Below are 288,358 nucleotides of genomic sequence, written 5' to 3' on the forward strand. Positions count from 1 at the left end.
TGGGTGAAATAAATAGGTGCATGTAACTGGCAAAGGGAAATGTTTTTCGCCTTCTGGAAAGCATGGACTTTGGAATCAGGTAGACCTGGGTTGGAATCCGGCTTCACACCTTAGAAAGTGGTGCTGATATAGCAGTGATCACTGGGGAGTTGCCGACCCTCACTCAGCCTTAGTTTCCTCTTCTTAAAAAGAACAGTTATAAGCATTAACTAGCTGTATGTGTCTAGCACATAATAGGAGCACAAACCTTTTTTTTAATTGAAGTACAGTCAGTTGCAATGTGTCAGTATCTGGTGTGCAGCATAATGTCCCAGTCATGCATATGCATACACATATTCATTTTCATACTCTTTTTCATTAAAGGTTATTACAAGATAATGAATATAGTTTCCTGTGCTATACAGAAGAAATTAGTTTTTATCTATTTTTAAATGTAGTAGTTAATATTTGCAAATCTCAAACTCCCAAATTTATCCCTTCCCACCCCTCGTCCCCCAGTAATCATAAGATTGTCGTGATCTAGTAGTCTGTCGGGGTCTGTTTCATTGGTCATTCTTTCAGGGGACTTCTCTGGTTTTTTTAACTGGGAGTGGTTCCTCCGCTTCTTCGTTTTACTTGCATCTTTCTGGTTCTGTGGATTAAGCAGTATCAGCTATCTACTGTGGTCTCGGAGGGCTTTCGCTTTTAAGTGGAAGTGTTCCTGTGCAGACCGCACATTTAGTAATTTTGCTGTGAGTTCTGTTCTTAGTATGGATGGTTGCCCCATCTTTCTTCCTTGCGTGTTGGCTGTTGTCACTTTGATTGGGGGTGCGGTCAGTGTTGTGATCGTAGCCTGCCAGGGTTGTTGAGTAAGGTCTTCTTTTTGTCCTGTTGTTGTCACAGCCCTGACAGGGGCCAGTTCTGCTCCCCTTTGGTTGGACTAGAGGCTTCCGGACCCGTTTCTGAGCTGCGGGGATGTCAGCACGCTGCTCTGGTGCCCCCAGGTTCTGTACCTGCAGAGCCACCAGTACAGATCTGCTGCCGCCAGGCGCTGGGACCCGCAGTGGCAGCAGTGCCATCACACACCAGGATCCGTGCTGCACTCCTGGGTCAGTGCCTTCCCCAGCCCCCTGTTCCTATATGGTACCCAGGTCCGCTGCGCGCCAGAACTCTGCTCCTTGCTTGCTCATCCTGCAGGTGCGGGTCCAGAGACCCCACCTAGCAAATCCTTCCCCTCTGCCTGGGGCTGCAAACAAATCTCAGTCCTGCCTGTGAAGCTGTGGGGCCCCTGGGTATGGGGTTCGGGTTTCAACCCCACCTCTGCCTGGGAGCCATGCACCGGTACGTATGGTGGCTGTGACTGAGCCCCGCCTCTCTTCACTAGGACATGCCAGGACTGGTGCCATGGGCCTGCAGAGACAGTGGCTGCGGCCAAGCTGACTGTGCCTCTCCCCGCAGGGCGCACCAGCAGTGTGGCTTTTTTCATGGGGGACCCAGGCTGTTCTGTTCTGTATACACTCCGAGCCACAGCCCCCAGGCTGCCTCTGAGCAGTCGGCCCCCGCCCTCTCCCTGGTTCCAGCAGCCAGTCCCCCTTTCCCTGCGGGTATGCATCTAGGGCTGGGGATCTCAGGGACCCTTGGTGCCAGTTTCTCTCAATTCTTTGGGCCAAGTGGCTGCTCTTCACTCCTCTGAGCCTCGGAGGTTCCTCCTCCACCCCCACTGCCCTCTCCGCTGGAGACCCAGTGTCCCAGCTTCTCCTCCTCTGCTGCTCCCTCCCTGCGGGTCAGGTCCCACATTGATTTCCTTTTGCTTCCTTTTTTTTTCCCTCCTACCAGATTTTGTGAGGACTCTTCTTGTCTTTCGAAGTAAGAGATGCTCTGTTGAAGTTCAGCAGGTGTTCTGAGTGGGTGGGTGTGTAGTTGCGTCTCTTGGTGTCTTCATGGGAGAGGGTGAGGTAACAGCTTCCTGCTACTCTGCCGTCTTGGCGCCCCTCCCTCTTCAATACAATTTTTTTTTTTTTTTAAGGAAGAGCTACTTTTCAATAAATACAATTATTTGGGGAAGAAGTGTGAATAAAATATTTTCAAAGACTCATCACTAATTAGACATTACTTTTTATTAATCAAAAATCCATTTTGGAAGACTGAATCCTTTTTGTTCAATTCTGAATAATGAATAATTTAAACTACTCTGAATTAACTGAATAATAAAGTTATTCAGCTTCTGCTTAATTTTTAAAAATTAAAGTTATATTGAGTCGCTGGGTCACTCTCTGAAGCAAACCAAGACTGAGTGTTTAGTATTTTCTCAACTTTAGGAGATGAGTTTCTGATTTTTAGGACAATTTTGGCCAAAGATCAGATAAGTCACTTCTCTTTGCAGGTACCAAACTAGAAATGCTTTTAGCTCCAGGAGTCTTACATTAGTCAGAGGGTTATTCTATCTTATTAGGTCTCTTTTACTCTTTAGTCATGATAAAATTAAGTAATACATCAACAGCTTTGCCTTCTCGGCCTCCTGCTGGTACATACATTTCCTTAAAGAGCTTCACACGCATTTGTACTCGTGACATGCTCACTCCCCACACCAATCTTAAGAAAGATGGAGGGAAGAATTTGAGTGTTTTAAAGGTCAGAGGTAATAACCTGGTCGCTGCTTCGTCCCTGGCAAGGAAATTCTAGATTCATAATCTCCAGTATGGTAGCTACTGGTCACATGTGGCCATATAGATTAAAGTTAATTAAAATGAAATAAAATAAAGTTTAGTTTTCTCAGTCACACTAGCCACACTTCAAGTGTTCAACAGCCACATAGGTAGTGGTTACCACAATACACAATGCATGTACAGAGAGCTTCCCTCATCTCTGAAAGTTCTACCTGAAGCATCACTAAATAATTGACAGTAAAGGTATCCAGTGATATATATTTTTTCTCATTGACATATTAAGACACAGGCTTCCTCTTACTTTCTCTCATTCTTTAAGAGAAAGAATATGTAAAAAGACTTACAGCACAAAGTGTAAGACTGAAGATCACCTCGTGCCTTTACTCCCCACTCCTTGTTCGGACATAAATGACTTCATGGAATCGCTCCAACCTTGTGGTCTTACGTGGCCCCATGTTCTCTGTCTCATGGAGGAAGGAAGCATGGCCACCTGACAGCGAGCTCAGCCTGCTGAAGTGAGCTGTACTCAAGGGGTACCTGACACAGTCCACCTCGCGAGTATTTCTTAGTCAATTGAATACATAATAATTTGAACAGCTATTCAGAAGAGGGCAGGGTGCTTCTGTTTGGGATTTCTGGGATTTTGCTATTTCCCCTTTCTTACAACCCCACCCCCATCTTATTTAAGCTCCCTACCTTGTTATTTGTCAGTATTCACCGTAATGGTAGGATTGGTGGTGCCCCGTGGCAAGGAGAAGAGAGAATGAGCGTCTCACGAGGGCTGAGAAGCCTGTCTCTTCCTCCCTAGAAGATGGCTAATGAAGGCTGAGAAGCTGTCAGTCCTTCATGCCCCAAGTGAGGGCTGTTCCTTCATTACCATGCACCTCGGTTCTGTTCACTCTCCTCTCCAGCTCAGTCAGAAAATTCCCAGAATGGCCTGGAGCTGCATGTTCTTTTGCAGTGTACATGATTCTGGATGAAAATGTTCATTGTTAGCAAAAGGGTTAGGGGAAAAAAGTACTTTTTTAACTTTCCCTTTTCCCACTACCATGAATAAAATTCCTGAAAGGGTCATCTAAGAGCTTGTGGATATTTATAACGTTGAATTCTGTTCCACTGTAAACCTTCAAGGAGAACCACTCGTTAGAAAAATACGTAATAGCAGAGAAGCAGGCAGGTCAAAGGTGAAGCCACACAGAAGTAAAGGATGAAGAGGAACCAGCTGGATCCCAAAAGGGCATATACATGTGCACTGCAGACTCGGGAGTCTCGGCCACTCTGCCAACTTTCTCCTTTTCTTCAATCCAGTTATACTTTTACCATCTGCACTTGACCCTGTCAGTGTTCTTGCCCCAAAGACTGAAACCACCAACAACTTGAATCTGTTCGTACTACACTGTATGTGTTCCCAGCATCCAAAGTGATTTGAATGCATTTTCCCATAGAGACGTTCGTTGGTTCAATAAATTGAGGTTTTAGGAGATAATTAGCTGTAATGGGGAAAATTGGTTATTTGGGAGCAAGAATGGACACCCGGGCTCCCTTGGCAGACTTTCAGAAGTCTAGGCAAGAGACGACGAGGGCTTTGGTTAGGGAGGTAGGGGAGAGAATGGAAGAAAGTAGACGGATTGAGGGGAAGTCTTGGAGTAAAGCTGATAGGATTGAATTTGAAGTAGGGAGTGAGGGAGAGGAAAAAGAGAAAAGGTGACGGCCGATACATTCACTGAGATGGGAAATATTAGAAAAGACAGACAAGAGCCTTTTGGTTTGCAGAGGTGGGGCAGTGATGAAGAGGGCTGTATTTGATAATGTTAAGTATCATATCTCAGTGGAAATATTAAGTAGGTAGCTGAATATAGGACTCTGGACTTCAAGTTGGTGGTCTTTAGCACATGGAGACTACATAAAGCTGTGTAATCAGAAGGGATCACAGAGAAAGAGAATTAAAAAAAAATGAGGGCACCCGCCTTGTGACATTTACGTTGAAGGTCTATATAGCATTGTGTTATGGGGTTATATAGAATTTGCATCCTTCCCAGGATTACTTAATATGTGTAATAGAGAAAATGCATTTCAAATTCTAAGGAACAGAGATAAAACGTATTTCTAAGCACTAGAATTTTTCATGTGGGTAACAGCCAGCAGGACCACGGGTTTACATTAGGTAGAATCACTCTGATGCTTTGAAAGAATTTAATTCATATAAAAGAGAGCATGTCTTACCCATCAATAACTGTAGCGGGTTATCTTGATTACTTGGAACCTACAGACCAGGATTCTCTAAAATAAATCTCACTCGATTATTTCTACCCAGTTATTTCACTGGGTTTATGTCACTTTACGTAACTGCTGCCAACATGTCAGTTTTGATTTGATACAAAGTGTAAAAGTCTTTTCCTTGCTTTATGAGGAAAAAAAGAAAAGAAAAACTTATAAGATAAAGTGTGTTCTTATTTTTAGCAATCTAAAACATATGGCCATAAAAACATGTGGTTTGCCTGTAAAATTATAAGGGAGAATGAATGCTAAAGAATCGGTCACTGAGACAGTAACTAACATTTTACTAATTGAATCACTATTTAATTGTTAAACTATATTAAATATTTACATTTTTGGCAGTTTTGGAAGGCAGGCAAAAGGAAAGATTTAAAAAGTTACAGAACTATGTTTCATAAAAGGTGGTGTTGCCCCAGTGTCCAGCGGTTCTAACATTTCCAGAAAAGACTACCTACACAGAAGAGCAAAAACTCAAAACTCATTACATATATATCTTGCCACAAAAATTCTCCTATAATCTGCTTTGGTATCTGAGCTGTGTTGAAGTCAGTGATTTGTACATTCTGTGGCTTCAGTTATTTCTTTGTAAGTCGGCTCCCAGACTTCTGAGAACCGAATGTTGGCCAGGACTGGGTCAAGTTTTCCTACCTTTTTGAGTGAATTTGATTTCTGTGTACTTCTCAAAAATACAAGGCCAGTTTGGTCACAATTGGGCGTCAGAGTTGGATTTCAAAAGACTATCAGATAGTCTTTGGGATCCTTTATCACCAGGCCTCTCACACCACATTGCTCTGAATATTCCCTGGTCTGACCCAATCCCAGTCCCTCTCCGACCCTCACCCACCACTCCTCCTGGGCCCTCTGATTCTCCTATTCTTGATTATAAAACCCTATGCATGCAATCTCCTCCAAACTTCCTTTCTTCCTCTTGTTGTAACTGAAACCTGATGGGCCAGAACCAGTGAGTCTAATATCTGCCCTACATCCCACTCACCAGAAGGCTGTTTCTTAACTCATACGCCCAGGTATCTCTTGGCACCGTAAGGAATTATTTCACACCTAATTTTCTGTATGTCCTTCCCGACTTACACTCTTAGGGGATCTTGTAAATTTGGGTAGCGTATCAATTTAGCAGCATTCTACTTGCTATGATTTAGCCGTTCTAGTAGCACCTGGAAATGCAGATTCCTTTTAGAGTCTTCAGGAGGCTGGTTACAGTTTTATGAGAGTTGTTTCATTTTCCCATAGGACTTCATTTAGAAATACAGCAATTTTAGCTGATCTTTTAAATTAGTAGTCAGGATCTATTAGCTCAGGCTTAGTTGACTTCTTATACTGACTTATATTACGAGTGGAATAACTGATTGATTAATTCAATTATTTATGAACTTACAATTATATATACTAAGTCCACACACAAGCTCTGGGCACTAGGAAATGCCTTCAGGAGGAGATCTACACATATATACAAACAAGAACACAAGCTATTAATTATAAATGGCAATTAACACAAAACATTATTTAATTCTGTACGCACTCCCTAAGAAGAGTCCATTCTGCAATGCCCAGGGTGGGGGGGGGGGGTAGAATTTAAACGGGATCAAACTTGTTGAGAATGGATGCTTCTGGGAAAAAGGAAACAGAAAACTAGATGAGAGCAAAGGAAGTTTTACCAGCCCCTTCTGTTTATATGTACCAGTGACTGGTGCCCAAGTGGCCCCTGCATTATGGCAGATTGGGTGTATGAAAATGGGTTTATTTTTCAATTAAATAAAGGGAATAGTTTTAGTTTTGCCTGGCTTAAAAAAAGTGCTGGCAGTCCCAGCTATGAGTTTTCATATATCGTTTCTGCCCACTTACTGCGATGCTGGTGGTAATGCCTACAAGTAAGTGGCTTGTGGATTCAGAGCATACTGGCTTTCTGCTCCGTGTTAGCAGCCTTGGGAGACACAGTAGGGTTGCTTACTGGTCTGTAAACAGAAGCCTAGGGGCTAAGTGCTTTGATCCAACAACTCTCCTTTCATTCTTGGAGTTTCATCAATGTTTTCCAGGTTTTTACACATGGCTTTTTCTCCTTATTCAGGATTTATTAGGCAAATACTCTTTTTAAATTCAGTGAATGAATAATTCTTTTGTTTTCTATTGTTCTTGAAAATAGAGATAGCATTTCCTGATTCCATTCAATTTAACTGGTCAGAAAAAAAAAAGTTATAATTACGGGTACCTGACTCAGTGCCGAATAACACCAACCAGAGGGACATTGTTCTGGTTTTGATTTCAAAGCAATCACTGAGCAAGTCTCCTTTGAGTTGCACCATGAATCAGCATTTAGCAAAGCTGAGTTTAAACCTCTACCCCAGATTCTGAGTGACAGAGAACTTCTAAATAGGGCACTGTTTGTTCATAGTTTTAGGTATCTGTGATTTACTTGGCTGTGTTAGACAATAGGGGCTTTGGTTCAGTTATATTTTTAACATTCCTTAAAATAAATCAAAGAGTGTTCCCATTTTGGATGAGAATTAGCATGGTGGAGGAAATAAAGAATTTACAAGTGCCGAGTATCCAGGGATTATGTGCTGGGCTCTGGGCTGGGCTGCCTCGGTTAATACTTTCTTGGTTGCATGTAATAGAAACTGGCTCTGGCTAGCTTCAGGGAAAAAAGTAAGTGGTGTTGGCATATTGGAAGAATATTTGGGTAGCTCAGAATCCAAGACTCAGGAATGGCAGCGATCAGGCGACTTCTGACCTCAGAAGTAGAGTTCATGTCCGTCACCCGAGGGTAAGCAGTGGAAGTGTCTCAGCACATGACTCTTCACAGGGGGCCCAGTCGGCCTTCACCTGTGGATCCATCCATCAGTCAACGTCAGAGGGGCAGATGTTTTTTGTGGGCAGTTCTAGGGAAAGGGGGCTTACTGTGAACTGGTGGCCACATCAGCAGGGTCTTACCTTAATGGGGCAATTTACAAGTTTAATTTAATTTTCACAAAAAGCCTATAAAAATCACTATTTCCACCTCACAGACGAGAAAACAGACTCAAATTGGTTGGGCAACGTGTCCCGCAAGCTAGAATGAGGCAGGGCTAGATTCCAACTAGGCTTACAAGAGGGATTGAAGGTTCTTTCTTAAAAGATTCAAATAATGTGAAAAGACTACATGGGATAAAAGCTTCCAGATAATTTATTATGGAGAGAATATTAGTTATCTCCAGGGTACTAGAAAGAGTAAAGCTGCCCAGTGGAAGCTCTGGGCTGGAATCTCAGCTCCACCTGGTCATCACGGGCAGGTGAACATCTAATCGTCTCCACTAATGAACGTAGAGCCATCGTCTCCTTCACGGGGTTATTTTAACTTCACAGGGTTCTTGAGATACCATGTGACAATAATTGGCCCAAAGCAGATACTCAGTTTCTGGGGAGGAAAGAACTCTTCTAATGATGAACCTTCCAGCACGCCGCTAACAACGGAGTCGCAGTTTGATAGTGGCTCAGTCATTCAGAAAAAATCTAATTACCTCTTACCCTCAGTCTTTCAAACATGGGGCCTTGTTCACCGAAACATCAAGGTAGAAAACGCTAGACAAAAAGAGTTAAGGAAATCACACAATAAGGCCGGGAAAGTTTTAGATACAAAACATTTGACAACTTTGAGACTTTGGGCTCACATTTCAGGGAAAGTCTCTTACCTTTGGTCGGAGCACAATTCTTATTCATCTAATTCCCTTAGTGAATGCCACCTGAGACGGTCTATGTCCTTGTGATAACCAGGACAAAAGCAGCATACAGTTCTTAATGTAGAAATCTGTAACTCGAAACATCACTGAAGCAGATTATTAGTTAACTTTGGAAGGATTAATGTATCAAATAATCCTCTATGTCCGGATGATTAATCTCAGCTATCTTTAAGGACAGCTCTGTGCGGAAAAAGTATCGTAGCAATCCAAGAAATTTATTATTGTGCATGGTGGGTGTTCTGCAAATATTCACAGACTGATCAGTAACAATTTGTTACACATTACTTCAGACAATTATTCTATGTCAGTAGCAAAGTTGGAACTTCAAATGAAAGCAGAAGATATTCTGTGCTGGTAGGGGGTGAAAGAGAGGTTTAGACTATGACATTTCCCTTGATACCATCATTATGTCTGGATCTTAGTTCCAGTGACCTGGTATGTTTCATTTTCATCTACATAGTGTCAGAATTACTTGTAAAATAGCCTATTATTTAAAATTTGATGACAAAGAGTCGACTGATTTTAAATATGACCATAACATTATGTTGTTGTTCCTGAATTAAAAGCCCTTTCTCCCTTTATTTAAATTCGCAAGATAAATAAATCTAAGTAGTTATTATCATTTAAAGATTCTTGGTAAATATTGTAAGTATTTAGGGGGAGGTATATATTAAAAACATCATCTATGGCTACAGAAGTTTGAGTAAGAAAAAAATTTAAAGAATAATTTTTAAAAAGGGATTAAAGAATAATAACCAAATCACTTTTGAAGCTTTTTATTATGTGAGAAATCCCAGAAAAGTACAAAGCCCATGAAACTAGGAGCATTTCAGAAAACAAGACATTTGCATACATTTTTAATGACAGTATTTTAGTTTTGATCTTAAAAAAAAAACAAACTCATGATTTTACATTGAAGCATACTGCTTATGAATTGAGTACATTCTGAAATACTGGGGAAGGATTTCCCATCTCTCATATCTGAACCTGAATTCCTACAAACAGGTATATTACACTCTCTTTTTAGAGATTAAGTTCATGGTATGATTCATAAGAAAAATGATATTATTGATTCATAGTGACTTGAAGAACAGAAATAGGAAGTAAGCATATAACACACATCTATGCCTTTCAGTGATACATCAGATCAAAGTTGAATTAATTAAATAATCTTTAGTGTTTTTAATTATTATCAATGAAAATACATAGATCCCACTGCAGAAGAGAGGTCTCGTAGTATCAGAATGATTCGCTGTCATATCAGTGTTTTATATTTAAGTTACATAAATAGGTGATGTTGAAAACCATGCTGTTTCTACCCTCAAAATCAAATGAATGTATGATTACATTCTAGAATCTTATCAAGAGTCACTGTGAAACAATACGTAAAGATACTCACTACTTTTGCCAAATACAATGTAACAGGCCATCAGAGGCCGTAACGTGTACTTCTAACTTCTGGTAATGTGGCAATTTTCAGTGGTTTCAGGGTCCCGTCTTACTTTCTGTTGTTGCTATTACTACTAGTAATAAAATGATAGCAAAGGGAAAGGAGAAGGAGAAAAACAAAAGAAACTAAATTAAATCTCTTGTAGTTTTTCTAAATACTGTTTTGGTTTATCGTTCGAGTGGAAATCAATTTTCCAAGGTCTGGAAAGAAAACGAAAGCATCTTTACAATTCACAGCGTGTATTTCAGGGGTCTCGGGATTTACCGTTGCCAGCGCGGCTAGCTTGTCGTGCTCCCCTCACTCCAAGCCGGCTGGTTCCGTGGCTATCAGAGCACTTAACTGTTTCTGAGCACAGGAGAGGAACAGTTCCAAGCTGGACAGGCTTCTCTGGCGGATGACTTGATCAAGCTGTTGATTTTTTAAAGAGAGAGAGAAAGAGAAAAAGAATGTACTTATTTGAGGGATAAAAAAAAAAGATGTCACTGAAGCCCTCTAGAGAAACCTTTTCAGACGATGTTTTAATAAAGTCAAATAGGGCTTCAGACTCGGAGACAGTATCGTTATTATTTCTGACCTATTTTCTAAGATGAGTTGATAATCATTACAATTTTATCACTGATGTTGGTAGGTTCAGTGATTGGAGAAATACCATAAATTTAATTAGAGGGATTTTAGAAGATACAAAATAGTATAAAAATACCAGTTCTTAATGACTATACAGACCAAGCAACTACAAATATTATAAAAATACAAAAGATGCAAAAACCAAAAGAAGAAACAGCACAGAACAACAGCACCGTGTCACCATGGGTAAGATTTAATGAGGACGAAGGATACGTGAAGGTATAGACAATCTCCTGAAATTAGAGAACGTTTTGGGAAAGGTGTATTTTAAGAAATAGTTGATATTGTTGAATCTTGAATTTGACTTTGTCTTCCTGCTGAGTTAGATTTTTTAAAAAATTAGGATTGTTTTAATGTCTTGGTTTTTGATACTTCTGTGTAATTGACACAAGGTATTATAGCTAATGGCCTTATTAGACACACACTTCTCTCTTAGATGCCAAAGTATTTGAAATTCTTCTCTACTGGCTGTGCCGTTTTGGAATCCAAGGAGCAGTCCGCAACATTCTTGACGGGGAAAGCCAGCCTCAAGTCACCCTCTTCATCCACTCTTGTCTACTGCTCTCTACTTTTCTATTTATTTTGTTTTTATTTTTTTTATTGAATGAAAGTTTCCTTAAATTCTATAATGTTTTAAATTTTCAAAAGTTTCACACAGATAATTTCACATAATCTCATAATAACCTTTTTTTCCCCTAATACCCCTATATTGCCCCTTCCCCCTTCTCTTTCCCCATTGGTAACCACTAGTTTGTTCTCTAATCCATGCGTTTGCTTCTTTATTGTTTTATTCACTAGTTCGTTGTATTTTAGATTCCACATGTAAGTGATATGACACAATATTTGTCTTTCTCTGTCTGACTTATTTCATACTTGGCATAATGCCCTTCAAGTCCATCTGTGTTGCTGCAAATAGCAAAATCTTATCATTTTACGGCTAAGTAGTATTCCTGTGTGTGTGTGTGTGTATGTGTGTGTGTGTACACACACATACATCTTCTTTATCCATTCATCTGTTGATGGACACTTGGTTGCTTCCATATCTTGGCAATTGTAAATTTGATGCTGCATTGAACATTGGGGTGCATGTATCTTTTCAAATTAGTGTTTTTTGTTTCTTTCAGATTTACACCCAGGAGTGGAATTGCTGGGTAATATGGTAGTTCTACTTTTAGTTTTTTGAGAAAACTCCCATGCTGTTTTCCACAGTGGCTACACCAATTTACATTCCCACCAACAGTGTACAAGGGCTCCCTTTTCTCCACATTCTCACCAACATTTGTTATTTGTGTTCTTTTTGATGATGGCCATTCTGACCAGTGTGAGGTGATATCTCACTGTCGTTCTGATTTGCATTTCCCTGATGATGCTGAGCATCTTTCCATGTGCCTGTTGTCCATCTGCATTTCCTCTTTAGAAGAATGTCTATTCAGGTCTTCTGCTCATTTTTTAAATTGGGTTGTTTGTTAGAATTTACATATTTTAAATTGTGATAGATACTACCAATTTGCTTTCCAGACTGAGGGTTTGTAAGTCTCATTTATAGTGTATGAGAGGACCAGTTTTTCTTGTTGTCTTTTTTTTTTAAATAGTTACATAGTTTTCCATTCTATATTTATAATTGAATATGTACAATGGTTTCTTTATTATTTATTTGAAGATTAATCTATTGATAGACATGGACTGTTCCTAATTTTTGCTATTATAATCAATGCTGTCATGAACACTTATCCACATACTCCTCTGTATATGTAGGCTAGCACATCTTGTAGAAATTGCTTGAGCCAAAAAATGTCATCTGCAATGCTACTTCTCTTATAAATCAGGTTTCCACATATGCAGGATTCTGTCTTTGGATTCCGTATTCTGTTCCCATAGACAATTCACCTGTCCCTATGCAAATATAATGCTGTCTTAATTACAACTTTATGATAAAATTTAATGTATCATAAATTACCTGCCATATTACCAAAACCATACCATCAAATACTTCAGAATACAAATTAGCAAATACTTGTAATAAAACTGAATTTAAAATGGAAGCAATCAGACTAGAGTCCGATGCCCTTTTTTTCATACAGTGCAAAAACCAAGCAAAATTAAAAAGTATATTATTCTGAGTGACATCAATTGGCAATAAAATGTTTCTTTTTAAGGCAAGGAAATTATGCAGTCAAAACTGAGAATAGTTGTATTTGGAGAGTGGAGTCAGGATGAAACACGTACATTCATTTTGGAGGTGGCTTCATGCGTGTTTGTTTTACCATTACAGTTCATAACTTACGTACATATATTGTATATGTTAGTTTCAATAATTCAAAGTCTTTTGGAAGCTCCACCCCCAGAACAACCAGGGGTTCCACTAAAAACAAAATTGATTTAATATCTTAGAACTCACAGATGTTAGAGGAGAAACTTCTCCTTCTGAGGACATATAACCCAAACTCATAATTCAGAACTAGCATTCAACCTGCGACTTGCAAAGCAAGTCATCTGGATTTATGCATCAGAATGAATATTCTATTCTATAATTTTTAAAAAAGCAAGGATATGTACAAGGATAAAGACATTGAGAGATTTCTATTTAAAAAACATACCAAGCACTTCCCTTCTCTTGCTCGTGTTAAAAGTCACCCTGGAACTAGTGACCAGAAGATGGTGGACGTACTGGTTTGGGGTTTAGGGAGCTGCAAGGCTCATGTCACATCTTTCCCCGTGCCTCTCTCTGAACCGTCTGAAGGCAAGACTCCATTAAATAAGCAAGAGTTGAACACTTTAAGGAGCAACAAGGTGACTGATACTCAGTGAGGGAGAAGATAAACTGGGCCATCACAGATCTAAGCTTCCAGTCGGGCGGGTCCTTGCTGGGCAGGTATAGGAGGTCACACCTGTGAGGGGAACACTTGAGTCCTTTCTCTTATAGTTCAGAGAGAATTCCTCCCCCTGAAACAAGTACATCAAACTGATGTTCTTGGCGAATTCCTGAATTTCAACAGTTTCTGTTTTATTAGGCGTGACCTTATTATCCTTTATTGAGGCAAGAAAAATTTTGGCAAAATAGTTCTTTTTTGCCCCCTTGAAGAGTGGGGTTTAGTTCTGTGTTTGGGGCAGTCATCTCAAAGTGACTTCATGCTGACAATATTATGTCCAGAGTAGGGGTGGTGAACATTTTTGGACACGCTTCACAACAGTGTAGCTCAAACTGCTTTGTTTTACCTTCTATTTACTGTTGCTTCAGCTGCTTTTCAGCTCTTTGAGATACCTGAAAAAACCCTGGAAATTCTGAGGCTTCTGAAACACACTTTATCTTCTTCCTCACAGAGTATCAGTCACCTTGTTGCTCCTTAAAGTGTTGAACTCCTGCTTTTCCCCATCTTTGTCATCTCTGCAGCTGGCCAGCACACTGCTGAAAACCACTTGGAAGCATAAATGTTACCTGTTAGACGTTAATATTAAGCATAGGGGGTAAAAAGAACATGGGAATTTCCAATAATCCCCTGTATTAGGTTTACCTTTCCATTAGCGTTTCACGCCATAGCAACAGAAAAAGAAAAAGAAAACATCTCTAGACCTCAGCTTTAATTTCCTAGTCACCAAAATACAGTATGATGGATGGGGAACTTATACTGGTCTCAAAAGCAAAATTCAAATGCAGTTACAAAAAAAAATATGGCTTATTTTAATGGGACTGTTAAGAACACTATTTATATCCCAGAAAATCTGATACATTGTTTTTGAATATAAGTATATGTATATAAAATATATAATTATTTATCTATTAATTATATAATACATTTTAATTATATAATAAATAAATATATGTGTTAAGGATAAAATACACAGTACTAATTGTGGTTTCACTATCTACTGGGTTTTCACCAAAAAGATATACCAGAAGGTGTGAAAATGTTAAGTTTACCTTTATCAGTGTTACTTTTTCCAACCTGCCCTTCTGCATAGTTTAAAACTTATGCTTAAAAAGTGATATCCAGCAAATTCACTGATAAAAAACTACTTACAAACATATGTTGTAAGTTTAGTGATATGTGCGATGCGTTCTGTCTTCACATTCAGTAACAAGCTTTCATGGGCGCTGAAGAAAGGTCAAGGATGATGACCCAGAACTGTAATTTCTCAGGCAGATTTTCCAGTTAACATCATCACATTGGGTAAGAAGGACATGTTTACCTTCTAATAAGAAATAAAATTTCTCTTCAGTTTTTATTACAGTCATTTCCATGTTTGAGATTGAGCCAATCCATTAATTAACTGGTCAATCAGCTCATCAATAAAAAAAAGTTAAGACCGCCCATTATTTGTGCATTATTGCTCTGAGCCCCCAAAATTATGAAGTTTATAAATTTTTGGAAGGGACACACACACAATAATTAAAGAACCGTTAGGTGATGACATGTATCGTAAAGACAGTCCAGTGGAAGGTAAGAATGGGGGAGAGATCACTGTGGGGGGTGGTGGCAGAGAAACCTCCACAGCGGTTTCATAGGATTTGAAAAGGACTTGAACAGAGTATCAAAAGTGTTTTCTTAGAGGAACGAGATGTGGAAAGAAATTCTAGGAAAGCAGATTAGCAGGAACAAAGACGGACTGTTTAGAGACACGGAGAAAGGAGGCTTGAATTTAGTGGAGGAAGTCTGCTCAGGAGTAGTCACACATTCTTTCATTCACTCGTTGATTCAATATTTATTTAGCACCTACTACATGCCAGGCACTGTTTCAGTCGCTAGAGTAAAACAGTGGTGAGTAAGACAATTGTCTTCTCTTATATAACTTGTATTTCAGTTTGAGGAGAGAAATTAACATTCTTTAGGTGGAGATGGATCAGTGCTATAAAAAATAATGAAGTAGGGCAAAGGATTTAATAGAGACAGAGGGGAGACCTTTTGGGCGGGATGATTAGAAAAAAACACTTGGCAAAGGTACTAATTAAGAGACTTAAAAGAAGTGAGGGAGGAAAGGCACCATGCGAAAATGTCGGGAAATAAAGTTTCAAGGCAGATGAAACCACGAAAGAAAAGTCCAAAATGTGGGTTGTTATGAGAATTCAATGTGTCCTTGAACGAGGACGAGTAATAAATACAATTAAGATAGGAGCCAAAAGATCACAGAGGAGACTGGAAGGAGAGAGGATCAGGGAAGCAGACAGTGGCCAGAGCAGGCAGGACACGACAGGTCACGGGAAGGCAGAGTTCTGGGCAAGAATGTGAACATCCTCTGTCTTTGAAAGACATCACACTCGTTACTGGGGACGAGAGACTGTAGGAGGGGGCGAGAGTGGAAGAAGAAAACCCAGTTAGGAGGCTACTGGCCTGGGAAAAATATACAGTTACTCAGACTGTTGGCAGCAGACGCATAATAGCAGCTTATATTTGGAATATATTTTGAGATAGGACCAACTTGATGGATTAGATGTGTGGATGAAAAGAGAGAAAGGTGGTTCTTAGAATGATGGTGCCATGATGAACTGGAGGGAATTTGGGAAATACAGGATAAAAAAAGGTTTCTTTTATATAGAACTTCTCAAATGTCACTGTTGTAAACTCACGTTGGAAGAGACTCTGAGCCAACGTCAAGATGACAAAGATACAAAAATGTATGTTTACAATGATTCTGACTCTAAAAGATTCAATGTGATCAGGACAGTGATTTGAACTAACGCAGTGCCAGCTGCCTCAACACTGAACTTCTGAAGATGCAGGCCTGACCTCATGACCAAAACAGTTACAGGCCATCATGCAGGTCCCATGAAGACTCTCAGTTAAGAGTTCACATCTCCTTTCCTTTGAATACGTTTCAAGAATTGAATACGTTTCAATTTTAAAAAGTTTGACTATTTATATAGTTTAAAGAGTCACCATATAAAGCAGTTGTGTAATTTTCTCACAGGCATGAGATGAATTACAGACGCTCCATTAAAGCAAATGAAAAACAGCCACACAGAGTCTTAAACCCTAGTGGCCACAACTAAAGAGCTGTGATTTTCGCTGTTTTGTTTTTGTTTTAAGATGTCTTTGGGTAAGTACGTTCTCTGTTTTTGAGTCATCTAAAGTAAGTCCTCCATATTTGGGCCGTTGCGCCTTTTTATTCCAAACTGCCACAGAACCCACTGGCCAATGGGAGTACTCACTTCTGCGCTTCACCAAGTCACCTGGGCGGAATAAACCAGTATGTGTTCCAGACTTGAATGTGCAGGCACACCGCCCTGGAATGCGACCTTATTCGATCTTGTACGTTAAGCAACAGCAGTTGCCCAGAAAAGGATGCATGTGGTGCTGAGTGACTGTTTCACTCTTCCTTCCCTGATAGCAGCCACGAGACTTTCTCGTACAAGCTTCCAATGTGAAGTTTAATGAATTTGAAAAGAATTCTGATAATAACTGCTTTACTCCTAATTCAGACAATTTCCAAAACATTAAAAAAAAAAAGCCACAGATTAAGGGAAATTTTAGAACAAAAGTAGAGGTAATTAGAATTGCGTAGTATGGTCATAGTTGTGTGGAAGTCCTGTCTTAGGGCTCTGAGCCAGAAAGTTATATTCACCTATTAGTAAGTTCCATATCCTACTTTCAAGCATTCAAAGGAAAGAATTTACCTCAAATACAATATGGATAGATTCTGGCAAGACAGACTGACTGATGTTAATATGACATTCCATGTAAAGTTTTCACATTTGTTACATGCTCAATGTAACACACTCATGCACATTTGTTACATGCTCTCAAACCGTGAACAACTTTTTTCTACGTTATTTTTTTCAAGATCTTGGTTAGTACAAATACTGCAATCTGTAAGATGGCCTTTTGTAAACTAAATAAACATAAAGATCCCAAGCACATATTGTTAAGTAACAAGACTGTTCAAGTACAACAAACACCAACGCTTGTATTTTCATCAATTCAGCTTTTAAAGATTTTAGCAATTCTTCTCTACCAATCTAAAGAATGATATCTGCCAATTACTGTCTCCTCTGTGTGCTGACTTCCAGCAATTTAAATTTCACCTTATTTTAAAATAGGAGAAAGAACTATAAGACCTCGTGGGTTCTTGTCTTCCTGTGCTACCTTAAAACTCAAATGACTAATTTATTTTGCCTTTTATGTTTCAATCTACAAAAGCAGGCAAAGGACTGTCCCCACGCTTCTTCTTGAGCTCTCTGCACACATACATTGAAATTGATTGAAACTGATTTCCAGTGCAAAATGAATAATCCTGTAATGCTGGACCCAGTCTGATCTTATCTTGTTTTGAGAATAGTGTTACTGTTGCTACCTGCCCAGCACAGGTGAACCGCCTTATGTGTTGTATCAGTTACCTATCATTGTGTAACCAGTCATCCAAACCTACTGGTTTAAAACAAAAATCAACAAATATTTATCATCTCCCAGTTTTCGTGGGTCAGGAAAGCGCTGCTTAACTGAGTGCCTCACACTCACGGTCTCCACTGAGGGGCTGCAATCACGTTGCTGGCTGGGCTGTAGTCAACTCACAGCTCAGCTGGGGAATGATCTGCTCCCAAAAAGCTCACTCAGGGGCCGCTGACAGGTCTCAAGCATCGACTCCCGACAGAGCCCATGTGAGCCTCTCCCCAAGGCTGCCCGATAACACAACAGCTGACTTCTCCCAACACAGGAAACCCCAGAGAGCATGAGAGTGAGCGCGACAGCACCCAGGACAGAAGCCACGATCTCACTATGAGCCATCCTCACTCAGTCCAGCCCGGACTCAAGGGGAGGAATCATGTAGGTGCAGGGTATCACTGGACAGCATCTACTGTGTGTCATCTCATTTTTATTTTCTTGAAATTCTATGAATGAAGCCGCTGAGGCTTAGAGAGGTTATCTGCCCAACTGGCAGGGCCAGGATTCACGTCCAGGGGTTTATGACACCAAGGTATTTTGTAAACCACAACACTACAGTGCCTTCTCAGATAAGAACTTCAGTGAAGGCTGGGAGCCTTGGCATAATGTCTGTTTTGCTATAAATACGTAGAGGTTTCTTGCACTGCATATGCTAGTGCAGAAACCTTTCCAGATGCCAAAAGCCCTGTAGATACAGTCATTAAAACGTGTAGTTATCTTCTCTTCCTAAGCAGTAGGTTCACGAAGGTGTCTGTTATATTAACATACAAATGGTTCCCTGAAAATGCGACACGAGCAGTTAAAGAAAAGCCGGCATATTAAACACATCACATGTGCCTGAAAGAATCTGTAAACCTCAGTGGCTGTATATAAAACCAACAGGCTGCTTCTTTCTACGTCCATAAGGAAAGAAAGGGGGAGCGTTCATTAAAGCAGCGTGTGGGGCGGCCCTCACCCTGGGGTCCCTGTGAGGCTTGGACAGGACAGAAGAGGCTGAGGGCACAAGGGTGAGAGCTGCTCCACAGTTGGGATGCAAACCTCATTCCCATCAGAAAGGCCTCAGTACCCAAAACTGGACCAGTGGAACAAAGCGCCCTTTAATCAAATGGAAGGTAGTGAGAACAGACTTTTTTCCTCTCGTTTTAAATAAATAGGGCTGTTTTTCCTCATCATTCAGGATTTTACAGTGTGTACTTGATCACTGAAGCCTTGAAAAAAACATAATACCATCTGTCTGACACATTTTAAAACAGATTTATCCTACCGAGGGAACCAAGTGGGAAACACTTCGCCAGTCCTCTTAAAACCCCAGCTGGATTGAGAACGTAAACCCTAACCTTTCTCCTTGTGAACAAGTAAAGGAGGTTTGCTTTCAATTAAGAAAGCTAAATTTGGATATGGTTGCCTAAAAATGGCAAAAGCAGCTCCTCAAAGAGAAGATGCTGAAAAAAAACGATCCCTGGACACCTACCAAACAGAAGACAAGAGAAGTCGGGGATTACGGCAAAGCTTGAGAGTTCTTCCTCCAATGTCCACTCCTCTTCCTTCTCACCAATAACATTCCAGCTGAGTTCCAAGAACAATGTAAACATGCTCCAGGTATCGTTCCCAAGACCCCCTCCCTGCCAGGGGCAGCCACGGCGATGTGAGAGGCCGGCATCGGGGAGGATCTCCCAGAGAGCTCCTTAAAAGTGGGGCAGACACCTGTCCTGAGTTTTCCTCTCTTTCTGGTTCTTGCCTTTGTCCTTTCTCCTCCACCACAAATGTGTTTACTGGAGCTCCACCTGCCATTCTGTGGCCTTAATGATGTGGGCCAGAGCTAAAGGTAAAACAAGTACAAAGACAGAAGGATCCTGGAGGTTTATGACTTGGTTAACCTTCCTCAGCTTTCAGCGGCTTACTTTTGGACTTGGCAGACTCGGTATGCCACTGTTATTTCTATAAATCCCACTGATAAATGTACCGTCTTCACACTGTGTGTGTGTCTACTTCTATAACAGAACAAAAATTTACTTCTTAGAATATAAGCTTAAGAACCTAAGGATAAGCTCAAAATGTTGTGAACGAGGCTGAAATTTCCATCAAGGTGGAAATGTGAATGGAGGGGCTGAAAAGCAACTAACGGAATATAATCTCCTGCAATAACTTAAAAGTATATGAATGATAAAAAATAAAATAATCAAAATGACCAGGTGATGCCGACCACCTGAACATCTATGTATGCAAGCTACACTGGCAAGTGCCCCACTCTTTTTTTTTTTTTTTCTGTTCTCTGTTAAATAGAGTATTTCATTCACAAACTAGAGAGTGAAAAAAACAAAAACCTAAAGATGTTAAAAAATATATAAAGGGGATGAATTTGAAACTAGAGCAGTGAAATTTTGCCTAACCAATCAAGTTAACTGACAATGTTTGGAAAGAAACATGAAGTTCCTAATCAATTTAAAATTATGAATATTACAGATAAAATATGATAGCAGTTTTGGCCCTAGGAAATTCCAAGCAATTTTGCAGATTAACTTTGATAAGCAGACATCATGGCATGCAGATGTATTTGTATATATACATATGTTTATATTGACTTTCCATCAGTTTCACACTCGTTATTTGATGCTTATTTTCTATTCACCGTGGTTTTTAATAGTTTACATATTTTAAGTTGTCACAAACCACTTCTGAAACAAAAAGGTATTTAACACTTACTTGAAGACACAGTGAGTAGAACCAAAGACACTCTGACCTCAACCACGAGTTAGGGAAAGCCATCTCAACAACACAGTAACAGCATCAACAGCTAACACTGCAAGTGCTCTTTTTATACGTCAGGTAATGTTGTAAGCACTTTACACGTGCTAACTCATTTAATTGTCCTAACAATCCTACGTGAAGTGGGGACTATTTTTAATTTCCACTTTATAGACGAACAAAATGCGGCCCGGAGAAGTGAAAGTACCTGCCCAAGTGTACACATCAAATAAACAGCAAAGCTCGGTTTTAACCCAGGAAATCTGATTCAGAAACCCGCACTCCTAAATCATGTGCTCCTCTCACTAAGATGGAAAGCGTGCCTATGCCGTGCTGCGTGTCAGTTAGTGGGCTTTTCCATAAAATGGGACAATCCCATGATGCTAAACAAACAAAAGCAAGAAATACCAACACTTCTCCCTTTCTTTTAAAATCTGTAGGGAGTTTGCAAAGCAGTACTGGTGGCATTTTGGGCAGAAATCTCATAAATTGATGGTCCATAGCCAGAGACATCTGTGATGCTGGTATAAAATCTATTATAGGACTTCTGTTTCTCTTTCAATCATTCACTTTTCTTGTCAACTAAGTAACAGTGACTTTCTGGATTTGCTTTTTATATATCCAGAGTAAGCAAGTGGTTGTAAGCTAGTATTCCTACAGAAATAGCCATCTCAATTAACACAAATTCCCATTTAAAATTCTCATTTCTCACTGATATTTATATCAATATATACAGGTGAGAAAGGTTCATATGAAAATCTGAAAAATTAAACTGCTTTATGTAACCCATTTTTACCAAGCATCATTGCAAATGCACTGGAGCTGGGAAGTAAGATTAATGAAGGTGGGAGGAAAACTTTCTTAAAAAAAAGTTATCCGTAAGTGCGCACTGCAATTGAGATGCTCCTGAAACATATGTATATATAAAGTGATACAGTTTGAAGACATCTGCTCTTTCTCTGCTACAGTGTACTGTCTGAGGACCCATTTAATTGAAGCAATGCAGCCAATGCACTGAAACTTTTTCTTCTCGCGTTTTAATGTGAACAAATCCAGCCAATACATTGAAAGTCTTTTTTCTTCTTGTCTTAATGTAAGCAAATGACATTATGCAAAGGAATGGAAGGATCAGGTAATCTAAATGGTGTGTGGTAAATCAAATGCAGACTATTATCATATAGAAATTCCATGGGTCTGACCTATCCAGATGACTTACCACTTCATTTACTATATAGGTATCACTATGCTTGGATGAAAAATAATGACAGTTTTGCTGATGTATATCCAGATTTCTCTAAATAAAAGACAATATGGAGTTTAAAGTCTTCAGGAAATACCAAGATAGTGACATTGAATATAAACATATATATTAAAAATCTGTGAAATGTAAGTATGCCAAACTAAAACTCTAATCATATTCTCTGAACAGCTGGAGGTCCTACCTACTTTTCTATGAAAACAAACACATTAAGAGAAAACGAAAGACATCTCTCATGAACATAGATGAAAAAGTCCTTAACAAAATATTAGCAAATCAAGCCCCAAAAAGTATAAAAAGAATTATATATAATGATCAAGTGGGATTTATTCCAAGTATGCAAGTCTGGTTCAATATTTAAAAATGAATTATGTAATCATCACATTAACAAGTTAAATAAGAAAAAAAAGCACATGATTATATCATTAGATGCAGAAAATTATTTGATAAAATCCAACACCCACTTATGATAAAAACTCTCAGCAGACTAGGAAGGAGAATGTTCTCAGCTTAATAAAGACTATCTACAAAAAGCTTCAAACATGATACTTAAGATGATAAACTCAAACCTTTCCCACTAAGATCAGGTACAAAGCAAGGATGTCCCCTCTTAACCACTCCTTTCAACATCATACTAGAAGTCTGTGCTAATGCAATAAGACAAGAAAAGAACCACCAGAACAACTGGACATCCACAGGCCAAAAAAAAAAAAAAACATCTATAGACAGACTTTACTCCCTTCACAAAAATTAACTCAAAATGGATCACAGACCTTAAGGTATAATGCAAAACTATGAAACTCCTAGACAACAACATTGGAGAAAACCTAAAAGACCTTGGGTATGGTGATGACATTTTGAATACAGTACCAAAAATACAATCCGTGGAGTTACTGAAAAGCTGGAATCCATTAAAATTAACAATTTCTGTCCTGTGAAAAACAGTATCAAGAGAATGTGAATACATGTTTTATGTATTTGTCTAAACCCACAGAATGTACAACATAAAGAACAAATCCTAGTGTAAACTGTAAACTTTGGGTGATTATGGTATCTCAAAGTGTGTTCTCCAATTGTAACAAATGTACCAATCTGGTGGGGGATGTTGATAACAGGGAAGACTCTGTGGTGGGAGGGAGTACACGGTAAATCTCTGTACCTTCCTCTCAGTTTTGTTGTAAACCTACAACTACTCTAAAAAAATAAAGTCTTTTCTTTTAAACCTGTATAGAGGTCTCATTTTACATCTCTTCATTTATTCAAAGAAAATATTGAAGTATATTTTTAAATTTATGTTGAATATATGTAAAAGTACAGACTTTACCAAAAAAATTTTTCATCTTTTTGGTGATAGGAGAACTTTACATAAAAATGAATTAATTATCCAGCCTGGCCTATGTTGCTAGCTGAGAGAGAAACTGGAACAGGTGGGGATAATGTTTAGAGAGGAAGACCAGCATATTAATGCAGATCTTAGAGATCTCTGCAGAAGCAGTCTTTCTCAAATGCAGCATTAAAGCTGGAATCACCAAAAGTTCACTAGTTCATAGATTACTCCAGAAATTACCAATTGAGTCTTCATTTTTTAAGGAGTCTGTTAAGAAAAGACCTGTTTTGAGTCTTGCTCAGTTAAGGTCAGCAGGAGAAGAATGAGCTCTTTGGGGAGCGTCAGGAATAGTTTCCACATCTATCCTGTAGGGTACAGCTCAATTTGAATCAGGGACCATGTGGCACAACCATCAAAAGTGGAATGAAGTCCCAGAGAGCGAAGAAAGCTGGCATTTCCTTGTCTTGAGGGACTTCATCCCACTATCTGATGATCACTCCACAAGGTTCCCTGTATTGGAACTCTTGTTGAAACAAAAAGTTGTGCAAGTAGACTTTAGGACCTCAGCATCCCTTCTTCCATTTCATCAGGTTAACTCTGTATTTTCAAAGGAAGTCTCAAAAGTAGAATGGAAAGTAAGCACTAACAAATATGATCATTTACTCCAATTTTTACAGATGAGGAAATTAAAACATCAAAACGTTCTCTATCTGAGAACAGGCAGTAAAATCATATTTAAGACATGTTAAGTTCTTGGCTTCAGCAACTAAACTCCTACTGGCGTGCTGAATTAATGTGCAGAGCTTTATGACAGAAGAGGAAGATTTAATTAAAACAGTACTTGGGGGGGTTATCTTTCTAAATCAACTTTAGTAAATTGTGTAGGAGGAATGAATAATAGTGTGAAAGACTGTTCAGATCCTAAGATATCAGAAAGTACAGGAAAAATGAACAAAAACACTTGATTAGAAAATTACTACAAAATATCCATATGTGATAAAAACTACAAAGCACTTCTGTTGTCCAAACCAAATAGTGGAGCTGCTGGGAAAGCTAAGGAAACACCTTTCAAATAAAGTTTGAAAAAAAATCACGGCAAAACAGCATTTTAAAGTCTGGTTCTCATTACTTGGGTATTTAATTCAAAAAAGGTAAGGGGGAGGGGGAGTACGATAAATAAATATTAAGGATCATTTCAGTGGCTATATTTTCCATATTTCTGAGTTCTTACAAAGGGAGCCACATAACTTTTAATTATATACATCTCAAAATAATCTTTGATAATGCAAAAAAGGGAAAAATGTATCAGATAATCAAAATAGCAAAACGATAGTTATCAATGACAAGCATTTTAAGTGACTTACTGTGAAACTGACTTAATCATAAATTACTTGATTAATGGACAAAACCACAAAAATTAGTCTGGAAGAAAACATTTAAAACATAGTGTATATTTTTACAGAAAGAAATTTGATAGAAAATGAAATGAACAAATTTAATGTACAAATAAGGACTGTTGGTTTTGGAAACTTGCTCCTAATTAAATTAGGAGATTGCAGGTGCCTGATTCTGATGTGAATGAGCCAGGTGCAATTCCACAGTTCTCAAAATATGGAAAAGAGACCCAATGAAAATATTTTAAAATAGAATTTTGCTATAATGAAAAGCTCATTTAAAAAATATATAAATACTCTCTTCTTTAAAATCTGGAAATTTTCCATTGTTTGTCTGCTTACTTTAAACTTTCACATTCATCCAGTGTTCCCTACCATTTTTATCCCAGGAATATATCTTAGGTTTAAAACACAATACTATTGCCCTATTTTACTTCTCTGAAATATATACATTATTAAAAATAATTGCTATGGCCATAAATCCATTGATCTCTTTTAGAGATTAAATAATAATTTCTGAAGTCCCTTCAATGGGAGATTATCAGATATTACATTAATTAAGGACTGCTCACTTTTAAGTCCACATTTACTAGACGGGTAGCGTTTGATAGAGATACGCTTCCATGGAAATGACTTTTTCACATTCCTTTTGGGCCAACTTGTTAAACTTCACTTCCCAGCAGTCTTCCCTTTGCTCGCTTTGCTCCAGCCCGTCCTGCCTTCCTCACCCTTTCTCAGACACAACCAGGCACCCTTCTCCATCAGCCGCTGCATCTGGTGTTCTCTCCATCTGCAACATCCTTCCTCCAGATGGACGGGATCACTCTCCACATTCAAGGCTATTAAATGCCATCTTGCTTTGTTACTCACTCACTTTAAAATAGCATCCTGTTCTTTGTCTGCATCACTAACTTGACACCCTGATCCTTCCTCATGGCATTTATCACCCCTAAATATCATACATTTGTTTACTGTCACTTCCATGCCCAACTAAAATGTGAGCTTCCTAGAAACCCCTAGAAAACAGGAATTCTGGTGTATTTCCTTCTGTATCTCCAAGTCCTAAAGTAGTACCTGGTACATCATAGGGGCTGACTAAATGCTGAATTTATTGAATAAAGAACAAAAAGAGAAGAGATAATTATTAATTTATTTTAGCAACTGGACTTAGAAAAAAATACCATAATTCATTTTCAAAATGTTCAAGTGTCAAACAGTATTTTTGCCTTCAAAAAGATGTACAAATGATTTAAAATGATTAAAAGAAGCTGCAAATTATTTTATAAAATACTGAGTACAGTAGTGATGATATTCCTTAAATTTACATAATCTCTTAATAAAATACAGTATCACATGGAATTGAGGTTTGCATTCTAAATAATGGATAATTGATTACCTTTATTTGTATGCTACATTGATAGAATCAAGATGAATGGGGGGAATAAAAGAATTAGTAACAATAATCTATAAAATTATATACATTTTGGGATTTACAGCAAGACGATAAAATGAAGAAACTGTCAAGTTTAATTCCTATCCCTGAAAGTTGTTAATGGGAATCAATCATTTTCTAAACTTTGTGACATCTATTAATGCCATGAGTGTTCAACCTAGTTTCTTTATGCCAATTTTGTGTTTCTAAAAACGAGAAGAATTAATGACATATTGAGATCTCTCTGAAAAGACAATATTCTGGAATGCTCGATTAGACTAGATGGTATTCTTCTAAGTCCTAAAATAGCCTGGAATCTCCAGGAATGCTTCATTGGACCAAACGAAGATTCCTTTCAGTGGGCTCCAGATGCATTAGCTCTGCTTGCTTCAGCAAATTTTAATAACCAGTCCTCTGGTCGCTATTCTCTGTGCATGTCAAATAAAGTATCAGTTATATGTGTTTTTTAAAAATTACTATTTGAGTCCAGGCCACACTGTAGAGATATAAAATTATCTCTCAAAAAAAATTTTGCCCTTATCTTCAAATACTTCCTTACTCATCTCTGAGTGCAGAAGTGGCCCTGTATCAGGTACTCTGACTGCAAAACAAATTACCCCAAAACAGTGGTGTGAAACCACCATTTACACCATTATGCGTGTAAGTTCTGTGGGTTAGGAATCCGAATATGGTGCAGCTGGGGCAGCTTATCTTTGCTCGCTGAAGTCCGGGACCTCCGTTGGAAGACTTGAAGCCCAGGAGCTAGCATCCCCTGGGGACTCATTCATCCCCAGATCTGATGGAAGCTTTACTGCCTTTTATGATCCAGACTCGAAGTCACACAGTGTCACATCCATCACGTTCTATTTGCTGAGACGTTCACAAAGCTCAGCCCCGGGCTCAGGGGAGGAGGAAGAGGCTCTGCTTTCTGACGGGGAGGAACAAGGAAATGCTGGACTGGGAGGGCTGCTGCGGCCATCCTGGGAGAATGCAACCCACCACAGGTCCTAACTGGATACCACTTCTCAGCATTCTCAATTTCTGAGGGTGTTAATCCCATCTCCAGTTCAGACGACTGCTGGAATGTCAATAGTCTAGCTCTCTGAATTACGAGAGCTAGACTAGGTCCCTGAGTTATTGTCAGAAAGAATAACTTCAATTTTACGGGACTCAAAACGTTAAGAAAAAGCAAGATTTAGAAATAACAAATATGGAAGATCAGGCAAATAATGAGAGACAAATGATTTTCCCTATGAGTTCTACTTTCAACAAACCGCTTGCAACTGGACTTGCTTTTCTTCTTAAAAAGGTGGAACAACTTCCTTAGAGACACACCACACCACGTCTGCCTGAAAAATACGCCCTTGCCTACGCACGCATGTCTGTCCCCACCGTCTTGGAGCGCCATCCCCGGCAAGTGGGAAACGAGGAGGGACCCAGGTGCGTGCTCTCTGCTCGCCCGACTGGCTTCGCGTAAGTCCCATCCCACCCCTGCGGGCTCATGCTGCTCTGTGGGTGCCACCGTGTGAAAGTACCCCGAAGCCTCAGTGTTTCTTAAATCCTATTAAAGCCACAGGACAGACTTAGATGAATGAGTAGGAAACTGAGCTGAAGAACTCTCCCTGACCCTGCCACCACTGTCACTTTTGGCACCGACTTCACTGGTCAGCACTTCCCTCTAAGCACAGCAGGGCTCAAAGGGGAAACCAAGCTCTGGCCCCGTCCCGTCCGGTGCGCTCAAGTCAGACCCGCATGCTGTTCCAGCCGGAGCTCTGGGGGGGTTCTGAATATACTTTTAAAATTTAAAGAAAAAGGGCTGAAATAGTGGACATACAAAAAATAGTCACAAAACAACACAACAGTCTATTTAAACTGATTTTTCTCATTTTAAAACTAGGACAAAACCAATATATCATATATTTAAACAAAGGAGTATGGAGCAGGAAGCAACAGCTCTCCCAGCTCACCCCCCAGAGAAGACCACCGGTCACTTCTCGTCTTTTGTTTGTTTAAATATATTTTGCAATACCACACACACACAGAGGTATGCAGAAAAATGTATTTAAATTTACAGGATCATATGATTGAGGAGGTTTTGCAACCATATCAACAAATGTAGATCAGTATTCTTTTTAATATACACAGTAGTCCATTTAACATAATTCATTTAATCAGTCCTCTCTGGATGGACATTTTGAAAATATCAAAAAAAATGTCAAATTCTGTTGGGTGAGTATATGCCATGGGACATTTGACAAATTGAGCAATCTGAAATGGGATAATGATTGACTATTAAACTTTCTTTCATAGCTTAAAGGGCAATGGAAAGAGAAGAGGTTGTTTAGAGATGGACACAAATAAGATGGCACTCTCCTCCACAAAACAGAACAGCTAATCTGTGAAAATGCGTTGGCGGTAAGAGTCAGGGCTCGACTCTTGCTAATGAGGCCCCTGGGAAAATAGAAACACGCCCCCTGAGTTGACGTCACGCCTGCGCACCACGTCCTGGTCCTCAGCCCGAGCCCCCGGCGCTCCAGCCTGCCAGGGAAGCCTCGCACCAGATGCCAAGCCAAACATCTGGGAACAAGAGCTGTAATAACCCCCTGTTTGTGTTTGTTTGTTTAAGTAATTTAAAGACACATAACATGAAGTAAAACAAAGAAAACTTAGGAAGGCAGAATAACTCGAAGAAATAGGAAGCTTGGTACCTTTCAAAGCATTTTCCTGGATATCCATGCATTACTCAGAGCACATAATTAATTGTCGGTGTAGATCGGCATGGCCTTGGAAGCAGAGGAGGAGGAAGGGGAGACATGAATTCTATCTTAGGCATTAGTGAAAAATACAAAAATAAAATTACCTGAACGCATGGGGATAATAGCAGAACAAAGGTTCACTCAAATTCATCGTCCACATGTCGAGTGACGTTTGCATGACTGACTGACGGGCATTCTAGTGAAACCACAACAGACTGATTACTGTTGATGGTGGTGTCGTTTTGAATCATTAACTTTTTTCATATAGCTAAACCTGGCCTCATTCTCTATTTTAAGAAGAGGAAAATAATCATCTATCGCTGAAGGCTTTCATATTAAACATGGCAGAGCACATTACTGATGATGTAAAAAGCACTGTGACACGTTTAGCATGAAACACTTCAGTGTTAGAAGACTGTTCTCTAGAAATATCTAGAAAATGCTAGATTGTTCTCAGAGGCCTAAGGAGCCTGTGGACTTACAAGAAGGCCTGACATCTCCTCTCTCGGTTTTTACAATGTACGTTCCTATGGAAGGCGGTTTCCTTTGGGGAGCAGTAGTGACTGGAATGAGTGTGGAGTTGAGGGTGTCTGGGATGCTGGCAACTTTCTGCTTGACTGTAGGTGCTGGCTACACAGGTGTGCTTCCTCTGTGAAAACTCACTGAGTGGTATTCTTAGAATTTATGTTAAACTAAAAGGCTTTTATAAAGGGAAGCAGCTGAAGACACAGCTTCATATACTGTAGTTAATTTCTCTTAATATTTAAAAGATATTAATGGGTTATTACTGATAATCAGCCCAACCCAGTCCAAAAAGAGGGTTTTTACACTGATAAAACAACAGCTAGCTTTACATTTTTGTGAATCACTCTGTTTTGTATTCCTGTGTACAAATGTCTTAACAGTTCATTGAGAAGGTGATGCAGTCAAGGGTTAACGTATGTGCTTTCCTTACTTTCATGTGTATCAGTATAATTAGTACCAGGTCTGGAAGAAAACATGCCATTTCCTCTAAGTAACACCAATAAAGACCTACCGAGCACCTGTGCCACGTGTCCGGCTCTGACTTAAGGCGTTTGCATGCCTATTGCCATTTGATTTGTAAAGAACTAGGATCTTTCCTGCTGAGAAACACCATTCTAAGGAGGCACATTCCGAATATCAACACTACCAGCTGCTGCTTGCACAGAATTTTCCTTCCTTTATGGTTTGCGTGCTTGTTCACTTACTCGAGCACAGCTGAGGATCCGTGCCATGTCAGGCATGGTTCTGAACGATGTCGCAGTCTTAAGAATCTGTCCTGTTTCTCCAGTGCATCTCTCCGGGGGAATTATGGAGAGCGTACATCTGGGAAAAGCTCTGACAGCAATGTTTCGAATATCTTTTAACTGTATAGCATATCTGGACTTGACAAAGAAAAGCACAGAATGAGGGAGCTTTCTGTACTCCCCCATGCTTAACTCACCCCATCTCATCTCTGTCAGTGAGATTTAGCTCCCAACCAAGGACCATTCTGCGGCACCCATCCTCTTCAGTATCATACAATTTGTCATTTATTGATTCTCCCATTACTCTATGCATTAACCACCAGTCCAATTAATTCATAACTCTATGAATGGGGTCAATGCTTTTTATTCCAGGGGTTGGCAAACTTTTCTGTAAAGGTCCGGAGAGTAAATATTTTAGGCTTTCTGGGCCATGGCGTCTTGGTCGCAGTTACTCAGCTCTGCTCTAGAAGCACGCGAGCAGCCATAGATACTATGCAAATAAATGAGTGCAGCTGTGTTCCAACAAGACATTGTTAAAACTTAGGCAGCAAGCTGAATTTGGCCCATCAGTCATGGTTGGCAAGCCCCTGCTCTATCCTACACTATCTTTTATTATGCTGGACAGCTTGCTGGCCTCAGTAAATACCTCTCGCTGGACAGAGTCAACAGCGTTGGAAAAGGAAATGGAGGAAACCGGGGTGGGAAGTGGTATTAATTCTGAGTTCTCTAAGGGAACACATCCATCTCCCTTCTGCTTCTAACCTGGTTGCACCTCTTCCCCTCTTAAATCAGATTCTGAAGAATATTCCTTCTACTGATTTAAGGAATTTTCTTATATTAGTAAAAGGAAAAAAAATTCTGACAAGAGATTCAAACTGATGAGGGAGCATAAGCTAGGTGTTCGGTGTGGTATCTTGTCCCTTTGCAAGTAGAAAACAGACATTTGTAGATAAGGTAAGAAAATCCACTGGGAAAAAAGGCCCTATTCATAAAAGACTGCACCAGAGAAACCCAGATATGGGTGGTCCAACCAGGCCGAAGCGGCTGGCAGTGGGATTTAAAAGCAAGATTAACACAAGATGTTAAGTACCCAGATCCATCCAGTCACAAACACGTGTGCTTTTAATGACATTCAGAGCCGTTTCCATAAAATGAAAAGAGTTTTTCACTGAAAACACCATGAAAAATCTTAGACTACCCTTGAACTAAGAACCTTTTATTGTTTTCTCATGGCTGAAAGTCATTTCATCTGCCAGTGACAAGTAATGCTCATGGTTATGGTGGAGACAGAAGCCTGATAGCAGCAAACGAGGACAGCAAGGGACCAGAGTAACTTTTTTTTTTTCCTTTCAACATAAAATTGACATATGAGATGCAGACACAGTGCAGGGGGTCCCTGAATAACAAAGTGAACAAAATAAGACAGCTTTTTCTCAGACCCTTACTGAACAGAACACCTGCTCCAGGAAGAGGAATCACTCCAGGCTCAGTCCTTGCTATGACCTCCACTCTAATTTATTCAGCAAATACTTACTGAATGCCTACAAAATAGCTGGCACGGGGGTATGTATTGCAATGTTATGTGTGGGCTTTTTCTCTTCTTTTAAAGCACACCATTCTTCTTGGGGGGGAAAACAGACAGCATCATTTAAAACAGTAAATAATATCATTTCAGCTACTGATAAGTACTAGGGAATAAATAAGGTGCTGCTGGTAGAGCACTGCAGGTGTGGGGAGGAAAGCGCAGGGTGATGGTAGCTCAGATGGCTAAGGAATGGCCTGTCTGAAGAAGTAACAGTTAGGAAACCCTTGGAAGATTTCAAGCACAGTAATGTGATGATTAGATTTATACTTTGGGAAGACAGATCACGGGGTGCTGTGTGGGAAATACACTGTAGTGAGAGGGAGGCAAGTAGAAGCAAGTCGTCTTGGTAAAGATGATGGTGGCTTGGTCTTATAACGTGGTAGTGCAGATGGTGATACATTCAGAAGCTATTCTGAAGGCATATTGGACCTGCTGGAAGATGGTGTTAACTTGGACGAGAGAGGATGCAATGGAGAGATGGTGAAAAGCTGATGAATTCTGTATTATTTTGAATAATGACTTCTCTATATTTGTCAGGCTGGTTGGAAGACTGTAAATTGTAGAAAGATGACTTCTGGGATCCTGGTTTGACAGACTGTGCCATTTACTGAGATAAGAAAGACTTCTGAAGGAGAAAACCTGGCAAAGGGTGGGTGGTGGAAATCAAGAACTCTGCTTTAGACATATTAAGTCTTTCGCCCAGCCCATGTCCTAAAGTTGATTTTACAAAAGAGGCCGTCTGGCTGTTGTGCTCCTCTAGGGAAAAAGTAGTCATCTCACATTTCTTTGTGTTATCTTAAGGATTATGTACATAACAGAAGTTCAGTGAATACATGATAAGTGAATTTATGAAACAAGCTATTATCCAACTAGTTTTCAAAGTCTAATTATGTGAAAATGATTAGCAAGTTAGTTAAGGAGCATCAGAGGCTTTCATGGGAATCATTTATTTCCATCTCTTATCTAAAACCCAACTTCTCCTCCCTTCCAAATTTCCAGATTCAACCTTTGGTGGCTACAGTCCCTTTCGTCCCCTCTCTGCTGGTGTAACTCTACTCTTAGGGAAGAAGAGTGTGAGTGTGAGTACTGACGCATTGCTGAGTTTGCAAAACTATTACCAGCCTCAAAATAGACGAGTTCTCTGATCAAGACGTACAGATTTTACAACTGAGGGAAAACAATACTCGTTCACTAAACATCCGGACTAGCGGTAGCCTTGAAACCAGACAATACAATATGAGTATCTGCTTATAAGAAACAGAAATTCTGTAACTGGGTGTTTCAGAGCCTTCCTTTTTTTTTTTTTCCCCCTTTCTTGTCCCCATAATTATCAGTTCTGAAAAGTAATCCAAGTATTTTCATTTGGATGGTACCTAGCTAGTTATCTTTTTATACAGTATATAGCCTATAAATAGCTCTTTAAGTATCATGTATGCTTAATTATACAATGATTATCTATAAAGACTTATTTTTAAAGGGAATTTAATAAAATAAAATGGTATAAAAGAACATGTTAAACCACTCATGCCATCATCCAGAACGAACTCTATTAAACTGTGATATATGTTACACTTCTACCTACAGACTATCACTCTCTTGCTGCTTAAAGACAAGACATAGTCTCCTGTCTTGCAAGATGGCACATGCACCTCCACCACCCCCACCCACTAAGATTTGTACCTCTTGTCATCAAGACCTGGCCCCCAGAGCACTGTCATGGGTCTAGTTACATCATAATCCAGCCGGGGATGTGCTGTGCCTGTTAAGGAAAGAAAGGGACTGTATCTCAGAGGGAACTGTAGGATCTGGCCAACACATACCAGCAGGAGGCAGGAGAGTATGTACAAGGGAGTGCTAGATCAAAAAGAGACAGAATTTAAGTTTGGATAAGGGAGAGTTTATTGATATGGGAGCATTCTCTCACAGGATTTAATACTCTAGCAAGACTACTTAGCAAGAGATGATGCTAGGACATTGCTATGATGGCTCTTGGAAGCATACAGAAAGCAATGGTCCACCTAAAATGAAGTAGAAATGCCACCACCTACAGCAGACAGTAGAAATCCCATCACAGAAGCTGCTGGCATAGTAGTGATGGAATGAAAGAACTGAAGGACAATCACTAGAAATGAAATCAAATTAGCAATAAAAAACCTGCCTACAAATAAAAGTCCAGGACCGGACGGCTTCACCGGGGAATTCAACCAAACATACAAAGAAGAACTCACACCAGTCCTTCTCAAACGCTTCCAGAAGATTTAAAAAGAAGGAATACTCTAAAACTCATTCTATGAAGCCACCATCACCCTGATACAAAAAACAGACAAAGACACCACCAAAAAAGAGAATTACAGACCAATATCACTGATGAATATAGATACAAAAATCCTCACCAAAATACTAGCAAACAGAATCCAACAGCACATAAAAAAAATTATACATCATGACCAAGTGGGGTTCATCCCAGGGACACAAGGCTGGTTCAACATACACAAATCAATCAGTGTAATACATCACATCAACAAGAGAAAGGACAAAAGCCACATGATCATCTCAACAGATGCAGAAAAAAGCTTTTGATAAAATACAACACCCACTTATGATAAAAACTCTCACCAAAGTGGGTATAGAGGGAACATATCTCAACATAATAAAAGCTATATAAGACAAGCCTACAGCCAGCATAGTACTCAACGGTGAAAAACTCAAAAGCTTCCCACTAAAATCTGGGACAAGACAAGGCTGCCCACTGTCACCACTCCTATTCAACATAGTCTTGGAAGCCCAAGCCACAGCAATCAGGCAAGAGAGAGAAATAAAAGGGATCCAAATTGGAAAAGAAGAGGTAAAAGTGTCACTATATGCAGATGACATGATACTATATATAGAAAACCCTAAAAATAGTAGAAATAATTGAAGAATTCAGCAAGGTAGCAGGTTACAAGATTAATGTTCAAAAATCAGTTGCATTTCTTTACAGTAATGATTAATCAACAGAAAAAGAAAGTAAAGAAACAATCCCCTTTAAAACAGCACCCTAAGTATCTAACCAAGGAGGTGAAAGAATTATACACAAAAAACTATAAACCATTGATGAAGGAAATTAAAGAAGACTTTAAAAAATGGAAAGGTATCCCATGCTCCTGGAGTGGAAGAATCAATATTGTTAAAATGGTCACACTGCCCAAGGCAATCTACAGATTGAATGCAATCCCTATCAAATTACCCAGGACATATTTCACAGAACTAGAATAAGTCATCATAACATTTATATGGAACCACAAAAGACCTAGAATTGCCAAAGCGTTACTGAAGAGAAAGAAAGAGGCTGGAGGAATAACTCTCCCAGACTTCAGACAATACTACAGAGCTACAGTCATCAAGACAGCATGGTATTGATACAAAAACAGATATATAGACCAATGGAACAGAATAGAGAGCCCAGAAATGAACCCACAAACTTTTGGTCAACTCATCTTCGACAAAGGAGGCAAGAATATACAATGGAATAAAGACAGTCTCTTCAGCAAATGGTGTTGGGAAAACTGGACAGCAGCATGTAAAGCAGTGAAGCTAGAGCACTCCCTTACACCATACACAAAAGTAAACTCAAAATGGGTCAAAGACTTAAACATAAGACAAGATACAATAAACCTCCTAGAAGAAAATATAGGCAAAACATTATCTGACATACATCTCAAAAATGTTCTCCTAGGGCAGTCTACCCAAGCAATAGAAATAAAAGCAAGAATAAACAAATAGGACCTAATTAAACTTACAAGCTTCTGCACAGCAAAGGAAACCACAAGCAAAACAAAACGACAGCCTACGGAATGGGAGAAAATTTTTGCAAATGAAGTCGACAAAGGCTTGATCTCCAGAATATATAAGCAGCTCATACGACTTAATAAGAAAAAAACAGACAACCCAATCCAAAAATGTGCAGAAGACCTAAACAAGCAATTCTCCAAGGAAGACATACAAATGATCAATAAGTACATAAAAAATGCTCAATATCACTAATTATCAGAGAAATGCAAATCAAAACTACAATGAGGTATCACCTCACACCAATCAGAATGGCCATCATTCAAAAGTCCACAAATGACAAATGCTGGAGAGGCTGTGGAGAAAGGGGAACCCTCCTACACTGCTGGTGGGAATGCAGTTTGGTGCAGCCACTGTGGAAAACAGTAGGGAGATTTCCTCAAAAGACTAGGAATAGACTTACCGTATGACCCAGGAATCCCGCTCCTGGGCATATATCCAGAAGGGACCCTACTTCAAAATGACACCTGCACCCCAATGTTCATAGCAGCACTATTTACAATAGCCAAGACATGGAAACAGCCTAAATATCCATCAGCAGATGACTGGATAAAGAAGTGATGGTATATTTATACAATGGAATACTATTCAGCCATAAAAATGTGACAACATAATGCCATTTTCAGTGACATGGATGTCCCTGGAGAATGTCATTCTAAGTGAAGTAAGCCAGAAAGAGAAAGAAAAATACCGTATGAGATCACTCATTTGCTGAATCTTAAAAAAAAAACAAAACATAAATACAAAACAGAAACAGACTCATAGACATAGAATACAAACTTGTGGTTGCCAGGGGGATGGGGGTGTGAAGGGACAGACTGGGATTTCAAAATGTAGAATAGATAAACAAGATTGTACTGTGTAGCACAGGGAAATATATACAGGCTCTTGTGGTGGCTCACAGCGAAAGAGAATGTGACAATGAATGTATCTATGTTCATGTATAAATGAAAAATTGTGCTCTACACTGGAATTTGATGCAACATTGTAAAATGACTATAACTCAATTAAAAAAAAGTTTAAAAAAAGCAAATAAATAAAATTCTGATTTAAACAAGGAAAAAAAAAAAGAAAGAATTGAAGGACAGGTGAGAATCCACCTTGGAGATGATAGCCTATAATCCATTCTATAGGAAACAAAATACACCCTAAGTCAACAACCATTGTAAGGAGCTGTGTTCCCAAGAAATAGAATTCATAGGTCTAGGAACCGAGAGGTGGCAGTAAGAGTGGCCCTAATTATCATCATTCTTAATAACTGACTTGGAGGCTTTGTGCTTCCCGCTCCAGCAAACTCTGGGCTTTGGAGGTCCTGATTCCTGGAAGACTGCCATCCCACCATTAAACTTCAAGCTGTGACTGTCCCCTGGTCACTTCGGGCTCCTCACTCCAAGAACTGCAGGCAAGGCGAGAAGGCAAGGGTAGGGGGTCCTGGTCCACCAGAGGAGACGGGGCTGCTACACAACGGGGTAAGGCAGAGCTGGGTCTGACACCCACGTGGTCCAGCAGGGCAGCTCTTGGAACTGTCTTGCCTTGTTCTGACTGTAAACAGACACGCTCAGCGGCCACAGCCTGAGAAACGCATGGCAGCAGAGCCTTAGATGTCTTAGAAACGTGGATCTGGGCTATCACATCGTAAGCCCCTAGAACAGCAGGGCCAGCCAAGGGCAGGGGAATCTGGAACAAGGAGTGCAGGAGGGCGATGAGAATTACTTGCAGCCTTGAGACCAGGTAAAGCAGGAGGAGTAGCTCATCCCACTAACTTTCCTTTGTTAAGTTTCCCCACAAAAGAAAACCAGAAGAGCAAACAGAATCCTGGAGGAACTGTTAGAAGAACTTACAAAAAGGAAGTGGATCTGAGTAGTGGAAGGGATGGACTGTATGCAGCACACCACCCAGGGTCCACCTTCAGGGCTAATTTACTAATTCCCTTAGTTGCTGAGAGTCTTGACAGCTGGTGGCGCTCAGCTGAACCCCTCTCCGGGAACTGCTACTTCGGCCATGGTCACGCCCTCTCCCTGAGAGCGTCCCACATTCAGTGACTGATCCTTCCAGGGGTAAAAAGGCCCAGTTCCCTTGACTCAAAGTGACTGAACTCTAAAGGGCCAGCCCAGTGCCAGGGCGCTATGGGATTAGCTAAAGCCCTCATGCAGCCATATTGCAACTCCTCCCTTTGCCGAATTCTACTTCCTTCTCCCCACATAGGACTTGATCCTAAGGGAATTCTCTAATAAATTTCCTGCATACAAGTCTCCATCTCAGAGCTGCTTTTCGGAGGGTATCTGACTTACGACAAACCAGTAAGGCTGTGCCAGTATTACCCCATTGTTAGATTTGGAAATGGCACAGAGACATTACATCCTACAGCTGCAGGAGACCAGGAAGAACACCCTGGGCATCAGTAGGCACTTTTTTTTTTTTTGCCCCTAAAGATAAAGTCAAAAAGTGATGGGAGGGTAGAAAGACAACTGAAAAACATTCAAAACAATTTTGAAGAGTCCTTTGGAAAGAATATCTTTATGACTTGGCACACTTATTTTAGTAAACAGAAGAACGTCGTTGCGAAGATGCGTAGTGCTTTTGGAGGCAGTTGTTCTGATGGCCACAGCCAGGGAGAGGGTGCTACGGCGTGCCCCAGGGAGAGGCCAGGGGTGCTGCTCAACAGCCGAGGGCCGTGCACCCCCACCAACAATTACTACCAGGACCACAATGTCAACTGTGCCGATGCTGGAAAGCCCTGGTTAAGAGGTCACCAAGCATATTACAGTCATCATCTCACTTCATTCCTGGAATTAGGGGGTTATTAGCATCTCTCATTTCAGAGGGTGAAATTGAGGTCAGCGCAGAAAAGGGACTTTACAAAGGTCAAAAAGAAAGTTACCAGTAAACATGGGCCTAGCAGTTCATTCCATTTTACGCAATTTTTTTTTTTTTTTCTGGCCCAGATGGCTGTCCCTGTCTAACTGGAGAACACTGGGATTTTTACTCTCCATCTCTTCCCTACAAACCAAGCCTATTTATAAAGCTTGATCTGCAGGCTCAAGACTGTTATTCACTGATAAATTCAGACTCTTCACTATATTAAGAAGCTAAACCTTGAATCTGCATCAGAGAAGAAAAAAAGTTGCAAATGTATGCATTGTATATTTACATGACATTTATTCCCAAAGTTTAATTCTAATAAAGCAGTTCTTGATTGTACAGGACTACTGGCACATTTAATATATTTATATACAGCATTTTCTAAAAATCTTTTTGTCTTTTTCCCCTGAGAGACAGGCTCAGTAAATACTGTCACCATCAGTAATGCATAAATCTGCCCAGAGGGAGCGTGGAGTCTAGCCGTCGAGGGTACCAACGTTCCACCTTCTAGTGGTGTGACCTCAGACGAGATGCCTAACCTTTCTCAGAGCTCAAGTTTTCTTACCTGTAAAACAGTAACGGACTACAAGTCCTGTTACAAGGCGAAATACAGTGACTGATAAACCATGCACACTGAATAAATGGTAGCTGTATTGAATACCCACTGCTTTTTGGCTTTCGGCATCTGTTTCTCCTTTTTGACGGCTACCTGAATTTCATTTGGGTACTCACTCTTCCCCACTGCATACTGTCTGATGGACTGAGTTAGGAGCCCTGCCCTCCCCTAGCCAAAAGGCAGGCATGTAACCCAAACTAATCCAATCAGATGCTCCCTCCCTGGAGAAATTAAAAGACAGACTATGGTTAGTTTTGTTCACTCCTTGTAACAGTACTCTGCCCAGTTTGTTTGTTTTTTTTTTCATAGCGATACTATTGTTAATGCTGCTACCTCTGAACTTCCAAAGACGACTTGCTTCTTTTACCCATTTCCAAGTCCAACGTACAGCCTTCCAGCACTTCTGCAAGCCTTGGATATCCTTTTAACAAAATTCCTTACCTTAAAGTTAGCCTGATCCAGGTGTCTTGCTTGTAACCAGAGAACCCTACAGATACACAGGAGCTATAGCTCACACCAGCACCAAACACATAATCTAATTAATATTTGATTAAATCAAGTGCCAGTACGATTTAATGGCTTCTCTTTGCTTTCAGAAGTATATTTAATCATTGATTTGCATTTTGGTTTTTGCCCTAGTACATATCTGCACACAGTGAAATCTATATCGGAATTGAAGACTGTTTACCTAAATGAAAACTTCCCTGTGGCGCAGAGGTGCTGTTTAAGCAGTCATCTCTGTTTGCTCTCCGCTGGAGCGCTCTTGGTAGGACTTCAAGAAATACAAGGCAAATGAAAAGAAACTGCACGTCTGATTGATGTCTGATTGCCTGGGCCCACAATTCTATAGGCTCACCTGAGATCTTAAATAAGAATCTTTTCAGATACAGAGGCTTTCATTATTTTTGGCTTTCCTTCCGTGTCTTGGATGTGGCTGCTCTCTGGGCACAGCTGTGGGTCAGACTCTGTGTGGTAAGTCTGAATCTGCAAGTCCTGGCATCAGGGTTGCAGACAGGAGTGCAGCAGTGGTGTAACTGTATGTCTCTTAAACAAGGAAAGAAATGAATAATCACTTTGGGTTCTGCTTTACAGACGCTTTGATCCACTTCATTTTTCACTGGGGGAGGGGAGGGGAGACAGAATGGCAATTCTCTGAGTTACTTAGCGTTTGCTTCCCAGAATAACTTTTTCAGGGCCATGGAGTATTATGCCTCCGTCAGCTGGGTTGCAATACAAAGAAGCCGATAAGATGGCATTTCAGTGCAGGGTACAGAAATTTGTTCTTTCCCACAGCCTGGTATATAAAATTCAGTGCTCCATTCGTGCTCCCACATCCCAGATTAGATGATTCTAAAGGCATACAGTAACAGTTCTTTGAGCAGGGAAATTTGGAAAAACTAAACACATAATTAAGAAGGTCAAAGACTCTGAATCCTGCTGAATAATTATGCCAAACATCAGATTTTTTCTAAAAAGTATAAAGAGAAAAGAAGCCTGTTAGCAGATGCTGCAATGGGTAACGGTCCTTATTTTTAGTATCACTGAAGCGGCTTTTACCAGTTACAATGCCTATAGTTTAGGTTGTCCTATAGCATCGTTACCTTTCTGCCATTCTGTAGCAAGTTTCTAAAACATAAATGGCAACTGGGGAAGGATCTCTACAGATTAAGTTATGGCCACAAAGAAGACGTTCTTCTGTGGAACTTCACTTAAGTCTGTTACCTATATGTGAGTGAAAGATATGTGTAAGAACCTTTTAAGTGACATAGCATTTCACTGCATATAGTTTAATAATTGGTTCAAAATGTTCCTAGAAAAAAAAAATCTTATAGAAGGCATGGAAATATTTAATGATTATATAATTTATCCTTTTTCCTAGGAAATATTTTATCCCCTTGTGGTAAGGAAGCAATTGATTCAGGGTGGTCTTTTGATTATTCTTTCTTCCTAGCTGCATACCCTTCTTTTTCGATCCACTAGCTAGCAATCCTGCATTTCGTGAGAAGTGTAAGGACTCTGGCTGCAAGGGATTTCATCATATTATGGATTACCCTGTACTGAATACATAATAGAACTCATCAGTCAACGATCTTTTTAATTATTAAAGTGACATTTTCAACAACATTCCTTATAGTGATAACCTTATTCATAACAAGAGTTCAAGTGTCGTCAATTATTTCAGCAGGTACTTTTAAAACCACAATCTAATTTTGCAATCGATAGCCTGGTTCAAAATGTGCCATGAGGTTTACAGTATGCTAGTTTCAACCACGAAAGCAGAGTAAATGTTGGTCAGTGCGTGGCTGGGCCCATTAACTCTTCCACCCCCCTCCGCCTGCCCCGCCCCAGAAGAGCAAGGTATCGCAGGGGCTCCCACTGTCCCCAGATGAAACTCTACCAACGCTTTCTCCCCAGAGACAAACTGAATGCTAACTGCTTTTACTACGCTGCATGACTTTAAGCTTTTCTCCTTCTAAAGAAACGAATTTTTTTAGTTCAAACACAATTAGGCTATACTCACTTCCTTATATATTTTACTACTTTCGAGAATTTCATTTTTCCTTAGTTTAAATCAGGGATTATTATACTGTAGCTAAGAAAACAAGAGAAGATAGCATACTTTATTTTTTTTTTGTTAACAAAGAAATTTCACTTTCTTTTACCCTTAAAAAAATTCAGAGGGTTTATATATTTTTTAATATTTTTTATTGAGTTATAATCATTTTACAATGTTGTGTCAAATTCCAGTGTAGAGCACAATTTTTCAGTTATACATGAACATATATATATTCATTGTCACATTTTTTTCTTTGTGAGCTACAAGATCTTGTATATATTTCCCTGAAGATGGCATATTTTAAAAACTATGATTTCTTTGATACAAACTTGTGGTTGCCAAGGGGGACAGGGGTGGGAAGGGACAGACTGGGAGTTCGAAATTTGTAGATACTGACAGGCATATGTAGAACAGATATACAAGATTATACTGTGTAGCACAGGGAAATATATACAGGATCTTGTGGTAGCTCACAGCGGAAAAAAATGTGACAATGAATATATGTATGTTCATGTATAACTGAAAAATTGTGCTCTACACAGGAAATTGACACATTGTAAAATGACTATAACTCAATAAAAACTGTTTAAAAAATATGATTCCTTTGAAATAATGCTGGGTGCCAATGCTTTACACAGACTGGCCCTCTGCCATAATGCTGCTGACAAACTACATCCTGTTCAGGTAACTAATTCTTGTCTGAATATAGCATTTCTGTGCTGGAAACTTATTGGAAAGCCACAGGCAAAATTACTGAAACAGCTTATCTGTGATGGTATTTTAAGGTCTTTTAAAAAATGTGTAAAGCTCAAAGGAGTCTACCATTGACCCAGTGGACTACTGAATACTCTTACGTGGAGAGACCTGCATTTGATTCTGCCTCCATTTAAGAAAAATGGACAGAAGAATGCCACGTTCTTTCTGATAATTCATAGATGATGGCAAAGAAAATAATTTAAAAATTCTCCCCTAGAATATTTAGGGCAATTTATATATCTAAAGGTAGTTGAGTCAACACCAACTTCCCTCTGGGGCCTTCAGTCTGTACACTGTTCTCAGACAAGGAACACCCATTCCTGATTCCAGACTGTGTGTTCATACTGTTAATGTCACTTGTGACCTGATGCTTTTTTTCCTTCACTCTTTAACCTATTCCGATCCCCACCACTCTCATCAGTCTGAAGTGTATTCAGCTGTGTGGAACCGAAATCTGACCAACAGTGGCTTAAATAAGAGTTCATTATTTAATGCCATGGCCTCTGGGGGTGAGCCATGCAGCGCTGGCAAGCAGTCCAGGAACCAGCCTACTTTCCCACATGGGTATCTTCAGCACATCTTTTTTTTCCTTTTGTTATAAGGTGGCTGTTGCACCTTCAGGCATTAGCCTATGCTCCAGATGGGAAAGAGGGAGGGCAGACAAAACACACGTGCCAAAGGAGTCTGTCCCTCTCTACCAGGAAAACAGCAGCTTTCTTGGAAGCCTCACTCAACAGTCCCGCTTTGTCACTGCAGTGGCTAGAATCAGGTCACATGGTTGCTGACGGCCTGCAGGGGGGTTTGAGGGGCTGTGCGTTTGTAATAAGCTACTGAAGGGCTAACTTCAGTAACCCCGGGTTCTGTCACAGGCAGAAGGGAGGCTGTGTGTCATGGAGGCAGTTAGCACCGTTTGCCGCAGTGCTTCAACGCCGGAGGAAGAACCGTGGTCTCTACACAGTCTTTCCTGCTACGTTTCAATCTTTCTTGATGTTCCCTTTTCTGAATGCTCAGAGTAATGACAAGCGTTTGTAAATTTATAATTATGTATGACAACAATCATGTCCTCCCTCACGCAATGCACTAATTTTGAAATATGTATTTGGACTGATCATCCCATAAGTCCTTGAAAATGAGGTCAAATTTTATATTACTTCTGTATCACATAAATATGATATTTGACTTATTGATGAATTTAATCATGAATTTCATCTCAATTCTGTTTGCTGGAAAAGTAAATGACAGTCTATCATTGTCGCTTTAAAAGTTACTTCATTTGCAACAGCATGGATGGACTTAGAGGGTAATATGCTAGGTGAAATAAGTCAGACAGGGAAAGACAAATACTTATGATGTTACCTATATATGGAACCTAAAAAATACAACAAACTAATGAATATAAGAAAGAAGAAACAGACTCACAGACACAGAGAACAAACTAGTGATGACCACTGGGGAGAGGGAAGGGGGAGGGACAATATAGAAGTAGGGGATTAAGAGCTACAAACTACTATATCTAAAATAAACAAGCAACAAGGATATATTGTAAACACAGATACTATAGCCAACATTTTATAATAACTATAAATGGACTATAACCTTTAAAATTGTGAATCACTAAACTGTACACATGAAATTTACATAATATTATACATCAACTATGTCTCAACTTAAAAACTTATTTGACCCTTGACCACTCCGCAGGCAACCTCTCCATTCTCTGAAATGCTTTAAGTCTTACTGACGCTCTACTATTCCCTAAGTTTATGGCTCCCCCATCAACATTGTAACAGTAAAACAAAACACATGAGACAAACCCAATTCTGTTATATATCAAAGGTCTTAGGCAGTGAAGTAGTATTTTAAAATAACTTTGAGTCTAGTATTAAAATAACTTTGGTACAAATCAACCATGACAACTATTTTGCATATCTTTTCATCTTGATTTTTTCCTTTCAAACACATCTTCCAATCGGGAGAAATGGGAGAACAGAATACACAGTTATAAAATCTTCAAGAAGACAGTGAAACTTTATCAATAAGTGTATGAAAGTGCTCCTCTTGCACACTGTTTCTTTAACAAAATTTTTACCAGAGTCTTTTTCTAGACAAGAGTATGGAGAAAACCACTGGTCAAAACTAGAAACATGTTACCCCTAAGAAATGCTTATTAGTTTATCAATACATATTGGTATTTTCTGCTAGTGTTATGTATATTATGGAGTATGTACTTTTTTAAAAGTGAGACTAATGCAACTGAACAATGCTTCATTATATTTGAAAATCTTTGTTCAGTACATTGTGATACAGCACTTTGGCTCTCTCTGTGGTCTGTTTCAGCACTTGGTTTTAATGGCCGTCACAGCTGAAAAAGATCCCTCAGAATGGTATTAGGTCAAATCTGAAACTGTAGAGTTAACTGTAATTGTTAAATCAAGACACTCATTTTTTTTCAGTTTCATCCACAGGTTTAGTAAAATTTTGAAAACACTGAATTGGGTATCAGAGGACACTAAAAACCTGTGAAAAAGTTGTGTATTACTATTCTGTTTGGCATCTTCAGGAGGTAAGAGAAGAAACAGGAGGCTGGATCATATGGGATGCTGTAGGACACTGCAATGACTCTGCCTCTTACTGAGTGAGATGGAACTATTTCAAGAGTTTATGCAGAGAAGTGACGTAAGATGACTTACGTTTCAAAAAAGACTTCACTTACGGTGTTAATAGACTTTGGAATGAGAGATCGGAAGTGAAGCTACCAGCGAGGAGGCTCTGCAGGAGCCCAGGAGAAAGGTGCAAGCACCGTGGACAGCGGCGACAGCGATCAAGAATCTAGACGCAGTCTAGAGACAGACTTCCCTGTGCACTGGGTATAGCAGGGAGAAATAACTCCTCAAGTTTTAGCTTGGACATCACTGGGAGGGCGCCCTGATCCACCAGGATTTCATGAAGCCCCTGCTTCATGGGCTCCTACAGCGCCCTGTCCCACTTCTCTCACAGCACCATCACAGGAGTGGGAAGTTCCTGTTCTGTTCTGTTTGTTTTTTTTTCCCCACATCCTCACTAGACTGTAAACCCCGGAAGGGTAGGGATCATGTCTATCTTGTTTATGGTACAGACTTAAGATTCTCTTGGTATACAACTGTACAAAACCCTGCTTCTTATTTTTCAACACTGCTGTATCATCAACTCTATAGAATCATCCACAATCGCTTAAATTTTATTATGAGCCTTCAGCATATGGTGGTAGCTCTTGAATGATTGTATCACGGGCATCTAATATTTCTTTTCATAACCTGGCGCTTGGAAAAGGTTTACAAACCTGAAGTACATATGAGAATTGCTGTGACTGGTTTCATCTGAACGTGAGATTGGCCGGACCCTGGACCATGAGACACTAACAGGTTGAGTGTACAAATGAAGCAACTACAGCTTCAGAGATGGGGGCTGGGAACATCCCAGTGTTGACTGTTGATAATGCAGTTCAGATTTCGATAAACAATTCTATTCTGCCACTCTTTTGTGAAGTCTTTGCTTGGTGTGGTACAGGATATACATACTCTGAGATAAAGTTTTTGAAACAGAACTTTAAATATATTCAATATCTTGCAGTAGCTTATGGTGAAAAAGAATATGAAAATGAATATATGTATATTCATGTATGACTGAAAAACTGTGCTGTGCACCAGAAATTGACACAACATTGTAAACTGACTATAACTCAATAAAAAAAAAATAAATAAAAGCCCAAAGTAAGTGAGCTGCACGGGGTTTTCATGACTCAAAACTTGGTAATTTTACCTATTAATTAATTTAGCTCTGCACCACACCCTGTGTGCTTACTACGTATGGATCTAACAAAAAAAGGACAAATACTTTATCATAAAAATTATTTTTGGTAGGAACCTTGAAGCAAAAAAGATAAAGTACCTACAGCAAGCAGAACTCTCATGAGACACTGGGTGTAATATATTCCACGTAAAAATCTCTTTGCATTATCTTTAATGCTGTTTCTGTTTGGAAGGGAATTAAATGTACACTTAACTAATGGTATCTATCCTTTAAGAAGTTTCTAAAGGTGGTTTTACTTTGGTGAACCTACTACATTCAAGGACTGGTTTTCATTTGTTGAGGTACAAACCCTGGATTTGTCAAAATACTAAGCCTAGATCTTTTTCCTAAGAGAAGACTTGGAGTATCTTAAATTCACAGGGCTGACTATAAAAACTCTCCCATGTTGTAAAGAAATCACAATCAGAAGGCTGCCTAATGCACATGGAATCTGAGCAAAGGGAGTTAGATTATTGCTTCATTCATGAAGCAAAATTTTATTGAACATCTGCTAAGTTCCAGGCTTATTCTAGACACTGAGAACACAAAATAGACAAGGTCTTTTCTCAGAGCTTGCATTTTAGTAGAGGAGACAGACAATTAACACTTTTATTTTATATGTGTTACTTACTGACATATCCCTAGTATTTGGAGTACTGCCTGGCACACATTAATACTGGATAATATTTCTTGATTGAATGAATAATATAAACTATAACCACAGTTTCAGATAATGTGTGCTAAGAAGAAAACAAAACAGGGTAGTGAAATGATGAAGTAAGGTTAGTAGGAAAGAGGGTAGCTAACCTAGCCGGGGTGGCTTGGTAGACTAGAATATTATTTGGCAAATATTCCATTCTCTCTCCCCACCTCCATGGGAGAAGTAGATTTTTCCACTCCATCGATGTTGAATTTGAGCAACATGCTTGACCTCGTGGTGGGTGAAATGTACTTCACCACCTTTTGACTTTGGGCTTGGCCACATGACCTGCTTAGGCCAGCAAGAGGTCAGAGATATGACTAGATCAGTAACTTGCAGTCTTCATGTGTCTCGGGTCTCCCTCTTGCACTTCTACCACTGACATGAGAAGAACATGCCTTGGATGGCCCATCACAGACTCCTTCCGAGTTCTGGAAACTCTGTTCAAGCGGTCTGATTTCTTTCACTAAATTCAGGACTTTGACGGTCGAGTGGCTATGCTACTTTCATTAATCTCTTGACTACTGATGTGGAAATCTTATATATAAAACCTACTATATATAAAATAAGTAACAAGTTTATACTGTACAGCACAGGGAACTATACTCAATACCTTGTAGTAACCTACAATGAAAAAGAATGTGAAAAGGAATATACGCATGTATGACTGAGGCATTAGGCTGCACACTAGAAATTGACACCACACTGCAAACTGATTATGCTTCAATAAAAAAATGGAAAAAAAAGAATTACAAGCAAACAAGTTGCATTTTGTTGACGGAGGTGAAAGGAAGGGATTTCTATTAACTAACAAAGTACATAATAAAAAAAGGTAGATGTAAAACTTTTTTTTTTTTTTATTAACAGGGTTTTTAGTAATTTAACCACTAAGATCAACTAAGAACAGAATGAGAGCGTGTTTATTTAGTTTGGTGGCTAAGCTCCACCCAAGACAAGATATTTTCATTTTCAACACATGATACATAAGAAAAGGAAAATGTGAACCACAGGAATGGAATAAATATTGAGGACAAAAGCAAAGTGTTGAATATATCATAGTCACACCAAATCTTAAATGAATAAGCACTCTAAACTATAAAGGAAAATTTAAGCAACAAAGTTATTTCGTATGCCAAATGTCCCCACAGATGAATAAAAAGCAGACATTAAGATTCTTGTAAAATGGCAAAGAAACTATGATTAATATGTTCCTAGTACAAGGTAATAATCACATTCTACATGCAAAAAAGCAAAATATGAAAAAATACGGTGAAAAGAATAGTGGGATTATTTAATGAATCAATTCCAATGTACACTGAAGGCTGGATATAGAATTTATCCTAAAATATTGCACTTCAAGTCAAATGTTCATAAAGTCATCTACTTTGGGGAAAAAACATCTGGAAAAGCTGGAGATGGACTGGAGAGATCTAACTTTGCAACTTACTAGTATAATAATGTTCTGATTGGCAGCCAGGGTTTGAAGATAATCTTCTGTAACAACCCTAACGAAGTACAGAAGGGACAAGGACCAGTGAACACAGACACAACAAAATCTATATACTTATTACATAGGATAGAACTGAAGCCGCTCCTGGTTCAGGCTCGGAATGTGTGTGACTTAACTGGATAAAGAGTACTTTGCTGTCTAGTTTCTCAACATTTCCTTCAGCTGTATACTTAAGAGTTGAAAAAAAAAATTGCAGAGGCCACAGATGGCAGGTTTGACTGCATGGAAATGGGGAGGAAAGTAGACGAAACAGCCCCACTTGTCAGAGTGTGACGTCAATACGGAGAACAAAGGTGACACCAAGGACAGAGAAGCACCTGAAACTTCATCCACGTGAATTCAGTAGGGTGACTGGTCAGTCTGGCTCCCTTTCTTGTAGTAAACTTTGTGGCCATCATTCTATGAAAACAAGTAATACAACTACGGTATATAAAAGTGTGCCTAAGTTACTGCTGGACTCAAGGACAAGTTTAATCACAAAAACTTAAAACCTAAAAAAAGTCTATTTATACGTACCTTCTAAAATGATCTATTTTTAACATAAGTACATGGAAACAAAAATCTCATCTATCTAATAGACTGCACATCCTTCGAACAGTGTCACATAATTTAGACATAATGGCAGAAACCTCAGACTGAAAAAGAATGAAGTCGTGGTGGCCAAGTGACAGACCTGCTACAAGACATCCGATGCGCCCGGCAATTGCTAACGCCCTGTTTTTAATAAGAATGAAACCCACCTAGTCTGACTTCAAAGGATCAGTTTTAGAATTAGCCAAGAGACTAAAAAGCTGGAAAAATATTTCTGCTGTAACCATAGCAACTTGGAAAAAATTCCCAAAGTATGTAGTGGCCATTTGTAATGTTCTCTGGTTTTTGATACCCTTTCTATGTTTGATGAATTTCTAGCCTTATGAGGTATGACTCCTCTAGGCTAGAAAACCCAGAAAACTCAGTTATCTAGCCTGCTCTAATCCCAAGGCTCTGCTAATCAGAGTCGACTGTGAAAGGCTGATTCAGGAGTGAGCAATCAGAGGACGGAGACTCTGTGTAACACCCATCTTGCTCAAGGCTGAGCAGCATTCAGACGTTGGGCATTGCGATGACTGAACTAAATAAACAGTGGGTTCTCACAGGGCTTGCCTGGAATGTTGCAGCAAAGAGGGACTTACCTTTTCTGGTGTAGTTTTGGGTATTATTTCTGGAATTTTACCTTGACCCTGGTTCTCCAGCTCTCAGCAAGTTGGTCAACTACTAAGTTTCTTTTTAATAAACTTTCCTGCTGCTTAACTAGCCAGAGGCAGCTTCTTCTGCTTCAAAGCCATTTGAAAACCTTGGTTGCTTCTAAATGGCTGCTAAAAGGGGTTGAAGGCCATAAATCATCTGGAAAATCGGATCTATAAATGGTTATCTGACTCTGTAAGGGCTGATGGCTCTAAAAATCCATCTGATTTTCTGGGGGAAAAAAAGAGTAAAATCTGGCAACCTATGGCCCACGGTAGGAAAGTAACAAATTATTATCTACAGTCACTTAAAATAAAGTGACCAATGAAGGCAAGACTTTAGGAGACCCAGTGGCTTGTAACACTGAGCAACAGTATGAAGAGTATAAAGAATTCAAACACAAAATTAGTTGCTCCTAATTTCATGGCACAGCTTTAAAAAGATAACAAAATGCTCACAATCCTAACAATGCTCACAATTCTCAGTTCAAGGCAAGAATCACAGCCGTGAGCCACTCCCTAACACTGTTTCCCAGGAGGGAACAGCCAGCATGAGTGAAGAGCATCGTCTGTCCTCCACAGGCCGGGAGTGCTAATGGGCACCACTGCTCTCAGTGCAGACGATGGGACGTGGAGGTGGCAGCCCTCAGGTAGACGCACTTCAGTGTAAGGGGCTGGAGGAAGTGGTTACTGTGATTGCTAGACTTGTAATCACAATGTTCTGACCTGCAGTGACCACTGGCTTTGACTACTTGATTTATATGGACCGAATAGGCATCCAAAAAATTCCAACTTAATAAAATTATTAAGATATCCAGGTTTAGTGAACAGAGGTCTGACTTGAGCCCTGCAATAAATGTTTGTAATGTCTTTTCCAATTTCTAGTCCTAATTCGCAGACCCAGAGTTTTTTGAGTGAAGGAGAGAACGCAAGTCCTTGAAGACATATACTGCAAGGACATCATAGGTGGAAACTGTAAACTGTCAGCCTGGCCTTCCCCATAATGGTTCCTGCACTGGAGAAAGGGAAATACCAGGTTTTTGGGGAACTGTTGTCTGACAGTTCTGAACTAACACTGCATCTCAGGACCGAGAACACCATTGTGGACTAGCGGCAGAAAGGATGCTTGTGGGACTCGAATGATGAACGGACTTTCAATCTGCATCTGCCTCCTATCTAGCCAGCTGGGCCCTAAACATGCATAAAGTATACACTTGCAATTGAAGAAGGAGAAAAGATTACTAAAGGATTTATCAGACAATCATTTCAATGCAGCTTCTGCTGCAATGTGCAGTCTTTACCAGAACTCTTAGCATCACGCATATGACTATCCATGCCGTAAATGCTTGTCCCCCTCTGTCCCAGTAGACAGAGAACACCTATAATAGCTATTTTCATATGACAAGGAGAGCAGTAAACCATTTTATCTTGGGGCTATATAAATTATTTGGCTCTGAACCACAACATACTTATTTCATTAAGACCATGACTGTCTCACCATCACACAAGACACCTACATTGATGGACATATGTCTCTAGGACCTGGAGTAGCAACTTACTCAAGATTCTTTGTAAAAAAAAACAAGTTGATAAAACACATCTATGAGTCTAATGCGAGTGCAGCACGGTGGGAGATACATCACGTGACAATGTAAGAGCTGCCCGTGTTTCCTTTAGCACCTGGTGGGGAAGGAGCAGGAGCAGCGGGTCTCATTAGGCTGGCTCCTCTGTGTGACAGTTTTAGGCTTTCCTTCTGGAAGCTGAGCTTCAAAACCTGTTTCTCTCATCAGGATAACCTCTTAATAAGTAAACTTTCCTGCTTAACCAGTCATAGACAACTTCCGTTGCTTAAAATTTGGCAGTTTTACTCAGGCAGTTTAAACTTAGTTTAAAATTAGTCTAGTATTCAAATAGACCAACAACCTGTCAAATATTTATAGGATCTTAATGTTAAGTCAGTCTCAAATTCTCTGATACAAATTCTCTGATTCTCAATTCCAATGATAAAAATTGGTTCTTAGGTGGAAAAACCAAAGTGAATGTTGGAGCTTTATGTATAAAACTGAGGATTATTGAGTCTCATGCATGGAGTCTCTGACTCAATCAATGAGGAGGGAATGAGTGAAAAATTACTAGGAAAATAATACAGGATAGTAAATATCTTTAGAAAGAAAAAGAAGAAGAGATGCATATTGGTACATCAATCTCAGAGAAGAAGAAGAAGAGCTAGTAAAATTAGTGTCTTCACGATCTATTTAGTATTCCTGGTTAAAAAAAAAATAACAAAACTAGACAATTTAGTCAGACATGTGATTCAAACATAATCTAATGGATTTCATCCAAAAATAATGTGATGATAATAAGTGATATACCTTTTCCCTTTTTTCTAGACTGGAATTCACATATATTAAATAACTGGCCTCCCTTTACAAAGTGAGCACAAAGCTTCCAGAGCAAGACAGGAGCACAGAGAGGTCACGTCAGTGCATATGAATCAGCAAGGAACAGAATGTCAAGGAGGTTTTCTCTGTTTTCATATGAGAAGAAAAATACCGCATCTCTTAGAAAATGATTTTTTCATGCTGTTTCCAAGGCACTATTAGTTACAAACCAAATTGTTATTTTTGCTATTTTTTCAAAGGAAAGAATTGATGGCTGAGGAGATACATATGATGGAAAACACCTATACAATAAATCAAATAGATTAAAATCTGAGACTACCAAGTGTCTTTTGGTAAAATATCATCGCCTTTCTACTGGAAGTTGGAGATTTTGATAGTGGAAGAAAATAAGAAAATAGTCATTTTAGGAGAATTTAAAAAGCGGCACATGAAAAATAGCTCCTCTCTTAACTATTTATATATTTGAAAATAAGTCAAGGAATGGGAACTAATATATATTCATAAATACCCAGTATAGTTTGAAAATATTAACCTATTATGGGATAAACCCACAACCCTATAGGTATAATTTTTGCAGTCCTGTTGTTTTAAAGTACAAAGGAGGAAGTTAGTATATTTTTAAATGGTTTACAATAGCTATTGATACAAAGCCTGAATTGTTATTGTTCAGTCGTTGTACCTTTCTTATAAAGGACGATAATTTCTTCTGTCTCACGAGATAGAATGAAAAACTGAGAGCCACCAAAGAGAAGTGTCACACTGGAGGAGAAACCAGGTCTACACTGCTTAGCTCCAGGCTAAAACAGAATAAAATTAAGGTTTTGTTTTTTTTTTTTAAATAAAATATTCTCCAAGCCAATATTAACTTCAAAATTTAACAACGTCAGTAGTTTTCAAACAGAGTATGTTGGGAACATGACTCAGTTTTCTAAACTTGTTACATTAAAAAACTTGTTTATAATAATTACTTGTATACTTGAATATATTTGAAAGGACTGAAATAACTCTGACACGTTAGTTCTGCTTAGTTTTTTTAATTCCTAGAAGAAGTATAATTTTACCAGAGTTTGGCATTAGCCAAAACACGTCCCTAGAAATGCACATGAATTCCAAGGATGTACCTGTGAGGACTTTACAGGAACTAAAAAGAACAGGCGAAGGGTTTAGCTTTAAACACTGGTGTTAATGGGCTGGACTGGACAAAAGCCACAGACACTACTACGCAGACCAGAAGAGCCAGACTTGGTTTAAATAAAAAACAAAACTATTGTTCACTTGTTGTTGCTACACTTGTGGTGGCTTTAACTTCAGAGCCAAGTTGATGTTGCACATTTTATAGGAACCTTATTTAAGACTCTGCCAGTCTTATACCACTACCTATATAGGGTCATGGCAATCTGGAAAACTCCAGGCCTGTTTTTTATATAAATCAAAACCTTAAACCCACGCAGGAATGAAATGATACATAAAATATCTAAACCGATAGTCTTTGCTGCTTGCATACTCCAAAGTTCACAGTAGGTGAAAAACCTATTTAAAAATAATTCATAAATTGTATGTGACACATAATTCAAGCAACTTCCCAAGTGAGGTGTGTGTGTGTAAGTGTGTGCACAAATGCTATCTTTGACTTTCTACTCTTGTTCCTAATTTATCTGGATGAAGCTAATTTACTTAATTTATATACCTGCAAAATTTATCTAACTTGTCTAGATGGAGCCTATAAAAGTAGAAAGGTTTATTAAAAGCTTGTGAGTGGAGAAACTGACAATCCTAAATATACCATATGAAAAATAATGTGTAAAGTAAATTATACAACCACATTTTAAGAGTTACCGAGGAATTTCCCTATATGGTTTGCAGTCAGATAGAGCTAAGTTAAAATTGTGACTCTCTCTTTTGCTGATGTTGGGCAGTTATTGCAAATCACTGACTCAGTTTTCCTTGAGTGTAAAGTACAGATATTATTTTGGACTAGTTTTGAGGGTTCAGTGAAACAGTATAAGTAAAGCAGTCACCATGTGATCTTGGACAAACTTGGCACTCAGTAAGTAGTTGTTGTTTTGTATCTTTTTCTGATATAGAATATTTCACTTAGGTTCCACTTAAGTTGAAAGTCTCTAGCTATTTCTTTAGCATTTAGGCTATATTAAGATAATATTTGGGGGGTTTCAATGTATGCTGAATTTCAATGGTAACTTTTTCTATAGTTGAACAAACTTAGATCTTCTAAAGCCTTTTCTTAGTTTTTTTTTTTTATCTTCAACAGTTTACTCTGAAAACTTGGATTTCCATGAAGATATCAACATCTTTTCCAAGCATGGAACTCAAAACTGGACACTAAAGCATCACAAGAGAAAGAGAAAGTGGTAACACGCAGGTTCCCGTTTCTGTGATCAGCCCTTCTCTTTATCACTGAATATTTCACGCACTTCTAGGTCTCTTAGCTGTTGGTGTTAGGGTTCTTCACTGATTCCAACTCCTATGGTCTTTGACAATCATCTCCAGATACTGGCTTCACGCTACATAGTCAAAGAAACTGCTAGCGTACATGAAGTTGACAAGGCCAAGTGGCGTGATGTAGACGAAAGAACACAGGCTCAAGAAAAGGAAAACTCAAGTTTCAGTTATGCTGTTTATTAGATGTAACCTTGGAAAAGTCAACATGCCTATCATCTTTGACTTTCTGGTTTGTCAAATCAGAATAATAAGCATGTAGGTGATTGTAAGAGTCAAATAATATATGTAAAAATCTTTATATATTTTAGTTGCTAGACAAATAGATATCGGTATAAACTCTCTTGATTATCTCATTTATCCTTGTGCCCTGGGCACAGTGGTCAGACTATTAAAGATGCCTGACACTTCTCTATAGAATGGAAAAAACTTTTATACTGACACTTGTCAGTACCCAGCTTAGAATGGAACATGACGGGGCATCCACACAGGCACGCTGTACAGAGATATGGCTAGATCAGGATGCTGCAATTTGGAATACCACTTCATTATTCATTTCTTTCTAACTAGTTTAATAACAGCACGGTAAAGGCAACTGTGGCTGTTAATAAATAGTTCATGAATAAATGAAGGTCCATATATATCCATGTATGCTTTTTAACTCCTCAGGTTGGCTAAAGGGTAAGCCAACATCTAAAAAACCTCCATCTCCACTGCCCCCAATAATCTCAGCTCCACGAACCAAGACATTCAAGAACTGCAACCAAAAAGTGTATCAAAATATCTACAAATAGACTCTTTAATAAAATCTTTATAAATTAATTTGCTTCTTTTTATAGGAGACCAAGTCCTTTGGTGTCTCACAGATTACTGTCCATCCTCTTTTTTACTACATAGCCTTGTCCACATCTCAGTTTCCATCTGACTGAAATAAAAAGGCTCACTCTGGCCACCAGAGTCCTAACTGACTTTCTGGAATTCCACCGTCAATTATCACCAGCATAATGTTTCTGCTCGTTATTCAAGCACTGCCATATGTTACAGTGTCTACACTGCTTCAAGCCATTACTCTGACCTTACGTAATTAGTTAAGGGAATATGCTCTTGTACTTTCCTTCCGAAACAAGACTTAGCTGTTTAAAGACATGGCAGTCCTGGTCCTCCACAGCTGCCTTGAGCTGACCGGTACTGCACAGAGCTGTACAGCTGACACAACATAAACGTGGGGCTCTGTTAGCCTCTCTGTCTCGGCTTTTAACCTGGAACTTTTGTCTCTGACCCATTCGTGCACTTTGGTCCCTATTCTTTATTGGTGCATCTTGCCCACGGAAGCGGTTTGCCTAACAGCTGACCACTCAGATTCCAGAGCCAGACTGTCACTTTCTAACTTTGCAATTTGGTGCCTAATAATATTATTGTGAGTAATGAATACATACACATACGCACTTCAGTAATAATATGCTTAGACGAGTGCCAGAAACACAGTAACTGCTGTGTAAGTGTGAACTTCCACTGTCGTTGTCATCATCATTTCAATTCGGGGGCCTTTGATAGCTACCACTTCCTCTAGGTCTGATTTCTGCGTTTCCTCCTTGACTAGCTGCTCACCGTGTGCATTATGAGATATCTAGCTATTGAATAAAAACTTCCTTTGGTTTGGCCCATCTCAAGAAGCTGTATCTAACTGTAGGCCTTCTGTGATGTGCCCATCAGGTGCGTCAGCTCCTAACTGCCATGGCCTATGACTCCAAGTTGACACTGACTTTGTTGATCTGTCGTTGATTTGAATCAATTCTTACCACCATCTAAATTTTAAGAACTTTACTATAGTGCACTAATGGAGAAGTCATCTAAATATTTAAGAAAAAGCTAAAACTTTTCTATGAAGAATAAAGTTAACTGTCACTATAATGACTTCTTGAAGTGACTGGGTAATTATTTACATAAATATTATTTCACAAAGTTATTTCAAAAAAACAGAGATGAACAATTTTAGATACTAACTGACCCCAACTAAAGTATTTATACTTTTTGTACTTTGATTTAGAAATTTTGCTTTGCTTTAAACAAAAATGCTATTCCAAAGAACAGTTAACGAAGCATACATTAATTGCTGTACCAAACTAGTTCTTGAGTACATGCATAAATTTTCATTTTAATTTGATGTGAGAACAATTGTTTTATTCCCTGAAACAGGAACAATGGAACTTAATCTAAGCATTAAGCTATGTCTATAATATCTTCTCAATTACCCCACTGTTGAAATGGAAATGATCGACAGATCTGCCTACCAAAGTCCATGACTGTTCACGTATCAGTAAGTTCTTTCAAGGTTATTCTTTTGCAAGGGAATCCAGCAAAATAAGAAAGAGGATTGAAAGATTTTTAAAATATAAAGTAAAGAGTAGCAATAAATTTGATTTTTAAAGTATACTGTATAAAATAAGCTTTCAAAGAAGAGTATAAGATAGAAAAAATAGCAAGTTCCTGTTTAGACCCTAGCTATGTAAACTTTTAAATTCCTTTTGGCATCAGAAAATAAGGTACAACTGAAAGCCCGGATAACAACTGAGTGTGAGGGTATATTACTCATTTTAATATGCCTTCGTCAGATAAAGGCATTTTCTGAGACCCAAATCAAAAGTGACAAGGGCAGATGTTAAATTGCTACCGAACTGCTTCTTGCATAAGTAGCCAGATATAGCCTGCCCCAGGACCAGTGAAAGCAAGGCCAACTGATTAGTATGAGAATGGGGCAGGAGGCTGGGGAATGCCAGACAAGTGTCACTTCTCTACACTAATGTATAAATAGTGCACAAAATAGCTACTATGATGCAACTGATTTATACCAAGAATTAAAAACCCCTCGAGAGATTCGTCAGTTGTCAAGGAAAATGTTACTCATAGTCTTAATAGATTTGAGAACTCTAAGAGACATTAGAGCCCAGCTGGTCCAACATTGAAATTATTAAGGGGAGAAAAGTAAGGCACCACAAGATATTAAATAACTCGTCTTGAAATCATATTTAATTCAAGTAACTTTAAAACTGATCAGAAACTAAAGAGAGTTCATTTTAGTCAAATATTGCCTTTTATTAAATAATTTGAGATGCAAACACTCAAGAATAGTGTAGAAAAACTGGATTAAATGAGTCCTTTTATAATTAAGAAATTCTAACAATGCCTTGACCACAAAAACTTTGAAGTAAAGATAATTGCTCCTTACTCTTCTGGAAATATCTAAATTAAAAGGATCCTCTCAAGTGAAGATTATTTTCCTGGAGGTGATTTAGAAAACACAGGCCATAATTCTGGTTCTTAAGAGGAAAAAAAAATAATCCTTTATTACATTTGGATGAGAGTTTATTTTTTAGGAATCACTGCTGGGCTGTGAGCAGTTGCTGCTTGCTGAGTGTTATTCACACTTCCTCCCTCACAGCGAGCTCATGTGTAACAGTCTTAGCTTGTGGGATGGGCTGGAACACTTCATTCTAATCCAAGGGCCATAGGTCATTTTCAACCACAAATTCTTCCTCCCTAGGGAAGTGTCAAGGGATGTGGTCTTTCCCATCTCATTTTTCTACAGTTCCTTTAGTCTAAAATAAAGTTCATGTCACTAACGGCCAGATCTAAAAAATTATAATGCCTTATCTGGCAATTAATATCCAGAGAGAAATCTTTTTCAGAATAGCACCTTAGGAATTTCTATTTTCTAGTTACAATGAGGCATAATGAAAAAATATTTTAAAGGGCTGACAAGAAGACATTTTCTCACTGAGATTATTTTGATAGCCTAGAACAGGGGTTGACAAACATTCTTCTGTAAATGCCAGATGGTAAATAATTTAGGTCATGTGGGCCTCATGGTTTCTCTGAACTACTCAACTCTGCTGTTACAGCATGAAACCAGTCAAAGAGTAATACGGAAATGAATGGATGTGGCTATGTGTTTCAATAAAACTTTATTTACAAAAAAAGGTAGCAAGTTAAATTTGACACATGGGCTATAGTTTGCAACCCTTTAATCTAGAATTTGCAATGATTCGAAAGAGTTTGAAACCAAAAATTTAATTTTAATATACTATGGCTATCAAATGTAAATCATTATACCTGCAGATACCTAGCTGATTCTCAGACAAATTGAGCATATTTTAAAGTCTTTTTAGGTTTTTTCTGCTTACCTTTGCTTTTCTATTATACAAGTTATAGTGGTAATTTCTAAATTTATTAAAAAGCTGGACAATTTCTATCAACTAATCTGAAAATTTATGAGAACTAAGATTGCAATTTCAATTTCAATTTCAATTGAAATTTCACAGTAAATTTGTGAATTCAATGTAACAATTTTGTTTTCTGGGCTTAACAAGGTACATTTTACTGAAGATTTTTTAAAACTATCATTTAAAATACTTGTAAGAAAGTACTTTTATCACTGGAGCAGATATTAATTTGAAATATTTTTCTGGTTGATCATTTAAAGAGCTCTCCTTGTTTAGATATTTTTGATTACACACTAATTTTTGGTTATTATTATGACTTGGACTAACAGTACAATTACTGTGTATCCAATAGTAAATAATTTAATATGCCATTTTAGTTTAAATTATGATTCACATAATTAGTACATGGATAAGTAGCCCCTTTGTCCTGTCTAAGAAATTTAGACCAGATGAATACATTTATAAAGTTCAGTGGCATCACTATTGATCTGATACAAAAATGGTAAATGACATTTAAAAGTAAAATATTTTCTCAGAATGACTCTAATTTGAATCCTAGTATAATTCTAATTCTAATTCTGAGTATACTTGTAATATTCAAAAGTCTTGGATCACTGATTAAAACTTGTTGATTGATACCCAGAAAAGGCAAGCTTATCCTCTATGGTGATTTGTAATTCAAAGACATTTAATATTGTTGGTTAAATCATAAGCTACTTGAAAAGTTAAGCATTTCAGATTTTTAATTTGAGTGTTTCTGTCTTTTAAAAGTAGAAGACTGAAGGAAAAGATGTAGAGGAAAGGAGTCCTCATTTCACCCTTTTACTGAATTTGTAAAGGGTAAGATGATATCAAAGGAAAGGTTGTTTAGGACAAAAGGCATATAAAGACAGGAACTAACACAACATTAGACTTCTTCTTCCAAAGACTTTGGAAAACTTCAAGAGGGGACGGATTACTTCACAGACTGGAATGTAAGCCCAGTTGGAACCAAGGTCTATCGGGCTTTTGAGGTGTCTAATGTTGAAAATCTCAAGTTGACTCTCTAGTTAAAAAAAGCTGGAGAGGAGAAAGGAAAATTTTTGTTCTGGAAAAGTGTTCTTCCCTGATGCAAATAGAAACCCATCTTACAAAGGAAGAAGGAGAGATGAGTTGCCCTAATTTAGTCTTTTGGAAAGAGACAAAAAGATTATGAATTCTCTAAAAAACTTTTGTTTCATCTAAACATTCCTTTAGAAGCTATGAGATGCCTTTTTTTTTTTTTTGTATCTGAAAAGTTTCCAAGCCCAAAAATATTCATAAAAATTAACTTGAGACATTGAAACACACTTTTGGAAAGAAGAGCACAGTAATTTTTAGAAAGTTATATATTTAAAAAAACCCGTAATTAGTTGGTGCTTTCATTACAGATATTTTATCCACTTTCCTTTACTATAGTGTTTCTGTTTACAGAGATAGAAACATTCAAACATTAGAAGTATTCCACACTATGCGTTATTTAAAAAGTCCTAAATCCCTAAATGGAAGTAATACATTACTTCCTACTAATGTACCGATTAAATCATTTTCATCTTTTGTGAATCTAGCAGCAAGAGTGAAATAAACTATTAGAATCATGTTGTAAACATCAGAGGAAACAGAATGCCAAATGTTAATCCGAAAAGCACACTTTTCATTAGCAAAAACAATGCTACTAGGCATTTCCGTTTTTCTTTAATAACACAGTGAGAATGATCTTCATAACAGCATGTATTTACTGAATCCAGACTCCAGCTGTTCTATTTTGTTACATGTATTAACTCATAGCAGTTCTGTAAGGTAGGTATTAAACTGATTGTTCTTAACATCTAAAGGAACAAGCATGGAGGTGGAACTTAGGTGCAAACAGAATCTAATATTGTCATGATTTTGTTGTTGCCATTTAATGAACATTTCTACAGGAGACAACTGGTTTACCTAACACAAATGAATACAAATCCTTTAATATGATTTGCAAGAACAGAGACTAAATGGCAGAGTTCATTGTCAGTTCTCTTCAAGGGTTAATTTACCTCAAAAAGGGACCAGATAACTCCTATAAAAGCATTTCTTGCTCTCATATTAAACATTTCATATGGCAGCCACAAATTTCTTTTGAAGAAAAAGTAATATATGATTTTTAAGTTTTTTTCAAAGAAAAATATTCCATTGTGATCAAAGAAATATTAATCTAAAATAATCTTATGAATAGGTTTGCTATGTAATATAATTTCTTGTCTAAATGAAGTGCTCGAATAAGAATTGGCTATATATTACTGAGACAAGATGATTAAAAAAAGGAGACAGCCACAAGACTTCTTGAATTTTTTTCAAGTGTGTTCTCTATCACAATTTCTGTCTGCACGTGGAAAGCATCTGTAATTCCTTTGCTGCATGACTACTTCTGAACCAGGTTAATTAACACAAAACTCCTTGGGGAATACATATGGAAATCGGAATTTTCTGGGAATATACCACTTTCTGAAAAGTCAACTGACTATTTTTCGGCTCTGAATTTTCTCTTCAAAAGGTTAGGGACCTATTGGGAATTTGGGAGAAATTGCTTTTGGGAGTTCGCGATTTGCAGATATTGACTGGTATATATAAAGTAGATAAACAAGTTTATACTGCGTAGCACAGGGAACTATATTCAATATCTTGTAGTAGCTTACGGTAAAAAAGAGTATGAAAATTAATATATATATATTCATGTATGACAAGTAATGTGCTGTACACAGAAATTGACATAACATTGTAAACGGACTATATTTCAATAAAAAATAAAATAAACAAATAAATAAATAAAAAACGCTTTGAGATAACATGCACAGAGATTAAATCCCATATAAAATGCTTCTGTGAGTGATTAATTTATCTGCAAAGCCTACTTAGTGATTTTTCACTCTGCTGACAACTACCTGTGTTGAAACCTAATGGTAGCTGCTGAGGGGTGAGAATTTTCTTTGTATCCTGCCAAGCTTGACCTCAGAGCAAGAGTCTGGAGCTAAAATGTCAAGAGTTTTTACTACACTCCTAGCTTTCTACTTAACTGTAAAGTGCAGAATGATCTTTTATTTGCATTTTGACCACAATTAATTAAGTTTAGATGTTATGTATCAAATATCCTCATACGTACTATGTTTTATTTATATTTTTATTATGTTAGGTACCACGTGATAAACACCACAAAATCTATTTATATGTATATTATATATTTACACCTAATATTATATACTGTATAACATACAGTCCTTAAATATATTACTTTGTAATATAGAACATGTTATACTAAACATATAAACAAGATATAAAATATTTCATGTGAGAAAATTTACCATATAATTCATTATATAATAGACTGTAATGCAATATGCTTATTACAGAGATTACCATTAAACATCTCATCTTAGGTGTTTCTCATCTTGGTCACTACTTAAGAAGAATAAAGATCTGTTGAAAAGACTACAAATTAAGTTTGACCTATTATTTTCAGCCACTGCTCAGACTCACAATAAAACCATATTGTACTGAAATGTCATTTATTTTGTAAAGCTTCAACATGCATTCTGAATTTTGATAAGCATAATCTGAATCTTGTTTTTGAAATGGAACTATGGCAGAAGAGCCTTTATTTGGTAACTGGAATCAAGTCTATTAGAACCACCCTGCTGTTAACACAGTCAGAAGGCCAAAAGATTGCATAAAAATTTCAACAAGTATTGTAAGAAATAACAAACTTAGGGCAAAAACACTAAAAATATACAACTGTCTACTTTCTTCATAGGTGTAAAGTTACATTGGAAATGCTATAGGTCCTTTTTAGGAGTCTAGCAAGAAATCATTCAGGGTACTTTTTTTTGTTCACAGATGGAATTTATGTTTATAGACATAACTATTAGAATATATAACTATATCAGAAAAATAATCAGATAAAAATTACTAAACTAGATGACAAAGGACATTCTAGTATTTTAAAATTTCATGTCACAGGATGGAAGCGAATGTTCCAGTTGATGGAAGCACAAATTAAAACCCTCCAGGGGACACTTACCCTTTTCTGCTCCTTTACATACTCTATCAATTCATCTCTTGTTCTCTTCACTGCCTCTTCCACAGCCTTTTCACTACGCTTCTGCTCTTCTATTATTGCTGCCTTAACAGTTTCCTATTTGTGAGAGGATGAAAAGAGTCAGGGAGGTGTGCACTGTGACATTTTTGTGTCCATTTTATATAAACTAAAAACCCCCTTCAATGGGTGGAGCTCATTCTGCTCAAAGCACATCTTTAAACAGGAGTAAGAACTTACAAAAATTTTTTAGGTTCTGTTAGAGATTCCACAGAATTCACTTTTCTAAACTGAGTGAAAGGGAAAAGAAATGGAATAAGCCATTTATTGCAGGGAGCGCCTGACAGACTCCAGTGCCTTCCTTACCACCCTTTCATTTGATGTTTACATGATTGATTGCCTTCCTGTACTTTGCACTATCCACATAAGACTTCCAACTTGTGTTTATTCTTCCAAGAACACCCTAATGCTCTAGGCTGTTTTATTCACCTTTAATTTCCCATCATACAATAATCAAGTGTGGTCTGGGTGGCAAGATTTACAGCTAGTTTGGTCCTCCTGCCAGGTTAAGATGTTGAGAGCTGGACACCAGGAATGAGAGGTAAAAATTCCACCATGTGTGCTAATATCTGAAATGAGAAATTAGGGAGAAAAGCGGTACTCTCCATTTTACTGAAATAGCAATTGGGAATCCTAAGATAATTCAAAATTTCAGATAAAGAGAAAGCAGGCTAAAATTCTGAAAAAGAAAGGTAATGCTTCTCAAAAACCAGGAATAATTTTCTGCTAACATAGTGCCTTATGGATTGGATGAATGCTACAAACGCCTCTAACTTCCCTTTGTGTACATAGGTATCATCCTTTTTTTGGACACACAGTCATTTAGAAAATGACTTGAAATTCCTCAGGAAGATTTCCTTCATTTTGTTACTCATGAGGACTCTTCACTCTGTAGTGTATGTATGTTTTTGTTTAGAAAATGTAAAACAACATAAAGAATTTTCTACTATGAATATATTTACTGTAGAAATTGGTAAATACAGCAAAATATGAACACAGAACAAGACACACACCTTTCACAACTGAGTATAAAGAGGGTGGGGCTCACATTATACACACTGTTTTGTAACTCTCATTTCTCACTTAAACTATATTTGGAATATTTTAAAGCAGTTATATATTCTTTTATGATTTATATTCGATTACTAGGATTATAATAATTTATTTTATCAACCTTTATTCCTGGATATTTCGGTTGTTTTTAATAAAGCAGTGATGAGCAGCCATGTATGTATCTTTGTGGTGCACGTTAGATATTTACTTATTTTCAATTCAAGAGGTAGAATCATTCTGGCCGATGGACGTAATTTTTGAGCCTTCTTATAGCTTTTGACATTTTGCGTAATTTTTTCCCATAAGCAGCCCATGAGAATAGCTGTTTTCTTGCACCTTTGATTACGTTTAGCCTCATCATTTTTTAAAATCCTTGCTTATTTAAGGGAGAATATCTAACTTTATTTTGCATTTTAAAAGGTTATTAAATGACATATAGCATTTTTCATAGAAATATTAGCAATATATACATTAGCTCTTATCATTTACTTGATCATGCTCTCTTCCCACATTAACACTGGTATACTCATTTTTTAGATCCCTTCCCTAACATATAAAATTAAGTAAAAAATCTGAAAAGCCCTATAATGGTGACTTTGACAATTGCTATTATTTATTTTCAATCACTAAGAATATTAAGCTTTAGTTCTACTGATGAAATAATAGAATACAAACTTGTTTCCATGATTATCCAAAAAGATTAAAGTTGAAAAACTATAGTAACTTTTGAAAAAAATTAGGACAAGATTATTTAAAAACGCATCAGTTGAGACAAGATGGCAGATTGGCACGACTCACACCTCGCCCTCTCCCACACATCCACCAAGAATCACACCTACAGACCCACTGGATCGCACAGAACACATACTGCAATCTGGCAGAGTGTCTCTCACTTCGAAATACAGGCGGATTCTCACCAAATCTGATAAGCAACCAGTTTATATTGTATAGCACGGGGAATTATATTTAATATCTTGTCATAACTTACAGTGAAAAAAATGTGAAAATGAATATATCTATATTCATGTATGACTGAAGCACTGTGTGGTACACCAGAAATTGACACATCATTGTAAACTGACTATACTTCAATAAAAACATTTTTAAAAACTGGTACAATAAGAGCATCTACACTATTATAATCTTATTGGTTTCACATTAATTTGAAATTTGAAAACTTTCAGATTTTAGAAAGGCAAAAAATAATGCATGTATTACTAAGCCCCCTGAAGTAAAATATACTAACAATTCTGTAGTGAAGGGTACAAATAATTTACACTATGTGGGTAAATTAAAAGTATAAATAGCTTCACATCAGTTGAGGACAGGTTTTGTCAACAGCTGAGTTATAAAAATTCTTGGTTTTCAAGGGTTTTATAATTTTAAAACTACGGTAGACCTGGATTATTTGAATATAAAAGGTAAACCCATACCATATTAAGTATCAATCAGAATTTCTATCTAGTAAGGGTCATAGTAAATTTGACCAGATCTGTTTGGTTGAAGGCAAAAGCATCAATTTAAATAAAAGGGATACATCCAGAAAAAACATGTAGAATTAGCTAGTATGTTCTTCAGTTAACGTTTTGAGTGGGGGGAGGGGGCTGAGGCTTTAAATTGTCTGCTCTGTCCACATTTCTGAGGGTCCTCCTTTCCTAAATTTTGAGCTGACGAAGAATCATTTACAAAGGAAGTTTCCCTTGATTCTTTCCTCCCAAGTTGGGAGTTAGGTGACAGTCAAGGTTGTGAAATCCACCCTTAAATACTAGTTGTCAGTAAATAAATATCTTTGAATATGATGCAGCAGTAAAGTTTAAGCTTTGCATTTTCTTACCAGATCAAACTCTGAATTAGTAGGAAATGATTAATGATTTTTGTGTGCATATATTCAAGTGTCTGTGAGTATCTACCTGCACGTTTCACTGAATTCCATGAGTGAATTACACTGTCCCTATGAGTGATGAGAATTAGTCTAAAATAAAATATACCTCACAAGGAATGAAGATTTGCTGCCCATGAGTATATTCAAATAGGCAATTCTGGAAGAGTATTTTCCAGAATATTTTAGTAGTGGCCAAACCATTGGAACATGGTATATCCTCCAAGGCAAGTTTTCTCAGTCTTGGCACTGCTGACAATTCCTTGCTGGGGGTGGAGGTGGGAGTCCTGTCATAAGCAGCATACTTGGCATCTACTCACTAAATCGCCTCCAGGTGAGAAGCAATCTCTCAAATAAATAGCTGAGAGCAAAAAACATTTGCATATATGTCATAATTTGTTCAAATAAATGTTACACTTCTCATCATAAATATTTTATCTAAAAATAAAATATTTGCAAGAAATCATATCCAGATGATTATATAACTAGTTTTTAAGTGTGGAAGAAAAAGTTCTATATACTAATTTTTAAAAAAGGAATGACTGGAATCAGTTTCTACCCTGTTACAATGAAACAGGTCATGATAAATGTCATTTAGGGCCAAAAGCTTATATAATACTGTGTACAAGATTTGAAAATTTCTCCTCATTGCATATAAGTATAGTTATGCTTTAGTATCCATTAAATCCTCCACACACGTCAGTAAAAAACAGGATCATGAACTTGTAAATGGTCTCTGGTTTTTCTTTATCAGTGCACTTTAGTTAAAGATGATAAACACAGTTAAATTATTTACGGGAAACAAGCCTCAGCAATCAGCTCACTTCTGGTCTGTGGGCTGTAAACCACAGTACCAAAGATTTTCTAGGGCAACTGTGTGCTTTACTTAATTTTTGTTTTTATATATGATGTATGCATATTATCTAATTATGTATTATTTTAAAAGTTGCCCATGGTTGTGGAAATGCACCTTAGAAAATGAGTGTCAGAATCGTAAGTCAAGTCAAGCTGCTTTATGCAGTTCCTGTGTTAAAAATGGTGAGACCCCTGTTCTACACAAATTTATGAGCTCAGGCTACAGTTCCATCAGTGCTTTTCATACATGGATGCAAGTGCAAATGAACTTTCCGTATTTAAAAATCCATTTACTGTGCAACTGAGGAGCGTTCATCTAACTTTCAATTGGAAGTAATTAACCTGCACTGTAATGACATGCTAAATGGAAAATACTAATAGAAGAACCTAATTCTGTTTCTCAAGTGAATATGCACAGTTGAAATCATATGCTCATTGACTGATATCAATATGTGCCAGCATCTAACTGTGGGAAAGACATTCTTAAAGATGAAATGTGTAGAACCTCATTACATATTAACATTAATAAATGAGTCTTTGCAACCATTTTTGATAGGGTTACCTAAGTGAATCACAATGAAGCAAAATGTTATCCTCCCCAAAGAGGATTCCATTTGCTAGGAGATCTACACCATAAAAGTTATTACTGTATTTTGAATTTCATCAATTAAAAATTTTTGAAGATTTGCTTTTTCTCTTATTATGTAAGCACCTACAAAATATTCTCAATTAAGCCTCTTGATCTATAAATGCCTGAAATATTTACTTTCTGGCCTTTCATAGAAAAAGTCTGCCAATCCCTGACTTGGGTCATGATTCTGCAAAGCGGCAATCTGAGCTGGGCTCAGCTGGACAGTTCTTTTGGTCTTGGCTGGGCTGTCCCCTGTACCTGCCATCAACTGCTGGGTCTGATGTGGCCCCTCCTACCAGAACGGCCTACTACAGGAAAGCTTGCTTCCCCTATTTGTGATCTCCCAATCTCCAGCGGACCAGCTCAAGATTCTTCACATAACAGCCGGACAGAATTGCAAAATAAAGTGAACGCATGTACAGTCTCTTAAAACATGAGCTCAGGAATGATACAATGTGGTCACAGTATACTGGCCTGGGCAAATATGTACATTAATTCCAAAATTCTCATCTAATTGTTGAAAACAATTGTTGTGGGAAACATTCTTCCCAGTATGTTCAAAGATACCTCACATTCTATGGTGCTTATCTTCTTGGAGACGTATCTCCTGGACGCATCTCCAGTCTGGACTGGTTGCTCTCTAGGTCTGTTACACAGCTGTCTATGCTGGGATTTCCCCCAGTCACTTTTCCAGGGATTCACTACATCCCTCTTGAACTGTGCCTTCAGCTCTCCAGGAACTACTGGATTTTTCTTTCTTGGTTTATTCCTTCGTTTTGAGAGAGCACCTCCTCCAGAAGGTTCTTGAGAAAAGGCACAAGGGAAGTAAAAGTTTTGGCATCGCCTCTGTCTGAAAATGTTTTTATTCTACTCTCACACTTAACTTATAGATTGGCTAAGTGTGGATTTCTAGGTTGGAAATTTGTACAGTTTTAAAGGTTATTGAAAAGTCTGATCACATTCCGATTCTTATCATTTGTATAAATTTTCTCCGTCTGTGAGAACTTTTATGCATTTTCTTTACCCGTTTCTAAAACATTCATGACGGACTTAGGTATAGGCCTAACTAGAAACTCACATACTCTGGAAGATTTTTTTCTTCGACTACAACTACCACCACCACCACCACCACCACCCCTACTACTACTACTTCTACTACCGGTACCTGTACCACCACCACCACCTCCTCTACTGCTACTACTACTACTTCTACTTCTATTACTAGTTATACTATTACTACTACTACAACTACTACCACTACCTCTACCACCACTACTTCTACTACTAGTAGTTCTACTACTACTGCTTCTACTACTAATACTACCTCTACCACCACCATTACTACTACTTCTACTACTAGTAGTTATACTACTACCACCACCACTACTACTAGTTGTAGTTCTACTACTACTTCTACTCCTACTAGTTATACTACTACTTCTACTTCTACCACTACCTCTACCACCACCACTACTACTTTTACTACTACTAGCAGTTCTACTACTACTACTACTTCTACTACTACCACCACCACCTCCTCTACTGCTACTACTACTACTTCTACTTCTATTACTAGTTATACTATTACTACTACTACAACTACTACTACTACCACTACCTCTACCACCACTACTTCTACTACTAGTAGTTCTACTACTACTGCTTCTACTACTATACTACCTCTACCACCACCACCATTACTACTACTTCTACTATTACTAGTTATACTACCACCACTACCACTACTACTAGTTGTAGTTCTACTACTACTACTTCTACTAGCAGTTCTACTACTACTTCTACCACTACCTCTACCACCGCCACTACTTCTACTAGCAGTTCTACTACTACTACTTCTACTAGTAGTTCTACTACTACTGCTTCTACTTCTACTACCACTACCTCTACCACCACTACCACTACTACTACTGCTTCTACCACCACCACTACTACTACTACTTCCACTACTACTACTACTTCTACTACTACAGTATTATTTCCTGCATTCTATTTTCTGTTTTTTATTTCTCAAAATCCAATGATTTAGCTAATAAACCTCCTGAACTCACTGCCTAATTTTCTGGTCTTTTCATTCCTATTTGCCACTTCTTTGTATTTTTATAGGCTTTTCTCTGGAAGACTTCTGCCACTTTGTCTTCTGACTCCTGTTATTGCTGTTTTTAACTTTCTACTATATTTTTAATTTTTAATCTTTTTGTTTGACTTTTAAAAAACATCCTATTCCTGTTTCATAGATGCAACATCTTCTCTTACCTCTGAGGAAATTGATGACAGGGTTATTTTTTAACTTTTCATATCTCCATAGAATCTGTTTTTATTCCCTGCTTTTCATGAGAAGCTATCTGCTCAGACTTGACTATCTGCTCATGTTTAAAGACCAGAGCAGTAAAATTCTGAGTAACACCTCTGTGCCTGCAGTTGTGGTTTATGGACTATGACCTTAATAGCAGAGAAATTTGGCTGGGTTGTTTCTCTGGGGTAATTTCTGATACCAATATATTTAGGTTTTTTATCTTGGGCTGTCGAGATTCCTCAGAAAAGAATCTTCCAATTTCCTGTCTGGTTGCAAGCATTCTGAGAGCTGTGATGGGAAAAATGGCCCAGGTTCTTAATAAGCAGCATAAAACTTTTCACCTTGCGTCCTCTCAACCCCATTTCATTATAGAATCTATACCCTCAACTGTGCTTGGTGGTCCCTGGTCCAGAGAACCTCCATTTTCTTTGTTCCCAGAGAACTAACCCCAGTTTTCTGTCAGGACTGGCAGAGGATGAGTGAGGATCTAACTGTTTAGTAAACAGACTTTCAAACATTCTTCTATTTGAAGCTTCATCTTCATTTTCCTTCTAAAGAGACATCTTACTAGTTGTAACTAGTAAGCCTTTTAGAACTTCTACAGTGTACACTGGTCTTCTCAGTCATCTCCATTCCTAATTTAGGGTTCCATTTCAGAGTTTCTGTTTCAGTGGGGTTTTAGAAGGGAGAAGATTAAAATGCTCTTTTTAACTAGATACATGTTAGAAAAAAATACATTAAACATTTTATTTTGAAATAATTTTAGATTTACTTGAAAACTTGCAAAGGGTCCACATATGCCCATAATCCAGCTTCTAGTATTAACATCTTACATAATTATGGCACATTTATCAAGCTAAGAAACTAATATCATATAAAATATTAAATAGATCACAGATTTTATTTATATTTCATCAGTTTTTCCAATAATGCCATTCTTCTGTTTTGGATTAAACCAGGGTAAAATGTGACATTCAGATATCACAGGTCATTAGTCTCCTCCAATCTGTGATAGTTTCTCAGTCTTTCCTTATTATTACTTTGACACTGTTAAAGAGTACTTTTCAGGTATTTTGAAGAAATTTGGATTCATCTTATTTTCTTATGACTAGACTGGGGTTATCAATTTTGGGGAAGAATACCATACAGGTGAAGCATGCTTCTGTGTCATATCAGGGGGCACATGGCATTAAACATTATTTATCATTGGCAATATTTAACTTTGATCATTTGGTTAAACTGGTAACTAAAGTTAACCTTTTTTCCCTTTCTATAATCCATTAATTAGATATGAACAACTAAGTTGAGCCACTGAAGAGGAGGGAAATTGTACTCCATCTTCTGGAGGGGGGGAATATTTACATTTGTTTTTTAAGAGATAAGTGAGTATTTTTAAACTACAGATACAGTTTCTTCTACAGCTACAAAACTATTTAGCATTTCTAATTCTTCATGTGTCAGTTCTGTCTTTACAATTGATTTTTGTCTTTACAATTGATTGGTATTCATTATATTGCTGTATCATATTTAAAATTTGTATAGCATCTACATTAGATCAATTTATTCATTGCTTTGATAATGTTCATTATAACATCCCTCTTTCTTCATTAATCTTGTCAAAGACTTGTGACTTTTCTGTCTTAAGTGACAATTCAGTATTTTTAAGCTTTTCCATCTGTGTCATGAATTTCTGTTATCATCTTTTTTCTTTACTTCTATTTTCTTTGGATTATTCTATTCTTTCTTATCTATCTTCCTTAATAAACTGTTAGTCCATTATTTTCCAGCCTTTTCTATTTTCTAATTTAAGTATATGATGCTATGATTTTCCTCTGAAGTAATACTTTAGATGCTTCTCACAACTTTTTAAGTAAATGCCTACTTTAATAAGGACTGCATTATTTTTTCCTTTGTACTTAGCTTTTTAAATGTCACACACAGTGAAATGCACAAACATTAACCAGTGGGTTTTTACATGTGAATACACCCATTTACTCAATACCCAGATGAAGAAAAAGAACATTTACATGCTACAGAAAGTTCTCGCATGCTTCTCCCCATCATAGACAATCACTATTGTGATTTCTATCACCACAGATTATTTTTTCCTGTTCCTAAAGGTCATAAAATATGAATCATGTAGTATTTATATTTTTGTGACCAACTTTTGTTCAACATAATATTTTTGAGATTCATCCATACTCTGGAGTGCATCATTAGTCTTTTTTTTTTTTTTTTTTTTGGTGTAATGTTGAAAATAATATTCATCCATTTTACCAATAACAGATAATTTGGAAAGTTTCCATTTGGGATTATTATGAAGAAAGCAAGATCTATCAATCCTTTAAACATCTTTTAGTGGGATGAGCACTAATTTCTGTTGGGTGTATACATAATATGGAAATAGTGAGTATCAGGGTATATATGTGTTGAGCTACTTAGTAAAAACTGCCACACACTTCTAAAAAGTGAGTAGACAAATATACACCAGCAAGAATGTATGAGAGGTCCAGTTGGTCCACATCATTGTCAACAGTAGGTACTGTCAAGTCTCTTTAATCATATCCATACCCAGGGCAGGGGTATACTGGTAACTTACTGTGATTTTAATTCACATTTCCTGGATGAATAGTGATATTGAGCCCTTTTCCATGTGCTTACTGGAGCCTTTTACATGGTCTTTTGTAAACTGCCCTTATTCCTAGGTTGTGGCCTTTAGTCTAAGGAGGAAGGCCCTTCAGCTTTTCTCAGATGAAAGCCTTTGACTTATTAAAGCTCTTCTACCTTCACAGGACTTAAGTTCCTGAAAGAATCTGGTTGGCTTTTTAGCCTCTCAGCTCTTCTTTTTTGCTATTGGATTTTAAGAGTCTTGCTCTCTGCATATGCAATTGAGAATTTGGCCAGTGACTTGGGGGTAATCTGAAAACTGATTTTTGTTATTCTGAGAGTTTGTTCTGAAAATATGCCCCTTGGCAGGCCTGAACTTTGCCTTCTGCCTCATCAGCCCTGTAAGACATACGTTTTCTGCTCGAGCCCTAATTCTGCATGCTGCAAAAAAGAAAATGCTTTTAAAGTCTGAATGTAAAGTTCACCTTGAGTGTTTCCATTTTCTCAAGACTTGTAGCTCCTCCAAACCCATCTGCATTAGTTGCTCTACAATGACAAGGCCTTCAGTAAATTATTTTATATATTTTGTAGCACATTTATGGTTACTTTTGGTGTAAGGCTAGTCCTATATAAGCTATGTTGTAATGAGTACAGTAAGAGAGTCCATTCATTAAGCTTTACATTCTAATATTATCTATCTCACTTCTGTAAGTTATCTCTGGTTCTTTTAAACATTTATACTTTTTTTTTCATAGTCTTTTGTCTTATTCCTGACTCACAGAAGAGATGTACAAATTAAAGATTTTGTCCCTTTAAACCAGTTCTATAAAATATTATTTAGTCTTTAAATGCTATAGATTCCAATACATTTGTTACACATTCAACATTTTTTTTCTCCTGTCACATGATACTTCATTGTAGATGGGAATAAGGATACCACTGCACAAAGGATTCATTAAAAGTCTGCAGTACTGTTGGAAAACAGCTGATACCGAAACTTGTGACACAGATATCAGTGTATAATATATTGTCTCTCCTAAAAAGTCTACCTGTACTCATGCAGCCACTCATTACCTTACAACAAATCTTGTAATGTTCGAAAGTAAACACTTTTCTGAAGCTGAATTTAATTGTCCTTGTTTCTCCCAGATTACTTTCTAAGTATTTCACTGAATAACAATAATGGTAAGAATCGTCTAAGTTTGGCACCCAATGGACAATCTAATGAACACTTTTTACAAAGGGATCATGAAATGCCCAAAGCACTAATTTTGGTGATGCTGCTTTTGGTAATATGTTTCATATAAAACCAACCAAAACTTTTAAGAGAGCTGAATTGTGTTGCTGGAGATCAAGTCCGTTTAAAAAAAATTAATGTGTCTCCTTAAAACAGTGATGGCCCGGCATCACTTTAATAATCTCCTGTGGCTTGTTAAAGACTTGGTTTCTATTTTCAAAGTGCTTGTAATCTAGTGGAGAAGGTATTTTAATATAATACAGCTGGGCAGTGGTAGAATTATACTAAATGCCAATGAAGAAGAAAGAACACTAGACTTCATCTGAGAAGTAGAAAAATAAGTTTTCTGAATTTAAAAAAAAGCTAAATTATTAAGAAAGAGAGGGTTCTGAAAGTTAGGAAAACAGCAGCACTCTGGGCTGAAGGCACAGTAGGACTGGAGGCTCAACACCATAAATAGCGTGGTGCGTGCACGAGCAGTTTGGTACTAAAAGCACGAAATGTGAAGTAGAGTCGGAGAGGATGAGCCGGAGATGCAGAGACCAGGTCACTGAAAGATTTATATTTCATGCTCTGAAAGGTTTATGGGTCATACCAAGTAGCCTTAATATAACCCCAGAAGCTATGGGGAGGCACTGAAGAAGTTAAAGTGGGAGAATGACATTTATTCCAAATTGAAAGGAGACAAAACTGGAAGCGAAGACGTCTGTAAGAGGTCAACATAAGCAATGAGGACCCTAATTAAGTCAATGATAGCAGGTAGGAAGGAAGTACATATGCTTAAGGATTATTTAACAGGTAAAATGGGAAAGCTTTAATGATTAAAAAGTATGAAAACGGGGATGAAAGAGAACAAGTCTAGAAGGAATTCACCCTCTGGACTGGGTAACTTGGTAGATGGTTACATCACTGAATGAAATAGGGAATGTAATAGAAGGAAAAATCTTGACAGATGAGAAGGTAAGTTGATGTGGTGTTGTTCACTTGTCCCCAGATTAAATTAAAATTAAAAACAATTAAAATCTAAGATTTTACCCATACTTAACTAGGTTAGTACCAAAACTCTGGAAATAAAAAATGTTAAGACAAACTAATGAATCAAAACGAAGTACGTCAAGACAGAAAAATTACTTCAGCGCTGTAAAACTATCTGGCCTGCTAAGCTAAAATAGAAATGTTATTTCCTTTTTTAAAAGAAGAGTCAGGTGGCAATGCTAAATTTTTTAAAGAAAATTTAACCACTGATTGTAATGTCTGTGGCTTTGGGGGAAAACATAACCCCAAATTACAGCGGCTGTGGTTATAAACTGTTATGAGGCGCTTCCAACGTCAGACATAGCTTAAGTGTCTGTACGCACTGGAGTCTTTTTACAGGACTCTGCTAGGCCAGCAAAATTAATGATGCTCTTCTCTTTGCTCCCTCGGTGTCAGTAACAAATTTGCTTTCTTTAACAAAGATTTTTAAGGGACACAAAATTAATTTAATATGAAAATCAAATAAGCCAGAGTCATAAAGTTTCTCCTTAATAAATCAGAAAAAACAGTACAGGCCTAAAATCACCACTATGACTTGGTCTTAATTTACGCCCAAGGCCAAACAAAATCATCTCTCAAATGAGGCTGTAGAAATATGTGCCACAATCATTAGGCAGTGTTTTCCGTCAGTTTAATGTTTCTCACCTCAGTTAAAGTCAGTACGAATGCAGAGAAAAGCTAGAAGTCAACTGGGAGCAGAAGCTGACTTGTCCCTTGCATTTCTCAGGAGTAACTGTAGTTAAGTTTACACTGATTGTGCTTTCTTTGCCACAAGCTGTCCTCCCCTCATCTCTAGTGTGACTTAGTGATCACAGATGTTAAGTACTGCTAATTACAAGCCCTATTCTGAGAATTCTGTTAATTAAAGAAACATTTGAGTGCTGTGAAGTGATCTACATTTTAGAATTAATAAAACAGCTTCCAGGCTTTAGAAAGTCGGCCGTCCAGGCAGTGCTCGAGCAGTCTGTTCCCTGGACAGGAGGTCTTCAGGCTCCGTGGACGGACCCCAACCAGCTGCCAAGGAACTGGCGGACAGAATGAGTGTTGGGCCCTGAGACCAGACAGGAGCTGGCAGGACCCGCTGTCATGCTGGTGGCTCTGAGCATCCCAGAAAGACGAGGCGCTGGCCCCTCAGCCCTGGGTGATACAGGATTGCGATGCAGAAAGCATCAGTAACTTTAATTCCTTCCCAATTTCATCTGAAACGCAACAATCAGAAGTGTGAGGCCGTCTCCACTAGTACAAGCTAATCTGAAGTAGACATCGTTTTCTTCTAGTTAGAAAATGGCCACATTCCATAAAAGAAAGTCATGCAGAGTGTTGTCCAGAACAATTTTCTTTTTATTTATTCAGTTTTAAATATCATCTATATGCTTGTCAATCCCAAACTTTGGTCTCCAGCCCTGACAAGTCACCTGAACCCCAGAGCCATGTTTCTAACTGCCTACTCAACATTTCCTCTAGGGTTATGAATCGGCACCTCAAATTTAGTATGCACCAACTGGAATTTTTATCCCCATAAAACTTAATCCTTACTCACCATAGTAAATGAAGTCACCCTCTGAAGTCACTATCTATCCAATAATTTATTCTTATAGTCATTTGTTTTAGAAAGTCAGCTTTATGAAAATATTATTTGCATATAGTAACATTCATCGATGTAAAATACATCCTTTGATATATTCCGTCAAATGCAATTACCACCACAATTATGATTAAAACACTTCTATTACCTTCAAAAAGTGCCCCCATCTCCTCCCCGTCAACTGCTGATTTCTTTCCTCTCAAAGTAGCTTTGCCTTCTCCAGAATTTCACATACAGGCATACCTTGGGGGTATTGTGGCTTTGGTTCCAGACCACGGCATAAAGCAAATATTGCAATAAAGCGAGTCACAGACATTTTTTGGTTTCCCAAGGCACATAAAAGTTATGATTACACTATGCTATAATCTATTAAGCTGTCTAAAAATGTACATGCCTTAATTTAAAATACTTTACTGCTAAAAAATGTTAACCATTATCTGAGTTTTCAGAGAGCTGTAATCTTTCCACTGGTGGAGGCTCTGGCCTCAGTGTTGATGGCTGCTGACTGATGAGGGTGGTGGCTGCTGAAGGCTGGGGCGGCCGTGGCAATTTCTTAAAATAAGACAACGAAGTTTGCGGCACTGATTGACTCTTCTTTTCACCAACAATCTCTGGAGCACACAGTGCTGTTTGACAGTGTTCTACATGCAGCAGAACTTCTTTCAAAACTGGACTCAGTCCTCTCAAACCCTGCCACTGTTTTAGCCAGCTCAATTTCTGTGAATATTCTAACTCCTTTGTTGTCATTTCAACAATCTTCACAGTATCTTCACCAGGACTTGATTCCATCTCAAGAAACCACTTTCTTTGCTCATCCATGAGAAGAAAAGTCCCTACTCACCTAAGGTTTACCATAAGACTGCAGCAATAGAGTCACATCTTTAGGCTCCACTTCTAATTTTAGTTCTCTTGTTTTCCCCCACATCTGCAGTTACTTCCTCCACTAAAGTCTTGAACCTCTCAAAGTGATGCAGGCAGGAATCAGATTCTTCCAAATACCTATTAATGTTGATATTTTGACCTCTTTCCATGAATCTGGATGCTCTCAATACATCTAGAAAGGTGAATCCTTTCCAGAAGTTTTCCTATCAAATGTGTCCCTCTAGAAAACACTGTTACACAGACCAAATCCAAGATTATACACATTGTGATTTATTCTGTAACAAGCACACTCTTTCATGACAGTTAGTCTACCTACCTAACTTCTCACCTATTTATCTCTTATTTTTTTTTCCTGAAAACCCATATGGAGATTATATCAGGTAGAAAATTATTGACACTAAGATTTAGGATCATTTTCTCCAAGTGTGAGGAAGAAGAATCTCTTAAAGATGACAGATTAATACAATTTTGTGCTTCAGGATCAGTTCTTTTTTTCTTTTGAATATTATTAGCAAAAGCCTTCAGTAAAGGAATGAAGTAAGAACAAGCTTGACTAACCTTTACATACTGACGTGACCAGATGCCTTGACCATATTTTAGGCATATTAGGTCACAAGCAGGAAAGCTGGGGCATGTTGAAGGGAGGAGGAGACGGGCAGACTGTATTAGTGGTGAAAGACGTCAGGTCTGGTGGGCATGGACTTTTGGCTACGTTACGCTGACCAATCTGCGTGGAGTCAGATAAGGCTCTACCAGCAGTACTGATCCCAAAAGAATTTGGTATGTGAAAGGCACACTAAGTTCCAGCTCTCACGGATCCAAGAATGAGAACAAAACCTAAAAAAAGCTAGCTATGAGAAAGGGTTTTCAAGACTATGGCCACATACAGCAATTTCCTTTAGACACATTCAAGCAAGTCCGTAACTTAGCACTGCCTTTCCAAAGTTGAAGCCCGAGCCATGTGCGCTTTTCACCAAGAAATACTGCCATTAAAGTCTTAAACTAACAAGTAATTCAAAACACCATCTTTCCATTTCACTTTGTATCTCCTTCTCCTTAGTGTTATGATAAATAAGGGATTCCAAATTCTGCCTCATAATATGTTAACAATGGGGCTCCTAATACTGGTGTACATGTAATTAGCACCAAGACTCTTGCTTTAGAAAACTAAAGAAGCCGATCCAAATAAAAGAAAATAACCAAAATACTTTACAAGCATCAAAAATCTTATTAGATACTAAAAATAGTGTTTCATGATCTGGAAGAAGACAGACACGTTAGCCCAGCCACTCAAATTTGATTTGTCTTGAGGCTATTTCCTGATTCTGAGATTAAGCAGAAATAAACAAAATGACACATCTGAATGACATAAATAAATGAATAAATATTCTAGAAAAATAAAAAATAAAAGAGGTGTAACTCAGAATGTAATAGATGGGTTTTTAAAAGCAAATTAGAGAATTAGTGAATTAGAAGATACAATAGAAGAAATCATCCATATACATAACAAAGAAAAATAAATGGAAAATAAAGAAGTGATACTAAGACACTTAGAGAATACAGTGAAAATGTACAACATACACAAAATGTAAACTATATATAATATATATATATTTGTACACACATATATTACATTTTCACTGTACAGTAGGAAGAGAAATATTCACTCATGTACATGCAACCTTGTTTTTATAGCAAAGAGGGTGCACTTTGAAAATTTAATAGAGCAGTTTTTCAAAAAATTCTAGTGTTAGTTTTTGAAGAGCACACATACCTGTAATATATATGATGAGGGCTTATAAATTTTGAGAAATGGTCCCCTTTCGTTCTTTGCACTATTTATGATAGCAGATTAAAATCTTTGTCTATTAAGTCCAACATCATTGTAGTTTCTACTGACTATTTTTCCTGTTTATAAGCATGCCTTACTGTTTCTCTGCATATCTCATAATTGTGTGTTGTCGATAAAAACTAGACATCTGAAATAATGTAACACAGCAACTCCGGAAATTAGCTTTCCTTCATCCCCCAGGAATAACTGTTGCTGCTATTTGTTTCTTTAGGAACTTTCATTCTACAACTTTTCTGTACTAATTCTGCCAAGTCTATATTCTTTGTCGTATGTAGCCATTTAAGTCTCTGCTAGGTTAGCTCAGTGGTCAGCTTACGATTAGACAAATTAGTTATTTCTTAAGTAACTTGAACTCATAAGTTTTTCATTATTTGTCAACCTCTATCTGTTGGGGCACACCCTCAACACACAGTTTACAACTCTACCTCAGCCTCCACTTTCTGCTTGCATAGAATCAGTCAGCCAGTGGTAAGAGATTAGGACCTTCTTAGGTCTTTCCTGGGCACATATACCTTATGTATGTGTGTGACCTTCAAGTATTCCAAGAACATTTTTAAGAGAAAGAGCTTTTCAAAGTTATCTATGGCAACCACATTTCCCAGAATTCTCAATTTTAAGTTTTTTGGCTGGCCTCTTGTTTGCCCCAAGTGGTATTTTTGTCCCAGGCAGCTGAAAAGTTAAACAGTTGCCACTTATTGTTTCTGACAAACATTGTGGGTATAGAGCTTTTCCTGCTGAGCAAACACTGAGTCAGGTCGAACATCAACAAGCCTTGTGAATGCAAACTTTCTAGGGAACTGCCAGTCAGGCCAAACAGTAACAATTCTCTGGGGACAGTTTTTCTGGAGCTCTGAACCTGGTCTGCTCGTTCAGTGCCTTCTCCATTGCTGATGTTCACAGCTGCTGTGATTGTGATGCTGTACTAGTTTTTAAAGCTACCATGGAGTTGGGCAGTAGGGGATGGGAATTAGGCAAGATAAAACTCTACAAAGCTTGCTGTACTTATAGACAGAGATTTAACTATTTTTCTTGAATAAATACTTCTTGGGTTGTTGAAGCTACTGGTTAATTTCCAGAGTTCTAAAAAAAAAAAACTGATTTTGTCCATTTTTGCTAGTTTTCTCATTGCCTTTCTGGAGAAGCTAATTTGCAAAGGTCCTTAGTCTTGCCATTCCACAAGTTCTGCCTGGACCCTCCCTTTCAAAGAGTATCAATATTTGATACTTTATAATATATTAAATGTATAGACTTAATCTATCTGAAATTCATTTGGTATACAAAGTCCAGAAGGAAATGGGCAGCCAATAGCAATTACAATTGACCCCTGAATAACACAGGCATGGGTCTACTTAAACATTTTTTTTTCAATAAATACATACAGTACTACATGATCCACGGTTGGTTGAACTCGCAGATGCAGAACTGCCATATGGAGGGCCGACTTTAGGACTTGAGAGTTGGCAGATTTTGGAATTAACAGTGGGTCTGAGAATCAATCCCCCACAGATACTGAGGGATGACTGTATTTTTAATCTATTCTGGGTTAATCAGTAAGATACTTTTGAAAATCTAATAAAAGGTCTAGACTATCTCTGCAGAAAAATCTGCACATGTACACAAATTTTGCATAACTTCAGTAAATTCACAGACTGTCTAGGGCCCCCTTCCATTGAACTCAGATTAAAAACCCTGAAATGCTAAGGTAACTTATCCTATCTAATTTGTAACTTCATCTTTATAGATTAGTAAATTACAGGAAAATCTGTGCCTTTGTATTCTATCCTATTCCACTGGTCTGCGTGTCTGTCTATATCCATAACGGTGCCACACAGTTTTAGTTATACCAAGCATCTTTCTGCCTCAGGGCCTTTGCGCTTGCTATTTCTCATGCCTAAAGCACTCTTTCCCCAGCCACTCACAAAGTAAATGCCTCACTTCAAAGCAGGCCTCAGCTCAGATGCTACCTCCTTAGAGAGTCCTTACCTGACTGCCTGATTTATACATTGGTTCCCTCCCTCTCTAGCCTCTTACACAGCTTCATTTTCCTTTGTGACACTGATCACTACTTCACATTCTTATACCTTTAATAGCTCCCTGTCAGTTTTCTTCACAAGAAGGCAGGGAAAATTTTTTTTTTCACTACTGTACCCCCAGAAATAAGTATAATCCTGGGAATATAATGGGAAGTCCTTTCAATTATTAATGTAAAACACCAAAGACTAAGTTTGACCATGGCAATTTATTTGCTTATCCTGCTGGCTTAAATAAATAAAAGATATGAAAGATATATAAGCTTTATCTGGCTCCAAAGAAAAGTAATTTCTCAATTTTCTAGAATAGAACTAAGAAGTTTTAAGGGGCTGGTAGAATGACAGCTGTTTGATTTTAGGTTTTACTACAACCATGTAAGAATAAAAGCAGTGAGCTCTTTAAGGAGGACCTGGCATACATCTGATAGCACCAACTCACATTTGAAAATCTGAGCGTTACTTGGCAACACTGTTCTCTCTCCTACAGATCTTCTCTATTCAACTGTCAGCTACAAGGCAATTAAACACATACACACTTCTCTCTCTAGAAAAATATACAACCACTTTTAAAGAAAATAAACACAAAGTATTTATTCACAACAAGACTGGGTTATCGTCACAGTACTCCGAGCCAACAGACAACAAATATCAAAGTATATTATATACTATAGTATTTCGTGTGGACAAGAATGCTCCTGACAAACTGACAGAGAGGATGCTCTTTAAGATACATTTTTGTTGTTGTTGTTTGGGTGATGAGTATGTACTGATTTATTCCTGCCCTCTTTCCCAATTTCATGGTGACTAATAACCCACATCTGTGTTAGCTTAAAGGAATGGTCTGTGGTCACAAAAAAAGTTTTAAGTAAACTCTCCCAAATGACCTTACTGGCATGGAATTCCAACCAAATGAACTGAGAGACAATTAAACACACATACAATATATATATATATTTGTTGATACTAACGTAGGTTACAGAAAGAATTAGAAAGTAATCATTACTTTAATGGAAAAAAGCAAGGAAAAAAAATAAGATCTATTACCACACTACTGTTACACAGTTATCTTACCATAGATGTCATTACAGATCTGTATAATTTTTAAAATAAATGAGTTAACTGTGTGTTCTTGAGAATAAACTTAGGTGACATCTTTTAAAAGCATATAACATTGATCCTGGATATTAGAAAGACTCAGCATCCTAGGCTTCATTAAGATTAGCTAATGACTCATAAGTAAATCTTCTAGGTTGTTTGTTCTCAAAAGTTAGTCATTTCAGGTACATTTATAATGCACGGTTGAATGAACAATGGACATATATGTAATGTTTTGATCTGTAAAACAAAGATTTCCATAATTTTTTTTTTCTCTTTATACTTGTTGGAAGAAAGATTTACTTGATTTATTCAGATATCTCATTGTCTATATAAAGAAAAGACCAAACACAAGTAAAATAGAACCATGCAAATTCAATTATGGAAAATGAAATCAATGTAGTTTTTAATAGTTCAGGTAAGTAATCAAGTTATTTTGTAGACAGGCCACATGTGTTGATGCGTATGTATCTTACAAGACTAAGGGGTTATTTGTCAGGTTCTGTTACTGCTACCAACCACAGGTACATAAATATACAAATTAGACATAAATTAATCAATTAAACTGTTTTCCATACACATATATTTTTTTCTTTGATTGTATATGTATGTGTGTGTTTGTGAAAAAGAAAAAGCAAACATATTAAACAGGAGCCTTAATGCAGCTGCAAGGACTGAACATGAATTTGGATTCTGACTTCTTTGCAAATAGAGTAAAAAGGTAAAGTGATGGGTGTTAAAAAGTAAAAGCGCAGATAAATTGAAAATTATTCAGTTAAAATATTCAAATCAAAGGTAAGACAATTATGTCCAATAAGGTGATTTCAAGTAAAAGAAAATAGTAGCAGAAATACTTTATTTTGAGAATAAAAAAAAAATATTGACAAAGAGCGAATTTTACTAACCTGACTAATTTTTCTTTGCTCCTGTATAGCTTTTTGAATCTCCTGAGACACTTTCTCTTGATCCTTCGCGTGCTCAGTCTTCCATAACTCCCTTTCTTCAGCGTGAGCTTTTTCCAAATGTTTTCTTTCCTCTTCTATGGCTTTTAAAACTGCTTCCGTCATTGCTTCTTTCTCAAGCTTCAAAATAAATAATGACCAAAACAAAAATGTTTGAAAAAGTGACTACACAATATTCCTTAAATAAGACAGGCTTGAATTAACCTAAAAAACACAAAACTTTGATTCTATAGGTTCCTTTCTGATGTTGTAATTGCTGTAAAATAAAATCAACTATTTGTTTTTGTGCAAATAACCAACTTATTTCTGTGGCATTTCTAAACTTCAAAGAAACCAAGGCTTAGCTTTAAGTAGCGGTTTTCAAACTGTTTGGCCTTAGGATCTCTTTATATTCTTCAAAATTATAGATGCCTTGTAAGAGCTTTAGCTTACTTGGGTTACACATGTTAAGCTTTTACATACTAGAAATTCAAACCAAGAGAAAATAAGAATATTTACTCCTTAATTCATTTAGAGTTCATACCATTAAATGCACAGTATAGTAACACATACTGTATTTTACGAAAAATAATTATATTTTCCAAAATTAAAGAATGAGAAGAATGTAAATCTCCTTACTATGTGACTTAATACAAGAGCCTAGATTCTCAGACCTACCTTTTGTATTAAGTCTGTAATGATATTTTTTTGATCAAAGTATATTAAAAAAAACAAACCCGGTCTCACAAAGATATAGAGAGAAAAGCCAGCTGAGATCACTGTAGATATTCTTTTTGACTCCATACAAAAACTTAACAAGAGCTAGTTCTTAAAGGTAAGTTGCAATAAGGAAAATCAAACCATGCCAATGGATTTTTTTATACTGCCTTACATTATAATCCTCTCTTGCCCTTTGAATGAACCCTCTATCTAATTTTTAAAACATTTTTTTATATGGAAAACACTGATTCAGTGAGTTATGCAACTCCTCCAGATGTTGACACATTTCATTATATCATAACAAAAAAAGGTCACATTTGTAAATGGATTTCATACAACTCCGTCTGTTTCATGCGTATAACTATGCTTTAGTCATGGTTTGTAGTTTTCACACTGGAGGGAAAGAAGCCTTCCCTTGCAGACCGGTTACGCTTTCTTCTGTGGCTAAAGTCCTTTTGGAAAAGACTAGCCCTACCTGAAGAAGTCTTCTCAAACTTCACAGCGACCTAGGAATCCATGTTAGCGGTGAGGCGCTTCAACAAGTGTGTGCTGCTTGGTTGTTTTTACATTTTCCCTGCTCTTATCACCCTCAATCCTCCACTTTAGCTGAATGCAACAATAGCGTTAAGACTCTGTAGAGGCCCTCCAAATGCCTTGGCCGAAAGCAAGGCTGCTGATCCTTCTAAATCCCAGATTCACCTCTTTGGGAGGTATCTCATACATTTTCACCCTCTGAGATAGTCACGGGACGCCCAATGCACTTGGCTCCTGTCAATTTTGACTCCCAACTGATAAAAGGAGAGACATCCCAATATTGCAAAGGCCTAATTGCTTCCATTAAAAATAACCATGGCTCAGCAGAGCATCTTTTCACCGTACACCCTTGGGAGACGATGACCTTAAGCATCGCACCTTGCAACCTGGAGATTTTGTCTACTGGAAAAGACAGTTCTGAAAGAACTCTCTTCAGCCTCACTGGAGAGGCCCCTATCAGGTACTGATAACCAATCCTTGTGCTGCCAAACTCCAAGGAATAGACTCTTGGATTCATGTGACACACCTAAAGGAAGAACCAAGCCCTAACTGAACCTCCATATCACCTGGTGACATGAAAGTAAAGATTTCCCAGAAATAAAGCAATGACATTTGATGAGACAGCTTCCCCAAGAAACCTAGACCAGGCCTGTTGAAAGTGTGTCACCAAACCTTTGATGATGACATAACACTTCAGATGATCTCCAATCTTGATAACACATGAACTTTAGATAAAAAGTGCCTGGGAGGTCTCCTTCCTACCTTTCTTCATTACTTGAATGTCACTGCAATAGGTTTCCAGTCCACATTACACCCAGGAAGGGTCCTTCCTGTCACTGAGGGACAAAAAGTCCTAAAACTGGAAAACCTGACTCTTGATCAGCAGTGATTTCAGAGAAAGATCTTGATCAAAGCGGAAAATAAACAGAAACTTCAATTAAATAAGTAATTAATTAAAATTTAAATAGTGTCAGGAGACGCAGTTAGGGGGAACTACCATTCCCTGCGAAGACAGCAGAGGCCAATGGAAGAGGACAGATCCCTCTTATGTCCTGTTAGGACTCAGACTGAGAAAAGCCAGAGACTCCTTGTTTGCTGTAACAGCCCCAACTTCCTTTTCTCTCTGTGAAAGTGCTCTCCTTGCCACGTGGGAACTTGTATGCGGCTCACCATGGTTGCACACCCCAAAATGCAATTCTCTGCTGATCCTGAGTAAACCCACCTTTGCTGGACAACTATCAGATAGTATATTTATTTCAGGTCAACATATGTATTTATTAGTATATGTACATTTAAAATCTATGAATATACTACCCAGATGAACTATTTCAAAGTTGCTTTAAAAATCATAAATATATGTACATATACACACATACATACTCATTACTTGTATGGTACCTACCAAGTGGATATTAGTCTCTCTTTCTCTCTATATATATACATACATTCTTTTAAAAAATGATTAATAATCTAAACGTAAAGCATTTCAATATCATCATGATCTTGTGTAATGTAAATTTAACAAGAATATGAACAGTAGAAGAGGACAAAAAATTCTTTTTGATTTTTTTGGAATGAAACATTTTTAAAAGTAGACTGACTATACCATTAATAAACTCAGTTTGTTAGTTCTACTTATTTACAAAGAAACTGATTGTTATCAGGGGGTCTGTACCAGGCAAATAATTAGACATAAAAATGATAAAAAGCAATTTGTACATGAGACCAATAGCATTCAATTTAGGCTTTGAGGTGGGGGTAAACACAACAAAAACAGAACTAATAAAAACTACTGCAATTAAACTACAGGATAAACTTTTCAGATAGAAATACCTTTGCAGCAGATACTAATGCCTCTTTATTTCTTTGTCTTTCTTCCTCCAAACATTTTTCCAATATTTCCTATAAATGATAAGACATATTAAATGTATTATTTGACGTAACAAAACATTCTTTCCACACTCTGATCAAACTTAAACTATTACCTTCTGTTCTTGAGATTGCTGAATCAAAGCTTCCTTTATTTTTTCTTTTAAGAGTTCCTTCTCTGTATCAAGCATGTCAAGCAGCCGCTGATGCTACAAGGAAAGATAACTGGATCATGATTATGGCACTGAGATCAACACGTAGAACGGCTGGTGGAATTCATTTGAAGTCGTTAGTAGAGGAAACAATGGAAACTTTGCTAAAATGAAGGCTTAGGAGCCACGAAACACTGAATTCACCTTTCTTCCATCAGCAAAGACATATTTTCCTTTTGCCCCAAACTCAGTAAAGTACACGACATGAGATATAACTTCAAAACTATTCCAAATATGAAAGTGAATCAGAAAATAATGAAATAAAATATCTTTCCCATAATTAAATGGAAAAATGACTCACTGAAATGATTAATATTAGCTTGCAGCAAGAGAGCAATCAGATGATAACTGATGTTTGCTTGATGATCAATTATCCTAATAGATTATTTGTGCTTCTAGTAAAGTACCGTTATAGAAATTGAAAGAATATTGTTCTCATCCCAAGATTTTGCTGTAGGTTCAAAAAAGTGAATATGCAAACAATCAAAGGAATATTATGTGATAGCTGATATTAAAGAATACAGAGTTCTTGTATTTATTTTTATTCCAATGTGCTAATGAAAAAGCACACAGAACCATGAGCCAGTTATCATGGACTAGGCACTTAGAGTTTGAACAAAGTTTTCTTAAGAAAATGTGCTATGTGTAGACTCAATATCTTCAACAGATAAGCCAGATACTTTTTCTGAACAGTGTTCTTAGGGGAAACAAAACCAAAAGAGATATACATATATATTATGTAGATATACATTCCTACTCAGATTTCTCATTTTCTAAAGGCAAATAAGATATTTTCTCAGATTCAGACTGCATTTACATAGAAGCCTTCTTTAAATATGAACTTATTCTGATACCCAGTATTTAAAAACAGATCTATATCATTCAAGTTGTTCTGATTTAAAACTTTTTTAGGCAGGCAGTCTACATTGAGAGCAAGTGACCGAACAGTCAGAAAGTTGAGATAATCTATTTTTCCTATTTTTAATATTAATGTTACTTTTTATCATTCTTTTTCAAGAAAATAAGAAAAATTACAAGAAAGATATGGTTTTTCTTCAAAAAAACCTGAACTGTGATACAAATCATGACACAATTATGAGAAATTACTAGTACCATATGAGTTTGTGAAAAGCATTTGAGTAATAAATCAGTAGACTTAGCATATAATAAATAATAATAACTGAGCCTTTAATTGTGTATTTTATATAAGTCCAGATGCACACAGAATTTCATAAAATCAGAATCAATACTAGTCCTACTTATAAAACACACGATGAAATGTGTTTTACCAGGCAAATAATTAAACTTAAATATGATAAATAACAATCCTCATGAGACTGAAAATATTCAATCTAGACTTTGAGGTGGGGGAAATAGAACAAAAATAGAACAGATTAAAATTGTTGGAATTAAATGAGAGAACAAACTTTTCAGTCACCAATAATTTGAAAATTGTTATGTTTACTGTTATGTTAATAAGCCAGACTAACGGAAATTAGTAAGTATTAATTATCAGCAGGCCACGTTTCTCCAATGGTCCAAAAAGCATTTGTCAAAGAGGATACATTAGCTAAAATCACAGTACCATGTTTAGAAAATTCATTCCTAAATTTCACTTCTTAATTCTGACAGTACACTGCAACAGAAGACCATCTTTGAGCTGGAGCTAAAATAAATCCAAAATTATCATTTGGAAGGAGCATCCTACATAAGATACACCCTAAGTAAAATCACTGATCTACTTAAGAAAATACAAGATAACTGACTTTTCTTGTACTCATAGATAATAATTGTCTCTTGAGCACTTTTATTTAAAGTTTCAGATGCTGTTAAAAGTGCTTTACATGTAGTTATACCACACTAAATGCTCACAAACAAACTGATAAATCAGGCAATTTCTTCCTAATTTTCAGATGAGCGATCTGAGACCCAGGAAGGCTACGTAACTTGCCAGGTCTCGAATGAAGAACTTCAGCAAGAACTGTACCTGCACGCTCATTTCCAGCAGCAGTAATTACCTAACAGCTGAGAGCAGCCCCATTATTACCAAGTTATTACCTAGGAACTAAAAGTACATAATCCATGTAGGATGTCAGGTAAGACCTCACTTCCATTTGGCTTTAAAAGATTTTGACTAATCATTGCTTCTGATTTTGTTCTTTTCAGATTAATATTAAAATAAGATAATTTCCTGAATAAACATCGGTATTAGGAGAGATGATTCAGAAAGGTGCTGAATGGTGTGAGAAAAGTTTAAGTCTTCAACAGTTCATTTGTAAAGTGAATAATCCACAAGTTGTTAATCAAGAACTATACGAAGTTCAGTAAAATGTACTGTTTTTGTAAGACACATATGCTCACTATGAAAAATGTAAAGAAGTGAGAATCATCCAGAGTTCCATTATCTAAAGAAAATCACCGATAGCATTCAGGCAAACATCCTTTTGGACAGTTCTCTGTATACAAAGACATTTTACATAATATGTTTATAAAAACTGTTCTGTAAACTTTTGCACTCAAAAAAGGTACAGACTTATTTCTATGTCAATACAATTGTGCTGTATTTTGTTTCATTAAATTAAATTTACATTTTTATCACTGCCCTATCTACACACATTTATGTTGTTTGCAATATCTCATTTTTAAAACATCTTGGTTTTTATGCATGCGTCTTTGTGAACTTGTGAATCACAGACTTATGAAAAGCTCCTAGAAGTATTAGCGGGTTTAAGATTGAACATGTTTTATATTTTAATGCATATCTTCAAACTGTACTCCAGAAAGAAAATGTCAAATTACAAAAAAACAGTAGGACAAGTTGGTGAAGGAGACGACCTGAGAGAACAGAACCGTGGACCGCAAGGGCAGCTAATCAAGGATTCAGTCCTGCTACTGCACAGGGAACCCCTGCACAGGGACATTCTAGTGGGATCTTGTCCTATCTTCTAACTCACTCAGATTTATTTTTTTTTTAAGTAACAATGGCGTTTAAAAAAAAACATAATTGTTGGGAGGGTACAGCCCAGCGGTAGGGTGCGTGCTTAGCATGCACAAGGTCCTAGGTTCAATCCCCAGCACCTCCATTTAAAAAATAGTAATACATAAACCTAATTACCCCTGCCAAAAAAAATTTATGTTAAAAACTTTTTTAAAAGGGAAGAAAAACACACCATGTCAGTACTAATCATATTAACTTCAGACAGAGAAGAATTTTTTTTTCCAGAAATCAATGGAGTAAGTAAACAAACAAAAAGCTGGTTCCCTGAAAAGATTTCTATTATACATAAGCCTCTACCCAGGTTAACTAAGAAAAAGAGAGAAGACACAATTTACTGATCCTAGAAATGAAAGAGGGAATATCAATACAGATCCTAAAGATATGAAAAGAATAATACAGCATTACTAAGAGTAACTATATGTTCAAATTTTTAATTACCTAGTTGAAATGGATGAACTTTTTGAAAGGCAAAATCTGCCAAGACTCAAATAGACAATCTGAATAATCCTATATCTATTAAAGAAATAGAATTAATAATTAATAACCTTCCAAAATAGAAAGAAACAAGCCCTGACTGGTTCAACAGTGAATTCGAACAAACATTTGAGAAAGAAATTACACCAATTCTCTACAAATTCTTTCAGAAAATAGGAACAAGAAGAGAGAATACTTCCTAACTTACTCTATGAGGTCATCCTAATACCAAAACCAGACAAAGACATTAGAAGAAAACCATGAATTTATCATGAAAATACATGCAAAAATCCTCAACAAAATATTAACAAATTGAATCAAAAATGTATACAAAGAAATATACACCATGACCAAGTGGAATTTATCTCAGGTATATATAGCTGGTTCAACATTAAAATATCAATGCAATCAACCACATCAACAGATTAAAGAAGAAAAATTACATAATCATATCAATAGTTGCAGGGAAACTATTTGACAAAATTCAAAAGCCATTTATGATATTCTCTGCAACGAGGAAGAGAGAAAAACTTGTTCAACTTGAAAAAGAATAGCTACAAAAAATCTACAGCTAACAACAAACTCACAGTGAGAAACATGAAGTTTTCTGGCTAAGATCAGGAAAAAGGCAAGGAGGCGTCCTCTTATCAATGCTTTTCATCATTGTACTGAAAGTCCTAGCTAATGCAATAGGATGAAAAGGAAATAAAAAGGAAGACAAAATTGAGCTGTCTTTGTTCACAGATGACATAACCATTTTTGTAGAAAAAAGAGGAACTGACAAAAAATTCCTAGAACTAGCAATTATAACAAGGTTACAAGATACAAGATTAATATACAAAAGTCAATCCCTTTCTTATATAGTAGCAACTATGAAATTAAAATCACAATACAACTACACCCCAAAATGAAAACCTTACGCATAAATTTAACAAAATATGCACAAGATTTATATGAGAAAAACTACAAAACTCCGATGAAAGATATCAAACAATTGAATAAATGGAAATACATTCCAGGTTTTTGGATGGGAAGACTCAATGTTGTCAAGATGTCAGGTCTTCCCAACTTGATCTATAAACATAAGGCAATCTCAGTCAAAATCCCAGCAAAGTATTTTATGGATATTGACACTCATTCTAAAGGTTACATGGAAGGACAAAAAACCCAGAATAGCCAATATAATAGTGAAGTAAAACAAAGTTGGAAGACTGGCAGGCACTGTCTGACTTTAAGACTTACTATCAAGCTACAATAATCAAGAAAGCATGGTGTTGGTAATTAAAAATAGACAAAGAGGTCAAGGAAACATAAGAGAGTCCAGAAATAGATCTGGAAAAATACAGTTAACTGATCTTGACAAAGGGACAAAGGCAATACAATGTTACAAAGATAGTCTTTTCAAGAAATGTTAGAATGATTAGACATTCACATGCAAAAATACGAATCTAGACACAGAGCTTATCCCCTTCACAAAATTTAACTCAAAATAAATCAGAAACCTAAATGTAAAATGCAAAACTTATAAAACTCCTACAAGATGACACAGGAAGAAACCTAGATGGCTTTGGGTAATGACTTTTCGGACATAACACCACAAGCACAATACATGAAAGAAATAATGTGTAAGTTGGACTTTACTAAAATTGAAAACTTCAGTCTGAAAAACGCAATGTCTAGAAAATGAGAAGAGAAGCTACAGATTGGTAGAACATGTCTGAAAAGACATATTCCATAAAAGGTCGTTAATCAAAATATACAAAGATCTCTTAAAACTAAATAAGAAAATGAACAAGACAACTGAAAAATAGGCAAAACACCAAAACAGACAACTTGCCAAAGAAGATATACAGATGACAAATCAGCATATGAAAAGACGTTCAACATCATATGCCATCAGGAAATTACAAATTAAAACAAGGTATCAGTACACACTTATTAGAATGGTCAAAATCCAAAATACTGACACCACCAAATTCTGGTGAGGATGTGGAGGAACAGGGACTCTCAGTCACTGCCAGTGGGAATGCAAAATGGTATCGTCACTTCAGAAGACAGTTTGGCAGTTTTTCATAAAGCTAAATATACCCTTAGCATTTGATTCAGCAGTTTTGTTCCTTGGTATTTACCCAAATGTGTTGAAAACTTATGTTTACACAAAAATCTGCACACAGGTATTTACAGCAGCTTTATTCATAACTGCCAAAACTTGGAAACAAACAAGATGTCTTTCAGTATGTGAATGTATAAATAAACTGTGGTACATTCAGACAATAGAGTATTATTCAGTGCTAGAAGGAAATGCCTTTCAAGCCATGAAAAGACATGGAAGAAACTTAACTTCATGTAACTAATTGTAAGAAGTCAATCTGAAAAGGTTACATTCAGTATGATTGCAACTGTATGACATTCTGAAAAGGCAAAACTATGGAGACAAGAAAATATTAGTGGTTGCCAGGGGCTAGGATAGAAGGAGGGGTGAATAGGAGGAACACAGAATTTTTAAAACAATAAAACTATTCTAAATGATACTACAATGGTGGATACACGTCATGAGACACTTGTTTAAATCTACAGAATGTACAATACCAAGAGTAAATTTAATGTGAATTATAGACTTTTGATGATAATGATGTATTAATATGGTACCACTCTGGTGTGAGATGTTGATGGCAGAGAAGATTTTGTGTGTTGGCAGTGGCTACATAGGAACTCTCTGTACTTTCTGCCCAGTTTTACTATGAATCTAAAACTGCTCTAAATATGAAAGTCTATTTAAGAAAAAAAGATTGTCAGGTCAAATTAATAATAAAAATCCAGCCATATGCTGCTTATAAGAGATATACCTAAACCAAGGAAGACTGATAATTAATCAGTGGTAAAGAGCTTTAGGCGAATTCTAACTAAGATAAAACTTAGTCATATTAATAAAACTATTCAACAACAGACTTTAGGTAAAGGGCATTCCTAGAATAAAGACATCACTGCAAAATGATACCAGGAAGATATAAAATTTAAATTTGTATGCATATAATGACACAGCCTCCTAACATATAAAGCAAAAACTGACAGACCTGAAAAGAAAAACTGACAGTCTCATTATTAGACTAGGAGATTTTGACACATTTCTTTCAATAATCAGTAAATCAAGTAGCGGAAGATTGGTACAGTAACATAAAATTTAAACGTAACCAACAAGCTTGATTAGTGGTGATAAACATAACACTATACCAATAGTAGAGAACATACATTCTTCTCAAGCATACATGAAACATTTATGAAAATTTGCCAAATACATAATAATTAGGAATCAATAATTAAGAGAAATTTTTAAATATAATACTTCGGATTAAAAAAATTCTGAATATAATTTTACACTATATTAGACTGACTTACTTGTCGTAGTCAACTACAGGACTGAGCAACTACAGGACACACCTGCCACAGGCTGCGCTTTTCTCTTTTACAGAGAAAAAAGGCAGGTATGAAATGGTTTTAGCATAACACACGAGTAGGTACATCATTACAGAGGAATTCGCTGATGGAGTATTCATCCTAAACAGAATTCATTATCCTTTAAATAGTGAATTCTAATAACATTTTCCATATACAATTTTAACTGAATCTATATACAACTTCTTATGTTTCTTTCCCATAGATATACAGTTTCTTTATAGCAAATTTAATTAGTGCCTACTCTTTCTAATAGTGTTTTATGTAAATAAATATAATGACAGAAATCAGATTCCCAATTCCAGACTACGATCTTCTTTAGGGCACTGACTGCATCTGCTTTTGCAAATTGTGCAAGCAGGTGCAGAGAATGATACAGACAAAATAGGATGAATCTCGCGTATTTAGAGTATTGTTTTCATTAACTGCCTTAAGAGTGTGTATTAAAACACTCATTTTAATTACTTCCTCCTGCTGTTCCCCTTCCATCCCTCTTCTTTTCTTTTCAAAACCATCAATTTGTTCTTTTGTCATGCCTTGGCCTTCATAAAATCACAAAACAAATCTGTGTATTTAACATTATGGTTTTTAATCCCATCCCTTCCCCTAACTAAAAGAAACAAGTATTGTAAAATCAGCTTTAAAATAATACATGTCTTGGTGGACAGCACAATGTCCCAGTCATGCATATACATACATGTATTCATTTTCATATTTTTTCCAAGTTATTACAAGATATTGAACATAGTGCTCCTATTCATTTTTCAGTTGCCCTGCGATGAACATTTTTGTGCATCAGTATTTCTGCGTCTTTGGAGACTGTTCCTTAGCTTAGACAATCAGAAATAGAAGCCCTGGATCAAGGTGGGTATTCATGTGGAATCCCCCGAAGTCTGTCTCCTTTTACGCTCTAATCATGACCAGGGCTAAGGGTTATCAGTTACACAAACTTTCACCAATTTGACAGGGAGAATGTGGTATTGTGGTTTGCATTTCTTTGACTCCTGGTAAGATTAAACTGTCCTCCCTGTTAAAATGATGATGATGATGATGATGATGATGATAAGAATAATAATACATGTCTGTAAATTATTAAACAATTAACTTTTGTAACAGTCTTTCGTAAATTAACTTGCTAAGACACACATCTAAATAATCCAAACTTGGAAAGCTAGGAAAACAACCCCGGGTAAAACAGACCATCTAGGATGAAATTAATAAATATCAGAGAAGATAAAAAACATCCACTCAAAACTTCTACCTGATGTCTCTTAAAAATGCATATATACACTGATTACTACACAGGGACATGAGGGGCTTTTAGGGGGTGATAAAAAATGTTTTAATCTTGATTTAGGTGATAGTTGTGAAACTATATAGGTTTGTCAAAATTCAAAGAATGGTATATATGAAATGTACGGATCTTATTATATGTGAATTACACTCCAATAAACTAAGAATAAAATATACATATATTTTAAATTAATTTTTAACTCATATCATTTCTGTATAGTTAAAATACCCTTCCTCTCTCTTCTAGTCAAAAGCCAGTCTTTCAAGTCCCATGAAAATGTTACCTCTTTTGAATTCTTTCCTGAAAACTCAGAAAGAACTGCCTACCCTCTTATCTATAATCCCAGAGTATTTTGTTCCTATCACTAGTGTATGGTTTATTATACTTTATTGTGATTCAATTTATAGCTGTCCCCATAATAAGGCTATTCGTTTCTTGAACACAGAGAATGCTCTTATGTTTTTAAAAACCTTTCCAGTACAGTGCCTAATATACTGAACGCTTTCAATTTAAGTTTATAACACCATTTTAGATACTAGTATTCAAAAGAAGTTATCAAAATGACTGCCTAAAGATGACTTAAAGAAAAAAGAGCACTGGATTAATATCTCACTCTGATAACAAGAAGCAACTGTCTTCTCCTGTACTGTGATGGAAGCAAAAAAAGCGGTGGTCACCTAAAAATTGTACACAAATATTATTGGGAAACTAATTAAATAACTCTAAGTGCAACCTGACCAACGCTTTAACAAGGTTACAGTTTGAACCACACCAATCATCTGGTTTGCAAGATTTCCTGCTGGACATCAACACCAACCACTCGTTAGACCCAAAACCACCTTGGGAAATAGCTGTGGCTAAGATTTACACAGACCAGTAATGGACTAAATTACTGGTTCAGTTGAAAAACAGGTCAGAAGCATATATAACATGACAGAAATTGGAAAGTCAATAAAAAGAATTATATATCAGACTCCCAGCCCCACTCCTCAAAATTTAGCTGAAAGTTTTAAGACTCTGAAGTCGCTGGAAGACTTAAGAAAGGTCTGGCAATTTTCTTACGTGAACCTTGTAATTATCATGAAATGTAGATCTGGTGAATAACATCTTGGGAAAGATTATCACATTTTTAATATCTGTTAGATAGGAAATAAAGTAATTACATCAAACACCTTTGGCATATTTTCCTAAAAGATTACCCGTCCATCTAGAGAAAGAATGTAGAAACAGACAATGACTCTTTCTCCTCTGTATGCAAGAAAAACATATTTCCTAGATGAGAAGGGAAAAATTTTCTAAGCAGAACATTTTATTTCCTATAGTCATATAAAATACATATTTAAAATATAATATGCATTATTTCCCCCTCAAATAAACTATATACCTGTGAAGTATATGAGGACACACAGTAAACACTGAATGATCGTGAGTGAGTACATTATGTAATGAAAAATACAGTATTAAGTATTTATATCAATTAAAGACAGAATGCTTAAGAAAAAAAAATAACAGAATATTCAGAAGGGTTCAGCCCTGGTTCTGATCAGATTATCGGAGGGACTAATAGTTTCCAAATTATGTCCAACAGAGTACTAGACATCCCCATCCCCTCTTCAACTGGAGTCACTATGCCTTTATTGGTCTTACTTGTAAGAAAATGCTTCAATAGGAGTTTAATTTAAGAAAAGGTTTGATGGCTAAAACAAAATTGTTAAAGCAGATAGTGAAAACATATATTCACACTCTTGGTTTCAGCTTTGACATGCAAAGAGCTTGGAAATACACCCTGATTCTTAAAACAAGAAAAAGCTGAACAAAATAAAGATCAATGACATGCCTTAGCTCCATCAGAGAACTGTGACAGAGCAGATGGCCACCAGAAAATTTACAACTAGGCAAATCCAATGAGTCTCAGCCAAGATCTTCATGCTTGGAGCAGAAGCTGCTGCAGATATAAACTAGTAGGCACTTTAACAGTAAATGTGAGGAACAGCTAGAGGCTGAGGGCGAGCACTCTTGAGGGCTGATGGCTTAGGGGGTTCCATACACTCTCATGGGTTCTTCCCCCGAGAAATCCCATCAGGATCTCAGTATGAAGAGCCAAGAAATTTCCCCTCATAGTTCTGGCAAGGGGAGCAGACAAAGTAACCACTGTGAATTATGCCTAGAGCGTTCTCCATAACAAAGGTCTATTCTTCAGGTGAACAGACTTTATCAAAACCTTACAAAACATTCCACCTGGGCAAAATGCATTACCAAGACTCCAGCTCCCTCTAGCCCTCCATAAAGGAGGGGGTAAAAACCAACAAACACTCGTGAAGGTCACAAGTCCACTACAAGAGGCAGATTTAATCATAAGATCACAGAATAACTCCCCTCCCCAAAGCCTTCTGTCACCAAACCAGCAGGGTCCTAGGGTAGCAACAGAGCATGACAGCTGAAAGAGCGGTAAAAAGCAGACTCTTCTAAGGAGTAGCCCTTAGGGAAGCCAAAGACAAGGCGGGAGACGACAGCAAGAACCTCTCAGGAATCTGAGCCCTCTGGCAACTTGCAGCAACAGAAAACATTAAACGCAGCTGCTCGCACCTAGCTAAATTAACAAAGCCTTCCACTAAAAGTCTATTTCCCTCAATTTTGAAAAAACATGTTCATCTTTTTTTTTTTAAGTGAGGTATAATTGACATATAACATTATATTAGTTTCAGGTATACAAAGTAATGATCTGGTATTTGTATATGTTGAGAAGTGATCACTACAGTAAATCTAGTTAAGACTGGTCATCACACCCAGTTACAAAAGCATCTTTTAACAAAAAATTATAGGCATGCTAAAAGGCTGAAAATAAAAAGTGTGAAGGAACCAAAAAAAGCATCAGAACTAGTTTCGGATATGACAGAGATTTCTGACTATCAGATTGAAAATTTAAAATAAAAATGATTACTATGTTGAGGACTCTAATGGAAAAAGATAACATGCAAGAAAAGGTAGACAGTGTACAGATGAGAACGCTAAGATAGAAACAAAAGGAAATACTAGATGTTAAAACAGAAAGAGTGCCTTTGATGGGTTCATCAGTAGAGTTAACCCAACCAAGGAGAGAACCACAAGCACAAATCATGAGCAAAGGCCAATAAAAACTTCCTAGACTTAAGTGCAAAAAGGAGACAAGAAAAAGGAAAACAAAACAAAAACACAGTCAAGATCTATGAGATGATTTACAAAGGAATAACATACGTATAACTGGAATACCAAAAGAAGAAAAACAGAATTAAGCAGATGAAATATCTGAAATAATACTGGCTAAGAATTTTCTAAAATTAATAACAAACACCAAACAACAGACCCAGGAAGCACAGAGAACACTAAGCCAGAAAAATACCAAAAAAAAAAAAAAAAAAAACCAAACAAAAAAAACAAGCAAAAAAAAACCCCTCCAAATCTTCCACCTACTTGTATCATATTCAAACAGCAGAAAAACAAAGAAAAAAAGAAAATCTTAAAAGAAACCAGAAAAACATTTTATTTACAAGAGTAAAAGGCTAAGAATAACAGTAGACTTCTCTTCGGAAACCATGCAAGCTAAAAAAGACAGGAGTGAAATATTCAAAGAGTTAAAATAAAAAACCATGAAGAAGACAGAGCAGAGATTTGCCATACCACATATTAAGACACACCACAATGTAATAAAACATAGGAATAAAAATAGTATGGTAATTGTAGAAAAGCAAACAGATTAATGCAACAGAACAGAAAGCTCAGAGTCACGCCCATGTACACATGGGAACTTATATGAAAACGCAGCACCACAAAACAACGTATGAAGGGTAAGCTGTTCAGTGGTTCTCAAACTTTTGCACAAGGTATCGTAACCACCTGGAGGATTTGTTAAGCGAATGATCAGCCCGAGAGCATCCGATTCAGTCTCTGCAGTTGTGCTAGAGGACCTGCATTTCTAACCGTTCCCAGGGGACGCTGACACTGAAACTGCTAGTCCAAGAACTGTATTCTGAAATCCACAGCCTTAGCGTCTTCAGCTCGACTGAGCTGGAGAGAGCACGCTCTCAGGTATGGGAGCTGCGGACTGAGCAAGGACCAGCCAGAATGAAAGCAACAAAGAAGCCTTTCGTCACTTACTGCGCTCGCGGCTCAAACCCTCTGACTCCTCCCTGCTCCCCTGAACACTGAGTCAGAGTAAGGAAGAGTGCCTCCCTCCTCCGCCCAATAAGGAGGCCTTGGCAGAAGCGCCCGGGGAAGATTTCCATCCAGCGCTTCAGATGAAGAGACCTAGAAACAGAGGTACCCAAAGTAAGAGCCAACTGTGTGACGAGCACGGCCAGCCTGGGGTCTGAACACGTGAATGCTCTGGCTGTGTGCCACATCTAGAAACAGCAGGGGAGTTTTCCCCTGGGACACCTGTCAGGTGAAGTCTCTGTCGCTGCCTATGGTCAGGCCTGAAAAAAATCACACATAGGTTTTTTAACCAGGAGCCAGACTCTTCAAGTATATGCTGCTGGGAAAAGGGGCTCATTTTAGGGAGAAACATGAAGATGGATCCTGGATCTGCATCTAACATTATAAACCAAGTAAGGCCCTATAGGGATAAAAATAGCACAATGTGAAAAGTAAAACAAAGTTAATCAGAAAAACATGTACAAGTAAGCCTTTGGCTGTAAGGACAGTAAAGAAATGCTTAAAGAAATTTAGCACAAACCACAAGGCAAAAATGATTAATTGGATTACATAAAAAATTAGAGATTTTTTTTTAAGTAATGGACACTGAGAACAAAACTTATATTCCATTTACAGATGAAAGAAATTTGTGTTATCTAAAACCCTTCAGGGATCAGTATTTCAATTTACAAAGAACCCGTGCAAACTGACAAGAAAAACAGATCAACCTGAACTGGGGAAAAAAAAAGCGTAAATGAATAGGCAACTTATTGAAAAGTTAATCCCCAAAGTTAACAAACTTACGCTAAGAAATACAAGTTAAGAATGATGTGTCACTTGTGAAAAAAGTAAAAATTAGAAGCTGGATAATGCTAGGTCTTTGGGGGAAATAGGGATGTAGGAATGTGCATTGCTGGTAGGACTAAGTGGCCTTGTCATCACCATTTTGGAGAACAAATTGGCAGGAGTTAACGAAGTTAAGTACATGCATAGACTATCATACAGCAGTTACACTCTTGGATGGAGATGATGATAAACAATTGATACATGGATGAACAGACGTGGTTTTTTTTTTTTTTTTCCTTGCACTAAACTATAAGGGCACATAAAAGTTTCTGGGTTGGTGAAGAGTTAAGAGAAACCTAGATGTCGATCGTGGGTGGGTGGATAGAGAAAAATGGTGGATTCACACCATGGATTCTGTAATTCAAAAAAAAAAAAATGAATTCAATTTACACATAGTAACAGATGGATATCAAAACACTGGAATTGTTTGTACACACAGCAGCAGTTTTAGATTTTAAAAGCATTTAACGTTTAGTGGATTTCTCTTAGAAGAACAGTCAAAAGTAGGAAACAGAATGAGTTCCATACACAATGCCATCTTTGTAAAATAAAAATACATGCACACAAAATGATAACCCAGATTGCAAGAACATACTCAAATAAGGACATATACTAAAATGGTTCCCCAATGAGAGGGAAGACATTAGGAGTAGAGAAAAAGGACACAAATTTCGTATCTGTATGCACACATACACTTTCGCACATGCACACTCAGAAGGGCCTTGTAAAACACAGCAGGGTAATATGCCAAGAACTGAGGTAAGTATGATGAACTTTCCTCACCTGACGTTAAAAAAGATAAAGGTTACGACGACACTGATAAAGTGAAGAACAGTATTACTGACGGCTAGCCCAAGAGGGTGAACTGTGAATGGAAACAAAAACCGCATTTTGCAAAACACACTTGAGTCACAAAATAAACAAACTGTGCCAGGCCTAGCCACGGTGTGATAATAGACTATCTCAGCTCAAATCTCTTACCAACACTTCACTCAGACTCATATATTCCAAGACAGGACCACAGAAAAACTAATCGAACAGTAACTCTAGACAGATTCATGTATTCCAAAGGTCACAGGTAGTTACAGCAGTTGTTTTTTTATAAATTGTGGCAAATCTCTTGCAAGACCGTTCTGTGACTAACCCTATCCCCCCAATCCTACCATTATTCACCCCAACTGTCCCTTTCAGAGGAATTCACAGTCCCCCTGGTGTGCATTATCGCTTGCTGCAGCGAGCTTTAAACCATACAGGTGAGTTCCTGGCAGTGACTCATGGGCTTTGACAGGAGAGTACAGGGGGGTAAACAGAAGCTTCTCTGGAACAGCTGGAAGCTGCTGGCACTCTGGAACCTTCCATTTACTCCAGGTCCTGCTACTCTGAGAAGAGCTGACAGGATTACTGTAAATTCTTCTTGCAGCTCTGTTCTAGGCAGTCTACTGTACTTGTTCCATTCATTTTAATATAAAATGAAATATAAATATTTAATTAGTTAATACAGTAAAATGCGTAGAGCAGGCACATATTGTATAATGTGACTAATGTGACTGTACATGATTTTTTGGATGTGCTACTTTCGGTACATCTGATAATTTTATAATCTGAACCTCAGTTGTCACTTCACCTATTTACTTCCTTGTTTAACTGCCACTCATACTCATCAAAGTGTTACAAGCTTTAAAATAGGTAAGACATGATCATAGTTATCCATGAACAAATTTTTTGAGATACCCTAATGGGTCACCATTTCTTGAAACAGACCTTGAAAATAGTTCAATTGAGAATTTCAATGCAGGTTATATTTCCAAGCTTGATTCAGATGGACCTTTGTGGCCACTGAAACAACATTTTTTGAGTGCCCAGGTAATAAAACTATATTTCATCTAATCTCAAACTTTGATTCATGAGCTTTAATCATAAGGTACCAAAAATAATCATCAGCTTTCCAAACTGAATTATTAAATTGCTTATATGACAGAGAAGCGCCATGGAATATAAAGATTTTTCTCATCTTCGTTTTTCATCAAAATTATTATCTAAAACAGAACATACATTATTTTTTAAATCTCTGAGCAAAGACATTTAGTGGATTAGAAGATGGTTTTCAGGATAACTTTTCTACAATAACCAGTTATTTACTATTATTTCTGCTACCTACTTTCAATACTTTATTTTCTACAAGCTAATAAAAAGTATTTCACAAAAAAATTATTACTACCCAAAGAATTAATTTTATCCATAGTGGATATTTTAAAGAAAATACAGTCTTTCTGAAGGAAAATATCCAAGATATTAGTTTACAGAAATAAAAATTTTTAAAGTTGTCAATGCATAGAAATGGTTCTAAAAATTTTCACATTAAAGATTAAACAGCCTACCACTACATAAAATATTCTTTTATCATGTCCTTAAATTTAGAAAAAGATATTTATGTATCTAGAAAACTGAGGATGTCCTAAGTCAGCAAAGATAATGTCAACCTTACTCATAGCACTATCTGGATATCCATTCAGCAGACACAGTAAATACAAAATTAAATCCAATTTCTAGAATCACAAAATCTTTGGATCAGAAATGAACTTAAAGGCCACTTAATCTGACAGCTCATCCAATGCTGGGAACCCTGCACAAACTATCCATTAAATGACTGTCCACATTATGACAAGGTTACTCCAGAGAAAGGAAATGTGCTGCCTTAAGGGAACACTACTTACTCACGACCACTTTATACTAGGTTGAACCACATGAAAGAAGTCAGAACGGTCGACTGGAGCTGACTTCACATCAGTGCAACACGGTTACATGAACCCTAATACCACACTCTGTATTTTCACGTTGAGTTAAAGTATTTCCTTCTAGTTTCAACACATCGACCCTAGTCCATAATGATCCAAAATAAGTCTAATCTTTTTTCATATAACAACCTTCCAAACAGGCAACTTATTTCAGGTACCTTCAACTGTTTTTACTATGTATCTTTATGTCCCTTAAACCCTGTATCCACTGTCCGTTAAATATCTTCCAATTTGAATATAATCTTTTAAAAGTATGATATTCTGTATTAAAGGGAATTCTGTGATGTAAGTTTAAAAAGAGTGGGACATCCTTTTCCCATTTTTTTGAAAGTTAATTTCAATTACATCAGACTAAAATGACATTAGTTTTTAAACCTGCATTTAAAACTTAGTATTAAATAAAAGCCCTAAATGTTAAATGCATGTTGTATGGCTGAGTTTGGCTCCTCATCCTCTACTAATGCTGAAGTTATAAGTATAAAACACTGTTCCTTTTTTTTTTAATTGAAGTATAGTTGATTTTAAATGTTTCAGGTGCACAGCAAAGTGATTCAGTTATATATATACATATACATATATATATGTATATATATACACACGTACATACACACACACATATACACACACATAATATATTCTTTTTCAGATGCTTTTCCATTATAGCTTATTACAAGATAGCTCCTTGTGCTATATAGTAGGTCCTTGTTGTTTATTTATTTCACATATAGTAGTGTATATCTGTTAATCCCAAATTCTTAATGTATCCCTCCCCTCCCTTCCCCTTTGGTAACCATAAGTTTGTTCTCTATGTGTGTGAGTCAGTTTTTGTTTAATAAATAAGTTCCCTTGCATAATTTTTTTAGGTTCCACATATAACTGACATCATATGATAACAGTCTTTCTCTGTCTGACTTACTTCACTTAGTATGATAATCTCTAGGTCCATCCATGTTGCCGCAAGTGGCATTATTGTATTCGTTTATGGCTGAGTAATATTCCACACACACATATCATACCTCCTTTATCCATTTATCTGTCAATGGACATTTAGGTTGCTTCCATGTCTTGGCTATAAACAATATATACAGTATATAGTGCTGCTATGAACATAGGGGTGCATGTATCTATTCAACTTAGAATTTTCATCTTTTCTGGATATATGCCCAGGAGTGGGATGGTAAGTCTATTTTTAGTTTTTAAAGGAACTTCCATACTGTTCTTCTTAGTGGCTGCACCAATTTACGATTCCACCAACAGGGTAGGAGGGTTGCCTTTCTCCACACTCTCTCCAGCATTTATTATTTGTAGACTTTTTAAAGATGGCCATTCTGACCAGTGTGAGTTGATACCTCACTGTAGTTTTCATTTGCCTTTCTCTAATAATTAGTGATGTTGAGCACCTTTTCACGTGCTACTTTTAAGTTTAATTAGGTCCCTTTTGTTTATTTCTTTTTCCATCACTTTAGGAGATGGGGCCAAAAAAATATTGCTGCCATTTATGTCGAAGAGTGTTCTGCCTATGTTTTCCTCTAGGAGTTTTAGAGTATCTGGTCTTACATTTAGGTCTTTAATCCATTTTGAGTTTATTTTTGTACATGGTGTTAAGAATGTTCTAATTTCATTCTTTTACAGGTAGCTGTCCAGTTTTCCCCAGCACCACTTATTGAAGAGACTGTCTTTTCTTTGTTGTATGTTCTTGCTTCCTTTGTTGTAGACTAACTGGCCATAAATGCGTGGGCTTACTTCTGAGCTTTTTATCTTGTTTCATTGATCCATATGTCTATTGTTGTGCCAGTAGCATACTGTTTTGATTATGGTAACTTTGTAGTAAGGCCTGAAGTCAAGGAGTGGAATTCCCCCAGCTCTGTTCTTTCTCAAGATTGTTTCGCTATTTCAGGTCTTTTGTGTTTCCATACAAATTTAAAAATTTTCCATTCCAGTTCTGTGAAAAATGCCATCGGTAACTGATAGGGATTGCACTGAACCTGCAGACTTCCTTGGGTAGTATGGTCATTTTAACAGTATTGATTCTTTCAGTCCAAGAACATGGGATATCTTTCCATCTGTTTGTGCTGTCTTCAGTTTCCTTCATCAGCATCTTACAGTTTTTGGAGCATGGGTCTTTTGCCTCCTTAGGTAGGTTTATTCCAACACTATTCCTTTTGAATTTCAACTTTGGATATAGCCCCACGACGCCAACCTTTTAAAATACTTTAAATACAACTTCACATTATATACAAATGTGAAAAAGTGCTTTCAATATTTTTATTCAAATCATTGATAACAGTAAACAGAATAAGAAAGAAGACAGAACTCTGCAGCATTCCATGTCAGACCATTCCTTTAAGTGGGTATATGTTTACATATTTTGTGTGGCCATTTAGCCAATTATTTATCTAATGCCCTTGCCCTCGTACGTTTCATACTTTTGTTCACAGTGGTCTTGTGAGAGACTTCATTTATTAAAGTTGAGATCATCTGTCCTGCCCCATTTTCCCAACTAGCCAAGCAAATCTGCCCTCCAAAAGGATAAGTTTAGCCTGACAGTATGTTCTTAGGAAACCAGTCTTGGTTCCAGAAGTTACCGTTCTTTCACAATTCATTTTGGAATCATTCTAGGAAACATCATGACAATCACCAGCTTGTGAAATATTCTTTTTTGTGAAAGTTAAGAAAACTTCTGCATTTGTAGCCTAGGGTATTTAGCTCTTTTAAACTGCCTCAGAAGATCACAGGCAGTATTTCAGTGCTTTCGTTTGTAAGTTCCTTGATCACATTTCACCTGGACAGGCCATTATGCACACATTACCAGCAGGCTGGTGCACAGCAGTAACCTTTCCACTGCCGCAGGGCTTCTGTTCTCCTTTAACAATGTGCTCTGTCAAAGTGCTTTTTGTACTGAGGGAGAGCAGTGAAAGGAAAAAATACAACAGGAATTGGAGGAGGAAAAATTAAACAGGAATTAAGAAGTTCTAATTTCTCCTTATGGTCATTGCAAATTTCCCCCCAGGCGATGAGTTGGATTACTCTTTCCACGGCTTTCTTCTCAACGAGACACGACTTACAGGATTTTAAATGAGGATGGTGATCTGCCCGTTCTCTCAAAGAACACAGTCAGGGGAGAGAGGAAGCAAGCTTCTTACGTTCTGTGTAGTAGATTTCAATTTAAACCATCACTCCTCTGTTCACTCTTCAATTTACTATATGCGAAGAATAAAGAAAAGTGCAGTATGTGGGAAGAGAGAAAAACAATTTTATGGCTGGCCACAATCTGCCAACATATCACTATATACATTTGGGACAATAATTAGGAGGTAATAAGATGTGTTTTTCCTGGCAGATAAATGGTCTCAAGGCACACTTTTTATGAGAAAGAGACTCAAATGGTCCTGACGGTATGCTAAGAATATACCAGAATAATAACACCATAACTCTCACGAAAGCAATAAAATTAGTGTTGTTACTGTTTTATAACTATTATATATGAAATTAAGTAAAAAATAGTAATATCTGTCATTAATTGATCCTTGCAAAATTCGAAATTTGATTCCCACCTTTTATCCATAAAAACAGCAACATGAAAGAGTAATTAGCAAAAAATTGATGAATTAATATAACTAAATGACGTCTGAGTTTATAAGAAAACTAAACTATTTCGACGTCATTACAGTACTTTTGGTTATACACAGTAAAGGCGACAACCAGAATTCGTCAATACCTTCCTAAATAATCATATGATTTACAGTAAGCATTGGTCATGTCCTAAAATAATAAAGGCGACAACAGTGACAGATGCAAATGCAGACTTTCCAGCACATTCAGGGACTATATATAAATAGCTAAACAAAACTCCCACAGACAAATAGCACACAGTGTGTATAGAAAAGCATGACCAAGAACATAAGCTTCCTTAAAAAGTCATGGCAATGTCAAAGGGAGGCAAATAAATATGAAGTTACAAACTGCACTAGTCAGGATTCAGGATTTTAGGTAGTTGTGAACTAAACCTGTAATTTAACGAGATGGGAAAGTTGCAGTAGAGATGCTGAAGTGTGATCAAAGAGGCACCGTTTTTTGTTTTGTCTTGCTGTGCTTTTAAGTGCATGCAATGCAAAGAATGCAATATAAAATAAGGAATGCAATATTTGAAATCACAGATATGAGCCCTTCTGTTTGCCAGTTGTGTGATCTTGGGCAGAGTACTTATCCTCCCTAAGCGGTAGTTTTCTTGTCTATAACACGTAAGACATTGAGCCTATCTCAGAAGAGCATTGTGAGGATAGAGTGGCCTGGCTGTAAAGCAAGTAATATAAGTATGAACATTTATAGACAATAAATAATTGTTACTAAGTTTACATGGAGAACTTTAAAAATTCAAGTTTACTAAAGAATTTTTAACATATATTTTATATTATAATGAGAAAGAGTCTCATTTAATTCATTCTCTGTATTTCTGATTTAAATTATTTATTTAGATTTCATACCATTTAATTTTAATAAATGCCCTCTAGACATCTGACAAAGAGAAGCTTCATTATCATGTATTCTTTTTTTTGTAAATGATTAATTTAAAATACACTATACCTTGATTTCAGAATCCCAAAAATTATATTCAGTGGAACACCAGTATTCCATGGATATAAACAATGTTACAAAAAGTGTGATTGTGAATGATGCTGGGGAAATGATAAAGTTTCTTTGTAACAGAACTGAAAGCCTATACTATGTAAATGTGACTACTGAATATTTTTTATCCCTCTTTCTTCAGAACCCCATTCACACTAAATTATAAACTTACTTTTTACTTTTGCCAACATTATCTGTCATAGATGCACTTGTATATTTAATTAACTCCAACTGAGTTTTTATTAAATTCTTCTATTTCTGACATGTTTTGCTTTAAATTCGATCTAGAATCAAACCCAAATTTTGTGTGGTATCATGCTGACTCACTGATTACCACCGCTAAATCTCAGTGTTTTTATAAAGAAGTAAATAAAATAGCGCATGGTATGGAAGACACAGAGTAAATACTGATGGTACTATTTGTTGTCATTATTAAATAATTCCTGTTTTTTAATGCCTCTATCACTGATTAACTTACATAAATAAAAATGAACTTATAAAATGCCTTTTAATAAATTTTGTCCAAAATTCTACTTGGACAAAAGTAGACACTTTGCTGATTACTTTTCATGAGAGGATTGAAAAAGCAGTAGTCCCTTGTTCACATTTATCCCATGTCGTTTTGTTTTATGAGTCTCTTGTAAGTAGTAAATGAATGAATTTTACTTTCAAGTTCAATCTGATATGAAATTCTTATAATGTGAGGGAAAATAAGGTTATTTATATTTACTGCCAGTATAGTTTTACTTGTTGGCTGGACTGACGCTGTTCCTACACAAATGTAGACAGTGAGATCAGATGGTCCTTGGAAGACTCCCGCAGCATCCTGTGCTTCCTCCTTTCTTACCAGTTTCTCTTATTTTATTGTAATTGTCTGGTACTAGTTTGACTTTCCACACTAGGCTGTCAGCTGGGGGGAACATGGACCTTTTTGTTATATTTCGAGGACCTACTTCAAGGCTTGATATAAACCTGCAAAAGTGTTTACTGTTCTTACAGAATAGCTGACAAATGAAAAGTGAATAGAGGAAAGGATAAATAAGATAATGTATATGAAGCATTCTGACAAATACCTAGAACATGATTAGTCCTCAGTAGATACTATAATTATTTAATGACCTTGTTTTCATATTTGACTGTTGGATTCTGTTGAATTGCCTGTTATCTTCTGCACCTTTTTTTCAATCGGGATACAACTGAAACTGAAATGTAACATTAGTTTCAGGTGTACAATCTAATGACTCAGTTTTTGTGTATGTGTGTGTGTGCGCGCGCGAGCACACGTGTGTGTGTGTAGCTATAAGTCAAAAGACATATAAGATCTATACATTGAAAACTACAAGTCACTGATAAAGGAAATCTAAGAGGCCACAAATAAAGGCATATATCATTCTTCATCAATCAGAAGATTCAATAAACCAATAAATTCATTGATTCAAAACACATCAAGATTCTTTGTAGAAGTCGACAAGCTGATTCTAAGGTTTATACTAAAGAGGAGAGGAATTACAAGAGTCAAAAAAGGTATGAAAGAAAAAACTTGGAGAAATCACACTATCAAATTCAAGATTTACTATAAAGCTACAGTAGTCCAGACTATGCTGACACTGGCATACAGAGCAATAAAATAGAGGAGAGACTCCAAAACAGTACCCACACATACATGATCAATTGATTTTCAAAAAAAATTTCAAAGGCAATTCAATGGAGAAAAAGATTTTCATAAATGGTGCTGGAACAACTGGATACCTATATGCAAAAACAAAACAAAACCAAACTTTGATCTGTACCTCATGCCATACACAAAAACAACTCAAATGTAAAACCCAAAACTTCCAGGGGAAAATATCTTTTTGACCTGGGCTAACTAAGAAGTTCTCCTGTATGACACCAAGAGAAAGAAAACTGGTAAACTGAACTGCATCAATATTAAGAACTTCTGTTCTTCCAGAGACACCATTAAGAGACTATAAAGTCAAGCTACAGACTGGGAGAAAATATTTGCAAATGATGTATGTGCTAAAAGACTTGAATTTAAAATATCTTCAAAGCAAAACAAGAAAATTAAGAATAAAAAAATGAACAAATGAGGAAAAACTAGAACACTCATATGTTGCTGGTGGGCATACAAATGGTACAACCCCTTTGAAAAAGTTTGACAGCTGATATCAAGTAAAACATACACTTACCTAACATCTCAGATAAAAAGTTTTAAAATGAAAACTTACGTTTACTCCAAAATTGCATGTGAAAATTTTATAGCAGCTTTATTCATAACCACCACGAATTGAAAACAACCCAACTTTTCATCAACTGGTAAATGGATAAGCAAATTGTGGTCCATCCATATAATGGAATATTACTTAGTAATTGAAGGAACAAATTAATGGTAAAGGTACAACATGGATGCATCTGAAATGTATTATAATAAGTGAAAGAAATCAGACTCAAAAGCAACATACTATTTGGTTCCATTTATATGATATTATCGAAAAGGCAAAACTATAGGGACATAAAACAGATCAGTGGTTGCCAAATATCAGGAATGGGGAAGTAATACTGGCTACAAACAGCACAGAAAAATATTTTGGGGTGATGTAATTCTTCTATATTTTAATGGTGGTTCTTTATATGAGTGTTTGTCAAAACTCACAGGACTGTACTTTCAAATGGATGAATTTCATGGTATGCTAATTATAGCCTTTTTAAATGAAAAATAAAGGGGAAAAAAGCCAATAACCACCCACTTTAAATGTAAAGAATTATGTGAAACTAGATATTCTAAATTCCAGGCCCAACATCTAGAAGGCGATATAGGTTCCTACCGCCATGGTTCAAGGGATCGATCAAGACAGACAGCAAATGTTAGTGAATATGGGAAGAGGAACCAAGAAATACAGGTAACAGCATAGGACAAGACGCCAGCCACAGAGGCCACCAAAGCAAGATAACTAAATGGAGGAGAAGGCCAGTTTACACGTCTGTAATCACTCATATACATAACATTTACATAATTAGTATGTGCACAGCCATTGACTCAGGTGGACGTGTCTGAGTACTGAAGAGCACTGATAGGACACCTCTTGAGCATACTTGTGTCAGGGTCCTCAAAGCCCTCTTCTCTGCTAGGCCTCAGCCTTGGCCCCCATCCTGGCCAGGTCCGCTGAGCCCAGTACTGGCAAGAATCCTGCTAAGTCAGTTTAGCAAGACTCTCCCAACCCTTGATATCCAATCAGATTCTTCATTCCACACTCCTGATAACTGATCACTCTCCATATGTAATCAAGTTCCACACCCCCGTCCTTGATCTCCGAACCCCATGGCCTGTGCTCAACAAGAATTCTGCTGCATTAGTTTGGCAAGAATCCCCTCTCCCCTTGAAGTCTCAGGAGTAATTTTCCATCCACCAGTCCCCCTCACCTGCTTCCCTGGTGATAAATCCCCACTTGCTCTTGCTGTGTTCAGAGCTGAGCCCCTCCTGTTTCCTCTAGAGCAACAGTTTTGACACCTATTGCACAGTCTTGAACAAGGTCTCCCTTACCATTTTAACAAGTGTCAGAAAAATCTTTTTCCTTAAGATTATACATAAACACACACGTACTCATCTATAACCGCGATCACACACAAGAAGCTTCTGGGTAGTAAAAAAGCTGGTAAAAGAAAAGTAGTTCCCAAAATAGCTCCTACCACACATCCCCAGCTAGTGCAGCTGCAACAATTACAGTGACAACGGCACAGCCCTTCCCGCCAGAAACAGGGCTGGAAAGACAAAAGGCTAATAAGAAGTTTATTACAGGTAAAGACTAGTATCTTTTTTCCCTGTATGAGATTTTGGGGAGCCCCAAGCAGGGACGGGATGGGGAACGCTCCCAAGGGGCTGACTTCTCACCCAAATATAATATGAAGTCAGAAGGGCCATTCGGGCTTCAGAGCAAATTATCACACAAATGACTTTCCAATAAAAACAAAGTAAATCATTGATCAGTATTGAATATTCAGAAAGCACCCTGACAGTTATATTCAGATAGCTTTTGTATTGAATGTCAGGAATGAAAATAGACTTATATTTTACAAAATATGCCAAACTCTTCATAAAGTAATTTCAACACTTTTTTTCCACTTTAATCTTTTTCTGAATCATATTTCCCATACTGATCATAACCACTATATATTAAACATAGCTCTTAGCACAATTTTTTCAGATAAAGAGACAAACTTCAACTCAAAATAATTTTTCTATACTGGAAAAAAAACCTTAAATATTTTTTATGGTTTTCTTAATGTAATATATTCATTTCTAAAGATTATGTGCAAATCACAATATCACACACAATATCACACTCTGCATATCTTATGATTTCATGGATATATCCTCATTAACAATAAAATTTGTTTTAGAATATTCGTTTTTAAATCTACTCTACAAATAATTAACGTATTAAGCTCACTCCTAAACTGGATGTCAAGAGACGAGCCTTAAAGAAAATTGGGGAAAAATGATTAGACAAACATTAAAGTAGACTATTAAAAAAATGAGTATCTTGGCCCATAATATCACCAAAATGCTAGCTAGTGACTTGAAACTAGTGACTTGAAACCCCTGGGTTATCTCCATTTAATTGTTTTCCACACTAACTGATCAGTAAGAAAAATCACACTCCCCCGTCCACCAAAAAGACTGCATTTTCATTTCTAAAGCATCACTGTTTTAAATAAGGGCAGATGGTTTTCCCTTTGTTTCTAAGGGATTCACACATGGACTGTATCTCCCTAGTGTGTGATTTAACAAAATGCCACTTGCTTTATTTCTATCTTCTTACCCTTAGTTCTTTTCTCCACATATTTTTGTTTCTTCTTTCTATGTTTAAGGTGCCAAGACCACAGTACTTTTCTGCTCTGCCCAAGCAGAACAAGAGTGGGTGTCTTGTAACAACCTATCACTACCAATGTTCCCCTTAGTGAAAGCAGGGAACACTCTAAAACGTCCCCGTGATCTGGAGATGACACTCAGATAAAAAGCCAAGTAAGATCAAATCCCGGTGCCATACAGGAGAGAACCACGTGATACACAGGATGTGCAGGAGACCGGGCACACGCCACCCATCCCTTAATCTTAATTAAACCTGGATAGAATCTTCTTTCACTTTAAATGTTTCCTACTTCAAGGTAAATTTTTTAAAATTACACCAATTCTTTAAGTGTTGGGTACTTTTTTTTCCTTTTCAATTACATTTTGGATACCTGCATACATTAATATTTAAATCTTGCCCACTTTTCAACTAAAATGAACTCTCACCTTCCACCCTGCCCTGTACACAGACAAAACAAGGAGTTTTTACTTGGTTGGAGTCAAACTGTCTGACTTCTTGTCTATGCTTATTTATCACAATAAGATTTCTTAATTGTTTAAACTTTGCAATAGGTTTCTAGATGCATAGATGCATACACTTCTGTGATACAATTTGGGTTCTAAAAGAATATATCTAACAATATAAAAGTTTTTGAAAGATAATGAAGCCTTTTTTTTTTTTTTTGCTTCTCCATTCCTCTTCTTTTTTTTTTTTTTTAATTGAAGTACCGTCAGTTATTATATGTCAATTTCTGGTACACAGCCCAATGCCCCAGTCATGCATATACATATACATATATATATATATATATATATATATATATATATGTATTTGTTTTCATATTCTTATTTATTAAACGTTATTACAAGATACTGAACATAGTTCCCTGTGCTATACAGCAGAAACTTTCTTTTTTTCTTTGAAATGACTCTTGATGTAGTAAGGTAATGTTAGTTACTATCAACAAGTAATTCCAAAAATTTCAGTGACAACACAAGTTCTCTGTTTTCTTCATGGAAGCATTCCTGAATGATAGATGCCCTCCGGCTGGTAATTCAGTCTCCCCATACCTGTGTTGCTGTCAATGACAAAGATCTTAACTTTCCTCTTACAAGGAAAAGAAGAAAGAGGTGGCAGACAGAGCCCATCTGCTTCTTAACCATCTTGGCCAGGAAGTGACGCACACGACTTTTGCTCACAAATCACTGATGAAAACTAAGCTACTCGAACTTTGTTTACTGTCTAGGGAAATCATAATATAAAGTAAACTGGTGAATTAAAAAAATTACTTCATATCAACTGTTTCATTTGACAGATATTTCAAGGGACGATATAAGCAAAAATAGGCTTTTACAAACTGCAGCAACCCCATAAAAGCAAGGGAAAAGGCTCTCTGGGGGAGCAGCAGCTAGCCAGTGACAACTCTACTAAATTAAGGAAGAGGGAGAACAAATTTCAGTGGGTAGTTAGCTATAACTGCCATGCCTGCATAGGGTGCATAAAAAATAAATTCAAAAATAAATTACAAGCTTATCAAAGTAAAATTATAAAAGATCAAAAAGACAAACTACTGAAAACAGCCAAAGAGAAAAGATAGCTTATCCATAAAATATCAATAACTGAATGAACATTAAACATCTCATAAACAACAACGGAGATTTAAAGACAACGAAATGATACCTTCAAGAAAAACAACTGTTACAGAATTTTATATCGCACTGAAACGAAATTCACAAATTATGGTGTAACAAAAGTTATCAGAAAAAACAAATATTAAAAAGTTTATATTATATAATTAATAAAGACTATAGTATAAGAAATAAATCGAACACATGAGGAAGGAGAGAAGGCAAGAAGTGAAAGGAAACAAAAAAATTCATCAATATGTGAATACATCATAATAAGAAATATAAATAACAACAATAACATTTTGGGGAGCTTAAGAACAAACTAGAACTAAATACTAAACAATTGTGGCTACGTGGAGGTAAGAGCAAAAACATGGCACAGTCTGTGTAATGTTGGTCCTTTAGGGAAGGAGGAGGAAGGAAACCACCACCAAGTTGAATCTTAGCTTTATCTGTAACTCTCTCCCCACCCAACTAAAAAGATCTGAAGTAATGAAACTGGTGGGATTCAGAACACACTATCCCAAAATATGACACCTTGACATACTGAATATTTTAACCTAAAGGAGTCTGAGAAAAGGCAGGTGTGGGAAGGACTCTCTGACCTCTTCCTTCCTGCCTGAAGCAGATCCTAAGGCCCTCTTAGCAGAAGCGCCCTTTCCACACCCGAAGAAAGGAATGTCCTTATCCCTCTGAAGACAGAGCGATGCCAAGAGGCGTCCCAATAAACAGGTCTTTTTTTTTTAATGTTTTTTATTGATTTATAATCATTTTACAATGTTGTGTCAAATTCCAGTGTAGAGTACAATTTTTCAATTACACAGGAAAATACATATATTCAATGTCATATTTTTTTCTCTGTGAGCTACCATAAGATCTTGTGTATATTTCCCTGTGCTATACAGTATAATCTTGTTTATCTATTCTACATTTTGAAATCCCATCTATCCTTTCCCACCCTCTGCCCTCTTGGCAACCACAAGTTTGTATTCTGTCTATGAGTCTGTTTTCGTTTTGTATTTATGTTTTGTTTGTTTGTTTTTGTTTTTTTTAGATTCCACATATGAGCAATCTCATATGGTATTTTTCTTTCTCTTTCTGGCTTACTTCACTTAGAATGACATTCTCCAGGAGTATCCATGTTGCTGCAAATGGCGTTATGTTGTCGGTTTTTATGGCTGAATAGTATTCCATTGTATAAATATACCACCACTTCTTTATCCAGTGATCTGTTGATGGACATTTAGGCTTCTTCCATGTCTTGGCTATTGTAAACAGTGCTGCTATGAACACTGGGGTGCAGGTGTCTTTTGAAGTCTTCTGGATATATGCCCAGGAGCAGGATTCCTGGGTCATACAGTAAGTCTATTCCGAGTCTTTTGAGGAATCTCCCTACTGTTTCCCACAGTGGCTGCACCAAACTACACTCCCACCAGCAGTGTAGGAGGGTTCCCTTTTCTCCACAGCCTCTCCAGCATTTGTCATTTGTGGATTTTTGAATGATGGCCATTCTGATTGGTGTGAGGTGATACCTCATCGTAGTTTTGATTTGCATTTCTCTGATAATTAGTGATATTGAGCATTTTTTCATGTGCTTATTGATCATTCGTATGTCTTCCTTGGAGAATTGCTTGTTTAGGTCTTCTGCACATTTTTGGATTGGGTTGTTTGATTTTTTCTTATTAAATCATATGAACTGCTTATATATTCTGGAGATCAAGCCTTTGTCGACTTCATTTGCAAAAATTTTCTCCCATTTGGCAGGTTGTCGTTTTGTTTTACTTATGGTTTCCTTTGCTGTGCAGAAGCTTGTAAGTTTAATTAGGTCCCATTTGTTTATTCTTGCTTTTATTTCTATTGCTTGGGTAGACTGACCTAGGAGAACATTTTTGAGATGTATGTCAGATAATGTTTTGCCTATATTTTCTTCTAGGAGGTTTATTGTATCTTGTCTTATGTTTAAGTCTTTGACCCATTTTGAGTTTACTTTTGTGTATGGTGTAAGGGAGTGCTCTAGCTTCACTGCTTTACATGCTGCTGTCCAGTTTTCCCAACACCATTTGCTGAAGAGACTGTCTTTATTCCATTGTATATTCTTGCCTCCTTTGTCGAAGATGAGTTGACCAAAAGTTTGTGGGTTCATTTCTGGGCTCTCTATTCTGTTCCATTGGTTTATATGTCTGTTTTTGTACCAATACCATGCTGTCTTGATGACTGTAGCTCTATAGTATTGTCTGAAGTCTGGGAGACTCCAGCCTCTTTCTTTTTCTTCAGTAATGTTTTGGCAATTCTAGGTCTTTAATGGTTCCATATAAATGTTATGATGATTTGTTCTAGTTCTGTGAAATATGTCCTGGGTAATTTATAGAGATTGCATTAAATCTGTAGATTGCCTTGGGCAGTGTGACAATTTTAACAATACTGATTCTTTCAATCCAAGAGCATGGGATATCTTTCCACTTTTTAAAGTCTTCTTTAATTTCCTTCATCAGTGGTTTATAGTTTTCTGTGTATAATTCTTTCACCTCCTTGGTTAGATTTACTCCTAGGTATTTTACTACTTTGGGTGCTATTTTAAAGGGGATTGTTTCTTTCAAATAAACAGGTCTTGCTAAGCTCGCCCCAGTTTACTACCCTTAGCTTATACTCTTTTCCAATCACATTTCTCTCTGACTTTACTTCACCAATCTTGGTATAAAAACACTCAGATTTAACTATTTCTTTGGGTCTTTATTTCCCTATGAAAGCTCCCATGTCATGTCAAATTATATTAAATAGATCTGTATGGTTTTCTCTGGTTAGTCTGCTTTTTGTCAGTTCAATTTAAAGGCCCCAGCCAGAGAACCCAGGCTGGCAGCAGCAGAAACAATTTTTTCCTCCTCTACAAAATCATTTGTATTTCTATATACTAGCAACAGCCACTGGGTAATTAAAAATTTTTTTAAAAAACCATAAAAGTCAAACTAGCATTTAAAAATATGAAATATATTGGGATAAATTTGACAAAAAAAATAAATAAATAAAAGAAGTGTTAGACCTGAACAGTGAAAAAATTAAAACTTTGCTGAGGGACATTTTAAAAGACCCAAATAAGTGGAGCAATAAACCATGTTTTTAGGTAAGAAGACTCAAAATTACAAAGTGGTCAACTGCACTTAAATAGATTCAACACCATCCCAATCAACGTCTGCGACGTAATAAGACATATACATTACATTTCCATCCCAGGTTCCTAGCACAGAGCTTCTAACATCCTTGGAATTTCCAGAGTAACAGGAATGAAGAGTATCTTTTGTTATTCATAACAAGACCCTTTCAACCATACAGGAGTTTATGCTAATGTGGAGATTCTTGGTGGGTCCCCAGCAAGCTTCAGGATGGGGCTGACTGTCAGAGGAACCGACCATGTGACTATACAGTTGGAACATTCAGTCTCACCCTCTTCCCCAACCTCTAGGTAAGAGAGAGGTGCTGAGATAGAGCGAATCAATGATGGCCGATGATTTAATCAATCGTGCCCCTGTAATGGCGCCTCCATAAAAGCCCCGAAGTATAGGACTTGAAGAGCTTCCAGGTTAACACATCAAGGTGCTGGGAGGATGGCACACCCAGAGAGGGTATGGAAGCTCCACGGTACCCCTTCTCACCCTTCTCTTACCCTGTGCATCTCTTCCATTTGGCTGTTCCTGAGTTGCAAGCTTGATAATAAATTGGTAATAGTAAGTAGAGCATATTCCTGAGTTCTGTGAGTCATTCCAGCAAATTGTCAAACCCCAGGAGGGGTTTGTGGGAACTCTTGATGTATAGCCAGTTGGTCAGAAATACAGGAGGCCCAGAACTTGGGACTTACATTTGAAGCAGGGTAGTCTTGTGGAAGGACCCCTTACCTATGGGCTCTGCACTAACTTTGGGTAGTGTCAGAATTAAACTGACTTATAAGACATCCATTGTTGTCCACAGAAAACTAGAAAATTCCTTGGTGTTGAAACCCACACATTTGGTGTCAAGAACTTTGTGAGTAAACATAGTTCAAAACATCCTGGCATGCTCTGTTGTAGAAACTGACAGGCTGATTATAAAATTTATGTGAAAATGCAAATGACCTAGAATAATCAAAACACCTTTGAATATAACAACGATAGAGGAGGACTTACACTATCTGACTTCAAGATTTATTAAATATATGCTGTAAATAAACAGTATAGTACTGGAGTTGAGATAGACAGATAAATGGAACTGGTAGAGAGTCAAGTAGTAAACCCACACTTGTAAGATTGATTTTTGATGAAGGTATAAAGGAAATTCATGAGTGAAAGAATAGTCTTTTCAGCAATGAAGACTGTAATGCTAGGATATCCATATGCAAAAAAGGGAAAATTTTAATCCATATCTAGAACCCGATACAAAAATCAAATGAATAATTTGGATCATCTGTAAACCTGAAATTATGAACTAAAACTTTTAAAATTAAACACAAAAGGAAATCTTTTTTTCTTTGAGTTAGGCTAATACTTCTTAGATACAACACCAAAAGAATGCTCCATAGGAAAGAACTGATAAACTGGATTTCATATAATTTAAAACTTCTGCTCCCAGAAATACATTAGAAGAAAAGACATGCCATAGATCATGATAAAGTATCTGAACATCTCATATCTGAGGAAAGATTTATATTCAGAATATATAAAGAGCTCTTAAAACTCACTCATAAGATTCCTTAAAAAACTGGAAATAGACTTACCATATGATCCAGCAATCCCACTCCTGGATATATCCAGAGGAAATTCTCATTTGAAAAGATACATGCACCCCAATGTTCATAGCAGCACTATTTACAACAGCCAAGACATGGAAGCAAATTAAATGTCTATCGACACATGACTAGATAAAGAAGTTGTGGTATATATATACATACACACATACATACAATGGAATATTACTCAGCCAAAAAAAAGAATGAAAAATGCCATTTGCAGCAGCATGGATGGAACTAGAGATTATCATACTAAGTGAAGTAAGTCAAAGATATCACATGATATCACTTATATGTGGAATCTCAAAGAATGATACAAAGAAATTTATTTGCAAAACAGAAACAGACTCACAGACATAGAAAACAAATTCATGGTTACAAAAGGGTAAAGATGGGCAGGGAGGGATAAATAAAGAGCTTGGGATTAACACATACACACTGCTATATATAAAATAGATAAACAACAAGGTCCTACGGTTTAGCACAGGGAACTATATTCACTATCTTGTAATAACCTATAATGATAAGGAATATGAAAAAGAATATAATTTGTGTAACTGAGTCAGTATGCTGTACACCAGAAACGAACACAACATTGTAAATCAACTATACTTCAATAATAAAAAGAAAAAATCTCAGTCACAAGAAAGCAAACAGTAACAACAAATCTGGACAAATATCACTTCTCTAGTTAATGTCTTTTAATAGCACCCAATTTCCTGTCAAAATGGCAGGCAAGGTCCTTTATGATCCTTTCTTTGTCATAAAGCTATCTTTTTGGCAGTCTCAAACAGCCTCCCTCCCTGCCAAACACTGACACTCTCTCATCTAAAGGATTCTGAATATGCTCCTCCATATATCTCCCTCATGCTGACTTCTCAGTTCTGACCTCGCTTAAATCTATGAGCCCTGAGAGAACTCATCATCAGCCAATAAGTCTTCCCTCACCCACCACGAAGGAGCTATACGTTATATACTCCTTTAATGTATTCTCACATAACTTACCACACTATTTTGTAACTGTATCATCTGTCTCCCCTACGTACTAGAAGGACTGTGTTGCTCACTGTTACATCATATAATCCAGCTGAATGTCAGCCATAGAAAAGGCCCTCATTAAATAAGGAAGACAGAGGGAGGAACAAAAGGTGGACCCAGCATTTATGTATTGTAAGTGGCCGCAGGGTAAATGTTTAAAAATTTAAAGGTTGATGACTTTCTTTAGACACAAGACAAAGTATAAACTACAAAAGTAGTCCTTCTTCTATAGACTGGAAATTAAAAAACAATGATTTCTAGACCTGATTCTGAGAGTGGCCGGACAATTGATCTTGGCCAAAAATAACAAAGACAGTAATAATGTAGCCAATATCAACTAAACACCAGGATGTGCCAAGTTCTAGTCTAAGCACTATGCAAATCTCATGTCAAATAATAGCCATGACGAGCCTATCAAGTAGGAATTACTTGCGTATATGTTTTATAGATGAGAAAAATAAGGCCCAGAGAGGTGAAGGGACATCGCACACTAACATAGGTAAGTGACAAAGCCAGGGATGATTCAGGCAGTCTGACTCTGGAGCACACGCTTGTAACTTCTCTGCATTAGGGTTAACTTGCTTTCCCCTTTAATTTTTAATATGGAAAAAAAAAAAAAAAGAGAGAGAGAAAGAGAAAAAGAAACACACAGATCCACATTAAAAAAAAAGGCTAAACTAAATTATTCTTAAGAAACCATTCAGCTATAATTTTTGTTAAATTAAGTTTAGTTATTTCAAATGACATCTCAAGAAATACGATTTGAAAACCATGATACCATTTCTACACTTTACATGATTTTACCTAATATTTATATGCCCATATCCTGTTCAGTTTTTTAAATAGTATTTTATCACACTGGATGGCTTGTGATCCTCCAAATGTCCCGTTGTAGTCCTGAGAGATCTTTACCAAATACTTCCCAATTGATGAACATGGGATGTCTTTCCCTTTATTTAGGTTACTTTTAATTTCTTTCAGCAATGTTTTATACTTTTTGATACACAAGTCTTTCACCTCCTTGGTTAAATTTATTCCTAGGTATTTTATTTTTAAGTTGCTATTATAAATTGAATCACTTTCTTAATTTACTTTTTGATTGTTCATTGCAGGTGTAAAGAAACACACCTGATTTTTGTGTGTTAATCTTTTAACCTGCAACTTTGCTGAATTCATTTATTAGCTCTGATATTGGCTAGCTTTGACAAGGCATAGTAAGAAAACGTTCAGTACTGAATTCACAAGAAAAAGACAAATCACAAACACTGAATTGTAGATAACAGAAAAAGATTAGAAATCTGGGGACCTGCAGGGACAACCACCTTCCCAACTTCAACTTATAAAAGAAATAATCGAAAAGGTCTTTGAGCAACGAAGATCAACCAAATTGAGCCTTGTAGCAAGTGTTAAACCAAGTGCATGTTGCTCACACCCACTGTTGAAGATACAATATATTAAAGTGTCTGTAAGCAAAGAGCCAGTAAGGCTGTGACTGTCCTGTATATGCTTTCTTTTGGACCAAAAGGTTTGGAGAAAAGAGATCACTGAGACTTCTTCAGGCTTGATAAACGACATTATCTTTAATTAGAAAAAGACAGACAGACAGGAAAGCGTGAGAGTGAAAAGCATATAAACATGTGAAATCCAGAAGGTCTTGCAAATAACTGTGGGTTTGCATTTGATGAATGGAGCTGACTGTAACCAAGGAGATAAGCCAAAAGAATCATTACCCTGAACGCTGCCCATCTGCTGCCCTAAAATCACTCACCACTTCCAAATCATTATAAATAGGAAGCAGGTTGACAAACGGTATATCTCTAATACTCACATTAGGTACAGCCAACAAAGATACTGAAAAAAAAAAATTAAACCTACAAGATCATAAAGAACAGTGGACTAGAGACCCTGTCTCTAAACCCAGAAAACGGAATGACGGTAAATCAAAGAGCAGTCCTACCCCCAGAGCAGAGATTCTTATTGGATCTGTTCACTGAGATTTTAGAATTGCCACATACTCATGACAGCTGTCTGTCTGGCTCCCCATCTAAGCTTCGGAGAGTACGTACAGTACACACCTATCCTTCATCCCACCACGATACCCCACATATGCTGGGGTAAACGACAAGTACTTCCGTTTCTAGTTCTTTAGGTCAGAAGGGATATGCATCCGGACCTGGTCATGGAGAGACGGCAGCACATCATTCCCCACCCGTCAGCCAGAGACCCTTGACTTCTGAGCCTGAGGCCATAGCCAGATAGAACTACCCAATTTCCTCCCATAGGAACAGATAAGTAAATCTGCCTGAGAGATGGAGACTGGGAATATTTGGTGACCAAAAGAGCAGACTTAGTGTATTAGTGCTGTTTATCAAATATTTCCTGCCCTCTCCCTTCCAGGTTCCTAGAAGGACCTCACCACCTGGCCCCATTATGATTGAGTGGGGCGCTGTTGATATGAAAGTGTCACTTCCAGTCCAGGAGACTGAGCTGACTGGTAGGGAATCTGAGTGAGCTTGCTTGCACAGTACAAGATAACAGGAAGTGTTCCACACAGGAACTACACTCAGGCTAGTTTCTAGGATGAGGATAACATGAGACTGAACCCCAAACAACCCTCAATATATATGCAGAATTAGTGGGATATACATCTGTGCTGTCTGAAGCCAGAGGGTTTAGGGCATAACATGGCTTGTCCTGGCCAATACATGCCTCACACTGTTTCACAGCGTTACGACCTTAATTCTTCTCTGCGATTCTTCTATCCATTTACAAAGTCACATACTTCATACTACTGACGACCTGGTATTTCTCCACCCAAAGGAGTATAATTGTTACATCGAATTTATAAAATTCCCTATATATTTCCTCTTGTAAGCCATCTATTAAAAATATACTGAAAATAACAGAACTGACCCCAATCTTGGGGATGGAGTGGCGTGTTTATAAATCTCCGTTTCAATCCTAGACCTTATTTTTTCCCTATTAGTATATTTTCTTCCAGTGATAAAAAATACGTCCTTTATCTAGCTGATTTTATTTTTACCTACCAAGTTTTATGCTATTCAAAGGTGTTGCTGGGAACTTTCGGCACTAACTATTTATACTATGACACATACATATATATACTTTTCAACTGATTAATGTAAATCAGCTAATCATGTCTGCAATGCCTTCTAAAAACATTAAATCAAAAAACAGGGAAAAAAACACCAGAAAAAAAAATAAAATAGAAACCAATTCCTATAAGCAATGAAAGGTAACTCAGACATAAGAGCTTCAAGTTCAAATATTATTTATAAATCTTACATCACTAAAATCATTCAAAACCATTTCACACGCCATAGTACATTTATAATCATGTCTTCTGCTTCTGCTATTTGGTGAATAATATGATAAGCCAGAAATTAGCATAAGAATTATCATTAATTTGGGGGAGAGCCACGTATTTTAGGCCTTCAGTCCTATTTTTAGTCTATCGTAAAATTCCCAAATTTTAACACTGAGTTTACATAAGCATATTTTTTTCTCCAAAATACACCATGGAAAGTAAATGGCATGAAACTGAGCAAACAGTTACAGAGCCCTCAGGGGAAGAGAGTCAGAAGAAAAGTATAAATATACAATGGATGTGCGATTTTATTACCTGAGTATTTAACAGCTCCTCACACTTGTGTGCTTGTTTCTCAACTGCAGAAATGTACTGTTTTTCAATTGCTTCTACTTGTTGCTTAACTGAAGACTGCAGTAGTGCCTAAAAACAAGCAAAAAAGTCATTTGGATCACAGACAAAGCTTGGGAATCTACTGTTGGCATGAGAATTTTGTTGAAGGTTGTACATATCTGAAATATGATACCCTTCTGCATTACAAAATACACATTTGTGAATATTAAAGCACATTCATATATAACACAACTTAAAGCTTTCGGTTTTAGGTTTTCCTGTTGCCAAGATGACAGTTTTTTTGGCTCAGATGTTCCTTCCACACACCTTCTCCTAAAAAAGGCCAAGTCATAGAAGATGATAAAGAGGGTGAGCAGTTCTGTTAAATATAAATTCAGTTTAGTGAAGACCACACAGGATGAGGAGCATATGAAAGCTGCTGAAAAAAAAAAAGAAAGAAACCAGACATATTTCACTGGCTGACAAAACTCCACATCCTCTCGGCACACTGTAATATCCCATGGGCCAAGCATGATCTTCAAGACCACAAGTCAAGTAAAAGCAGATGGAAACTCTGAGCAATTTCTAACATAAAAGAACTGCCCCCCAGGAAGTTCACGCCCCTAACGTGAAAAGGTAGAAGTCCAAGTGTGGAAGTCAGAAGCTCAAGGCAGTATTCACGAAATGTAATAAAACTTGGGAGGCTAGACAAACTCCAGTGGGCAGGGTAAGTGCTGGAACCTCAGCCAGCTAAATATAAAGATGTTAACACTGTTTTAAGGGAAGCCAGATCAGCATTTGAAGACGTTCCACCCACTCACTTCCTTATTGGAGATGCTTGGAATACTATCATCTCTTCTCCTTTCCCTTTTTTTAAAGGCATTATATGTTATAGTTAACATATTTCTAATAGCATCTTACATGCTATTTATAAATCCCAAATCATTCTAAAATATGCACTTAACCATATACATGAGAACTCTTCAGCAAACATTCTATTTTGAAGGTCTATCTGGATAATAAACTACTCATAATCAAAATAGTAAGTTGAAACAGACACATGTCTTATAGAAAACAGACCTTTGGCACATTCACCAAGAAAAGAAAAATAAGCCAAATCTCTTAAATAATCTCTGTTTTGAAAATAGATTTACTTGGTTAGGAACAACATGCAGTAAAAGGCTAAATAAATATGCATGTGTTTTAAAAAAAAACTAAGGCCAAAGTATTTCTAACACTTCTGGGTAAGGCCCAAATCTTCAGATAATTAATTTTCTTTTGCAAATGGTGAAATGTCTGATGATGCTACGACTCCTGTAATTCAACGATCGTCACTTTGAAGCTGCAGAATTACTTGCAAATTAGTAAAGGAAAATAAAGCTCTGACTGAGGTTTAACTAAAACATAAAGAACTGCTAAACAGAACAGCTTTGGCCCTCCACTTATACATTATACATCCTCTAAAGACCCATAATGGTAACTTGTGAAAGACACTAAAATTTAACCTCTTGAATTGTGATTAGATAAAGCTCTAATTTACCTTTGACAAAATATAATACACTATTTGTCAGACTTCAGAAAACTTAAAGAATGCCAGAGCTACAGACAATTCTCTTGGGCAGATTCATGGCATCTTTTGTAGACAGAAAAGTGCCATTCTTTTTGGGGGACTTGGGTTATGGCAGAATTGTTTTGTTTAATGTTTTCACTTCCCTATTTGCCAAGATTCCAAATAATCTCAGTTTGAATACCCAATTGTGATTTTTTCATAAATTATATCCTTTGGAGGGACAAGTAAGTTAATGAAATAAAACAATATTTTCCCCCATAATTAAGAAACACAATTGAAAAGTGTTTTTTTTCCCCTCTAGTGATTGATTTGTATGATATATACTCATTTTCTTCTAAACGTCAAGGAGGCGAGCACATAGGATACTGAGTCATGTAAGGGCCAAAGCTGTGGTTATGAAAAATGGAGAAATGCTAAGCAAAGATAACCAGTTTTCAGTATAGTTCGAACCTCTCATCGTAGCCTTCTTTAGTTATTTATATGTACCCACCTACAAAAGGGACATGAAGGTAGGTAATGGAAACATTAAGATTAAAAAAAAAAGTCTGTCCTTAATGAATTCAGTCTATGTTGAAGAGAAACATTCTCTGATAATCACACAACATAGGTGTGCAAGGGATGTATCAGAGACAGAAAAGATGCCCGAAGCCTGCCTGGAAGGCTCATTCCTATTCACAGAGAGTGTTAAACAGATAAGAGCAGCTGGAGTTAAGAGCGGAGGTGAATAGCAAGGCAGGAAGGCAGAAAAGCAGGCAGGTGCAAGATATTAAAAGACCTTGTATGCCATAACAAGATTGTTTAAAAAACTGGGCTATAATATTCAACAGTGGAACTGTTCGTGCCACAGTCCAAACAAAGGAGGTAACTTCCAAAAAGTATCCCTAGAACTAGAATATTAATCATTATGAACATACTTAGAAATACACAGTGGTACTAGCTACATGCTTTCATGGCTTGTATCATTATATAACTGGATACTTATTTTCCTATGTAATGTACTATAGTAATTGCCTTTCAATTTCTTGTGTATTGAACATATAAAAATGAACACCTTTCCCTGCAATTTTTTTCCCTCTATAATTGTCCCTACAGATATCAGTGACACAAAGAAGCCTTCCTTTGGGCTTAAGAAACACTACAAAAAGACACATACAAGAATTATTTCTTTTATAAGCTATTTTTAACTATTCTCAGCACAAAGCATTAAGATTCTAACGGTATGCAGTGGCAGAAAAACAAAGATGTATATGAACATTCCACAGTGAAAAAAAATGCTACCAAAGGCAGGGAATGTTCTATTAATTTTCAGCACGTTTAGGTTTTAGCCTCAGTCCTATTAGAGATTTTCCACATCATCCCAGGGCATAACTCAACTGAGCTTGAAGAAAACTATTTACTAACACTTCTTCAGGAGTGATTTTAAAGGTATGAACAACATTGCAGATTTCTTCAGTACAAGAACGATGTCTTACTCATCTTTATATATCACACACAGCTTCTTACAGAGCTCCTTATATATGACAGACACATGCAATAGCTGTCTGGGGAGTGACGATCCTTGTATTAAGACTACTATTTTAAAAATTATAGTCTAAGTGGTACCAATATTCATTGGAAAGTTCACTAAGCTTCAAATCATACCTACCAACTTCAGTTGCCAAATTTGTTGCCAAGAACATGTAACCCCTACCGGAATTTCAAAATTTTAAGTTATTATTTTAGACTAGAAATGTTCATTCTTTCTACTCCACAAAGACAAATTTTGAGTAAATAAAATAAAGAGTATGTGAAGGACTGTAAACTCCTTGAAAAAAAGGTATATTATAAATTTTATAATGATTAGACAAATAGAAAATAAGGTATTAAGTCAAAAACCACCCAACTCCAACCAATACCCATGAAGAGTAGACGGATTATTTTCAATGGAATTGAATATATGCTGGAGTTGGAATGAGCAGAGAAGTGCAGCGAAAGGAGACGACTGCAAACCAAACTACAAGCCACTGTCCCACCAAATCCACAGGATTTTTTCTTCTTTGAAATAGCCCAGTCCTTACAGATCTGATTCCAGCCTCATCAAAGTAAATAACTTGTCCAGATTTGCAGGACACATGTGTCTACAGAAGCAGATGGTCTCTAAAACATTGGTATCATGTTGATATTTAGTATATAATTTTAAAAGAAGACTTCATAGCTAATTTTAGGCATTAGTAACTAAAATTATTTTAAAAGTCAATCCTCTAAGTCATACTTTACAAATGAAGGAAAGTATAAAACTATGGAGCAAGCTAGAGGCAAAACAAATAATAAACAGCCCCACTGAAAATTAAGCCCTAGGAGACGAGGAATCTTTGTCTAATTCACGGATGTAGCCACTGTACCTACAACAGTACCCGATACACAGAAGACATTTGATAAATATGTGTTAAATGAACCAAAGAAATGAATCATGATTTCAGCATGTCCAAGCCTTATTACTTGCCTAATCATAGAGAAATTATTAAAACATTAAGTTAATTATGTCTGTAATTATATTCTTAGTTTAGCTGTCTGACTGCAGTCATACAAATTAATTGTTGTAAAGGGTCATCTGAAATCAAGCACAATTTCAACTTTCTTGGAAAAACATCACGGTTTGCTTTTCAAAACTTTATTTCAGATCTTTTCCAATTTTTAACAAAAAAGAAAATGAGCAACACTAAAAGTTACTAGCAAAATAAGTAAGGTAGACTCTGAAGGGGTACTTTTATGTTTTATCTGGTATAAATCCTATTTTTGAACAAAATATTACTTCAAATTTGTAAGCCTCTTAAACTGTTGCTAGTATGTCTTATAATACACCCTGAAGTTTCCAATATATTATAAGCAAGTTTGTTGCTCAAAAGAAGAGCCTACTTAACCGAGAAACACTTGAGAAAATGATGAATCTCAGTCATTTTATTGCATCATTTGTGTATCTTTTTCCATAAGCTCTCCATACCTGCTTTACAGGTAAAGAAATAGACACGGAGGTTAAGAAATGTGCCCCAAATCCTCTGAAAAGACTAAGTGGAACAAAGAACTGAATTCAGATCCATCCACTTGGGTCCTGTTCGTCTTGGCTGTTCTAACCTGGTAAAGCAAATTTCACTTCATGAACTAGGCACTTATTCTACTTTTATAGCACTTTATTTATTCATTCTTCATCCGTTCAGCTACCGTTTATTGAACGCATACTATATTTCATACACTGTCCTAGGCGCTGGGGATGCAGACTGAACAAAACAGACATGAGCCTGACTCTCCTGGATTTACAGTATTGGCGGAGGATGAAAGCGGGAGAGCAAGACTGGAAGGAAGACAATAAGCAAACCATTTCTGACGGTGCTGCAAGCTGCAAAGAAAGTAAAAAGGGATAAAGAGGAAAAGAATAATAGAGGAGAAATTTTTCAGACAAGAAAATCAAAAGCTTTGTATTTTTTTTAGGATTATCTGATTTTTTTTTAAATCTGAACAGAAAATAAGTAAGTATTCAACTTTGCTAAAGAGAAGTGGTAAAAACTGAATGTTCTGTGTATGGAATCAGTAACTCAAGTTTTACTTTGGTAGTTGGTGACTCCTGCAATCAGTCTGGCAAATTAAACTAAACCAGTTATGCAGAAACAAGAATATAAAAAGCCTCTTTCAAACCCCAGTTTGATAAAACCAGTTCCATACCTAGCTCACTGGTAACATCCAGTTTCAGGTCTCCCTGTGCAACTAATACACATAGTCATTAACAGTGGCTTGGTGAGATGAAACTGGTTTCTCTTAGGATACAGTTCAACATAATAACCCAAATACAAAAAAAAAAGTTATTAAAGATTCACACAGATAAACAGACACACAAATAGAATTGAGAATTCTTTACAAATAGAATTGAGAAGTCACAAGTGAAAAAAAAAACAAACTCTCAGTCATATATACACATAAAGTCCGAGGGAAGAACTTTTCCATCAAAGGAAAAAGTGCAAAATCTTAGCATGGGAATAAGGCTGATGAGTTCTAGAAGGAGGAAAAAGAGGCCAGTGTAGATCATATGAACCAGAAAATTTCATCAGATGCTACAGCTGCACCAGGCTTCTTTTTTATCTTCAAATAGGTCAAACTTCTTGCCACAGGGCCTGAGGTCTTACTGAGCTCTATGCCTAAAAGGTGAATCAGAGATCACAAAAGCAGGGAGAGGACCAGAACCAGGTAGAAGCAGGGAAAGGCATTTTAATTTTATTCTAATTGTCATGAGAAACTCCTAAAGCTTCAAACAAGAAACTCTCTGTAATCTATTTTTAATACCTTCAAACAACATTGCAAAGTACCAAAAGCACTCAAATGCTATCAGAACTTTCTCCATCAATAGATAATTTGTGGGAATGAAAACGTGTAGCACTGATTTTTGCAGACTACCCACATACAAGTAAGTTAAACACTTACAATTAATGCACTGTGTATGGACATTTTTTTTTAATTCAGTAGAATTAAAAGTAGTGCAATTATCCTCCCTTGTAAGGAAGGAGTTAATCCTAATAAGAACTAGTTGAGTGTTTTTCATGGTCTCATTAGAAGAGAAACATTAGGCTGTCTCTGAAAATGGTACGCAGACATTTTAGAAAATTTTGTTGGAATACCAAAAGAACTCACGTGACTAAAATCTATCACAAAGAAATGACTTAAAAGCACAACGTACAGAGGACCAGAGAGGATAGTTCTCTAGAGGGAAACTTCTGTCTAAACTTAAGGCTTCCACTTACTCAAAACTGGATCCAAATTCAAGGTCAGGTTCAGGGTCTCCTGCTCCCCAGGCAGGCAGAAGTCAGGCAAATTCAGAACCTTTAAGTTCAACCCTTGGGGAGAATGAAGGTACATGTTTCTCAAGAGTAAACGCCAGACATCTGAGCAGAGATAGTGATGGATTTGGTCGTATTTCTTTTCAGAAAGCAGGACAAAAACTATTACCTAAAATTATGAGTAAATGGATTAGAAAACAAAAGATTTCTCCCTTCCTTTTCCTTAGCTTAAAAATAAGAGGTAGGTAGTATCAAGGTCATGGTGAGGCTGCCGAAAAAAAATGTACCTTGTTACAGATCTCAAGCATTTGGAATTGCAGTGATCGTAGGTTTTTCTACGCATTTGAATTACAGTGCACTGGTACTATACAATTCAAAAAGAAAAATGTTAAATTATGGGTGTAGATCTAAACATGGAAATTCAATACAGTCTAGCCATGCTATAAAGTGCTTTGGAAGCTCTGAAAGCCAAAGAAAATCTTCAGGACAGAGCGAATCATTCCTGTTGGCCTTGTTGTTAAGGGATTCTAGTAACATAAGAGTTGTTACCTCAAACACCACAAAAGTCTCCCAGTGAAAATTTCTTTTGTGCCATGGACAACACATTAAAATTAAGAAGTTTCTAAAATTAAGTACAGCAGAGAGACGCTGCATGCCTGCCTTCCAGATCCTTTAAACTTCTGAAAGGCTGCCATCTGGATATGCCTCTCCCTCAGATGCCACAATATTGTTCCTTGTGACTTGAATAAGAGCTACAGTTTCAGTTCAAAGAATAAAGAAGAAAGAAAGGAAGGAAGGAGTGAAAAGGGGAAAAAAAAAAATTCTAACTAAATCAATCTCCTCCAAATCTTTCGTAGGATTAAATGAAGCACATAGTTTTTAAACACGAAAGGTCTATGCATCTCATCTTCTGAAATATCACAAACCACAGAAAGAAAGAAACCCATCTAGGTGTCAGAAATAATTGGCTTAAATATACATGCATTTAAGTTTCAAGGTGGCAGCATAATTCGTGGAGAGTTCTGTGTCAAGCTCTGAATGACCCGGCTTTTATTTACAGCTTCTCTGCTTGAATGTGTTTGATCAAGGAGCTGTGTGTGTTTCTCCATGTCTCAGGTTCCTTATCTAAGAAGTGGGGAGAATAATAAGAGTTTATTCTCTGTCAGTAATAAAGGAATTCTGTGAAATTATGACCATTAACTTAATTCTGTATAATGATTAAATTTCAAAATAGAGTTGTTCTAATCATTTGCTGACTTTTGAGAACTAAATTCCTCATTTTCATGATAAATAAAATTCATGCCATGTGGATTTGAGTTAGGATTAATATTATTTTTTAAGTTACTAGATTTAAGGCCATTAAAATAAAGAATTTTCCTCCAAATTGAGAGAGAGCCATTCATCAAATACAGATCTCTAAGGTTAGAAAATAACTTTTACTCACATTGAAAAGCCATCAACATTGAGAGAGGTTAGAGGTTTCATTTAACTCAATTTTACTGGAAGACACAGTGACAAAGATTAAACTTTGCTTTATGTTCTCTTTTTGAACACAAAGAGAATACTGTGAACTTAGATGACAATTTAAAATACTTCAGCTGGCTTCTTTTCCAGTTAGAAGTTAACCATATATTACTACAGAGGTGATAATGTTCACAGAGACATGGAAATTATTTAGAATCCATTGGACTGGACACAAAACAATCAGAAGTGCCACCCCCAGCACTGGAGCAGGTGCCCGAGGTCCCGCCGCGCTGAGCTCTAGCTGGACTCTGCAGGGATAAGGAGAAGCCTCAGGGGAAGGGACAAAGTCATCAAAGTGGCTCAGAGGAACTGTTACTATACTAACAGGTATAGATATCTCACTGTATAAGACAACACAAAGCAGTGCTTGCTGGTACCCAAATTAGGTTGTCAGAAGGGTTTAATTACCAAAAAATTTGGCTACATGAATATCCTGCTAAAATACCAAAACAGGATGACCTTTGAACTTGGTACTTCTAACTATATGAACTAAATCAGACTGTATATGGATTATTCCTCAAACAGAATTCCTTTTTCACTGCTAGAAAACAATCTGACAATCAATGCACTGCAAATCAGAAGCATGGCAATTTTAAGCATAGTATCCCACCGCTGGAAACGAGAATGCCTGAGCAGTAGACAGAGACTGAGGCCCAGGCAATGGCAGCCAAATTTAATTTTTACTATGCACACTTCCGTATCTTTTGAATCTTATATTGCATGCATATCAAAAAATTAGGTATTTTGAAAATAATAGGGCAAATCATTCTATTCCCTAATAATTTATCCTTGGTATAAAATTTATATTCTCACATAGCTGATTAACTGGAACTTAACGGATATAATCAAAAGCAACCTTCTATTTTGATACTGGATCACACACTAATTAGAAATGTCGACGATAAATTAAAATGATATTCTCCCAAATGCCACTGGTTCTTACATCTCCTTTCTTTCCTCAGAGTCGGTTTTGTAATTCAGATTAAAGACGACAATTCCTCTTTTATAACCTTTCAAACAGCCAAGAAATTTAAAAAATTTAAAGTAGTTTCTTACATACATATCTTCATTTGGATTTAGAAAAGTAAATTAGTATAAAAATAACTTTTATCAGTTTATCATTTCTGCCTCTGAAATACAGTATACAGCTTTTCACTAACTGGACTATCGATGGCCAATAAAAAAATTGAATAAAAATAAATCTATAACACACACATCAGTTATTTTTTTCTAAAGTCTAACTACTATGTAACAGTTTTCAACACTACCTAAAATTGAGAATGCCTGAATCAGACAGACCTTGCTGATAATTTTAAGCATTAGAATAATGGAAGATTAAGAACCACATTAAGTGATAGATCACAATGACTAGAATAGTTACAGAAAGATATTCTTTACAGATATTACTATGTAATCACTCTCCCAGCATTATTACTGGATGTAGAAATCTGCTCAATAACCTTAGATCAAAGGAAGGTTTGAAAAAAACTTTCAACCCCATCAGAACAAAACAAGTCCAGCCTCATTCAGGTCAATGTGGAGAGAGAACATTACTATGGATGGAAGATACTTATGACAGAGGAGCCTGACTTTTTATGACAATAAGCAGAAATCTGTATCTGTCAACAGTGTCTGGGTGGGACAGGGCTGATGGTATTGATAAAAGTTTCAAGTCTGATCAACATTAGTCACAAATACTAACCTGACGTGACATAAAACAGAACTCATAGTATTTAAAGTGCATTTTGGAAGGTGAGCCAAAAACAACTAATGGGGAAAGGCAGGTCTTACATGTCTTAAGAAGCAACTAAATAAACCCCATTCATTTATTTCATTTTTAATCTTCGGAGGTATTTTTCAAGGTCTGCTCTGCAGCAAAAGTTTGAAATGTACATCCTCAACACGGAATAAAGTCTTCTCCTTCATTCCTCTGACTGTCAGGCTGATGATCCAGCCACAATAAAAAGGCAAGCCTTAAATCTATATTAGAATAAGTTTTCTTGCAAGGTTTCCAATGCCTTTTTGTTTTGGCCCAGCTGGAAAACCACAAGAATAGCCTTGCATGCAAAATTCTGGCTTAGCCCAGGAAATTTAGAGGCACTTAAGAACTATTCTCAACTACCAAACCTTTCTCAATCCTCTGCTGAGGTTAAGCTTGGTGGGAGGGATAAGCATGGACAAGCCAAGTTGTTAGTTTCAAGCCAATTGCTGGTATCTAGCAGGCTGTTAGTCCAAACGCTACTGGCAGCAGCAAACAGCTTTCTTTGTCCAGGAAAAATCTGATCATATGATAAAAGCTGGAATTTATGAGAATCCTCGTTCCATCAAATAACTAAAACTGTAACTTCATTTCATATCTTTGAGTTAACAAAATGGTGGAATTCAAAAAAACAGACATGTGACAGATCTCACGTATCTCCATCCTCTTTGCACAAAAAGTTAGCAATCTCTAATCAAGGGAAAAACATCAAAAGAAGAGAAAACAAAGTTGTTCCCCACTCCTTGGAGCAGAACTTTATACGATAAAAGCAATTCTACACCCTGGGAAAAATTGGTTTCCAAAATGTATTACGTTCTCCCTTATAAAACAGTACAAACAACTCAAGAGTTCGAATGAAACACTAGCAAGTGGACGCTTCTGAAAAAATGGAATACAGCAGGCATGTGACATTCCAAGCTGGCATTTGACATATGTTGCACTGCTAAAATTCAAAGCTGTCCTTACCAAAAGGGACTTAAGGCATACCTAACCTTCTTAGAAACACACAGTGGACCAAGTCTCTCTATAAAATCAAGGTTGGTCAATGTGGGAACTGAACAGATCAAGAATTTTAATCGGGATAATTTCAGAACTACTTAAGTTTATGTAGCAATTTTGCATTATTTTTCACGATGAGTAGCAGAAAATGTGTGTGCCTAAAAAGTTAAAACTCTAGTGTACCTGATTCAATTACTCTGCTACTTAAACATAAGAAAAAAGTAAATCAGAAAATTCTCTTTGTAAAATGTTCTAAGACTTTAGAAAAGATTCTGCCCATTCCTTGCTTTCCCTTTAAAACAGTCACGTATTTATAAACGCTGTTCATGTCGAGCATTCACTGGCTTTTGGCATCTGGGTTGGAATACACGGAATTTAAGATCACCAGTTCAGGCAGGCTTCAGAAACAAGGACTGTGAAAGCAAAGCAGGTGTATGTCTGTATGTCTAGTTTGGTGGAAATATCTTGAGACCTGTAGATACACATAAGTAAGAATGAGTTTTGGCCAAAAGGATGAACACAAAACATCAGGGTGAGAAAAGAAAGATCTAGAGTTTGAGAAGAGGACATGAAACTCTTCTGGTTTCAAGTTGAACGTGACGACCAGGAACTAATTTTCATGTCACAAAAAAAATTAATAAATAAAAGCAGAAAGTAGATCGGGCACCCATAGGAGGGCCAAGAAATATATAATACACATTAAACCATTATAGTTACAATTTATCTGGTGTTTGCATACAAATATCAAACCAAAATGCATTTTCTTCTTGCTTTTTTCAGGCTAATTTTCTAAGCTCCATTTTTGCTAATCTGTCAACGATGTCAAAGTCAATGTTTCAACACTTCTCCTATCTGCTGTGATTTGAAAAATGTCTAAATCCCTTAAGTTTAAACAACAAACAAAAACAACAGAATGTAATTTAATCTGAAAAATAAATAAGTTGAGCCATAACCAAGAAAATAACTTGTAACTTCAGGATGAAATAAAAAATTCTGTACACAAGAGTTTCAAAAAGGAAAAAGCTCTTTCTCTAACTGATCTATCTTAAAGCAAACACCACAATAACTAACTAACTAAATAACTAACTAACTAGCTAAATAAATAAACCAGTAAATCAATAAATCAATGGGGTGGGGAGTCTTTTGTCATGGTCTTGAAAAAGATTACGTATGCAGTAGCAAAACAAAAACATTAACCGTTATCTTAGTTGTGTCAAACTGGAAGTTTTCATGAACTGGACTCAAAGTAAGATAAAATAAAAACAACATGTTGAACTTAATTTCTTGAGTACTTTCCACTCAATGTTAGAGCATGTTAGAAAAAGTTCCAGCTTTGAACTTTAATACACTGAGTCAACTAGTACTTCCTCTGGAAAATTCTTCTAAAAAGCTATTTAGGATAAAAAGAAAATTCCTTTTAAGAATATGCCAACATCTAAAATGCTTATATATGGAATTCTAACTGGACAGATGTATACAGAGAGACTTCTGAAAAGAAAAACAAGAAGCAAACACTTCTGCGCAAGAAATGAAGACGGGGGATCCTTTCTCTTTAAAAGACAAGACAGCATATCCCCTAAGTTACAGAATTATATTTATTTTCACAAATGTGTCTGTATTTTTTCCATGTATGATATGCTTTGACAGTCCTCTCTATACCAGTCCCTACTACGCCAATACTCAACTATGAAACATTTTTTCTTACATTGATCACTTATCCCACATCAAGGAAAACAAGACATTAGTTTAAAAAAAAAATGTTAATTTAGGATAAATTCTAGTTTCTAAGTTATAGCTAACATTTTTTTCTCCTTTTGTAACTTTCAAAAAAGAGAAAGCAGTCCATCCTAGTCATTTAAATTCTGTTAGAGCATCTCTCATCTTTCTCATATGGAAAAATTTGCCAGTGATTTCAATGATAAACGTGTACACACACACAATCTTGATGGGTTCAATGTCAGATGATACAAATGGGGGGAAAATGGCAACAGACTGAAACAGATGAGTTTTTTGACAGGCAAGTATATATGAAGGGATAAGACAATGATTAACAACCCCCTTGGGGTAAAACAATGGCTTCTAGAACTTTAAAGAAAATACAGATACCTAGAACCCACCTACATAAACTGATTTAGGATTTCCAGAGAAGAAATCTGCCTTAACATATGAATTTTTTTAAAGTAACCACAAGTCATTTATTACATGTGCAAAAGATGCAAACTGAGGGATTAAGGTACCCTGATCACTGATAACTGTTCAGAGCGTCATAAACAAAAGAGCAGCGCACTGACACAACTACTCATTACCTTAAACAAGAAAGGACAGTAATCTGTGATAGAGGAAACGACAGCCATAAAGAACTGTGAAGTCTGTGAAGCCTGAGTCTACATCCTGGAGAACGACAATTTCAAGTCAAAAGCCCAATTACACAAGTAAAGGAAAATTCTTATGCTGCTTGCAGTAAACAATCTTAGATGTGGCGTGCTCCTATGGAAAGCCTTCCAAGATCTACATTTATGTTACTGTTGTTAATTATCAGGTTAAAAGATTTTTAAAATCATGACATAAAAGAAAAAAAATAAACAAAATCAAGTAAATATTATGGGAAGAGTTGGCATATGTAGCACAGAATTTCACATGTCCTTCTCATCAATCTGGAGCAAGCTATTTACTTTCTAAATGAACAAAAGAAAGCTGGCTTTTCAACAGAAGCCTAGGAATATGAAGGGCTGGACCACAATCTCTTTCTCTTAAGTAAATTTTTCTAAAAAGATTGAAACAATAATCCACATTGTATAATTTTGAGAAGTATGCTAATTAATAATCAGCCGTAAGATAATACGAGGCATTGAAATTGCCATGCTGGAAGTTAAGTGTAATAATGATAACTAAACAGCTAAAATTTATTTAACAGCATCACTGCTAGCTGTGCAATATTTGTTATCTCACTGGATCCTCACGATACTCCTATGAATAAGTTCTATGGTTCATTCCCTCATTTACTCACGAGGAAACTAAAGTTCATATATAAGAAACTGCCCTAGGTCACACCACTAGTAAGTATGAGAGCTGGGGCTTAGACCCAGCTCTGGCTGACTCTAAAATAATCAATCGGGTCTACTAATAAAAATATTTAGCAATTTCAAAGTAGAAATTTTTCAAGAGATGAAGCATTCCTTCAGGAATTAATAGAATAAAGACATATAAATTATCACCCATCATTATTCAAGGTAGAAAAAGGTAAGATTATTAGTATATAATACATACAAATAGTACAAAATAACTTCAGATTTTCAAGTTACTTAAATATGAGGTTGGGTTGCAAACTTTCTTTGCCCAGTTCCTGCAGTGGATGATCTGAAGTTGTATGAATAAAGAATTACTAAAAGAAATGAATTCCAATTTGATGAGATCAGCTACTCCCTTAAATACAGACTAATTCAATGTGAATCAGAATTTTCAATTATTTGTGAAGAGTTAAAATCATAACATAGATTATCTCTATCTCAGAAACTGTTGATCTCATCATTCAAGAACTTTAAAATGTGCTATTTCATTTGAACGATGTTAGGGATACAAGATATGCTAGCCAAAGTGTATCAGAACTTTATGAAGTTTTTTTTTCACTCTGATTACCAAAGTAAAGACTGGCACTTAGATTATTAAGGTTTAAATTAATATTTGAAGCCATGTTAATTTGCTGGGAAAAAACATATTCTAAAATTCATAATAAGTACAATTATCAGAATTTACCCATGTAAAAGAATAATCCCACATTTTAGAAAAGCATTATAAAAAGCAATCAGGAAAACAAAACAAATTAATCAGCAGAAATTCAAGGGTTGAGACACTCTTACAAGACAAGACGGAAACAAATCTTTAAGTCTTGTCAATACTTATGAGAATACACAGTACATAGTCAATACAATGAGAATAAAGAGTGTCATGACTCCTGGATATTCACTGATCCCCAGATATTCATTTTTTAAAGGAAGGACACGTGTAATGGAGTAACGCTATTTTAATATGGATTTTAAAAAAAGGTGAGAAAGTGATTCTGGAACAGTGATATTAGGGCTCAGAGAAACCCTTACCACAGAGAGATATCTTTTAAGTAGATATACCTATAGACATCTATAGAACACTCCACCTCAATCAAAATCACCAAAAAAAGTTCTCTGACTACAATGGAACTAAATTAGAAATTAATAACAGACAGAAATCTGGTAAATTCACATATATGCAGAAATTAACATACTTCTAAAGAACCAATAGGATACAGAAGAAATCACAATGAAGATTATAAAATACTTACATATGAATGAAAATAAAAACACACCATAAAACTTATGGGATGAAATAAGCTAGGATACAGAGGGAAACTGATTAAGTATAAATGCCTATATTAAAAAAGAAAAAAGATATAAAATCAATAACCTAATTATCTGTCTTAAAAAACCTAGAAAATTACAAATTAAGGCAAAAAGCAAACAAAAAGTCAGGCAAAATAATGGTAGAGTAAAAACTGATAAATTAGAGAATAGAAAAATGAGAGAAAATGAGCAAATGTTTCGATAGACTGACCAAATAAAAAAGGGAAGACTCAAAGTATAAAATCAAGAACGAAGGAGGAGAGAGCAGTTCCTACCTTCAAAAAGAAAAAGAATTAAAAGGAATACTATGAACAACTATATCCCCCAAAACTAGATCACTCAGATGAAAGAGGCAGATCCCTAGAAAGATGAAACTGCCAAAGTAAATCAGGAAAAAAATTAAAAATCTGGAGAATCAGTAAGAGGAGATTATATTAATTTAAAAAATTTTAAAAAACTCCTATAAAGACAAGTCCAGTACCACACAGTCTAGCTGTTTCTGAGTTACTTAGTGATTAGCGAACCATCGTCACAATGTTTAAAAACCTTAAAGATGTATTTTAAAGATATTAATGAAAACTAAGTTACTGTCTAAAACAAGAGAAGCAAAATAAGATAATTATCACATGAACTTCTTATGCATGAATTTAGAATGGAAAAAAATTGTTTCTTATTACCCAGTGGGCCATAAGTCATCAATATTTACATTATAAAGACATCTAACCTACCAAGAAAACATTGCCTATTTTTCTTATCTAAATTATTTTTTCCATATTACTATGAAGTTGATTCTCTGTATGTTTTTAGACACATTGGTAGTAAAATTTTATGTGATAAATAAAATGTCAGATGTATTCCTCCTCAGAGTACTGTAATACCTTTGTGCAAAATATGAAGTTCATCAGTAAATCTATATGGTAAGCTATATGCAAAGTATTTACACCAAAGTTCCCTACTCTAAGAAAATTTATATATTTTGGATACTAATATGATAAATTAAACATAACTTTGTAGAATACTTGATTTGATACATAATCCTTTTAAGCAAATCATAATACCTAATGCCTCAAACTTTTAAATCCTCTTTCTAAATGAGTGTCAAATGATGGTACTACACAAAGAAGAGGTGAAACCAAATTTCTTCAAATACAATTTGCAAAATACATTTGCAAATTTCTCATATACACTTTTAAGCTTATTAGTTACTAGTGTTGAAAGTAATATACAATAAGAATATTTTCAGCAAAAGAAATATGTGAAGCTAGAACCAAAGAAATATTTAAAATATCAAATACTGAGCTTTTTATAAAGACATACAATATAATAAGTACTTTCAAGACATATAATTTAGAATTCATAAATAAAAATAAGTAAAATATAAATCCATCTAAGTATATATTACTTAATACACCAAGAGAATTATGTAAACTCCACTATTTCAATTCCTCCCCCTTAGCTTTGGGGAAAGAAAGAAGATGGTTCAAGATAGATCCTATACTTTCCCCAACTCAATAACCATAAAGCTGGTTAATATTAGTAAAACTAAAAAGTCACAACATAAAAAAAAAAAAGGAGCCAATAATCACACCTGTAAAAACGAGACTTTTAAAAATTAATCTTCTCAATAACAGCACCAGTTTCTATGTTGGGCATGGTCACAAAAATGACCTTTCATGTCCCAAGACATATCTACTAGACTTTTTAATACTTTGGATTTTTTTTTAAGTGCTTTCCACATAAATTAATTCTGGATCTACCTCTTTTTCTACTCTTATCCAAATAACTTCTTGTTACAGGAAGCTTTTTAACATTAAATTATCAGCTAATTAAAATGATGGTAACTTCTATCATGTCTAGGGATGAAACTGAAGCAATAAAGAATTACTACATTCCACATGTGGTAGGAAAGACTTTTTTTAAACATTTACTGTAATAATTAACAATAAAAAAACCTTAAATGCCTACTTACATAGTATAGTTAAACTAATTATGGCGTGTGTGTATATCCACACCCACATGCTGTGAAATACCATAGAACAAAGACAAAAAAAGGATGTTTGTACATACTAACAGGAAAATATATATTGACAAGTAAATACAGCATGAAATCAAAGAATAGATTGCTAAGGATAACATTTTTCAAAAGCATATCAAAATTATATAGCATGATATGAATATACACACACACACACATACACAAAAATATGAAGGAAAATCTCCAGAAGGATGCACACCAAACTGTACACACTGTTACCTCTGAGCAGACCTGTGTGAATTACATTTCAACAAGAATGTATTCCTCAGTTACTTGGTGGAGAAAAATGATCTAACATGAAACTTAGGGGAAAAAATTTTGTCATTAACCTCTCAATTTTCCTTAAATGATTACTCTTATATTGGCACAGAATCAAAGAATAATTCTGGGTGTATCACTGATATTCACTGTAATTTCTGTTACTACTTAAATGTACCCAAACCTGTTTAATTTGTTTAAGAAAAAAAGATATGACAATATTTTGCTGATTTGTATCATGCCTTTTTCTATAAAAGGTGGAACCATAGTAAAAACAAAAATGCTAATCTAACAATTCATTATATAGTATTTTGTTTGCAGACTTTAACTGCCAATCTTGTGTTTTCAAATACTCTGTAAGTTCTCAAACTCAAAGCAACTTCAAACATTACCTTTGTAGTCCACAGAGTATCCTTTCAATGAACACCTACTGGTCAACCGAAAGGAAGTCTATACCTAAACAAGACTACACTATAATTCTGTAATTTGTGTATGTCTGCATATGTCCATGTGTGTAATCTTTTTTACTAAAGTTTGCCAAAGTGGAAAGAATAAAGAAAACAGCACCTCAAACCTGTACCTTATATTCATCCACAATGATGCTGAGGGCTTCATGACCAGCTTTCCTCATGTCTTCCAGTTCTTGTTTATGTTTTTCCTGAAAGAAAATAAGAAACTAAGCCATGATTTGTTCTTTTGTTTACAAAATAGTAAAACCATTGACTTTCACAGCCATGAGTGATTGAGGGGTTTGTGGCACACCAGTGCTATAGCTGAAAACAAAGAGAAAAGCTGTTTTTGAAAAAAAAAAGTTCTGTTTAAAAGCATTCTGGAGGTCTCTGGTGATGAGAAATCAAAGAGAAACAATAATTGTGAAAGGAAAACCATGTAGAGAGGGAAGGTAACATTAGGAAATGGTGTTTTCTGTTGGGGCATTTGGCAATTCTGGACGTGGATCTAGACACAGAAAGCCCTGTGTTACTTCAACAAGCTAGGGTCTCTCTCTTCTTTTTTCATTACTTCTCCAGTAATACACATATACCAATAGTTTAATACATAAAAAAGTTTGAGAACCGCTGAATTAAGGTGATCAATCCCCACTCTACCTTCCTAGGAAAGGAGAGTCTGAACTCTCCTTGGAGAATGTTCACATCCTACAGAGCTTTTCCAGTTTTTCAAGTACGGTGTTCAGCTTTCAATACAAAATTATCAGAGATGAGAAAAGATGAGATTAAAGAAATATAAAGCAGAAAAGACAAAAGAAATAGACCCACAGGTGATTCATGTATTACTTATTGAAGGGTTTAAAACATGTATGACTTATAAATTCAAGAAAATAGAGAAGAAATGGAAAAAGTCAATAGGATAGAGGTTTTCATCAGAGAGCTGGAATTCATAAAACAGGAAGTCTACAGCTGAGAAAAATGCACTATTAATAACTCAGTAGAGGAGGTAAACAGTAGGTGAAACAGCAGAAAGCAGGATAAGAGAACCAAAATGACTGGGAGGCGGGGAATAGACAGCAGCAAAAAGAGGAAAATGATGGAAAATACAAAAAAAAGAAAAAAAAACCTTTAAAAAGACATGGAATAGAGTAAAAAGATCAAAGACATGTAACAAAAGAGGATCCGAAGAAAGAAGGAAAAAAATGAAATGTAGTAAGATGATAACAAAGTTTTGAAGAAAATTAAAAACCACAAATTTCCAACATTGTACGTGAATTCAGGATATTACATAACCTAGAAATATTTCTAATAAACAACAATATATTACTAAATATTATATCAATAAAGATGAAATTTTATATGAAATGCAAATACTCCTAGGAAAACCAAACTTGAAAGATGAAATAATAAACCAGTGTTAAAAAAAAAAACCTGTATTAATTTAAAAAATTACAAACAATAAATCTTCTGACCAAGGACTGTGGGGCTGACCAAGCCCAGATGACTTAACAGGTAAATTTTAATAAATATTTAACAGAAATCTTACACAAAATCTTCCAGTGTACAGAAAAAGATAGAATACTTCACCACATAGACAGCATATCCTTTATACTAAAATCAGCAAAGATATTTAGGAAAAAAATAAAGTATGAACCAATCTCTTTTATGAAAATAGAAACTAAAATTCTAAACAAAATAATAGCAAATAGAATCTAGCAATACATAAATAAGATAATACATTTCAACCAAGTCAGATTTTTTTCAGGTTGGCGGAAGTGACATACACCATTTCAAGCATTAAACCTCCCACCTTCCATTTCTTCCCCTATTTGCTTGCTAGATATTAATGCCCAAGATGACAATTAAAGCCACGTGTTGCATACAGCACCACCACCCCTGTCAAGGACTGCAAATGACTGCACCACCACCTCAGTGGACTCTGAGAGAAAATTAACTATATTTAGGGCAAATGATAACACCAATAGTCCTGTCAACTTACTGCTACCACTCTCTCATGTGAACGTCTCTCATATCAGCTCCCATCATTTGTTATACTTTACTGATCCAACAGGTTCTATTTCATTATCAACATCTAATTCCTCTTTCTCTATGTCCCTTTGTGTATCTTATTGTAGCTAAATCAATTTCTCAAAATAACCTAAACATAAAGAACCGACAGGGGCATTTGTAATAAAGCCTGATTTTTGTTGATATGATTATCAATCTAGGGCTCATGGCAGCAATCTTTTTAAAAGTCATTTTCCCATTTCTGTGAGAGTTGTTTTAGTAAAAACTAGACGACATAGCAGCAAAATCCAACTACCCAGTTAAGCAAGCTCATCCATTTAGCATATTGTTACACGCATACATTTAAGACATTGTTATACTAAAAGCAAGCAAACAAAAGTAGGCACCACTACCAACTCATCATCATGGAACTGCCATTCAGGTCAGGTTACCTCACTAAGCGGATGTGATGATTTCATACAAGGCTCTAGGAGGGCAAAAGCATCCATTTAAATATTAACAAAGTTTTGTTTTTCTTACTTTTCAAGATAAAAAGTAAATAGAAACAGGTATTCTGGCATTTTCTTTTCACATCATAGAGCCACATCTTAGGCAGTTCTTGGGATTCATATACGCCTCCTAGGCATCAGTGATTTAATGACAAACTCATATAAAGTAGGCTACATGATCAAACTGCAGAAGTTAACAACATATATTAAACATTAAACTTCCTACAAACCCAGAAGTTAAAAAAAAAAGTGAGCTTTACTGAAAGCAGCATTTTTCAGACTTAACTTATTAAATATTAATTTACTTTTCTTTTTCTCTCTTGACAATATTACTAACTAATCTCCTCCAGTTTAGAATAGGAACTGAGAAAAAGTTTAAAAAGTTTTTTCGAGTTAGTCTAAAGCAAAGCAAATTAACCAAGATCCATTAAGTAAAACTGAGACCATATTCTACTTTCACCTCATTGATTACAAACTGAGGGTGAATAGGCACAATTTCAATTATAAAATTTGATCACTCAATGACTATGGTCCTGAATAAGGACATGAATCATTAAACAGTGTCTGCGTGCTAGTAAAGGTGCATACAGAGTATAATGTTTTATTAAGTAACACATATAAAAGATCTTTTCTAATGGATAATTTGCAAATGTTCAAAATGTTCTATATTATGTTTTATTATAATTGAAAATAAATACTTTCTCAATAGCTGTATCTTCTCACAGCAATTCAGGGCTCTCACAGTCCCTTAGCACACAGCAACTGTTGACAAATGTTTGCTGGATTATGCTGAAATCCTCACTACTGACATCTTGAGTTTCTATAATCATTTACATACCAGAACTAACATTTTAATTATATTCAATATATACTTCAGAAAAAAAATGATAAATTATATAGAGATATTCAGTATTATTCATCATAATTCAAGGTAGAAAATGTAGACTCTCTGAGTACCATGAAATTTACAGTTACTAATCATCTAAAACTTTTCCCAGATGCCATTATTTTATACCAAATTTTCTTTTTAAGTGTTATATTTAATTAAACAATTACTATACACCACACTCCACTGGGCTCTGGGGATAAAAGGATGATGAAAGTTTAATAGTCACTTCCATTCTAGTAACACAGGTTACCTGTATATGGTAACTTCAAAGTGATAACATGTATGAAATAATTTTGTTAATTAAGACAAAAATAAAGTACCGTTACTGCTGCCACTAGTATCACAGTTGTTACTGCTACTTTTCAATAATGAACAAAACACATTCATTATTATAAGACAAAACATCAGCAAAACAGTAGAAGACTAAACAACATATAAACCAAGTAGAAGAAACAAACAGCTCTAGAATATTCCACCCAACAGCAGAATATACATTCCTCTCAAGAGGCCAGGGAACATTCCCCAGGACAGACTACACGATAGGCCAAAAAAAATTTTAAATATTGAAATAATACAAGGTATGTTCTTTGACCGCAAGGGGAAATGAAACTCGAAATAATTAATAGGGAGAAACTAAGAAAGTTCACAAATGTGTGGAAATTAAACAGCACACACCTAAATAAGGAATGAGTCAAAGAAGAAATCACAGGGGAAATTAAACATCTGTATTAAAGAAAGAAGAAAAATCTCAAGTCAATAACTTACCCTTTCACCATAAGAAACTAGAAAAAGAAAACTAAACCCAAAGCAAGCATAATGAGGGAAATAAAAATATTGGAAACAAAATAAAGAGAACAGAAAAATAGAGAAAATCAACTTGACCAAAGTTGGATTTTTAAAAATTCAACAATATTGACAAATCTTAGCTAGAGTGACGAAGAAAAAAAAAGAGTGATAGCTCAAATTATTAAAATAAGTAATAAAGGAAAGGACTTACTACTGAACTTGAAGAAACAAAAAGGAGTATACAGAAATATCATAAACAATAGTGTGCCAAAAATTAGATAACAACGTTGTCGTGGACCGATTGCTAAAAATATGCAAACTACCAAAACTGACTCAAGAAGAAACAGAAAATCTAACAGACTGATAACAAGTAAAGAGATTGAATCAGTAATCAAAAAACTTTGTACTAAGATAAGCCCTTCTTCCAAAATGACTTTCACTGGGGAATTCGAACAAATGTTTAAAGAATTAACACCAATCTTTTTCATACTTTTCCTAAACAGAAGATGAGGGAACATGTTCTAACTCATTCTCTGAGGCCAGTTTTACACTAATCGAAACCCTGTCAAACACAACACAAGTACAAAATATTCAGAATATATAAATAACTCTCCTAATTCAGCATCAAAAAGATTACCACTTCTTTTAAAATGGGCAAAAAACTTGTGTAGATATTTTTCCAAAGATACAAATGTTCAATATTATTAGCCACTACGGAAATTCAAGTCAAAACCACTGACATCTAACAGGATGGCTACAATACAAAACACTGAAATTAAGTGGTGACACCACTGAAACCCTCACACCCTGCTCCCTCACACCTTTCTGGTTGAAATGTAAAATAGTGTTTCCACTATATAAAACAATTTGGCCGTTCCTCAAAAAATTAAACATAGAGTTACCAAATGTCCCAGAAATTTCACTCCTAGTTATATACCCAAGGACACTAAAAACAGGCATTCACACAAAAACTTGTACATGAGTGTCCATATCAGCATTATTAAGAATAGAAAAAAAAAGGAGAAGCAACGTGTATGTTCATCAACAAATAAATGACTAAACAAAATGAAGTATTATCCATACAAGGGAATATTATTCATCCACACAAGGAATGAAATGATACGTGCTACAACCTGGGCGAACCTTGAGAACATTATGCTAAGTGGACGTGGCTAGACGCAAAAGGCCACATGTTGCAAGAGTTCACTTTATATGAAATGTGCAAAATAGTTAAATCCAGAGACAGGAAGTAGGTTAGCAATTGCCAGGTGCCGGGGGACAGGGGAATTGGGGGTAACTGCTTAACATATACAGGGCTGCTTCTTGAGGTGATAAAAATGTCTGGCATTAGATACTAGTGATAGTACCACAAAATTGTGAATATACTAAAAAAAAAAAAAAAAAACACTGAACTCTACCCTTTAAAATGGTTTAAATGGTAAATTTAATGTTAATGTGAATTCTATCCTAATACAAAAAAAATGGTGCAAGAAAGAAATAGTATGTTTGTATCAATTTAATTTCTAAGCTCTAAGTTATTTTTCTTTGTGTTATTCATTTCTAATTTTGTTTCATTTTGATTAGAGAATGCTGACTTTACTATTTTATTTCTTGGAATTCATTGAGATGTCTCAAAGATTCCTTAACAAAAGAACCACAAGGAAAACATTCTCTAAGGTTTTGAATGATGAGAACCATTCACACCTTTAAAATTGAAAATCAGTTAGCTGTACATAAATCTTGGATTTACATTTTCTTTCTTTGAGCATCTTAATTATGTTACATTATTTTGGCATAAAGTATGTTTTTTAAGTCTGCCATGGATCTAATTTTCTTTACTTTATATTTTAGATTAACTACACAACTGGGTCACTTTTGAGAGTGAAAGGGGTTACTACTAATAATTACACTAGAATAATAGATATAAATATGGACTATCTTGGGCAAATCAAAAAGCAGAGTCATTGTATTTACAATTTGGAAAGATGAAATTGTACTTGCCATTGAATATATGTATGTCAAATGGTGCCTTGTATACAATGCTGCTCAATAAATAAGAATTGAATAAAGAAGAGACAGAATGGATAGGATTTGAAGGCCTATAATTGGGAAGTGAGAATGGTGTTTCATTCTTCATCAGAGAGTTACTTAACATCCCATTAAGAATGTTTAAAATGACAATATTGTAAAATGACTATAACTCAATTAAAAATGTTTAAAAAAAAAAAGAATGTTTAAAATGTATTTAAAACCTGGTCTTCAAAAAGGAGGGTACTTAACAGGTTCATAGACATCTTTGTTGAATAAATGAATGAGATTATATTAAATGCTCTTCTTCTGATACAGGCCTAGCATATAAATTAACATTTGGGGCATGTTTCTTTATCTGTTAAATGAGGGAGTTGGATTAAATCATTTCTAAAATACACTTCCAACTTTCTTAATACTATTCCATGATAGCGTATGCTAAAACTAGCTAGATCAATCAACTTCCTTTCTTATTTCAAAGTTACTGACAGTAATCATACAACCACATTGTATCAGACCAGGCTGCCCAGTTACCAAAAGAAAAACACGAGAATAACCAAATCGTTATACATGGCCTGAAATTCGTATTTCAAGAATATCAAGCCAAAAATTTACAACCTATCTTCAAAGTAGTCAAAACCAAATTTGACCACAATGATAGCTTTCTTTCAAAATGTCAAACCCCAAACCATCACTAGAAAGGGAAGATTCGGGAAAATGCCCTCACCTTAAATAAAACTGCAGATTTTTAAACAAGAAGAGACTTTAAAAGTAAGCTATTTCAATATATTCATTTTATAAGTGAAGAAACTGAGGCCTAGAGAGGCCAAGAAAATTATTTAAGACCATTGAGTAATCAGTAAGAGCAGGGTGAAGACTAAATCACAGCTCCTGATAGCCAGCCCAATATTTACTGAAAAATATCACGTCAAAGAGAATTATTTGAGTATATTCCAAACTTCTCAACAGATTTATTTTCTGTATAAAACTCAATAATGTATAAACTAATATATCATAAGTCCCTCCTTCTGATGAAAATAAGACACAAACTGGTCACCTGTGGTAAAACTTGAAATAGTTATTCATCAATTCATTACTGTCAACCAGAAGTTCTGGTCTGCCAAAAATGATGTACACTAAGGTGCTTTTCAAAGCTAACCAGAAGCATATTCCAATCAATTGTCTACTACCCATAATTACTCCAAAACCAACCCCTTGCTGAAATTATTAAATATACGTAGGTCTAATATTTTTAATATACCTGGCATTGAAAAATTTTTTGTTGAATAAATATATATGTAAATAGGAACAGCATAATTAACAAATACAGATGCTTCACATAAAAATTATAAATCAGCAATTTTTTAAAAACTTTTTATTTTGATTACTATATTAATAAAAAAACTCAATTCAGATATTTGAATCACAATTTATAAAAAGAAAATTTTAAGTCCAAGCTTATGGGAAAAACTGATAAACATTTCTCAATATACATTATCTTATTGTTGGTCTCTGCCAAATCAAGTAGAACTCGTATTAATCACCTCTAATAAATTAATCCATGAATAGTAACAGAATCCTTTCCCATAAAGATGGTTAAAAGTCAACATTCGATTGATGCATCTGGAATGAATTGCTACAGTACTTAAAAATGAGAGAAGGGAGGAGGGTAGCAAGGAACAAACAGAAGAAAAAAGAGAGAGAGGGAGGAAGAAAGGAAGGAAGGAAACACCGAAGGCCAGGCAACCATTCTATTCTAGCTATTAGAAATCCTTCTCACTTTCCAAATTCTTTGGCCAAAAGCAAGTTTACAATTAGACTGAACATAATTAGCAGAACATAATTAGCTAATACAGTCTGATTGAGAAGGTTTTTCTAGCACAGGCTTCATGAGCACTTTTTCTGAAGCCACAAGATTGCACTCCTTTCAAAACAACTAATCAGCTGTATTGGATGAGGCAGTCATAAACACCTGCAGACACTCCGAGAGGAAATCTGCAGGGCGAGAAATCAAAACAAAGATAGTGGGATAACATCTAACCGATGCACTGAAAGGTTCTAAGAAATGGTACACCTCCTCCTCCTACCGAAATCTGAAGAATCCGACACACTGACGTAGCCTAATTGTAAATGTCAGAGAAACGCAAAGAAGATGAGATTATCCCATAGGCACCTACTTTGTCAAAACAGAATAAAAACAGCAAAACACCACCTCTCCATCTCTCACCGACACCACATTTGACAGCTGCAACAAGCCTGGTTGGTTTCTAACAGCAAGCGCGTTTCACTGCCGTGACACAGCATGTGGAACAGCAAGTCTTTCCCAATGAACAAATGTTTAACCTCTACCTCCTCGTTCTATCTCTTTTCTTAGTTTGCCTAAACAATCAGTAACAACAACACATGACGGAGCCCTTCAAAGTCTTACCAAGTCAGTCTCACAGACTAGTCCAAATATTTAGCCAAATATAAAATGGGAGGAAAAAGAAATAATACAAGCATGAAAGAATCAGCTTAAAGGTATAAAGTAATACTACATATGGAAATAAAGCGTTTGTGCCATAATAAACTATACCCAGTGCTGAAACAGACACCCTTAATAAGTATGTCCCTTTAGCTTAAGATTTCCAGAATTTCTCAAAGGATTAATTTTCATCTCTGGCCCTATCCCATTAATGGCTGCCTTAACACACTGCACGGAATTCAACAGCATACAGAATTTAAAACTGTCGGCTTTGTGGCCTCCTCTCAGTCAAAAACAAGACAATAAGACAAACTCCCGGAGGTCTTCTAATAGATACAATGATGGAAGCCTTCAAAGAACCCCACAATGTGTTCACAAAGAACCCCACAATGTGTTCACGCCCGCACAGAAGTAATTAATTTCTCTATACGCTACCTTACAAAACCCAGACATGACAACGTCTCATTTATGTCTCAACCAAACTTTAAGGAATCAGTAGTTAGCAAATGAGAAATGAATAAGTAGGTCACAACTAATTTATTGTTCTGCAGATGAAAACAACTACTCATGTGAAATTCATAAGAGAAGATGACGTGTTTATTACATTGTTGTTGTCACTATCATTGCTCCATTAGCACAACATCTCCTCTACCACCTACAATCTGTTAAAGAATAAAGGCCAAAGCCTGCAAAGCCTAAGAATATGGCCTCTTGCATATCCCTGGCTAAATTCCTGGCTAATTTGTTGATTGGATTGGCCCTGGTCCGACTGCTACTTCAGTGTCACCTTATTATTTGCTCCAATAGGAAAGGCAGAAACTACTCTGTGCCAGAGTTAAAAGAAATTACTATTTATCTTCGACTTTGTTAAAGCCTTCAAAGGCAAAGTGCCTTGAGAAGCAGATGCTCAAATCTAACTCAAGCCAAGTAGAGAAAAAGAGAAAGGAATGGAAAGGAGAAAAGGAGGGGGGAAAAAAGAAGAATAAGATGGAGAGAGGGGAGCAGGAAGAAAAAGAGGAAAGAGCAGACAGTTTGCCATAGCTACTGTTAAAGACGTCTGCCTTATGCATACATCTGCAAACATTATCCCATTCAACAAGGATGCAAACCTCTTCAAAGTTCTTCTAACTTCTTACGACTTTTTCCGTTTTAAGCCTACTCCCCAAAGTTTGGCTGTATTTTAATTCTAGTAACGGTAAGGGAGTTTCTAACAACACAGCTTCTTAAAATATTTAATATTTTGATCAAGAAAAGAAAAATGGCTTAATCATAAAAACTGCTTTTCAGTGTTTTGGTCATTTGTGTTCATATTCTGAGTGTTTCTGTCCACAGTTACGATTTGCCTTCACATTTTAAACACACTGAGATTCATCTTTGGCGCTTGTAGTGGGTTGATTGTGAGCACACATCCAACACCCCCCACCACGAAAAGACACGTTCGGGTCCTAATATCTGGTATCTGTGAACGTGGTTGTGTTTAGAAGTAGGGTCTCTGGTATCCCAAGACTGGATTATCTCACATTTACCATGGGCTCTGAGCCCTGAGATTAGTTTCCTTATGAGAAAGGACAGTGAGATTTGGGACAGAGATAGAGGGGTGAAGGCCATGTGAAGACGGAAGCAGACAGACTTATGCTGCCACAAGCCAGGGAACATCAGATGCCGGCAGAAGCAGAAAAGGCAAGGGAAGAGTCTCCCCTTAGACCAGGAAGGTCTAAAGCTTCTGAAGTTTATAAATTAAAACGGCAGAAATTTATGGATTTCTTTAACCCACAAGGTTTGTGGAGCTTTGTTATAGCAGCTTCAGGAAATGAATACAGATGTTGGTGCCGAGGACAGGGATGCTGCGGAACAAATGTCTGAAAATGTGGAAGTAGCTTGGGAACTGGATAGAAGGTAGAGGCTGGAAGAAGTTTGAGGCGCAAAATAGAAAAAGCCTAGACTGCTTTGAATAAATGACTGCTAGAAATATGGATATTAAAGCTGATTCCAGTAAAGGCACAGGGGATAGGAAGCGCAGAGTGGAGAAAGCTATCATCTGAGAGAACAGATGCATTGTCATGAACAGAACACCGGTGAAATACGAATGTGAAAGGTGCTTCTGGTGAAGTCTCAGAAGGATACGAGGAACATGTTACTAGAAACTAAAAGACAGGTGATCTTTGTTATGAAGTGGTAGAAACTTAGCCAGATTATGTTCTATGCTTGGGTATAAAGTTGAACTTGTAAGAGATGAACTTTCATGCTTAGCTACAGACTTTTCTAAGCAAAGTATTAAAGATGTGGCCTGGTGTCTCCTTGCTGCTCATGGTAAAATGCAAGAGGAAAGGAGATAAGTTGAAAGAGGACATGTTAAGCAAGAAGGAACCAGCTCTAGATGACTTGGGAGGTTCTCAGTCTATCAGATTGCAAAGGATGCTAGAATTTGAAAATTCTCTCTTGCGAGCTGGGAAGAAAAAACAGTTGAGTATGTGTGACTCAGCTACTCACTGCCTCGATCCTTTTCCTTCAGATCTCTCCCTTTTCCACCCCTGCGTATGGATATGAGTATACGTACACATACATGTATGTGTGTACGGGTATAAGCACCCACAAACATATGTGTGTGTGTCATATGCGTGTTATATCTTACATATGAGAAATTGATAGGGGTATTAATAGACGGGATATAAATGTACATGTTTTACATATACATACACACACAGACACACATCATGTATGATGTGTGTCTGTGTGTGTATGTATCCTTTTCTCTCAATATCACTCCCAACTGACTGCAGGAAACATGCATTTTCTACTCTCTAAAACCTTAAATTTTCAGGACCAGGCTTCTAAACAGAGTACCTAAGGTTATTCAGCTACACTAAATTAAAAGACAAGTAAGTATCAAATTCAGACATGTAGTATTAGTGATCCTGTCTGTCCACAAACCTATGCCAGTTACTTCACACTTTTTCTTTACTCTCAAACCTCCACAGTATCTACTCAACCCGCCTGCTCCATTCTCACTAAATGGAAAGTAACAGAAAAGACTTTGCATGTGCTCCTCCTGCCACATCCCCTGGCTGTCTGCACCTGCACCCAGATGTGCAGTCTTCCCTGCTGCTACTGTGAAAGAACTGAAGACAACAGCTCCCCTCCACAGGGCACTTCTTGCTTATCTGGTAGACCCTGCACTGCATCATCTATTCAGGGACTTCAATCTCCCCTGGCATCTCTCTCACTTGATCGCCAATTTTCCCATTCAACTGAATCAATCCTATAATAATACAAACACGTATATAATATTTTCCATTGGAAAAAAAAACCTTCCCATGCCTCACATCCACTGAAGAACTGTCTCTGCTCATGCGTCCCTTTCCTTTCCCCTCCTCTATGCCAAAACTGCTCGGCAACACAACACATGTCTGCTGCACACAAAGTACTACAAACTGAATGGCTTAAAGCAACATAACGTTATTATCTTATGGTTCTGTAAGACACAAATCAACACAGGTCTCACCAGGTTAAAATCAAGGTGCTGACAGGACCGCATTCCTTTCTGGAGGGTCCAGGAGGGATCCTTTTCCTCGCTGTTGGCAGAATTCAGTTACTTGCAAACAGTTCTGCATCTCAGAACCAGCAACAGGGTGTCAGATTCTTCCCATGCTTCTCTCTCAAGCACACACACACACACACACATGCACTCACACACCACAGCCAGGAAGGGTTCTCTACTTTTCAGGACTATGCGATCAGGCTGGACCCACCAAGATAACAGAGGATCACCTCTGGACCTCAAAGTCCAGAACCTTAATCTTCTCTGTACAGTCCCTTTTGCCACGTAAGGTAAAATATTTACAGGTGCTGGGGATGAGGGTGTGGACACTGGGGCGGGGGCATTCTTCTGCCCACTACGTCTGGACAACAGTCATCCCCAGTCTTCATTTCAGGCAGCCTTCCGGCAGCATTTGCACACCTGACCCGTCTCTCCTCTTTGGAACTCTGCCTTCTCTCGGCCTGGACAGCCAACTCTCACTTCTCCTCCTACTCACCGGCCACCTACTCTCAAACCTCTTTTATTAATTCCCCTTCATCTTCTCTCTAACTATGGGAGTGCCTCAAATTTCAGAAGTAATGATAAAGAGGATGATGGAAATAACAACAAAGAAGTCTACTTACACCTGCAGTTTTCGAAGTGTGGTCAAGGAACCCTAAGTGTAACAGGCAGAATAAGGGCCTCTCAAAGACAGACACATCCTCATTCCTGGAACCTACAAATATATCAGGTTACATGGCAAAGGGGAATTAAGGTAGCAAATGGAATTAACACTGCTAATCAGCTGGTTTTTTAAAAAGGGAGATTATCCTGATGGGTCCAATGTCATCACAAGAGTCCCTGCATGTGGGAGAGTCCTGTCAGAGTGATGTGATCAGACAAAGCCACAATCAGCCATTTCTGGCTCTGAAGATGGAAGGGGCCACGAGCCAAGGAATGCAGGGTGTTACAACAGCAACACAAATCTAATTCACTGACTGTCCCTTCAACCCTTTCTGAAAGTTCATAAACTCAAAACTATTTTCATAAAAAATTCTAAGATGTTATTTGTCTTTTTCACTCTCATTCACTCATGAATATACAATGGATTTTTCCAGAGGTGGAAGGACCTGTGATAGCACCAAAAACTAAATAAACAAGGAGATATAAGAACCCAGCTGCCTTCCATGAGGCCAGAGTGTGGAGAGATCTGCAAAAATATAGAACGATGCTATTCTTCTCACTAAATTTGTTTTTATTTTGGAAAATATAGCTAGATTTTCATTAAAAATTTTTATTTTAACATGTAATAGGTTTATCAATATTTATTAAATGAGAAACATCTTTTATTTTTATTTTATATTTTGATATGGTAAATATCAATAACTATAACCCACATAATCAAAAGCCCTTTGGGATCCACAATAATTAATACGAGTATAAAATGGTCCTAAATATCAAGACATTTAAGAACCGTTGCTGTAACACTTTCTATGTGCCAAACACAGCTCTAAGGAGAATGCGTATTTGCACAATGATTGAATCCTCACAATAATTCTAACAGGTAAGTATTACGATTATCCTTTTTGTAGATGAGGAAATGACACTTCTTTAGGAGTAGGCAACACGCCCAAAGTCACACTAAACAGCAGAGGTAAGAGTCCAACCTCTGCAGTCGGGCTCAGTTCTGTAGTTGAATACAGCCTTTCTGAGCTCAGACCTTTACTCTGAAGGTGTTCTCATCTCGTTGCATGTCTAAAAGCTCCAGCCTCACGCCTCGAGGGCTCCAGGCTCTCCGACCTATCAAACACAACTACCTGAAGGACTAAAAGCCATCTCAAGTGCAGCCTTTCCCCAGCTGAAGTGATTCCTTCTCCTCCTCAAATAGTTTCTTCCCTGAGATTCCCCGGACAGTACATGGGAACTGTTTAAGCTTCTCAGACCAAAAATCCAAAGGACTCTCTCTGCTTCATGTTTCATGTTAGTCTCTCAGAAGTCCTTGTCAGCTCTGCCTCAGAAATAGACCAGAACCTAGCCACTTCACACCCCCAAGCCATCTTCCTTTCCCTGGAACAGGGCTAGCCCCTACTTCCTTCACCTGGATGGTAAGTCAGGGAGCGCCAATCGCTTTTTTGCTCAAAATAGTTTCCAGAGTCAATCAGAGTAAAATCTAAACTCCCTACCTTAGCCTACAAGGCTTTATACAATCATGGTCTCTCTCTAATCTTACTTGCTATGATTATCCTTCCCAGAAACCCACCTCCTTGCTCTTTCTAAAAAACATGTCAAATACAGCCTTCCTTCTTTACCGCCTGACCCACTGCTTACAGCGCCTCCCCACAAAGATCCATACGACCTAATACCTTTCTTTCCAAAAGTCCTCTTGTCAGAGAGGCTTTCTACTACCACTTAATCATATCCTATCATTTTCCAGCTCCTTTATTCTCCATTTTTTTCCCATAGTGCTTATCATGGCGTGACAAACTACAAATTTAACTGTTTGTTCCATGTCAATAGCCCCACTAAAAGGTAGAATCTATAAATTCAGGACTTTGTCTGAGTTGGTGTTCACTATTAACTATTCATTTGAGTGATTAAGTCTAGGAAAAATATTCACCATAAAAAAACTGTTAATATGCATAACATAAAAAGTATCTGTAGAAGCTGATAAGAAATACTACAATCATAAAGGGAAAATGTTCAAAATTTGGGAATAGGTAATTACCAAAAACAAACAAACAAAAAAGTACCTGAAGAAAATATTTTTAAGTCCAACACAATGCATAATTTTTAAAAATTCAAATTTAAGGGTGATATGATTTTATGAGCTTCAAATTAACAAAATCCTCTTAAAATGTAATTTAGGTTGATCAGTAAGGCAAGAAGGAGGCAAGCATTGACACCATAACGTAGTCCAAACTTTCATGAAATGAATTTAATTTCATGTTTATATTTTCATCCTCTGATCCAGTAATCCCTCTCCTAATAATTTTCACTAAAAAGAAAATCACAAATCAAGATAGGTTTTTCTATGTAAAATTATTTGGGGACAATATGATTTTAAAAGAGTTTAAAAATTAAAAAATAATAACTATATATATAACAAGCAGATGATTTTGAAAATTTATGATTCATTCCAAGGATAGAATATTATGGAGTTACAGTTCTAAAGAATTTATAAGAACCTGGGAAATGTTTAAGTTATATATCAGATGGATAATAGCATACTAGTAGTATGAATTTGACCACATTCAAAAAATTAGAAAGGAAAACATCAAATCCATGTTGTTGTTTGTTGGAAGTATTATAATTTTATAACTCTTGGCCTGAAAGACACTTATCTCCAAGTAACAGTGATTACCTTCAAAATTATGCTATAAATTGAAAGAACTGTATAGTAAAATTAACCATTTCAAATTGGTGACAACTGGCCTGGAAAAGCTACCTGATATTGAGGCTTTAATAAACACTCAGTAACTTGAACCAAAAATGGCACTGGGAAAGTATTTTGCATATCACCCAGACAAAACACAGCACTATTAAAACAAAGATCTTACAGAAGGAATTGATTTGAATAAATACATTGAAAAATGGAAAATATCTTGTTCAGTTAATAGCAACTCTTTAAAGATGGAAAATTACATGGAAGTGATCCATACAAACATCCAAAGTTAGAATAGTTATCAAATTTGAGTTTAGAAAAAAATTTTCACACAAGGCCTTCTGGAAAAGACTATTTTTCATCTTATTCTTTAAGGTGATTCAACAACGTGGCCACAAAAGCATAAGCAGTAACAGACCTTCCTGTTCTCCTGTCTACTTTGATGTTTGTAATCATTTCCAAAATGCTTCTTCATTTTCTAGGAATAAAAAATATCATGCGAGCTAGAAATAACAATTCATTATGATTTGAACAGAGCTCTTCAAGCTTTAGAAAACAAATTAGTCACCAATGGACTACGCGTAGCCCTGCCAAATGTTGGCCTAAGACATAATTTTGAAGTTGAATTATTAAGCCCTTTACAAGTTTTCTCTAAGAGATAATGTAACCGCAACTACAAAAGTCACCACATTGTAACCAGTGCTACAACGGCCAGTACGTGTAATAATATACAGTATAAATCTTGTTGGTTCCAAAAGGACTTAAGGAACACTTTCAAGAATCACATTTAGCAATATAATACGGCTATGTCCCAATTTTCCAATGATTATTACTCTGATTAGTGTATCTATGAATCAGATTCTCTTACTGCCCTGCCATAATTTACTAATTATTTTCTGCTCACAGCTAACCAGGCTAGACAAGAATAAAATATTCCAACCAATTCCATTCTGGGAGTATCCCATTCTTCCGAATTAGGGCCCTAGTGACTAGGAGTTGCCTGTTTATTTTTTCCATTTATTACTAAGAAATTAGATAAAATGATATATTTGTGTTTCTTTGGGAAAGGGGGTGGAGGGCAAGAAAAAAGCAAAGGAACTGCTATTTGTTTTTTAATCTACCAGTAAGGTAGCTCAAACATTACTCTCTGATAGTAAACCGATAGTAAATCATCTCTGAGAAAATTAAAATCCATGTCAAATCTCTCTGCTACATATGAGATGAAGGCAAAAAAATGTGATATTTTTCTCTTGACTTTCTTGTAGGGACATACAGTCCTAACTCTACAGACCATGACAGCAACTGAGTTTCCATGTCAGGATAAGAACTGGTGCTCACAAAGCTGCCCCTCCACCAAACAAATGGTAACAGATACTTAATATAATCTCTAAAAACAAAAACGAAAAGGAAAAAGGGAGTTAGAGCAATGTTTGCTATATGTTAGAGAGGCCTATTCAAGATGGTGAAAAGTACTTAAATAAAACACTTTCAAAATTAAGCCCTGGACAAAACAGTAGCTAATATTTGATACCTCCTCTGAAAAAATAACTACAGTAAAATTTCACCTCCAACGCCAATGCAGTAAAAAGAGCACACATGGTCAGGTCAGCCCAATTTTAAACCTAGGGGATGTAATTTACTAGCTATGTGAAGCTAAGACAAGCAATTTACTATCTTTGTCACGTTCTTCAACTGTAAAATGGGATTAATGATGCCAGTCACACTGTCCTGCAGTGAAAATTAGGTGAAAGAAAGTATGTCAAGCGATTATTAGTACAGTGTCTGGTGGACAGGAGACCATCAGATATTGAAGAGGGACCTCACCTGGAAACTGGGTTGTGGTCAGAACACATGGAGAAAATCGTGTACCATCAAATTTACTCCTGACGGTTCCTCGGAAAGGGACACACAGGAGGGCAACAGACCGTATCTTCTCCCTTTATCTAACACCGTTTCTCTACCACTGAATAAATCTCTCTCTCTGGCGAAGGGGTCTTGTTGGGAGGGTGGATTTAAAACATTAGAATTACATGTATCATAGTGAAATGCTACATAAGAGAGACACTGGGAACAGCCTGACTGAGGGCACAGCACAGCCATACCCACCACTTCACATCCTAAGGCATAAGTCAGTTTTGTTTGTCTATTTGAAGAGAAGGGTTGCTATTATGTCTCCTTGCTTGCTTTGAAGCCCAAATGTTTTTGCTTTTGCCAGTACATAAAGTTAAATTTCCTAATAAGCTAAATGTATATACGTGATGCCACTCCACTGGATTTCCTTACCTTATTGAGCAAATCAGAAAAACACTTTTAAAGTAAAAACTAAAATAAAATAAAATCATGCTAGAGAGCAGAAACAGGTGACAAAAATTTGTGCTCCTGAATTTATGTGTTTTACATAAAGAAGAATGTCTCCAAAGCCTAATACAGAAGCCACTAAACCATCTTCAAATCATTTTACCAAGACTAATTATCTAGTTTCTAAGCCTTCAGCAGACCAGAAGGAGTAAGAGAAAGAAAATACTGCATGCAGGGATAGGGAAGACATAAAAACAGATGATATTAAGCCAACTCATCTTTGAGAAAAGGAAGCATTAGCATTAATAGTGAAAAGAAATGATGAGCTCATATTTAAGGTGCTTTTGAAAAACTACTTTAAGCAAAACCTGTTTTCATCTTCAAAATCCATTCTCTTAAACTGCTTGAGGCAATCAAGCTAGGTAAAGAACAACAGAAATATGCCAAGAAACGGACTCCAGCACTAAATGCGGAAAAGCAACTGTTCTATACAGGAGAAAGCATCTCCACTGCCTTCAGCACCTCACAGTCCTTAGGCTATTAGAGTTCTGAGAAAACAAGACTAGTAAACACCCCACCCCCAATTGAGTTTTTAAGACGGAAAAACATACACACACACACACACACATACACATACACAAACACAAATTTTACCAGAAGTCATTTCAACTCCAAATAAAGGACAAGCACAGACATCCATCTTAAAACAAGTCTAGGGGCAAACAAAGTAAACTGTCAAGTATATTTTCACAATGGTGATAACTGAGTAATCATATAGAAAGATCTTCTACAGAAATGTCACTCAAAAAAACAGGAAAACATTTTGGAAAATTTATATATCATATTCGCATTAAAAGAGGTCAAATATACATTTGAAACAAAACTACACAGTCATAAAAGTAATATACTCTGACATAAGGGAAGTCTGTGCAAAAATGACCTCAATGCCTACTAAATTTAAATCTGCAGCAGAGACAATGAAGAATACATTTTAAAATGCAAAAAAAAAAAAAAAGAAATATGAGATTCTCTGAAGAATGTCTCCAGAAATACAGAAAGATGGAGTTAAAAGTGAAAAGCAAAAAATCAAGACATCAATAGAGCCATTTATTCCTCAAAAGAGTTGATCACCATCTTCGCAGGTTCCATATATGCGAACTTGCCTACTAACTAAAATTTATCTGTAACCCCGAAATCAGTAGTCAGAGTTAAAAGTGAAAAGCAAAAAATCAACAGACATCAATAGAGCCATTTATTCCTCAAAAGAGTTGACCACAATCTTTGCAGGTTCCATATATGCGAACTTGCCTACTAACTAAAATTTATCTGTAACCCCGAAATCAATAGTCCAGGCACCTCCAGGGAGAGTCATCTGTGCCCATCCACAGAGTGGTGACAAATCGGAGCGGCCCAACATACACATTCCTAGGCGAGGTCAAACAACACAAGTCTCTCCACCTTCTCATTCCAGCTCTCCTGCCATAAACAAGTGTCTCTTCCAGTCTTCTGACTGTCATGATTTTTGCATTTTTTATGCTTATTGTTGTTCATCACTTAAAGTGGTCCCCAAGCACAGTGCTAAAGTGCTGTCTAGTGTTTCTAAGTGCAAGTAGGCTGTGGTGTGACTTACAGAGACAATACTTGTGTTAGACAAGCTTTGTTCAAGCACGAGTTACAGTGCTGTTGGCCCTAAGGTCAATGTTAATGAATCAACAATATATATTAAATATGGTGATTTTTAAAAGAAAGACACATAAAATAAGGTTATATACTGATCAGCTGATGCAAATACTGTGATCAGAGGATCTCAGGAACCCAACCTTGTATTTCCCTTAAGAGCAATGGTTCACTTTGCAAACTCAGTGTTTGCAGTGATTTTATTGAACTTAACTATGTAAACAACTAGAATTAACTGTATCAGAATAAGAATTCCGGGAAGGGGGTTGGGGGGAGAGAGGACGAAGAAGCTGGAGTAGTCTCCTGAACTGAAAAAACTCAGCTTAAAAGAAATCACCAAAGGGAGGTCTTTTTCAAACATTAAAGAAAAGAACAATAAAAGGAAAACAGGTCTGACAATATAAACACTTTAAATCGTGTGCTTTTTGCAGTCATGGTCTCAAACTGTTTGTATCTCCCAGAATCCGTGCTACTTGGTAATGCTTGCCCATGCTGGCTCTGGACATGGTCATGAGATCGACTGGGGACAATGGGTTGTCAGCAAACACGATGCAAGCAGAAGCTCAAAAAGTGCTTGCATCCTGGAGCTTGCCTTCCTGATGTTTTTGGAAACCTTCTCAGCCACCACATGAAGACATTCGAACTGGCCTCCTAGATAATGAGAGACATGTGGCCTATTTACCCTGTCACCATGGCCAACAGCCGGCCAACCACCACACACGTAAACGAGGCCAATCCAGATGTGCTGCCCCGGGCTTACCAATCAACCGACTGCACATTTGTGAGGAGCGAGCTCAGCTGAAATCAGCTGACTCTGGCCTAGATCAGCAGAACCAGCTGATCCCTACGCCATGAACAGAAATAGATGACTACTGTTTTAATCTACCAGGTCTGAATAACCTGTTACTCAGTGATACCGAATTGATACATACACATAAAATCAAGTAAGTAACATGCTTCAAGACGGCAGAATAAACTATAGCACATTATCTTCCTGTTCCAATATCTAATGAGATTTGTTTTCAAATAGGGTAACTTAGTGTAGAAAATAAGCAGAACAGAAATTCTGGGGGGACACAGAGAGGCATATCATGGCTCTGCTCCCACCCTTATTCACCTAAGCCTCGCCAGGTAATTCTGGAGAATTCGCTCCCACCAATATCCTCAAGAGAAGCAAACCGAGGGGCTACCTGCAGTGTTTCTGGTAGATTTACGGATTGGCCAGGAGAGGAGACCCCTTTTAATTTCCTGATCCAATAATTCAAGAAAAGATAACTAACTTAAAATGAGGTGGCCATTCTGCTGAGGAGGACTGCTTAAACACCATATTGTTTCCCCTAACTCTTTGGTTCCACGCTAAGGCACATGGTGTCCTGCCAGATCTAAGGAAACACCTGGCTAAAACCCTCTTATTTTCAAGGCTTGTATCAACCATCTCAGAAGAATTTACATTAACAGTCCATGAGCTTCCATCTAATAGAATGTTTATCAGCACCGGAGTCTCCTAATTCCTAAACCAAACCCAGCATCACCAAGGCCACAGAAGGGGTGGGTAGGGCCTGGGGAGAGGAAAGGGGCTTAGTGCAGGATTCTCTGCCTCTAGTTCTCCAGTATGTCAGACAGCCTTTTCCCAGCAGTCACTATTCCTTTTTCCTCTTCTGAATGGAGAAGCCATAGCTGCTGGATGAGGTAGATGGAAATGAAGTCTTCAGAACTACCGGCCATGATGAGGAAGAGATTAAAAGCTCAAAGGTATTAAATGCAGAGAAAAGAAAAATAGATACACTGCACCCTGACAGAAAATATTCAACAAAATCTATGAAGCAGTCAGAGCCCAGGTATTCAAACAAATCTAAATACTTCTTAACTCAACACTCCTAGACTTAAACTATTGCCCCATGAGACAGAAATATGAACAGACCTCAGGCCTTACTTCACAGAGGAAAGGAAGCTGATCTCACCTAAAGCGGGAAAAGCAGCACTATGCTACCTACAAAGCTGTATGTCACAGCAAATACAATTTCTGGACAAAGTCACCCAAACATGAGCAACATGAAAAGAAACAACATGGCAGCCATGCCAACACACACACACTCCTGCCTCCCTCCACCACACACACACACATACACAAGGAATAGAAAGAAACAACGCTTGTGGAAGGATGTTGAGAAGGACTTTTTCTGATAATTCAGAATTGCAGTTAAGCTCCAAAACTAAAGTCAAGAGGTAACAGTGTGCCTTCTCGCTCCCAGAGTTAACTAAACGGTAGCAGAACTGGCCCTTACCACTGCCAAATATCTATGCTGCCACCACCATCACCGCCAGTCTACGTAAAGAAAGGAATAAGGAAGGAATGGGAGTCTTCAGTCTCATGGAAAGGACACTGTTCCCAGAGAAAAGCTTTTCCCTCCCCTCCCAGAGCAATGTAGTCATTCACGTCTGAATTCAAGCTGGGGGAAGGAGTGGCCAGCAAGACAAAGACTGACAGGAAGCATTATCTGAAGAAACGCAACTGGCATCTCGGTCTTTCCCCGTCTTTGCTAAGCTGCAGAACATGCAGATTCACCTTCGCCCTGTCAATGGCACCCAGCCCAGAACAGGGAGGGACTGGCTGGGAGTGCCTGACACGAGTCCTCTGGTGTGCTCTGGAGTCGGTGAGCATGTGTGAATTAAATGACTGGGGCACATTTTTAATCTGAAGATATCTGAAGGCATGAGACCCTCCCCCCCTAAAAAGAACCCATGTCAACAGGACTTACGATGGCAGCTGTGTAACTGGTTTAGAGGAAAAATGGAGTCAGCCTCTCATATCATCTTAGGAAGTGTTCCTGGCTCCTGATTCTCTTGACTTGTTTAGACAGGTGCTGAGCTAAGCGAGTAGTCAGAACACCGAGAGAGGAGACGCACCCTAGACCACCAGCATAGCTAGTAGGTGACCAAACTGAAGAAGTTCTCAGCAAAAGCTCAACACTGCCCCAGGGAAATCATGCATAATCTACGTGGGGACCAAGAAATTAGTAGGAGCCACCATCAGCCAATGAAATCAGAGCTAACCAGAGAAAGAACAGGCAAGGCTCACATCACTAACAATTAAGTATAAAGACCCTTACCCATTCCTCTACCTCCTCCCAATTCACTAGGAGAGCTACAGACTAGAAAACTCAGAGGGAAGAAACAGACATCAATCTGGATCAGTCTATTATATGCTAATCAAACATTAATACTTCTAATCTTTGTTAACTATCACAAATGAAAGAACACATTTTCCAAATAAATATCAAGACAAATTGTCCAAACAAGGATTTTTTTCCCCTCACTTGTTAATCTATTTCTTTGAAAGGTAATACACAGGTATACAAAGGCAGTATTTCTAAATCATCACTATTAAAAAGAAATATTCTGAAAGATTCAAGATAAAGTTCACCATGATTTTAGGTCATATTTTCCCTTTAATTATTTAGGTAGCTCTTTCCTGAATCCCCTCCAAGGTTTTCAATTATGTCCTTAAAATACAAACTTCATAAAAACTAGAAAAGCCACTCTTAAAATGCTCCAACAGATGTAAAATATATCTTAACTCATGATAATATTTCACAATCTTACAATTTTGAATTTTTATTTACTATTGTGTCATTACTGAGGGGATACATTCCATCTGGTACGACTATACTTCTGTCAGTAATATTTTACTTACAGTATCTCTACAGTTTAAGTTTACATCTGGTGTTTGTAATTTCCTAATAAGTATAATTAACCATCCTGAGTCTTTCTGAATGAAGGATATAAATTTGTACAAATTTTAATAAAACATTCAATTACATTGTTTTCTAACTACGAAAGAAACAAACAATTCCTTTAAGGAAGATCTGGAACTTAAAATGCAACCCCCATCTAAAATAACTACTAAATTCTACTCCTATGTTATAAATCTATCACATATTGGCTTGTCTGATACATATTATCTCCAATATTAGATTTTAAGAATAGGCACCATTTCTTACTCATTTTTATACCCTTCAAAACCCATTCCTAGGACAAAACAGGAGCTTAGTTGGTACGAATTCATTTCTTTTCAAGTCTTAAAAAGTGAGTTCCCAAAAAGGCACACTTCAAAGGGCACAGTGTCCAACAATGATCTTGAAGCCATTACGCTAATGAAAAATAAAATGTTTAACTTCTGACTTAGTAGAATGAACATGTGGTTCTACTTTTACCTCTCTTAAATGTATTAAATAAGTGTATCAGGGCAAATGCAATTGCACAAAAACAGCGAACTGTCTCCGAGCTCAGGGTACAGAACTGTGGCATACAGAGTAATCTTTCCAAAAATAGACTAACTTGTTATGAGTATCATCCCCAAAGCCTAGGCTTCAAAACAAGAGGAAAAAAAGGTTTTTTTCAAGATCTGTGGCATTTCCACAGTATTTTAAAAGTGATTTTCCAAAAGGGCTTATGGCAAAAACTGCAACAGCAACACCATTTTCATAGACTACAATGCTTCTGCTTCTCTTTTGTCCTGTAATTTCAGCCCAGTTTGACTTTTTTTCCCTCACATGAACCTCTGTCAGGAGGACACTGTGTTGGCTGCAAATAACCAGTCCACAGTATTCATCCTGGAGATTACTGACAATTCAAAAACCACAAGCATGGAGTTCAGATAGGATTTAAACATGCCTCTGAGGTCAGGAAGTCGTATTTACCTTGCAGTTCATCAGTTTTTATACGACCAAGGTGGAAATCAGCATAAGGAGAAATCAACAAACGACGCCCTCTGCCTCTTCCTGATTTTTTTTTAAATTCGTTTAAAAACCACCAGATCACAGCTTTGACAGATGCCTGTGACTTTGATACTTAGTTGAAAACACAAAAATAAATTCTAATCTGTGAACATGAACTTTTTTTGCTGAAATTAAAAACATAATCAGAAAGTACAGGCTAAAGTCAGTTTTACGATCCTCACTGGTGATGACTAACACTCTCTTCCCAAGACTTTCTCCCATGACTAAGTTGTTTTCTTTTTTTAAGAAGGGGAGAAAACTTTGAAGCGTAAGAAGTGGTAGTAGCTAAATATCTATAACTCATTAGACTTTAAGAAGCCCCACAAGAGCAATGTCCTTGGCTGTCTTATTCACCAATCTAGTTGCAACGCCTAGCGGTGTGCCCAACAAGCAGGCTATTAACTTGTTTTAGCAACTGACTCAGTATTAGGCAAAATGTTCTTAAAAATGTCTAATAATTACACTACCTATATCCACAATCTATAACTGTCATTTGCTCACTAATTATTGATTCAGCTCTTACACAATTAAAAAATGTCCCAAGCATATGTGGACTCAATGATGTAAAATAAAAGGTAATGCACTTAGGTATATTCAATGGGGTTTACAGCATATGGAAAAACAGTTTCGCTTACGGATTATATCTTTAGGTTTTAGATCCTCTATGTCCACATTTGTGCCAGGAATGTGAAAGGAAAAATTTAGAGGGAATGAAATAAATTCCACAATACTATAAACAAGCACTCTAAAATGAAGAAAAAAAGAAGAAAGAAAGAAAGAAAGTCAACCAAAGGACATAGATTTTAAAATCCAACCCAAACACCTTGCTTTAGTAATACTTTCATAAAAATTATTGGCCCCTGAAGTCCAAGACTGAACTGAATCATTATTTGCATAACAGGGAACTGATTCACATTTTAACTTGCTTTCTTCAGTATTATTTCAGGAAGACTTCTTTATTTTCCATTCAATACCATATGTAGAGTCCAGGTATGAAAAATGCATCTTTATTTTTGAAACGACCAAGTTTATGAGCTTAGTGGAAAGTAAATGGATTAAAGTTTTTTTTTCCACCAAACACCATCATTTCTCTTTTCTTTTCCATTGTCTAAAGCTTATCATTTGCCTCTACTTTTAAGCTACCAACTGAAAGACAATTTCCTATTTTAAGTTTCTGTTTCCAATAAAATTGTCCATTAGCCAAGTTGCCTAAAAAAGGAAATTTAAGAATATATTTTCTTACGGTATTCACATATGAAATTCCACGACCTCATTAATAAACAAAAAGGGAGATTTTAAAAAATGACATCTGTTTACTTCACATCGAAAACCTTCATAGAAAATAGTAATAATAATTCTTGTCAGTTATTAAGATAGGGCAAATGTGATGCCTTTTCCAGAAAATGAACAACAGAACATCAGTGTGGGCAGAGGGACAAGTTTTATCCTCTCACTACACCTTTTACTTTCTACAGTTACACTGCTTTTAAGCACAACTCCTTCATCCACATTCTAAGGCCTCATCACTACAAATTCTACTCAACTTCTATGCAACTTCCACTTAGTTAACTAGTAAGTTTTTCTTAAAAAAATACAATGTTGTCCTTTCTCTTTAATAAAATTAGTAATCAGAATAAAACCTGTAGCTCAATTTTAAGAAATGTTTAGAAATAATTATGTATGTCCCAATTTTCTCTTGGCCTTAATGTTTCATTCTGTCCATTTATTCCCTGATCCTGATTTTTTTTACTTAATTTACAGTTTTCTACTTTGATGTTTAAAAATCAAACAAGACACCCAAAACTTTTGTGGAAAGAAATGAGTTGCAAATAGGTAAACGTAAAACTACAGTCATTTGTGTGCTGTCAGAAAACAAACAACCACCAAAACTACAAATGCCCATGATGGAAATCTGAGCTGAAATGTAGTCCTGCTGTCCTTCCCTAGATAACGATGTAAGACAGGTGGAAATAACTGCAAGATTTGTTTCTTCTGTGTTCTTTGAAAGGTTGATAGCAATACAAACATCAATTAAATCTGTGATGACTTTGAAAGGTACAGAGATTTGAAAGTAAATTACAGGATTCAAATTAGCAGAGTGCCTCTATATTATCAATGATACGTGATACAAGGACATCCTTTGAATTCTGTGTACAACAAAATCTGTTTCATTTATCAGCTCTTATCACTTTAAAAATAATTAGCTGTGAAATTTTCTATAAATAGAGTGGAGATTTAAAATTGTCTTTAAAATGACTTTAAGAATCATTAAAATATTAAATCTGCTAAAAGTCTATAAAAGATGTAGAAGGAATATCTCAAATGGTCCATCGGGTTTAATCTTGCTGGAAAAGTAATCCTACTTCAAGTCACAGCCACAACTCACAAGGAATAAAGGAATAAAGATGGACTTGTGGTTTAATTCTAAGCAGACTGTAAGCGTCATGTCCCTAATGGCACAGAGAAAAAAATGAGATCCATTGCAAGTGAAAAATATGGAATGCCACAAAAATATTTTAGACAAAAGAGCTGAGACAAAGAGTGTGCCGAGCCATGTCTGAGTCATCCATGAAGGAACAGAGAACATTGCTACTGCTGAGCCGGCTTCCTCTGCAAAGAAGAATATACGTGCTATGAACAACAGGCACCCTATCTCGTAGAACATAAAAATGAGCTCTTATTTCTTACAATACTTCTTACTGGGGCATCCTCTTTAAACACAATTTGGTGATATCTATACATTTTTTAAATGCAACATTGAACAATTTATAAAAATAAAACAATTTTTTTTAAATAGAAGCTACTCATTAAGCCCACCCCACCCCGGCCCCACCTCCACTGTCAGGTGACATCACTTCCTACATTCCCTCCCCATTCATTCTGCTCCAGCCACACTGGTCTCGTAGGTTTTGACTTCAGAGCATTTTTATTTGGCTGTTCTCTAGGCCTAAAATCTCCTCCTCCTCACCATCTTCAAGTCTCTGCTCAAAAGTCAACTTTTAAATGAAATCTTGATCACTGCATTTAAAACTGCTACCCACTCTTCCCTCCCCCCGGGAGTCCCCCTCATCCTGCTCTCATTTTTTTTCATCACTTAATCACTTTCTATTTTAAAATAAACTTACTTTACACTTATTAAATACTCTCTGTCATCACTAAAATGTAAGTTCTGTGAGCAGCAATTTGCCGCTGTTGTTGGTTTCCACTGATACATCAAACATCCCAAACAGTATCTGGCACAAGGAAGGCTTCTCATAAATATTTCTTGGATGAATTCACATGTGAACAAACTTACTTCTCACCCATTTCAGGAGAAAAAGGACATTCAAACTCTACAGTAGATCAACTTCTTCTTATATATTACATGTTACAACACCTATTAATTGTGGTTAATAACCCAAGGTTGCCACTCTTCTTTTCTGTTCGCACATAATCCACCACTGTTTACCCCCTATTTATCTAACATCTTTCTTCAAACAATAAACGGTATTTCAGAGCTGCTGTCTTACAACAGAAGCAGCTAAGTGCAACTGGTCCTTCTCTGAGCAAGGCAGGATGCTATGAACATTGACTCTTTCATTTATTACATTTTAACAGAGTGCATTTCTACCTTTGCTCTTTAAAGTTTTTGAATGCTTCAGAATCTGCTTCCAAATAACATTCATACATTCATTCATATATAAAATGACTACATATTAGGTACTTAGTATTACTCTATTCGGTACTAAACACAGAACATAATACCAAAGAAAGACCGATTTCATCTCAAATCTCATTGTTCTTATATAAGTCTAGATGGAAAGTTACTAAACAAGTAATGGAAATCACATGAGCTAACATTATACAGCTGTGTGTGCCAGTCGTTCTTAAACACCTCAGAACAGGAACACGCTTAATCTTCACAATAACCCAGAGAGGAAGTATTATTATTACTTCTATTTTACAAGTAAGAAAAATGAGACTTTTTGAAGTTTTGAAAGGTTGGCCTTAATATGAAGGAAAACAGAGAACCACCTGAAGACGTAAAACAAAGGATACAATGATCCTGAGAATTATTCCGGGTCAGCATGGATATTGGATCGGAGCAAAACAAAATCACAGATAATAATATGAGTGAAAGATGTTGCTCCCTAGGCTAACACAATGGCATTACAGAGGGGGAACAGCGCTTAGCGTTTGAAAGAGCCTGAGGAAGAACAGCAGGAGCATTCAGTGACTAAATGCAAGCAGAGAATACATGTCCACTCTGAGAGTCCCTTACCCCAGGAATCTCGTATCACATTGTTGTTACTGATTTGCTATAGGGTAAATGAAACCATCAATATTTCATAAACAAGACGTCTTTTTAAAAGTCTCACAAGGGAAGTTTACAGAGCCTAAATAATTTTGAAAACTTGAAAGCCAAGCCATGCTAGGCTTCTTCCTCTTCCTCACTTCCAGCAGTTACGTTCTCTAAATTTTTCTGCCTAAGTATCTTTCAATACCTCCTCCTCCTATCTTTACTTGTATTTCTCCACTTCATGAAGATCCCCATTACATTTCTCTTGGGCTAATGCATCAGGCTCTAAAGAGGTCTCCCTAAATCCATCTCCCCTCTTTCCAACTCATAGCTATCAACTGCAAGAAACATCCTCCTGAGATGTTCAGTGTTAGTCAACTACTAAAAACCTTTTGACAGCCTCCAGAAAACTTTCCAGATTCTGCTACTAACATGCCTCTCCCTCACAACCAAACTAACATACCAAACCAGATACCCTCACTACTGAAACTCCAGTACTAGCAATTTTTCAAAGAGGTCATACAGTTTCATAACTGAGGGACTCTGCACATGTCCCTCCCTCTACAAGACCTCCCTTCCCCATTTGATAATCTGACAAAGACCTGTTCACCTTCTGAGTCTAAATTCTAATAACTTCTCCTCCTTTATGAGCTTCCCAACCTTGTATACTATCTCTACCCGCAACCTCATCAGACTATACGGCAACTGCTTACATTTCTTCTTTCATTCATTCCCCCAGTGAAATTGCATGTCTCTGTCTTCATCATGTGAAATAGTTTCTAGGAAAGTACATTATCCTGTTATCCTAGTTTGTTGCACTGAATTCAGGCACAAAATTGATAGCATTTTAGGTGCTAAGGAGCTTCTAACCCTTAAGACTGAAAGCCAGAGTGAGATTATAGGAAATCTGCTTTTAAATTTTAAACAAGTATATTACTATACATGAAATAAAAACTCTTAAAATTTTTAGAAAAAAGTTAACAAATGTTCAGGAGCTGTAAGAAAAAAAAAACTACAAAACCCAATTGAGGAATATTTAAAGAGGATAGAATAAATGGAGAAACATATCCACTAAATAGAAAGATTAAATATAGGGGAAAATGTTGACTTTCCATATACAAATCTAAAAACTTACCAAAATTTCTATCAAAATCCCAACAGGGTTTTCTTTCTACATTTAACTTGTTTAATGATTTTAAAATTTTAACTGGAAGATTAATAGGCAAGATTAGCTAAGGAAAAGAAGGACAGCCCTATTAAATACCTAAACATACAATTAAATGATAGTGATTATAACAATGTAAATGGTCCTGCTACAGGAATCAATAGACACAGATCAACAGAATGAAAAAAAAAGTCTAGAATATATCTAAGTATAGATGGAAATTTAGTATATGGCAAAGGTACATTCCAAGTAAGGAGGGGAGAGAGGAATTATTCCATAACTACTGTCAGAGCAACAAGCTAGACATTTGGGGAAAGTGATAATTAGACCCTATCCCATTTTATCAACAGGAAGTCCAGACGGATCAATTCTTAAATATAAAATGAAATTATAAAATGACTGAAATAAAACAAGGCTGAATATTTTCTAATCCAAAATCCATCCATAATATACTAAACTATTTTTTTACATTTGCTATAGTAGAAGATACTATTAACATAAAAGATAAACCAGAAAATAGTCCTTATACTATATGGCAAAGTGTAAATAACCCATGTATATAAAGGCCCCCATAAATCATTAAAAATAAGATGAACAGAAATTTTTAATGGACAAAGGAGAAATACACAAAATTTAGGAATTAAGTGAAAATGATCAATAGCATAAGAAAAAAACACATACAAATAGGAAAAAATTTAAAAGAGCCAGAGATATGTTTTACTTCTCTAATTAGCAAATATTAAAAAGGCTGGTAATACACAGTGTAGGCAAGGATGCAAAAAACAGGCACTCTCATTTATTTCTTGGTGAAAGTGTAAATTTGTACAAAATTCCAGAGGACAAATTGATAGTATCTGTCTTCACAATGTTATCTGGAAGGTGCGAAATTATAAGCAGCTTTCAGAGAGTTACAGATTTCTATATTAGACTTCTTTTACTAGATTATGTTACTAGAAAAATTATGTTTTAAGAAAAAAAGAATAAAAGAAAATTTATAGGACAGAAGAAATAAGGAAGGCAGAGAAAGTATATCTAGACACATACAAAATGTGCACATATTAAAAAAAAAGAAACTGTTCAGGAAGAATATTATTTGGGAAAAAGAAATTCTAGCAAAATGGGAAAGACTTCAAAAATCAAGTGGCAACCAAGTTTGAAATGATAGGAGAAAAGTCTCATGAAATGAAAGCAAAAGAGGGGTCAATGATTTTTCAAATGTGTGAGGTCCTTGGTGAAGCCTTAAAGCAAAAGCAGGACCTGAGCGGCTGCCACATGCATAAATTCCTGTGCAGTAAAGAGCAGGTTAGTGTTTGCCATGAAGGCTGCCTTTTTCAGATTCTGCAGGTTTCGTGATGCTGTGTGATTTCAGGCACTGCCATAATTTGTGAAACTCCCTGGCAGTTAGCCTGTGATCTTAGAAGCAAATGGAGTAGGCAGCATATTTATATCTCTTTTTCATTATTAAAATGTTTCTACTCTGTATCTACAGCTGAAACCAAGTATTTTCTTATGATATTTAACAGGATACAAGGATAGTATATACATTAGCTTGAAAGAAAATACACATCTCTTAATACTTTTAACACATAAATCTCCTTCAAAAGCCATAAATTCATTAAGTAGCTTTTTAATATGAAATAAAAAGTACTGTACTTTTATCTTTTAAAAAATTGAATCCACCTAAATTTTAGCATGCAGATGGACATGAAGTACATTACAGCCTTAAATATAAAACACCTATACTCCATCTTAATCTGCTCAGGCTGCCATGACAAAATATCATGGACTGGGTTGCTTAAACAGCACAAATTTATTTTCTCACAGTTCTGAAGGCTAGATGTCCAAGACCAAGGTGCCAGTTTGGTTGGTTTCTGGTGAGAGCTCTCCCAGGTTATAGCTTATAGAAGGCTGCCTTCTACCTATGTCTTCATTTGCCAAGGGGCGAGAATGAGCTGGGAGCCACCTAACCCTGCCCCCAAGTTTCTCAGGTTTTGAAGCTTTGGGTGTGTTGTGTCCTCTCCTTAACACTGATCTCTGGCTGCTCTGATAAAGGATTCTTTTTTCCATTACTTTATACTTAACTGCCTGGCTGAGGGACAAAAAGGCTCCATGACTTACCTACCAAATAAACTACATGGATTTTTGAAGAATTTGCTTCAAACCAGTCTTTTCATTTACTGGTGAGGTCTGCGACTTTGTTCTAGAATGGCTGAGGTCAGAATTTGACCTCAGATAAGTAGGGAAATAGGGTAAATACATCCCTTGAGACTGTAAACTAGAGTATTCAAAAATAATAGGTTTGCCTCACCACTGGATGAGAGTGAGACCTAGTCTCATTGTAAGTCCATGTTTTCCTATTTTTTGGCAATACCATTATGCACACACACACAGAAATCTATCACTAAACACTGCTCAAAACATCTGGCGGGTACAAAAAAAAAAATCTTTGTGCCCTCTAAGAAATCTCCTTGGGTAATTTATAATCTAGTAAAGAAAGTAAAACACATGCTTCTAAAGTAACAAATGCACTTACAAACATCCCAATAGTAAATGGGATAACTGTAAATAAACATTAAAATTATATTTTACCAAATTATGTGAGCCTGAAAATACAATTTTAAAAGTTATTTAAATTTAAAAGACAATTTAAAGACCAAACTCAATGCCACAGAATAAGTTTCATAATGACAATTCTACAACATCTCTGAAACGTGTCTGCATAAATCTCTACGTTAGCGCAGATCAAAAGGGGTCATGTACTATGTAACTTTAAAAGAAATTATGGCTATGAAATTAGCATCCAGCCTTGAATCACTCATAGTTAAAAATGAGTAAAACTTTTAAGACCAAATGAATATACAGAATTAATGCATGCTTGTCAAAGAAATTTTATGAATAATCATATTATGAGAATTTAGGTACCAAAATTTACGGTAGACTCTTAATCCAATTTTTGGTATTAATTTTTGTTGGAGAAAATCTCTTTAATGAAAGTAACTCATTTAAATAGATTAACTTTTTTTAACATTTTTATTGATTTATAATCATTTTACAATGTTGAGTCAAATTCCAGTGTAGAGCACAATTTTTCAGTTATACATGAAAAATTATATTCATTGTCACATTTTTTTCTCTGTGAGCTACCATCAGAACTTGTGTATATTTCCCTGTGCTATACAGTATAATCCTGAGAAACTATTTTTAAATTTAAAAATAGGTTAAAAAACCTTTATTTTCTATTTACTGAAATATTTTAAGTTTCATTTTTATCTGGTCAAAACAGTTTACTTGGTTTTTTGGTTTTTAAACATTTTACATTTCTAACTAAACTACTTACAAATTCTAAATACACTGAAACATATTTGGAACACGAAAACTCATTTTACATATTAAATCAAACTGAAGATGCATTTTTTCATCCCACTTTAAGATTTCTAAAATTTGGAAATGCTATCTTTTCTGTCCCCTCAAAATCAATTATCAAATTGATGGTGTGTCCTAAAATATCCATGTCATCTTAGATTTGTGAAGGTACTAGCTAACGCTTTAAATTTCTATTATTGTGTAAGGGAGGAAAAACATTTTCACAATGGTCAATTAGCCTATAGAACTGAAGATGGTATTCTTCTAATGACTTCAAAATTATTCAATTTAGTTCCAATAAATGAAAGAACATCTTGATTTTCTAAATTATTAGGACAGAAATGAGAAAAATCACATAATACCTTCAGCATATGAGCCTGCATGAAAGTTTAATAAACTACACCTCTATTTTCAGTTCTCAAAAATGTCCCCAATCTTGGCTTTTTTTTTTTTTTTTTTTTTTAAAATAAAAGGTCAGTTTTCTTATTAGTACCGTTATTCAGGGACAAATAATCCAATTTTTAAAGTATACATTTTTCCTACTGGTAGAAAAGTACTAAAAATTTTTTTGTTTTTTTCTAAAAATTGCCTATTTGGATGATAAAATTGGAGGTGCTTTCTTAAAATGTTTATAACTTTGTTACTGTTTAAACTGAACCCAACAAGCTAATGTTTTTATAAACAACAGTTTAAGCTGTTTTCATTTGAAAAATGTGTATCATTTTTATTTTCTAAAAATGATCCTCATTTAAAAGAAAAAGTTGTCACACCTAAGTTAAGGAAAGGTGGCTAACAGCTAAATTAGGGAATAAAGATAGTAAATGAAAAGAAATAGCATAAAACTTAAGTGTGTATTCTCAAGATAATATTTTGTGGAGGAAAGGGAATGACTTAAGGTCCTTATTAGAAACATCAATCATGGTGTTGGTGACCTGCATCTACACATATAGGTAAAAAGGTACAAATAAAAGTTATATGTTGTAAGACAAAAACAAACAAACAAAAAAACAACCAAATGAGTAGTCATTTATACGCTTATAAATACCCTCCTCTTCAAATTAGTTGTTTAAAAGCTTTTTACCTTCCCTTAAAAAAAATGAAATGAAGCATACAAAATTCAGTGACCATCAGGAAAATGTAATATAATTGACTTTCTACAAAATTGAAGATGAAAACAAAGAATAAAGCAGTAGTTTTCCCGAGTCTTTTTTGTTTTTTTTTTAATTCTCTGGACATTTTTGTCTTCAACAATTCTCACGGACACCTACAAGTACCAAACGATCGTATACAAAAATGAATAAAACCTGGCCTTTTCCCTCAACTTTTATTAAGCAAGAATGAGATCTGTAACTCCCTGCAATCTACTACTAATTCCAGAAAGAGGTAAGTATCCTCAGGAAAAGCATACGTTTAAGCCTTGATATCAGGTAATTCCATTTAATAATCGTTACCCGTGAAAGAACACTGGGAGTGTTGTAGTGACGGTACAGTTTTCAGATCTCACAAAACTCCCTCACAAAAACATCTAGAGTGCCTAAAAAAGTAGAACCAAAAACTCAAATTCAATATCTATTGCAAAAATAGATGGCACAGTATCTCTATGGATGTGAAAATACAAGCAAGTAAAGATAAACCACGAACAGTCAAGACGGTTATCTGGTAGTACTTACGGTGAAAAAGAATATGAAAATGAATGTATGTGTGTTCATGTATGACTGAAGCACTGTGCTGTGCACCAGAAACTGACACAACATTGTAAACTGACTATACACCTCAGTAAAAATAAATAAAAAAAATTTTTAAATGTTTTAAGTACACAAAAATATTGAGAATAATATCTATCCATACTGCAGTGCTATAACCTGTGAAATCAGCAGCAGAAATGGCATATGGAAGACTGGACCCGGGCTTTAAAAAGTTTATACAGACAATTCCCAAAGTCAGCCACAGCCACTCACAACTACCAGAGATGATAATTTAATGATCAACTGCATCTATTCATTATATTCTTTAAAATGTGGTAGCAAAATAGGTCTGAACATTGTTTTCTTTTTCTGTCTTATGCGAGGTGCGATCTGATAAGCTGCCAGTTTCTTGGGTGCTTGTCACAGGTGGGAGTGGACCTGCTCTGGGAGTCAGAGAAGGAAGACAAGAGAGATTGGAACACAAGCTGTACTAAGATAAGTTCTCTAGTCATGTTTCATGAGGAGTCCTTTAAATAGCGACCTCTGACAGATGCAGCATGACTCACTTTTCTTCCTCTGCTGAGGCTACACACCCTGGACAGAGCAGGAAAGGAGGGGTCATGCACACCCCCATTGTACCACAGAGTTCATGGCATTTGTTATGGGCACATTCACACCCCTCCACCTATCCTGGTAATCAGACCATATCACATAAAATAACACTGTTAGAATTCTCTGTAATAGTTAATGTTTAAAAAAAAAAAAGGTTCATTTCAAGGTTTTACAAACATTCCACTTATTAATTACTCTTTCTCTGGTCAGACTAAAATCTTGACAAAGGCACACCCAACATTGGCCTTAGTGGAGGTAAATTTCACTACAAAATTTCAGGTAGATTTTGTTACAAAACTGGAGGTAGATTTCTTTACAAAAATGAAAATATATATTTATATATATTGATAATATACAATACTGTACTTATTACAATATTGTAAATTAAATTATAGTAATTAAAAATATATTTTGTTATAAATACTTATTAATAAATAAATATTTATTAAAAATACACTTCCAGAAAGTCTAACACATATACCATATATGCACAAACTTGGTAAGCATAAAGCAGACACAGGGACGTACAGATTATCTCACAGTTTGAGTTATCCATACTTTCATTTGCACCTCCTCTACCTTTAATTACTCTATGAGTTGGTTTCTTAAACTGTTTTCCTTAAAAAATTAATCAAAATACTTGCTTTAAATGAATGTGTTTTAAGACTGAAATCATTCTGCTGTAGCTACAATAAAGAATATTTAAAATTTAAACGGTTTCTTTTTCCTTCACCTCCAGGCTAAGACGAAGAAGATGCACTTCTATTTCTCTCAGTAAGTAGAGCTAAATGGCCTGGACGCTATTTAAAAACAAATGTAGTAAGACTGCAGAAGGTGATGAGTAAACAGACCACCTGGGGACTCGAGGACACAGTGGTAAATTCTGAGTGTTCTTTCAGCCTCATACATCCCAGTGTGGGTACTGTTCTGGCCAGCAACCAGGAAGTGCCAAAGGGCACAAATGAAAACAGCCACTGGAAAAGCTATCCCTCGCCAGCCAAAGGACCACAAAAGGGGCAACGCAGAGAACAGGTAACTTTTACATCTTAGATGCCTTAGGAGAGCAGAGCCCACGGGAAAAAATATGATCCCACCTCCACTCTATGAGCAATGGCCAAAGCGCTGAGCCCAGGCTTCTGCCCCGCCTAGCAGTGACAGATAAACTAAACGGCGCGCCAGCCTGTGAGTTCAATTTGGCTATCAGACCTCCTAATACACTTTTCTATCATTCACTTAGCTAAGGTGATAAAATACGCCTTAAGTTAGTCTACTCTTTTTTTTCCACAGAGTATAGAAAGGAGCAAGGTCCTTCTTGGTACTGAAGTAAAATCACCTAAAAACTATTTCCTTGGAAAGTACTGCTTCTTAGTAAGAGGAAGATACTTTTAAACTGAATATTAGTTTCGAAGACTCAAGTTGCTACTCTTAGATTATCACTATGAATAGTAAAAGCAGTGAGACCACAATGACAATGCCACCAGGCATTTATATTGGGTTTCACTGTAGGAAGCTCAGAGTGTCATATGTCAGGTGTTAGACTGTCTCTCAGGTATGTTAATGTTCCCATTAATGGACTGAGAAACTGAATTTGCAAAGGTATCTGTCTCACTAACTGGCCCAGAATAAGTCACTCAATGTAGAGAGAAGAAAACACGAAGTTCCAGCATTCAGCACTGCACCTTCTAATAAGCACCATGATTCCAAGCGCAGATTATAAATGTGGCTGTACATGGTGTGATTAGCCCTTGGGCAGCAGGGTACGCTATATCAGTGAATTCACCCATTCAACTCAAGAGTATTAAGTGAGCCCACGTTACTTGGCGAGTACTGCTCTAGGTACTGGAAAAGAAAGTTCCAAACCACATGGAGCTCACACTGGTGGGAGCAAAGCAAAACATAAATCAAAACAAAATAAAAGGTGCTATGAGGATAGGGGAAAAAGGCAAAGAAAGGGGTCTTGGGAATGCTAAGCATGGACACAGGTTCTTATCTTCTGCAGCACAGTCAAAGAAAGTGTCCACAGGAAGCCAGCATTTGAGTTTCTAACGGAAGTGAGGGTTCAGTGAGAGTTGTTAAAAAAGTATAATTTTTAAAAAGCTAAAATGTAACCCATATAAATATAAATAAAACCATGCCAAAAATCTATGCTACTCTTTATTAACAAATGAATCATTTATGTTAACACTGAATGAATCAGATGTTAAGACTGGTTCAAAGAGCATCTGAATAGGTATATGTGTAGAAAATTTAAATAGCAGTGTGCTACAGACATAGGAAACAGACTTCTAGTTACGGGGGTGGGGAGGGGATGGGGAGGGATAAATTGGGAGTTCGGGATTTGCAGATACTAACTACTGTATACAGAATAGATAAACAACAAGGTCATGCTAAATAGCACAAGGAACTATATTCAATATCTTGTAATAACCCATCTTGAAAAAGAATATATATACATATATGTATAATTGAATTACTATGCTGTATACCAGAAACTAACACAACATTCCAAACTGACTACACTGCAATTAAAAAATAAAAAGTAAATAAAATGTTTTAAAAATTAAATAATGGAGTGTAAGACTAAGAAAGAATTCTAGGTTAGAGATAAAATTGATGAATGTCCTATAGGGCAATAAACAGTATTCTTTGAAGTTCTAACAGACAGAAATCATTTGCATCCCTTCTGTAAAAAAAAAACTAATTAATTAACATGTAATGTCAATACAACTGAGACTTTTAATCAGTCATAAACAGTGAGTCAAAGTACTCCATTCTCCTAAATAATCCTTGAGTAGGTCTAGTAAATAATGTCTCCACTGGACACTGGAAGAACACACTGCTCATCCTTTTCCTTATTTTCAAGTTTTGCATTTTTTTAAACAAAGCCATGTAGAATATCTGTGGGAAGAGCATTCCAGTCAGAGAAACTGAACGAATCACAAGCCCCTCCACTCACCACTCCCACAGTCAAGGAACATCCTCCCCAACACAGACTCACACATTCCTCTGGACTTAATCATTAAGTGCAGTGTGAGTAAATAGCCCCAGGTGAACTGGAAAAGTTGGAGAAGATAGAAGATTTACACTGGAAGGAGAATAATAATTGAGGTTGGAAAATGATTTGATTTACATTTTTAAAAACACTACTCCACCTGCTGAAATAAAGAATCGTTAAGGGAAAAGAGCAAGGGCGGAAGCTAGAAAGACCACTTAGGAGACTGTTAAAATTATCTAGGTAAGTAAACGAGGAAACACACAGGTCATCCGATGTAAAAGTGCTATGGAGAGAAATGAAGCAGAGCCCGGGAAGGCAGGTAGGGAATGTCAGCACTGTCTGGAAAGGTCTCACTTGCACAGAGACCTGGATGATACAAAAAAAGTAAACCATGCAGAAAATTGAGGGAAGAGTATTCCAGAAACAGGGGTAAAGCCAAACGACTGAGAAGGAGCTGGATAAAAGACAGGGAGAAGGGATACAGGAAAATATAGGGCCTTGCAAACCATTTTAAGGACTTACTTGACTTTTAGTTTGGGTGAGATGAGAAGCCACTGAAGGTTTCAGAGCAGAGAAATGACATGAGCAGCTTTAAATGTTAAACAGATCACAGGGGCTGCCATGTGGAGAATGGTCTGTAAGTGGGCAATGACAGAAGTAAAAAGATTAGTTAGAATAGAAGATTCTTCAGTATTCCAAGTGAGAGAGAATGGCCTAGGGCAGGTGGATAGCACTGACCAGAATGATAAACAGTCGAAACTTGAATATTTTGAAGGTACAGCCAAACAGGTTTTGCTAAAGGAACAAATGTGGGGTGAGTACGAAAAAGAATAAATGTGGATTTTAGCTTTAGGAGTTGGAGAGAGAGAAATGCCACTTACTGGGATGGTGAAAGGCTGAAGAAGAAACAAGTTTATTAAAGAAATGTGAGGAGAAGAAGAGGAAATGTTGATTACAAACTCTATGAAAAAGGTTAAATATCTCAGTTTGGGGTTTGTATGATTCTAAATTCTTTTCAAATACAATCACAGTAAGAATTAGAATGCCCAATTTCCAGATTTTATCCATCAGAATCAGAATAATTTTCACCAGGATTGAGTCTCAAACAACTAACCTTCATAGTTTCTCACAGATTCATACTTTTCAAAATGGCATTTATCATTAATGTCATCCATGTTAGTCAATATTTTACATATTTAAACAAGTATCTGATCCTTCATTAAGTATTTACTGAGTACTTTTTGAAATTATAATACATACTCCATCAAAAGGCCTACATATTAAATTTTTAATCCACTGTGTTTACCTGAAGTTCTTTGTATCTATCTTGAAAAGAAATGGCCTCTTGCTCTTTTTCTTTAAGGAAATCTTTTTCTAAGACACTATGTTTTTCCATCAATGATTCCACATCCTGAAAGAAAAACCCAAGCATAAATTTTGTAATATTTAAAGGCATAAAATATACTCACTTTTTTTCAATGAACGTACTAGAAAATATTTGGTAAGGAAAGAATCTACAGGAAGCATGGGGTTTTTTTTTTAATATTTTATTTATTTATTATTATATTATTAAACTTTTTTGGTGGGTGAGGGGAGGTAATTAGGTTCATTTATTTCTAGAGGAGCTGCTGGGGATTGAACCCAGGACCTCATGCAAGCTAGGCATGTGCTCTATCACTGGAGCTATACCCTACCCCTGTAGGAATCATGGTTTTTAATGTTCAACAATATTATAGAATGTATGCTTCACTCCCATTCCCAGACCAATATCAAAGATTGAGGCAACACAGAAATTATTCATGCTAATAAATAAATAAAAGCATCTAAACTAATTGTAAACAACACTCACCTCTACATATACTTTCTATAAATCTGCTAAGGTCTTTCTATAGATACATTTGAAGGGAAGAGAAATGAGAATACACATAAATTATTCACTACAACAGCTGAACATCCAAGTACTCTGGCCAAATATCCCACGATGCCCGACTTCCCACAGGGACAAATGAATGCCACAAATCTTCTAATCTACATAAGAAATACAATACTACCTGCTTTTGAAGTAAGTAAAAATAAACCAGAAGGAAAGTATTCATTAGAGAAAAAAAATCCAAAGTATATGTTTAAGACTAGAAATTTCTATTTGACACAACACTGTAAAATGATTATAACTCAATAAAAAAAAGTAAAAAAAAAAAGACTAGAAATTTCTTATCAAAGACCATATTCTAAGAGGTAAACTCATATGACTGATTTAAACCTACAGCCCACGACTATTTAGTACTTTTCCACTGATGAGTTTTTAATCAGAGGTTGGGATTATATCGTATTTCCAGTATATGCAAGTCAAACATTTATTTTTTAAGCAAATGTAAATATACCTTTTTAATTCTCTGTTTTTCTTCTTCAGAAACTTTGAGTTTCATCTCCAGACTTGCAATTTTCTGCTGAAGCTGTATGTTTGATACGTTGGCTCCAGGATCCTCAGCATCACCCACAGGAGCAATTGTTCCATTACTTTTCTCATCAGTTAAACCCAGTGGAAAAAGTGAGATATCCAGATGAGTGTGTGTTGATTGCTGAATCTAAACCACATTAAAAACAAAAAATACACAAGAGGGGAAAGTTTACACTGTACCCAAAAAGAAAACATCCGAAGGGCACCAGAAACCACATTTGGAAATTAAGTTGTAGCAAAGGTTCCGAAATTATTTCACCCTTTAAGTAAATCAACAGAAGACCTCAAACTGTTATAACAACCTGATCTTTGTAATAGGAAACAAAATTTTCTCTAAATTTTAGAGTTTAAAGCATTTACTATTTTGTAAGCAAAGCACTAAAAACCTTAAAACTTCATTTATGCTTGAGAGTGTATAATTAAGTGTAAACACATCTCATACCCACCAGTTCTTGAATGTGCTCATACATTCAGAATTTGTTTATATTTTAAATTGTAAATCAGAATTTGAAGTTTACCAATAACCTTAATTGATCATCACTTTCTAGTAAAGATAACAGGTGACTTGAGATTGTATAGAGGACTTTGGAAATCTGGACGAATCCAGCATCTGGCACAAAGCCTGGACTAATAAACATTTGAATGAATAAACCCTATGGTATGTTTTTGTTTCTACTCTAAAAGTGAAATGAACACTCTAATACCTGAAAACATACAGTAAGTTTCCTTGAAAAGAGAAATAGTTTTTTGTAATCATTTTCCCTTTTGAAGTTCATTATGTGTTATGCAAAACTAAGTCAATTTTAATAAACGAGATGTCCAAACAGTATTTTGGTAACTTAAGTCTCCTTAAATACCTTGCAACTGTGCCACAAAACAAACATACTATTCAGGTTTTTGAATTCTAGATATTAACCTCAAAGTTAGAGTATCTATCTACAGTAAAAAAGGAAGGAAGGAGGAAGGAAGGAAGGAAGGAAGGAAGGAAGGAAGGAAGGAAGGAAGAGAAAGAAAGAAAGAAAGAAAGAAAGAAAGAAAGAAAGAAAGAAAGAAGAAAGAAAGAAAGAAAGAAAGAAGAAAGAAAGAAAGAAAGAAAGAAAGAAGAAAAGAAAGAAAGAGAAAGAAAGAAAGAAAGAAAGAAAGAAAGAAAGAACGAACAAAGAAAGAAAGAAAAAAGAAAGAAAGAGAAAGAGAAAAAGGAAGGAAGGAAGGAAGGAAGGAAGAAAGAAAGAAAGAAAGAGAGAGAGAGAGAAAGAAAGAAAGAAAGAAAGAAAGAAAGAAAGAAAGAAATAGAAAGAAAGAAAGAAGAAAGATAAGAAAGAAAGAAAGAAAGAAAGAAAGGAAGAAAGGGAGAAAGGAAGAAAGGAAGAAAAGGAAGGAAGGAAGGAAGAGGGAGGGAGAGAAGGAAGGAAGGAAGGGAAAGGAAGGAAAAGGAAGGAAGGAAGGAAGATCAGAAAAGCTTCATTTAAAGCAGTATGCACTTTTTTAAGTAGATAAACTTCCCATAAAAATATGCTTGTCTTTACCTGTGCTTTAGGAACCGTCTGACCAACAATGCTGTTGTCTGCATGTGTATTCTCTGGTGAGGAAATGATGGGCTCAGAAGAGAGGCAGCCAACAGAAGGAGAAGTGTGGTCATGGTCCAGTACAATTTCAGGAGAAGCTGGAGAAAGATGGACTCCAGCTACTAAAGGAAAACAAACAAGGCAAAAAAAAAAAAAAAAAGGATTATTAAAGAGCAAATAAAGAACAGGTTGAAGGGAAGAAAGAGAGTAGAGGGAGGGAGGGAAAGGAAAAAGGGGTAAGGAATGTAAAAGCAGTGAGGCAGAAACAGGATTCTATGACTATTTTTCAAGAACTGTTACTTGAAATCTAAAACTAGTGTTTTTAAATTTAACATGACATTTCCATGTGAGACCCAGGCAAACAAAAACAATTTAATAATGTCTTAGTCTTACATACAAACACATTTTCAACTCAGAGAAATTATTCAAATATATTATTTATCTATTCAGTTAGTTAAGAAAAAACACTAGCATGCCTACGAGTGACAGGCACTGCACACGGAGGGGACAGCCGTGAGGACAGGCATCCACGTACTCAATGCCTGTATGACCCAGGAAGCAAGTCAAATCATTCTTTTTATTTATCACAATAGAGGGAGCCAAGGGGAAGAACAATTCCTTTAATAGAACTAACCCGCTGTCTCTGTGTTAACTTCTTTTACAACAACAGATCTTTCATATTAAAATCAATTTTAGTTTGCTGAGTTGTTTCTACAGAAAAACAATGTTGAAATACAACTCTGTAATTAGTTTTACAACAAAACATTATCAGATTGAGATTAGGGTTCAAATACAAAGGTCATGGGAAACAAAAGCCAATTCCAAACATGAAATAAGACAAAAATACTGATGAGGGCAAAATAAATATTATATTGATATAACTTGATTTTCGAATGTTCTTTCTAAACATTCAAATATTTATTTGTACTATGTGTCTTGAAGTCTAAGAAGAGTAACTAAATCATTTTTAACAGTAATTCATTTATACATTTTGACTTTCTAAATTGTAAAGACCTTTATTCCACTTTGGCATCAGTGGCAACGGCAGCGAAGCTCTACCATAAATTCTGGAAGGCAGCTCACAATGGAAATTGCATTTTTCCCTGAAGAAAGACATTTATAACGTCATTAGGTATTAAAAACTTAAAAAACGCATCCATTTTTAATTGGTACCCTATAGGATCATTTAATTATCTTTTATACACTTTTATTGTGTAGCAATATTGTGTTTTTCAAATACTACGTGCCATACTGGATAAGGTATTCTAGTTTCTCTCACAAGCATTTCACTATTCTAACTAAAATATAGAAAACTGGAATTTCAACTCACATTTGTACTTGATATATCTTTTTCAGGAATTATTCTTCTAATCTTCACTCTTTTATATGCTAACAGATTTCCCTAAAATGTCAAAATATTCTAGCTGCTAATTCTGAGTTACAATTATAACATAAATACTACTAATTAATTGTTAAAGAAATGAAAATAAGTACTACAGTATATTAAAAAGGAAAACAGCCTTGTGATTAAGAGCGTACACTCTGAGATCATATTGCTAAAGCAAGTATACAACAACTGGCAAATTTACTGAACTTCCCTCAGTTTCCTCATCCGTAAAACTGGCATAGAATTGCTGATGAGTTTTTTATTCTTTTTTTATTCTGATGAGGTTTTAATTGACTAAAATACATAAAGCTTTTAGAACTGCACTAAAATTATTTTCATTACTATTTCAAAGACTGTTAAAAGTTATTGGACAAGTATGTTTATTTCTGGGCAAAAAGGGTATGTGTAACTATGATTCTGAGTTCAAGAAATTCTTTTAAAAAGTCATTCTGATCCAATACTTGAACATTTTCACATCTCTTTATGTCATTCATACTCATAGCCATAATCTAAGACAAGATGTCATGTTGTCATGAGTTCAACTCTCATTCTGTAGCATGAAGTGTTACATATCATATTAGGGAAAGAAGACGGGGAAGAGGGTGAAGTAAAAGGAAGGGAAAGAGGGAGAAAGGAAAGAAAAGGGATAAATACATCACTCCACTAGATCCATCATTTATGATATTAATTTTCCTTTCAGCTATTAAATCAAATGAACCCTTCCTATTTTATCTTTCTTTAGTTCTTCAGAGCACATACTAATGACTCTCCCTTTTCCTTGGCACCTGTGAACTACCATATCCTAGCTTCCCCGTGACATTGTTTTTTTTTCTTCTTTCTCTGGTTTCCTTTTTAGACTCTTCTCCATTGAATCTTAATTTCATTATTTCCTATATCCTCTGACCTTCTCAATGTTCACATTATTCTTACCACTATCAGAATCCATTATTTAAATTATCACCTAAATTCATATCTCTAGCACAAATCCCTCTGCAGACCTCCAGATCCATACACTCACCTAACTATCAGACAGTTCCATTTAGCCATCTAGTTGGTACATCAAACTCACCCATCCTCTTACATAAACCTGCTTTGCTTCATGTTTTCCATCTTAGTCAACAGCATCTCAATGAACTATCTGCCCAAGCCAGAAATGACACCACCAAGTTCCAGCTTCACTCCAGTCACACTGTGCTTCGTACTGTTCCCTGATTATGCCATACGGTCCAATACTTCTGTGACGTCACAATACTCCTGCCCAAGTAAAAGCCATAGCTGTGGAATCAGGAACGGATCCAAATTTGAACAATAACAACTTACTTGTTATGCAGCCTTGGGCAAATTTCACAAATCCCTCTGAGCCAGTTTCCTTTTCTCAAAATGGGGAAATAACTGTGTACCTCAAAACAATGCTATACAGTTTAAATTAGATAATGTATATATACCACTTAGCTGTACCAGAGAGGTACCTGGCAAACATTCAGAAAACGAAAGTTGTCACTGAAATGATCATTTGTCAATATTTAAAACAAGCTTTTCCAGGAATATTTCACCTACTCCATTACCCACACAACCACAATAAAATTTTAATTTCCCACTGTCAAGATGTTTCAGAATTTCGAAGAAATAATAATAATTAAAATTGTATATATCTATGGGATACATTTGAAACAGTATTTAGGAAAAAATCTAGAGCCTTAATATTTCAATCAATTAAAAATAGAATTAAATTTCTAGCTCATAAACTAAAATAGGAAAAACAAAGACAATGCAGATGTCAAAGTAGATTAAGAAAAAAAAAGTAGATCTAATGAATCAAAATCCTGAATTTCTAAGAAAATTAAATAAAACAGTAGTTAACTTTTTCCCTTTTTTAGTTTTATTACATAGAATTATTACAGTTTGACTGCACATACACATTATATTTCATGTAAATACATATATATAATAAACTGCATTTTTTTTAGTTTACATATATGTACTGATCATTGTTTCTAAGAATAGATTAGAGCTTTAGCTTTTTAATCTTATATAGTTATCAAAGGAATAAAGCCAACCACAAAATAAGAATCAACAGAATGCGGTAATCCAATCATAAAGGACAGTCAGATGTGTTTACACATATTCAAGAAATCAATCATCTAAGTTAGAAATAAAAGTAGTTTACTTGTGTCCTTTTGTTTTAGATTCCACATATAAGTGATAGCATATGGTATTTTTCTTTCTCTTTCTGGCCCACTTCACTCAGAATGATGATCTCCAGGTCCATCCATGTTGCTGCATATGGCATTATTTTATTCTTTTTTTATGGCTGAGTAGTATCCCGTTGTATAAATATACCACAACTTCTTTATCCAGTCATCTGTTGAGGGACATCTGAGTTGTTTCCATGTCTTAGCTGTTGTAAACAGTGCTGCTATGAACACTGGGGTGCATGTGTGTTTTTGAATTTTATTTTTCTCCGGGTATGTGCCCAGGAGTGGGATTGCTGGATCACATTGTAAGTCTATTTTCAGTTTTTTAAGGAACCTCATGGAGGGTTTTTTTAACTGCAATGAGTTTATGTGACATATTCAAGAGAATATCCTAGTAACGGGCATAACCTTTACTACCCAATGTGGAGGTTAAAACAAAATATTCAGGAGAATATCATAATAGGTCAAAATTACAATCTCCAAAACTATAGTCAAATAATATATTTTATACTTTGATATTCAAGAATCAACAAAAATGAAAAAACCCCAAACACTTCTAACTTTCAAGTCAAATTCCACAAGCAGCCAACACTCGCTAAGTACTCCCTATGGCCTAGTCCTCTGGGTACCACTTAGAGAAAAGGGGTAAGGGAGCAACAGTGGGGAAAAACTGCTGAAGTCATCTAGAAAAGACATGATGGTGGTTTTGACTAGGGTAGTCACTAGGGAAGTAGAGGGAAGTGAGAAGATTCCCCAGTTTAGTTAAACTTAGAGCCTGCATGTTTGCTAACGGATGGGCTGTGCATCAGAGAACCACAAGGAGGCGACAGGAACAGAGAAGGATCAGAAGATTCAAGAATCTCAAGAAATGATGGCACTCTCCAAATAGGACACTCCAGAAACGTTGTGTCTACGGAAGATAACAGCACAGAGATCTGGAGACTTTATTAGAGAAGATCAAATACCAAACCTTAAAAAAAATGGGAAGAAGTGCTTCAAAACTCAACCTGAGTGAACACAAAATGCACACATTAGAAACAGTGTTCACGGAGACACCAGTCCAGAGACGTCAAGTGTGAGAAGGGCAGACCAGTCACAGCCTCTGATTATGCTGGTCCTATTGTCCTGTCAGTGTCATGTTCCTGGGCTGCCTCAACCCTCAGAATGGCCACCTGAGCATTCCCACAGTGAAAGAATTTATTGTTTCCAGCTACAACTAGGCCTAAAGCCCAGAACAAGAATCTCGAGGCTAAAGGAGGAGAGAGACGTACGCAGTCCAGTTAGCTTCAGGCCTGGCCTTGTCCTCTGACCTCTGTACCACAGAATTCAAGTCCGAGATTTTTCCTGGTCTCTTACTGCACCATCCATCCACAGTTCCCTTATCTGAAGTCTACTCCCCGCGCCCCACCCCATGCCATCCTGAGTGAAAAGGATGACGACTTCTGCCCTTTGGCAGATTCAGACATGGGGCTCACTCTGGACCAGTCCTAAACCTAGCTCTCTGTCCAAAGCAAGGAACCCTCATGAAGGACAAGAGTTCCAGGAGTCCAAAGGGAGGTAACACTCCAGGCTTCAGATTCTAGCACTGAGGTCTCGATAACAGGACAGTTTGTCAATTGAGACCTCTCACTGATTCTTACAGATCCTGTGAGGACAGTATATATGTTTATGAGATTCTCATGTTGTTATGTGTAGCTGTAGTTTGTTAGTGTTCCAAGTGTATATAATGTTCTATTATATAAATATACCTCCCAAATGTTAAACTTTCTACTTTTGGTTGACATTTGGGTTGGTTCTAGTTTGAGCTGTTATAAACAACGGTGCAATAAACATTACTTAACACGTTAAAAAAAAAAACCAGTGTGACAACTAAAGAGCATTCGCCCACAAAGATTTTATTTTCAATGTACTCATAAAATTACCATCACCTTCAATGTCATCAACATGTTCTTTTGTGTGGCCCTGTAAATATAAAATTTGACATTATATAGAGTTAGAGAACACGTGTGCCCTAAGTTTATATTAGTAAAATTCAAAAATGAACTATTTGTTCATTTTAATTAATCTTTCCATTAAGTCACAGGAGCAATATAAATTATGACCTAAATTAAAGTAGCTTCACTGAAAATTCACTGCAGGGCTGCTGTAACAGCAAAAACTGGGCATAAAATCACTGGTTACACGATTGAAGGTACATCCATGCAAAGAGTACTATGCAATCACTGCAAGGAATCTGGGAGATCTAGACGTGCCCCTGCAGCAACATCTCCTGTTGTGGGGAGAAGCAAGAGGTGTTAGTACGTATAGACAGTACGCTGTCATCTGCGTAAGAGGAGGAGGGCACATTCACATTGTTTATATGCCTGGAAGATGCCTGGAGGGTTCCAAAAGAAAACGTCAACACATTGTATCAGGGGAGTGGGACTAGAGGACTAGGATGAGAAAGATATTCTCACTGCATACCTGTAATATTATTTCCCTTTTCTTTCATGGCTTTTGTACTGCATATGTGTATGTCTGCCTGTCTGTCAAAAACAATCAAAAGTGTATTTTCTGAATTCAAAGGAACATAAGCCAGGAGAGCTATTTAGAAATTTATATATTGGTTTAAGAAGACTAGACAATAACTCCTACTGTCACTGAGCCAGACAGAGCCCAAGGCTTTTGTTTTTGTTATTGTTTTCTGGCTAACTCAGCATTGTGATGACAGAGTCAGAGCACTACCTTTGTCTTATAGAAAAAAAGACTCACTGCCAAGCCTTCAATATGAGAAAATCTCTACAAAACTCTATTTTAAAATTGTTTTTTCACATGTATTCTCTAATATTCCAAAAACCAAACCACTGTTTTTTCTAATGAACAAGTTCAGAATCAGATAAAAGAGATTAAGATTGTATCATAAAACACCAGAAAAACCAGTTTAAGCAGTAATTGGTAATAAGTAAAACACACAGAAAAGGACCAAGTTTCTCTTCAATATTATAGTTCTTCACATTAACAATGGTCTTCCATGTTTACAGCTATGTTTTTAGATTAAATGTAATTTATTAGATCAGCACTGCGTCAGCTGGACCACGCAGTTAGAACCAGGTACCCTGACTCACCTGGTGGGAGCTACTCATGTTACAGACACTGGAATCAGAAAAAGAAATTAAAAATAAATTTGGAACTCAAAACCTGGAAGAATACTTAAGATACTGTCTAGTCTTTTAATTTATAAATTAAATAATTAAGTTTCAGAGAAGTTACACAGCTGAAGGTGAAGTCAGAACTCCTCATTCTACAGTCAGAGATATTTGACTCTAAACCACATTACAAACCTAATCTTCAAAGTCTTAACAAAAATCACTAATATATTGCCTATTATATGCATTAATGAAGGTAGGAATTGCCATAAATTACTGAAAATCCACATAAAGACTAATACTTCCAGGTACAGTAATATCTCACAGCTTTATAAAAGCTGCCATCTTAGTTATTATGTATAAAAACTGGCTCCAGAAAAAATAAACGTGAGTTAAAAATCTAGGAGATTAAAAAAGATAGATATATAATATATATACATATATATATATAATGTAATATATATATATATATACACACATATAAAAGAAGTAACAAAAAGAAGCTATCTGGCAATATTTCATTCAAATACCCAGTGTAAAGATATTACAAAATTATTACACTATAATGGAAACTCATGTCCGGGCAAAAAAAAGTACAACGTGGATACAAAGTAGAAGGGACAAAATGTTTTCCAACATTACCTACACTGCCTATTATAATGCAGTATGTGACTATGTAATAAAACACCTTCAAATTTTACCTCAAATATAGGTCAGACCAATGAATTCAGTTAATGTTTACTATCACTACGTGCAAACCACAGACTAAACTGAAGAAAAATATCACATTTTTTTCTCAAACAAAAATGTGTGGACTCAGGTTCTGAGCTCGTATAGATGTGTAACACAGATTCTACTGGAAAAACAGGGTTAGCAAGGAGCGTAATGGGATATTAACCAAATGACCGATTTGTTGTCCTAGGTTTTCCTGGCCAGGAGAATGGAGAATGGAAAAATTGAACCATGAAATCAAAAAGGCATCTGTCTTCCAGGTTTCTCTCTGCCAATGTCTTGAGAAAAATGTTTGAACTTTCCTGTTGGCTTTGTATGCAAATAGCTCCAGATGCAAAGTGAACCACATCTAAGTTATTTGGTTCAACATCTGCTGGTCCAATTCCCATTATTCCTTCTAAAGGGTCGGCTTGTGAAAGACAGTTTAGTTTGCCCTCTATATAAGCTGTTTTGAAGGAGCTAATTTAGATTAAAGTATCTATCTGGACCACTTGTTTTTCCCTTTGATGGTCAATGCATTCTAATGTGGTCTGTGTAGTGCTGCAAGGAACTTAAAAACATATTGGAAAGGACAATATTCAAAGTTTTTGCCTCCCACCTCGCCTTCTAGACAATTTATATTTATACAGTTAAAAGTAAAAAGTGAACATTTTCCTCTAAAAGAGCACCACCCACATTGTACACAATGGCAATATGACAATGCTTTCTGACCTAATACACATTTCACATAACCTCTATCAAAGATTTGAGGCTAAAGTTACTGATAAAAGTGCATGGCAGTATTAACGTTACATTTCATGAAACATCTTGTCATTTGAGATGACAGTTTTATAAAGTATCACTGAATGTGACATAGCACATGGCACTTAGTGTCTGATACATATTTTCAAACGTGATGAATGAGTGAATTAGTGAATGAATGAAGAAATAAACAAGCTAAATAATTAATTTAAATAAATATCACAGATTCTGAAACTTTGGGTCTGCTGCAATCAGAAAACATAACCAAAAATATACTAAAGCCAAACTAAAACTAATAGTCAAATGTTCTTAGAATTTGAAAAGTCAAGTAAAGATAGAGTACTTCCTTCAAAAGGGTATGGTAGGGAAGACAACTTGCATTAGAAGGTAAAAGTAAGGAAAAAGGAAGAAAATCAGAATATCTATCTATCTATGTATCTCTACATATACACATTCGCATTTGAATGTACATATACACATGTGTATATCAGAAGACAGATGTTAGTTTTCTAAGAAGCAAAGTATTACCAGTCTTTTAAAAAGTTTAAAGGATAGTTAATTGAGAATGATTCTGAAAAAATGAGATTCTTTGGCCAAAAAAATTTTTTTTCTAAAAAATATAGTTCTATGAGAAGCCAATTCAAAAACTTCCTGATATTCTATGTTACGGAAAATGTGAAATGATTTTTCTTTGGGAAAATGTTCAGAAAAAAATTTTTTTTACAAAAAGAGGTAACAGAACTTAATACTACTATTGCCTCTAGAATTCCAATATTTTGAACTGAAATTTAATTTAACCTCTGCTGTCCTTTACTGTTATCTGCTGATACACTGTAGGACCAGGGGAAAAAATTAGAAAAAAACCAGCAAAATAACTGTTCCCTCCTTCTGAGAATCTGTGACTACTCCTTCTAATCTTTATCCCCAGGTCATTTGAAATAGCCTCTTAGCCATCTTTGAGTAATTATCTAAGATTTCCAAGATTACTATAATTTTTAAGGAAAGTTTAGGTTTGCCTTCCTCTAACCTGTGATTGAAAGACTATTTAACCACCCCCACTAGGAATTAAAATAATCAAAAAGAGTTACTTGAATGTAAATCTGCTCTACTAATTATCAAGAAACAATCACTGAGCACTGTTTATTAACAAGGTACAATGCTATACTAGGTATTCATGATTCAAAAAAGTTTAAAACATGGCCTCTGCCTTCCAAGGCTTGGACTAAGATAGACACGCAGAGATGGGAGTCATACGGATAAAACAGTATTTTCCAAAATACAAATTAGTACACCAGTGTGCATAGCAGCACTATTTACATTTATTATCACCAAAGGAAGCAGCCCAGGTGCCCGTCGATGAATGAATGGAGAAATAAAATGTGGTCTATACATACTGCGGATTATTCAGGCTTACAAAGGAAGGAAATTCTGACACATGCTACAACATGGAGGAACCTTGAGGATATCATGCTAAGTGAAATAAACCAGTCACAAAAAGACAAATACTGGATGATTCTATTTATATGAGATGTCCAGAGTAGTCAAGTTCATAGAAGTAGAAAGTAGAAGAGTAGCCGCCAGGAGCTGGGGGGAAGGAGAGTTAGGGGGAGGGGAAGTTGGGGAGAGCAGAAGTTGGGTAGTTATTGTTAAGTGGCTGTAGAGTTTCAGTTTAACAAATGAAAAAGTTCTAGAGATTGGCTGCATAACAATGAATATACTTAAAAATATTAAACTGTACACATAAACTGATTAATATGGTAAATTTTATAAGTATTTTATCACAATTTAAAAAGATACAAATTGGCATAAGCTAAATGCCAAGCAAATGGTGCAGAAAAAATGATACAGTATCCTGAAACAAGAAGCAATTATGAGATATGCAACAAATTTGGTAAAGACTCTACACTTTCTCTTGAAAGAAAAATAAGAATCAAGTAAGCAGACAGGAGATGAGGGAAGGTATTACAACCAGGAACAATGGGAAGCAGACAGGGACACACATCACCTGGGAACACAATGTACATCACAGTCTGACTAGCACACAGGCCACAAACAGAACAGCTGTGGAGACAAGCTAGAGTAACGGCTCTGGAAGGGCAAGGAAAATGCTTGAAGGCAATTCTTCTTATTGAGTAGCTTTCACTGAAATGAAGTAATAATCATCACACTTTTATTGAGAGTAAACACAAGAGGACAAAAAAGAGATTGATAATTTTACATTCATTCTTCTTTCACTTCCATTCTCCAACTCCTATGATAATGGAAATGTAGAGACACATTTTATAAATTAGATGCCACACATTAATGAGAGATGGGCCTAGAGATAACAATTTGTGTAAAGAACCAACATGCACATTTATTCTGACTGGCAATTTTTTAATTTCATTGTCAGTATTTCATATAAACCAGCGTTTTTAAAAGGTCCCACTAGGGTAAATGATGCTAATGTTACAGTGAAATGCACACCCCACAGTACCTAGATTCGTTAACAGTCCTGAAGGCTATAAACGGACATTCTAAGAGACAGATTAATTGTCCTGGTTGCTATTATGAAATCCTCCTCCCACTAACCACCAGCCCTGAAGCAGGATAATCACTAAGTCTATTACGCTCTTAACTGAACAAAATCATTTATCCTAACCCCAAGAATGAAAATTTCTATTCTCCCCCAAGCACTTTAAAAACTTAAACCAAATGTTTCTGAATAATCTTCTTGGATTTTAAGCTGTGGTTGAATTTGGTTAATAGTCATCTCTTTCAAAAATATTTTTCATAAAGATTACAGACAGCTAGAGTGTAGGTAGAAAGACAGACAAAAGGAGAAGATTGATCTACTAAAAAGAATGTGTGTTAGATCTCTTAAAGGTTCCTATCTTCTTTGGACTTTAGTGTGGAAATGATTAAATTAGTAAGTCAATCAGGTTGTTCACGTCACTCGTGTTGAAACAATTTCCAGATACCGGAATCAGAGGCGGACTTCGCCAGAGGAAGACAAACTATCTTCTACGAAGGAGGAGGACTGCCTTGGCTAAGCAAACACCTACCATGCCTTTAACTTCCACACTTGGCCGGATCTGCAAGTCAGTAAGGAAATCCAAAGAGTGCTTTCTTCAAATCTGATTTTTTTCTTTCTTCACAGGAGTGAGGGGGAGGCTGTGTGTGTGTGTGTGTGTGTGTGTACTAGAAAGCTTGTTCTTTAATCCATTAGGCTTTGAAGATGTGATCTATAGATAGATAGATAGATAGATAGATAGATAGATAGATAGATAGATAGATAGATTCGTTCTTGGAGACAGGAATTAGATAAACTGCCCACAATACACAATTCTTTAATACACTGCCTAAGGAACTACAGAAAAACACACACTCTTCCTGCTTTCACACAAAGTGAAGTGCAGTCTAGCTTCAACTTCCACTCTGCTGAAACCATTTCCTTAAAAGACACTTAGGACCATCTGCGGGTTTTCTCAGTCTCACATCTCATTGGCCTCTACAGCCTCTGACACCAGTGACCAGAACAACTTTGAAATGTTCTACTCCTGCTGTGTTACACTAGCCCGCACTCTCCTTATCTCCTGTCTCTTTTTTGCCTTCTGTTCTCTGAACACAGACATCCAGATTTCTCTACTTAACCCTATTCTATCTACATGCTCTTTCCCCCAGTGATCTCCTTACAACTTCAACTGTCATACCAATGCAAAAACTCCCAAACCAAGAACTCAAGCCAATCTTTCTCCTGAACTCAAGGTACTTTAAATACACATGTCTACTACAAATTCATTAAGGCCTTATACTGTTCTAAATCAACTCTTTTAAATTCTCTATCTCTGTTCATGGTAATATCATTCTTTCAGAAACAAGGCTTGAAACCTTAAAAATCAATTTTGATCCCTCCTTCCCCCTCACATCCACTCAGTCAGACAGTTCTGCTGATGCTTTTAACAAAAAGCAATTACTAAAAAAACAGCTCATACAACTTAATAATAAAAAAAAAAAAACCCAATCTAAAAATGGGCAGAAGACCTAACCAAGCAATTTTCCAATGAAGACATACAAATGGCCAATAGGCACATGAAAAAATGCTCAATATCACTAATTATCAGAGAAACGTAAATCAAAAGTACAATGCAGCACTACCTCACACCAGTCAGAACGGCCATCACTCAAAAGTCCACAAATGACAAGTGCTGGAGAGGCTGTGGAGAAAGGGGAACCCTCCTACACTGCTGGTGGGAATGCAGTTTGGTGCAGCCACTGTGGAAAACAGTATGGAGATTCCTCAAAAGACTAGGAATAGACTTACCATATGATCCAACAATCCCACTCCTGGGCATATATCCAGAGCGAACCTTAATTCAAAAAGATACATGCACCCCAATGGTCACAGCAGCACTATTTTACAACAGCCAAGATATGGATACAACCTAAATGTCCATTGACAGATGACTGGATAAAGAAGCTGTGGTATATTTATACAATGGAATACTACTCAGCCATATAAAAGAATAAAATAATGCAATTTGCAGCAACATGGATGGACCTGGAGACTGTCATTCTAAGTGAAGTAAGCCAGAAAGAGAAAGAAAAATACCAAACAATATCACATGTATGTGGAATCTTTAAAAAAAAAAAAAAAGAAGACAAACTTTTTTACAAAACAGAAACAGACTCACAGACATAGAAAACAAACTTATGGTTACCAGGGGGAGAAGGAGGTAGGAAGGGATAAATTGGGAGTTCGAGATTAAAAGATACTTACTAATATATATAAAATAGGTAAGTAATAAGTTCATACTACATAGCACAGGGAACTATATTCAATAGGTGAAAATGAATACATGTATGTGCATGTATGACTGAAGCATTGTGCTGTACACCAGAAATTGACACAACACAGTAAACTGACTATATTCAATAAATACATATATATACAAAAAAGAAAAGAATCTGAAAAGAAAATATATATATATGTATGTATACATACAACTGAATTGCTTTGCTGTACACCTGAAACTAGCACTGTAAATCAACTACACTTCAATTAAAAAAACTTTTAACTTAAAAATAAATAAATAAATAAAAATAAAATCGACTTTCAGAAGGTCTCAAAAAAATCACTGGGGAAAAAAAAAAGATAGAATTTAAAAGTCTAGATTTCATTCCTAAGCATATTTGTCTGTATCAAACTCCAAAACTTTTATAAACCATCATTTCATCAACTGTACAATAGGAATACTGTAGGTGCCCTACGTACTTTATAATAAACAAATACATGACAGCACGCTGAAAATTCTAAACCATCACATACGTATCATTATCTCAATGCTTCCTATTGACGCCCATCATCACCCTAGCCTAGTCATTTATTCAGTCACTTATTCATACATTCATTTTTTTAAATTATTCCTTCTACAAAAATTTACTGAGGGGCAATGTAAGTGTTCAGCACTTAAGTCACAACATAGGACAAAAAGACATAGCGCCTAACCTTACAAAACTTAGAGTCCATCATGAAAGTCAGGAAATACATGCAGGTAGATATGGGAGGGTTCTCTGGAAAGGCTTCCCAGAAAAAGAAATATTAATAAAAGAAACAGCACATGAAACAAACAGGAGTTAGTATGGTGAGGGAGGAGGAGAAAGTGGCAGGGGGAAGCAAGGTGAGAAATTCTAGGCAAAGAAACAGCATGGATAAAGCCTTTCAACAAGGATGAGCATCCTACCTATGCCATCGTCTTTCCCACATTTGTATCTCTAGTCCACGCATTTTTCTCCCTTCAAAATCTTCCCCTATTCTCCCATTTCTGCCCATTGAAATTACATGCGTCCTTTAAAGCCTAGATCGACGATATGTACCCAGCTTCAAGGATCATACTTGACTCAGACCAGGCATGAAATAACATTTGCTAAATGAATGGCTGATGAAATCATCATTCTTCCCAAATCACAAATCTGCTTCATATTACACATATGTATGTGCCTGCTCTGTCTTCCCTTGAAGTAAAGGACATACCCCCGTGGTGCTTAATGCATAATGAGCACTGGAAAAATATTTGTAGGATGAAAAATTCTAACAATCCAAGATGAGGCAGAGCTGTCAAGAATGATATTTTCATCTTCTACTGCTGACTGTATAATGATTTGCAGAACAAAAAGTCTAGGGAATTCAAAATATTATTTAGACATTAATTTTACTAATATTGAATATTAGGTCTTCCACAAAATATCTCTCAATAACGGAATGTACTTTTCTATTTAATTTCCTGGATGGCTTAATTCTTAATACTTTGGAATAATTTTCCTGCAAAATACTTCTAAATTTAAACATTGGTGGACACGACAAACCATTTTTAGAATATTAAGAAGAAGGAGCCTTTAATTAACGAACTGAACCCTCTAAAAAATTTACCTGGCAGCTCAACTTCCTAAAAAGAAGACAAATTTGGAAATGTAAATTGTACTTTAACTTCATTTATTGTTCATGATATCATTTTTGGAATCATGCCTCAAGCCACCAGTGCAGAAATTGTTATGCAATTCATAATTTGTTATTAAAAAAACGAGGTTAAAACTGGGTCATTCCAATTTTCAGATCAAAGATGGCAAAGCGCAAAGGTAGAAACGGGTTTTCAAAGAAAAGTTTAAAAATGTTAAATAAGGAAAAAACAAAAAGATTCCTAGTTACTCTGTAGCAGTACCTGTAGGAAAAGCAGCCCAAGGAATAGCCGGAGATGTAGTTTGGGTTTCACCATTTCCACCATCAAAAATCTCTGCTGCCTGTAAAACAGACACAAAATTATTTTAGAAAATCTGAAAAGCAGAAATGCTTTTAAGCAATGAAGTTTCCCAGTTCTATAAGCATATTCTCTGTAATACCCCACACATTTTCAAATTTCCTGCGAAAACTCAATTGCTTTTCAGTCTTCAGCCGCCACCCCCCTCTACCAGTCACTACCCCCAGTACGTGTGCTCTATTATCTTTACGTAAAAGTTTTCCTCCTACTCCAATATATCTCCTGTTAACAATATTTTTATTTTATATATCTTCAATTACATTTTCATTTGTGAACTTTATTTCTAAGTACTCTAAAGTAACTGCATTTACTTTACTACATTTATCATTTTTCTTCAAAAGTCCAAAAGTCTTGAGACTCAATCTTTTTTCATTAACTATCAGAAGACCTAAAAAGAGATCAATCTAAAGAAACAGGATTCATCCATGTTCTTAAATAATCTACCAGCTGTACTTGCTTGCATTCAACAGTCAGAGAATTCCTAAAGCTGACACTTAAAATTAACAAGCCCTCCTATTAAACAGTTTGAAAACTACAGGACAGTCAATTACTATGTTGAGTTTATGAGCATTAGTGCAGAGTTTTCTGTCTCTTAAGTGTCCAGGTCACAGCAAAATTATTACTGAAAAATAGAGCCAGAGTTTCAGTTTGCATTCTGCATTGAGTTGTCAGCCAGGAGAAGGCAACGGGGGCAATCTGCCCCAGGAGCTAAGTGACACGGGATATAACAGCCACTCTCTACGAACTATGAAAAATAAACACGGGTTCTATAACCAAGGACAGAGACCTTCCATATTTCTACAACAGGATGTGGAAAGAAAGAAACCTAACAACCATAATTAAGTTGGAATGGTTGGTTGACACTGTAACTACATAATATTAAAAGGAATAGATCCATTGACTGTGCACTCAAGTATAATTGCTGCTCTAAGTAACACTACCTACTCTACTTCTCTCTCTGCTATAATAAGTCAAGCATGGTTGAAATAAAGGAGACTATACTGAGTTTTAATTTTCAAATAACTGACAACTTCTAAACAATCCACTAAGATGATATCTGAAACACATTATTTTCCTCAAAATGAAAGGAATTCTAACAAAATTTTAAATGTTACTTATATCAGTAACATAAGATTCAGTCACCCAACAAAACCCAAAATATTGAAGCAAATGCAGAACACAACACAATACACAATATGTTAAATTAAAAAGTTTTAAGTGAAACGTAGAAAACAGGTAAGTTCACATTCAAAATATCTCCATATTAACAGATATTAAAGATCAACAAAAGAAAAAAATAATTCTAAACTAAAAGAAGCCCCCATCATTCTTTCATGACATTCAGAACACTGAATATACTTAGTATCTCATTCACCCTATTAATGTCATGATTATAGCCCCCCTTTGTAACAATCTCCTTTTTACCAAATTACAAACTAGATGTAAACCTTCCTTTGAAAAAAAAGAAAAGAAAAAAATCACAGAGCTCACTTGATGGTAGTTCCAGGACTTGAGCTCAGGCAAGTATGACCGACTCCTAATCCAGAGATCTTCCTGCAAGACTACACTGGCTCCATAAAAATAACTGGGTTACAAAATATTTCAATGAAGTGAACACACACTGACAAGGATTAAGGAAAAGACAGTGCTTCTTCAAGCTAACAATTTCCACTTACAAAAGCATCCAACTAAAACCTGAGAGAATAATCTAACAACATGACGTACTAATTAGCTCCATAAGCCACCCAAAGGCTAGATGTAGTTAATATACTAAATCAACTCATTACAGGTGTAAACATGAAAATATGTGACAGATCTTCAATATTCATCCCTCATCTCACAAGTATTTCCGAACAGACATGCACATCCCCGCAAAACCATCTGCTGACAACTCCTAAAGCCTCTTCTTCAGTGCTTCCACTAGTAGTACTCGGGTTAAACCAAGTTCTATGGGCATGACCAAATGTTCAATAGCAATAAAGCAGTTTTAACTTTCAGAAAGGATATGTTTTAATTTTTGTTGATTTTGGTTTTTTTTATTCCAGAGTTACATTCAAAAGGATCAAGAAAAGACCATGAATGCCAATGATAAATAATACATTTAGTATATACTCCATTATAATCCCACAGAGATAAAACAATTACATAGGCAAAATGAGGTAAATAATAGCACACACCTCAAAACCACCAAAATCATCATCATCCATTCTTCAAGGGCACCTGAAAAATATCAGAAGACATTGAAATAAGCCCACACCCCACACAGTTATTTATGTCAAAACACTTCTCTGACTTAAATGTATATACATTTTGATTTGTAAATTAAAACAATTCCACTTTTGTTAAAAAAAAAAAAACTTATTTTAACTATATGCGTATGCATTTTTTTTAACACAAAAAGACTAAGTTTGGGGGACAAAATTAGCCATGCTGGCAAAATTAACAATTTTTGTGACTTTTTCAGCAACCATGTATTTTGCCATTTTATGTTGAGACGCCAGGAGTGGAAAAATATTCTTTTACATTTTAATTTGCTTTTCCCAAATTGGCACTAGGGCTCAATTCAATAATGCTTCCTGCTTTTTGCATCTATTCCTCAGTTGTCTGGCAACAGCAGTACAGACTCCAGCTAAGAACAGAACTGTGGTGAATTTTTGGAAATCTGTCCCCCACCACAAAGGTTCTTCCCTCAGTTTCATGGCCGAGGTTGATTTAGATTTTCAAAATTGATCAGCATTTTTGAGCTGCGGCCACAACTTCTGGAGCATTTTGATATGTGTATTTTTAGCTGAAACTGCTTTGCACTTTTGGAAAAATGTGGAGCAAGTTACTAGGCTGATCAAGATAAATCAAGTCATGTATTCATGGGAGGCCAGGGAAGAGAAAAACGCAAGCGAACACCCACAATTCCTTTCTTCTTTACCCTTACAAAGCATGTGAGAGAGACAGTCACCAGGATGATACATCCTTTATTTTGTCCAAGATGCGTATCATAACAATCAAAGGATAGGAAGAATAAAAAGGAGACGCTTTTATCCAGCAAACCACGAAGTAACTAAAACACTTGGAAAGGTAAAACAAGTAACAGGTGATAGATATCAAAATAAAAAATAAATTCACAATAAATTGTGAATCAGTAGCTGGAAGTGATACTCTGGTCAATAACTGGTTTCCTTTTCTATTTTTCAAAAGTGATCATATTTAAGTATTAATTACAGTTTCCTTGACTCAGTAATACAAGATGGACTTTGATTGTAGAAATACAATCTTCTCCAACTTCTAAAAAAAAAAAACAGCTAAGCAAATTAAACCACATACTAAGCAGTAATTCTAAAGGTATTTTTCTAAGGTGTTTTGCTTTGAGTGGTAAAGCAGTAGTCATCTACAGCATTGTTTGCCTTGTCAAATTAATACTAATGTCTTCAAAAATATAACTCAAAAATATAGAAGAATAAACAACAAAAACTACCTCGAGGACTGTTTTGTTTTAATTGGCAAAGAAACTTTATTTTCACAGAAACTCAGTAGGTAATAACACTAAAATATATGTAGACAGAAATACATTATGAAAAGGGACGACATTAAATTAACCAGAATATGACACCAGTATTGTCATCATTATCCACAATTTAACAATCTGTTGAAAAATTTTTAAAAGATGTATTTCTCCAAAAATCAAAGCTAGGCAAGTCATCCACATACAGCACTTAAAAATATAAACCAGACTTCCAGAAAATTTTGATGGTGGTTAGTTTGAAATGGAATTCACATTAATTTTGTGTTGCAAGCAAATAGAAATCTGTATGTGATTATATTTTTCATGAAGAAATTATGAAATGAGTGATATGGATACGAAGAATTAACCAAGTAAAACTATAAACACCAAGTTTGTCTTTTTCACATGTGTCCCACGAATCTCAGGAGACAAAAGATATTTTTAGCATCTATAAACACTGTACCCAAATAATATGGTTTCAAAAGAACAGAATTTTTAGAGTAATGCTTCTATGTGTTTCCATAAGTCAAATCCCAATAAATTATTTGCTAGGTGCCAGACAATCTGAAAACAAAAACAAATACCTATTTCTAACAATCATTTCAGCTTGTTGCCTGTGGTAATGAACCGAATACCATCAGTTCCCTAAGCGATGATTTAGCTCTGTAAAGGAACGTTATGAGTGACCACTGATGTTTTTCTATACCCCAGCCATTATTGCATATTAAAATGCAGATGAGAGTCTTCCTCTGTTTTCAAAGAAATATTAATTTATCTTAAAATACAAATATGTCCTGAGTTTTTAAAAATGCAGAGAAGTAAACATTATCATTTTAAAGCAATAACCTTTCTCTGAATAATTTCATTGCAAATTCTGCAATAGTTTCTGTTTCCTTTTGAACACTTTGAAGAGCAAAAAGAAAAATTAACAGCATTTTATAAAATCCAAAAACTAAAAATTCGTTTTTAAAATAAAAGATTACAAGTGTGGGCTTCTTTACGGATTCAGCTAGTCCGATACATTTAAAACAGTTTTATCTAAAGTGCATTTATAAACCTTTTAGACCATTCCTAGCACCTAACATTATATCCCATTAAACTACAAACAGAACAGAGCAACACCAACTATATCTATCACCTAACTTACAGAATCAGGAGCCTGGCCAACAAATTGACAGATCATGTGGTTCATTCTTTTGTGTCACGGCAGAAGAACTGCTTACTTTGTTATGGTAAGGTATCTATGCCGAATGATTTCATAATACCTAGGTTTAACGACTCTCAGACTTCTTTATATCTGAATTTAATCTCTTTTGTTGAATTATTATTTTAATTCCCTCCTTCACTATCCCCAGTATTTAATATCTTGCGGATATTTCACAAGAAAAACACATACACACAACACTTAATGTAACATTTTTATTGAACAACTCTGTAGAAGAGATCACTCAAGGTCCTCAAGGAGTTATGGTCTGGTGTGGAGGGGGGGGCAGAGTGTAAGTAAAACATGCAGATATAACTAATACAAGATATAAAAGGGCCTTAAGAAAGAAGGAAAAAGCATTCAAGGTGGGAGAAAAAGGTTTTCAGACAATGATAAGTCTAGCTGGGCCACCATGAAATGCTTCAGGTAAAAGGAGACATCTGAGATCTATTTCAACAGACCTAGCAGAGACTTTAAGTGGAACATTTAAAACATGCATTTTATTCAAGTCTTTTTCAAAATCTTTTCCTAAAAGATATCAAGCAAAGATTTGATTGTTTGCTTCCACATAAACACAGGGTCAAAGAGAATGTAAAATGAGAAAACTGCAAAAAAAAAAAAAATTGAAAGCAAGTACAAGGAAGATGAACATGACACTACCAGTGGGGAAAACAAGAGTCAATCACGTTTACATCACAGAAACCACAAGACTCAGGAGTGGGCACCACTGAAAGTCGGTAAAGATGAGACTCAAAATAAAAGTCACAGATAAAGCCCACACCCCCTCCCAGAATCTGTACAACTGGGCAGTTTACAATTCTTCATCACAGAAGACTGACGGCTTATTCCTTAGGGTAAGACTCTCTGGTCTTCCAGTCCAGAGACAGGTGGACTAAGTCAAAGTTGTATTAGATTTTGAGACCCATCCCCAGGCTTCATCCACCACCCGGCAACCAAGCTGCCGGCAGCTGGGCTTCAGCCTCTGCACAGCAGAGTCCAAGATCCTTCTCTGGTGAATCTAATCAACCCATGAAGAAAGAACTTCATCAGATGTTCCACAGAGAAACAGCTGACTCAGGGAACACGGCTTTGACAAACACTACCCACAGGCAAAGAATTTCCAATTTGCTCCGATTTTGGTAAGAGACAAAATAGTATAAAGGTTAAAAAAAGGGACTGTGGAGTCAGGCTGCCTGGATCTATCAAATCAAGTAGTAGCAATAATCAAGAAGTAAAATCAAGAAGTAGCAATAAAAAACATGTTATTTAGAGATACACAGGTCAACACTAAAAGAATCAGCTAACATCTTGCTTCTAGATAGCAAGAAACGGAGAGGCTGGAAAAGAAGAGAGGGCATTGGGAGATGGCTATGTGTCATAACTTTAAACTGTGGGCACACATACTGATTTTTTTAAATAACACCATAAAAAAATCATGGCACAATGATCCAAGTACCTATTATTTCCATCAAAATACTACTGTGGGGAAAAAAAAAAACTCAAGGCAAGTTTTTTTCCCCAAAACTAACTATAGAAGTATGCTTAAATATATTAAATTATCATTTAACCAGTGAATAAGTTAAAATGTTTCACGTTAGTCTCCGTTATAACATTTTCCCGTATCACAAATACTTATGCAAAGGGTAAAAATGCATCTCATACACCAAAGCTGCTCAAAACAAAACCAAATGCAAAAAACACCAAATAGAGAAAAAGACAACCTAAGTAACTAACTTCAAAAAATATGATCTCTGGAGATTACCCAGATTAATTCAATCATCTCAAAGTGCCCTACTGGTTAACACTGTCCACTCAGCGTTCAGTTCAATCTCTCTCCCATCTGGAAAACTACTAGCTGACCAACATCCTCATCACAATATTTTTCCATTTAATATTGTTCCATGCCATGTTTCCTAGAAGCAACAGACAAATGATTTTTTTTTCAGACAGTCCAAAGGAAAATAAATTGTTAAGAAGAAACACAACAAAGGAAATACAAACACAGACAGACACACACATACGCATACCGCCCCTTCTTAGTTAAGGTTAAAAATGGAACTAAAGGGAAGCGTCTACTCATATAAAATCAGAGTTTCAAGTTTATCTCTTCAAGGAAATTATGTTTACCTGAATTTCCATAAGCTCTTCCAAGCTAGTATAGGGGTCATTTCTTAACCTTTTGTTTACTCCTAAGCACCTTGAACTGTGCAGTTCCTTGCACACAGTAGGAGCTCAAAAAAGTTTCAAATCAGTGCTTTTGTAATAAATGACTGAATGAAAGCAAATGAGTTGCGAATAGTTCCCACATAACTTCCCTTTTCCTCTTATTTCTCCAAGTAAAATACATTGGAGTTTGAGCAGTAGAAAATCAAGTTGCCAGCACTTCATAATAAGGCACAAGCTTGAAGGCCTGCAACTTAAAAGAAATTACAGTGCCAACCTCCACTCTTCTATCCAATTATTATGGCAGCTAATGATAATTTTGAAATGTCCCATATGAAACCAAATTAAAGAAATACTGCTGTACCATAAATACTACGACCAATGGCAAAACATTATCACAACTTAAAAAAAAAAAAAACTGAGATACATATTTACTACCTGAAAAATATTCTATTTATAAATGATCAGATAGGATAAAACATCAGATAGGATAAAACATCCCATCAAGTAATAATTCTAACTAAACATTTTCCTTTATATAATTTTCATCTGTGCTATCAATTAAGTCTTTGTGTTTACCAGCCCTGATTCCAAAAACGCATGTGTCCCAGCAGATGAGAAAAAAAAAATTGCAAAGCGCTTTGATTCTCCAAACCCTTATCTGCTTTCCAACTTCTCTAGCTAACTCTTCTACCTCCTCCCACTCCTTAATAGCAATCTTTCCCTCAGCTGATGGACTTCTGGTTCTATCTCACTGTCATAATCTTAATGCTCTGCCCGATTTTCCAGAGTTAACCACCTCACCGGGGCAGTCACATATTCCCAACCAAACAATATTTTCATATGTCAATTCAAAATTCTCAACTCTGTGAATTACACTCCTTCCATCGGGCAATATCTCAACCCTCCCATGAATGCTAAGGGGTATGTACATCACCTCTTCTCACATTTTAAAAGAGGACACAGACCTTCTCTGGATACAAGGAAACAAGATTAAAGAAATACTGTAGTCCCTTTCTCTACCTTCTTTACTTCTAAGAAGACAAAATAAGAAGAATAATGATGAGACCAGGACAACCATAGATTCTCTATTGCGTGAGAGGGATGTATACAGGCCAGCATGTATGTATGGCACAAGCTCCTGGGGTTCCCCGCTGGGAACTCTGTGCCAATAAACAATATAATCTTTCTCTTGTCCAGCTCCTAGGAGAGAAGCTCACCAGAGAAAAAACCTCATTTCAGCCTCAGCACAAGCCGCATTTACATTAAACTCTTAACAACAAACAGACCCACTTTTCTGATTCCTACGACTCTTGGTTCTGTTTCTCAATAGCTTCAGAATCTGGAGTGGTTACAAGGCAACAGCTCCCCTCAAGAACCACCAACAATATCGAATGGCCTGGCTTCTGCTGAGAACTGTCAAGGAATTCACTATAAAATTCATGTTTCCCGTCTTCAGCTGGGCCCATGGTGCGGCCTCCCCCATCATTTTTTCTCTAATTAAGCCTCTTGCCTTCATTCTCCGGAAGCTATTTCACAGATTGTCAGCTCTCCTCAAACATCCAACCTGTCTACTCCTTTCAGTTATCAAAGTGCATGACTCAGCCTCCTCCTGAACAGAGAAAATGGAAGGTATTTTAAGAGACGGCCCTTAACTTTTTTCTACCAAAACTATGGTTACCAGCATCTGTACCCAACTATTCCATTTCATCCCGCTCACAAGGAAAGAGGAATCCCTCCTACTTAAGGCTAATTCCTCCATCTGTGCTCTGAGACCTGGCTCTCTCAACTATTTATTCCCTTTCTTAATTAAATATTCAACTTTCCCCACATCTTTGGCTCCTTCCTATTAACACTGAAACATGCTCTAGGTTCTACATCTTTAAAAATGAAACAAAACAAAAACAAAAGCAAAACCATCCTCAACTACACATTCTTCTCTAAACCACAGCCCTCTCCTTTTCACAACTCAACATCAGAGATGCTCTATTCTTACAGCCCATGCCTGCAACCAATTACCTCCTTTTCACTAAATGCAAAAAGACACTTTCAATTCCTTGTCTTATTTGAAGCCTAACAGCATTTGACCAGTCTTTCCTTCTCAAAACACTCTCAATCCGTGGTTTGCAAAACACCCATACTTCTTCCCTCTTGCTTCCTGTTTCTCTGACTGCTTCTTCCCAATCTCCCTTCCAGGTTCTTCTTCTATCTACCCTCTAAATGTTGGTGTTCTAAGCACTCCAATCTAGCCCTTCTTCCTATCTCACTTTAAATAAACTCTCTAGATGACCTCATTCATTCCTTTAGACTTACTTACAAACAAGCTAAGAAATCTCTAGTTTAGATCTATCTCCTGACTTTCAGATCCATAAACCCACCAGACCACTGAACAGTTTCTCTTTCAATCTAACAGGCACCTCACATTCAATGCAATCAAAATGGAACTCAAGTTCTCTCCCATCAGCCTCAAACGGACTCTTCCTCCAGGATTCCCTCACCCAGTGATTGGTACTTCCAGCTACAACACAGTTGGCCAAGACAAAAACCTGGAGTCATCTTTGTCTCCTTCTCTCATTCCATACATCAAATCAGTCACCAAATCCCATGTCCTAAATACCTTTAGAATGCATCCACTCTGTTCAATCACCAATACTTTCAAGACTTTCATCCTAGTTAAGGCCACCTTTATCTTTCATTGGGTTCATAGTATCTGCCTTCTAATAGTTCTCTGCTTCCAGTTTGTTCCTTTCTATTACATTCTCCACTCTGCCACCCAAGTGATCCTTGTAAATACTCATTTATTTACAGCTATCAATGCCTTCTCATCTATTTTTTGGATGAAGTCAAAATTCTTAACACGAATCAATGAATCTTTGTAACCTAGCTGTTGCTACCATCCTCATCTGTAGCACATCCATATTCTACAATCACTGTTATTACTGCATTATAAGATCCTCTAAATATATTATTCTATGGCTAAAATAAACTTCCCTTCTTCTTCTCAAAGGACTTTCTATTCTAAATCTGTTATTTTCAGTTAATAGTATTATCATTCTTTAATTTATCCAGAATGCAAAAACTAGGTGTTGTCTTTCAACCTTCACTCTGCACCGCAGCCAGGTATATCATTCAATCCTGTCTTATTTTCCTCACTCTTTTACTTTCTCCCCTGGTGACCATGCTTGTGATTCAAATATCTATCACTGTTTCTGGAAAATTACCAGAACTTACTTCCAGTCACTCTCCAATCCATTCATCACACTGGATAACTCTTTCTAAAACTAGTAAGTTTTAAACTCTAAACCATCATCATGTCAATCTCAACTCCAAATCTTTCAAAACAAGAGTGACAAATCCAGGCCTCAATGAGACGTGAACTTTGAAGCTTCATCATGTAAGCAAAGGAAACACGAATAAAAGTTATGAAATGCACTGGCACTAATAATTAGAAGGAAAAATATGCCCTGTAAAAAGCCTACAATATTAGAGCAATATTAAGCGGGCACTCTATACAACAACAGGGAAAAGTGTCAGATAACACAGTAGAATTAGTGTTGACAACTCTAAAAAGTGCAGAAGATCACAAATTTAATGTTACTTCATATCTTTCATGGTGTTATATGCTCTTGTCTACATTTTTTTTCTATTCACAGTGAAGTCTGTAGGACAGATATATCTAGTAATCTATTTATCTGGAACATGGCTGTTCTGATACAATAAGCATAAAACTCTTGGGTAGATAAGAGGGAAATTATAAACTCAGTGTCTCAGTGTTCAGATACTTTTATCAAAGACAGCTTTAAACTCTTGTTGAAAATTTCTTTACTCTTCTCCTAGACATAATTAGAGGTCCCTAATACCTCTCTGACCTAATCTGCATCTCCCCTTGACTCACTTTGTTCTTGCCACATAGCCTCCCTATCGATCATACTCCTGCCTCAAGGCATCTGGGTGTTTTTTTTTTTTACTGTTTATTTTGTTTCTTAAATAAAATTAAGATATGAAAACCTACCAACCAGCATTAAACTAAAGACCTTAACAATAAATTACATATAACCCCTTCTTGGACCTCTCCAGACTCACAATCCTAAATTTATTTTTTATCATTTCTTTGCTTTCAAATTAATAAAGTTTCATTTCATCTATATCTACTACCAAAAAGCATATTATTTTTATTTTCGCTATTTTTAAAGAGTATTCCATGACATACATTTGGGGGGCTTAACTTTTTCACATAACATTATGTTGCTAATATTATTTTAGCTTCCATTTATTGTTTTGACTTCTATAATACACTTTCCTGTCAAGAGACGTTTGGGTGGCTTACAATATTTTGTTACTGAAAACATAACTGCATGAACATTTTCCAACACGTCTACTTTTGTATACACACAGAATTTCTTTTGAGTACATGCCTGTAAGGAAAATCACTGGGTTATAAGGTTTGTCTATGTTTAGCTTCACAGGATCATGAAAAACTATTTTCCAAAATGGCTGCTCAAATTGCTGTGAGAATAACATACAAAAGTATTCTGAATCCTAACCCTTTCCAACATTTGGTTTTAAATGGTGTCTCACTGTGTACTTAATTTGATTTCCCCAATCATTAATAAAGTTGATATCTCTTCCTATGATTATTAATCATATACAGTTTCTCTTTTGTCAAATACTTATGTCTTTCATTATTTTTTCATTATTTTTGTTGCTTGTGCTTTTTGATTTGTAGTTTTTCTTAATACTAATCCCTGTCAGCTGTGTATATTGTAAACATCTAGTTTACAATCTGTTTTTCACTTTCTTTAAGGCAACTTTTGATGAACAAAAATTCTTAATGTTACTTGTATCAATTATTCTTTTACAGTAACTCATCAGTTTGTAGCCTTATCTCTTAAATTCTTTCCTATCTCTAGGTTTAAAAAGATACAATATTTGTATTTTATCCAAATAAAATAAAATTCCCCTAACACCATATACAAAAAGAAATTCAAAATGGCTAATGCGAGGTGATATTTCATTGTAGTTTTGATCTGCATTTCTCTGACAATTAGCGATGCTGAGCATAATGACCTAAATGTAAGACCAGATACTATAAAACTCCTAGAGGAAAACACAGGCAGAATATTCTCAGACATAAATCACAATAATATATTTTTTGAACCAGCTCCTGGAGTAATGGAAATAAAAGTAAAAATAAACAAATAGGATCTAATTAAACTTAAAAGCTTTTTGCACAGCTAAGGATACCATCAACAAAACAAAAAGACAACCTACAGAATGGGAGAAAATATTTGCAAATGATGTGACCAACAAAGGACTAATTTCCAAAATATACAAACAGCTCATACACCTTAATATCAAAGAAACAAGCAACCCAATCCAAAAATGGGCAGAAGATCTAAATAAACAATTCTCCAATAAAGACATACAAATGGCCAACAGACACATGAAAAAATGCTCTGCATTGCTAATTGTCAGAGAAATGCAGATCAAAACTACAATGAGATATCACCTCACACCAGCCAGAATGGCCAACATTAAAAAGTCTACAAATGATGCTGGAGAGGGTGTGGAGAAAAGGGAACCCTCCTACACCGTTAGTGGAAGTGTATACTGGTGCAGCCATTATGGAGGACAGTACGGAGGTTCCTTAAAAAACTAAAAATAGACTTACCAAGTAATCCAGCAATCCCACTCCTGGGCATATACCTGGAGAAAAATAAAATTCAAAAACACACATGCACCCCAATGTTCATAGCAGCACTGTTTACAACAGGCAAGACATGGAAACAACTCAAATGTCCATCAACAGATAACTGGATAAAGAACATACATACACACCATACATACATACATACGTTCATACAATGTAATACTACTCAGCCATAAAAAGGAATAAAATAATGCCATTTGCAGCAATACAGATGGACCTGGAGATCATTCTAAGTGAAGTGGGCCAGAAACAGAAGGAAAAATACCATTTGATATCACTTACATGTGGAATCTAAAAATAAAGGACACAAATGAACTAGTTATTATTTATAACTTAGATGACTGATTTCTTGAATATGTGTAAGCACATTTGACTGTCCTTTATGATTGGATTACCGCATTCTGTTGATTCTTTTTTTGTGGCTGGCTTTATTTCTTTGATAACTATGTAAGTTTAAAAAGCTAAAGCTCTAATCTGTTCTTAGAAACAATAATCAGTACATATATGTAAACTAAAAAAAAAAATGTGCAGTATATTGTATATATGTATTTGCATGAAATATAATGGATATGTGCAGTTAAACTGTATTAATTCTACCTAATAAGAAAAAAAGAGTTGATGATGAACAAGGATATGACAAATTCAATCTTGCATTCTTGAGATATCCCCTTCCTAAAAACAGTAATAATAAAATGAGAAAAAAAGTAAAATTTCACATTTGACATTTAAGTACTTTATCTATCTGTAATTTAACTTTTGTATATGGTAGAACCAGAGATCCAATTTCTTTTTTTTTCTTTTTTTGCCAATATGGGTAATTTTTCTAGTTACATTTCTTGAATAGTAACTTCCTTCCTCAGTAATCTGATATGTCATCTTTATCATATATGAAAATTTCATAAATGTGTGGCTGTTTCTGGCTATAGAATTATTTCAGTAGAAATGAAGTATTTATGATACTAAGCCTTCCTGTCCATAAACATGGTATATCTTAGTTATAAGACATGGTTAAGTATTATAATTTTCCCTAAAGTCTTGCATATCTCCTGATAGATTCACTCTTAAATACTGATAATCTATGATACATTAATATCTTCTTTTAAATTGTATTTTCTAGTTGTCTGTTGCTGTTATATAACAATAGAGTTGACTTCTATATATTAATCATATATCCATTCATATTTGCTAAACTCGTATCTAATTATTTATCTATACTCTTTTGATTTTATATGTAAATGATCATATTGCCTCCAGATAACAACAGTTTTATTTCTTCCTTTCTAATTCTTACTCTCAAATTCCTTTTTCTTATCTCACACCACTGGCTACATCCTCCAGTACAATGCTAAGTACAAGAGAAAATGTGGTGATTTTATTTTTCAAAGATGGTATGAAAAATATCTCCCAACCCACATATTCTCCTAAAAATGAAACACTGATACTCCCTCTAATGAGTTGTAAGGTCTCTGTCTTCTCCCTTTGAACCGCACAAATCATTATGACTTCCACAACAATACAGTACCACAGAATTAACATGTGTGACTTCTCCAAGGTAGGTCATAAAAATGCAACTTCTGCCTTCTGTCCCTGTGTTGCATGGACTAGGAACCTATCTACCATGTTGTGAGAAAAACCAAACCAGCCCACTTGGAGAGACCACATGGAGAAGCCACAAGCAAGTTTTCTAACTGAATGCCTGAGTTCCCGGCCAACAACCAGAATCAGATCACCAGATATATGAAGATACTTCCAGATGACTTAGTCCCTGGCTATCAAGCCATTCCAGTGTTCAAGTCATCCAACAGGGGCATTAGAAAGAGTGGAGCAGCAACAAACCTTTCTATTCTGCACTGTCCAAGTTCCTGACCTTCAGAATCCAAAAGCATTAAAAAAAAGTTGTTTTAGCCAGTAAGTTTGGAATGATCTGTTATGCAGCAATAAAATAACTAGAATGAGTGATAGCATCCATTCCTATACCATTTCTGTTTTTAAAGAGAATTTTTTTTAATATTTCCTCATTTTAAAAGATGTCTGCTGATGATTGTTGGGTTTCATTTTAATAGTACCAACAGGTTAAAGAATTTCCTTTTTTTTTCCTAATTAAGCACTCTAATCATGAATTTACATTGATTATCAATCAAATGCTTTCCTCCTACCTATTGACATTATCATATGACTCTTCTCCTTTAATCTATTAATGTCATCATTTACATTTGTAGATCATATAATAAACCATCCTTGCATACCTGAAAAAACCAACTAGGTAATAGCATTTTTTTTCTTTTACATTGGTTTCAATCTGTTAATAACTTGTTTGAGATTTCTACATCTACACTCATGACTGAAATACATCTGTAATTGTCATTTCTTGTAATGCCTTCATCTGGTTTAGATATCAGGCTTATGCAGGGCTTTTAGAACTAGGAGGGGCAACATCTTCTTTTTCTATTAATTAAAATAGAGATTGCATCAGATTGGAATAACCTATTTCTTAAAATTTTGGTAGAAACTTGCTTAGCAAATCGTCTGGGCTTGTTGCTTTCTTTGTGGGAAGATTCAATTTCTTATAATTATAGGATGATTCAGACTTTTAATTTCTTCCTCATTTTTTGTAAGTAATATTTTTCTAGAAATGTGTCTATTTCTTCTAAGTTTTTAAAAAACAGTTGGCATATGGTTGTTAACAGTATTGTCGTATTTTTATTGTGGTAAAATAAATGTAACATAAAATTTACTATCTTAAACATGTTAAAGTGTACAGTTCAGTGGTATTAAGTACATTCACATTATTGTGAAGTTACCACCATCCATCTTTTCATCTTGCAAAACTAAAGCTCTGTACCCATTAACTATAACTCCCCCTTCTCTCCCCTAGTCCCTGACAACCACCACTCTATTTTCTGTCTACATAATTTTGACTATTCTAAGTGCCTCACATAAGTGGAATAACACAGTACTTGTCTTTCTATGACTGGCTTATTTCATGTAGCAAAATGTCCTCAAAGTTCCTCCATGTTGTAGCATATTTCAGAATTTCCTTCCAAAACATAATGTTATGGTATTTTATGCTATGTTAAATATACACTTACAAATAACTAGCAATTGTACTTTTGGGCATTTTCCCCAAAGAAATGAAAACATGCCCACATAAAAATCTGTACATGGTTGTTCATAGCCTGTTTTTAATAGTCAAAAAACAGAAACAACCAAAATGTCCTAAAATAAGTGAATAGTTAATCAAATTGTGCCACATCTATACCATTGTAATGTTAGTCATCATTAAAAAGAAAAGAACTACTGATACACGCAACAAGTCGGATGGATCTCAGGGGCATTATACTGAATGAAATAAAAAAGCCAATCTCAAAAGGTCAAATACCCTGAGACTCTATTTACATAACACTCTCAGAATGATGAAATTGTGAATATGGAGAACAAATTAGTGGTTACTAGGGATTAGTGATGGTGGGGAAGGAAGTAGGACTGACTATAAAAGGGTAGCACAAGGAGATCTTACTGGTGAAGTAAGTGAAATACAGACTATTAAAAAAAAAAGACAATGAAACTAAGAGCTGGTTCTTGAAAAGATAAAATTGATAACCTTTAGACAAACTCATCAAGAAAAAAAAAAAAGAGGACCCAAATAAATAAAATCAGAAATGAAAGAAAAGCAGTTACAAGCAAGACCACAGAAATACAAAGAATAAGAGATAACTGCAAACAAGCATACACCAATAAAACGAAAAACCAAGAGGAAATGGATAAATTCCTAGCAATGTAAAACCTCCAAGACTGAATCAGGAAGAAACAGAAAAAAATGAACAGATCAATTACCAGTAATGAAAATGGATACGTAATTAAATAAAAAAAAAATCCTCTCCCCCAAAAAAGCCCAGGATCAGACTGCTTCACAGGCGAATTCTATAAAACACTTTTTAAGTTAATATCTATCCTTCTCAAATTATTCCAAAGATTTGCAGAGGTCAGAATGCCTCTGAACTCAGTCTAGAAGACAAGCATCATCCTGATATGAAAATTAGACAAAGACATGACCTAAAAACAAAAAAAGAAAAGAAAACTATAAGCTAATATCACTGATGAACATAGATACAAAAACCATCAACAAAATATTAGCAAACTGAATTCAACAATATATTAAAGAGACCACACACTATGATCAAGTGGGATTTATCCCATGGGATCAAGAAGGTTTCAATATCCAGAAATCAATCAATGTGACAGATCACATCAACAAACTGAAGAATAAAAAGCATATGCTTGTCTCAATAGACACACATACAGAAAAACCTTTCTGACAAAATTTAACATCCTTTTATGATATAAACTCTCAACAAAGTGGGATAGAGACAACATGTCCCAACAATAACAGAGGCCATATATGACAAATCCACAGCCAACGTCAAACTTAAACAGGGAAAAGATGAAAGCATGTCTTCTAAGATCAGGAAGAAGACAAAAAGGCCCACTCTCTTAACTTTTATTCTACATAGAATTGCAAGTCTTAGCCACAGTCTTTTTCAGACAAGAAAAAGAAATAAAAGGAATCCAAATTGGAAAGAAAGAAGGAAAATTCACTGTTTGCAGATGACATAACACTATACATAGAAAATCCTAAAGATGCCACCAAAAAAACTACTAGAATTCATCAATGAATTTGGTAAAGTTTCAGGACACAAAGATAATATATAGAAATCTGCTGCATCATTATAACGCATGCATTAATAATGAACGATCATGCAACAGAAAATAAGAAACAATTCCATTTAAAATTACATCAAAAAGGATAAAATACCTATGAATAAATCTAACCAAGGAGGTAAAAGACCTGTACTTAGGAGAACTAAAAGACACTGAAAGAAACTGAAGACGACACAAACATAGGAAAAGATATACCATATTCATGGATTGGACGAATTAATATTGTTAAAATGACCATACTACCTAAGGCAATCTATGGATTCAATGCAATCCTTATCAAGATACCAATAGCATCTTTTACAGAACTAGAAAAAAAATCAAAAATTTGTATGGAAACACAAAAAAACCTGAATAGCCAAATCAACCTTGAGAAAGAAGAACAAAGGTGAAAGTATCGCACTACCTGATTTCAAATTACACTACAAAGCTACAGTAATCAAGACAGTATGATACAAGCATAAAAACAGGCACATAGACCAACAGAAAAGAATAGATAGCCCAGAAATAAATCCATGCTTATATGGTCAGCTAATCTACAACAAAGGAGGCCAAAATATACAATGAGACAGCCTCTTCAATAAATGGTGTTGGAAAAACTGGACCGCTAAATGCAAAAGAATCAAACTAGGCCACTTTCTTATACTATTTACAAAAATAAACTTAAAATAGATTAAAGATCTAAATGTAAGACCTGAAACCACAAACTTCTAAAATAAAACATAGGCAGTAACTTCTTTGACATCAATCTTAGCAATGCTTTCTCCTCAGGCAAGAAACGAAAGTAAAAATAAACAAATGGGACTAGATCAAACAAAAGTTTTTGCACTGCGAAGGAAACTATCAACAAAATGAAAAGGCAACCTACTGAATGGGAGAAGATATTTGCAAACAATATATCTGGTAAAGGTTAATATCCAAAATACAAAAAGAACTCACACACCTCAATATCAAAAAAATAAGCACTCTGATTTAAAAATGGGCAAAGGAACCAGGCAGACATTTTTCCTAAGAAGACATACAAGTGGCCAACAGACACGTGAAAAGATGCTCAAAATCATAACTCAGGAAAATACAGATCAAAAAACCATATTGAGATATCACCTCACACTTGTCACGATAGCTATTATCAAAAAGACAAAAACAAGTGTTGGCAAAGATGCGGGAAAAGGGGAACCCTGGTACACTGTTGGTGAGAATGCAAACTGGTGCATCCACTATGGAAAATGTTACAGAGGTTCCTCAAAGAATTAAAAACAGAGCTACCATTTGATCTACCAGTGATACTTCTGGGTATTTTTCTGAAGAAAATGAAAACACTAATTCAAACACATATATGTGGCACACTCATGTTCACTGCCAACATTATTTGGAATAGCCAAGATACAGAAGCAACTTAGCCAAAAGATGAAAGGATAAAGAGGATGTAATACAGATAGTCAGTGGAGTGTTACTCAGCCATAAAAAAGAACAGCCATTCGTGACAACGTGGATAGACCCAGAGATTACTGAGTATAAAGTTAAGTGAAATAAGTAACACAGAGAAGGACAAATACCATATGATTCACTTACACGTGAAATGTAAAAAACTAAGTAAATGAACTAGCGTAACAAAACAGAAACAGGGTCACAGATACAGAGAACAAAATGGTAGTTGCCAGAGGGGAGGGGAGTCAGGGGATGAGTGAAATAGGTAAGTGAGATTAAGAAGTACAAACTTTCAGTTACTAAATACCATGAGGCTGTAATGTACAACATAGGGAACATAGTCAATAATACTGTAGTAGTTTGTGTGGTGACAGATAGTAACTAGACTTATCGTAGTGATCATTTTGTATTGTATAAAAGTATCAGATCATTGTTGTATACCTGTAAGTCAATTATATTTCAATAAAAACATGAATAAAATAATTTTAATTTTACGAATACAACAAAATAATTTATTGGGATAAAATAATTCAAGCCAAAAAGATTGAATGGAAGAGAGGAAAATCATATTATAATACAACAGTAATATTAGACCTATAAATGTAATTTTATATTGCTATTAAAAGGATCTATATTACATATAAAGTAACATAAAACCGAACAGAAACATTATTCCACATAAAATTGCCTCTACCTTCTAATACATATTTATATAAAATAAGGAACAAAGTTAATGACTATAAAAAATCATTATTTCTAAAAATTATGTAACAAAAATGAAGTACATAAGAAATTTAATGAGCGATTTCCAGTAACACTATTTTACATGTCACTAGAGATAACCACTCTTTGCCTAAAAAGAATAATGACTTAAAATTATAGTGGAATTAAAATCTGAAAGTAATTGCTCTTGGTACCATCATGAAAACAAGTGCCAATACCAAATAATCACAAGGAAGGAGAACATTTCTATTCTTGCTTTATTCAAAAAAGTAATTCAATACCAGTATTAATTATATTAATTTGATATTGATTATGTAAGAATATACACATCAAATTTCTTTGATCGGTGTATTCTCAGCATCTAACAAAGCACAACACACGCTCTAATGTTGGCTCATCTTCATAGCAGTGATACTACTTCCAACAGCAAAGCATAGCAAAACCTACTGAAATAAATTATTTCTAATGACCATTTCTGAAACTCTTCACTTTCTTCAGTGGTCCTCAAAAACGATCATCACAGTACGTGTGGCACCAAACAATGGTGCTCGTAACAGACGTCATGTCATCTGATTATCCTTTATCACAGATGATAAAAGACATTATATTTAAAATCAGAGGTAATAAATTTTACCAAGTTACATACAAAAATGACACTGCATCCTGCTTAACAAAGAAAAAAAAATACTTATAAATGTTAAATTCATTTTAAAATGCTGCCTTCTAAAATATGAAACTCAGACCTGACCTAGTCCACTTAAAACCAACTCACACTGTTGTGTAAAATGTCTGTTACCAGGATACCAAATGGGATTTGCAGCCTGCCAAGAGATTAAAACTTAAATTCACCTATATAAACTATTGAGCTTTGTTTTCCTCTCTCTCTCCCTCTTTTATTTATTTACTTTTTTAATGCTATGGGGCACTGTAACTCCAATCTAATGGTGGAACAGGAGCTAGATTGATAAATAAGAACTTTACAATTGTCATTATTATAATGAAGTTGCTGCCAGCACTCAATCTTTCATCAGTTTGACTCTCTCCAGATGTTTCATATTCATTTATAATTCGAATCAGTCAAATACAGACCCATGTTTTCTTCTACAGACCTCAATGTTGACATCCACCAGAAATCTTCTCAAGCTTTTTAAAATAAAAATGTCATTAATCATATACACCATTTAAACCTGTGGCAGACTAAAAATGGCCACAAATTCTTTGGTATGCCTCTATCAAGAAGCATAATCTATGTCTCCTCCCCTGAACGTGAATGGGCTCTGTGACTGATTGCTGTGACCAGGAGTATGGGGCAGAAATGACAGGGTACCATTTTCTGGGCCTCGGCTTCACGAAACTGACAGCTTCCACCTCTCGTCTTTTGGAACACTTGTTCTGGGGGAAACCACCCTCCATAGAAGAAATTTGACTATCCTGAGACCACCATGCTGTAAGGTAACCCAAAACAGACATGTGGAGAGACCACATGAAAAGAAAAACACCCAATGAATCTCCTACTGTTCAAGGAATGGTAGCTTTGGTGCTGGGTATGAAGAGGCCTTCAGATGACCCCAGCACTTAGCCACCAGCTGCCTACAGCAGCGTACGACCAGCAAAACCCTCCCCAAACTCCTGACCCACAAAATTGTGAGCAAAATAAAATGAGTTTTGATGTTTGGTGCGCAAAAGCAGATTACACAAACAAGAACTACAATTTCATTTTATGGCATGAATAAACTAACTATGACAATAGGAAAAAAGCAGACAGCCGATTTGTAGGTGTAATGCAATGAAACTTTTAAAAACTTTTAAATTATCAACTTACTATCTACAGAAGTTCTCTTAATTGTCTTTCATTAACTAATTCATGAGTAAGTCATGAGAATAACCAATGTTCACAATTACTTTTGATTCTCACAATGTGAAGGGAAGTGTTAAGGTTCCTAGGACATGACCCTGAACTTGTGCTCCCATCAGCTGACCTGTACACTACCAAGAATCACCGTTTTTGTACTGAACATTTTCATCTCGGTTGTAACTGTAAATATAATCATGTAATTTTATTAAATATTCTTTTAAATCTATGAGCACTAGAAGTAGTTGTTTCCATGAATAAGCTGAATACTTTAAAACAAAGTGATAAAGTCTAGTTGCTTTCAAAATAAACACTGTCAAGAGGCAAGACTATTTATAAACATTTAGTACAAGGACCACTAGAACTATTTTTAACTATCTCAGTACACTTAAAAGGAAACTGAAACTAGAAATTGAAGATAGTGGTTAAAAGTGTGATTTAAGAAAGTCCAGAAGGAAATCCAACTGAGAGACCTACGCTCATAGAAAAGATGTGACCCAGTATCAAAAGACTGAACTATAAATATAGATTATGTTTTAAGGTATGTACATATCATTTTTATGACTACTCACTCTAGCCAAACTTTTTTTTTTATAAACTTAACATTTACCAGGCCAAACTGAGTTGGATAAAGGAGTTTGTACTATAAGCTCTTTCTTAAAATGTTTTTTAAATTAAGAAATAAGGATGAAGTTTCAGTTTTGCAAGATGAAAAGAGCTCTGTGGATGCATGGTAGTGCTGATGTTAGCACAACAATGTGACTGCACTTAATGCCACTGAATTGTACACTTTAGAATGGTAAAAACGGTCAATTTTAACGGCAAAGTGAGTAGACTTCATAATAATAATCAAAAAGAAATTTAAAAAACATTACATTGGGCAAACTAAGCCAGTCAGAAAGAGGACAGATTGTATAATTCCAGTTATATGAAGTTTAAAAACAGGTAAAATTAATCTATGTAATAGAAAGCAGAAGAGTGGGTCAGGGGACGGGGACAGAGCGCTGTAGAGAAACTGCACATGGGACTAGAGAACTTTCTAGGGAAATGAAAATGTTTTGTATCTTGAATGGAGTGTAGGTATTACAGTTACAGATTTGTCAAAACTCAACAAACTAGACACCTCTGATCTGTACATGTCACAATATATGCAAATTACACATTGATTTTTTTAATGGGGATATGGGATAGGGGGGGAGACTAAAGAAATCAGCCTAGAAATTAATTCATAAGAGTTATGCCCTGAAACAAAATAATAGTATTTTTTAACCACCAGAACTATTACATAGAGCAACTTACTGAAAGGCAAGTCACTAGTTGGTATGAACAAGGACATGCTACAAGTTCTGACTAGTCAGTCATAAGGGTTTTCAAAGGTAAATTAAAAAATCACCAGTCTTGATTACTTAAACTAAAACAAGATATCTTGAGAGACTACAAGACCTAGCTTCCTTCAGGTTAGCACTGTTTTTCCATCTGCCTAATTCCTCCCTTCTAATTCAAGTCAGTCCAATTTAATTCAACAAACCCATTATACCCACTCTGTGTAACTTATTATATGGGAAGCTAAGTATAACCAAACACAAAGATGAACATATAGTCATCTCTCCCTTCAAGGCGTTTATAACCTAATAGATGGCATCACACAATAGATACTAGCTACAGGAAAGGATTTACAATACCTTCAATGTTCAAACCAAAAGAAACCCTCTGCGATGCAGACCAATATTTTGAAAAGTGAATTTTTTTTTTAAATAAGGCAAAAGAGCAGTAAGAGGCTCATGCTCTAGGCTTATTCCCCACTCTGCCCCCTTTTTATTACCAGTGCAGGAAAATTCCATAAATATCTCTGTTTCCAAGAAATTTAGAATGCAAATACAAAGGGTCTCCTGTCTTTTTATACATGAAAGATAGAAAATTCATGGTTACAATTCAATGAGTGGGTGAGTAAAAGGTGCCACCATATTTCTAATAAAGGTTATTCAGCTTGATTCAAACCCTTGACCATCAGTGTTCCTGGCAATGTATGGAAGATCACAGATTTTGGATTTTTTCTGGAGTGAATTATTCTGCTTTAAAAACTGAATCTAAAATTAGAATTATGAAGTGACAGAAAACATCACAATCTGAATTCTACTTACACAAAACCACATGGTTTTCAATGCCAAGTTCCTAATTTACAGCTGAGAAAATCACCATTGAAGATAGCTGAGCTTGGATCAGATTCACTTAACATAAAACCAGACATAGACCTCAAATTACATGTGACAGCTCTAGCCACGCATATAAATAAGAATAATGGAAGTTAAAAGACAATAAATCCACCTAGCCGTTCTAAATTTAGTGCTACAATGTTCCTTTCCTAGGATTCTCAAATAAATTAGAAAAAAAGGAAAGAAAAAAAATACCTATCTTCATTTAGATATAATGAAGAATCTAAAAGTACTCATTTCAATTCTCCTAAAGTCCTTTAAAAAAGTCAAGATAGTCTAGATCTTGAAATACACCTGTTGTTTTTAAAATATAAAGGAAAAAACCCACTAGACTTTCTGGGTATCAAGTCTTGGCACGTCATCTCAGAACTCTTCCCCAAACAATTTGTCACAAGTGAACAGGAACAAGCTGTACTAAGGATGCACAAAGATATTTAATTATTTGCTTAATCGGCTACTGATTTCCCCCATAAGTTAACAAAACCGAATGTAAGTCAACAGGAGTCTGTCGGCAACTATAAAATCACTTTACTTTCATTGGCTTCAGAAGTTTGCACCCTACGGAAAGTCCATTGAAAAATTTTACCTGGCACATACATGCTAAAATATTTTGTTTGCTGTTTGAAGCTACACTAGATTCCAACCCACAGAGACAGGATTTCCAGTTTATTTCTCACAACCCACATGTACAAAACCCAAAATTACAACATAGAAAAGCGTTGTTAAAATTCTGTAATAATAGTAAAGCAAAATAGTTCACCACAGAGCTCTTTTCTCGGGAATTTTTTAAAGCCTCTTGTATCCATGATATACAACATTTCAACATCTCGATTAAATAATCAAACATACGAGGAGGCTCACCTTGGAACTCTAAGAGAAGAGTTGTTCTAGGTTATGAATCAAACCTCATCCAGCTCAGACACTGTAAACTGAATTGACAATGGCATAACTATTAAAAAGAACACGATAGTGAAGTCTACATTATCACACAGTTTACCCCTCACTGCGATACAGAATTCAAACCATGCAGCCTTCACTGCCATACTGATCAAAGTTTTTAATACTACCAAAAACCAGTAAGCAAAAAAATCACTCAAAAAAACACTCAGAATATTTGAAAGGTGAAACAATACAGGTTAACAAAATTTTCTGTCATGTAGATACATTTGGAAGTCCCTTTGTTTTCAACTTAAAAATTGCTTTGTAAAATACACTGGCCAATTTCCCTACCTTAGGAAATAAAGTATAGAGTCCACAAATGACATTATCCTTTACACATGAACTATCCAGGGAGTGGAATGGATTTTTTTCATAGGATCCACTGAGATTTCCATCTTCTCTTTCCACTTTTCTCCCTCACCACTACCATGCAATATGGAAGCAATACATGTTGTTAAAGATTCGTTTCAGGAAAGAATGAAGAGATATTGAAAAAGACTGCAAAAGCTGAGCCTTGGTAAAAAGTCAACAAAGATAAGAAACAAGAGAAAGATACAATGATGCCCTAGAAGTCATACAAGGATAGAAACAGGTATAATATAATAAAGGTCAAAGAAGGAAAGCAATGAACACAAACCACTGGGTATCGAAGGTCACTGGTAAAACAAATGAAAAGTTCAGTGGAGCTGCAAGAATGAAAGGTAAATCACAGTGCTCATGAGCTACGACTTTATGATCTTCTCAGTCACAAATCTCTTAAGAGATTCTCCTAGTTTCAAATCTATTGTAAGTCTTCCCTCTTCTTCAAATTCACATCAATTTAGTTGGCAAAACTTAATTCTTACTGTGTCTTTTCTCACAGTTAAAGCATTAGGAGATGCATTAGAAAGCATACATTTATCTGGAAGTAACAGAAAATTTAAAAAGCAAACTGGCTGAAACTAAAAGGAAATGTACACTCCTTATCGCACATAACAGGAAGTCCACAGGCCAGTCAGAGCTTTAGAGCTTCTCTGTAATCCCCTTGGATCTGACCCCCCATGTATAACTCCATCCACAGGCTCATAAAATAATCAAAATAGTTTTGAGATTGTGACCTGCCCATCTTTGAACCTGTCACTAGCAGAGAAAGGAAATTACCATGTTTCACTTAGGCTTACAGACTCAGTCTTGGAACTAAGAAAGAGGACCTATTTCTCTGAGTCAAGGGCAGGGGGATTAGATGCCTGAGCAAAACAGGTTCTCTTAGAAAGGCAGATAGGAGGGGAATAATGCTAACTATGCAATCAACAGTAGCCAATACAGAAGGTTCTTATTTGCATGATGTCCTACCTTTGGGGAAGTTTTAAAAACTCCTTTTAATACAATGAAAATTAGGCTTGAACAAAATAAGGGCCAAATAATTTCCTTCCTCAGATAACCAAGTGATAACCTCAGAGACGTATAGGTCAAGAAGAAAAATGCAAGGTTTTTTATCACTCAAATTTATAAAAATAGAATGTGTTTGGGTATTTTAAAACCACTGCTCTGATTTCATTTTACTCTTTAAATCGTTACCTTGTTGGAGACAAGATGGCAAGAGATCCCAAGGTACTAAAAAGAGTGCCAGACTCAGGGCACTGGGCTCTAGTCCTAACTCTGTCTTCCACTAAATCACAGTGTCATCACAGATGGTCACCTAGTCCATCTGGGTTTCAGTTTCCTCCGTTGTTAAACTAGAAACCTCAGAGAGGTCATCTTCAAGTCTTCTTCACAGTTAATTCCTAGTTATAAATAATCCTCACTTGCTAACTAGAATATTTATGCAGACTATTTAAAGTTGTAATTCTGGGCTTCCAAGATGCCTTCCAAGACTACAAGCTTTTCCTACAAAACTTCAGTTTTACAAAAACCTTCACTGTGGCCAGAAATGTAAATAGCACGGTGTTACAACTTCTGAAATAACTCAAGAATTCAACTTCCCTTTAAACCCAAATTCATTAATAAAAGGTTGCAGTATACCTACAGAAGCATGCCCTCACTGCTGGACAGGGAAACGGAAAATGACAAAACCCAACCACTCCGAAATTCAGTCAAAGACAAGGTACCTAGCCACTGAGCCTAAATGAAGACGATGATGAAAATCAAAGCGCAATGAGAGAGCTGGAATTCAAGTCATAATCAAAAATAGGAATTTCTATAAAGAGTAAGAGGGAGGGGTGGGACTATCACAAAAGTAAAACCAGCACACAGGCCTAGAAGAAATTAAATGTAAGTGTCTCATGAATTTCTCTTAAAGACTATTATTTACATCAAATTAACAGAAATAATTTCCAAAAACAGGTTGCTGACTGTGAAAAACAGGAGAGGAAACTAATACTCTGCCTTTTGAAAACCTCAAATTAATGAATTTTGGCAAACCAGACACAAACCATATGGGAGGACACTGGATAAAACCCCATGACATTAGCCAACTGCATTATGACCAGGAGTTGGTTCTTCTCAAAATTATTAATAATGAAAAATACTTACACAGGATACACATGATTGCCAGGAAAAAAAAATGCGCTTCTTTGAAACAGTTTTTAAAACAACAAACCACCCGCAGAAACCACATGGGCACAAAATGAAATGACTCTGGTCACTGACTAGTGGAGCATTTAAGCACTCCCCAAGTGAGAGACTCAGCTTCAGGTTCTCTTTCTGGGACAAGCAGAAAATTCATGAAAATACCTGATTTGGAGCTACCAAAAAAAACAGGGCAAACATGCCTGCAATGGCCTGAGTTTCAAGAGAAATAACGTTCTCCAAGGAGAACCGAACAGTTTTAAGAGACCACGTCCTTGTTTTAAGAAGACATTTTCTTTTCCCCCTCACAGTAAGAACTTAGATAAAGCTTAAAAACTCCTCAAAATAAAATAAAGCAAATCCCACTCAAAGTGCTTAACATTATAAAATTAATGACACATAAGTTAAAACCTCCTGGAATTACCAAACCCTCTACCATCAGGAGCAATACCATTAATACATAAGGATGACTCAATTTATCAAAATATGTAGTAGTACCCTGGAGAAACAGTATACCAGAGAGGTAAGTTTCAAAAGAGGAAGGAGTAAATACAGAGGAAAGGCTATTGCTCAGATGACAGGAAAAGACAGGAGTTAGGTTGCATACATGAAATAGGTAAGAGGTCCAGCAAAAGGAAGTCGAACGAAACCAGAGCCAAACACAGTATAGCACACAGCATTGCCTAGGGTAAAACACAAAGACTGCATAAAAATTCCAGTTATGTATAGAAATGTCAGATATGTACCAGATATATTAACAGAAAATAGAAAGTGTATCTTGACCCTCAGCATCACTCAAAGTTTACCTATTCCTTTAAGTAAGTAGGAAAAACAGATTTTTTTTTTTGCCATGGCTTATGTTATACTGTCTGCACAAAACATAAAAAGAACACAATGAAAACCAGGCAGCATGCAAGAACTACACGTTTACATATATCTGCACACATGCTCTTCACCACGCTTTCAATTTCCTGATATAATGCCATAAAAATTGGGGACTTCTTTTCCCCTCGACTTTGGCTCTATATAAGGTGCTAACTTTTTCCTTGAATAGGTTGGCAAAATTCAGTTTGTCAAAGCTTGCATAACCTTGAAGAACACATAAAATTTCCAGAAGAAATAAAGAAAGAATGGAAAATTAAATGAGTTTCCAAAAGAAACAATTTTAAATTGTATATACCTATAGTCTTCATGCTTTGGAAATGATGTTATTGGTGGTATTTGTTACCACATGCATGAATCCTAAAAAGACTGGAGCACTGGAGCCATCCAAGTGCAATTGTAGCTATCTTAATAAACTATAGTTTCAAGACAATGAAAAGGATAATATTGCCAAGGACGGAAATCCCTGGGATTGTCGCCTAGTCAGAAAGAATACAGATCTGAAGAAAGATCAGATTAGACTCATTTCAGAAAATGAACTATAGGGAAACTATACTGAGAATTTCTAATTAAACAAACAGCATAAAATCTGTACATCAAAATTCTTCACACTGTGGGAAAATCAGTGTGTGTTTTCTAAATAGCTGCTGAGTAAAATGATCCATTATGAATAGGAAATGAGAAATGCCCAGTTTCTTAAGGTTTACTGAGAGTAGGAAGCAAAATGTCTAAGATACAGAAATTACTCAAAAATATACTGCATATGCTGAGGGTATAAATTTTATGCAAAGATTTAATGACAGGTTAAGAGGAGAAACTTTATTCTTCATAGCAAATCAAAGTATACTTTGTAAAATATAACACAGACAAAAAGATAAAAAGAATAAATGAAAAAAAAAAAACCACATTTCCTAAATATCACCAGTAATTTACTCACAAACATCACAAACATCCTTACTAACACACATACCTGGAGTATCCATTTGGTGTATCCATTATTTCTGTACTATTGTTATTTCAAAGTAAAAGTATGATAAAGGCTGGAGGAAAGTTTCTCTGAAATTTCACTTTTTTAGTACAAATTTACGCTCCTCTAGCACCCCCACTAAACCTGGATGCAGGATTTCTATGGGAAGGGCATACCTACAGACTCTCATATGGTTTGAGAAAAAAGTGAAGTCATTATATGACAACTTCGAGCAAAAGAAAGGGGAAAGATCTAAGCTAGAGAATTTAATGCCAGCTAAGGATGGTTTGATAATTTTAGAAAGAAAGTGGGCTTACAAATGTCAAGATAACAGAAGAAGCAACTTCCGACCACCAAGAAGCAGCAGACTAGTGCCCAAGTGCCATTAAAAAGACCACTGAGGAAAAAGGACAACTGTCTGAACAGGTTTCTAATGCAGACATAAGTACCCTATTCTGGAAAGAAAGGCCACAAATGGCTTCATTAGTAAGGAAGAGAAGGGAGCGCCAGGATTTCAGGAAGGAAGGGGAGGGCTAACTCTGCTTTGTGCAAGTGCAGTTGGGTTTATGATCAGGACTGTCTTTCTCTATAAAGCTACTAACCCGCGAGTCTTGAAGGGAAAAGTAAACACCAGCTACCAGTCTTTCAGTTGTACAAAAAGAAGGCCTGGACAACAAGAACCCGTTTTCTGGATTGGTTCTGTTGATGCTTTGTCCCAAAACTCAGAAAGTATCTTTCTAGTAACCCTAACCCAATACCCATGGGTCACCCAGAACACATGCCATCAAAGTGATCGACCTGCCCCTAAGCACATCATCTTTAATGAAGCATCTAGATCAGGGGGTCACAAGGACCTTTAGGGCTCACTACACATGGTACTCTATGGAAAGGATTAGCAACACTATGGAAGAGAACTCCGATGTGAGAACATCCTGAAAATCTAGAAGGATTACACCACTGAAGATGCCACTGTTGTTACGGACAAAGCCATGAAAGCCAGCAAGCCCAAAACAATAAATGTTTGCAGGAGAAAACTGTGTCCAGGTGTTATGCATGACTTCACAGGATTTACAACAGAGCTCAAGAAAATCATGAAAGAGACCTAGGATATGGGGGGGGGGGGGCTAGGGGAGGTAAAGAATTTCAAGATATGAATCTTAGAGAGATTCAAGAGCTAACAGAAATCACACGAGAGGAATTAACAGAAGATGACTTGATGGAGATGAATGCTTCCAAACCAGCGCCAGACAGTGAGGAAAAGATGTGTCAGAAAACAAACTGACGTTAGACAATCCGGCAGAAGAGTTCCAATTATCCAAAGACTGGTTTTGACTTTCTTTTACAACATAAACTCGTCTATGATACAGGCCATTAATGCAAATGGTGGAAAAAGAATTGCTATCAAATAGAAACATTTTTAGAGAAATGGAGAAAAAAAGTCAGACAGAAATCATGATGTATGGATTTTCATAAAGCTACACTACATGTGCCTGCTTCTCCTGCCTCCCCTTCCACCTCCTCCACCTCTTCTACCCCTGAGACCGCAAGACCAAGTCCTCCTCCTCCTCTGCCTACTCAACATGAAGTCAACAAAGACCTTTATGATGACTCACTGCCACTTAATGCACAGTAAATAATCACCACGCCATACTCATCTGCTGTGTATGTGTGTGTCTTCATGTGAAAATGTAGTAACTGTACAAGAACTGCAGGAGACGTTTCTGTCATCATCATCAAAGTTTTCATCCTGTAGAACATTGTGCGCAAGACTTAAAGCGGATGGTCTATCCTTACATAGGCATAAGCTGAGTGATATTTAATACAAAATAAATAATGTGCTAATTTGCTGTTTCATAACATTACTTTCAAAGAATTACGTTACCATACAGTATGCTTCTCTCATAATTGAAGAATCCTATCATCACAGGTAAGTGATTTTTTTAAGTGTAACAATGTTTCCAATACTCTATTATGAATATGACTATAATGCTGTATGCCATAAAAATTTTTATAACAATTCATTTGTGCCTGTAGAGACTAGGCTACCATGAAGCAAACGTCAAAAACTCTAGGCTACCATAAAGTAGTAACACTGTTGCTCCTTCTTCATTATCAGTGCATGAATCATTATGCCTGTAAATAACTGTGCATTTCACTTTCACACTATCTTTTCATTTTTGATGCCTAGCATTAGTAATACATATAACATCTACAGTGTTTTGTATCACATAAGACAATATCGATAAAGGTTCTGACTGACGATTCATTTTATCAACAGACAACATAAACATGGTATCGATAAATGCAGTACTGGAAATGTATTTTCTCTTCCTTACGATTTTCTTAATAACACTTTTTCTCTAGCTTACTTTATTGTAAGAATACAGGAGGCTATTAGTAGTTGAGTTTTGGGGGAGTCAAAAGTTACATCCAGATTTTCGACTGTGCCAGGGGTTGGTGCCTGAAATCCCACATTGTTCAAGGGTCAACTTTACATGCTGATTAAACAATCAAATCCAGCTTTACAATTCCCAATTCACCACTGTGAACTGAATGCTGAATTATTTTCCTCAGATGAAAGTAACTGATGATAATATATATGGCCCTTCTATGTGAGAGAAAAAAAAATCCAAAAATTTCACGTGTGTATTATTTCATTTGTATGATTTTCTATTCCAAAAAATTTTGCAGGAATCACAGAAGAAAACAACATTTTGCAATGTGAGTAGACACAGAGTGGTCAGAGCACTTCTCATCAATCACATGGGAGTCACCTTTGATGTTCATCACTGTGACACCAACAACAGTAACTTTGTGACATTCCTTTCTTCTCCCATTGATAACAACAAAAGCAAAGCCAATAACACCCAATTTTGGAACTTTGGAAAATCAACTCAGTATGCCAATGAAGATAAAGTCTCCTACAAAAAGTTCTTGCAGCAAAAAGTACATGAGTGTTCTTAACAGGACAACTAGAAAAATCCCATAGACTAAATGAGCAAGTGACATCTTAAAACACTATTCACTTTAAGCACAAACTAATCCTAAAAAGAAATTAACAAAATACATCTCCTCTGCATAACAGACAAGAGAAAAAACTTAAAATACCTAAATGCTTCATGAAAACTATCATCAGCTATTACATAAACAGCTTTTCCCCATTCAGCAGAACAGAAAATAAGTATTCATTTCAACTTGTCTTCTGACTCAGGGTGGCCCATTTAATACCATTCAGCTTTCAGAGGCTTATTTTCAGTTTTTCATGCCCAATTTGGGCAAACTGTGAGTATTCCTTTTGGAATAACCACATTTGAAGTTACCTTTATTAAGTTCATAATTAAAATAATGATACTTAATCTCACTTCTCCTTAGTCACTATCTTATATTGATGTATAATCATGTAGCTTGCCAGTGGTATTCACTTAAGCCCGTGCCTATCGGCGAAGCACACTCATACAGTAACAGAGCTTGCCTTGCCGAACACCACAGCTCTGTCTTCCCTGCACTTGCAGAAGTTCTGAATTCTCGTAATACACCAGTAAAGCATCTTGAAAAGACCGTATAGACCCTCTTTCACCACAAGATTAAACACAAAATAAAAGGCAGTTTGGCTGGCCTCTCCATTATCTAGACCTACTTTTGGTAGGAGATGCACATGGCCAGTGTTAGCAAGGCTGGCAAACGGAGAAGTCAGTTCAGTCTTCTCTGAACACCAAGAAAAAGTTATTTCATACTTTGCAAAATAGTGGTTATTTCATTCATATAGTTAGCCTATAGGTTTATATGTGTTCAACTGGATTATGTCCATACCAAAAGGTCCATACTCTTCTGAGGAACGCAGTTTTACCAGAATTATAACATGTTGCATTTTATATTAGCTAACAGTATCGCTGATCCTTCATCTATTAAACCTGGTAATTTAAAAAATTCTTCTCACTTCAAAATTTTAAAAAATTACTGTACCCCCTGCTAGCCTCTTGCCCAGTACCCTTGTCTTTCCGCTAGGACACCCTTTAAATTATAAGCATCCTATTTAAAAAGAGCTATGAAGAAGTATAAGCTCACCCGTTTATTCACTGACTCTAAGAGTCAAATTTTCCAGCGCATATCCTATTGCCAGCGTGTGGATCAGAAGGGGAAAAGGACGTTACTTCTGTGTACAGCAGAGACATAGTAAATGTATTTCTAATTCTTTAAGTAAAATTCTATGGCATATAGCTAAGAACAGTCTTTGTACCATTTGTTGGGGATTTGACAGGACAGGGAAGAGGATATGGGTCCAGAAATGTTTAAAATACAGAAACAGACTCACATACATAGTAAACAAACTTATGGTTCCTGGGGGGAAGGAAGTGGGAAGGGATAAATTGGGGGTTTGAGATTTGCAAATATTAACTGTATAAAGAAGTGGTGATGTATTTATACAATGGAATACTACTCAGCCATAAAAAAGAATAAAATAATGCCATTTGCAGCAACATGAATGGACCTGGAGATCATTATCCTAAGTAAAGTATGCCAGAAAGAGAAAGAAAAGTACTATATGATGTCACTCATATGTGAAATCTTCTTCTGTATAGTGCAGGGATCTATATTACAGAATTTCTTCTGTACATAAATGTTTACAGCAGCTTCATTCCTAAATGCCAAAAACTGTAAACAACCTAAATGTCCATCAACTGGTGACTAGATAAATTGTGACATTGTCATACAATGAAATAGTACTCGGCAATTAAAGAAAAAGAGCAAAGCACTGATACTTGCATCAACATGGGTGAATCACAAAAGTACTCAGTGAAAGAAATCAGAAACAAATTCTACACGCTGTAGGATTCCATTCATATGACATTCCAGAAGAGACAAGCTATGGGGACAGGGAACAAATGAGTGGTTGCCAGGATCTACTGGTCAGGGGAGAAAACTAACTACAAAAAGGCATGAGGGAACTTTTTGGAATGATAGAAATGTCCTTTGTCTGGATTGTGGTGGTGGTTACATGACTATTATGCATTTGTCAGAGTTTAAAGAACAAGATTCTAAAAATAATTTTTTTTTACTTGTAAAGTATACCTCATTTTAAATAAACCCACATTTTAAAAGACGCAGGACATGCCCTTTTAAAAAATATGCATCAAGTTAAATGAGCTAAACCCAGCTTATTAGGTATGGGGGTAGGGGAAAAACAGTGAGGAAATGAAAAATCCTTAGAAATGCTGCAAATCAAAAAATGGATTTGTCATTAGTAAATAAGAAGAAACAGACACTGATACAAAGTGTTAATCTAAAGAGCAGTGCTTTTTTTATTAAGTTCTCATTGTTTAGACAGAAAATGACAAAATTTGATGAGCTTTTAAGAAAGACCAAAAGTCACAAGTAACAGGTTGATAAAAGAGGCACCGTGATTATGAGCTAAAATTTGGAAACACCTTACCTAAACACTCCTTCCCAATTTATCAGTGAAAACGGTCTCACCTACCCCAATGCACTCCCACTCCAACTTCTGCTATCAGGAGAAAGATAATAAAATTTCAAATAGTTTTCTTTATTCAGAACAATCATATATACTTCACAAATCTTAACATCTACAGCCAGGGGTACAAGATAATATGCCTCTTACTAGGCAAAGTCCTATTTGTCCATTTAAGCTTCAGGCCAACTATCTGGTAACCATCTTGCTTTTTTTTTTTTTTTTTTTTTTAACTGCCATTAAAAAAAAGCTGTCTCTGTGATGACAGTAGTTTCTTTTTGTCTGGTATTAAGCATTAAGATGATTAAAATAAAAAGCACTTAGAAGTTTTGAGCTGATCACTCCAAGAAGATACATTTTTCCATTTAATAAAAGTTAAGAGGTAAGTTGTAACTTTCATCACTTTGTTTTCTTTATGTTTATTCCATTTGGCTTGTACTGTTGCTAGGAAACCAGTACATAATAAGATTTCCCGGCTCACAGAACAACCTCCTAGCCAGACGGGAGGATACCAAACTTTGTAACCAGGGCAATTGTGTACCACACAATTTACTGGCTAGCCAGTACTAGACAGGTGCACTCTCCCTGGCATCTTCCTGCTCCATTAAGCTAACAGGTACAAGACAGTCAATCCCCTTAATGCAACAGAAATTGCAGCAGAAGGCAAAAGAGATGAAGCATAGAGCTCTCTGGTAGCAGAAAACAAGAATTTACTGCCAGTCCCTGTCACCACACCGAACTAATCTTTCTGGGTATTTCGCCTTAAATTGTAGGGGGAAATGACAGTCCACCCTAATCACGAGATGAAACGTCAACCCACCGCAATCACTACGTACCACACAACATCGAAACTACTTCCAAAAGCCATCACCAAACCACTGCACAGATAAGTATTTGGAGAGTAAGGTGGCATCAGTATCTGCACAGTTCGGGGGGGGGGGGGGAATAGGAATTCTTAAGGGGCCGCTGAATCACCTACAGCTGTGCCCAGAACTTCACCGTCCAGGAAATCAGGCTCTGCCCCAACTCTCATCAGGAAAGCAAGTCAGAGGAGCAGTGGCAACACCACCCTACCAAAAAAACAAAAACAAAAACAAAAACAAAAAACAACTCAATGCTGCTTTTAATAGAGTTGCTACTCCTTCAAATGAAGCCAAAAATAGGCTTCAGGTCCAAAGCTTTCCTCCGCAGTGCACAACGGCAGATGGAAGACACATCCTTAATGTGGGGAGAGAAGGCGCACTGAAGGGGATGAAGGATGCCTCACCGCTTGGAAAGTTACCGGCCACTGCCTTCACCCCGAAACGCCACTTTTATTGCGACATGTGGCCCAAAGGAACGACAAGGAAATGTGAATGACGGACGGTGTGGCGCTTTCACCCCCGTGGACTTGGCAAAGTCGAAGGGGAAACAAATCAGGCGCGATCGGTGAAAACTCGGCAAGGTTCAACGTCACCGTCCGGTGGGAGCTGCGGTGACACAATCATCACGTGTACTTGTGCGCAGACTTTCTCGAAAAACACTTCGAGTCCGGAACGTGCGGGGGCCGAAACCTGCCGGCGACTCCAAGCGCCGGTCGGCACCGCCTGCCGGGGGAGCCGGGCTCCGCTCCAGCGCGCGGCGGGTCACGCCCCCTGAGCCCCGGCCCGGCCACCTCCCCGGCGCGAAGCCGGGGCCCGCTGCGCCCCCGGCCCGCGCGCCCAGGCCGCCTCCGGACGCGCCGCCGGCCTCGCGCGGCCCCGGCCCCAGACCCGGGCCCGAAGGCGCGCGCCCGTTTACCTGCGCCCCGCGCTCGCCGCCGCCGCCGCGCCGCCGCTGCCCCGCGCGGCCAGGTGAGCCGCCCCAGCACTCGGCCCCGCACGCGCGCGCCCGGGGCGCGACCCCAGGACCCGGGGGAACCGCCGCCCGAGTCACCCGAGCCGGGGCAGCCCTCGCACCAGCCGGCTTCCAGCACCTCTGCCCCCGGAAGTTGATTTCCGCCAAGGCCCGCCCAGCGACGCGCCTGTCACTCAACGCCCCCCGGCGCGTCACGTGCTCCCAGGCTGAGGCCCGCGCTGAGGGCCCCAGCGTCTTCCAAGACCCGCCACTTCTGGCCGGGGTGGTTCCCGGAGCGCTGTCCTTTGCGAGACATTGACTCAGGCGCTACCTGCTGTTGGCTACAGCTTCTCTTTCCCCTGAAAGAGGAATGACACGTCCTGTTTCCATGTTAATCCGTGCAAATCAAACCATTCCCAAAAGGACACTCCCATCTGGGACTTGGGATTGTTCCTGAGAAGAGCCTGGTTTAATCTCTACACCACCTCCAAGCCGAGTTCACTGTAAAAACTGGACTGAATTAAGTGCCTGATATGTAGTAAGTGCTCAAGAAACGGTTGACTAGAAAACCGCTCCGTCTCCTCTCGGCCTGTGGGAACTCTCGAAGAAGCACTGGGACGCACCCCAGCCCTCCCCAGACCGCTGCTGTGTGACTTCAGCCAAAGAGCTCCGCTCTAGAGTTAACCTTTGTTCTTGTCTTCAACCCCAGATCACAGCAGTTCGTACAGAGTCTGTTTTCAGCTGCCAAGCCACCCCCTTTTTTCCAAGCCTTCAGTCCGCTTCTCCTGAAGGAAAAAGAGAATGACAGAACTGAGTTTTACTTGAAAAGAAGCATGGTTATATAGATTTGGGTGAAGGGAGAGGGTGGATTTCAGACTGTCCGTAGCTGTTGAAGAGAAACAGTTAATCACCAGGCCACTTGTTAAAGATTTTTCCATTTTTGACATGGGAGGGATTTGTGGAACATTTACTTAACAGTTTTTTAATTGTGTACTTGGCCTTCTGGACCAACTTGAGACACTCCAAGAGTGGACAAGATGCACTCAAGATGTTTCCCTTCAAGGAGCTGACAGTGTAGTAAGAAAGACAGACAGGTAACCTGGGAATTTAAGCGTTCATTGTCTAACAGGCATTCTTCAACATTTTAGACATTAATTTCCTCATCTTTCCATTGAACAAAGTCTGGATTAAATAATCCATTAGGCGAGGCGTTGGGCAGGCCTTGGCCGAAATCAACTTCCGGGGGCAGAGGTGCTGGAAGCCGGGTGGTGCGAGAGCTGCCTGGGCTTGGGTGGCTGGGGCACCATCTCTAGCCATGGTTACTTTCCTACAGAAATAACAAGAAACAAATAGTTTAAAATATTAAAGGGAAAGTATGTTGTTAAATAAACCTCAAGCCGAACTGATAACCGCCTGACTAATCTTAAGACAATCCTCAGACTTCTATACTCAGTTGAAAAGGAAATGAGCTTCGTAAATAGCGTGACCTCCTAAAAAGAGCATCTTCCCCAATATCATCTGAGACCATGAAGGACACAGCAAAGCAGTACCTGCCTAAAAACACACACCACAGCCAGCCGGTCCACACTGTTCCTGTCTGCAGAACACGGCAAAAATCAGTGACCACTGTAATTTTCCAAATAGCTTCTTTTTAATTGGGAGGTTTTATTGCAGTGACTTCATCCTCTTTCCTCCATTGCGTTTTGCATTTGTTGGGAGTAGGTAACATGTCACTGCTTGACCATGAGGAACTCCAAGTGAAGCTAACACACTTTGGAGAGACAGAAAGAAGGTATTTCCTAATTATAGTGACTGGGCAGCGGAAGGGTATGCCATGATAGACGTGGTGGTTATTATCCAAGCATGCGTTTCACTCTTTCCTCATAGTGCAGCATTCAGGTGTACTGGATGAGACTGACCCTAACCTTTTCCAAGGTTAGTCCTGATCGGTGTAAACCAGAATTAGTCCAACCCCCACGCCATTTTGGGGGTGTGTGGGGTGGAAACCCAGCCCTAAGTCAGTCATTGCATTACCGTTACCATATGAATTGTTTCAGCAATCATCCAACCAGCACAAAGCTCCTGACAATTGCTCAGTGGTTGTTGGAAGAACGTTCATCCTGAGGAGAGAGGTGAAGAAGTATGTAATTCCTCCTGCTTTCAACAATCTTCTTGTGACCATGAAGGAAACCTGTCTGAGAATAAAAGCAAATACAGATTGCAGAACAAACCTGATATAATTCCAGGAAACAGAGCTGAAGTCTTGATCAGATCAATTCTAAAGCTTTCTTCACTTCCATGGGGCTTTTCGTTTATGTAAACAACTTCCATTTATTATTTAATCCAGTTTGAATTAGATTTTCTGTTACTTTCAGTCCCAGGTGTTCAAACTGGTAGAAAGATTTGGTATCTCCAGCTTCATTTTAACTGTCAGAAAGTAAATTGTCATTTTCTTAAATTGGAAGAGAGCCTTATTTTCCTTCTTCTGTCCACGCTCGTGCCAGAGATTGAAAATGAGCTACTGTCCCTGGGAGTAGTTCTTTCAGATTCATATGATATTCAGCTTTCTCATTAAACCAATGGAAAACTATTTCAAAGATTGATTCATAATGTTGTATATGACAGATATAAAGAATAAACTGTGAAAGCTTTAAACAAGCACCTTTCAGGCCCATCCTCCAACCAGGTCTCCTTTGAATTCTGTGCAGGATGTAACCCATTTATAAAACCTTCGTTCTGTGGGAGCTATGTGGGTCCTAACTTCTCAGTCTTTTGTAAATTGTCATTGCTCACCATGTTGTTTTGCACCATTTAGCTTGATTTTTAACTGGGCAAGAATCACTCATGAATGTCTGAAAATATGAATTGTTTCTGTTATTACCTCAGGGCCTGATACACAAAAGAAGGCCCAAGTCAGAAAGAGAAACAAGAGAAGCCCTCATTTCATTCATGTCATCATTACAATAAATTAACAAAAACTAACTTACATGATGAGTTGCCTTTAACTATGATTTCCAAATAATAACCTAGAAATGGGACTGTGGAGAGAAATCCACATCCATCCATTCTCTTTCCTTTACTCCTCATTATAACCTTAAAGAATTGACTTGCATCTATTAAATTTAACTTTCTAAAGCCATTTTAAATGCTGGATTTTTTTTTAATATTCTGGGTTAATTCTAACACCTAGATTATTCACAGAATTCCCAATGCTTAACTAAATGTCATATCGTGGTTGCTAACACTACTTTCTATGACGCATATTAAAAAATGGAAAAGTGAGCTAGGTTTTGCATCTATATTTAAATATCATATTACTTCCTTAGAACTGACTCTACCACTTTTGCAGACGGAGCAAGCAATACTCTGGGCAGAAAGCCACACAAGATTTGCTACAACTAAGATAGATTGAGTTTGAATTAAACTTTTTCAAAAATCTTGGTGCACCACAGTATTAACACATCATGAGAAAACTCTGAAGTTTGAAAAATGGAGTTTGAAAGAACGTGGTGGAACCCCAGACAGTGTTCTCCTGAGAGTTTGCTCACTCTTTTAAGCTGACCAGAAAAGCAAAGTATTACATATGAACAGTGGGAGGCCCTTCCATTTACTTCTATTGGGTGCTAAATGATTCTAATGATAATTTTGTGTCTTTGTGTCAAACTTTAACCTAGCATAGAAAAAAAATTAATAAAACATCTGAAAGAAAGTTACCCCTATTGGAGACCAACTCTGCCTGCATATTTGTTATATTATCATTCAGGAATATCTGTCTTAAATTTTAAATTACAAATAAGACACTGAGTCTTTGATGACAATTTTCTAAGTTTGAAAGCATCATTATAAGGATATAAAGGCGCAAAGTGTATCAAACCTGCAGTGTCTAAATCTGCTTCTGGCAATAAGCCACAAAACCATGGCTTTTTGGGGGAAGAAAAGGGAATTTACTAACAGCTAAGACATTGTTTTACCTATTCTTCATATTATAAATGTTTGCATTATTTTAATGCATTTATCAGAATCTTTACTTAACATGTGTGTCTTAAACCCCAACATCATATAATAATTTGCCTAATTTTTCTACCAAACAACTTAACAAGTGTCAATAATGCCTTTAGATTATAATGCCTAGAGATTAAGTGACAATAAAGTTAACTTTTAGATTAATGAAGTTATTTGATAAGCGAAATCAGATTTATAAGATACCCAAAATCTAAGATCTAATGGAAATATTTGATAATGAGGCTCTTGAGTAAAACATTGACCATGAGTCCTGTTACAAGGAATATGCAAAATGTTAGGCTTTTTTTTTTTAGTAAATTGCTATGAATCCTTGATGACCACGTGATTACCTCTTGCATAGACAACATTTTCTCCAACTTTTTAATAATAGCATAAAGATGCATAAAGATTTTTTGTTAACAATCTGTAGTAACATGAGCATGCTTTATAATCATTATATATAAGATATATGTGTGTGTATATATATATACATTCCAGTTACATTTTCTCACTAAAATATACAAGCATTTGAGATGATGAGTCACTGTCTCTTTATAGAAATTCACTCCCCCATCAACCTCAACCAAATTACTCTCCCTTGATTCTGACTTTTCAGACTATTCTTTATCCAATTCAAAGGGTCCCCTTCTTCCTCCTCCCTCTGCTTCAGTGTAGCTGTTCTGTGAGTTTTCATTCTTTGTTCTCTTCTCACTCAGATCTAGCCATTCTCTGTGGTTGATTTTTTCTTCTCACCACAGACTTTATCCCCTTAATACAGATGAGTCTGAGATCCACAGGTGGCTTCTGTATAAAATCTTCTCAACCTGCATTATAAGCTCCACATTCCCACCCAAATCCCATTCACCATATGCACCTTTGATGATCCCGTGGAAGCTTTTTTAGCTTTCCAGCCCAATGTTCTCCCTTGATTTCAAAATAGACTTTATAGCTTCCCACTGGATTTGCATCCAAATGTCCCACAGGCAGCTTAACATGTTCCAGAACAAACGCATTATCTGTCCTCTGCTAAACCTACTCAGCTTCTTCTCTCCATTGCCTCCATAAGCACCTGCATTAGTGACAACACTAGTTTCAGCTCCTTTAACTAATGCTGGAAAATAATAGTCACTTAAAAAGAAAATTCTGATTTCTATTCCACCTAGAAACATAACAATAGACAACCAGGGCTCCATGGATACCCAACCCAGCCTCCTTGCAGTTTGCTGTCCTCCCGTTTTTAACAAGTAGCTTCCTTCAATTGGTCTAAGATATATGCTCCAGCATTTGTCATCACATCTGCATTCAAACTGGCAGAACAAGGACAGGGGGAAGTGCAGGAAACACCTTTTCTTGTTAAGGGCAGGGCACAGAAGACACATACCACTTCACTTCACATCCTACTGGCCGGAACTTTGCCACTCAGCCATGCTGAACTATAAGGGAAGCTGGGAAGTGCCCACTTCAGCTTCAGCTTTGTGTCTGCTGAAAGTCAGAGCTTCTACTACAAAAGAGGAAGGGACTCATATACACTGGGGAACAAGTGTCGATCCCTCTCACATCTATTGCAAAAGAAACTCTTTCGCTCTGATATCTCACGACTGCTCCTGCAATGTTAATATATATTTATTCTTTTCGTGTGAATGTACACTGAATGGTTTCTGATCCTGTAATCTAAGTTGGGTGGAAAAGGATGCATTCATCAAACCAATGGCTATATACCATGTCCCTAAGGCTGTGTTAATTCACTCTAACAAAGTGGATTAACTCTAACAAAGGTACCACATCTGGCATAGCAGCTGTGGTCAGGGATACAACTTGACTGAGCTTGAGACGGTCTACATGTAGTCAGCCCCCAGGACACATTCCGGTTCCTTCAGGAGCCAGACAGTAAATCAAGCGGAGATATTAGGGACCACCATCCAGGCATTCTTTAGACCGGAGGTCAGCAAACTTATTCTGTAAAGGGCCAGAAACATTTTAAGCTCTGAAGGCCATGTAGTTTCTGTTGCAACCAGTGGACCCATTGTAAACTAAACCTTGGACAGAACTCCATTTTTTACCTGCCTTTCGTATGTTCTGACTCTAACTGTGGGGGAAGCGGGGGTGCCTGATGATGTGTTAGGTTTCCCGGTTTCAATGTCAACTAGGGCTCAGTGCACAACCATTTTTAAATTGTAAACGGTCTTTGGTCCCTTTTGAGAAGGACTATGCGAATGAGAACCCTATACTTGCCATGGCCAAAACCAGGTCCATCCTCATGGAGACCTCCCGCTGCAATGAATGGGTTTGGGGTCTGAAAACTGGCTCAGATCTGTAAATTAAGCAAGGGATCATGGCACTTTTATTGTGGTGGCCACTCTCAGCCTCCCAGTTATCCATCCTGGCACTTTTCTGCTGGGACATGCTGAGAGATTCCACTGTCGCTGCCCATCTGTTTTGCCTACAGACGTCACATTCCCTTAAAATTTTCCATAACTTGGTGAGTCTTGGCTGCCATTCTGACCTTGTCAATCATTACACTAATGGAAAACCCATGGCTTCTGGCAGTTCAGTGCCCCCATGCACCCACTAGAGTTTCAGAGTCCTATCACCTCCTTTGCTATCAATGACACAAGATCCATAACGGCCTCTCATGGTCATTTCTGGCCTGAAGAGGAACATCACCTGTATAGTGATGCTGGCACTCCTCTCACCAGCACATCTCTTACGGCTTTGCTAAACTGTGACTGCTCTGTGCCTTCCCATGGGACATGCTCCTCTCACAGTCTGCCAGCCACACTTGTGTGTATATATCCACTCAAGGATGCCTGTTTTCCCGAGCTTTTACTCCCTTTTGCCACGGCAATCCTACCATTTCACCTTTGCATAGCATGGACCATCTGTCTGGGTTGGCATTTAACCATTTTAAGATTCAGCCACTCTGACCATAAAATCTCAGTCTTGGTCCTCAGCTTCCTCTAGTCTCCCCTTGCAGAAAATGGGAGCTTCTTTGGATGCAACCAAAGAGGCCCCCTCAACTTCCCACATGACTTTTACTTTCCTGTTATTCGCTCTCAGTTGTTCATTATCCTTTTGTAGAGCGTCAGTGCTGCTTAAAAATAGCCATCAGTCCCATTATCTTTATAGCTACTCTTTTCACCATACATCATGAATAGCTGACTCACTTGGCCAATTCACAAAGAGTGAAAAATTTTAACAAGTGGGCCACTACCTTGTGCCGGGGGCTGTCTCCGCTCCATTTACCACAAACGATAAGGTTTTCATTGCCAGCAGACCGTGAATGACTCAGGCCAGAATCCTGTCTCAGCACCTACTCCCTTGGACCACCCCGGAAACCAAATGTGTCACAGGTTATGTTCTCAGGAAGCAGAAGCTGAGATAGAATTTTAGGTGTGGGTTGTTTATTAGGGATAAAATCTCAATAGGATGGGAAAAGGAAGCAGGATTGGGCAGAGGGAGAAGTTGAACTGTGATGCAGATACAACAGAGCTTCAGCTAACCCGTCAAAACACTCTGGAGCAAATATGCCTTTCAGAGTCCTGCACCAAGTCAAAATGACCAGACCTTTACGTTAACACTTCTCTCATTCACCCGATGCAGATTGCCCCAGGAAGGGTATGACTCTTGGAAAGACAGCTCTCTGCACCTGAACAGATCCCAAAAGAGCTGGCAACTGCAGAGTGCCAGCTGTACTTCCTGCAGCTGAGTAGGGAGTCCTGCTTGAAGGGGAACCTGGGGGTACATCTCTGTATATAGCACAGTGAAACTCTTGCACGTTTCTCCAATGCCTGAAATCCATCTTTGTGCATTTGAATATGCTGTTTTCTCTTCCAGGCATACTCTTCCTTCTGGGAAATCTTCTCTGAAATTTCCAGTCTGCAGTAGTTGCCCATTTTCTGAAGCCTGATTACATGTTGTTTATGCCATTGTCATGGCCATTCTCAAACTATATTGGAATAATTCATTTATACCTTTTGCCCAATATATTGTGAACTCCTTGAAGACATGGATTGTTTGTTTCATTTTCCTACCTGCAACATCTAAAACAATATATATCACGTAAGAAACCATAAGTAAATAAATATTTCCTAAATAAATGAGACACCCTATTTGTTTTAGCCTATCCCTTTCTCTAGCTCCTATGTAAAACTTGGGCCCCAAAAGAGTCCTGAAATGACTCATTTCTTTTATTGCATTTTTACACAATTTAAAGTTAATGGCAGACTAAGTAAGAACATTGGAATCCATATACTCAGTTCAGACTACTTCCCCAAGCCTTGCGTTCATTTACCTTACTGCCTGATGGACACTTTCTTCTGACTGTCCCAAGACATCCCAGACTCAGCGTATCAGCATACTGTAAAGGGCGTGCGTCATTTTCTATCCCCGAACCTGCTCTTTCTTCTGTCTTCTCTGTCTGGCTTCATTGTGCTACCTGATCACCCCAGTTAGAAAACTGAGAGCCTCCCTAAACTCCTTTTGCCTTCATTGCTCATATTCACCAGATCCTGCTCCCTCAACTTCCTAAGTGATTTCAACCATGTCTCCTATTTTCTGTCTTCTCCTTTCTCCAAATACTTCTGGCCAATTCAGGTACTTCTCCAACTTTCTAGACAAATTCTTAAGTGATCTCCCTGTCTTCAGTCTTATTCCCTTAAAATCCATGTTTCACCACACTTTCCCAAATCTTATCCTACTAAATAGAGAAAGACTCAAAGCTTTCCTGCTAAGATCAGAAACAAGGCAAGGATGTCCCCCCACCACTGATTTTCAACATCAAACTGGAATTCCTAACTAATGCAATAAGACAAGGGAAGGAATTAGAAGGTATACAGATTGGGTATAAAGAAATAAAATTGTCTTTCTTTGCAAATGACATGATTGTCTGTAGAAAATCTGAATGAATTGATCAAGAAACCCCTGGAACTAGTAAGCAATTATAGCAAGATTGCAAAATAAAAGGTTAATGTACAAAAATCAGTTGCTTTCCCATATACCAGCAATGAACAAGTGGAATTTAAGATTAAAAGTTCATTGCCATTTACATTAGCACCCCCTAAAATGAAATACTTATGTTTGACTCTAACAAAATATGCACAAGATATATAGAAAGAAACTGTAACTCTGATGAAAGATACAAAAGAACTAAATAAATTAAGAGAGATTTATTTCATGGTCAAAGATGAAAAGACTCAGTATTGTCAAGATGTCAGTTCTTCCCAACTTGATGTATAGATTCAATGCAATGCCAATCAAAATCCCAGCAAGTTATTTTGTGGGTATCTATGGAATGATTCTAAAGTTTATGTGGAGAAGGAAAGACCCAAAATGGCCAATACCAATATTGAAGGTGAAGAATGAAGTCAAGAGGACTGACACGATCCAATTTCAAGACTTAACTATAAAGCTACAATAATCAAGACAGCACAGTATTAGTAAAAGAAGAAACAAACAGAAGCATGGAGCACAATAGAGAGCCCAGAAATAGACCCACATAAATATAGATAACTGATTTTTTTCAGGCACAAAGACAATACAATGGAGCAAAGATAGTCTTTTCAACAAATGATGCTGGAACAACTGGTCACACATACATAAAAAGTGACTTGTGACACAGACCTCACACCTTTCACACAAAATTAACTCAAAATGGATCACAGACATAAATATAAAATGCAAAATTCTAAAACTCCTAGAGGATAGCATAGGTGACCTTGGGGATGACTTTTAGATGACTTTCAGATATACCATCAAACGCATGATCCATGAAAGAAATACTTGGGCTTCATGAAAATCAAAAACTTCTGCTCTGCAGAAGACAACGTCAAGAGAAAAAGAAGACGACGGAAGATTTTTATCCAAAATATGCAAAGAACTCTTAAACCTCAACAATAATAAAATGAACAACTCAATTTAAAAAACTGGCCAAAAATTTTAATGACACTCACCAAAGAGGTACAAAGGGCAAGTGACCATGAGAAGATGTTAATGTCATATGGCGTTAGGGCACTGCAAAATAAAACAACATGAGATACCCCTACACACCTATTAAAATAGTCAAAATCTAAAACACTCGACAATACCAAATGCTGGCAAGGATATGGAGCGAGAGGAACTCTCATTCATTGCTGGTGGGAATGCAAAATGCTTTAGCCATTTTAGAAGACAGTTTGGAAACCAGTATTATACCTACCACAGAAGGTTTTCTTATTTGAAAGTGAAATAAATTAACCTTAAGTAAAAACCAGTTTACTGCATTTGCATGTAAACAGCCTCAGAAAATTAAAAGATTGAGAGTCAAGAAAGGATTTGCAACTTCTACTTAAGGAAAATTTACAATCCTAGTTTAGAACGTTAGAACCTTCTAAAGCAAGATCAGTTGCTTAGAGTTTGAGTAAAGTCAAATGTTTGATAAAAGAGGACTTTTTTTCAAAACAAGATTGAGTACTCCATTAAACAAGAAGGCAATTATTCAATGTTCCTACAAATCTTTTTTTTTCCTTCAGAAGGAAACTTCCACTTATTGGAGATCATCCAATATCGGTATCGCTCTTACAAAATGTATTTTCCCAAAGGTAGGAATAGGATAAGAAAATAACAAATGTCCTTGTGTACAAAGAGTAAATAAAGTCAATGACAGGAGCCAGTGAAACGCCCCATTGGACATGGGGTTATGCGTGTCCTTCCTAGAAAAAGAGTTTTGAGTAGTTCCATTTCTATTCTGAAACTCTTCATTGTTGACTTAGTCATGGACGGTATTTGGTCAGGTGGTAAAGAATAAGTGCATAACATCACCCTACAACATGGCTGCTTTAATATGGTCAAAAGCCAGATACACTCGTGGTTCTTCCAAGTCAAACAGTACTTCTAATGTTATTGGGTTGGTTAGTTTCTCTTTGGCCTTCTCTTTAATGATGAGAAAATTCTACATTTTTACATGTGAAATACGTCTTGTTTATGTGGATGTAGTAGAAATTCAGCATGTCCATGACTAAGAGTCTGTTTTCTTTGCAGACTGAAGAGGGTATGTTTTACCACTATTTTCATGCAACGCTCTGGGGATATTTGAAGATGCAGGGGAACGTCGTGGTGGGAGTAATAGTGATATTTGTTTTAAAGCTTGGGTTAGTAAGACTCATTACCACTATTCTGGATCCATTTTTGGCCAAGTGAAGAGGAAAGTTTTACCAGCTGATGGCCGTTTGATGACCTGCATGGAAAGAATTGGTAGGCTCAAGAGAGCACAATTGAAAGAAGTGATCACATCATAAAATGTGACATCATTCTTTGGCACCAGCGGGCATCCTGGGCATGGAAAGTAAGTTATACTCTCAACCATGCATTTTCCCCTCTAGATTACCTTTGCGGCTCACCAGAGGGCAGTGTGCAGTAGTCGGCTCTACTGTTTCCTGAATTGGATGTCTCCAAGGGAAAGCCAAGGTCAGATCATCAGAACCAGACAACAGACAAGATAATAGAGTATGGAAGTTGTTTCCTTGTATTTGTTGTACCTGTGCCCTCTACATGGAAATTTTCATATTGAGAAATCAATCGATCACCACATGAGATATCATGTAATGAATTTTTTATGAGTTTTTCATAAAATCTGTGTTACAGTTTCAAATTTATGACAATAGCTTCGGGATTACTGAGCTCAGTTCTCCTCTTTAGACTTACAAAGGCATAACATTATCCAAATATGGGTAAATTACCTTCCTTTGTACATCTCACCCCTGAATTCTCAAGGGTTTTCAACCTTACAAACAGATTAAATGTCAGATTAAATGGGTATTTATTGAACAATTGGAGTGTGGATTATCACAAAACAAAGCACCTATAAATCCTGCTCAAAAGGAGCTTGAAATATATCAAAGAATTAAAGTGTAAATGAAAAGTTAAACACATGATCAAAATTATACCAAGGAAAGTGATGCATATAAAGGACCATGAGAATTTGGAGGATGGAAAAATGAAGGCTTTTGCGAAGGGTTCAGAATCTGAGCTGTCTTACGGGTGAGTCAAAACTCATTGAGACACAGTGATGGAAGCACATCCTAGGTAAAAGTAACATCCTGTACATGGAAAGTTAAAAGATCTACGATCTTAGAGCACGTAAACGGTAGTAGTGGGAAACAATGTTAGAGGGCTACGTTGTGAATGGGTCCTTGAGAGTATCTGATACTAGGCATGCTCCAAAAACTGAATTGATAATGGGGAAGTCGTAAGAGCATGAGGTCAGCATTAGCGTGAGATACCATGGAAGGCGATCGGGCAGCTTCATGTGTGTAGACTGGATAAGTAAGAATCCAAAGGTAGGGAGCCGAATTAAAAGGTTACTTCAATAACCTTAATGGCTTTTGAGATTGCAAAGAAGGCAAACATGAGGTTCTGCAAAAGTTAAAACTATGCAGATGTGGGTAGGGTGAAGAGAGAAAGACATCAAAGTAGAGTTTGAGGTTTTGAGCAGATGTGGGAGGATGACGGCCTCATTCACTGAAATATAGGTCCCAGAAGAAGCAGGTTTGGGAAAGAAATTGATACATCTCCCCAAATTCTTTAATAGAAAAATCACAGTCAAAATCTCTATGGAGCTAAATACTTCTCCTTTTTTCTTCCTAAATTAATTCAGATGAATAAGGACGACTCATTATTCTTGATACCCTCAAAAGTTCACTCAAATAACAAATTTTTGTTTATTGAAATGTTTTGAAATTTTAAGTGTGAAATTCTCAGAGGAGTTTATTGTGTTTTCAGATGAACAGGCTTGAATTACACCATCATGTTAAATGGCAGGAGTTCTCCCACCACTGAGGAGAAGAGGATTCGTAAACTTTTATTGTTGTCAAAAATAATTAAGGATACCCTAATTTTACCAAGTGGTGAATTTTTACTTAATGAGAACTAAAGAATTGCAACCTTTTACTCTGCAAGAACCATGTTCTATTCATTTTTTCTTTCTAATAGAAAAATATATAGAAGAACATTTAAAAGGATTGATAATAATTTTGTTGAAGAAACAAAAAGAAAAAATATAATTTCCTTTAATATTTTCAAGCATGTTTCTTATATTAACTGAAAGCACTATGATGGAGTCCCAGTGGCCCAAACACATTGTAATATTTTTCCCCAATTTGGCCAACAGTTACAAAACCCAGAGACCAAGCTATGAAAGAAAATTTTCCAATTAAAGCATCTGCTTTTGCGGCTAATTTTTCAATCAATCATATAGGAAGTTTTGGAATGGCCTTGAGTTCATTGAGTCTTTCTGCTCAAGTTAAATAAATGACCTAAGTGGTGTGGACTCTTTTCTTGGATGCTAAAAGAAAGTCTGGTTGTAAATTTTCCTCACTTAGTTGAATCCTATAATCTCACCTTTCACTCTTGACCTTTGAAACACCTGTTTATTGTATAGCATTCGTCCATACTTATGGACCCTATAGTTTGAAATTTTTTTCTGAGTAAACCACAAAAAGTTTTCTACATGCTAATCATGTCCTCTCCATCCTGCCCTCATACCCATATAATTATTTAGAACAAAAACAAGCCTTTCATCTCAGTGGGCTATTGTACGTGATATTTCTCAGTATTATGTCTTGTCAAATTAGAACAGCAAGGTTTTATGCTGCTATTAATACCACCCTGCTTAGTCACCTAGACATGCTAGGGTACTATTAAGAAGCCCTCTGGAATTCAACACCATCAGGGCTTCAGGTGAACTTTTCAGAAACTGGCACCACCACATTGTGTTGGGACTGCCCCTCTCTTGTTTAGGTGCCCCTCCTGGAATGTAAGCCATCTGCGGGGAAGGATGGTGCCTAATTTAGAAGCACTCTGAGTTCACCGACTTGTTAGAAAACAAGGGAGTGGAAAAGCCACTTAGCGCCAAGTTTTCCAGCAGTGGAAAAGGTCACACTATTGGCTGGTATTCTGCTAAAGGGAAAAAAAGGAAGTCACCAGGAAATGAGATTATAATTATCCAAGGGTCAGAAAGTATGAAAGAATTTTAAAGATCTCTGGTCTCCTTTTCCACAGATAATCCCTTCAGTATATCTTTATTTGTGTTATGTACATAATTAACTAATTAATTGTGGTAAAATACACATGAAATTTACCATCTTAATCACTTTCAAGTATATTCCGTGGTATAACGTACATTCACACTGTTGTGCACCCATCCCCACCGTCTGTCTCCGGAACCCTTTTCGTCTTACAATACTGAAACTTTGCACCAGTTAAAGAGTAAATCTCCATTCCTTCCTTCCCCCAGCACCTAGAAACCACCATTTTACTTTCTATCTCTATGAATTTGACTACTTAAGGTAACTCATGTAAGTGGAATCAAGTATTTGTTTCTTTGTGACAAGCTTATTCATGTAGCATAATGTAAGGTTCATGTATGTTTTAGCATGTGTCAGAATTTCCTTCCTTTTTTATGGCTAAATAATACTCTATTGTGTATATACACTGTATATATAATGTGTCATTGACACTTGGGTTGTTCCTTCTGTTCTTTTGGGTATTTATCCAGAATTGAAATTGCTGGATCATATGGTAATTCTAGTTATAATTTTTTGAGGAAGCACCATGTTGTTTTTCATAATGTGCACCAATTTACATTCTCCAATGCACAAGGGCTCCAATTTCTCCACACCTTTGCTGACATTTCTTTCCTGGTTTTTGATAGTAGCCATCCTAAAGAGTACGGAGTGGTACCACACATGATTTTTTATCAGCAGACTGATAGCTCTGAGAGACTGCTCCAAAGAGGTAAGGGAGGAGTAAGGCTATATAGGAGTTTTTGCAACAAAGACCAGGTAGTAGAAACATCAAAACATTTCTGTTAAAGAAAAACCAGACATCTAAAGCTAATGAATTTAGCGCTTTTCTGTGTATGGGAGGATGCAAGAGTTTAGGCTCATAGAAATCATTCCTTTGATATGCACCTTAACTATGCAGTGCCTGCCAGCATCCTGCTCTCCTCTATCCGGAACCCCCTCAGGCTGATGGCTGGATGGCTACATCATTTGTTCGCTGATGTGGCAGGTAACATTTTTCACCCACAAAACTAGTGATTTATTTCCACTTGAGGGATAGTTTTAGCTTGCCCCTTCCTTTAGTGTTTGTATCATGTCTTGTTCATTATTTCTCGCATTACTCAGGACCGTGTCCTAAGGACATTTTCAAATAGTCTTTCAATTCTGCAACTCGTTAGCAAAATCCCTGACTCACTTTTCTACTTCAGGCTCTTTTATAGCTTTAAAAAAATGTAGCTGTTGTTATTAATAACAAGATCCTTGAGAACCAGGGCTTATTTTATTCCTTTAATCACAAAGATATATCCTAAAATCATATAGCTTTATCTACAACTCCAAATATTTAATATATTTTCATTGTAAAATACATTTGTTTGTAGTGAAAAACAGCTGAGTGGAAATCTGATTAAAAAGCAACTATCATTGATTTCATATGGCTCTGTTAATTGCCTGCCATTCCTTCCATATATTCTTTATTTAATTTAATCTGATACTATTAAAATATTAACCTCAAGGACATTTACAGGGACTCAAACATTGAAGATTAAAACCATAAGTTAAAGTTCCTTCTCTGCCCATACTTTCCATGCTTGTTCCTAACAAAAGCAAAATTTAAATGGAATTCTTTCTTACATTTGGATAGTGCATTTAATTCACTTTGCCTACCTATATGTCCGTTATGACAAAGCATCAAGATTACTTTTACGAATGAGTGTGGAGATACATTCTTTTGTTTCTGTTCAGGAAAGGAACTCAAATCCTTCAGCGTACTAGCCAGGTTGTGTGGGTATATTAAAAGCGTATTTGTGAACATAAGGGCTTCTATTATCAAAAACAAAGCAGAACACTGTTGTTATAAAGTGCTATTTTTGCAATAGTGAGCTATAAGGAGAGAAAAATAAGATATGAAATACCCCACAGGTCTGGGAAGAATAAACAGACTTTTGAATCGCAAACATTTTGTATGAAAGAATATCATCTGATAGTCTAAGATATTCTAAACTATTTATAATTTAAATTCTATCTACTTTAATTGACACAGAAAACATAGATATAACTGATTATGGAAGCAAGTATAAAAGCACAAAAGCCAAGAAATATAACAGGGGAAAGGGTAGAAAAAGCAATTTGGTTGAACCAGAAAGCATGGGACTCAGGATAACTACTGATTTAATCAGAAATTAGCTTTAAACTTCTTAGTAGTCAACCAAAAAAAGAAAAAAGAAAAAAAAAGAATATATGAGTTGCACAGATTTCTTAACATAATAAGAAGAATCACACTAGTTAGAAAAACGTCTTCCCAGCGTTAAACTTTTAAAAAAGCTAGATACAGGGATGAAACTTCTCATTGAACATACAGAACAAAACCACCGTTATTTTTAAAGATAGAGGTTTTATAAAAGTTTTGAAATATTGAGGGCATTATGGAGGTTTATACTGCAATATGGAAAAATAAGTCGTGGTACTTTCAAGGCAATTAGGAACTTTAGTTTATTAATTGGATTTTCATGTCAATTTTAAACTATGAACGTTTAATATCTTTAAATATCTTTACATTTGCAAAACTTTTCTTAAAAGGCAAAAATTCAAAGGTATGGGTAGTTAAAAAGGGAAGAAGCAAGGAACTGACATTAAAATTTATTGAACAATTAATTTTTGTTGAGTACAGCATCCTTGTAATTTTTTGGTTACCTTTCCGTGTTTATGATGCATGAAGCTATGAATAATTTAGAAATTTATTCTAAATGCTTTAAAATCTGTCCAGCAAAAATAGGGCCCATATTTCCTATCCAGTTTCCTAGTTTTTCCACAGAACTGCCCTTGGTCTCTTCAAATATGCAATTTTATAGTCTATAATAATTTCAAATGTTTTTATCAATACAATAAGCATTTGATATTTACAACATGGGCAAAATACTACATATTTCTTTCGGGAGAAAAAGAGACTCATATCTAATTATTTAACTATCCTCTTTTGTTAAACTGCTTTAGATACATTAATTTTAAAGTAGAAATAGGAGATAGCAATGTTTTCTTCCGTATGTATAAATAATGTTTTTATTTCCATGTGGTCTTACTCATATATTTTCTACACTTTTCACTTTCATCACAAGCTGCTACAACAGAATCTGAGAACACAAGATTCTTAAGCCCAAAACATTGCAGTAGAATAAGAAATGGTACTTATAAACTACCTAGGGAGCTGCAAACTTCTGGCAATTAATTTCAATTAAGTTATTTACAAGGTGTGCCACTACTAACTTGTGCCCAGATGTTTCAGTTGGCAAAATGTGATGGCCACCAATGTAGTCAATTTCGGTAACAATCACTCATTGATGGAATTTTCACACTGAATTCACAGCACCTTCGTAACATTAGCACATGATGTCATCACCCTTTGCCTCATCATAACCGTAAAAATGCCAATACGAGTTGCAACAAATTACTGCAGGCAATTGCTGAGTTCTGGAGATGTAGTGAACACCTGGGCTGGCTCGGGATCCAGCAGTTTTCAAAGATTCGTTACCAGATGTTTGTGGAACAACTTAGGCATGTATGGAAAACATACACTTTTTTTTTTCATTTGCATGAACGATTACCAGGTCTTTGGAAGTAGTGGAAACACATGTTTCACAAAAAAAAAAAAAAAACTAGCTATTAAGAATTTACTAGGGAAATATTTTTATTAAAATTAGCATGCTTAGTCTCAAACATTCTGCACAACCATGTTTTGTTTGCAATTATTTGTTTACATAATAAAACACATCTTTACAAATTAGGTAAGTGGTTTAGTGGATTATTTTCTTGGGTGGAAAAATAAGAATTTAGGAAGTTTCATTAATATTAAAATTAAAAAGCAGCTATTTAAGTGTCTGATTTTGATATTTTTGTATTTTTAGAATAATATTCATTTAATTATCATCTTCCTTTTCTTAAGCATCCTACATCTTCCTAGAAAAATAGAGACTTTTAAATTGTATATGTTTATTTTTGCCATTAATTTAACATAACATTGACTTTCAGTACATTTTAGAAAAATAACACCTTGTTATTCAAAGAATATACATTATTAGAATACACTTTTCTGTGTCATTTCAAAATATGTTCTCCATCCATAATGAGACTAGGAATAGAAAGAAAACCATTTCTCATTTTTTGATGTGTCTATTTCTTAGGGAATTCTTATTTTAATTCAAAGAAAGTGATGATTTTTAATCTTTCAACTAATTGAAATACTAATCCTATGAAAATAAACAGGTCTCCCTTTTATTAAAGGTAAGCTATTGTTCCCAGTGTAATTCACTATTTTACATGAGGACCTGAAATGGACCACATTTTCCTCCCTCTGGGCAACTGTAAGAAGTTGTTAAAACTATTAACAGCTGTCCGGTAACTGTTAGATTCTCAATGATTTCATTTAGTTCAAAAGAACTCTAAATTTATCCAGGTGTTAAATATATATAAGTCCTGGATAAAATCAAAGGATATTCTGCCAGAGATGCATTTCAGGATTTGCTGAACGCATTATGCACATGAAGGCCAAAGTATACGAAAATATATTTCTGCTACTCACTAAGCAAACAGGCAAGTGAATGTCTAAACAAAAGCAAAAACAAAAACAAAAAAACCTCCTGTCTTGTTTAAGAAGCAAACATTTTAACACCTTTCTTAAGAAATGAGAATTACACATACCATTAAAACAGACCTGTTCACTATCAGGGTATAAACTGAATGAAGTGCCAGAAGCAAACACAGATTAATAGGCTGGATAGTAAGTTTGAAATGAAAAACCTCTTTGCAGCTTTTAACACTTAGGAGATGGATACACATCACTCTTAGCACTGCTATGAAGTTCACGGTGGTCCTGGGGTGCTGCCCTGATGACTCAGCTTGCCTTTCCTTCTTCTATGTCCAGAAATCCCTCCCCGTCTCCCGGGAGTCATTACGAGCTGCAGGGTGGTGTTGCATGCAGGCGCCTCAGGGCATCTCTAGGGAGGCTCAGACCAGAGATACACTGAGAGTCACTGTGGAGCCCACATTTTCTCATTCCTTGTTTGTTGTAAGACTTGGGCCCAAGGGGGTGTGAAAGAATGCCACGTGAATATAGTCCCCTATGCTTTGTTAAGAAAACGTAAATGTCTCACTGTTGCATTTTTAACCCGAAATGATCCTGAACGTTTAATCTTGACCCGTAGGCAGACTTAACAGAGTACCTCTTAGTGCCTATGTTAAAAATAAGCTACAATTTGTTTTTAGTCTTTAGGCCATTTTTACACTCCCATTAAATAAAAGAAATAATCACAAAGGAAAATTAAACCACAAAGAAAATATCTTAAAGCCACGTTTAGCATCTGATCTAAATGTATAAAGCAAAGGAAACTCAGGGCTGAGGTGAAGACTTGACCTCTAACTGTCTGTTCCATTTACAGCACGCGGTAACACGGTGACAATATGTCGCGGGGATTCGTAAGCTGTATTTCCTCAAAGCAACATATTTGGAAGGAGAATGAAAGAGTCACTGAATTATCCCAATGTTTATTCACTTGAAGTGAATAAATTTCCAGTGTTTTAGAAATATCAGTAGTATTGGAAAGGTCAGAAGAGATGATTTGGGGGATGTTTACCACTTGTATCTCCTCCATATGCAAATATAATTTCCAGGGAAAAAAGCTGAACGTCTCCAGGTAGGACAAGTCACCCGTGTCAGCCCGCCGTGAAGCTCCAGCCACCACAGGCAATCTGGTCAAAATGACTCCTAGTCCAACTCCCCCATCTTCATATTTCCCGAAGAATGAAATGGTTAAAGGAATTTAGCGCTGGTACCCAAAGTGCCTTTCAGTAGTCTGACTGCTCATTGCATGTTAGAGGTGGACTTCCTGAGGATTCGAACCCAAGAGGCAGCCTCTCAGATAGTGCTAAGAGATTGTTCTGCCAAAGCAGGGGAGGGACCAAGATATATAGGAGATTTTGCAACAAAGACCAGGTAGTCAGAACATCGAAAGATTACTGTTAATTAAAGAAAACCAGGCATCTCAAGTTAAGGAATTTAGTACTTTTATATGTATGGGAAGGTGTAGAGGTCTGGGCTCATTGAAATCATTCCTTTGTTAAGCACCTAGCTCCCTACTGCCAGTGTCCTGTTCTTTCACATCCTGAGTTTCCTCAGGGAGCACTGTTGGGGTGGCAGCAGAGGCCAGGCTGCCTCCTTGTCTGCATCCTGCATTCCCTCTGCTCGTTGTCGGGAGTGGCAGTAGCGACTGATGACTTGATGGCCGCAGAACCCTTTGTTTGCTAATAGGCCTGGCAATACTTTTCATTCACAATACCACATTTATCTTCTGCTTCATTTGATATTCGTAAGCCCATATGTTAAAGAAGGCAGACAAACAAGAGCAGCGCTCAGAATCTGCTTTAACCCTAGAGGGTCATCCTGGTGGGGAGGGGAGAGCTTAATGGTAGAGCGCACGTTTAGCATGAAATCCTGGGTTCAATCCCCAGTACCTCCGTTAAAAAATAAATTAATTAATAAACCTAACTACCTTCCCTGCTTCCAGAAACAAACAAAGGGTTGTCCTAACATTACGCAGTCTGAGATGTGTAGGCTTTGCCCACTGCATCACTTTATCGTCTCAAACTGAACCTTCAGGATTTTTGCCATTCCAAAAATTTAGTTCAGTTCAACTTGCAGATAGTCATACACACATTAGATCATATGATAGAGTAAAAACTATTCAGTGCCAATTAAGTTTTTCACATCATGAAAAGATGAGAGCTTTTTTTTTCTTTTATTACTAGAGGCATTGCGCAGTAGGTATGATATTTATACAGTACATTGCTGTGCAGGTGAGTATATTGGGTTGTTAAAAATCCAGTATGTTTTGTGTAATCTAAGCCAACCAGGTGGTTAAGGATCCTCTTTGTGCACTGGACAGTGGTTGGGGAAATCCACGGTAGTGGAAAGACACGCTTCTAAGATAGACATCGGGCCAGCTCCAAGGAGCCAGTGGAGGAAGTGGAGTTCATGAGCCTCTTGGCACGAATCTTACAGAAATTTACAAAATGTCTTTGGGAAATTTGTTTTTGTTGAAACAGTATTTTGATAATATCTTAGATTTTCCTCTTTGTGAATTTTGTGTTAATGTGTATTTTCTCATTTAATTGCGTCTCAGCTTTCCCCACTAGGTTCAGATGAGCTGATTATCTGGGGGAATGTTTAGTGTCAAAAGCAACTAGGAAATTTACAGTGGGACTAGAAGAAAGGGAAATGGAGTTCCTTGTTGGAGTGCACACTTTCATCATGATTAAGCTCGTTCCTTGTTGGAGGACTTAAATCTATCATGATTAAATTTTATTTGAAGGTGCCCTTAACAACTGCATGATAGCAAGCAGGAGTCTGACAGTGGGACACAATGTGTCCAGGTAGGTTGGCGAGTTAGCCTACCTAGAAAGAAGCCATTGTGCTGCATGGGGACTGGGGACTGCCTTGCCGGGGGAGGCTTAATTTAGCATCTGCACCAAAACCTTAGCTCAACAGCTGTGAAAGTCCTGAGAGGCGACCCACAGAGCAGCTCCAGGCTAAATTAGACTTGGGAGTTTCCCGCCCCTTAATTAAATTTCAGCTGCTTTCTGTAGTGACAAGGATCCAATTAGAGGACGAGTTCAAAGCAAATCAAACATCATTACCTTTGGCTGTGTCGTTAAGCTTGACTGCAGCCCAGGGTTTGGAGAGGACAACCTGAAGTGAGCCTTCTGTTTCTATCTTAACAATGACAAATTTAACTCATATAAACCACGAAGCCCAGCGGGAATGTTTCTTTTCTTTGTTGAGTTTTTTCCTAAGTGGCCTCATCCACAAATATGAATCACACATAAATACAGTTCTTGGGGAGACGATTTCTCTTTGTTCCACATGAGGTATACGTCCCCACAAAAGTCATCTGCAAAAGCCAGGTCTAAGATTTTCACATACACCCTCAAAATACTAACACCAAATAATGCTGGCGTGCTATAAGCGTTCTCTATACATTTAATGCTTTCAAATAGTAATGCAGATCCTAGGAAAGAATGCTAGTGAACTTTGTGACGATCTTCACGAGACTTCCAAATTCTCAAGGTCTCGAACCTTCTCAAAGCGGACAACATGATGATTTCTTCAAAATGTCACTTAAAATTTGTTCCCCTTTCTCTGCACTGAAAATGAGTAGGGACCCATCCATTTTCAAGTCAGCATTTTCAAAAAGGATCAACTGAAACTTGAACGGGCAGAAGGAAAAATGTTTCCACTTCTACCCGACTTAAAAGACGCTGGGCATCTCTTCAGATTTTTCTTATTAGCATTGTAATCCAAAACATCTGTATTCATTTAGGAAATTAAATACATTAAAACAACAAATAAAAGAAGCTGTAATGAATAAAGCACAGAAGACCCCATGCGGCTGCCTGTTCTGTTCTTGACTGGCCCTGAGTAACTGTGCCAGCGGGAAACACACCAACGAGCCGACGGGTCGCTGCTGTGTGTTAACAGGAAAACCAGCTTTGACCAATTTCATCACCTTTCTAACAGAGGGCTACCTTCTGCCGTTTCTCTCCAAGTCTCTTCCTCTCTGTGGAAACAGCAGTCTCATCCCCCCTTTTTTTTCCTTCCTTGTTCTTGTCTAATCCCATTTTTCTCTTACCTGCATGTTCTCTTTCTTTGCCTTTCCATCATCAGAACTACTGCCTTTATCCAAAATGTTGTCTTCTACTAAGATTATTGAAAAGGTTTTGAGCTCATATCTTTCTCTTTGTTTGGGTTTAGCCACTCTAGAGAAGTCATGTACTGTCTCTCAAATAACTCAGATCACTCCCAAACAAGAACTTAGAATGATAGACAACTGCTTAATGGAGAAAATCTAGCATTTCTGACCTCATCACTTATGGGCCTCTATCACCATGTCCTTCTGAAACTCTCCCTTTTAATCTATTATAATTCCACCCATAGAGTCCCTCAGCTTCATACAGGCTGGCTTCCATTCCAACCCTGTTTCATTCACATGTATTCATGACCCACACCTCTTGGCCTCTGTCCAAGCTGATTTACCAAGACTGAATGAATGCCCCCTTCTTCCATCATGACAATTGACATCCAGGGCCTGCAAACTGAGACGTCTTCCGGAACTGGGCAGGTAGCAGGCGCACGCCGGAGTAAGGGATAGAGCAAAACACGAAGGAGTGGTACAGAGTATGGTTAAATTGGGAAGAGCAGGTCCCATGTAAAAATACTCAAAGTTGAGTTGTTTTTCAAAATACCATGCTGGCCCAACAACACAGAAGTAGAGCTGATTTGGTCTGAGAGCCACAAATTAGCCACCTCTGAGGTATAGTTAGCAGTATCTCCTTGAAGCTCTGTTAAAAATTTGCCTTCAGAAAGTCTCTCTGAAGGTTCCACCTGCAGTCCTGATTTCCTGTTCCTTCAGTAATTTATGTGCAATTCAGCATACATTGCTATACATTGACTTTTGTTCCCTACTTCGTTCATTTATGGAGATATTATTTTCTCAATTATTTAAGAGACTTATTTGCAGAAAGCATAGGTCTTGGGTTTTGATTCTTTTGTCCTCATGTTCTAAGGATAGCTTCCTCCACTTGTATGCGTAAAAACATGCTTGTTGAGCATAAAAAAGAACTGACAGATCAATATACTACCAGGGTAAGCTCTTCTGAAAAATTGTCTCTTTAAATTACTTAGCATTTCCTCTAATTTCCTAGAAAGAAAAAAATAGAAAGATAGGGGAAAGGGAACTATGGGATTCAGAGTGATATAAAGAGTTTGGGTCCAATTTATTGAATGTTAGTCTACTGTCAACAAAACTAAATCACACGTGAAAATAGCAGTAGATGTAGAATTCTCATGTTATAACCTTGGCTAAATAATTTAATATTTGGGGGGGGATGTTTCCTTATGTATAAAATGATGTGTTTGTGGTAGTGGTTGGGGGGGCGTGAAATGAGAGTAGCCTTTCTAAGGGACCCATTTTGGAATGTCTGCTTAGCCTACAAGGATCCTGTTAACTATCCCCCCCACCCCACCCCAAACCACAGGGATCTATTCCTTTAAGTCATGTGATTCTCATTTCTGGACCACAGCTGATTGATTGATTGGACTATGAGTGGCATCAACCAGTATCTCTCCCTCAAGAGTACAGAACTGCAGTGGACAGAAAGATTCAGTTGCTGGGCATATTTAATATTGTAGCATATAAATCTGGGTCATACTCTCCCCTACTGACAAGGAAACAGAGGGAGAGCAGTACAGAAATACGGAAGAAGGAAGCAGAGACCAGAGATAACTAACAGAATCTAACTGGGTTCAAGTCCCTTCCTGTTACCAGTTCCAGTCATTCTGTTTTTAGTTATTAGCAACAAACAGCCCTAATCTTCAAGATTCCTCTCTCCCCTTAAATTCTGTGATGCTATACATTTAAGTTTTCTCATCCGTAAAATAGAGGCGGTGAGTGGAAAAACAGTTAGCAAAAGAATTCATTTTAGCAGGACTCAGAAACCAGGTAGTCAGCCAAAGCTGTCTGCACAAGCCGTATTTCCGGGGATAGAAGGCAGAGTTTGTCATGAGGACACAAACCATACTTTCCACCCAAGATGATGATACAGAGTTCAGAAAAAAAAAAAAAAAAAAAAAAAACCAATAACCTAAAAAGCTGTGAGGATTACTAAGGTAAAATCTGAAAGAGGTATTAAGTTTCCCAAATATAAGAACCATATGGATTCAAAGAACTTTATGCATTTTATTTCTTTTTACATTTGTAAGGAACCCAAGAAGAGAGACTCAAGTATGTTAGTACATAGTTGTCATAAGATTACCCATAACACTTCCACCTTTGTACGAAATAAGTGCTTCCTGAGTGGTTTTTAAATTTGTTTGATCCATCAAATGGACTTAATAAAGAGAAAATAATTCAAAACACTGTGAAAGGCATTACACCCTCACACCGTGGGCTGAAAGGACCTAATTTTACTGTGTGATTTTCAATTTCCGTATTCTTGGAATTTCTAGCTGGTGGCTTCACTCCATGTCCTCTTCTGTGTGAGTACAGCAGAATCTTCTTGCAGAATGAAAAGCTATTAACATAGAAGTTGATCTACCACAGATCAGATTGTGCTCCTGGAAACACAATTATAGATGAGAATAACCTTAGAAGAAAGACTTGTCCCCCAGGGCAGATGTCTGTAGTAACCTCCAAAGTCAGAGCATCTCTTTGGAATAGCACCTCTTTCCTTTATTTTAGCCTAAAGGTCTTTTGTGTCTCAGAAAGAGAAAGGGAAGAAGAAACAGGAGGTGAGGGAGAGAGCAAAGAAGAAGAAAAGAGAAGAGAAGAGATGAGATGAGAAAGAAAGAAAAAGAGAAGAAGAGAGAGAAAGCCGCTCTGGTCCACCTCTAGTCACGATCAGACTTCTGGGGAGAGTCATCCACTCTGACCTTCTCACTCCCTCCCCTCCTTTTCTGTCTTGAATCCCTCATAATTTGGCTTTTCCCTCCTTTGCACGCAGAAAATTATTTGTGTGATTGTCTCCAAAGACCCTAGACCTGCAAAATTTGATTGGGCACTTACCAATGATCATTCCAACAGATTTTTAATAGAACTCAAAATATTTACCAAACTCCACCTGAAATGCTCGCCTTTCTTACTTTATGTGGCAATTACTGGATCTTCTTCTACCTCTATTTGTCCTATCTTCCTCTTCTTTGGCTTCTTTTTTCTACAGTCGGTCCTTTTACACTCTGGCTTTCCTCCAAGATTCTGTCCTCAAGTCTCAGTCACTCCTGGACTCTCAGGTGTTTCTGACTCTTGATTTTTTTATCTTTAGGACAGACCCTCCTCTTGAACTTCAGATTTATATTTCTTGGCTCATAACAGACGTCTCTACTGTATAGATCACAAACACCATAAACTTAACAGATCCAAAATTAAATTCTTTTTTATCCTCTTTCCAATTCTGCTCCATTTCATTTCATTAGATCTTTTGTTAAACAATTATTCATGTTTCCTTTTTTTCTTTTTTTGGGTGGGTAATTAGATTTATTTATTTACTTATTTATTTTTAATGGAGGTACTAGGGGTTAAACCCGTGATCCCCGTGCATGCTAGGCACGCACTCTACCACTGAGTTACATGCTCCCCCACATTTCATTAGCTCTTAGTATCCAAATCAGAAACTTCAGAATCACTTCCTCTTTGTTACTCACATACCTAATCAGTCGTTACATCTGGTTGAGTCAATGGACATCTCTGGGATCCACTCCATCCCCACTGTTTCTGTCTTACTTCCAACTTGCATCATTTCTTGCCTGTTCCATTGCAACAGCCTCTGTCCAGCTCTCCTAGCCTGCAGGCTCTCCCACGCTTCCTCTCTCCTGACTCTGTTCTCCATTGTTGGTACCTACAGTACAAACCGAGTCATGGCAATTCTCTGCTTAACACCTTTCAATGATTTTCTTCACCTACTTTTTTTTTTTTAAATCAGCTCCTTTCCTTGATGAACATAAAAGACCCTTCATGATCTGACTCCTTCCCCCTTGTTAATTTTCTCTCCCTGCTTTCCGCTACCCTCTTCTTCTGCTTCAGGCTTCACTGTCTCCTTGCAGTTTCCTAAACATGCCCCAACTATTTCACATCTCCAAGTCTTTGGACAGGCTGATGCACTTGCCTGGAAGGCTCTTTCCTTCTTGTGCACCTAATAAATTCCTGCTCAGTGTTTGAAAATTCCATGAGCATCACCCTCCAATTGCTTTTTTTTTAAACAGCCATTCTCACCCAAATCACAGAGGTACCTGCCTCCATTGACTTTTTTTCTCCATATATGGCAGTTTATAACACGGGGGAAGGGGACATCAATCCTCAAGTTCCCTGAGAGGCATCTTAGTCATCTTTACTTCAGAGTTTTAAGCTATGCTTGGTGCGTAGTATGTGCTCAATGCACATCGGTTGAATGAATGACAAGTGAATCAATACAGAAAATGACTAGATAGAGAGTAGCTTGTGGAAGCTGTTTGGTATACCTTTTCTGTGCCATTTGGACTGTATGTAATACTACACAACAATTTTCTTTGAATCTCTTGAAAGCTGAGATTCATACAAGCAGAGAGCTGCATGATCAAACAAAAGTTTGAAAGCAAAGCTCCTTTATAACAAAAGAAGTGGTTTCTTAACTCAAAGCAAGTATCAGAACTAATTTAAAGGAGAAACTTTTGCCTGTTGTTACTAACTCATGAAATAAGAGAAATTAGGTCTGGGTTTCTCATTTGTTAATTCTTCCACTAGAAATATTTGAAAAATAGTAACCAATCTTAACAGCCTGTGGGGTCCATTCTGCCCAGTGAACAGAACACGGACAAGTGAGTCACCATCCACCTTGCAAAATCCTCTAACAAGCCTGCACCTACATGCATGTCTCTGATTTTATAAGATCCCGTACGTGACAATAAACACACCGTGCGTGCATCTAGACCATGAGGTCCTATTCAGAAATGTATGATTTCAATTGGGGTGGAGATTGTGGGGAACGGAGCCTAGATGGGGTGAACTTCTAAATAGGAAAGACATTTGTGTGTTCATGTGAAAAGGAAACAAGGAAAGAAGCGCGTTAACAAAAGCATGACTTGTCGTAATTCTGGGAACTATTGGAGCAAAGAATTATGAGCTTAACCCAACAGCTAGATAATTGTAATGACGAACAGAGCTTTTCAGGAAGAAGATTTCTACAAACCCTTGGGTGAGAGTAGGGAGAAGAATAACAATAAAAAATGCAGATTAAGATCAAAAGTGCAGATTAAGATCTTTGCAAAAGACATTTCCGCTTAAAAAAAAGAAATTTCTTTCTTTGGATGTTAGGTGGTGTCAGGTTGAAAAAAAACACAGTGACAACCCAGAAGAATATTTCTCTGAATAGGAAGCAGTAATAAACGAACTTCCATGAGCCACAGGCCTGGCAAGTCTCTTTCCCTCTTACATAGTTTTTTTTTTTCTGTTTCTTCCTCCTCCTCCCTTGCACACCTTATCTTTAACCCATATTTTTCTCCTTTTTATCTGTACTAATTATTCATATCGTCCCTAATAATTTTTCTCTTTTTGTTTGGGGAGAGGGGTGACTTCACCACTTCCAGAACCCAGGAGTCTCAGGCACAAGCATAGTCAAAATCTGCTCTCCCTCAAGTCAGACATCAACAAACAAGTGCATGGAAAGCCAGCAGCAGAGCAGTACCACCTTCGTGTTATTCTGATGCTTCTTAGCGAAGCTATAAAAATCTATTCCATTAATATTTCCACTTAAATCCTTAGATTTCCATTTCTGAACACAAGTAATAAATGGTAAACTATCATTATTCGTATTCCATTAATTGGAATTTACAACAAACAAAACAAAAAAACCCCTTTTGGTCAGACCCAGATTCACGCAACTCTGATCTCTGTCTCTAATTACATAGCTGTTTTATAGGGAAATGTGAGTTGAACTTTCTAATGTCAAACTAAAATGTTTAGCATTATACTCACTAACTCTCCATTTTCTTTTAATAATCTACTATTAATCTTACCATGCAGTAATTCTTTCTTCAACCCATTTCCATACATAGTCTCCATTCTCTTCTGAAGATAATGAAGTTCAAGTTTTCCATCCATCATATAAAACGTATGTGTTTCTTCTACATTCCTGTTCAGCAAATTTTATGAGGATATTCCCCTTTATAAAAGGGTCATCAGTACACTGTACAAGTTTAGAAACTTAGGGGTATTTTTGACACTTCATCATCATTATTGAAGCTGCAAATTCTTAACCATCTCTCCAAAACATTTATGCCTTGTGCTTGACTTTATCTAGCTCCTTGGGTTAAAACACATAATTATGGCTTAGTCCAAAAGATATCCATTCTTATGTACTTTTTTAGCCTGTTTTAACTGTGGCTACATATTGGGCTGTGTCACCTGACTTCTCCAGCAGTGGTTTTCAAGGACTTCAAGGGTCATGTTTGCTTAATTTTTTTAAATGAAGATAATATTTTTTAATTAATTAAAAAATCCAACAACAACAAAAAAAATCCCAAAAATATAAAAAAATAAAACAGATCATCTGATTATCTTCCATGCAAAGATGACTGCAGTCAACATTCTTCTGGATATTTTGTCTGTGCTTATATTCATATATATTATTTTCCTAAAAGGAAAAAAAAAAATACAGCCATGATGCTTGACTTGGGAAGAGTCTGGGAGGAAAGGAGTGGTGTGGTTGGTGATTTAGAACCGACAAGGGATCCTTCTCAAAATACACCTGGTTCCCCACCTTACTCAAACATGACTCCGGCAAAGGCAAATGAAATTGAGGGAGGGGAGTGAAGAGTGAATGACAGACTCCCTTCTCCTACCGTTCTCACCTCTCTGTTCAAGAATCACTGTCCTGATGCCATCTTGGAATCTTTTTTTGCTCGTTTAATTTATGTCGTAAACATTTTTCTGTACCAATGACCAAGTCTCAACTATTCAGCCAAAGAAACATATCTACAACATATTTTAAGTTAAGAATAAAGAAACTGCAGAGCAATGTTCAATATGCTGTCGTTTGTGTTAATGATATACATATATACATAAAACCTTTCAGAAGGGCATCTGTCTACCTGTTAGTAGGATTTACCCCCGGGGCTATTGCATATTGGGGTGTTAGAGGCATTTTCGCTCTTGTATTGTTTGAGAATACGGAGAATTTTGTGCAACAAAAAAGAAATTTGTTTTGGGAAAGATGAATACAGATGTAGAAAACCGTTTGAATCGCTATTTAATCTTGGGGGGATTGACTGTAAATAATACTGATTTGAATATTGATGTATCTGTCTCTTACTGCACTTGTGTGTTCTTAAACAGAATTCCTGATAAGGGAATGGGTAAAGGGAATGCATGTGGAATATATGAAATTGTTGTCAGATTACTGCCTGGAAACAACACTGTATCAATTTGTTTCCACCAATGAGTGTGTCCATTTTCTCACAACTTCATTGTCACTGTGTATTTTCAGTTCTTTTCATCTTTGAAAATCTAATACGTATGTGAAAAATGCCATTTAAATTTGCATTTCTTTGATTACAAATAAGGGAGGATGTCTAGTCATACATTTATTGATCATAAATATTTCTTCTTTGGTGAGCTAACTGTTTAGAGTCTTTGCTCATCTTTCTATTGGGCTGTACACCTTTTTATTATTAATTTGTAAATGCTTCTCATATCTTAGGTATATTAATGATTGCCATACATTATGCCAACATGAAACTTGTGTGCAGTTTGCCATTATTCTGCATAGATTTTCTTTTGATTATAGAAATTTATAATGCTTATCCTTTATTTATCCTTTCCTTTATGATTAGCTTTCCTGACTCAAAATTTATAAAAGAATTTACTTCTATTAATATTATCATTTCTTATATGCATTTAAATCTTTAATCCATCTGGAGTATATTTAAGTGTTCTTGTTTCCATTTTAGGCAAATATTATGTTGAAATATTTTGACCTTAATTTCTAAATAGTCAACAAAGTTCAAATGGATGCTACATTGATACTGTAATAAGCCATTTTGTATTTAGTATGCTATTAAAATATACTGTTTTAACTTATTCCTTCTCACACTTTTTTCCTCTTCTTTTCATTGTCCTCATAAGCAGAGTCTATTAATTATACATACAATGTAGTTTTTTTTTTAAATACGGAGGTATTAATTCTGTTTCCAGATACTCTACATGTGAAATGTAGGGATTAATAGTTACTTCAAAAGTGATTTAAAATTTGTCATAAGCCACATCTTGGTTTGCCATAGTGTCTGCCACATTGCAGGCCCTTGAAAAGGACTTTTGGAATAACTAGATTGACAAGCCAAATCAAATATTTATATCATAGCAAATAAATGGCACTGTAATCTCACAAGTAATACAATATTTTTATTGATAGTCAGTACCGGCTTTTTAACCATTCAGTTATTCACTTTCCCATGTTATTGATGAGCATCTTGTTTAATACCCTGGACTTTTTTTTTTTCTTTAATTGAAGTACAGTCAGTTACAATGTGTCAGTTTCTGGTGTACAGCATCATGTTTCAGTCATACAGAGACATACATATATTCATTTTCATATTCTTTTTCATTATAGGTTACTACAAGGTATTGAATGTAGTTCCCTGTGCTGTACAGAAGACACTTGTTGTTTATCTATTTTATAGATAGTAGTTACTATTTGCAAATCTCTAGCTCCCAATTAACACCCTGGGCTTTTTGATCTCCGTTTGTCATAGGAGTCTTTTTTACTCACCTCTTCACAAGATGTTTGGAAGAGTAACAAGATACAATTCTGGAAGTATTTTGAAAGAAAATAATTTTTTACGTGGAAAATGCTGTCAGATAAACAAAGAGCAGGGGCCATGGATGGTCTTTTGCTGTTATAAAAACAAATAAAAGCATAATAGCCCATCAGCATGTTTCCAACTGGTCCATAAAGGTTTATGATGTTGATTCTGAAGTAAAAATGAATTCCCCACACACAAATTCATGAGGACAGGTATCACCTGTCCTGCCAGACCACAGCGAGGAGGAGACTGATTGCAGGTTAGGTATTTCCTGTGGGAGCGGCTGTATCTATGATTATAAGTGGTGAGGATTCATTTTTCGGAGTTGATGTGTGTGGGTAACACGGTCTGCCCTCTGTGGCTCACCTCCAAGGCCCTCCACATTACAGCCAAGTCATGAGAGAACTGCATTATGTAATGGTGACCTGCCTCCCCTCCTTCTTACATAATATTTCACACTCTCATGTTGATTTGTAGTCACATGGTAATTATTCCTCACAGAGTTTCAAGGAAGAAGGTAAGTTTCATACTACGTGGGAGTTAGAGTAATATGCACCATCCTATTTTTTTATCAAAAAAGCTAATTTACAGAAAACTGCCTTGACAAAGTTAGAGACATCTGCTCCACAAGTACTTCCTCAAATGACAGAATCAGGATCAGAATCCAGGCTTATCCACAAGGATTTATTTAGAAACCACTATGTGTCCACAATTGTGATGAATACAAGAGCCATTTGTTCTCCTTTAAGAAGCGCATAGTCTGACTTAGAGGGTAAAAACTTGAAACTCAAAAATAGAGGTCATTTAACAATTTAGTAGCCCTCAAGGGTTGTAGCTGCCTTCACATGTAAATCAATGCACCTGAGGAGCTGGATGCTTGGAGCCAAATTCAGGCACCCCAGGCTCACTCCCATCCTCATGTGATGGGATCCCTTAGGGTTCCTGGATTCCCTCTTTGGGGGAGATTTAAAGCTGTTTCTCAAAGAGCATGCTGTTGGATTTTGGGTAGAATTCTTAGTGGTACTGCAGTGGCAGAGGGTAGTGGGAACCCTCAGTTAGCATGAAAATTGTAGAGTCTACACTTTCCCAGTTCCCCCTTTGGGCTAAATGGATACATTTCCAAATGCCCCTTTTTGGGTGGGTTTCACTCCAGAGAAGAACCACTAGCTGGTGGGACAGTCCAAGAATTTACTTTGTCTCATTAGCTCATTTTAGCTGTGAAGATCTACAGGGAGTCACGGAAAGCAAAATTTCATTTGGTTAAGAGTGTTTGTGCTTGTCCATCCATGCTTCTGGCCTTCATGGCAGGTCATTCAACTTTTTGAGACAACTCCAATTGTTAAAAAAAAAAAAAAAAATTCTTAAAATAAAGAAGCTAAGACTTCTGGTCAAACATGTGGATGGAACTCTTGTACACCATAACCAAACCTCACACAAAACACAGTAAATGGGTAAGAAGCTCACAAGGATCATGCAAGTAGGAGAGGAGATGACATTCAGTGTAAAGTTATGCCTGATCTTACCACTACCTGCTCAGAACTCATCAGTGTCTTCCTACCTCATTTAATGTCTACGGTCCTTGCCAAGTCTACAAAGACCCTACACAAATACGGTCACCACCTCTGTTCTCTGACATCGCCTCCTTTCCCACTACACTGGCCTCCTTGCTGTTTCTTACACAGACCAAGCTAGTGCTCCTTGTTCAGGTTCTCTGCATTTGAATGTCTCTGTGCTTGGAGCACACTTCCCCCAGAATTATCTCCTTCCCTAACTTTCTTCAGGCTTCTGTTCAAATGCCATCTTTCCAGAGAGTCCTTTGCTGCACATGCCATGTAAAATCGTGCTCCCATCAAACAGTCCCATCACTCTTACCTCTCTCAAATTCATTTTTCTTTACCGCATTTATTGCCATTAGACATACTTTATCTACTTGTTTATTATCTGTCTCCTCCCCTAGAACATAAGCTCTAGGAGAGCAGGGGCAAAATGATGTCAATTAACTGCCAATCAATGGCTTAAGGAATGTCAAAAAAATTTTTTTTTCAAAAATGGAGACCACGTAGATGAGAGACAACTGACATCATTGAGAATAGAAGTTTGAACCCGAAGTATCTGCAGGTGGAATGGCAGCAGAAACCAACCAAGTCGCACGGCAGAGCCTTGGAAAGTCTCAGAAACTGGGGGTGCCAGAGACCCCAGAAGGATAGGGTGGAGAGTAGATTTGAAAAATAAGATGGTGAGGATCAGCTGACTGTGGAAGAAATTAGATCCCTAGTCCCCTCTCCAACTTCTTGTAACCAGGTGATTAGCTCTTGTCAAGACTGATCAAAGACTCGAAGTTTAGCCTCTGAAGAAACTGAACAGAGACTCGGGATGAGAGGAGGCCAGGTGGTGGTCAGGAATGAGGCATCACACCTAAAACAGGAGATGTAAATGCAAGTCTACTTGTGAGCTGTGAGAAACCCCTCTCCCTGTACCCTATACACATGCAGACTTTCCAATGTGCTTTTTAGTACATCGCTCTTAAATACAAGCATATGCTCACATACAACATATATTTGAAGAAAATTCTAGCGTGAGAGACAGAGTACAATGCAAAGGTAAAAAGAAATTCAGAGAGATTAGGTAATTCAGGGAGGAGGAGAAAATATATTTAAAAAATGATGAATATGCTTCAAGAAATAAGATTGCTATTTTAAAAGGATACATTTAGAGGAGAAGAAAAACTTGTACTGTGAATGAAAATTAGAGAAGAAATCAAACTTCAGTGGAAGAGTTGCATGTAAGAATATAGATAGAGATGGAAAATATTAAAAAAAAAATAGAACAAACTTAGAATATCAATCTAAACAGTTCAAGTAATAGGAGTTCCAGAAGAAGATACAGAAGGGAGGAGAAATTACCCAGGAAATAAATTAAGGACGCTTCCCAGTACTGAGTTATATACATTCCTGTTTTGAATAGGCCCCTCGGATTGCCTCCACAATGAATGAAAAGGGATCCACATCAAAGCGAGTCATCATGAAATATCAGGCTGACCATAAAAGCTTCCAGAGAAAGACATTAAAAATAAGATGGACATCTCTAAAGTATAAGGAGTCAAAATAGCAACAGATTTTTCAACAACAACACTAGAAGCTGGAAGGCAGCTGGAAGAGAGTTCAAAATTCTGAGGGCGACATGGTTTCCTGCTTGGAATTCTCAACTCCACCAAATTTTCACTCAAGTCTGAAGGTAAAGAAATTTCCATACATGAAAAGTCTAATAGTAAGGATCAGGTGATTGCTCAGAATTGATGTTATTTCTCTCTTACGTGAAACCACGGGGTTACACAGTCCAGAGCTGGCTTTGCCCCATGATGCCCTCAAGGACCCAGGTCCGTTACAACTCCTTGCTCCATCATCCCAAGGCTTGACCCAGGTCCTCATAGTCCAAGGTGGCATCTACATTCTAAGAATGAAACAGGGTTCACTGCAGGTCTCTCTCACAGAAGGTCCCCAGAAGATTATCACTCGGTGATTTTGCTCCAGATTTAGTCACAGTAACCTCACGCAGCTGCTCAAGCGGCTGGGAAACGTGGTCTTCAATCTGGGAAGGTAGCCACGGGCTCAGCGAAAAACTCTGTAACTATGAGAGAAGGGAAACAGGAGTACTGGTAACAGCCAGCAGCTTCTGCCAGGCAGGGTCTCAGTACACCTGACCTGCATCTTTCTTAGACAGCTACTGGGGTATACGTGCCACTAAACCAGGGAAGTAAACCAAAACAAGGGAGGAAGAAGTGGGATCCAGGACAAGGAGCTCCAATAAAAGAGAGAAAATTTCAGGATAATGGCCAAAGAAATCTCAAGAGAGCAGCAATGGAGAAAATCCAAAAAAACAACCCATTTAGATTGGAGTAGAGTCACAGAGAGTGACAGGGACATGACTCAAAGATGTGACTCAAAAAATAAGTAAATAAATAAAAGGGATTGATAAATTACCCAATATGTCTGAGATTGTGTTCACAGCAGTTTTATGGTTAGATCAGATGGAAAATTTGAGTATATGTTAATAACAGGTACCTCGAAAACAAAGAAACAAAAAACCCATCCAAACAAACACGGTATATGTTCCCTGTAAGGAAAACCAAAAAGTCACACAATAAAGGAAATGTAATCACACCAATCACATGGCTCAGTGGTGAACAAAATGGGAAAACTGGACACTAAATATAACGTAAGTCTCTAAGGAGAAGAGGAGGAAAATGGTGAAACGTGTGTGTGCAAAATGAAACAGCAGCATTCTTATCTCCCATGTTGGGAAGTCAGTGAATACATTCTAATATTGAAATATAAGGAAAGAAAGAAGAGATATCACCCAAAGCATGTTATCTAGAAATCCTAGAAGAAACAGCTAGAAGAGTTAAAAGGGTACCCCTGGGGGGCAGGACCTGGGTTGGAGAGGGGCTAGTGCAGGTAATTACTACTTCCCATCATCATTCCTGTAGTTCTGTAGATTATGTTCCTACAGTATGTTGGTTTACAAGGAATAGAAAAGGGAATGGCTAAGAAAGACAAAATGAAATCCAAACCTTTTCTATTCAGGGCACTTTACAAATGTTCTTTCCCTGTCCCTGCCTGTAATAGCAGAAGTAGAGATTTCCAAGAGCTCATTCATTTGTCGCACAATTAATAGTGCATCGGTAGAATTATCATTGTTATTAGAAAAACCAACATTATTTGAGCATGCACTATGTGCCAGGATTGCTTAATTTAACCTTCAAATGGTCCAGTATTACGACCCTTACTGTACAGATGAGGAATCTAATGCTTACAGCAGTTACGTAACTTGCCCAAGGTAGCACAGAGAGTTAAGAACAATTAAGTAAAACAACGTAGTTCGAAAGGGCAACTCACTTATTGACTTAACATCGCAGGTGTCCCTCTGACCTGTGAACGTGATTTATTCTTCAAAAACTCCAGTAAACTTAAGGCAAACGCAATTCAGAAACTTGTCACATCTTTAATCTATGCCTGCTTGGACATTGAAGAAATTTCCTACAGACAACCCTGCCTGTGTACCTCAGGCCTGACCTTCCGCACCCAAGGTTTTGGTCTCTTCTGAACTGAGTATGCCAAGAACGCTAAATTATATGAAATGATGTCATTGCTTAGTGCTTTCATAACATAAATCCGGCACTGAAGGTCTGGGGCTCCATCAGTAAAAGTTCAAAGTTTTAGGGGCTTTAGTGAAAAATCAAATGATGCAATTACAACCTCTCGGTCATGTCTGATGAAGACAGACATCTAAGAGGCCAAAGAAGTAGTGGAGGGAGGAGATGAAAGAAGAAAGTGGCCCATCCGATTTGCTTTTTCAGTCTTCACATTTTCCCAGCCACTGTTGAAAAGCTCTAATCCCATTTCTTTACGACTGTCTTCTCTGAGCAGAATAACACATAATAATTTTCTTAGTGCCTTTCCTCCTTTTGGAAGTTTTCAGCTGTCCCCGATTTTCCTGACCCTCTTTTCTCTCACAAAAAGATGTACTTCTCCAATATTTCCTTCTCAATTGTTATAAAGCTGTGGGACACTAACCCTGGGGATCCTGTGACTTTGGCTTTGAACAGAGCTTTCCTGGGGACTCTGTGGGCCAATATTGCTCCCCTCCACCCATAATGGTGGTGACATATCTTCATTCAAAGAATTGACTCATCTGATAATTTGAATAGAGGCGAAGTAGTGCAGGAACAGAAACAGGAAGCTTAAAGGAAGCATTTTATCATTTAAAAAAGTAAGACTAGTTTCTAATTTGGTTGAGTGGATGGATTTGGTACTGCTAAACTCTAATGTTGAATATTGAGAAAGGAATCGGCTTTTTGAAGGAAGATGAGGAGTCCAGTTTTGATTAAGTAGAGTTAGAAATCTGCTGAACCTCCAAATGGAGATGTCCAGTAGACCTTTGTCCTGTTCAGGGCAATCTGGTAGCAGAATCCAGGAGATACCACTGGAATCCAAACTAGGGGGACAGTGCTTAGAACAGTTGCAGTCTTCCTCCAGGCGTGGTACCATAGTCTGAACCAAAAAGACTGTTTTTCCAGACATCAAGGGATGGACAGAAATAGCTCAATCCTCTGTTTTAGTCTCACTGCCTCCTTCTACCCTTTGGAGCTATCCCTTCTAATTATCCTCATCTGTTTCTGCTTTAATTGCTTTTCTGGCTCAGTGTTTACCCCAGGCTGGGGCTTGCAGATACCACGCTGCCACTCCCCACCCCTGTTCCCACAGGAGACTCTGCTGATTGGACAAGAGTCTTCGCCCATTGAGTCCAGGTGATCGACAATGCTTCCCCACCTGATGCTCCCAGCAGCCACCGCCGAGCAGAGCTGGCGCATGACATGAAATCCACCTTTCTCCTTTGTCCTTGGCCAGGCTGAGGCTTTCCAATGTGAAACCAATTATTTGTGTTTTCTTTGAGATCTCGTTTATCCTCTCATTTTCTAAACATCCTGACACAATTTCCGACGTTTCTGCCCATCCTTGGTTACCAGTTCTTATCTGGGGTTTCCAATTTCCAAACCAAGACCACAGATTCAACAAACTGGAATTACAGAAGCACAGCAGAGAAGTCGTGGGCTGTGAACCCAGACAGACATGGGTTCAAATCCCTGCTGCATTACCTGCAAATCATGCGACTGGGGCATATTACCTGACCTCTCTGAGCCTCTGTTTCCACAGCTATAAAATGGTAAAAATAATACCCACCTTACAGGATTGTTTGGAGCCTCCTAATTTACAGAAACTTGGTACATAGTACTCGGCCAATAAATACTTATTTTTATTATTGGACCAGTCTCTATTTCATGCACTTCCTCTAGAAGATTTTAAGTTCCCTGAGAGCCAACTTCGTGTTTTACTTATCTTTGTAGCTCTTATAATGTCTTCCACGACAGAGATCCTCAATGTGCCCTCAATATATTCTTGAAAAATGGATAAACTGCTGGATGATTTGGGGTGAGGGGGTAAGGTAGAGATCCATTACTTTTATTTTAAATAAACCAAGGTAAATCGTAAATTCGAAGGCAAGTGATTATTTTCAAAATAATTAGAGCTAGCATTTATTGAGTGCTCAGTGTATGCCAGACCCTCTTGTGAGTACTTCACTTGAATTAACTCATCCTAACCTCATGACGGTCCCTACTATTGTCCCCACTTAACAGATTGAAGCCATTGAAGCACAGAAAGGACAGGCTGCTTGTTCAAGGTCACCCAGCTCATAAGTGGTGGCACAAGGATTAAGATCAGACCTGTGTGATTAACCTCCATGCCATACATGTGAAAAAGTTGAAAAAAAAAAATTCTGCTTCTGGCTGACCTGGTCAGGTTCTGTCCCTAACCCTTAGTGTTTACTCTTAGCTGTGGTTAGGTCGATTTTGGTGAAAAAGTTGGAGAAGTTGTGCGTAAAGGAATCTAAGCATAAACAGCTAAGCTCTACCAACTTCCTAATAGCAGACAACCAATTTCTAATGTTTAAAATAGATTCAGAATATTGCCTTCAAACAAAACTAAAAAGCTAACTTCAAATAAGAAAGCCACTAGTTTGTAGAAAGACTATCATGTTCCTTGTTCCCAAGATCTAACTGAAAGCTTGTTTACAAGCACACACTGATGACTTGCTCATGTCATTATCCATTTTCAGATTTGATTTATCCATCTTCATATGTAAATAGATCCACCTTCGTATGTGTTTTGTGCATGCTGATGAGTGCACCTGGAATTGTGACACAAGAGATTGAGCAGGTAGGGGCTACAGTGGGTGGTGAAGTTGGGATGTGCAAAGAGATAAAAATAAAATGAGGTTTAAACTGATTCCTCAAACAAGCTTGCCTCCCTTTGTCTTTGCTGCTTGCTTCCTGCAGGGGAAATTCCTCAGGGAAATGCTGTAAACAGACCCCTTCTGCAGCTCATCTGCACTGAAAATGCTTTTATTGTGTGCAGGTTTGGGAGAGGTCTTAAGTCGTCTGCTAAACCACCTCATGAATTCTTTGAGGGGTAGCAACAGTTTTTATTTCTTCTCAAAGATTTTTCTTCATCTTTATCTCTTGCTCTGCTATGGTTTTCGTTTCTTTGTTTGTTTGTTTTTAGTATTTCATGATTAAGCAAGAAAAAGGCCCAAGATAGAAACTGAGCAGAAACCTCACGCTCCATCTAGAGCAGAACTTAACCCTTTCATGGTCCAAAGTCATATCTTTCTGCAACACCAGCAATAAAGAGCAATGCCCAGAGCTCACATCTTCCCTGGCTAAGCTGCAGATGAACGAGGCAAAGTTCTTGTCCAGCGTGGGAGAACCCAAGCCAAAGTGAAGGGTAAATTGGTATCAGGAGATCAGAGACGATGCAGGAAAAACAGATGTGGAGTGTGAGGAGGTCCTGGGACGTGCCCCGCCAAGTGCGGGTCCTTGGCTTCACGCAGGAAAGAATTCAAGAGTGAGCCGCAGTTGAATAAAGGCAGATTTATTTAGAGAGATACATACTGCATAGAGCGTAGGCTGTTTCAAAAGGCAAGAGGAAAGGCCACGAGGTGGGGGGGTTGGGTGCTCAGATTAGAGTAAAAGTAGGTACACTCTCCATAGACAGAGTGCGGGCCGTCTCCAAAGAGGAGAGGGAGAGAGAGGAAGCCAAGAGGCACCTGTGTTGCCAGTTTTTGGGGCTTGGTGGCTTCATATGCTAATAAGTGGAAGGACCAGTCTAAGTAGCCTGGGGAAGGGGCTGGGATTCCCAGGAAGTTGGCCTTGTCCCACTCTTCAACCTTTTGTGGCTAGCCTTGGGACTGCCATGGCGCCTGTGGACATGTTATTCACCATGTTAATATATTACAATGGGCATTTAATGAAGCTCAAGGTCTACTGGAAGTCAACTCTCCCACCATCTTGAGCCTCAAGGCCCACTTGGGGTTGAATCTTACGCCATTCTGGTGTTAACTGCTGTGTTACTCCTTATATGGCTGTGCCCTGCCCTCTTCCTGTCTCAGAAATAGTACACCTCACCCCTTAACCATTAACGAAAATTGGGGAATTCACCTCCTCTCTTGACCTTGATTCCCTCCTTTGTAAAAGAATAATAATTAATTAATAATAGTAGCAGCTAACATTTAATGAGAACTCACTGGAGATGTCAGGCACCATTCAACTCTCAAATGTATTAACTCATTTTATGTTTATAGTAGCGCTCCCAAGTTGGGACGCTATCTTCACTTGGCAGTTGAGAAAACTAAAGGATGAGAGGATTAAGTGACTTGCTCCGAGTCTCAATTCCAAACACACAGCTCTGAGTTTTGGAAGCACGCTCTACAGAAACACAAAAGAATAATGAATTTAAAAATCCAACAGTTTACTAAGGCTACTCAAATATTCACATTCATATTCATTTACCAGATGAAATAATAATAAGCTAACATTATTAGAAGACCTGAATTGATCCAGATGCTATGCAGAACACGTTATACATACTATCTCATTTAATCCTCACTCACTCCTAAGACAACAGTCTTAGGCGCTATTATCTTCATTTACTAGGGGTCAGATAACCTGCCCCCAGTCACACAGCTTAGCAAAAACCTTGGGATCTAATTCAGTCACAGTCTTGCTCCAAAGCCCTCGTAACTTAACTTCTCTACATGGAAGGAAAGTAAAATAATGAGAGATGGATTTTTGAAGGAGGGTAAACACTGGAGTCTGGGAAGTGCTGTATTGAGTGTTTTAAAACCTGCTCAAAGGTTTTAAAGAATGGCAAAATTAAGACTGGAACAAAAACCAGTCCATAATGACTACTGATCTCTGCCAATTTAAGCATATCATTAGCATTAAAATTAATTTTCCATTATCTATGTCATCTAGGACTTGGAAGAGCACAAGCAATTCGAATTCTCAGAAGAAACTCAGACCTCATTTTAGGCAGTAGTTTCAGCCTCTTCCCTGACCAGACATTTTACAGAACAGCCTGGTTATTACAGTTTGTAAAATGGAATGTTATGGAATTCTGCGAGTTCTTTTTTCCTCTTTGATTTAAACTGCAGTATAAGACGAGCTCAACGCGGAGAAAAGTGTGTTTGGACAAAGAAAATTGGGGGAAACTTGTCCTGTGCCTGGATATTATTTCAGATGAATAATCAATTCCTTATTAATTTGTTTGCCAAAATTTCTCTAAAATCTGTAACATATTAGATACCATGTTAACCCCTTTTATATTTTCAAATTTCTGCTTTAAAATGTGGAGAGTTAACCAAGTCTGAAGGCCAGTTACAAAGCACTCAGGGTACACTGGCTAATAGATAAACCAAAAACATAGCAGCCAGTAAAAGAAATGCAAGATAGGGTAGCCTTTTCTTTATCTAAGAAACCACAAGATTTTCCTTTGTTCTGAAATATTTCATACTCCCCATCACGGAAGTATTATTTCATGGTCACTACAGCAAAAAAGGTCAGGGTATTCCCCGCAGAAATGTAAATATGCATTGCTGAAGACAGTTGGGTATCTTTATAAGCACAAAGCAATGGGAAAGATTTGGTTTTTTCAATCTGAAGCAATGGGAAAGATTGGTTTTTTCAATCTGATGCTTCCATCAAGTTCTTGCTATAAACATATGATCGGCTGTAGCAAATTAACATTTAACCACTGGGTTTATGTACTTTTTTGTTTGTTTTATAGCCACAAAGAAAACCCACCTTTTCTTTGCTTTTGGTGTCGTGAATCACAGACCTATTATTTCCTCCTTCCCATCTACATTTTACAATTTTCAGACAAATAGCACTGTCTCCAGAAAAGCAGTAATTTCGCTTCTGCCAGTTAAGTTCTTTGTTCAGTTTCTACTTGACTTCCCAGAACCACATCACTGAAAGGAACACTGAGAGACCATCTGGACTAACCATCCAATGAAGGCATTTTACAGCATGTACTTCATGAACTGATAAGAGATGCTTTCTGTGATATGTGGTTCTCTTCCACTAAGATGACAAGGCACTTCGATTCATCAACAAACAAGTTTCACGCCCAGAAGTGTTATAGACATTATGAGAATCATTGTAACAATGACAGGAAAAACATTGTTCCACAGGTTTCTCATCTATAAAATGGGGGAGGGGAGGGGATGGGCTTACCCTGCTGGGCTGATGTGTCCTGCACGGAAGTCCACTGAAATGGTTAAGAGTCACTAACTCACTCTGTAGGTAAAGGAAACTGAAGTTCAGAGAGGTTTAAGAGGCGTCACTGAATTATTCTGTGTCAGTTGTAAAACTCAGTGGCAAAGTCCTGATCTCAGGTCTTTGAATCTCAAGTTTTTTTTTTTTTTTTCTCCTTTTGATCTCCTGTTGTTTTCCACTCCTTCTGAACTTACATTTTTGTACTGTACATTTTATCAAGTTCTTCCTCATATATTCTGATCTTAAGTAGATTTTCTTATCTTCATTTCACAGATGAGGAAACTTGGCCCCAGAAGAAATGGTCTGTCTGTGGACACCCAGTGGGAGAGGCAGCCCAGCTCTTAGACGCCTCTGTTCCGATCCCAATTTTAGTGTATTTTTCACTGCACTGCAGCCGTCACCAGAGTTTACGGTTTTGCTTAGGAACCCACATAAACACACAAGAAACAAAGAAAAATTAAATCTTAAAACTGTGCACTACGATTTACAAAGACAATGAGAGATGATGGTTCAGGAGCTATTTTTCAAACAGTTTTCATACCGCCTTCATCCCTACCAGCTCGACTGTCATTTTCTGGGCCCTGTGTCATTAAATCTTTCCCTTTTCCTGACCCATTTTAGTCAATCTGCTTGCTTTCCCTTGAACTTCATTTGACTTTATTAAATATTTCCCAGTACAAGTATGACATTCCTTTCATCCCTAAACATGGTTTGTCTTCATAAATGTTCAAATTTGCTTTGAACGATTTCTTTTTTTGTTGTTGTTAGTTTAAGAGACGGATTGCTCATTATTACACTGGGTTTACGTGTTCATACAGATTGTAAAATACCTTCCACATTATTCCCCAGCTTATGTGGCTGTGCAGAGAGACTCCTCAATGACTCAACACCAGCTGCGTGCCAAACACTGCAGCCGTGAGCAAGCCCCTTTGACGGCACGTCCCCTGGCCTTCCACTGCAAAGCACAACTCTGGTTATTGCTATTCCCCCCCATGTTTTGGCCTAGCGGAAGGCCATGTCCATCCCTTGGGGCTGCCTTGCATCACGTCTCAAGGCAAGTGGAGAAGTAGTTTAAGCAGCCTGCAAGCGTGGGGACGTGCTCCCCGGTCTCAACGTTCAGCTCTGCCAAAGCTGTGTGACCCGCGCTTGGCTGCTCTGTGCCTGTTTCCTTGTTTGTAAAAGGAAGCTAATAACTGTAGCTTCCTCCTAGGATTATTGTGAGGATTAGATGAGTCAGTGCGTATGGAGTGTCTGAACACACACACACACACACACACACACACACACACACACACGTTTGTGTACTAGTATCGGGTTTTTAGTTAATCAGCGGAACATGGCTGGCGGCGCGCGGGGCAGGTGACACATTTCACTTAGCTTGTTCAATCCACGTGAGGCCCTGAAAGACCGGGGTCACCACCCCCATTTATGATGAAGAAATGGAGGCATGGAGAATAATCAATTTGTTCAAGTTAATATGGCTAGAAAATGGTAGAGAAAGAAGGTAAACCCAGATCAGTATGACTCCTCTATGCCAAACAATGATCCCTCATAATAACCCCTTAAAATAAACGCTATTATGACACTCCCTTTACAGTTCACAAAATTAAGTCTTAGTGAGCATGAGTAACCTGAAAATTAAATCAAAATTAAACCAAATTATACAAAATACAAATTTTTTTTTCTGATTAAAGGAGTCTCTCAAAATAGAAGGTTGAAATTGAGCTACCTGGTTAATATTTTTGGCCGTTAATTAATACTTAATGGACCAACATGTAATAGCCAAAAATAATGAAGGATTAAATGTAAAACAATTTAAGGATCTCTTTAATCGGTTACCTACAATTAAATACATTTCTACATGGAGTCTGAAAGAATCAAGTGTTTCCTCTTCTAGATTACTCCATAAGCTGTATTTCATCAACTCTAAGGCACATTTTTTTTTCATATTTAAACATCCAAACTAACATTCTTATTAAAATCATAACTGGGAAAGTTTTCTTTTCTTTAGTGATACATAAGAAAGTAATACTACATGTAACGGATGACTTCTTAAGATTCAGTGAGTCTCAGTATTCTGTATTCGTTCTCCATTGTGTGATCTCATTATTATAACCTTCAAGGGTGTTCTTTATTTAATAGCAAGCAAGCTCTTTATTTGGGCTTAGATAAGGAATGAGAACTCCCACAAAATCCCTTTCTCATTCATGGTGCTCCGTATTTCATCAGTGGTTATAATAAATTATGAGCTGATACTATATGGAGTGAAATAAATGAAGGGCTTTTCCCTGGACAGATTTAAGCTGGTTCTGTACAAAAAAAATGGTAACCAAATGAGAAAGTCAGTGTGCTGGTTGAACATTTCTTTTCTTAAGATTTCCTTTGGTTTCATGAAGTCACTGTTCAAACATTTTCAAGTTTCTATGTTTGAAACCTACTAATTTTCTCAAAATCCCCCTACAGTAGTCTTTGCTTAAAATTTCTTTTCCTGTGATCCTGGTATTTTTCCAATTCCCAACCTCAGTTTCATTTTAGGTTTTTTTTACCCACCTCTTGCAGGTGAGAGTTTAAAGGACCACCACTCCTGTCTCATTTGCTTGAAATAAACTCTCATCACTCCAGGCTCCCCCAAAGAATATTCTTTCTCTGAAAGTTTCCATCAGTGTTTTTTGTTTCTTATTTGTATAATCAGATTGATACGCATTCTTATTCCAGCCTCTAACCCCTCGTCTCTAACATACTCAATTCTGTACGGTGTAGGTAAATAATGTAAAGCACTCTCCATTCTAAGAACTGACTGTGGTCTTTTTTGTCATTGTTTCTTCGTGTGTTGTGTGTGTGCTTTCAATGCAACTACTTTTGCTCATTTAAAAAAAATAGAGGTTTAAAAAATACAACACAAAGTGTGAACCTAATATAAACTGTGGACTTTAGTTAATAATAATGTATCAATATTAGTTCATTAACTGTAACAAATGAACCACAACAACACAAGATGTAAATAACAGGGAAACTCTGTTTGTGTGTGTGTGTGTGTGTGTACGTGGGTGTGCACGCGTGCACATGCCCGAGTGCCTGTTGAGGGGGATGTAGTAACCTTCTAATTTTGAATCAGTTCTTCTGTGCACTTAAAACTGCTCTGAAAATTTTTTTGTTAATGAAAAAGAAACTGATTTTTCCAAATTAAGAATGTAATATGGCTCATGGATTTATGGTCTTTAAAATCAATCTTCTTAGCTACCTTCCAGGGGCAGGCTCAGACCTTGTCGTCCTGGAATAGCACTTTTTGCCCCCAGGAAATGGCCACAAAAGACTGAAAGAAGGAAGCGATGATGATTCAATGTACTATATGCTCCCTGTCCTCACTGAGTCAGTCCTATTAATGCCTGTGTAGCACTTTATGTTTTTAGATTGCTTTGCAATAGCTTACTAGCTGAGCCTCACAATACTGCTGTGAGGTAGGTGGTCAGCAGATACCTCGGTTAGCAGTTTCGTTTGAACAGCGGGATACCCAAAATAGCTAATGACATAAGCAAGGTACTAGTGAGTCAGGGAGTCAGGAGGGCAGTGGAAATGGGAACGTAATCTGAGTGCCTTCTTCCATCGTGTTGGTCTTCACCAGATCAGCATGCTGTGGGGTGTGTAATTATTAAAAATCTGGTTTTTATGGGGTAGCTATTGAGAAAGTAGGGAGGGTTGAGCATGAGATGACAAGATTTTACTCCTCTGTGTCTTTTGTAAGCGTAATTTGCACATGCCAATCCCCTGAGCCTCACTCTGATAGACAGGAGGTGACCAGCCATCTCCATGGAAACAGTTCCTCTAGAGGTAAAAATAAAAATGGAAATTGGTGGAAAAACTCTTTCATACTTTTTCTTTTAATTAAAAATTTTTTTTCAAATTGAGGTACAGTTGATACACAATATCACATAAGTTTCAGGTGTACAACATAGTGAATCAAAATTTTTAAAGGTTATTCTCCATTTATAGTTCTTTTAAAATATTGGCTGCATTCCCTGTGTTGTACAATATATCCTCGTAGCTTATTTATTTTATACATTCTTTCGTGTGTCTTTAAAAATGAGAATGCTCCTCTCACTCTCTTCGTGGTCAAAGCAGAAGGGCGGTTGTTCCAACTGCTGGGCTCAGTCATTGCTCAGTGTTTCATCGAGACAGACGCAGGACTGCAGAATGAAACTGATCAGGGACTCAGGGCTTCTCTTCCATAACCATAGAATTTCAATTCCAGATGTGGGTACATTTTAGAATTTAGAATTCTAGAGTTTTTAAGAATGACAGGTGTTAACTTAAAAAAAAAAAACAACGGATGTTGCGATAAAAGGCGTTTTATGCTTTTATACACTTGAAAGCACTTAGTCATCTCTGCAAGAAATCAGACATTATGGGGAAAGAAGTATAGATACGTAATTTTTGCCTTTACCACATTTTGGGGAATATTTGTTTTAATTTTTTTTCCAGAGCTAGTGAAGCAGAAGAAAATAAAAGATATTGGTTCTTAGATCACTGGTATAAATGATCCAGATAATCATCCTTACGCACATAATGGCCCCTTGCGGGGAAATAGAGAATGAACGTATAGCGGCACAAGTAAATGAAACATTAAACACCAGTGAATTAATTAGCAAACAAACACCGAGGCTGGAGAAAAATCTACATCGAAGGCTGCCAAAGGAAGTGTTTATGGCTGAAATAAGGCCAGGCAGAGACAAAGTTATTCAATAAAATCTTTTCTTCTGGGACGTGAACAGGAAAGCTTGCATGAGATCATTTTATGTGAAATGATATTGGCTTCACATTCTGTCAAAGACCCAATATTTATTGAGCACCAATTATGTATACAGCTGCACTTGGGTGTTACGGTGATCACAAAGATAATTCCTCCATGAAACTTAACAAGGTGTCTGTAAGTTAGTAAGATAATTTTTTTTCTACATGTAATAATACAAAATTATAATCAAAGAACGCATTTCTCAGAGCATTAAAATTCAGTACAGAATTGTTCTGTAATTAGTTAATGATGGTAATTCATCTATAAGATGTTCAGAAGATAAAAACTTTCCAATTTTCTTCTTCTTAATTGAACGCAATATTGTAGCCACGCAAACCTTAAAAAACCAGAGTAATCAGAAACTAAAATCTGAAGAACCCATAATTACCATGATAGTCCTATGTTATTTAGTGATTAGTTTCAAAAAATATAATAAAACATTTGAGGGATCTCTTGACACACACTTATATATCTTTAATTTCATCTGTGCATTAGGATCTGGATTATTTCAGTTTTTTTGCTACAAAATTATTTCTATTAGAAGTGAAAAATCTCTAAGTCTGGAAATAGGATGTTGCAATTTTTTTCCTTACATGAAGGGAAGAAACGATTTGATAAGTGATTCATAATTGAAACTATAACATATTTTGAAAATGGAGGGAAAAAGTAGAAAAAAATGCCTGTATTACTTCTGCAGGCCAAATAACAGTTAAGACTAATGATATATTATTTTTCACTGAAAGCTAATATTAGATCAATATATTGTATCATCATCATTTTCTAATCTAAAGGGTGATTCTAATTAATCAAGGAGAAACATCATTGCAATTATTTGAAATAAGAACTTTCTATTCACAAGTTTTTAAACAAGAACAGAGAAGAAATTACAGAGCATAGCTGATGAAGAAACAAATGCCCAAACAAGTTTTTTCTGTTTAATATTAATCTTTATTCCTTTACTATACTCCATTGCTAAAGTCCTTTTTTAAAAGAATCTCCTTTAAGGTCCCAGCACTTTGAAAGCTACAGCAAACCAGATGCTTGAAAGCAGTTCAGTTTTGTTTATTTTGGACAGTACGTGATGTGTGATATCTTCTTTTTTTCTCTTTTCTAATCCGAAACACAAAAAGTATTGGAGACCCTTTTGTTATCAGCATGCATCAGAATATTAAGAAAGGTTAGACATAAAATATTTCTTGGAAGAAGAATAAACATGTTATGCCAGTTACAGCAAGCCAAGGAATTCAGAACTATAATATTTGTTGATGTTATTAGTAAATTGGGGAGAGTGTGTGGGGTGGGGAACCCATAATCAAAATATTTGCAATACACCCAAAAAGAGAGAGGAAGATATTTAAAGAAATGTCATATTTTCACTGCATTTGGATGTTTTCAACAAAGCTGGGAGCTTTGTGCCCAAGCCAGTTGGCATTCTATCGTATCTATGTGGATTTCTGTGGCACTTCTCAAGCTATGAAAAATTTGATTAAGCATTACATTTGTTCCTTACAGCAAGAAGTTCTCTTGTCTGCTGTAAGTCGGCCCTTTTCATCCAATTTTCTAAGGAGAGAAACTGTATCAAAATAAAGGTCCACATTGTTCAATAAAGAATTAAACCCACTCTCACCATCATCAACATGGGAAAAAAAAAAGTCAACCTGACCTTTCCCTGTTAGTGTTTATACCCTGGGGCTTGAATTTGATTTTTCTTCATTGCTTTGAGGATGTCAAAGTTTAAACTTCAAAGGTATAAAATGATTGATACATGGTGTTCACAATAGATTATTTTAAGTAATACTTGTATATGCGTGATGCCTTTTAAACATTCTTTTGATAATTAAAACCTCATTCTTAAAGAAAACACTTAGAAATAGGGCATCACAAAGGACTGCTGTTAGGCTATCTGCCTCTTCTTGTCCCTTTTTCTTCTAAAAGTTATTATTCCCTAAACACAGTCCATCTTGTGCATCGATTTCATTTTTTTGTTTCCATTCCTACTTGAATTTTTTTGCTTTCAAATATCTTAAAAACTTTTTTTGGCTTCATGCGGAAATTGCTTTTCTGTTTTGATGTTACTTTCTTACTAATCTAATTTTACCTTAAATATAGGTACATATTCTGTATCTTTATTTTGTACCTTTAAATTTTTTATTTTCAATGCCTTTGATTAGCGCTTTTCAAATTTCATGAAAAGAAATCATCTACAATATATGGGAGAGATATCTCAGACTAAAATTCTCTGAGATGGAGCTTTTCACATTTCAGGGGGAAAAAAAGAATTAAAATTGATGAAAAGCAGTAAAAACTATAGCTGTTAAGGAATGGAAAAAGTCCTAATTTTGGTCCATTCTTTACCTGAAAGACAAACTCAAACCTACCTGAGAGGGCAACAGTGGAGAGAGAGAATATAAAATATATTTCAACGTGCCACCAAAATGCTTATACTTTTGATTTGGTAGAAAATACACCAAGCTGGCAATTCTCTTTAAAAAGATAAAATCTTAAAAGAACAAAAACCAAAAAACTTATAAGCCAGAGAATTAAGAAAAGAGTACCACATGTGAATTTCAATAATTATGTTGAAAAACTTATCAGAAGAATTTCCACTTCTTTATAGTAAAAGCAGCATTGCTTTAGTGAGTAGGGATCTGAGCAGAGCTGAAACGTAGCTGGCTGTCTGGTTACTGAATCCCATTAAGTCTATCCCGGTAGCCCTCTGTCTGCCCCCAAACCCAAGTTCAAGTTCATAGTTTCATCTCTTCATTAGCATTTATACACTACTGTGCATTTAACACTTACTTAAACTTTTAAACGTAATTACTATATATAAAAAGATAAAAAAACAGATTTCTTCTGGATAGCACAGAGAACTATATTTATTATCTTGTAGTAACTTATAATGAAAAAGAATATGAAAACAAATAAATGTACATGTATATATATGACTGAAACATTATGGCTGTACACCAGAAATGGACACATTGTAACTGACTAAACTTCAATTTAAAAAAAGTACTCTTTTAAAAACAATGAAGAAAGCACAGCTCCAAGTTAATGCAACTTAGTATTGCCAGATAAATACATTTTGTTATAAAATGTGTATGACTTTTCTGTTGGTGTTTATTTAAAAGACCAGAAATACAAGCCTAATAATGAGGTTATTTATTTCACGACAATCACTAGTTAACCTCAGTGGGAGGAAGGCGTAGCACTGCTTTTCTCCCTCACCTGCCCTTAACTCCTTTTCCTTTTAGAGGTGCTCTGGGAGGGAAATGAGATGAAGGATACTATGTGTGACAGTTTGGCCAACGCTAGGATGTTTTTGATAATACTCGGTCACTTAGATCAGATTATTCCCACAAGGTAATTAACCCAATGGACTTGAGGTAACACAATCTCTTTTCAGATTTCCATGTCAGAAGAGGACAGTTACTGGTCTACTTTTCGTTCCAAAGAGTCTGTGTTTTTTAATACAGTCACAGCGATCACCCCACCCAGCTGTGAAACCAATTCATTCTTTACTGTCACCAGTCACGCAGCTACTCTGATATTTCCTTCTCGTCTGACGGTCATAGTGAATTGATTAGAAAAAATACAGGTGTCTGTAAGTAGCTGAAGGATATAAATTATAAATAAATCCTAAGGATTTATATCCTTCAGCTACTTACAGACACCTGTATTTTTTCTAATCAATTCACCCTGCACATACTTCTTTAGTCTTTCTGTCAGAGACAAATTCACTTTTCTCTCCTTTTTCCTCCTCTTTCCTTCCTTCCTTCCACCCTCCCTTCCTTCCTCCCTCCCTTCCTCCCTCCCTTCCTTCTTCCTACCTTCCTTCTTCCTTTCTTCCTATCTCCCTTCCTTCCGTCTTTCCTTTTTTCCTTCTCCTCTCATCCTACCCACCCCCTCCTTCCTCTTCTTCTGTCTCAACTTGCTGGTCTTCTACAGATCTTCTGAGCCCAGAGCAGCTAGTGTGAAATCTTTTGGAAGTCCTTTTGTTGTTGGACTTAAAACATTTTCTTGAGGGTGAATTAACTCCTTTGTTGAATGAACCACTTTCATTTCTGTCTTAATAGCTTGTGCAATTTGATGCTAGTGTGTTTAAAATCTATGAAGCTCCTTCTAGGTGACGAAAATGTCACCCTTCCTGAATTTGGACTTGGTGGTGCACATCCTTCACTTGTTGCCTCAGTACTCTCGTTAGCCCTGCGAGGAAAGGTGCATTACTCTCAATTCACAAGGTAAGGAACGGGGATTCCCAGAGGTCAAACACATTGCTTCAGATTGATTAACAACTGTCACACCAAAAAATGGACCATGTACATATCTGTTAAACTGAACATACTTAATACATATAGTTACTAAGAGGTGAAACTAGAATTCAAACCTAGGTTGGTGAGGTGGCAAACTCCCTGTTCTTTCTGCTCCAACACACAGCTTTGAAGCCCTACATCAGAACAAACTAAAGAAACTAATTAAGAATCATGCCAAAGAAAATACAACCAAAGTTGATTTAGTTGATCTTGCTTTTAAAAAAAAAATTAGGTTGGCCCTACTGGCCTAAAACATTTTGTTTAGCTTGTATCCCTTTCTTAAAAACAAAACAAAAGACAAAACAAAAGCTGATGCTTCCTGTGGTGTGTTATAATGATGGAAAAACCAAACCAAAAATAACTATGCATGAAGAAAAGACTAAATGGAAACAAAAAGCATCAACTTTTAAGTAGGAGTTATCTTTAAGTGAAGGGATTATAGATTCTTTTTACTTATTTTTCACATTCTACTTTTCTGTATTTTGCAAATTTTCTAGTAAGTATGAATTGCTTTTTTGATGAAATAAATCTTCAGTAAAATTAACTGGCAGAATTAAATAAATTAGTGGAAAAGGAAATAAAGTTGTTTCTTGTCAACAGTTTACATTCTTCCCGTAAGATTAAAAAAAAAAAAAAGCCACATAAGATCAGGTGACTGTGTATTATGTTTGTAAAAAATATTTTAATCAGGGCTTAGAGAGTTTAGGAACCCCCTGCCGTGACAAGCATGAGACCTGTTCAATGGAAGGAAAAAAAAGTTTTAACTGAGTTAAGCTTTGGAGTTTAATTACTATTTGAATGAAGAATTAAGACTTTAAAACCCAGTTGGGCATTAACTCATCAAGGCATCTGACACAACTGTTTTAATAAAGCTTCTGAAGTTGATGCCACACAGTAAATAGGGATAAAAAAAAAAAAAAAAACCCAGCTCAGTGAATTCCAGTATTGAGTTTGCACTTTCTGAAAGCTGTAGCCTGCCTTAAGAAGTTGAAGGAATGGGAAATCTGTTCAGCTCACTTATTTTCAAACCCTGAAACTTCTCCATAGTCCTTCATTTAAGTATAAGCCTTACCTTCCAAGTTCGTTCCCATCTGAGAGGGAACTAACCATTATAGGCAATTGTTTTGTATCTCTGATACTTCCGGTTTAAATCATCCTAGTTGAAATGTATTTTATTTGAAAATTACAGTATCTGATTCTCTAACAAATCAGCTTCCATGAAGATAGTTCAGGTTTCTCAGAAGTATTACGTTTACCCTAGAAAGGTATGGTCCATGGTGGGTAATCATATTCTAAATATAAAGAATATGTTGAGAAGTGTACCTTTATTCATTTATTTATCAAACATTTATTCACATGCTGAGGATAAAAAGACAAATATGAAATGGTCCTGGCCTCCAAAAGGCCAGGTGAGAGGCCAGAAGATATGGGCTGTTTATGACATTTGCGGAAAAAGTGGGATCAATATGTTGTATGCTTTAAAAACCACCCAATTCAGTTCTTAATTTCTTGAAACCATCCCAGGGCAGTATGGGGTAGGTGTATGTGTGTGTGTATAAATATAAATAAACAAATAAAGAACTCTAGGTTTGGAGTCACAGTCACACAGTTACCTAGAACCACACACTGTATAACTGACCGACTAACAAGCAGCTCAAACACTTCCCTCCCAGTCGTTAAAGTGCTCACATATAATGGAGTCTGGAGGAAAAAGAAAGGGAGGTGACTTTTTTAAGGTGCGATGACTTCCAAGTAAAGGTTTTATGGAAGACTACAAAATAAAAATACATAGTAAAAGTGTATTTTACACTTAAATTACTTTAATTTTTAAATAAATAAAAGTCAATAGGTACAAAAGAATACACAGTAAGTACGTCTCTCATTTCCTTGTCCTGTAAATACAGCGAGCACAACCAGTAGCAGTGTCTTGTTGTTCTTTCAGAGCTGCGTCAGGCTTACACATGGATAAATACATAAAACAAATAATGGGATACGGTACATTCTGTTAGGCACTTTGCTTTCCCACCTCATTAAATGTTTCAAAATCTTTTGAAACATTTCAAATGTAGAGCTAACACACTGCTTCATTATTGAACCACACAGGCTGTGGCCCTCACAGCTCCGTGGGACACCTTTCATAATGATTATGATGTGATTGGCTGCCCTCTGAAGCAGGGCAGCCCTATGGAGAATAACACACAATGAACACCTTTGCACCCCAGTCACCACACAGCTTTACGAAAGTATAGCAAAGTGACTATATTTGCTCCAAATTTTTGAAACTTAACAGGTCATTGGAGTGTCATTGGAGTGTCCCTTCTTGACGGCATTATAATCTTGCCTTCCTACCATAGTCACAGACTTAGGGTTTTATGAGTCCCATGCCTAATTTATATCTTCACTCAATATTTATATATCCATCAGTGAGGATAATGCGACATAATGTGGTTATGTTTACCGGTTTTTAAA

General features: G+C 36.7%; 1 protein-coding gene and 1 long non-coding RNA gene across 7 annotated transcripts; both read right to left on the reverse strand.

Annotated features, from left to right (window-relative positions):
- Positions 1-9,413: 9,413 nt before the first annotated feature.
- Positions 9,414-234,316, reverse strand: CCDC91 (coiled-coil domain containing 91). 6 transcript variants are annotated; one of them, XM_032473293.1, is made up of 13 exons: positions 234,172-234,316; positions 200,263-200,305; positions 197,990-198,068; positions 183,073-183,230; positions 181,470-181,673; positions 180,395-180,499; positions 140,789-140,866; positions 122,871-122,978; positions 86,207-86,299; positions 86,055-86,123; positions 82,932-83,108; positions 62,897-63,010; positions 9,414-10,511 (listed from the first exon to the last, which is right to left on the reverse strand). In XM_032473293.1, the coding sequence occupies exons 2-13, from the start codon at positions 200,290-200,292 to the stop codon at positions 10,401-10,403; spliced, it is 1,326 nt and encodes a 441-aa protein (XP_032329184.1). In that variant the 5' UTR covers positions 200,293-200,305; positions 234,172-234,316; the 3' UTR covers positions 9,414-10,400. The 6 variants fall into 6 exon arrangements, with proteins under 6 accessions (XP_032329184.1, XP_032329183.1, XP_032329185.1 ...); XM_032473292.1 differs by having other exon boundaries at positions 183,073-183,233; XM_032473294.1 differs by lacking the exon at positions 234,172-234,316 and adding an exon at positions 184,126-184,214.
- Positions 162,495-169,764, reverse strand: LOC116661353. The gene is made up of 3 exons (XR_004317231.1): positions 169,753-169,764; positions 165,314-165,325; positions 162,495-162,818 (listed from the first exon to the last, which is right to left on the reverse strand). It is a non-coding gene; the product is annotated as an uncharacterized LOC116661353 (long non-coding RNA).
- Positions 234,317-288,358: the final 54,042 nt, after the last annotated feature.

This window comes from Camelus ferus, chromosome 34, assembly GCF_009834535.1.
Source record: "Camelus ferus isolate YT-003-E chromosome 34, BCGSAC_Cfer_1.0, whole genome shotgun sequence".
NCBI lineage: Eukaryota > Metazoa > Chordata > Mammalia > Artiodactyla > Camelidae > Camelus > Camelus ferus.

Bases quoted from the DNA above. Each gene is read 5' to 3' on its own strand.
- CCDC91 (XM_032473292.1), bottom strand. From the start codon at position 200,292: ATGGATGATGATGATTTTGGTGGTTTTGAG. The intron at 140,867-180,394 runs GTAAACACAGTG...ATTTTCTTTCAG, and splicing joins ATAGATACAAAGAACTTCAG to GAAAAACATAAACAAGAACT. The intron at 86,124-86,206 runs GTAATAGTTTAA...TATCATTTATAG, and splicing joins AGCAATCTCAAGAACAGAAG to GAAATATTGGAAAAATGTTT.